Source organism: Taudactylus pleione, unplaced genomic scaffold (assembly GCF_031769625.1).
Source record: "Taudactylus pleione unplaced genomic scaffold, aTauple2 ptg000367l, whole genome shotgun sequence".
NCBI classification, from domain to species: Eukaryota; Metazoa; Chordata; class Amphibia; order Anura; family Myobatrachidae; genus Taudactylus; species Taudactylus pleione.
The window spans coordinates 2,365,644-2,654,001 of record NW_028284768.1 but is presented as its reverse complement, the minus strand read 5'-3'; the positions used below and the strand labels follow the sequence as shown (position 1 = coordinate 2,654,001).

The 288,358-nt window shown below is 44.5% G+C and overlaps 2 protein-coding genes and 2 pseudogenes across 3 annotated transcripts; 2 read left to right on the top strand and 2 right to left on the bottom strand.

The window, feature by feature from the left end:
- The first annotated feature begins 51,612 nt into the window (after positions 1–51,612).
- NTSR2 (neurotensin receptor 2) lies at positions 51,613–83,035 on the top strand. The gene is made up of 4 exons (XM_088444596.1): positions 51,613–52,260; positions 63,654–63,939; positions 74,039–74,129; positions 82,644–83,035. The coding sequence occupies exons 1-4, from the start codon at positions 51,613–51,615 to the stop codon at positions 82,834–82,836; spliced, it is 1,218 nt and encodes a 405-aa protein (XP_088300722.1). The 3' UTR covers positions 82,837–83,035.
- A 4,711-nt stretch (positions 83,036–87,746) lies between these two features.
- GREB1 (growth regulating estrogen receptor binding 1) lies at positions 87,747–235,207 on the bottom strand. 2 transcript variants are annotated; one of them, XM_088444594.1, is made up of 32 exons: positions 235,051–235,207; positions 227,729–227,842; positions 226,757–226,933; positions 216,706–216,888; positions 211,599–211,733; positions 208,642–208,761; positions 207,357–207,482; positions 205,921–206,058; positions 204,089–204,274; positions 202,942–203,292; positions 201,450–201,578; positions 199,283–199,390; positions 196,420–196,617; positions 194,191–194,371; positions 192,405–192,597; positions 190,752–190,888; positions 189,802–190,141; positions 183,761–183,876; positions 182,284–182,483; positions 180,843–180,932; positions 135,892–136,481; positions 131,832–131,934; positions 114,544–114,702; positions 110,440–110,582; positions 109,918–110,079; positions 107,008–107,212; positions 101,791–101,965; positions 100,173–100,391; positions 91,487–91,622; positions 89,576–89,776; positions 89,086–89,224; positions 87,747–88,165 (listed from the first exon to the last, which is right to left on the bottom strand). In XM_088444594.1, exons 1-32 carry the CDS (start codon positions 235,205–235,207, stop codon positions 88,002–88,004), a joined length of 5,775 nt encoding a protein of 1,924 aa, XP_088300720.1. In that variant the 3' UTR covers positions 87,747–88,001. The 2 variants fall into 2 exon arrangements, with proteins under 2 accessions (XP_088300720.1, XP_088300721.1); XM_088444595.1 differs by lacking the exon at positions 180,843–180,932.
- LOC148508402 (5S ribosomal RNA) lies at positions 212,407–212,525 on the bottom strand (annotated as a pseudogene).
- Positions 214,067–214,185, top strand: LOC148508401 (5S ribosomal RNA; annotated as a pseudogene).
- Positions 235,208–288,358: the final 53,151 nt, after the last annotated feature.

The window sequence follows — 288,358 nt, the reverse complement described above, 5'->3', positions numbered from 1 at the left end:
CACTGCTGCTGTGGGCATGGTGGGCCAATCAAAAATGGAGGTGGGGCTTAATGGCCACTGGAGGCGGGAAATGCTCATTCTCTCAAAAACAAAAACATTTGCTCCCACTCATCCATTGGTGATGGAGGCCCATTGGTTCTCTGCCATTGATGGCAAAACAAGTTAACAACGGGTAGTCACCATCAATGTTTTGAAATCATAGCTAGTCGATGGCCACACACTACAGCACACCATGCTATGGAAGAAATGTTGTTATGGAGTCATTATAGGTCTTACTACACCCCTGCAGAGGCTGTTTATTTAACTAGGGATAGCTATTGGTGGGGTGTCCATCGATGTTCACCATTGATGGTTCCATCAGTGGCACACAAAACATCTATGGTGAACCATCCATGGTGTGCAACCCTCGAAGGGCCTAAGCTCCATCCCATAAAAAAAAAAAAAAATCAGATCCCACTCAGCCATCGATGGTGAATAACCATTGGCTCTCTGCCATCGATGGCAAAACCATCGGCAGTTAACCATCAATGATTGTTAACTATCGATGGTCGTGTCCATCCTAACTAACACCAATCTAATATGGTAATAAAAGAGCCTAATTTTTCAGTTCAAACTACACGCTAACTCATCTTCGGCATCACTGCAAATATCACAAATTCATTTAGAGAGATCTGGAAATACATGAATCACTGCTGATGTATATAGGTTAAAACAATATAGTGTTTTTACAACCTAATTTATGTCCCTTCAATATAAAAATAAATGAAAAATCCAAAAAGTCAGAAATGGTGTGATCAAGCGTAAATTACCATGGATCCTTAAGACTCAAAAAAGTATTTTCAGTACAGAATAACCCATATGAAGTGAACATATTGAGTTCATATGGGTCATATTGACTTCAACCACAAATGCTAGCATGCCTATACATTAAGGGCCTATTGGCACCTGTAAAAATAATATAACACAAAAGACAAGACACACACACTGAGTATTGTAGTCCTTTATTAAATAAATATATCCCAACACTGTCTTAGTTAACTATGTTATTACTTACAAGATGAAGGAGTTACTTCCTCATTGGTCCATGTAGGCATCCCGACACTTGGCAAAACAAATAAAAACTTTGCTACTACTCTTTACAGAGTCCCTTTTGGATCTAAAAATCTCAATTTATAATAATTATCTGCACTCATTAAAAAGAAAGATCAATGTATGTTTAACGTTCCTTAAAGTCAATTTTTAAGAATGCAGGAATTATGTAATAAAATAAACAATTTAGGAGCAGATACAACTCAAAAAATGCCAGATGCCAGGTCTCTCCCGATCACTCTCCATAGAAATGGTCAGAGCATGGAAACTGACGTGCTGTGTTTCTGCTTCTGTGCTCATTCTGTAAGTCTGAGCCTCCGATTTCCAAAGAAAGCGTGTATAAAGCATAATAATACTGCACACTGGCTTCTATAAATGGAATAAAATTATATTTGGTAGTGTCACAATACACTCCCACATAGTATAAAATAAAGCCCCTGGTAGGTCTGTTTGGGCTAATCTTGAGAACCACTTGATGGATTTTGATGCAGTTTTCACTACTCTATAGAGCATGTGTGGAGAAAGGTTTAGGTGTATGATACATTAATGTATGACAAAAGGGTGCCGAGCAGTGATGATTTTAGTGAAGCAAGTCAATGAATAAAACTGACGTCTGAGAGCTTTCTTGGCTTACGCTGCCTAAACAGCTAACGATGTATCACAACGATGGACTTTATTTTATACCATGTAGTAATTGATGCATATTATCCAGAAAAATTGATGTAAGACCTGTTTACTGATACAAAATTTCAGTTTTTACCTTGTTTTTACCTTTCCTATTTCATTAATTTATGTGAAAAACGTTTCTTTAATTTCAAACGAGTCCAATTCCCGGTAAGAGTCTGCTTTGGCATTACAATATATAAATCACAGGGACAGGCACATAATGTGGCAGGAGCTGACCTAAGTGGAGACTGTTTTTTTTCATGGACAACTTTACGTGGCCCTTTTGGGTGTCACGTCAAAGCTAAATCTTTTCCTGTTGACGCCAGGAGGAAAAATTACTAATGTCATCTACAAGGCAATGTTATAAAATGCTGTCGCCGTAAATTCGAAATGACTCCACTGCGAAGCCGGGGCAGGTCGCTAGTTGATAAGTAAATCTGCTCTTTGGATATTCATTTGTGAACCCGATGTCTGTTGGTAATAATAAGTGAACCCTTTGGTGCATGGTAGAACTATGAGGTAATTAAGAATTCACCACAGATATTAGGTTCACTGACATATCTATAATAAGTGCAATGTGTGCGGTGCACACAGGCCTCCAGTCAGGAAGGGGCCACTCTGTTCACCCTGCACCCATTCAGTATACTTACCTTGCTTCCACATCTCTGGGAAAATTACGCTGGCACTATTTTCCCAGAGACATGCCCATGCATAGTAGGCTCTAGCACAGCTTCTGAATCCTTACTGCGCATGAATCTGCATCTATAATACATATGGGTTCCCTCTACTCATAAGACGTACCTGATCGGGTTCACACAAACAGGTGAGTGTAATCCGACACTAACACAAAAAGTGTAATTCCATTTGTTTGACTTAAAGATCTGCAAAAAAAAATATATATATATATTTTTCAGATCTAGATAAATTCCAAAAGACATTGGGTCCCATTAAAGCGAGCTGAGCCGATCTAGGAACCAAATAAAGAAGGAAATTAAGTAACAGGAGATATCTCCTCCTTGGAGAAAACAGTTGATAGATATGCCCCTATATGAGGTGTACAGTATATTCAAAATTCTTCTATTTTTAAAAGATTGAGATGTAATTTCACCTACGTACATTGGGAGGAATCAATTTAGCACCAATTGTACCTTTTCAGTTGTACCTAGATACAATTATGGTGAGAATCAAAATTAGACAAGAAATAGGTAAGAGGGGGTATTTGCGCTTTTTATGGTGTGACTGTTCCTTATATTGTTTACATGCTCTAATAATCAAGTTTGACATTTTTGAAAAGCAATTTCAGCATTTTGCAAGTCACATGGTCATGTCAAACCCAAATATCATGTCCCTATTGGCAGATGATGAATGAGGAAATATTATATTGGTGTCCAGTCACATGATATACAAACTTACTACTCTTGTAAATGTAAACTAAATCACAGACCTTACCATGTAAACAGCTATAGCATCCCTATGTTTGTTAGAGACAAGAAGTTGTTAAACATTGGGACACATTTTGTTGATAACTTTAAGTTTAGAAGAAGAGAAGTTTGAAAGGCTGGATCTTGTAGTAGAATGTTCTAATGTTTACCACAGTAAGGCTTTTTTCTATAATGCCATGTTGTAAGTTTTTGAGTGAAAAAGTTTAGATCTCTGCAACATTTTTACTCTTCCTGTTGTATTTTTTGAGTTGTATCTGCTCCTAAATTGTTTATTTTATTACATAATTCCTGCATTCTTAAAAATTGACTTTAAGGAACGTTAAACATACATTGATCTTTCTTTTTAATGAGTGCAGATAATTATTATAAATTGAGATTTTTAGATCCAAAAGCACAACTCTCTTGAAGTGTCATCTTATTATTTTGATGTGTCTAGTTTTGTGTCTCCATGATGGCGGATTTCTAGGTTGCTGAGGCATCTCCAAAGAGTGGAGGGGAGGGTTGCAACTTGATCTGCACTGGGTGAACCATTCATGGTGCACCTACATAAAAATGTGGAGGGGAGTGACGGCTGAGCTGAGAAATCCTGCTATGCTGGAGGTGTAGACGGGCACTTCTGGACGATCCTGGAACACAGGTCGGACATTGACATAGACTCTGCAAGGGAAGGGAAACTCGTTACGTCAGGATGACCCCCACTGGGAAGAGTGGGGGGAGGGGTTGCAAAGCACCGGGTTGCAACCTGATCAATAACACCCAAATGGAAGGGGGTTTGGGATAACGTACAAAACAAAGATTTACTCACTGATAGCACTCTTGTCCCTTCGCTGGATGAACGGTTGCTATCTCAGGACCTGCCAATAAAACACGAGACAACAACCCACCCACACGTTCACAATATGCATTTTCCTTTGTGTGTGCTACCCACCACAACCCGACTGCTCACACATACACAGTGGTATTTTTCTTTTTGAACCTTAATAGTATTCATTTTATTAATGAGCTGAAGGGAGAGGGTACAGAAAAAGAAAAAGTGTGGAAGGGAACGGGAGAACCGAGTATTGAGCTGGATCGCAGTCTAGATAGCAATATTACAGAAGTCCTAGAGACATCAAGAGGGGGGGAGGGAACATCCAAAACTGTATAGTGATCTGCGTAAGTTGTAAAACATAGAGGGGACTTAGAGGGAAAGATCTGAGGGTGTTAGTATGGGAAATAACCTTCTGTCTCACCAGCCCCACAGTGAGTCTCCAGCCAGTCCCCTTCTGTCTCCCCAGCCCCACAATGTTTTTCCAGCCAGCCCCACAGTGTGCCTCCAGCCAGCCACTTCTGTCTCACTAGCCCCACGGTGTATCTCCAACCAGACCCACAGTAATTCTCCAGCCAGCTGCACAGTGTCTCTCCAACCAGGCCCACAGTGTCTCAGCCAACCTCCCTTCTGTCTCACCAGCCTCACAGTGTGTCTCCAGCCAGTCCCACAATGTCTCACCAGCCAGCCCCCTTCTGTGTCAACCAGCCAGCCCTACAGTATCTCTTCAGCCACCCCCCTTCTGTGTCTCCAACCAGCCCCCTCATCCCTCCGGCTCCAGCCCCACAGTGTGACTTACCTTATCCTGGGTCTTCCTCTTTGTGCCATGGCTCCTCGAGTCCTCTGCCTCTCATGTGTGGTCTGGCGTGACGTCATGGCGCCATGCCGCAACATAAAAAAAATAATAGCCACAGGCCGATTGGTGAGCTGCGACTGGCTCACAACCAGCGCTAAATTAAAAATGCTGCCACTGTGTCTCCATGGCTGTCAGTCTGCAAGCTGCAATCAGCTTATGGCCCTGCGCCAAATCCACCCCGCTACCACCCAATGCTCCCTGCTGACAGGCGGTTCTGGAATGCCATTTCTGATTACGTTATTTTTCAAAGAGCATCAGGAATTGCATTCTAACTGAAAAATAGCCCTGCATATACATTAGGACCGTAACTTTAGCTGACCTGGTGTATAACAGCAATCTAGGCTAGCTGTAATGCACTAACACGCTACTTCTACTACGTTCTCCAACAATGCATGTGCACAAACAATGCAGTAATAGATGCAAGCAAGGCAACGGTACAGTTATAGAACCAAATAATACACACAAGCAGGTAGGTTAATGGGGGACTGACTGTGGACGATACAGTGACTTACCACAACTTACCTTTAATGGGGGCCTGACTGCGGGGGATACATTGACTTACCACAACCTACCTTTAAAAGGGACTACAATTACAAATATACCTAATAATGGGGACTTTCCTAGCAATGCCCACCTAACCAATGGAGCTTAATTAACAACAGTGGTTAATACCATCCTATAGGGTCTAATGAACTCTGTGGCTCGGGCTAGTGTCATCTAAACAATGGGGTTAAAACAACCATATCTATAGGGCCTAATGCCCTCTGCAGCCTTGGGCCTATTACCAGCCTAGCATGGGGCCAAAACAACAATATCTATAGGGCCTAATGCCCTCTGCAGCCTCAGGCCTAATGCCCGGCTAGCATGGGGCCAAAACAACAATATCTATAGGGCCTAATGCCCTCTGCAGCCTCGGACCTATTGCCCGGCTAGCATGGGGCCAAAACAACAATATCTATAGGGCCTAATGCCCTAGGCAGCCTGGAGCCTACTTCTCGCCTGTCATGGGATTAATATATAGCTATCCTGTTCCTAAAGCCCCCTAGTGCACCTGGGTTTATTGCCTTCCTATGGTGCCACAGGCCTATTGCCTGAACACATCCACGGTCCTGGTGCCTGAACCCTGGTGGTCTAGGGGAGTATGTAAACAATGGACTTACCGGTCTTGTACAGTAGTCTTCGACTGAAGGAATAAATCCCACTACTTCCGGGCTTCCTGTAGCCTTCACCTGAGGTGGGCCAATTCCCACCACCTCAAGGCTTCCAGTAGCCTTCACCTGAGGAGCAGTGGCTGGCGTTAGCTCTTTTGCATGGCATGCTGCTGCCTCAGGACTTCCGATATCTTTACTTACACAATCCTGCAGGTGACAACTCTTTGATCTTCACCTGGCGGATGGCGGCCTGTTTATAGCTCTTAATAATGGCTCCAATCTTCAGGAGCTCTTCACCACTCTTTACCCACCATCGGACAGACACCCGCTGCCTCAGCTGGCTAATATAAGGCAGAGGGTGGAGTAATGACACAGTGAGCAGCAATTGGCTCACCAAGGCCATCGTGGATTTGCACCTAGGCGAGCCATTATTGTCTTGCTTGCGTGACAATTTAATGCTGGACTATTGCAATCGGTGGGACATGAATCCTTTCAGACTCATTTACCGCCATTGTGCATGTGGGGTGGCGGTAGAAATCCACCGCTGCTACCCCTGTTGCCACTGCCAATCTCTGCTGTTATGGCAGAGGGGGACTGGATCTTCCAGGATCCAGGATGCCGACATGCCCATGGTTGCTGCCAAGCCACATTGCATCAGCAGATGGCGTAAGAATCCCTCCGGATCCAGATACTTCGACATGCCCAGAGACCACACAAGTACACTGGACACTGCTACAAAACCTAGGCACCTACTAGTGAATATTGACTGTATTTATTAATTCTAAATGAATTGCCTTGCTGGAAGTGGAGCTCAGAGTCTAATAAGTTCAGTGGATATTCCTAGATTGTAAGCTCCTAGGAGCAGGGTCCTCCTCCCCACTGTCTCACAGCCTTCTTCTCTTGCACTTCTATGACAGCCTTCACTTTCAGAGCTGTACTGTGTATGGAGAATTGTTTTGCTAATTGTTACTTGTGTTCTGTTTATATTGTGGTTACTGTATTGTAATGTAATGTTCTGTGTACCCTTTACTGTATGTACGGCGCTGCGGACAACTTATGTGGTACCCCAGAACCTGGGAGTACCTCATGTTGTGTACCCTTATATATGTGTTGCTGGACATTTGAATGCATTCATTGGTGACAGTGGACAATGTAGCCAGCTTCAGGAGCTGGCATGCGGCTGGAGAGACTGGACTTACAGTGCCCCACGACCAGAGGGGTTTGTACTGACAGTTGGGCGATAGTTGTTGTGAGCAGTTGGTGAGGTAGCTTAACCTGAGGGCTGTGGCTGTACTCCGGGACAAGCAGTGGAGGTCTCTGAGGCGGGGAACATCCGGTGGGACCAAGCAGTGTCATCCAGGTAGATTCCTGAGAACAATCAGCCTGAGAGGGGTGTGTTAGATGACCCCTAAGGGAGTGCCTCAGGCGGAGCTGTGGAAATATAGAGATACCGAGCTTGTAAAGGAGCCGGAGATTGAGAGCTGATATTGGAGGTGTAAAAAAAGCTGCTGCCGGATAGACACTCAGTGAATTTAGTGCCTATTAACTGGAGGCCTACAGTTGTCCACCGTTACATATGCACAGCAGTCCCTTCAGAGATCAGCATGGGGTTTATAGACTGCATTCATAATAGTAAAATTAACCCCCTGAAATCGCCTATTGGAGGTTAGGTACAACAGTACCATCAGTGTTAGTGTGACACTTCAGTACCAGCATTTGTAATACTCTCACTATGAACTAAGGTTGCTAAGCAGAGAAGGAACTGACTGTATTACCACAACAGAAATCTTATTGCAAGCACAGGGAAACTAGTCAGGAGAGATTGCAACCGGATAGCTACATTTCACTCTAATTAAGCCTAAGAAGCTACAGTCCTTTGGTTACTACAGTGATAGTGTTGCACTACACATTGAATCCAGGCAAGATACCAACACCACCGCAGCAGGATAATTACTGTAGCTGGAGCTGTTTAAGAACATCTGTACAGGACTTGGCAAATACAGAGTAGATTGCCAGTTAAATAATTCCCAAGAACTGTTCTTCATATCCCGGGCAACGAAGGGTGCACCCTATTAACTATTTCAGCGCTGAACTAGCATAGTATGAGACATGTAAAGAGCAGTAGGTTGAGAAAAATGTTTTCCTAAAAAGGTGTATAGAAAAGTAACACAAGTTTGCAATTGTATTCTTGATGCAACCTTATCTGTTTATCATACTCACGTGAGGCTGTTTGTATAATTTAGAGATGTTAAGGGAATTGCATAATTAGTCATTCGTTAATTGCCACTGCAGAATACTTACCCATTTATAGTTTGCAGGTTCAAAGTCGAGAGTTCGCTGGTGATCTTCAGGTTCCTGAAAAATAAAATAAACAAGAGTGTTAATGTGTGTATTACTGTCTAATGAAATGCATTGTTGATATATTAATATTGCTAAGTGTTTCTTTGTTCTTGCAAAGTAAAATAAACATAAGAAAGGAATCACTATCAATATCTTTCATGTTATACTATGTTGTATGATTACATTGTGAATAAACTCATAGTTTAGGGTGGGGGCGTGGCCACGGCAGCAATAGTGTAGGACACAGGGACTCTGAGCTCTCCGGCTGATAATCCTGCTTAACCCTCCTGAGACCCCTATATCAACGTTACTACCCTGCTGTCTCTCACATACCTTGCCAGGAACCTGCTGACTTGGTTGGAGCTGTGTGGAGTGAGGAGAGTGGCTCTTGAGGGCCTCCATTGCATTCCCTGGGCCTGCCTATCTGTGATTCCAGAGCTGCACCCAGGCCTCTCCTCTCCTGTTGGCTTCTGTATTATGCAGCCTGTCTGTGCCTGACAAGGGGGCTTTGCTGGGAGCTTCTGGTCTGCTTCTCCTGCCTGGCTTGTGTTTAGAGTCAGGGTCAGGGAGGTTATCTCTGAGTCTGATACTGCCGGAGTTCTGCCAGACATCACTATTTCTCCCTGCTCTGTGTGGAGAACTGTCAGCTCTGCAACTGTGGGACTCAGCAACACTTCTTTCCTTGTAAGTGATTTCTAAGTTTGGAGGAATCTCTGCCTGTTGCTGCTGCTGTGTCACTACCTGTGCATTTATATATTATAACTAGTCTCCTACATTATTCTCCTACATTATATTAATACTATGGGGAAAACAGGTCATGCTGCTGCTGCTGCTGCAAAACTGGAACGCTTTGCCCGTTCCTCTACTCCTGTGCCCCCAGTGTGTTGTGATCCCCAGGGTACATCCAAGTCTGTGACCCCACCTCCACCTGCTGCATCTGGGTCAGATTCATCACCAGAAGTTACGCTGCAACAAGTCCTGGAAGCAGTTACCTCCTGCGAGACTAAATTGGCAGATAAGATTGAGAAAGTTCAATCCGATATATCTTCTCTTCATCAAGGTCTCCAGCAGGTCCGCGAAAGAGTCGGGGAGGCAGAAACACGTCTATCTAATCTGGAAGATTCCCAGACCCCACTACGGGCTCAAGTGGCCTCCCTGACATCCCAAATGTCCGCAATGCAGCATAAAATTTTCGATATGGAGGGCAGACTGCGCCGCAATAACGTGCGGTTCGTTGGTCTCCCGGAAAGAGAGGAGGGGTCTTCACCTGAAACATTCCTTGAGAAGTGGTTGGGGGATACATATGGCAGAGACTCATTTACTAACCAATTTGCATCGGATCCCTACCCGTCCCCTGCCGCCTGGCGCTCCACCGTGCACATTTATAGCCAAATTTCTTCATTACCAGGATCGTGATACTGTGCTTCGATTGGCTCGAGTTAAAGGGCCACTGGAAGGCAACGGTGTAAAAATTTCTATGTTTCCTGATTTCGCAATGGATGTCCAAAAAGACAGAGCTAAATTCCTTCCAATAAAGCGTCGTCTCCGGGATTTAAATCTTCAGTACGCTATGATTTTTCCATCTAAGCTGCGAGTGGTTGCGGATGGAGAGTCAAATTTTTTCTCTACACCACGGGAGGCTGCGGCGTTGCTGGACCGGAGATCTCCTGGGAACAGGCAAATGGCATCGGAATGACTGTACTGATTGCATTTGCTGATTATATTTGTTTATGGCCAGAAATTGCTAGTGTCATTACGACATTAAATAGGCCTTTTTCTGATATTCCAATATTTATATTTCTATAATAATATTTATGTTGTGATATTGGTTGGATATTGTTCTATGTCCCACTCCCCTTACTGGGTATATATATATTTTTTTTCCTGGTAGGGTTTTTCTTTTTCTTTTGTTGTTTATGTTGATATTTCGGTCAAAATATGGCCGGAGAGTTCCGTTGCATTGGTGGTTATTTTTATTCCAGTGCCTTTTACGCCTATAAGGATCGAGTAGTTGTATCCTGTGGGTTTTAGTGTAGTTTAGTTTAGTTTTGGGTTTAAGTATGCCTAAGTTCGGGTGGGTATACAGGGTGGGGGGTGGTTTTGGATGGGTTGTCCAGTCTTTTTCTTACAAATGTTTTTTTTTATTTTTTCTGTACCACACTATTTTTAAGGTAACTTCAATTATGCTTTATAGTTCAATGTATTACAATGGTGAAACTTTTAACATGGAATGTCCGGGGGGTTAATGATCGTTTAAAGCGCTCTTTGGTCTTTAAAATGATTAAGCAATATGGGCCTGATATTTCTTGTCTAATGGAGATGCATTTGGTCGGGAGTAAGGTACTAGCTCTAAAAAGACCATGGGTGGGATGGGCTTATCACTCCTCGCATACTTCATCATCCAGGGGTGCCTCCATTCTTATTAATAAATCTGTCCCTTTTTCTTTTACTGCGGTCCAAACTGACCCTTATGGCAGATATGTGTTTCTGGATTGTGTACTGTATTCTAAGCCCATTTTATTGTTAGCAGTGTACATCCCCCCTCCTTTTTCATGACGTTTTAAAAAAAGCTGCTGAATTTGTGGCCCGTTCTCCAGATACGCCAGTGCTCTGTTTGGGAGACTTCAATAATATAATGGACCAGTCTATGGATAAGTGGCGTGAGTCTTCAAGTTCTCTTTCTAAAGGTGGTGAGGGCTTTGCTAAGTTTGTAACTGACTTGGGATGGGTTGATGCGTGGTGAGTTAAACACCCTGGAGTACAACAATTCTCCTGTTTTTCCTCCGCGCATCACTCTTTCTCTAGATTGGATTTGGCCCTGGTGTCCCCATCTATTGTACCTAATATAACTAACATTGAATATAAAGCCAGAGGAATCTCAGATCACTCCCCACTTCTAGTAGAATTGAATATGTGTAGTCCTAGAGGTCTCCGTTTATGGAAACTACACCCCTCTTGGCTTCTTTAAATGGGTGCAGGTTCAGAGCTGGAAGTTATGTGGGATGGCTATTTCACTGACAATGTGGGATCTGCCTCTGTAGCTAATGTTTGGGATGCCTTCAAGGCCTATTTACGTGGGTCTCTGATCAAAAGGGTAGCAGAATTAAAAACATTTTATAGGGAAAAAGAACGTGTTTTGGAGATGGCCTGTAGAAATCTTGAGTTGGATTACTTGGGGGACAGGTTGGAATCTTCACGTTTAAAATGGTTGACTGCACAGACAGAGTGGACTGATCATTTGACAGATAGAATGAACCGTAGACTGTTATTCCGTTCTCATTTATATTATATGCAGGCTGACAGAACTGGTAGTTTTTTGGCACACTTGGTTCATGCCAGGCAAGTCGACGTCGGAGAACATTAGAAGGCTGCACACTCACTTACAGGCCTCCCATGGCGAAGAATCGTCCTCTGTTATTGTGTCATTAGATGCTGCAAAAGCATTTGACTCTGTGGAGTGGCCCTTTCTGTGGGAGGTCATGTTATGTTTTGGGTTTGGGCCGGTGTTCTTGAAATGGGTAAAGCTTATGTATGCGAACCCTACTGCCAGGGTGTCAGTGAATGGGTTTATCTCCCCAACCTTCCCCCTGTCTCGGGGCACAAGACAGGGTTGCCCCTTGTCCCCAACCCTGTTTGCATTGGCTATTGAGCCGTTAGCCTGTATTATACGTTCTCACCATGATATTATAGGTCTACAATTGGGTAATAGAATGGACAAAGTTTCCTTATATGCAGATGATTTATTACTTTTTTTGTCTGACTATGTAACAGCTATGCCTGTGGTTCTTCAAGTCATAGAACAATTTGGTATTTTTTCTGGTCTTAAGATAAACTGGGACAAATCATCTATCCTTCCTCTTAGGGGGTTGTATCCGACTGTTCCCATTGTCACTCTCCCTCTCTGTTGGGTAAATAAATTTAAATATTTAGGTATCTGGATAACTAATTCCCCAAAGGACTATATAGTATTGAATGTTGAGCCCCTGTTTGTCTACTGAAAGGGCAAACTTCAGTCCTGGCGCCGGCTCCCTCTTACCGTTACTGGTAGAATTAACTTAATAAAGATGGTGGTGCAGCCAAAATTTGTGTATGTTTTGCAGCATTCTCCTGTTTTTATTACAGATACATTGTTTAGGCATTTGAATAGTCTTCTTTCTTCATTGGTCTGGGTGAATCGTCAACCACGTATTCAATTGGCAGCTCTGACCCGATCTAGGTCTGGGGGAGGTTTGGCTCTTCCAAATTTTAAATTTTATTATTATGCGGCGCAGATGGCACATATACGGTTATGGCTTCAAGATGACTCCCCTAATGCCCTGCACGTTTTGTTGGTTTCTCAGATTTTCCCTAACTTTACACCATTGCAGGCCTTGCTTGCGGGTAGAATTATACAGAAAGGCCCTCCCCTGTTGATGCAAGCTATTAAGATATGGAAATTGGTATCTAGTATTCTACAGTTTACGGGATTAGATCCAGACACTTCTCTATGTAGTTATCGTATATTACCTGAACTGGCCTCTTTACAGCTTGAGGTGACATGGGGTTCTAACGGTGTAACTACATTGGGTCATTTATATGACACTTCAATTCTTAAATCATTTGCACAACTCCAAGAAGCTCATCATCTCCCTCAATCATATTTCTATAGATATTTACAATTACGGCATGCTCTCTCGGCTCAATTTTCAGATGGCCCTCCTCTAATTCAAATATCCCCATTGAAGTCATTCCTTTTATCTTTAGGTCCCCGGAAGACGCTTTCTTACTTATACTCCTATATATTGTCTTCTTATCATAAGGATAGTTTACCACATCTTAGATCAAAGTGGGAGAGAGATATTGGCCTTATAAGTGATGCGGAATGGGATAATGCTCTAGAAGCTCCTCGTATTTCCACAACTTCTATAAGATTTCAACAGATTCAACTGTTTATTTTACACCATACCTATTTAACTCCTGTTCGTTTGCTGAGATTTGGGGGGAGAGCATCTGACATATGCCCTAAGTGTAAAATTAGTAGTGGTACTTTCTGGCACCTTCTATGGGATTGTCCGGTGGTTAGCACTTTTTGGAATAAGGTTCTGAGAGTTTTGTCCAATACAGGTATTGCTCCCACTTTAGCTACGCCATTGACATGCTGTTTAGGCTCTATGGACGATGAGGTAGTGGACAGATATCTTAAACAATACATTGTCAATATGTGTACACTAGCTAAGGTATGTGTGGCTCGGTCGTGGATGGCTCCTACAGGACCAGATTATAATGCTTGGCTGTCCTTGGTCCGTACCACTGTTGAACATGAAAAACATGTGTTTATTTGTCGCAAAGCTGAGAAGAAGTATGAACGTATTCTGGAGCAGTTGGCTTAAATCCTGTTATGCCCGTGCATTGCCTAATGATTGGCCGGTATATTATTGTTAGGATAATTAGGTAGATTATTACTTTGTTGGAGGTAATGTGCTGTGTGATAAGTTGAGAATTTGTTGGGATCTAGTTGATTTTGCCAATTTTTCAGGTGTTATTTTTGACAATATTCCAATATTTATATAGTGTGGTATTTTTTTTTTTTTTTCATATATATGTTTTATGTGTATGTGTATATATATTTTGTTTGGTTATTTGTTAATGTATTTCTATAAACCAATAAAAATTTACTCAATTTAAAAAAAAAAAAAAAAAACTCATAGTTTAGGGTATCACACTTGTGGCGCCCTATAAATAAAATGTAATAATAATAATATTCACCCAAAGTGTTGACATGTTGCTGCATAAGCCATGCTATTCTGTAACATATGCAGATTCGATTGACTTGTGTTTCAACATATAAGATGCTAATTTTAGAGACAAAATTTTCACTTAACAGCCATGGGCATGTTTGTATCACATTAAATATAGAATGTTTCTAGCTGTTAGTTACAGCAAAAGCGACAATTATTGGTGGACAGAATATAGAAGGTTTCATTTAAACTCAATTGACCCTGAGCTTCAGGATATGATAGATAGGCAAATTCGCCAATCATTACTTAGCTGCACCCCTACTGTGGCAAAAACTTAAAAGTATGCATCTACAGTAGCTAGCCAGGTAGCATGGGAGTTTCAGATTACAATTACACAGTTGACAGCTTCCTTCAAGCGTCCTGTTGAATGACTTCTTGTGTGTTCTTCCCAAGAACCCATGCAGGGCTATAACTAGGGGCATGTGAGCAGTGCAACCAATGCTGCAGCTTCACAGGGAGCAAGGCCGAGGTTGCAGCACTGTATTTTTCCTGTGGCACCTGTAAATGACACCCAAACGGCCTGCAGATCCACCCTACTCGTCCTTAGGATGTGCCTAGAGCTCTGATTACTGGTTCTGGCAGCAACCTGGAATCCTCTCTGTGAAGTCATGATGTCACATGTGCGGGTGGTGGGGCCGGTCCAGGGCGCATTATCGCCCTGCTATTATTCTGAACCCATGCGTTCCATTATTCTCTCCTTGTAATTTTGGACTAGTCATTATATCTTATTGCACCAAAAACTAAATTGTAAGTGTAAGAGAGTAGGGGAGAGTAATTCATCCCAATCAGTGCAGGGGTGTCCGAATGCATAACCGGACAGATAAACAAACAGACAAATTAATTTTATATATAAGATGTCAGGGTCATTTTAAGAGAACAGCAGAGCAGCACTCTGGAAACTGCAGAGAGGTAAGTATAACTCTATATGGGTGCAGAGCGTGCGGTGTGGGCCCACCTGGACCCAGGGGCCTGTGTGGTGCACATCATGCACCCATTATAGATACGCCATTGATCTGCATCATAGGCAAACGCAGGGGGGGTTTCCGTCTGCCTGGAAACCCCCTCCCCAGCACACATCATGACCACAATAGAAATAGTAATATAATACAATGTTACTAGTGCTGCATGTTCTTCTCAGTATCAAAAATGAAATGATTAGCACCACCTGTGGATCTTTTAAAATGTGTCAGCCAGTAATAAATACACCTGTGCACCAACTAGGAGATGTGGAAAACATGCACTGTTAGGGGTGCACTGCTATAGGCCATCAATAGGGTTAATTTTCATTACTGTATAATATACACTATCCAGTACATAAGGAGACCAATATGTACATATATGTCCAGGGCAGTTCTAGGTTCTTCTGCTACTCCCCCAGACTCCCAGACTTGCTCCAATGCTCTGGAATGGAGCCCACATCTCAAAAAAAAAACATTCTGCTTAGACAGGATGGACCTACTGCCATATCTAATGGCTTACTGTAATCGCTGGTCCTGCATATGCTGGAATTATGCAACACAATATACTTTGTATGACGCATATTAAAGCTGGATAAGTGATAATTATGCCCTCTTCATGGACTGGCCACACTTACTCTAAAATCAAGAATTTGGAAACCCCCCTCTAGAAATCCTGCGTTTGTCACTGTGCATGTACATAACTCCCAACATGACCCTCTCCAGGAGGGACACGATGCTCTGGTCCTGGACTTCCCTGGTAAGAGGTGGGGCTGCAGCGCAGTTCAAAATTCAAATAGGGGAGTCACACCAACTGTCATTTCACACACTGCCAAACATCACTGGCTGGGACTCACTGGCAGTTGGTGTGACTCCCCTATTTGAATTTTGGACTGTACTGCAGCCTCACCTCTGGAGCCTCCACCAATCATAAATTACCAGGGAAGTCCAGGACCAGAGCATTGTGTCCCTCCTGGAGAGGGTCATGTTGGGAGGTATGTGTGTATGTTATTTGTGTATATTTAGCTGCACCTATCTCCAGACATGCTCAGCTCTTATGGTGCGTACACACTGGGCGATAAAGTGGACGACTGAACAATAACGATATCGTTATCGTTCAGTCATCCACTTTATCGTCCATTTTTAACATCAAAAAGATGAACGATGATGACGACGCGCGTTCCCGCGGGTCGTTCGTCATCATCGGGCTGACATGCAGGCCAACCTGACGATCTCGTCAGGTTGCTGCATGTCAGGGAATGGGGGAGAGAGCCCGGCGCTGAACGATATCGTTAATGATATCGTTCAGCGGCTGTGCTCAATGTCATGAACGACATTGAGCACAGCCTGCCGGGGACACACTACACGATATCGCTCTGGGAGCATATCGTGTAGTGTGTACCCACTATTACAACTGCAATATTATTGCTCCAGAAAAGTGCAGCCTTCTGTGCATATGCCACATTTCTGGCATAATCTTTGGAAATATGGAACAGGCACCATAATTGCAGTGGTGGCACTGGTGCCATATTTCTGAAGAAGTCACCAGAATAATGGCAGGACGACCAGGTAAGTAGATGAAGTGGGTGCTTGGCCTGTGATGTGGGTCCCACTTGACCCAGGGAACCCATGTGCACTGCATAACCTGCACCTATTATAGATACACCAGAGCTGCAGCTTCACAGTGTTGGTAGTAAAGCTCCAGGTGGCATCACCCTATTTTGTACACACAATATTATAGTGTAATGATGAGTCATATGCACAAAAAAGTGTCTTGACAGCCATAAAGTCATTATGCAAACAGCCAATCAAAAGTGGTTAGAAGCCGCTGAAGATAGTCAACATCATCCTCATATACATTTACAGTCACCATCTATACAGTACTAAGAACGTCCAGTGCACTTTTGATCCAGTCTCCTAAGAAACATTTCAGAGAATGCCTCCACATCTAATTATGTTGCATCTCCAACGTGAACAGCGCCTTAGTGTACTTTTCTATTGCTAGACCACCCATGCTCCTGCTCTCTGGGTATAAGGGACTGTAAGCCAGACATCTGCATACATTTAGGGGGATTGCACAGTATGGAAATAGGTAAGTTGTGGTGTGGTTGGGTAGTCTGTGACAGGCTGTGGTCTCTGTAAAACACACCTCTTTATTCTTAGCATGTATGTAAATTAGTATGCAAGTCAATACACTTTTTTTCCAACAGCGAGATTTGTACCATGAGGGGTAAAAGTAATTAAATAAACAAATGATGAGCTGCATGAGCTACATAGATTGTCTGATATTAATGGCAGAGAGTCCTTTGATCCATATTTTTTAATAACCTGGCACAGTCATCACAATAAAAAATTACATGATTATCATATAAAATGATTCATAACAAATATTAAACTTTAATGATTTCTCAACAGCAAATAGCTCAAAGCACGTGGTTATATATGACTGAGAGACTAGAGAGGGGAGTGCGGGTGCACCTATAGGGAAATGACATTTCATCAGAATGGGCAATTCTTGTGCACGCTTTCCATTCATCCAGCAGAGCAGAACGCCCCAGATCTTCTTAAATCATATGCATATAATAATAATAATAATAATAATAATCATAATCATAATAATCATAATAATATAGATAAAGATATAATAAAGAATTCTCAAGACTATGGGTAGCGTTTAGTTTTATTCATTGCATCAAAAGGTCATCTGTGATCCTGATGCCTGGGCATGTTTGCTTTCATATCTATGTACACAAAACTTGGTGAGAGGTGCTGCAGTAGGAAATTAAATGTCTTACGTATGAGAGTCAAACAGTAAAACAAAAGGTCTCATAGAAAGTAAATTGCAAAAGCCACAGCTAAAGAATGGTGTAGACATGCATTATAAATCTATGTGTATGTTACATTTTGTGAATAGTGCTATCATAGTGATGGTCTATTCATTCTAGCATATAGTACGGGTGCAGGGGTGCCGGGGAAGGGGGGGTACAAATTATGCCCTTTCAGTAGCACAGCATCTTCAGAGAGAGCCCCATAGTCACAACATGGCAGAGCTATGCCCTCACCCTCGTGGTCATGCCCATTCCTAAGTACCCAGGTCCGAAATTTTACATGGCTGTCCAGTTGATGCTGTAAATGTGGTAATACATATTACAATGACCCCAGCCCCTAACTTTGTGCTGCTAATTACTTGAAGGTTATTTCTACATCTGTTTGGCAAATATAATATACTTCCAAAATCTCTGGGTCACAAGTTTCCTCCAAGATCCCTCTCTGCTACAATCTTAGATAACCCAATATCCCAACATGGCAAATTCAGTACAAGTCTCATGGGGCACAGGACATGACTGGCATCTATGTATCTTTCCACTTTAATAGATGCTACACTCACATTCAGGGCAGGCATGCCCATCTGGCACTTCTGGGAAATGCCAGATGGGCTGGTCTGGTGTTAAACCCCTGGCCAAGCAGCTTCACCTCCTGGCACTCTACTCGGCCGGGATACTGAAAGATGGGGGGAGCGTGGCGCGAGGTGCCTGTGACTCGTTGCACACCCCTGTGAGACGTAACCACGCCCCTGTGAGACGTAACCACGCCCCTTTTGTGGCAAGGCCACGCCCTCTTTGTGGGCACAAGCGCAAGGGGACTGCCAGGGCTGATAAGCAGCCCCAGTTGTCCTTGCTCACATTCACCTAAGCTGCAACCAATGGTGCTATCATTGAGTGCTGAGCAGACCCTATGTTGCCTAATTTCATAGACAAGTCAGAAGATCGGTATGCAAATGAATTAGGAAGCACAGAATGGAAGTTGCTCAAATCAATTTATAGACTGAAACGGGTGCTTGGAAGGGTATCCGGATGGAAGATCGACAATGTTTAGATCAACAGTCAATAGGTTGACAGATAATAGGTCGACGTGGTCAAAAGGTCGACATGGGCAAAATGTTGACTGGCAAATAGTCAACAGTGCAGAAAGTTGACAGGGTTAAAATGTCGACCTATCCCAATGGTCAACACAAAATATGGCCAAAATGTTTTTTCATGGTTTTTTAACATTAGGGTTAGGGTGATGGTTAGGGTTAAGCACTTTGGGGTGCCAGAGGGGACAGATAGGGTTAGGCACTAGGGGGAGGGTTAGGGTTAGGCTAAGGTTAGGTTTTGGCACTTGGGGGAGGGTTGGGGTTAGGCTAGTAATAGGGTTAGGCACTAGGGGGAGGGTTAGGATTAGGCTAGGATTAGGTTTAGGCACTTGGGGAGGGTTAGGATTAGGATTGAATTACAAAAAACTTTTGTTGAGCATTTGAACTTGTCAACCTTTTGATCCTGTCGACCTGCTGCACTGTCCACCATTTTGACCATGTTGTTCTATTGCCTGTTGACCATCTGGTGTCGACATATTTAATGTCGATCTAATTATTGTTGATATATTATACTACACTCTTGGATGGGAGGAGTTATCCAGACAAGAAAAACACACAAAAATTGCCTAGCACACTGTCATACAAAAGGTATCTTAGGGCCTGGATAATCCACGCCTCATTCCTCGGTTTTACTCAGGGCCAGATTAACAATGGGGCAGATGGAGCTACAGATTTAGGCCTCCACATATAAATAGGCCCGTCACCATGACAACATGATGATGACAGGTCACCATAAATCATATGTATTTCTATTTCTCTCGCAAAATGATGAAATTTTTTACTTTTATGTATTTAGGGTGACATTGGGGCTCATAGTGCAGGGTGCACATGCCTGTAAGACACTGGTCACACCCACACAGCCTGGTCACAGCTCCTCTGCTTCCAATGATAGGCTCTTCAAAATTTTCAGCTCCAGGCCAATGTGGCTTTTATGCTGGGTACACACTTAACGATGTGTACCCACCCAGCTGATGTCTCATGCACTGGGTCTCGGCGGGGGTGCCAGTATCGGTAGGTCTGACGGCGATGTCGCTGAAGCGCATCATCAGCAACATAGCGGGTGCACACTGCCTGCTGAATCGGTGTGTACCTGGCTTTAATCCGGTACTCATGCATTTTATAGATGGGAGCAGTGGAATTCCCCAGCTCATTTCAATAAATGGATAATCAGCTTTATATGGCAGGTTACTGGAGTTACTGTGTAATGGGGATGGAATTACTACTGCAGTCCACATAGCATTGTGTGGTGACCCCTTTTTATGCAATGGGAAATTGCAAATTAATAATACATTGGTAGCTTTCAAAGGACACCAAGGGGTAAATTTACTAAAGGTCGATTTGGCAGTTTGAGTGATTTGTGGTGCGATTTTCATTCGATTTGTATTCGATGTTGCTTTTGGGTATTTACTAAAGGCCAAATCGAATGTAAAATCGGACTTCAAATAGAATTTTGAGTCAAATTGGCCTCAAATCGACCATCGGAAAAACATTGGTACTTTTACATAGCCCAACACACAAAACCCTTATTTACAAATAATTTACACATTTTCAAATTTTCTTATTTTCAAATCATTCGATTTGAAATTGACCTCAAAATCGGACTTCAAATCGAACTTCAAATCACCAAATGAATAGACCTGCTTCATGCTTTCGATTTGAGCATGAGCAGGTCGGATTGACACAGATACATGCAGACATTAGTGAGATGCCTGCATGTATCTGACTGGAAAAAGTAATTAAACAGTTAAAAGTTAAAAAAAAAATTGACGTGAGGTTCCCCCCAAAAAATACAACCAGCCCCGGACTACTCAAACCCAGGTCTGGTTGACTACGTACAGGGAAAAATTACGTAGGGTCTCCCTGTACTCAGTACAACCAGCACTGGGCTATGGGAAGCAGGGCTGGTTTTGGAATTACAGGGAATACAGGCGCTGTAATGAGTGCTTTTTTCTAGCTGCCACTAGAAAAGGACTAGTCAGGCCCAATATAATAAACAAACAGTATACAGAAATAAAGTGGCGCTTTTTGATGAATTTATCACAAACACTGTTCACAAATAATGTTGATAAAATTATGTAGACCACATGGGTCACTTTAATAAAAAATGTTTATTAAAGGAGCATTCCTCTATCAGTACAAGGATCTGGTAATTATATTCTGGACATTTGAATCATACACTAAAGTTGGTGTGTCACGATATCATCCAGTGTCCTTGCTTTTGGATTTTATACATCTCCAACCATCTCAGTGACATTATTGTGCATCTTTTCTCCCCAATATTTGGCATTTATATATTAACAGGAAGTGTGTTGATGTGGTCTGTACCTAATGTATACATTGGCTTGTTAACCATATGGTTTTTATTGATTTCAGTGCTAAACATTTTTTATTAAAGTGACCCATGTGGTCTACATAATTTTATGAACATTATTTGTGAACAGTGGCCAGAGGCGTAACTAGGGCAGGACGAGAGGGGTGCTTGCCCTGGGCGCCGTGGGACCGCCGGCCACGGTCCGGCTGCCCTAGTTAGCCACCAGTGTAGCGCCGACCACAATGAGTGCGGTCAGCGCTACACATTTGCACAGGACCGGCGCTAGGCTTCCAGCGCCGGTCCTGTGCTGCACACCTGAGCCCGTTCCCACCCCCTGAGCGCTTGCCCAATAGCGCCAGGAGGCGGGCTCAGGCTGTGCATAACACGCATCGCCGCCAGCGCTGGCGGCGATGCATGTGTTAAACAGCAGCCAATAAGAGTCAGATAGACTCTCATTGACTGCAGCAGCACCCACTGCAAGAGCCGGACTTCCGTCCGGCTCCTGCAGTGGGTAATGGGACAGACGTCATGACGTCATGACGTCTGTCCGATTATGCTGAGCGCGCCAGCCCGGGAGGACTGGCGGGCGGCGGCGGAAGCGGACTGGAGGAGCAGCAGCAGCAGTGTGGATTCAGGTAAGTATGTTTTTATATATATATTTTTAAAAACCTGTCAGCACTACTGGGGGCACAACGGGGGTGGCTACCACTGGGGGGACCTCTACTGGGGTGGGGGCACAACGGGGGGGTGGCTACTCCTGGGGGCACCATTATTAGGAGGACCTCTACTGGGGGGGGATTACTGGGGGCACCATTATTGGGAGGACCTCTACTGGGGGGGGCTATTACTGGGGGCACCATTATTAGGAGGACCTCTACTGGGGGGGCTATTACTGGGGGCACCATTATTAGGAGGACCTCTACTGGGGGGGGTATTACTGGGGGCACCATTATTGGGAGGACCTCTACTGGGGGGGGCTATTACAGGGGGCACTTAATCGGGTGGAGGAACCTCAACTGGGGACCACTACTTGGGGGGGGAACTACTACTGGGGGCATTATAAAAGGGGCCTACTACTAGGGGCACTGCACTGGGAGGACCACAACTGGGGGCAATAACAAGAAGGACCACTGCAGGGACCACTGGATAGGTGGGGTCACTACTGGGAGCCTGCATCAGGGGGACCACTACTGGGGACACTGCATGGGAGGGGGGGACTACTGCTGGGGGCACTATATAAGGGGCTTACTGCTAGGGGCACTGCGGGGACCACTACAGGGGGCACTAGATAGGGGGGATCACTACTGGGTGCCTGCATAAGGGGGACCACTACTGGGAAACCTGCATGGGGGGGACTACTGCTGGAGGCACTATATAAAGGGCACTGCATAGGGGGGGACTACTACTGGGGGCACTATATAAAGGGCACTGTATAAGGGGATACCACTACTGGGTGCACTGCATTGTGGGGACTGCTACTGGGGGCACTGCATAAGTGGGAACACTACATAGGGCACTGCAATTGGGGGGACCACTACTGGGGGCACTGAGTAAGGGGAACTAAATGGGGGCTGTATAAGGGGGACCACTACTGGGGATACTGTATAAGGGGCACTACTATGGGCCTGCATAAGAGGGACCACAACTGCATACTGGGGGTACTGTATAAGGGGTACTACTGGGATTAAGGTGCATATGGATAGGAATGTTCAGCGTGAAAATAAAGGGGTGTGTCATGTTGACACTCCCCATTTTTAAGTGACCACGCCCATTTTTTTTCTACGCGCGCCTTCGCCGCGCGCACATACCGGGGTGTCGGGGGGGGGTGGCTCCCCTTTCAAATTTGCCCTGGGCTCCAAATACCCTAGTTACGCCACTGACAGTGGCCCTGATTCAGAGCCGGATGCTCTGACAGAGTGCTCGCTCTGAATCAGGGCCATCCTTCTTCATTTTTAGAGCGGCCTGGCCGCTCGCATAGCTGTGGGTTACCATCGGGCTTGCGACGAGACCCTTGTGGTAGGGACTCGTTGCCGCAAGCCCTGGAGTGCTTTCGGCTCAAACAGAGCCGAAAGCTCTCCCACTGACATCACTTGTGATGTCAGTGGGGCCGGCCCCAGATGGTAGGCATTCCCATGGGAACGCCTCCGTCTGGGCAGCCACACCCCGGCACGCTCACCAAAGGGGGCGTGCTGTCACTCAACATCGACAGCACGCCCCCTTTGGTACGAGACCTGGAGCGACGTTGCCCGTCGCCATCCGGGTCTCGCGAATGCGCACGACAGGGCCGGCTCCATCGTGCGCATGCGCCCTGGGCCACCATCGACCTGCTTGCGAGCGCTCAGCGTTCGCGAGCGGGTCTGAATCAAGCCCAGTGTTTATGATAAATTCATCAAAAAGCGCCACTATGGGCAGAGAGCCTGATTCAGAGGTGGGTACAAATGTCGCTGCTGCTGCGTCTTTGTACGATTATGCATCATGCAAATGTCGCATGAAGTCCGAAGACCAGCATCGAATCAACATCGCGACCATCGGTTGTAGCATCGTACTTCTGAGTCATGGGACCCATATACAGTATCTATCTTGTATCTGGGCAATTTCATGTTTTGCCGATGTCAGGGCCAGGAGATCGGAGAAATCCAACATGTTGGAAACTCTCGGTTTCCCAATTGAAAATGGTCGGAAGCGACGAGTCGGTGATTTTTAACATGTCGAATTTCCCCGATTATCAATGACCACCGATCAGGGATTTTGGTCGCCATTCGGCAGATCGGATTGGCATCGGCAGAATAGGGAATAGGGCTGCAGTTTACTAAATTGGATATGGTTTATCCAATCCTTGGAATACCGTTGAAGCCGAACTACCTACGTTTCAAAAGATCTGGAACCTATGGTAGCACATTAACAACTCGCCTATTCCGTGCACAATTTTGGCCGTATACTTCCCCTTTGGGATCATGATAAGACAACCAACTCCATTAGAGATTGGGTATGCACACCCCCCCCTCCCTTCTTACCCCCCTCCCATCAATCCCTTTCCCAATTCTCAACATAAAACGGTAGAAATCATATCCAGCGCTAGGATTGTTAGTATACTCTGTGTTTTTTGTTTCATACTGTATATTTAATAGCAAGAAGTAATTACAGGAAAATGGACTGCCTTAAATTGTACCATATGCAAATTATTTGTTCTGTCCTTTATAGTATATATTATGTTACAAAAACTGTACTGAGAATTGTATCTTTTGTTGTCATGTAAATGCTAAAGCCACAAATAAAACAATTTAAAAAAAAAAAAAGGTCTGTCAGGGCAGGATATAGGACCTCATTCAGAGTCGGTCGTTGCGGCCGCACGGTCGTACGCATACGATGTTTTCTTTCTGCGCCTGCGCACAGCTAGCAGTGCGCATGTGCGTACGAGCTCTACCGATCACAAATACTGTCGGTCGTAGGGCTTCCGACACGGAAGCGGGTTGCTAAAGTTGATTGACAGGAAAGACCGTTTGTGGGAGTATACGGGGGTGGTGGTCTGGAAACGGAGGCGTTCTTCAGCGTTTCCAGGCGTTTTAAGGGGAGTGCATAAATTACCTGCTTCGTACGACCAAGAATTGTGGATGCATGAAAACGTCACTCTACGAACAGGCTGATCGTCCAGGCTAAGGTAGGCAAGAAGCGTCCGTAAGCCACAACAGTACAATCGTTAACCTGATGTTCCCTGTGATGTTTCGATTTTGAACGACACAAACCAAGCAGCTAAGATTGCTGCATTGTAACTATTAACACTGCTAATTACCTTGTAACTCATTTCACTTGCGTGTGCATTAGGGAATTCGTAACCAAAATGTTTCTTTGTACTTTTTAACCAGTTTTTTGCTCAAACATCTAGCATTGTGTTTTGCGTAGCAGCCTTTTCAGATACCACACTGTTTAAACCTTGTATACTTTGATATAGTTAAAGATAGACATTTTTGGGATGAAATTTTTTTATTTTTGTGAAATTTGCCTTTCATCACAATGTCAAGAATAATTGTTTAGGCAACATTTGTATATAATTAAAATAAAGAAAATAAAAAAAATAAATACATTTTGAGTTTTAAAAAAAAAAGTGCTTGAGACATTGGTGACCAGAAATATGGGGACTGGACAACAGGTGAGGGAGGAGATATCCAGGGCTACTTGCGTCATTTGGGCCGGCTCGGAGGAAGAGGTAAGCTACGGACAGCCGACTGGCGTGTAACACGCCGACTGGCCTAGGCATAGGATGGGATTTCCTCTGGCCTAGGCATAGGGCTCTCCATACTTGCGGGGGTGGCTGTTGGGCTGCCAGATGTGGTGGTCCTGGGAGGAAGGGAGTCTCGCTCCATCATGGCAGATGGGTTAGCCTGCTCCTGGGTATTGGCCAAACGATCTAGGGCCCCAGCAATGGTCTCCAGGGCCAGTGCCACCCTCACCAGAGTGGTCTCCATCCTCAGAAGAACACATGTGTTATCCTGAGTTTGGGAGACCAACCTGGTGAGGAGAGGCACTGCTCGGTCTGATGTTTGCCCTGGAGTAGACTCCACAGGGTCCAAAGATGGAGTACTTGGATCCTCCCCTGCAGAGTCCCCATCTGTGCTGGACCCAGACCTGACCTCAGGAGCAGGCACTACCTCCTCTGAGTCTGGAATATAAAATGAAAAATGTTATTTGTTTTTCCCCCCCCAAAAAAACAGAGACGTTTCAGCTTTATACTTTTTGGCTTACAAAATTAAATTACCTTCTTGCACATGTGGAGCATTGAAGTCGGCCATGTCAGTGTCCATAGTGGACACGCCGACTATCTCCTCTTCCATCACACATCCTTGAGCCAACCGTCTCCAAGGCCAGCTCCTCGGGGATGGGACCACCACCTGTCCCGCAGCATGGTCCACCCTACTCCGTAGCTTCCTCTTCAGTTGGTATTGGAAATCCGTCCAGCTGTCAATGTTATTTTTGAAAAAATAAGTGTTAGTTTTTTTAAATAAGATCAAGCTTTGGCCTTCAGTACACTCACAATATCATTTTCTTACCGTTTTTTTACGACTTTCTGTGTTCTGTAGGTTGTCCCCACAGCATTAACAGCCCTGGATATCTCCTCCCAAATCCTGTCTTTGGCTCTAGCCCCCATATTTCTGGGTGCATTGACTAGGTTCTCCATTGTCATTGTCACCAATGTCTCAAGCTCGATCCGTGAAAATGGAGGGTTTCTTGGCCTTGGCCTGCTTGGGCCCGCCTCCTCCTCCTCTACTGCTGGACTTTAATTCCCAGCACCTACCAAAATTTATAAAATAGTACAATTTTTTTTAAAAATTGTATGGGAAATATGACCAGTTCTTGTTTTGTGTAAAAAATGTGATTGGAACTTACCTGGCTCAGTTGGCTTCTGCTCACCATGCTCCTCGCTTGCAATTCTGCTAACCTGTGAGAGAGCATGAAGAATACTGCTTCTGCAGACTTTTTTATAGATGTGATCACATCCATGGATTGGTTACCCGTGCATCCTTATTTCCCTAACTACAAATGCACACCTTTCCTGCATTCCCTAATCACTGCGTGGGTTGGGCTAGATGTGAGCGCATCCCTGGATTGGTTACCCGTGCATCCTTATTTCCCTAACTACAAATGCACACCTTTCCTGCATTCCCTAATCACTGCGTGGGTTGGGCTAGATGTGATCGCATCCCTGGATTGGTTACCCGTGCATCCTTATTTCCCTAACTACAAATGCACACCTTTCCTGCATTCCCTAATCACTGCGTGGGTTGCGCTAGATGTGATCGCATCCCTGGATTGGTTACCCGTGCATCCTTATTTCCCTAACTACAAATGCACACCTTTCCTGCATTCCCTAATCACTGCGTGGGTTGGGCTAGATGTGAGCGCATCCCTGGATTGGTTACCCGTGCATCCTTATTTTCCTAACTACAAATGCACACCTTTCCTGCATTCCCTAATCACTGCGTGGGTTGGGCTAGATGTGAGCGCATCCCTGGATTGGTTACCCGTGCATCCTTATTTCCCTAACTACAAATGCACACCTTTCCTGCATTCCCTAATCACTGCGTGGGTTGGGCTAGATGTGAGCGCATCCCTGGATTGGTTACCCGTGCTTCCTTATTTCCCTAACTACAAATGCACACCTTTCCTGCATTCCCTAATCACTGCGTGGGTTGGGCTAGATGTGAGCGCATCCCTGGATTGGTTATCCATGCAGCCTTATTTCCCTAACTACAAATGCACACCTTTCCTGCATTCCCTAATCACTGCGTGGGTTGGGCTAGATGTGAGCGCATCCCTGGATTGGTTATCCGTGCAGCCTTATTTCCCTAACTACAAATGCACACCTTTCCTGCATTCCCTAATCACTGCGTGGGTTGGGCTAGATGTGATCGCATCCCTGGATTGGTTACCCGTGCATCCTTATTTCCCTAACTACAAATGCACACCTTTCCTGCATGTTTCAATAATTGGTGTTTGCTTTCTTTATTTAAGGCAAAGCCAAATGTTCCCTTACTTGTGGGTTGTAGTTGGAGTGTTTGGTGGTGCAGGTGGTGTTTGATAATAGTTAAATAGTTTGAAGTTGATTGAGAGGTGCTTGTGTGTGTAGTTTGTGAGGTGTTTGTTTGAAGTTGATTGAGAGGTGCTTGTGTGTGTAGTTTGTGAGGTGTTTGTTTGAAGTTGATTGAGAGGTGCTTGTGTGTGTAGTTTGTGAGGTGTTTGAAGTTGATTGAGAGGTGCTTGTGTGTGTAGTTTGAGAGGTGTTTGTTTGAAGTTGATTGAGAGGTGCTTGTGTGTTTTTTATTTCTTTTGTTATTATTTTATTTTGGTTGTGGGTTTTTTCAAATTTTTTTTTATTATTTTTTTAGTGTTGTTTTTTTTGTGTTCCTTTCTTTTTGGGTTGTTTTTTTATTGGTGTTCCTTTCTTTTTGGTTTTTTGTTTTTGTGTTTTTTTTTGTGTTTGTTTTTTTGTGGGGTTTTTTTTGTGTTTGTTTTTTTGTGGTGGTTTTTGTGTTCCTTTTTTTGTGGTGTTGGTTTTTGTGTTCCTTTTTTTGTGGTGTTGGTTTTTGTGTCCCTTTCTTTGAGGTGCTGGTTTTTGTGTTCCTTTTTTATTTTATTTTTGTGTATTTTGTTTTTGGTGTTTTTGTTTAGCAAAATTTGATTGCTTTGGAGTTTGAAAAACCCCGTAAGTTTTTGGGCTTGATCAGTTGACTTTTTTGTTTGGTTGGCCGGCCTTTTGTCTTCCTAAATCCAACGTTATTCGAATAATCAAGTAAGTGTGCCAGTCTGCTGCATTTTGTTTTTTTTGGATCAACAATCATAATCTTTGTTATTTTTTGTTTTTTATTGTAATTTTTGTTTAAATTATTTCTTAAAGGAGTTTAACACTCCTTTTTGGTCTGGAATCAGGTAAGTGTCTATTTTTTCAAACATACACTTATTTTTTATTTTATTCTATTTTTTTTAACCAAATTCTGGGGGAATGTTGTTTATTGTTCTATTTTTAAAATCTAATTTGGTACATTTATCAACAATTCATATTTGCGAGGTTAAAAATTAAGCATGGTTCTAACCCTAAAAGTAGTAATATTGGTTTGTCCTAAAAAAATGTTTTTTTTATATTTTTCCCTCTCATTTTTAAATCGAACAACAAATACACATGTAGTGATTTCCGAAGATGGCACTGCCCGACCCGGTAAGAATATGCCCCATTATTATAAAGCTAAGTATTTTTTCACAAAATTGCACAATACATTCTGGAGAACCAATTAAAAATAAAAATTTTACTTTACAGAGCGATGTTGGACAGCTAATAGTGGCCATGTTGACCCCCACCAACCTTCCTCAGCCTCCTCCTGGGTGTAGGCATAGGAGGCGTGCAAGGGCCAAGATATATAGAACACGTGTCACCCTTTTTGGAATGCCTGATGATGTGGTTGTTACCACTTATCACCTGCCTCCAAATATTATCCTAGACACTCTTTTAATAATAAAGAATGATCTAGAAAGTCAGATTAACATTCCTACAGCAATCTCACCACTTACACAGTTGTTGGCGGTATAACATTTCTGCGCCTCAGGGTCCTTCCAAACCACTGTGGGGCTGGTGGGTGGCCTCTCCCAGCCGTCATTTTCACGGATCTTGAGGCGTGTGCTAGATGCATTTTTCAATCATCTAGCACATTTTATTAGTATGCCTTTGGATACGGAAGCCCTTGATGTGGTAAAGCAGAAGTTTTTTGAAATTGCAGGCTTTCCACACGTCATAGGGGTAGTGGATGGCACTCACATAGCACTTCAGCCCCCTGCATGCAGGGAACAAATATATAGGAACCGCAAACATTACCATTCCCTAAATGTAATGGTGCTATGTGATGCCTCCAGATCCTCTCCCTGAATGCTAAATTCCCAGGCTGCAGCCATGATGCGTATGTGATCCAACATTCAGGGATTTGGCCCAAATTAAGCACACTGCAAGCTGGTGATGCGTGGATTCTTGGTAAGTAAAAATCCAGTATGTCTTCTAGTCATTGTGTAAACAGGTTCTCATGGTAAATGTATATCTTTTGGTGTCCCATTTCCATCAGGTGACAGTGGATATCCTTGCATGCCCTGGCTGCTGACTCCTTATTTGACTCCCACACCAGGGCCCCAAACTTACTATAATGCTGCGTTTACAGCCACCAGGCAGGTGGTGGAGCGCTGTATCGGCCTTTTAAAGGGCCGGTTCCGGTGTCTCCATCAGTCTGGTGGTGCACTCATGTACTCGCCGGATATGGTTTCTCACATTGTGGTCCTGTGTGGGATTTTACACAACATTGCAATAAGGAGTCAAGTACCCATGCAGCCAGAGGAGGCCTTGCCAGAGGATGGCCCCCCCGAGGAAGGTGTTGTGATGCTGTCGGGGGGGCCAGATGTGATGATGTTGTTTCACATTTTTTTAGGTATGCATATTTAAATTTTTTGTGAATAAAATACAATTTTGCAAAATGTATTTTAATGTGGCCCTTATTCTTTTGTTTTTTTTTTGCTACCAACAAAATCAAAACACTTACCAAAACATGGATAAAAAATGGAACCCACTGGCAATACCCTGTATGTTTTTGGACAACTAACACATTTTGCACGGATATCCCACAACATGTTTAGTTAATTTGCCTTTTTTTTAGTAATTGATATGTTTTCCATTCTAAAATCTGTTTGTTTTTTACTATACTTGTTTAGGTTTGACTAAGCCAGATGTTTAATTTGCCAAAACCATGAGGACATTTGTTATGTGTGAATCTGTTATGTTTTATTTTTTACCATTAAAAGCCTGTTGGCAACATGTTTGTTATGTAATAAATGTTTTAAATGATGCAAAAATGTTGTTGCTTGTTTGTTTTCAAAAATTGTAAGCCATTTTGAGGTGTATAATGTATGCCAACCCATAATTGAAAAATAAACAACATTACTGCAAATTTTCTTAAGGTTTACTAATACATGTTTTAAGTTCTTACACTATGGAAAGGCACCCACCTTTGTTCCTAAAATTTTTCACATGCAGAATGACACCCTTTAATGTGTGGCAAAAAAAGAGGACAAATGTTGGAAATAACACAACTTTATTTATTTTTTTTGAAATGTCATAAAAATGTAAAAAAAAAAAAACTACACACCCTCCAAACGCCTTACTAATCTTTGGAGGCAGCAGTAGGCCTGCATTAAGTAGCCCGAGGTCTCACGCAGCTCCTCCCAAATTTCCCTCAGGATGTGGGTTAGATCTGTTGAAAAATTTAAAAAAATGCAGATTAAATACTTTAACATTTGAACATTACCCATTATTCAATGTACCAAAAAGTGTTTAAACATACTGATGTTACGGTGTGTTTGAAAGTATCAGACACACAACATTAGTAATAGGTTTCTACTTTTCTGTTGTTCAACTAATTTCAAACCCTAACTATGTGGCATAAGCCAAAATCCACTATGATGATGTTACAAATAATGGGAGGTGTATTCTTAAGTCATGGTGGCCATATCCTTAAAACACAATGCACGTATTCACTTCTAGAATGTTGTTGAGAAACCAAAACATTTTTATTTTTTGGGCTTTAAAAAACATCACTTTGCCTAAGTACATTAGTACATTTTAAACACAGTGTACACAACATCAACAAGGGTAGTCTGGTTCCTAGCACCTTGGCAAGTTTGTTGACAGGTTTTTGTACATTGTAAAATACTAATCCAAATTTAATCATTAGTTCCTCAAACTCCAAAAAATATTTAAATAAAAAAAAAACTATATTTTTGAGGACCCCAAAACAAAAAAAGGGCCAGACAATAAACATAAGGTTGTAAGTCTGAAAAACAGCATTACTGCGCAATAATGTTAAACCCCATACAGCAAATTTTCAAAACAACAAAAAAACCACAGAAATTTAAACAAATACATGGATAACAACAACACCCCAAAAAATTAAAAACAAAAAAACATACCCTGAGACTGTTCAGACACAGCAACAGATGGTGCCAGCGAAGCTTCGGGTGAGGGTGAATATTCGGGAGAGGGCGGAATGGTGGAAGGGGAAATGGAGGCGGAAAGATCACAGGGAGGGGAGATTTGGGACATTTGGGATGAGTGGGCAGGGGAGGGAGGCAGACTTCGGGAGGATTGGAAGAGGGAGGGAGGGTTACTGGGGGAGTATGGTGGTGGGGAGGGAGGGCTGGGTTGAGGAGATGCAGGTGAGTGCTGCTGGTTGGTAGCTTGTCTTTGGAGTCGCCGTGCCCTTCTCTGTCTCCACTGGGCTTCTAAAATGTAAACATAAAAACCCAAACATAAAGTTTTGAATTTCGGTTACACAATACAAGTACACATTCTGTACAATAGGGACAACATACAGGAGGGGTTTTTAACATTGACTAAAATAATTGGCAAAGGAACATACATTTTTAACAGTCCACTAATTAATACTTTTAAACAAACGCATACTTACGTCTGCGTATTTACAAACGCAAATTCCTGAGGAGTGCAGGCGAACAGTGGCCCAGGTCCGACCAGCGACGCTCTAATTGAGCAATGTTTCGGCGAAAGCCCGCTGATCGGAGGGCTCGCCTCACCTCTGCATAGGCGGCCCGTTTTGCCCTATTTGAAATGGGCGGCACAGCCTGGGTGATCCGCCTGTCCATTATATTGACCAGGACAAGCAGCTCTCTCCTGGTAAACGCTGCGGCTCTCATGATGGCAATGGGCGTTTTTACAGAAAACATGAAATATACATGGGGTAGAAAAAATATGATTGGCTAAAATATTTACACTTTCATCAAAAACAACACTATTGGCCAATCCTTTAATCATGTGTCCTGAAAAATAAGGTCACATTTGATTGGCTACAACACGCAGTGTGCAATTGCAAACATAAGAGTGCAAATGTTCCTAACGCAAAATGCACATGCATTTATAAAGTTAACACAATTAGCAAACGGACATTCACAGTTAATAAACCTTACTTTGTTTTTAAGATTGTGTGAAAAAATAAGAACGGAGAAAACAAACACGAAATGAACAATAAAGTTTATTGACACATGAGAAAAAACTCGTTTGAAAGAACAGCAAGAGTTAAACACTTAATTAGATAATTGCCAACAAGCTAATAACAAGCTGATCGATAGTCCATGTAAACATGACATGTGACCATCAAAACAGCACATACGGCCGCAAACATCAGAACATAATTAGCATACAGCGACTGACAGCGCCTGACTACGATTGACTTGATCATTCGTTCAGATCAGTCGGTAGCTAGAGGAGGTGCAGTGCTAACGAATGGGCGTCACTTTGTTTACGATCGCCCTGCCGTATGATCGGATTTTGCGGTCATTGGTCGTACGATCGTGCGGCCGCAACGACCGACTCTGAATGAGGTCCATAAAGTCTTCTACTAGTGATTATAATGAATTTTACATGTTATCAATGCCCTTATTTGTAGCCACTGCAGCCTGAGTGATTACACTCTGCAGAATGGGTAATATAATACAGTATCAGGGCAATGGTCTGCAGGGGACACACACTGATTTTCCAAGCAGATGTTTAGAAGGAAATGATTACTTGTCAACAGTTCCATAAACAGGCAATTTATGCTACATTCATTGTGTGTATTTTCAGGCAACTTTTACCAGTCAGTGCATGCATTAAATGAGGGTCCCTGATTTCCACCTACTGTGGTAGGAAATATCTGGCACAGAGTACAAAAGTGATTCGTGATAAGGGGACCACAAAAAGACATGATGCAGGAATGGAGCATACTGTACTTCAGTGGTAATAAAGACAGGAAGTGTCTATGTAATATAGATATGCACTATCTCTATGCCCTATATCTATGTACTATCTCTATGCTTATATCTAAGCACTATATCTATGCCCTATGTTTATGCACTACCCATATGCCCTATATCTATGTCTTATCTCTATGCCCTATATCCATGCACTACATCTAAGCCCTATCTCTATGCACTACATATTTGCAGTATCTTGATGCCCTATCTCTATGCCCTATATCTAAGCCAGTGGTTCCCAAACTTTCTCAGTTCCTAGGGTCTCCATCAATTTTTCCTAAGCCAAAATAATTACCGAGCAGTCCCATTTTTAAGTAATTGGGTCAAAATAAGCAATACGTATTTAAAGAAGAGAGGAATGAAAGAGAAAAACTGTGCTATTCTTGCCCATTGCCCCCTCCGTCTCTCTCGCATTGCTCCTCTATCTCTCTCCTTTTTGCCCCTGTCTCTCTCCCTTTACCCACTGCATGTCTCTCCCTTTACCCCCTGCATGTCTCTCCCTTTACCCCCTGCATGTCTCTCCATGTACCCCCTCATGTATCTCCCTTTGTCCCCTGCATGTCTCTCCCTTTGCCCACTGCATGTTTCTCCCTTTACCCCCTGCATGTCTCTCCTTTTACCCCCTGCATGTCTCTCCATGTACCCCCTCATGTATCTCCCTTTGTCCCCTGCATGTCTCTCCCTTTGCCAACTCCATGTCTCTCCATTTGCTCCCTCCATGTCTCTCCCTTTACAACCCATGTCTCTCCATTTGCCCCTGCATGTTTCTCATTTTGCCCCTGCATGTCTTTCACTTTTCCCACTCCAGTCTCTCTATTTGCCCCCTCCATGTCTCTCTCTTTGTCCCCTGCATGTCTCTCGCTTTGCCCCCTCCATGTCTCTTCATTTCCCCCCTCCGTGTCTCTTCATTTGCCCGCTCCATGTCTCTTCATTGTCCCCTGCATGTCTCTCCCTTTGTCAACTCCATGTCTCTCCATTTGCCCCCTCCATGTCTCTCTCTTTACTCCCCCATGTATCTCCTTTTGTCCCCTGCATGTCTCTACCTTTGCCCCCTCCATGTCTCTTCTTTTCCCCCTCCATGTCTCTTCATTTTCCCCCTCCATGTCTCTCCATTTGTCCCCTCCATGTCTCTCTCTTTGCCCGCTCTATGTATCTACGTTTGCCCTATCCATGTCTCTTCCTTTGCCCACTCCATGCCTTTCCATTTGCCCCCTCTATGTCTCTCCCTTTACCCACTCCATGTATCTTCATTTGCCCCCTCCATGTCTCTCCATTTGTCGCCTCCATGTCTCTATTTGCCCGCTCTATGTCTCTACCTTTGGCCCCTCCATATCTCTCCCTTTGCCCCCTTCATGTTTCTCTCTTTGCCCCCTCCATGTCTCTCCATTTGCCCCTCTCTATACCCCCCTACGTTCCTTTAGTTGTGATCGCTCCTCAAATCAGATCAGACACATCCTGTCTGATCTCCCACAATGCACTGTGATATAAGATCCCATTCAGCAAAAGGCAGCCTCAGGAATCACTGCCTGTGGCTTTACAGTGACAGCTTTCCCTCTGCTCATCACAACCCCCTCCACCTTTGCACCACCAACCCCTCTCCCACACATGTAAAAACAACACGGTGGCACCCGAGGGAGCCGCAGCGCACAGTTAGAAAAACACTGATCTAAGCACTATGTATCTATGCACTATATCTATATACTAAATATATATGCCCTTTTATCTATATACTAAATATATATACCCTTTCTCTATGCCCTATGTCTAGGCATTATCTCGATACCCTATTTACATGCACTATCTCTGTCCTATATCTATGCCATGTGTCTGTGCCCTATGTCTATGAATGATCTCTATGCCTTATCTCTACTGTATGTCCCATGTCTATGCATTATATCTATGCCTATGCCCTATATCTGTGAATTATCTCTATGCACTATCTCTACTGCATGCCCTATATCTATGTGTTATCTTGATGCCCTATGTCAATGCACTATCTCTAGGTTCTATCTCTATGTCCTACCTCTATGCACTATATATATTGTAATACAAACGAGGTAGGAAGTCCCTCTCCTGGGGTAGATGGACACCTCCAAACACACAGCAGCCAGCAAACAGCACACCAGTCCAGGGTTTTCGTGCAAGCTAGCCGCATCTAGTTTCTATTGTGCAGTATAAAAACAGAAATCATAAAAATATGTCCGAGCCCATCTGGGTACTAACTGAACAACAGATACCCTTTCTCAAAATGGTAGGGCCTACTGCACTTACCACAAACATATGTATATGCACAGTATGTAAAGTAGTACATCACAGTATCTCTGAACAAGCCTGACTGCCTGCTCTCCCCAGGTAATGACACACTGAACCAAACCCTCACACAGCTATTATGAGCCTCCCACAGCTGCAAGTACTAATCAGCCTGCTCTCAGGCTGAAAGCCAGAAAAGCCGAACCGGCCTTGTGGATGGAGCCTTCCCTTCTCTCTCACATCCACACCCCCAGGACCCATAATCCAGCTTTTACTTAAAGCCCAAACTCTTAATCAAGCAGACACAGACATTTCATGGGTTTTAAAATACATAGGTTAAAAACCTTGAACACACATATATGCCATTTAGCACTTTACCAGTGCTTATATCACATACCCTCCCCCCACCCTTTGTTTCAACCTGTGGAACAACTGCAGCCCCCAAACAAAACTCATGAGACAAAGCATCTGCATTGGCCAGTTGGCTTCCTGGCCTGTGCTCTACTGTAAATTTAAAGTTTTGCAATGCCAAGACCCACTTCGTTATTCTCCCATTACTCTCTTTATTCTCAGACATCCATTTCAAAGGGGCATGATCAGTGATCAACCTGAATTTCCTTCCCAGCAAGTAGTACCTTAGAGTTTCTACTGCTCACTTTATTGCCAATGCTTCTCTCTCAACAGTAGCATAGTTTCTCTCAGGTACATTCAACTATCTGCTTAAGTAAATTATAATGTGTTCTTCACCTTATTTGTTCTGTTACAGGACCGCTCCTATCCCTACCTCTGAAGCATCAATTTGCATAACAAATTCCCTGTTAGTCAGGTGTCATCAGAACTGGCTGTGTACACAATGAAACTTAACTCCTGAAAAAACTTTTCTGCTTCAGGACTCCATTTAACCATAACTTTCTGTTTACCTTTGGTAAGGTCTGTCAGTGGGATCGCAATAGTGGGAAAATTGGGTATAAATCTCCTATCATACCCCGTGGTTCCTAAGATTGCTCTCACCTGCTTCTTATTTAGAGCTTGTGGCCAATTTTGTATTGCTTTATCAAACCTCTGCCAATGGTGTATCCACGATGCTTTACTTCTTCCATCCCTAGGCAACATTTTTTTGGGTAGGCTGTCAATCCTGCCTTATGGATGGAGTCTAACACTGCTTGTACTCTGGTAAGTGAGACTGACAATCAGGATTATAAATGATTACATCAACTAGGTAAGCAGCAGCATACTGTCTATGGGGCCTTAGAATTGTATCCATCATCCTTTGAAAGGTAGCAGGTGCCCCATGTAACCCAAATGCAACATCTTGTATTGGAACAACCCTTCTGGTTCAGAAAAGGCTGTCTTTTCTTTGGCACTCTCAGCTAATGGCACTTGCCAATACCCTTTGGTTAAGTGTAGAGTAGTCAAGTACCTTGCTGTCTCTAATCTTCCAATATGTTCATCCACCCTAGGCATTAAATAGGCATCGAACTTTGACACATTATTCAACTTACAGAAATCATTGCAAAAGCGCAAACTCCCATCAGGCTTCGGTATAAGCACAATAGGACTTGACCACTCACTATGTGATTCTTCAATTACACCCAACTCCAACATTTTTTTAAATTTCTTTGGACACTGATTCCCCTTGGGCTTCGGGTAATCTATAGTGCTTTAGGTTAACCTTAACCCCTGGGTGAGTGATTATGTCATGTTTAATGACTGTTGTTTTACCCGGTATGTCTGAAAACAAAACTATATTTCTTATAAAAAAATTATTTAGACTCCTGCTGTTGAACTGTTGGTAGGGTTGGTAAACTTTATAATTAACCTAAACCACTTTTTCTAGGATTTCAAAGGGTCCTTGCCATTTAGCCAAAAGTTTACTTTCTACTGTTGGAACCAAAACAAGCACTCTGGGCCTGATTCAAATCTGGACGCTAGGCTGCACTTGCTTGCATTGAGCGATTTTTGCAATCTGCGCATGCGTATGAGTCGCAATGCGCATGCGTGAACCAGACATTGCGATGGGAAAGTGCTCGCCCGTAGCCCGCAGTTGGGCCCTATTTTGAGTGACAGATAGTGCCGTTTGTGGGTGGTAACAGAGAAAGGTGGTTGAAAACGGGGGTGTGGATGTGCGAACGCAGGCGTGCTCGACCGTCAGAACGGTGTGTAATGGGTATGCATAATTAGCAAAGTAGCGTCATTACATACGTGACTGGGTTGTATTTTAGCCAGAACTAGGCTACCACAAGCGCTTCGAGCAGCTCCGATGGCGCTCGATGTTCCCGATTAATCCTGCTGCTGGAGATGACGTGTGTTGCGAGTGGCAAAAGGGCGTTTTTATACAGGTGCGAGCGCATAGTGCGGCCGCTCGCTATTATTTAGTGGGCGGCTTTACGCAATGCAGTGCAAGCACATGATTTAAATAGCCGGCCCCTTTTAGCCAGCGAGCGGACGCAAATAGCGTCCGGGTCTGAATCAGGCCCTCTGTCCCCGGGAGCAAAGACATGTAACTGGGCATTGCGATTGTACACCTGCTGCTGTGCCTGTTGGGCCTGTTCCAAATGCTCTCTCACTATCGGCACCACTGCAGCAATCCTTTTCTGCATTTGAGAAACATGCTCAATAACAGTTTTATATGGACTGGACTGCCCCTCTCATGTCTCTTTGCCCCTCCCATGTCTCTTTGGCAATGTCCAGTAATCCCCTTGGGTGTCTCCCGGGCAACAAATCAAAAGGTGAAAACCCTGTGGAGGATTGGGGAACCTCTCTTATGGCCAGCAAAAAATAAGGTAATAAATAATCCCAATCTCTTCCATCATTATCCACCACTTTCTTTAACATGTTTTTTAAGTTTTGTTAAACCTCTCTACTAACCCATCAGTCTGGGGGTGATACACAGATGTTCTTAACTGAGTAATTTTAAACAGGCGGCATCTCTTTCATGATTTTTTTACATAAATAGGGTACCCTGGTCAGTCAAGATTTCCTTAGATATTCCCAACCAGCTAAAGACATATACTAATTCTCTAGCAATGGTTTTTGTTGATGTATTGCTCAATGGTATTGCTTCCGGGTCCCTGGTAGCGTAATCCATTATCACCAAAATATATTGATGGCCCCGGGCAGATTTCATTAGAGGTCCAACCAAATCCATAGCTATTCTTTCAAACGGAACCTCAATAATGGGTAATGGAACAAATGGACATTTAAAATGTGGCCTTGGAGCATGATACTGACATTCTGGACAGGATGCACAATATTCAGATACCTCTTTATGGAGCCCGGGCCAGAGAAACTTCTGTAAAATTCGCTCAGTGTTTTTTTTCTACCCCTAGGTGACCTGCAGTTATGTGACCATGAGCCAGGTCTAACACTGTTCTTCTATAAGCCTTGGGAACTACCAATTGCTCCACAATATCTTCCCCTTTCTTAGTCACTTGATACAAAAAATCTTGGCATACTGCCACGTGAGGATAGGACAACCGACTATCAGGGTCTACAGGTTTACCATTAATCACTTTTACATTCTCCCTAGCTTTTACCAGAGTAAGGTCATTTAACTGCTCTATGGCAAAGATCTCTTTTCTGACTTCAAGAGCGAACGCATCCTAGCAAGCGGGTCTGAATCGGGTGCTGTGTCAGGAAGATGCCAGACTCAGGAATTTAAATGAGAGTGTGTGTTGTTATGAACAATTTGGCTTAAAATAAATCTTTAAGCTTACAAGAAAACAGAGAAGACCACATATATTGTCAAAAATACATTTGAAAAGCAAGCCACAGATAGATGAGGACAGAGGGAGCGATAAGTCTAATAGATATACAGCACTGTCACATTAAAAAAATTTGAGACAAGGGGAGGGGGGTGATGGGGACAAAGAGATAAAGATATGTGGCATAAGTTTGGTGAATGAATAACTGAATGCTGGCCTGAAGCAATTTCCCTGCTCAGGGCCATAGGGCTCAGATTTTGTTATAAAGGGGCCCATTTATCATTGATCGGTTTTGCAATGCGATCAGGGCATGCCAGTAGAGCCCCTGATCGCTTTGCAAAGAGCGATCTCTTCAGCCAGATGTATCATCCGGGACATGCAGGGACATGGGCTCTGAAAGGAGCCCATCCCTGTGATGTTTCCGGAGAGCAGCTGGCCAGTGCAGGAGGTGGTGTGCATGTGCAGTCCTGTGAATTGCACATGCGCCATAGCCGGGGAGGGTTACGGCAGATCCCTCCGCTGGCTAATAGTGCACGGTGGTCCCTCCTTAATACATCCGGAAGATAATTAGTATTTGAGGTAATTCCCCAAAAATGTGTGTTTTCGGGGATTTTACCGCAAATACATTTTGATAAATGGGCCCCAAAGTGTATGGGACTGAACCAATGTAATGTAACTAACATTACCTGAGTTCAAATCAGGCTGGTTTTTATGAAATAGTTTAGAGAAACAGAATGGTGGGGAGTTGCAGGGCCATAGGGAGGGTGGTGAGGCTGGTGCCTCCGCTCAGGGTGGAATCCTGCGAGATCACGGGCCGCTACCTGCTGGGCTCCGGAGGTCTGCAGGAAGAGACCACCTGGAGTGCTAAGCAGCAGAGAAGAGCAACTCTAAAGAAATTCCTGTCCTCCAGCTGAGGGCCGGGTGTAAAGGTATGCACTTACGGGAAGGAGGGGGCAGGGGAAGCAAGATGGGTGACAGTGCAGCACAGAGCACACTGCCATCCTGCTGCGGCACTGGGGAGTTGTACCTACTTCCTATTAAATGCAGCAGTTGGGGCTTAAAGTTGCTTGGGTCAATGGCCTGACAAACTGGGACAGTGAAACTAGGGAGCACTAAGCAGTCGGGGGATGGGGCACATAAGAGAAGGGCTGTGTTAGGGAACTGGATCTGACCCATAATTTACTACATTTACTATGATATACAGCGATTCTCAATCATATGTGCACTAATTGTTGTTGCACAATGCAAACCTTAGTTTAACAATTCAAACTATAATAATGTACAGCCATTAAAAAACATACATGCAGCAATTTATGTTCAAATGCAAACCCTTATCCTAACAACTTAAACTATAATACTCAGCAATTATATAACAGCACTTGATGTTACAACATGTGAATGATCCTGATAAGGCAGAGGTTCCCAAATGCGGTCCTTAAGGAGATATCCATGGCTGAGCACAGGTGGCTTAATTAGTACCACAGTCAATTTGATTTAGCCACTTGTGCTCAACCATGAATATCTCTAAAACCTGAACTGTTGGGAAGCCTTGAGGACCGCATTTAGGAATCTCTGTGATAAGGTAAGACTTAGTATGTAATAGCTATGAAGAAAGAGACTGATATTAGGGGCTTAGCCGAGAAGCATGAAAGTGTAGGGTTTTTCTTTGTTTTGTTTTCAAGATAGGGGAAACAGCTAAAAGGTACAACTAAGATAGCTGGAACTGGAATTGGAGAGGGGACAAAAAATGAAGCAAATGCAGATGTGCAGAGGGGAGGTATAATCTTCCCAGAGAAAACAGTGTAAGCCCAGAGGGAATATTTAGACAATCAATCCAAACAAAGCACCAGCGATTGGTACTTATCCTGTCCCACGTGATCCTGTTTCTGGAGGAAAGATTTCTTGTTTTCAGCCATTTGTCCTTCCAAGCCGCCTCCCCTTCTATGCACCTTGGATCTCCCTTGTCTTGTAAATCCGCCTTTAACCCTGTGTTTTCCTGCAGTAACTGTCCCCTGACACGCTAATCATTACTTCCTCTCCTGTGCACTACAGATAGCCGAACAACTCTTACACACTATCCCCACAATCCTACAGCGCTTATCTGCATCGGGATCAATCACAGATCCCTGCTTACGTATTCTCCACCACTTGTAATACAATCGGGGTAGGAGGTCCCTCTCCCTCGTCCAGAATAGGCATGATATGCCACCGGCTAAATAGCCGCCAGCTGAATTTCCTACAGTGGAAGGGCGCATTGTACAGAATGCCGACAGCGGTAGGTAAGTACTCTAACCTACCCTTCCCCCCCTAACCCTCCCTTAGGGGTGCCTAACCTCCCCCCAGTGCCTAACCCTAACCTCCCCCTGGGGTGCCTAATCCTAACCCCCGCACCCTAAACCTAACCCTTCCGTGGGGTGCCTAACCTTAACCTCCCCCCAGTGGTGCCTAACCCTAACACCCCTTCTTCTAGCCTAACCCTAACTCCCCCCCCCCCGGGTGGCTAAACCTAACTTCCTCTTCCCCGGAGGACACAGCCATTACTTACCTGTCCGGACGATTGGGATTGCAGCGCTTTGAGATGCCGACATTGGTATCCTGTTCACCTTCGGGATATCGGCGTCGGCATATTGCCGGGCGACTGGATTCTGTGATCCTGGTAAGAATCAGAACCCTATCTGAGCTCCTTTCTGCTGCTTTCAGCCCTTGCAGCTCAATATACTGGGGTCCATGTTATATGTAATTTACTAGCTGTTGCCCGTGGCTTCGTCCATGATGAAATCGCTTCTGACAACATATTTGTTATTTGAGGTGTTCTAATTGTATTGCTTTGCATAGGGGCCCTGTCATGGGAGTGGCCCATGTGACCAGCAGCTCTATACAGACTGGTGCAGCAGTGCCTTCACCCAGGGGCATTTCTAGAGAGGAGGGGACCCGTGTGCAATCTCCGACACGGGCCCCCTCCTCTCTGTCCGGCCACCGGCAGTGCACTGAACTGTGCATGGCCAGCGCCAGAGTTATAGACTCTGGGCGCTAGAGTGCACCCAGAGTCTATAGAGTACATGCAGGTCACTGGGAAAATGGCCACAGCAGCTATTTTCCCTGTACTGCGCATGCACAAATGACAGGAAAATGGCCACGGTGGCCATTTTACAGTCGTTTTTACAGCACTGGCCCCCCGCACTGACGTGGGACTCCGGAGAGGTAAGTAATACTCTGAGTGCAAGGTGTGTGGTGTGGGCCCCCCTGGACCCAGGGGCCCATGTGCCCCGCACACCCTGCACCCATTATAGATACGCCCCTGCCTTCAACCACCTCTCACACCAATGTCACTGTGTGCCCTGTGCAGACTGCTATGTAGCCTAGCCTATTCAAGTGAATGCGGGCCCAATGCTCCTCTGCCCCCACCCCTTACCGGCCATACGCATGGTGCCGCACCTATCTCTAGCATTGATGATGTTAATAAATTTTGTTTTTTTTAATGCTCAGCTTTAGCTTGTTGGATGAAACAAAGTGCAGGTACTGTCCCGCTGAAATCGGGATGTTGGGGAGGGGTGCGCCCTCTATGGGTGGCGCCCCTGTTCGACCGCACTGGTTGAACACCCCAAGAGCCGGCCCTGACTGTGATGATAAAGTTTAAAAGGCGCCTTTTAAACTGTATAATCACCTTATATTCTTTATGTGTTTGTACAACATTTGTATATTATATTAGTATACATTTTACAAGTGTGGTGTTTGCGTTCTTATTATATCAGTATAGATTATACGAATGTGGTGTTTTCATTAACTCTTTGCAGTCAGATGTGTTTTACACATCAGTGATCAGACCAAGTTCTTCCCTTGGACGGTTCTTCACTTGACTTTAATGTCATTTTTATAATGTTTTGATACTGTACATATGTATTTTTTTAGTCTTTTTATCATTTGAATTGCACTAGCAGAGAAATAGAAATATTGTTGCCACTTTGGCTATAACATGATACGTTTCCATGACCGCCCCGATTCCGATTAATGATTGGTGATCCGTCATGGTGTCAGAGAAATTTAACATGTTAAAAATATTTGATATCTTTAAAAACAGCGCTTATTCAGACTATATAAAAATGAATATAGGCCCTTCAATAATAAAATGTACAATTATAAATGCAGTCTCAAAAAATGTAATACGGTGAAATCCACCTGAGGAAATTAGGCTATACCGTAAGCCCGATATTGTATATAACTTATTTATAGTGTCCCAAAATAGGAAAAGAGTTGTAAATATTCCGGATGTACTAAGGGGTTGGATATAATATGCTGGTGAATGAGATGCCGGCAGTTCAAATGCCGAAGCCGAAATCCCGATTGTGCAGAATCCCGACAGGGTCCGGTAAGTACCATAACCCTCTCTGTCTCCCCTCCTAACCCTCCTTTGGTGGTGCATAACCCTAACCTCGCCCCGGTGGTACCTAACCTTAACCCCCCCTTCCTGCAACCTAAACGTATCCCTCCCTGGGAGTGCCTAACCCTAACCACCCCGGTGGTGCCTAATCCTAACCCCGCTCCCTGCAGCCTAACCCTAACCAACCCAAGGAGGTTCCTAAACCTAATCCCCGGGCTAAGTGTATTACTTACCCGCATACTTACATTCGGGATACCGGACGTTTATCCTTATGTATTCGGCATGGGGGTGGCATTATGCCATGCATCAGGATTCCGGGATCAGTATATCGACATCCGGGATTCCGTCTGCCGGCATCTTAAACGTATCCCGTACTAAGTAGTTATATCCAATATTAGCCATCTTTAAAATGAAAGGGATATTGCAGGATTAGGTTTTAATCCATTACACCATGCTGAGGTACCTGCATAATAAATTAGAAGAAAAACACCAGGAAAAAATTCCCTGACTTGTCGATTCCGACCATTTTTGGGTCCGAACCCAGGGAATGGTGATTGTAGAACATGTTGGATTTTTCTGATACCCTGACCCCCGGCATTGCACAAACAGGAAATGCCCCAGTACTGGATAGATGTATGATCCCTATTATGTAGGCCTTACATCTACGGCCCAATTCCTCATTATGCCAACACTGATCTGATCCTCTGATTGGCGAGAAAAAAAACCTATATTCTCAAATTTATTCTTACTCTGTAATTCCCAGATAATTCACTTCAGAGGGAACATTGCTTACAGGATCCACAAGAATTAAGTAATATTTATTCTTCACATGTTCATATAGGTGTAAATGAAAATGAAGATCTGGGGGTCAATTTACTAAAGTTCAATCTGGGATTAATTTTTATGAATCTCTTAAATCAACTAAATCGAACTGAAATCGAACTGCAAAATCCCTTAGCAAATCTCAAATTTACTAATATTCTATTTTGCATTCGAATTCAATCAAATTCGGTTTTGTTTCATTTTAAGAAGGGATTTGATGTTCGATTTTGCATGTTCATGTACAAATCGAACACCAAATCCCACTCCAAATCGAACTTCAAATCCCCAAATCAGGGCCGAAACTAGGATATCTGTCACCCGGTGCAAGGCAGTAATTTTGCGCCCCCCTCCCTTCCCGTACCTGGATTTTGTCCTTGCTCCTCCATAAGGCAGTGCACTAGTCAGACGACCCTGGTATAGTGACTTACATTATTCCACACACAATAATGCCCATTACACATTATGCCACCCACTGTAATGTATATTACCAAAGTGCCACTTACATATTTGCCCGACACCATTTTATGCCCCAGATTAAGGCTTCTAATTACTTTAAAATTACCTGCTCGTTGTCAGGGGTTTTATGCTCATTACCAGAGGTTCCATGCTTGTTGTTGGGGGTTTCATGCTCCTTGCCAGGAGGTTTCATGCTTGTTGCCATGGGGTTTCATGCTCGTTGCCAGGGGTTTCATGCTCATTGCTAGGAGGTTTCATGCTCATTTAAAGGGGGTTTCATGGTCGTTTAAAGGGGGTTTCATGCTCGTTGCCAGGGGGTTTATGCTCGTTGCCAGGGGGTTTCATGCTCGTTGCCAGGGGGTTTCATGCTCATTGCCATGGGGTTTCATGCTCGTTGCTATGGGGTTTCATGCTCGTTGCCATGGGGTTTATGCTCGTTGCCAGGAGGTTTCATGGGAGAAGATGCAGCTTTCTGCATCTTCTCCCTGCATTCCCTATACTTCTGGGAATGCTATGTGCATTGCGCTGGCCTAACAGACACTAGAGGTCCAGTAGGACCTCTAGCATCTGTCTCCTCCTTGGCGGCGGCCATTTTTGGATGACCGTTTTCAGCAGAGCCCATTTCGATGGCTGGTCCGCATGGAATCTGCATGCAGCCCCCAAGTCACCGCGCACTACAAGACTGCGCAGGCTGGCAGGCAGAGGCTGAGTCAGCCCTTTTTCACCCCCTGCATTCTGGCACCCGGTGCACGTGCACCTCTAGTCCCCCCTAGTTGTGGCCCTGCCCAAATTAACTGTTTCATGCTTTCGATTTTAGCATGAGCAGTTCTATTTGACACAGATGTGTGCATACATGAGTGAGATGCATGCATGTATCTTAGTGTAAAGAGCTTGTTAAGTGTTAAGTTAAAAAAAATTGATGTGGGTTCCCCCCCTAAAAGCACAACCAGCCCAAGACTTTTCATAGCCAGTCCTGGTTGTGTAATTACAGGGGAAAAAATGCGTAGGGTTCCCCTGCACTTAGCGCAACCAGCACCAGGCTCTGCGCCAGTCCTGGTTCTGGAAATACAGGGGAAAAAATACCATAACCAGCACCTGGCTATTTCTAGCGGGGAGGGGGTAATGCCGCAGCCAGGGAAACCCTATCACAGGTTCATTGGGGACCCCCCAATAAAGGGGTCCCCCTCTCCAGGGCACCCCAGGCCTAGGTTGATAGCCCGTGGCTATCCCCGGCACCCCTGGGTGGTGGGTGCCGGGTTGTTTGTGTAAAACGTGTGTAAAAATATAAGTGAAAACATTGTCTTTAACAGTAGAACTGCAGGTCCCAACAAGCATCTTCCGCATGCTGGTACTTGGAGAACCACAGGTACCAGCATGCGGGGCATTAAGGGCCTGCTGGTACCTCTAGTTCACCTGATAAGTCCGGGGCTTGTTGTGCTTTTAGGGGAGAACCCCACATCATTTAAAAAATTAACACTTAACAAGCTTTTTACACTAATACCCCTTTTACACCAGTGCTAAAACCCGGGTTATTGCAGGGTTAATCCGGGTAGCTCCTTGGTGTAAAAGGGGACAGGGTTGGATTTCCGGGTCGAGTTACCCAGCAATCCAACCCAGGTAACTTTCAGGGTTTAACACCGGAGTGATCCGTGAAACCCTGCAGTGTAAACGGCGCGATTCGGGTCACAATAACCTAGAGCACGTTGCATGTCGGCCGATTGGCCTGTTCAGTGGCACTTGGAGATGATGTCATCTCCAAGCATCCACTTCTGCGCTGGAAGAGCCGGGTCACTGCAAACCCGGCTCTGGTGTGAACGGCAGAATATTCCAGGTCTGATCCGGTTTGGAACACGGGGCCTAATTCAGACCCGCTCACTAAGATGCATACTCTTGCTGCTGGCGATTGTATGCAGTGTGTATGCATTGTGCACACGCGTGCGCACGCATGCGTATGCATCACAGTGCGCATGTGCATACCTTAGCGAAAGTTCACAATGCATTCGCTCACTGCACATAGACAGCCCAGCAGAGTGAGTGACAGGGGAAGCCGTTTGTAGGTGGTAACAGCATAGGCAAACGCAGGGGGGGTTTCCGTCTGCCTGGAAACCCCCCTCCCCAGCACATACCATGGGCCTGATTCAGACCCGGTCACAAGTGCTGAGCGCTCGCAACCGGGTCGATGGTGGCCCAGAGTGAATGCGCACGACGGAGCCGGCTCCATCATGCACATGCGCGAGACCAGGATAGCAATGGGCAATCCGTCGCTTCGGGTCTCGCACCAAAGGGGGCGTGCTGTCAATGTTGAGTGACAGCACGCCCCCTTTGGTGGGCGGGCCGGGGGGGGGGGTGGATGCCCAGACGGAGGCATTCCCATGAGAACGCCTACCGTTTGTGGGCGGCCCCACTGACATCACAAGTGATGTCAGTGGGAGAGCTTTCGGCTCTGTTTGAGCCGAAAGCTCTCTGGGGCTCGTGGCCACGAGACCCTACCACAAGGGTCTCATCGCAAGCCAAAAGTAATGGGACAAACTAAACAATCCTAAATCTAACTGTCACTTTTTAATACTTTGTTGCAAATCCTTTGCAGGCAATTACAGCCTGAAGTCTGGAACGCATAGACATCACCAGACGCTGGGTTTCATCCCTGGTGATGCTCTGCCAGGCCTCTACTGCAAATGTCTTCAGTTCCTGCTTGTTCTTGGGGCATTTTCCCTTCAGTTTTGTCTTCATCAAGTGAAATGCATGCTCAATCGGATTCAGGTCAGGGAATTGACTTGGCCATTGCATAACATTCCACTTTTTAGCCTTAAAAAACTCTTTGGTTGCTTTTGCAGTATGCTTCAGGTCATTGTCCATCTGCACTGTGAAGCGCTGTCCAATGAGTTCTGAAGCATTTGACTGAATATGAGCATATAATATTGCCCGAAACACTTCAGAATTCATTCTGCTGCTTTTGTCAGCAGTCAAATCATCAATAAATACAAGGGAACCAGTTCCATTGGCAGCCATACATGCCCACGCCATGACACTACCACCACCATGCTTCACTGATGAGGTGGTATGTTTTCGATCATGAGCAGTTCCTTTCCTTCTCTTCCCATCACTCTTGTACAAGTTGATCTTTGTCTCATCTGTCCATAGGATGTTGTTCCAGAACTGTAATGGCTTTTTTAGATGTTGTTTGGCAAACTAATCTGGTCTTCCTGTTTTTATGGCTCACCAATGGTTTGCATCTTGTGGTGAACCCTCTATATTCACTCTTGTGAAGTCTTCTCTTGATTGTTGACTTTGACACATATACATCTACCTCCTGGAGATTGTTCTTGATTTGGCCAACTGTTGTGAAGGGGTTTTTCTTCACCAGGGAAATAATTCTTTTGTCATCCACCACAGTTGTTTTCCGGGTCTTCCGGGTCTTTTGGTGTTGCTGAGCTCTCCGATGCGTTCTTTCTTTTTAAGAATGTTCCAAACAGTTGATTTGGCCACACCTAATGTTTTTGCTATCTCTCTGATGGGTTTGTTTTGATTTTTCAGCCTAATGATGGCTTGCTTCACTGATAGTGACAGCTCTTTGGATCTCATATTGAGAGTTGACAGCAACTGATTCCAAATGCAAATGTCACACCTAGAATCAACTCCAGACCTTTTACCTGCTTAATTGATAATGAAATAATGAGGGAATAGCCCACACCTGTCCATGAAATAGCTTTTGAGTTGATAGTCCCATTACTTTTGACCCCTTAAAAAGTGGGAGGCACATATTGAAACTGTTGTAATTCCTACACCGTTCACCCGATTTGTATGTAATTACCCTCAAATTAAATCTGAAAGTCTGCAGTTAAAGCACATCTTGTTTGTTTCATTTCAAAACCATTGTGGTGGTGAAAAGAGGCCAAAATCTGAAAATTCTGTCAATGTCCCAATATTTATGGACCTGACTGTATATGTCCAGGGCAGTGCTAGGTTCTTCTGCTGCTCCCCCAGACTTGCTCCAGCGCACAGGAATGGTGCTCACATCTGAAAAAAAAAACATTCAGCTCAGGCAGGATGGACCTACTGCCGCATCTAATGGCTCACTGTGATCGCTGGTCCTGTATATGCTAGAATTATGACACACAATATACTTTGTATGTAACATACTAAAGCTGAATAAGTGCTAATTATGCTCTATTCATGGACTGGCCACACTCACTCTAAAATCAAGCATTTGGAAACCCCCTCTAGATATCCTGCGTTTGCCACTGAACAGAGGCTGGCCATTAAAGAGGGGGGAGTGGAGGTGCAAACGCGCGTGCCTGAGCATCTAAATGGCATTTTAGAGGTGTGCATAATTACATTGACAGCATCATAGTGCACGTCACCTGGCTTGTTTTTACACTGAAGTGCTCGCAGTACTTGCGGCAGGGTATGGTCAACCTCAAGCGCTGCGATAGCATCCGATGTACCGATGGCTGCATACACTTCCTAGACATGACGTGCACAAGTGGGCATCTTAAAGCATGCTGGTGGGTCAGACCCCGAATTTAGGTATAAAAGAGGTATAAGATACATGCATGCATCTCACTGAAGTGTACATGCATCTGTGTCAAATAGAACTGCTCATGCTAAAAGCGAAAGCATGAAGCACTTCTATTCATTTGGGGATTTTCAGTTCGATATTGAGTTTGTTTTGCATTCGATTTGCAAATCGAATGTTAGTAAATGAAGGGATCCTATAATCGACTATGGGAAAACATTGATGTTTAGCAGAAGTTTGATTTGGAATGAAATTCACTTTTCTGTTCGATTTGACATTCGATTTGGGCTTTAGTAAATCTCCTTTAAAAAATCGAACCAAAATCGAATGGAAAATCGAACAGAATCCAAAATCGAACCTTTGTAAATATACACTCTGGGGTGCTTTGAAAGCTACCAATGCTATATTAATGTGCAATTTCCCATTCCATGAAATGGGTCATCACACGTTGCTATGTGGGCTGCAGTAGTAATTCCATCCCCATTACACAGTAACTACAGCACTCACCTGCCATATAAAGCTGATTATCCATTTATTGAAATTAGCTGGGGAATTCTACTGCTCCCACCTATAAAATGCCTCAGTCAGTATCAATGGTTATTTACTTTAATCTGCACTACAAATGGAGACATAAAACCAGTTAAAATTTCCCAGTTTCTTATACAGTTATATGGAAAACACATGAGCTGCTGGCCAGGTCCTCAGTATATCAGCGTTCTCCCTGTATACAGCTGCTTAGGGATCTGCAGACATCTGCTGAGAAGAGCAGAGAGATTTCCTTTCATTATTACTATTCATTCACTTATTCCTACTGTCCAGTTAATCGCTCATTATTTCTAATAATTCATTCATTATTATTAACTCGCTAATAATATTAATTAATTAATTCTCTCACTCATTATCGTTCATTCTCTTATTACTATTCATTCACTTACTCACTCACTCACTCACTCATTATTACTATTCATTCACTCATCATTACTATTAAATCACTCACTATTACTATTCATTTATTATTACTATTCATTCATGTATTCCTACTGTACAGTTAATCACTCATTATTACTATTCATTCACTCATCATTACTATTAATTCACTCACTATTACTATTTATTTATTCATTTATTATTACTATTCATTCACGTATTTCTACTGTACAGTTAATCACTCATTATTACTAATTATTAATTCACTATTACAATTCATTCACTTGCTAATAATATTTATTCATTATCTCACTAATTATCATTCATTCACGTATTACTACTATTCATTCATTATCTTATTATTACTATTCATTAATTCACTCACTCATTATTACTATTCATTCACTCTCACACATTATTACTATTCATTAATTTATTATTACTATTCATTCACTCATCATTACTATTAATTCACTCACTCATTACTACTAATCCTTTTTTCACTTATTATAACTTCATTCATTCAATAAATTAATGACTAATCATTACTGTTCATTTATTCTCTCATTATGATGCATTAGCTCATTACTATAAATACATTATCATTCAATAAATCAATCATTTAACATACGGTTAGGGCAATGAAGCTGCCAAATGGGATTGGAACCTAAAACCTGGTGTATTCCGGGGGCAGAGAGGTCTCAGAGTGACAGTACTGTTTATAGACTAGCGTAGAGCCCGATGTAGGGAGTGCCCCAGGGGCTGTGTGGGCACTGCAGGTACAGTCACTATGCATGGTCAGGTGGCATGACTCACTGGCGTGAGTGTGATAGTACCGGAGGAGACAGGTCCCCTCTGTACCTGGGGAAGGAGCGTTCCCCCAGCGCTCTGTATCTTCAGTCTGTGGTACAGGTAGCAGGATGGCAGAGGAGATGCTGGCACATGACAATCTCACAGGGTCTTCGGAAGTGCCCAATGCTACCAAGGACTCTTCTCACCCGCTGGGAGTGGACACTAGTCTGTCCTCCAAGGTGTTCATCACCGTGCTGTACATCCTCATCCTGCTGGTGGGCACCACGGGCAACGTGCTGACCATCTGGCTGGTGCTGAAGAGGTGCAGCCTGCAGAGCTGGCAGCAGGGCACGGTGCACTACCACCTGGTGAGCCTGGCACTGTCTGACATCCTCATCCTGCTCATCAGTATCCCCATAGAGCTCTACAACTTCATCTGGTTCCACTACCCCTGGGTGTTCGGGGACGCCGGCTGCAGGAGTTACTATTTCCTGCGCGATGTCTGCTCCTATGCCACCGTGCTGAACATCGCCAGCCTGAGCTGTGACCGCTACCTGGCCATCTGCCACCCCATCCGGGCCAAGCTGCTCATGTCCAGGAGGAGGACCAAGAGGATTCTCTCGGCAATCTGGCTCTCATCCTTCCTATTTGCCCTGCCCATGGCATTTATCATGGGGGTGAGATACCAGAACATGACCCAGGAGGGAGAGTCTGATCCATCCTCACTAGTGTGCACCAGCCTGGTGTCTCCTGCCACCCTGAAGGTCTTTATACAGGTATCGCTCTGTCTGATTGTCTGGCACATGCTGCATAATAATAATGATATATATATATATTATATGTACACACACACACACATATATATATACTCACACATTCCTGTTATTTCTTGCTCTCCTCGTCCACCTCCATACATGCTGCCCGTCCTCCCCCCCCCCCCCCCCTCTATTCTTCCTCCTCTCTTATTGCCCTTTATACTTATTTCAATAAATTAGCAGCTTGTTGCTGTGTTACCTACAGTAGATGTGATATTATATATACACTGTTATGTATGCAGATTATGTACTCTCCTGCAAACCACAATAGTGTATTATGTTATAAGCATCATATTCCCAGTCCAGGAAACTGAATAATACAGTAGACCAGACATTCCTGGCTTCTTACAGCCCATTCACCCCCTGATAATAAAGGATTATTGCACATTGCTGTATATAACCCCATGTACTATATCCCATCCCAATGGCAGTATTGGGAAGGAGGGGGGGGGGGGTGGATTACTCCCTGGAGCTTCATTCTTTCTTTCAGTTTCTCGGGGTCTCATACAGTGGGGCTGATTTAGAGTTGGGAGCCTCTGCACCCCTTATATTGAACCATGGTTTGTACAGGTGTAAAGTTTTTTTTCTTCTTGCTTTGCTCCCAACTCAGTAGCAATCCCTGTATATACAGGACCTCTGCCCATCAGGTAGCAGGGAAAGGTGACACAGATAATCTAAGGTAGGTGTAGGCAATAAGCGCCCTCTAGCTGCTGTGGGACCACACATCCCAGCATGCCCTGCCTTAGTTTCGCTATCACGTTTGCTGTCTTTTGCTTTTCTTTGTGCAGTGTTCTGCGGCATTGACACTAGGCATACACAGAAATTAGTCCTTATAGGGACACTCTCTAAGTTCGGAATCTATGTAAGTTCATTAATTTAAGAAGGGAATTGCGCCCAATGTAAGAATATCATGTTCATTATGATTTTTTAAAATTCTTATTTATTTTTAAATAAAGATGATTTCCTTTTTTTTTTTACATGTCTAGGGGTCTATTTATCAAGCAATGAGAAGTGTGGAGAAATGGACCAGTGGAGAAGTTGCCCATAGCAACCAATCAGCTCCTACCTATTATTTTATAGGATGTACTTGATAAATGCTACTTGAAAGCTGATTGGTTGCTATGGGCAACTTCTCCACACTTTTCACTGCTTCATAAATAGACCCCTCAGGGGCCCATTTATTAATGATCGCATTTTGCAATGCGATCAGGGCATGCAGTACCGCCCATGATCGCATTGCAAAATACGACCATAGCGGCCGAATGTATGAACCGGCACATGCAGGGTGACGGGCTCCAAAAAGCCAGTTCCTGCGATGTGGCCAGAGGCTGCTGCGCATGCGCAGTCCCGTGGACTGCACATGAGCGGCGCCCATTGCCAGCAGAGGAATCTGGGAGATCCCTCCGCCGGCTGACATGCGGTAAGTTCTGATAGGCTACAGCGGCTAATGCTATTTTCAGATGGCGTTAGATGGCGACATTGATACATTTGGCAGCATCGCATCCCCCATAGAAACCTATGGGGGAGGCGGCTGTCAGCGGCAATGGAGGGATCGCAGCATGTATCAGAGATACCTGCTGCGGTCCCTCCTTCATACATCCGGGGTGTTTTCTGGGAATTTACCTCAAATTCCCTTTGACAAATGGGCCCCTTAGTCATTTGGAAATCTCAGTGAGTGACATATTTTGTGGGATAGTCAGTGGATTATATTGAGTAGGACACTCTGTAGTGTTTTCAGTTGGATATCTTTTTTTCTTTTTCTTATATGGAGTATAAGGGGTCTATTTATCGGGATACGGTCAATATCCTAGGAAAGGGAATGCCGGCGCTTAGAATACCGGCGCCGAAATCCGAACACCTATCAGAAAGGGACAAATTGCCCTAAATCCAGAGAAAGTCTGTATTTTTTGCCAGAGATACGGCTTCTTGCGATTTAACAAGTCCCTCAGTTGGTGTTAGCCATCGCTGGCTGTCTCTGGACATAGAAGCCCTTCTTGTCTCAGGATAGCGATAGTGGGGGGCAGGTAAAAAAAATGCCTTAATTAATTTAATAAAGTACATTTAGTGTACGTAAAACTAATAATAAAAAAATATATATTTTAAATGTCATTCCCCCTTGACCCTATCCCTTCACGTCTCCTCCGCTACCTGTCTCCTTGTGCCTGTTCCCATCTTGCCCACCTCCTCAATCTCTCCCTCTCATCTGGCACTGTCCCTTCTGCATTCAAACATGCTATTGACTCCCCCATTCTTAAAAAACCTACCCTTGATCCTAACAGTTTCGCCAACTACTGTCCCGTCTCTATCCTCCCTTTTGCCTCCAAGCTCCTTGAGCGTGTTGTTTACAAACACCTTACCACCTTTCTTTCCTCCCACTCCCTTCTTGACCCTTTTCAGTTTGGCTTCTGTTCTCTCCACTCCATTAAAACTGCCCTCACAAAAGTCAGCAATTACCTCCTTGCTTCCAAATCCAAGGGCCACTAATCCCTGCTCATTCTCCTTGACCTCTCTGCTGCTTTCAAAACTATGGACCACCCTCTCCTGCTGCAAATCCTTCACTCCCTTGGTCTACGTGACACTGCCCTCTACTGGCTATCCTCCTACCTCTCTGACCGATCCATCTCTGTCTTCTCTCATGACTTCTGTCACCCCCCCACAGCCTCTTACAGTAGGTGTTTCCCAAGGTTCTGTTCTCGGACCTCTCCTATTCTCTCTCTATACGTCCTCTCTAGGGGAACTCAGGTCTTTTGACCTCCGTTATCATGTCTATGCTGATGATACTCAGATCTACTTTTCCTCCCCTGACTTCTCCCCCTCCCTCCTCACTCGTATATCTCCAACTGTCTCTCTGCTATCTCTTCCTGGATTGCCCAGCAAATTCTTAAACTTAATATTTCTAAGACTGAGCTGATCATTTTTCTACCCTCCAACATAACTGCACTTCCCACCATTTCTTTATCAATTGATGGTATAACTATCTCCTCTAGCCCCAAAGTGCGCTGTCTTGGAGTTATCCTGGACTCCTCCCTCTCCTTCAAACCACATATCCAGATCCTCTCGAAGTCCTGTCATTTCCATCTTAAAGCTATTTCCAAGATCAGACTCTTTCTCACACAGGATACTACTAAAACCCTCATAGACTCACAGGTCATCTCCAGATTGGATTACTGTAACCTCCTCCTATCTGGCCTCCCCAATTCCCATTTCTCTCCTCTCCAGTCTGTCCATAATGCTGCTGCTTGACTCATCTTCCTCTCCAAACGCTCTACATCTGCCTCCCCTCTCCTACAAGCCCTCCACTGGCTCCCCTTCCCTTTCAGAACCCAATTCAAGGTTCTCACACTCACTTACAAAGCTCTCACCCCAGGGGCATCTTAAGAGAGGAGGAGGCCCGTGTGCACTCTCTGTGCAGGACCCCTCCTCTCTCCCTGGTGGCTGGCAGCCGACTGACATGGCTGGACAGCCACCAGAGCATTAGTAGACTCTGGGCACTAGAGTGTGCCCGGAGTCTACTGTGCATGCACAGAACGCCGGAAAAAATGGCCGCGGCAGCCATTTTCCGGTGTTCTGTGCAGTCTCAGTAGACTCCAGGCACACTTTAGTGCCGCGGCGGCCATTTTCCAATGTTCTGAGCAGCGTCGACACCCGACGTGCGACCACGGACAGGTAAGTTTAAAAAATATGGGTGCAGGGTGTGCAATACGGGGCCCCCCTGGACCCGGGGGCCCGTGTGCCCCGCACACACTGCACCCATTATAGTTATGCCACTGCCTCACCCATTCCTCTACCATTTACATCTCTGACCTCATCTTCCTTCACTCTCCTGTCCGTCCTCTTCATTCAACAAATGCACGCCGCCTCTCATGCCAACTGATTACTTCCTCCCACTCCCGCCTCCAAGATTTTGCCTGTGCTGCTCCCCACCTTTGGAACTCTCTCCCTCTTCCCATAAGAGTTTCCACCTCTCTACAAATCCATTAAAAGGGCTCTCAAGACCAACTACTTCATCAATGCCTTCCAGCTCCCATTTTAATTTGCTGCTACATGCTCCTTCCTCCCTGCCTACCCCATCTGTGTCATACCTGTTTGTCTGCCCCTCCCCTTTAGAATGTAAGCTCTTATGAGCAGGGCCCTTTACCCTCTTGTGCTTCTCCTTACTTTAATCTACGTCTTACTCACCACTAGGGCACCTATCACTTGGCTGCTTATGCTTTGTTGCTTATCTGGGTATTATGGTTGCTAATGTAGTAATGTATGTTATCATTGTCCTCATCCTGTATTGCTTGCAATGGTAATTACCAGTTCTATTTAAGCAAATATAATTGCTTCAGATACGTAATGATGAAAAAAGAGCAGCTATGCTCCAACACTAGAGAATATATACAATAAAATATTGGTAGACCAACTTACAAAATAAAGCAATTATTTAATATTGATAAAATGCATACACTGATCGCAATACAATATAAATAAGAGGGACAATCCCTTAAGATAATATGAAAAAACTCTGGGGGTCATTCAGACCCGCTCGCGAGCGCAGGACGCTCGCAAGCGGGTCGATGTTGCCCCACTGCGCATGCGCACGACGGAGGGAGCTCCGCCGTGCGCATGTGCGAGACCCGGATAGCGACGGGCTCTCCGTCGCTCCGGGTCTCGCACCAAAGGGGGCGTGCTGTCGATGTTGATTGACAGCACGCCCCCTTTGGTGGGCGTGCCGGGGGCGTGGCTGCCAGACGGAGGCGTTCCCATGGCTGATAGAGCCAAAATCACTCCAGGGCTTGCGGCAGCGAGACCCTACCGCAGGGTCTCCGTCGCAAGCCCGATGGTCGCGATGGTCTTGACCATCGCGACCATCATCATGGATGCTCGCATAAGCTGTGGGTGGTCACCCACAGCTATGCGAGCGTCCAGGAGGACGCTCCATTTTCATGGAGGAGGACCCTGATTCAGAGCGAGTGCTCTGGTCAGAGCGTTCGTCTCTGAATCAGGCCCTTTGTTATCATGCAAAATGCAATAATTTCAATAAAGTAGCTGTAAGTAACTAAAAATACACAATGTATCATATGCTAGTTGATATAGATACAGTCTTATTTCATAAGCTGAAATGTACTAAGTATCTCCTGGGTAAGCTGTGTCTTTGAATAATAGATACCAGACTGTTGGGACTTAGGCCCTCATTCAGAGGCGCTCGCAAGAAGCTAGCGCTCGTTCTGAATGAGGGCGGCTGCTTGTATTTTTAAGTGCGGCCTCCTAATCGCTAGCTAAGCTGTGGGTTACCACCCACAGCTTTAGCGACCGACCATGTTGATGGTCACGATGGTCAAGACCATCGCGACCATCGGGGCTTGCGACGAGACCCTAAGGTTGGGTCTTGGCAACCGCAAGCCCCAGGGAGCTTCCTGCTCTGATCGAGCAGGAAGCTCCCCACTGACATCACTGCTGATGTCAGTGTGGCCGTCCACAAAACGGCAGGCGTTCCTTAAGGAACGCCTCCGTTTATGAAACCAGCCCCACGCCACGCCTACAAAACGGGCCGAGCGCTCAGCGCTTGCGACCGGGTCTGAATGAGGTCCTTAGGCCCTCATTCAGACCCGCTCGAAAGTGCAGAGTGCTCGCAAGCGGGTCGATGTTTAGGGTCTGCGCACGCGCAGCGGCCGCCCTGTGCGTGCGCAAGCCCCGGAGCGAGAGAAAAATTCTCTCGCTCCGGAGCTCACTACAAAAGGGGCAGCTGTCGATGTGATCGACAGGTCACCCCGTTTTGTAGGCGTGGCGGGGGGATGGTTTCACAAACGGAGGCGTCCCTACACTGATCTGTGTATGTTTCTGCCAAACTCATAGCTCAAAGGCAGGTGAATTGATTTCACAAATTTTTACAGGAGTTTTGTCCGTTCTCATGAGAGTTTAGAAACTCTCATCTTGGTAAATTCCAGAATCCTGTCTTCACCAGTGAAAAGTTACTCAAGTTTGGCCAATGCTGAAGTGAAGTGAGTTTGCTAACTCTCCAGAATTTTCCCGTAGCAAAGGAGATTTCTCTCCCGCATTTGTCATTAGTAAATTTGCATGTGGAAAAAAAATGCCCAAATTCTCCAGAGAATGCTAACTCGCCCAAACTCGAATCTTAATAAATTTACCCCAAAGGGCCATATTCAATTACAGGCGAAAAGCTGTTCTCGGCGTAAAAGAATTCGCCGATGATGTCATTTCGCCTGTCGGAAACTGTCCACTGAATTCAATTGCGATGACTTTACGCCTAAGCGGAAAGTCAATGCATTCAGATAGGTGGAAAAGATTTGCCTCTGAATCAAGGCAGAAAAAAATGCCGTTTTGGGGTTCTGGAGTGCAAAGCTGCGGGAACCCCTGTGCAGTGTTAGGACAGTCCCCCAAATATAATCTCTGTCCAAAAAAGTAAAAAAAATATATTAGAACACCCCCAAAAAGTACTTTTGTTTTGGGGGTGAAAAAGTTCAAAGTTTGGGGACATACATAAAAAATAGCGAAATAGACTCCAGGGGGGTCCCCAAGTATGCCCCAGGTGTTTTTTTCTTTGCAGGTGTTGTGGCAGGTGGTTTTTCCATGATTATTAAAACTTCACTTTAGCAACTTTTGAATATGCTTGCCCCCATTTTCAGGTACCCCAAATTTGCTGTACATAGTTATTTTGAAGAAAAAATATTGCTAAATGCTATTCTTCACCCCATATGCAAATATACGCGAATTAACACCTATTGAGACCATTTGAGTACCCCAAATACCTTCAGCAGGCCTATTCGGGGGTATCCATAGTGATCCCCCATGTCATTGCATCTTTTGGGGGGTGTCAGGCTGATTTCCCCAAATCTGACAGGACTTTTCGCCGATCTAAGTTTTGCCGGGATGCGTTCTCGCGTCCTTTGCAATTGAATAGGTCGAATCACGGTGACAAGCGCGATACTTTTCCGGAGGAAAAGCTGGCGATGATGGCGAAAAGTCCGGGACTTGTCGCCGGCAATTGAAAACGGGCCTAAGTGTGATGTCTGGTTATAAGTAGGCGATTCCAGTGGAGAGAGGAGAGGGGGTGTTTTGGTAGGGGACCGTGGCGGGAATGAAGGTGTAGCTGGATTAAATTCCGGCGGGTGTAGTTACTTGGACCCAGCTACCAGCTCCACCTCTCTGCTGACTTTGCACTGCACCAGCAGCTGATGGCCCGTGTCTGTGCTACACCAGCAGCTAGTGTCCCAAGTCCCAACTCCCAATGCCTCCGCTCCTCTGCCCGTACGGCACATGTGAGGTCAATGCCGGACACGCTCCGCTCGCTCAGGCTGGCAATAAATCACCTGTGGCTTTATTCAGAAAGGTCCTGACAGCCACACAGGAATGTCTGGTATATTGTTACTGCAGCTGTAAGTGCAGGTGTTCCCTGCTCCCTTGACGCGTTTCTAATTCAGGGAAAGTTTCTTCTTTGTTTTAGGAGGTTTGACCGCATTCCATATATGCACCAAGCTCCGGAAAGCAAAACTTTCCAGAGTTTGTTTCCCGTAAGACAATGCCATCTATAAATGGTGTGGCCTAATAGAAGCCTATGAGCATCTCACCGCATAATTTCCCGAGAGGGATCCAACGGAATCCCTCCCAGTGTCCTCTTCGGCTCGCAGATGCGCAGAAAGACTCCCAGGTCATAAACCCAGAAGTACGCACACAGCAAAGGACAACCCTTATTGGAAGAGCTATCCTTTGTGATTATAATCGCATTTCTACATGCATACAGCGTTACAAAATGCCGCTATGCCTGCGAACATATGGTGATTTCACCAGTACGCGGTAAGCTGTGGTTTATGTCTGCTTGTACAAGGCAGATGGCCATGAATTTACCAACTTATTTTGTAGCACCTTATAAGTAAAATATGACGGTGATCTAGAAGGTGATTATTTTTAGAACAAACTTGTATTTTTTTGTCTATTTGCAAGGTTCTAATGCATCTCAGCCTTCTGCATAAGGTTAGGGTGACTTTCTTTTTCAACTTCTAAATGAAAGTCTATACTTAAATTGTTTCAAATTGTGCTTTGGTTGTACAGTCCTGTGCCTACAGACCGTCACCACCACCCTATCACTCACCAGACGTCAGTAGTTCTTAGGGCCTGATTCAGACCCGCTCGCAAGCGGGTCGATGGTGGCCCAGTGCGCACGTGCGCGAGCCCCGGAGTGAGCGCAAAAAGCACTTGCTCCGGGACTCACTACAAAAGGGGCGGCTGTCGATGTTGATCGACAGCTCGCCCCGTTTTGTAGGCGTGGCAGGGGGGTGGATTCACAAACGGAGGCGATCCCATGCGAACGCCTGCCGTTTGTGGGCGGCCCTACTGACATCACTAGTGATATCAGTAGGTGGACTTCCTGCTCTAATAGTGCAGGAAGTCCACTGGGGCTTGCGGCAACAAGACCCTACCACAAGGGTCTCGTCGCAAGCCCGATGGTCGCGGTCATCATCATGGCCGCTCGCATAAGCTGTGGGTGGTAACCCACAGCTATGCAAGAGACCAAGAGGCCGCAACAAAAAATAAAAGCACACGCCCTGATTCAGAGCCGCTCGTAAGCGGCCGCTCGTTCACTCCGAGCGATGTTCGCACATCTGCGCATGCATATGCGTCGTAATGCGCATGCGCCAACCAGTCAGTGCGGTCGGAAAACTTGTGTTCGCAAAATAGCGAGTGCCTGCTAATTTGAGTGACAGGATGAGGCGTTTGTGGGTGGTAACAGGGGAAGGTGCTTGAAAACGGGGAGTGGAGATCCGAATGCACGCGTGCCAAACGGTCAAAACGGGCGTTTTAAGGGTGTGCATAATTAACAAAGCAGCGTCATCGACCACGTCACTTGGTTGTTTCTTAGCCTGAACTGCTCGCAGTGATTGCGGGAAGTAAAACCTACCACAAGCACTGCGAGCAGTTCAGGCGCCTTTCGATGTACTCGATTAATCTAATAAATAGCAGAGATGACGTAGGATGCGAGCGGCCAGGGGGCGTCTTTACAAAATAGCGAGCGCATGTTTCGTTCGCTCGCTCAGACATAGAGGCGTCAACAGACCGCAAAGAACGAGCGCTCAATTTAAATAGCCAGACCCTTTTTCTGAACGAGCGAGCGCAAATAGCGTCCGGCTCTGAATCAGGCCCTTAGATCCTTAGAGGGAAAGATTTTTCCACATTTCAAAGCTACAGATGTAGTTTCCCAAACTCCACCTTTACAGTTCAGGTTTTAAGGATATCCACGCTTGACTCCAGATGGTTACATCAAATTGACCGAGGTACTAATTAAGTCACCTGTGCTCAAGCATGGATATCCTTAACACATGGAGTGTAATGGTGGAGTTTTTGAACCTCTACATAGCGGTTGGTGTCAGGCATATGGGGAAGACAGGGCCGGACTGGCCATTAGGCACTTCTGGCAAATGCCAGAGGGGACAATGGCCACAGGGCTGGTTTGAGGAGGGCGGAAGTGTCCCGGCCCCCCACCCCCTGCTGCAGAATTCACTATGTGAGCTCAGGTGGAAGGGGTGGCCCAGCGGCAGTGATGGGCCAGTCCGCTCTGCTCGGCCGGGAACAGACGGTGGCGTGCCGCGAGGCCAGGTCCCCGTGACTCGTGACACGCCCCCTTGAAACTTGGCCACGCCCCCTTTCTGAGCGCGCAGATTTCCGGGGCTGATCTACAGCCCCAGTCGGTCACTGGGGGAAGACATCTAAGGCTTCTCTACAAAAGTGTCCCTATCAGAACCGTACTTCTTTTTAAATAGACTGAGTTAAACACTTCTAGGCACTTACAGTATTTGCCCTGTTGTTCACGTTATGTTGTGCACAAAAAAGTCATTATTAAAAAAAAAAAGATAATTTTCACTTAAAGATTCACTGTTGGGAAATATTAAATGTAAAAGAAATTAGGAAATGTTACAATGAGGACTGATCACACTCGCACACATGTGACCATTTACATCTGTGCCGCTTGCGTGGCAAACGTGCACATGCATCGCGCTATGCGATTTTCCACGGCTGCGTGCGCAACGGTACACCATGCTGCGGTTGCATTCGCTCCGTGCAATCCTATGGATCACAGGTGCGAACGCAGTGCAGGTCCCGAGTCACAAGCGCACGACTCACTGCCATACGTGGAGCGATTTACCTCATGAGCGCCAAAGATGCAAGTGGACATATCTGTACATAAACTATATATGTGTGAACAGGCAAATCTTAGTTGTGCGTGCGTGCGTGCGTGCGTGCGTGTGTGTATATACTGTACCTGCATTTCTGGTGAGACAACCTGATGCTTTCTTGGCAGAATGTGAATCCAATTTCCCTTGCCGATTCCTAGCACTGAGCTAACACAGGATTATTCCTCTGTTTGATCAGCCAGCTTGTACAGCATCAATCCCAGCTCCCTATTGGTTCATTATTGATGTGCTAAAACACCTGCCCTACAAGGCAAATCCACTTATTAAGAATGCAGCCATCCAGGCTGTCACGCGATCCACAATGCGCGGCTCTGCTGTAAATGAAACAGAATTAAACAGTAACCGAAAATGTTCCTACTTGTTTCCTATTTCCCAGGCTGCACACTTGTCGGCCTCTGTTATTACCAATGGTAAAGTGTATGGGAGTATCTTCCTTAGAACATAGGTGACTTATCAACAGTTAGAATGCTGAAAAGCAAAAGGGGAACAGCCGGTGGCGGATTTCCCAGTAGCCATGTGAGTCTGTCACTCCTCCTGGGTGGCTCTGCAGATATTCCTAACTGCCCATGACCACGGAGGATGAGGGCAGTCGTGAAGGAGGTGGGAGGGGGTGTGGCCAACAATATTGTGCCTAGAGGTGGCCTGACCACTTAATCCTCCCCTGGGTACAGCAGTATGTGGAACCTGTTATGTCGGCATGTGAGAACTGTTCTGTAAAGCGTTGTCACCGTCTCAGCTTTACAACTTTAAGGGGCGTATTTATTATCGTATTTTAGACTTGATAAGTAATTTTTGACAAGTGTAAAGTTAAGTGATCGTAGATGCGAATGTCTGATTTCCAGCAAAATTATTTTAATATAAATGCCCCTAAGCATCATAATAAAGTGTCATGTTTAAAGCTGTAAAGCTGCGATAGTGACGATGCTATTACAATGCAGTACTACGGCAGCATGCCAGCATGTCGGCTCTGACATACGTCTGTCCCCTTCTGCTTGGTGACAGTCTGTGAATAAGCCATACCAAACCCAAGTTACACTCATCATCACTAAATGACATGGACCATCTTGTAGCCTAAAGAAAATTAGTTTTAAAACATTTTGACAATGCAAAATGATTTGGTAATAATAATGCTTTGGTGACATTTGTGGTTTTGCCTCCTTTCAGGTCAATGCGTTTGTGTCCTTTGTCCTTCCAGTCACCTTGATAGGTGGATTGAACTGTGTCACAGTGAATCAACTGGAGTCTCTACGCTCCCGCTCATGCTTAAGCTTACAGTCCTCTTGCAAGAGCCCCAGAGCTTCCAAGGAAGTACAAAAGCCCCAGAAGTCTCTCTCTTCTTCCCCCGGTCCATCCAAGATTACTGTTGGAGGAGCAAGTGTAAAGAAAGACTTGACAGTGTCCAGTGAGCCCAACCGCATACAGGCTCTACAGCACAGCATCTACATGCTCAGTAAGGAGAAACATTTACCTCTCTTGTGTTGTGTAATTGTTGTACAAAACTATATGGGCCTCTGTATAAAACTGTTTTTTTTACATATGTAGAAACTGCAGTTTCTGCATAATTGTATGTATTGTACCTATGTCTTAAATATCCTTAGATTAATCTCAGTCCCGTACAACAATATATCCAAAATACTACTAAACCAGCCATAGAGTTTCAGTCTAACCAAACAGGACAAAAATATCACATAAAACAGGAACTCACGTGTGACTCTCTAAAAAAATGTAATTTATCTTTTGGAGTGTAGCTGTCAACTACAATATGTGGGCAGAACAGTGCGACCCCTTAAAATAAGAGTAGGAGAACATATCAGAAACATAAAAAGAGGATTTGAACAACATAGTGTCTCCAACCATTACAAAGAGGTACACAACAGCGATCCAAGATGTTTAAAATTTCTAGCTATAGAACAGCTAGTCCCTAATTGGAGAGGAGGACATTTTAATGCATGGGTAGATAAAAATGAGAGTAAATGGATCTTCAATTTAAAAACTCTACAACCAAGAGGTTTGAATATAGATCCATAAGGCTATTTCCTCTAACATACATATAGACACATATGTATGGATGTATACATATGTGTATGTGTATATACATGTATGTTTATGTATAGTTATATACATGCATGACCAATTTTACGATCATGGGTGTTATATGTGTCTGCATTTTCCATCTATTTTATTTATTCATATCATATATAGGCATACATTATTTATGGTAATGGGATAATACTCAACAATTTTGAATATGGAGAGTGAATAATTTAAAATATAACTCGATGTGAAAAGTTAACAGGATATAAACAGTGATATGAATAATGAATATATGAATGAATAATGAATAATAATTTAATAAGATGACAATACAAGAATATTCATGTAGGGTATGAAGATGAGATTATTATACAAGAGACTCCCTTTTGGTAAATACGTGAGAAGGAGTAAGAATTTATACATTCCCCACTAAAGACTGCTATCCAAGACAACATGGATTCGACCATGACAAAATGGCCGCCCGCATATAGGAGACAATACTAGTATGTACAACTGCTGGTATAAGTGAGGAATTGAACCAGCAAGCATGAAATACAAGGAACTCCACTGTCCCCGAAAAGGAGTCCAACGCTTGCGCATAGTTGAATCTACACAGCCAAAGGTAGAGGTTCGCCCTACAGCATTAACATCACGTGGTTTTGGAGTCCACGCAAGCTCAATACTCAGCATCCCTAATCGGAGAGAGCAGAGGACTACACCAATGCACATGCGCGCAAGATGAGACCCGGAAGTGCTGGCATTCAGAGACTGAGTGGTCAAGTGACTAGGTATTTAAAGCGCACATGAGTTACAGTCTGGTTAATACCCTTGAAAAAGTCCCATGAACGGGATGAAATGCGTTGGGACAATTGGACAATAATACACCCCTTTTATTTTATATTGTATTATTGTGCTTTTGATATTTATATTTTTATCAGTTGAATAAATCCATTTAACCTTATACAGCAAGTGTGAGCATCATTTGGCTCATACTGTAGATTAAGCACAAACACATACTGAGGTCCACTTACTCCCACTCACTCTACAGCTGAATTGGACAGAGGAGGAGACCAGCAGAGAAGGAGTTAATTGGTGGGTACGTTCCTATCACCTTCCTGCATTCATAGCGTCAAATAAGTAAGTGATACCGTCCTTATTCTTGTTACTGAAAGTGCTGTTTTATGGAGTGGATTTCTGGAGGAGTTTAATGAGGTGGACCCTGTGATCACATACTTAAAGGAACTAAATGGTGTACACATCACGATTTTTTCTCTGGATAAATATAAGGACATTGGATTAAGAACAGAGACATTGTTTGTGCGAGACTATCAGCAACAGAGACATTGGATATATTGTTGTAGGGGATTGAGATTAATCTAAGGATATTTAAGAACTGAAATTGCCCAAAATACACTGTATGGAATAGTACTTGGAAAATCAGTATTGAATCACATACAATAGTCAATATTAGGAAGTCTAGATGAGCACCACATGTGTATATAAATTGATTTTAACTTTTTATAAGGTTTCTGGGATACCTTATATATGCAGGCAGCTGTCTTTTGATTTTGATTCCACAGTGGGCAGTACTGAGCGCTGGTATTATAATAATCCTAAATTGTACCTATGTACTAATTACACAATGCAGGAGATTTCACAAAAATCTCACTTCAGATCGCAGTCCCCGTTATTATCAATGGGCATAAGCAAACACAGGGGGGTTCTGGTTGCCTGGAAACCCCCATCCATCCCTCCCCCCAGCCCACACCATGACCACAATATAAATAGTATCTAATACAATATTAAAGCTAGTTTAAGCTGGTAGCTTTCGGAGCATATTAAGCTGGCAGCTTTTCGAAGTTTGGCCGAGATAGTTTACGCCATCTTCAGATGGTGAAAACTGTGTTAAGCCTATGGAGACTTAGGAGCAGTAGAGAGATCTTTCAATCTCTCTCTCTCTCGCAGCCCCTGGCCAGCTCCGGAAGCTGACACTGTGTCAGACTTCTACATTTTGCCGGGGATATAACTCGCAGGGACAGTGGTTATCGCAACTGCTGTCCCTGCGAGTTCCCCTTTGTACATAGCGGGGATATTTTCATTAAAAAATAAATATCCCCAGCGACATGAATCCTTAATAATCGTGGTCAAGAGTTACACTACAGCAACATTGCAAGTTTACCTGTGCACCTCTGTGGGTTTCAGAGAATTATCTGCCATGTTGATGGATGTAAGGTGCCAGGGAAATGGTCAGAATGCCGGCACCTAATATCATAGTTGCTAATGGAATTGCCCCAATGTGTGTTAACTGTTTTATAATACTACTTATAATAGTACTCAATCCACGGGCCTCCCACTCTATGGGGCATATTCAATTGGGCACGAGGTTTAGCGAGGTAAAAAACCTCGCCCCCAATTTTGGAATACCATGGGTATGCGCGCTCCCGATACCCGCGGTATCCAATTAAAAAAAGTGGTTGCAGGGTTTTCAGCTCTGAAAACCCCGCGGCGCGAGAAAAAAAAAAACCTTCACTTACCTGGCCGGGGGTCTCCGGTGGTCTCCGCGGCTTCCGGTGGCCTCCTCTCCATCTTCTCACTGGAGAGGGTGCTGCTGGGATCCCCGGGGGCTGCTGGTAGGCTCCAAGGGCTGGTAGGAGGGGCAAGGGCTGCTGGGAGATGTAGTTCTCCCAGCGCCCATTCTGGGGGAGGAGGCACACAGACACTGGGGGGGCCACACACATGGGGGATCACACACACAACACTCATACACACTTACAAACACTCACACACACTGACTTACTCACCCAGCAGCAGAGGACCCGGCTTCCGATGCTGGATGAAGAAGAAGATGCAGAAGACAACGCTGCTGAAGGTAAGTAGTATTACTTAAATTGCATAATTAGTCCTCAGGGGGGTACCGTCGGGGTCCCAGAGCAAGTACCAATAACGATTTTGGGAAAAATCACATTTGCTCTGGAGGTGCGGGAAAACTTTATTAAAACTTTAATTCTATTTTCAACAGAACACCCCAGTGCTCATTAGGGTACACCACATTCTTTAAAGGGCTGTACTGCATTTTATAGAAGTGCGGTAGTGGGCTAGCGTTTTCCCTAGATTACCAAAATATATTGCAATAACCTCACACTGGGTGGGATGTACTAAGCATTGCACCCGTGATGCTGTACATCCCGTCTGTCTTCGTTTACATACTGTGGTTGATTTGGTTGATTACGGTGGTATGTACCTAGAATATCGCAAACGACAGCTCTCCCGATAAAAGATGGCCTTTGCGATGGCTCCGGAGGGAGGGACTTCTGGATTTAACACCCAGAAGTCCCTCTGGCATCCTCCTGTGCATGCGCAGAAGGCTGCGGGCCGCAGGGGGTGTTGGGAAGGATCCAATTGGATCCCTCTCAGGAGAAGCATCCCGATAATAAGCCTATAGGTTTCTATAGGTATCGCCACCTGAAGATGGTGTTACCCCTTGGAACGAAGCACCCGAATGCTTAGTACATATGGGGTATGTGGTAAAAATCCAGAAAATGCAATTTCCAGGGGTTTTACCGCATTTTCCCCTTTAGCACATCCTGCTCACTATGTTCATGCTCTCATACAGGGGTCTATGTACTAAGCTTTGGCGAATGTTAGAGTGGAGAGAAAGTATCAACCTATACTGGTTCCTAACTGTCATTTTACAGAATGTGTTTGAAATATGGCAGTTAGGAGTTGATTGGTTGGTACTTTATCTCTCACCACCGTATCACTCTCCAAGGCTTGTGTTGAGGTATTAAAAAAAAGAAATAAACTCTGGGCTACTAATTTAAATACTACTATTGTACTCCGTTGCTGGTCTTAAGGTGCGTATCCACTTGCCCATCATTGTAATCGTACAGTCGTTCCTCATCCTGTAATGTGCCTACACTGAACGATATGTCATTCAGAGCAGGCACCCTCCCTCATCCCCGAACATGCTCAATCTGTTATCGGCAAATTGACTGGCATGTTCAGGCGATAATTTATGTCGAAAACGACCAGTGGGAGCGCGCATTGCTGGTTGTTTGCAACATTAAACTGCACAATTACTTAACGATTAATGAGCGATCAAACGATTACAATGTTGTAATTGTTCAATCGCTCACTTTAATTGGCAAGTGGATACGCACCTAAAGAACCAGGGTTTGAAAACACTACATGTCAATCATCTCTATAACAAACATAAAACGTTTTCACACCGAAATGTAATATAGAACGTTGCCCCAATCTCTTTGGGCCATTCTATAACTAAGCTAATTATTGCAACAGTTTCTTTGTGTTTGTGTAGACAAATCCTTAATTAAAAATAGCCTGTATAGTCTTATGCGGAAAGACAGTGACAGGCTTACTGCAACATTATCATTTGGAAATTAATCTACTTTTCTTTTTCATTATGAGCTTATGCATGCAGAGAAGACAAATGGGATATTTATTGTTAATATAGTGATTGTATGAGAAACCATGTATTTTATTAATATAATGAATGTATAAGTAATGTAATGAATGTATAATCTGCAGGCGGATATATATACATGGGTTGGGTATGGGAGACCGGCAACTGGGTGATATATATATATATATATATATATATATGCTAGCTGGAGTACCTGGCGCTGCCTGGGATTTTAATTGTGGGGGTGAAAAAAAATATGGGGACCTCATTACATGCGCAGAAGGACTACTGGGTGTTCAACCCGGAAGTCCCTCTGCCCGGCAGCATCGTGAAGGACAGCTCTTATCGAGAGAGCAGTCCTTTGCGAAATCCTTTGTACATACACGAGAGCCATAGTAAATGATGTTCAGAGACTTAGATTATATGCTACAGAATAAAATACCATAATTCCTTAGTATGTAGCAGAATGCATGTTATAAAATGAAATTATTGACCTTGCAGATGGCCCAAGAAGAATGGTGTCCAAACCTGCATCTAACAATAAACCAAACAGGACAATGCTTTTATTCTTCTTTGGTGTTTTAGGTGTAGAACCATGAGAGATCAATATATTAGATAAACTAAATCCTTTTCTAATCCCGTTCCTGACCTGTAGAGGGCGAATGCTATGCAAAAATTGTGTTTTTTAATTAATTAAAAATGAACAGTAATTAGTTTCGATTTCAAATTTTTTCTAGTTGCCTCAGCCGTGTTTTATTACACTCGTATGTAAACTGTGGATTTGTATAAAGACAGAAGGACAGAATGACAAATTTTCGATTTTATATAGTAGATATATAACCCGGCTGCCGATCTCCCATACCCAACCCATATATATATATATATATATATATATATATATATATATATATATATATATATATATATATATATATGTATAGCTATAGGAGTGCCTCCGAGATCCACAAAAAAACTTTATAAATCTAAAAACATATTTATTAGAAACAAACATATATGAAAAATATTTAAAAGATCAATAATTCACTTCTTAAACCACAAGGATTCAATATAACGGTATACATAAGCAACCAAAATATATTTGCAAATTAGAATTTGTGACTTATAGATAACCACAAAGTAACAAATTAAGACCGTAGGAACCATAATAAATTTGTAGATGGTACGTTATAGTCCCTATGGCTGATCCATTGTGTATTGGACAGGAACGTTTTAGTACGAACTCTGATAATAAATTATTGTACTCGTTTTAAATAATATTGGGGACCCCAGTGGTGGGAGTCGTGGGACCATCTGCTAAATTGCTCCATGTGTTGCAGTTACAAATAGTCCTATAAGGGCAAGTCCTTTAATACAAATAGTTGTAGAAGTTTTAGTCAACTTTAATAATGGCAAAATGGAGATTAATATAGTATTTAGCAATATTTTTTAATCCATTGTAATATAGGACAAATGAAAGAAAAATGTCACTGAATGGCACATTCATCTCCTCATAAGCTAGAATAGTCTTCCATCTTTCAGTGGCACTGCCCCTTTAAACATACTGATTAGCAAATGTTGCAACCAGGCAACTGCCATCTATTTATAGACAGACGGTGACTTTGTAATGTGTAGTATACATGAACTGTGTGTATCTCTCAGCAGATCTTTATCATTTCAGTGCTTTGATATCAATTACAAAATGGGGGAGTAAACAAAGAGTAAAAATAATGGATTAATTCCCAGGAAAAGGCCGATAAGCACCCACACTGAAAGATCCGATGCCACTGACACTAGTCACTTTCTGCCATGATAAATAAAAATAAGCCATAAACACATTTCCCAACTTTGGGAGTTCTGTAGTTGGGGCTCATCTCAGGGGCTTTTCCACCTGAAACCAAAAATACGCTATATTACGCCGGTGCGAAAACATGCACCCTGTCCTTGCAGTACATGTAAACATCAGTACACCACTGCACATGAAGTTCTGAGCCGTACAGACCATAATTAGCACGGCGGCATAGTGGTCAGCATTACTGCCACACAGCGCTGAGCCAATACTGACCAAGGCAGTATCTATGTTCTCCCCATGTTTGCGTGGGTTTCCTCCTATACTCCAAAAACATACTGGTAGGATTATTGACTTCTAACCAGTCTCTCATACTTGCCTACTCTACGGGAAGGTGCGGGAATCTCATGATTTTTTGGGTAGTCCCCCGTACACCTAGAAGAGTGTCCAGATCTCCTGGATTTTGCCCACTTCCTGGTGAAGAGGGCAGGATAAGGAGATAATTGCCGGAATCGCAGGTGTGTAGAGAGGGGGCGGGGATAATACGCTGCGAATCGCGTGAGAGTCCGGCCCCACCCCCTAAAGTGGTCAGCTGCTCCTGGAGAGGAGAAACCAAGAGCAGGCAAGTATGGTGTGTGTGACCATGTGATGTCATTTCCAATGGATCAACCAATCAGCTGTTAAATGTCATTTTTCAGACACTGGGCATGACTGTGAGCAGTGCATGCTAGAAAGCAGATTCCCGTTGTTTGGTTGGTATTTTATCACCATACACTTTCTCTCCAAGGCTTAGTACATAGACACCTCGGTCACGCCCACTGTTTTTGCTCACTGGAAAAGTTATTACATTTCAAATTGCAGAGGGAACTTTGGAACCCCTGACTTCACACAGGGAAGGCTCCCTTGTATTTGTCTAACTTAATTGAGAACTTCTCAGTAAAATTGACAATAATTTATTATTGTTAGAAATATGGTTGTGTAATGCCTTGAAAATTCTTTTCGTCGTGATTTGGCTACATATTGGCTCATAAGTTGTAAAACATTTACAGATGTAATGTAAAGAGGCCGCCCCCAAGTCCCTTCTTCATTTCCCAGCACTGGCATTGCTTAAAGCAAAAACGAAATAACTAAAAAGACAATGGGGCAGATGTATGAAGGTCTGGAAAGTGATAAAGTGGAGAGTGATAAACTACCAGCCACTCAGCTCCTAACTGTCATGTTACAGACTGTGTTTGAAAAATGACAGTTGGGAGCTGATTGGCTGGTCATTTATCATTCTCCAGTTTATCACTTGCCAGGGCTTCATACATTTGCCCCAATGGGGTATATTTACTAAATATTTTTTTATATATGTTTTTAGAAGTGGAAGAGTTGCCCACAGCAACCAATCAGAGTCTAGCTATTATCTTCTAAAAGGTGCTAGATTATTGTTAAGTCGAATCTGATTGGTTGCTATGGGCAACATCTCCATTTCTAAAAACCTGCACTTTAGTAAATATACCCCAATAGTCAGAGTGTTTCAGAGTGTATTTCAATTATGTAGTACCTCTCTTTCATGGAATAATTATTATTTTTTCTAAATATTTGTGAAAATGACATATATTTATGCATTGGTTTATTTTTAGTTTTAAATCTTCTCTGGAAAAGCCATACAATGATAATAGTAAAAGGGATTTTTTGTGTTCCATATAAGCACAATATTGATGCAGATATGCAGTTTGCTCTCTCTCACCTCTGATATTTAAGTTGGGGCACCTGTCTGACTGAATGGAGGTCGGCTACTCTGTGATTTCTGCACTACAGATGAGTCCCTACTTCTCTTTTCCACCTATAAATTGCATATGGCAATGTCAAAGGTCCACGATAGATGTATTAAAATAAAATAACCCTCCTGACAAAGCTCCGCTTTTGTTGGGGACTATCATGATTCTTTTCATAGAATATTTATTTGCAAGAATTACATTTCTCCTCTGAATCTTTGTCTCTTATGGAGGGTAAATTGCTTCTATAAACACACTGTACATCATGAGCTTCGGCTCCAATTTACAGAGTCTTATAGGAGATTCTCTCAGATCTTGCTAGAAGAAAGGGTGCAGAACCAGAGACTGCATCCAGAAAATGCAGCTGAGAATCTGCTGTCTGGAAGGACTCAGGGGTCTATGTACTAGGCCTTGGATGGAGATAAAGTACTAGTCAATCAGCTCCTAACTGTCATATCACAGGCTGTGTTTGAAAAATGACAGATAGGAGCTGGTTGGCTGGTACTTTATCTCCGTCCACTTTATCTCCTTCCAAGGCTTTAGTAAATAGACCCCCTCAGAGCCTGAGATTTTCGCAAAAATGATATTTACGCTGATGAAACCATTCAAAATAAACTACGAGTTATCTATACCCTTGAAATGCTTTTTTTTAGATATACGCCTTTAGCCAGAAGTCAGTTCATATGTAAAACTAAAGCAATTGCTTCAAAGGTTTGTGGAAAATAAGGGAGATTTACTAAACCTTGAAGAGAGATAAAGTAGAGAGAGATAAAGTACCAACCAATCAACTCCTAGCTGTCACTTTACAGGCTGTGTTTGAAAAATGACATTTAGGAGCTGATTGGTTGGTAGTTTATCTCTCTCCACTTTATCTCTTTCCATGGCTTAGTCAAAAAAATTTTTTTAAAAGTCTACTTTGGGTCAATCTGTAAAGGGCCAGAAATATACCCCACCAGCAATCTGTAACGAATGGGCATGTTTACTTATTTTAGGGGTTTTATTTGACAATATAGGCTGGTCACACTATAACAGGGAAAGGGAAAAACTGGCGCCCCCTGTTATAATGTGACACAGATCCAGCTTGTTCAGCACAGGGCAGAATTCCCAGGGTGAATCATTTGTACAAAAAAATAATGCAGGCCCCTAACCACCCAGGAGAAAAACAGCCTTGTGCCATGACCAGTGGATGTTTGGCTAATAAGTACTTAATAATACCAATAATTATGTTGCTTTGTGGAAGTTTCCTATAGCAACCAGCTTCTAGCTATCATTTATCTAGTACCTTCTATAAAATGATAGCTTGCAGCCGGTTGCTGTGGATATATGTATCTCCTCCTTTCTCTCCAGGTTGTGCGATGCCATTTTGTTTGTTGCATCAGGCAGCCATATAGCCAGTCACATTGCAGCATAGAGCTATATTGCAGCACAGGTTGCTACCTGTTACTTACTAAGACAGCTGCTGTTGGGGGGGTGAGGGTTGACTGTTCAGGAAATTTATACTTGTATTTTATTCTGCGTATAACAATATATTCTGTACAATCCACAGGAGCTATAGTGATCGCATATGTAGTGTGCTGGTTACCGTACCATGCAAGAAGGCTCATGTTCTGCTACATCCCGGATGAGGAGTGGTCCGGGTAAGTGTTTTATGCAAAAATCAGTTTACATCACACATGTCGACTTTCTGGCTGCCCACTCTGAGTGAGGGAATGGCGGTGGCATTGGTGGGTGGTGCGGGGGCATGGCAGCGTGATTGCATTTCAATTTCCGTCATTTTAAGGTGGGGGACGGGGCTACGATGACGCGATTCAGTGCGGATTGCATCATCGGCCCACCTCTGGACCACCCACTTTTGCCAGGTAAAGTTAATAGCCTGAGGCGTAGTTGTAATAAACCTTAGAGAGAGATAAAGTGGAGAGAGATAAAGGACCAAGCAATCAGCTCCTACTGTAAAGGTGCCCATCCACTAGACGATTTAAGTGAGTGACTGAACGATAATGATATTGTTGTCATTCAATGGTTCATAAATCGTTTGCAAATCGTTTGCAAAAATGTCTAAAACGACCATCGATGCCTGTGCCTGCTGGACGTTTCGACATCTATCATCGTGCAAACATGCTGGTCAACCTAACGTCAGGTTGGGCATGTTTGCAGATGATTGATGAGCCTGCACTGACCGGCTGGTCGTTCAATGCAGGCTCATCACAGACTGACAAACAACTGCACGATTACCATGTCTTTTTCAGATCTATAAGTGGATGGGCACCTTAAGTGTCATTATTCAACCACAGCCTGTAAAGTGACAGTTAGGACCTGATTGGTTGGTACTTTATATCTCTCCAAGGCTTAATACATCTACCGCTGATTCTTTCTGCAAAGTTTATTTTTTGCTTGATTTGTATTGATTACAGTATACAGAACATAGGGGGTCTGTGTACTAAGCTCTGGGCGGAGATAAAGTGATCAGAGATAAACTACCAGCCAATTAACTCCTAACTGTCATGTCAGGCTGTTTGAAAATAATAGCTGGTTGGCTGGTATTTTATCTCCGTCCACTTTATTTCCATCCAAGGCTTAGTGAATAGACCCCATAACACCACAATATATGCAACAAGTATCTCTGCATATTCCTATTGTTACTAGGGGTGTGCACCGGCCACTTTTCGTGTTTTGTGTTTTGGTTTTGGATCTGGATCTTTGTTCGTGTTTTGGATTTTTATTGGTTTTGCGTTCTCTGTTTTGGATCTGTATTTTTTGGGAAAAAAGCATAAAAGCATAAAAACAGCTAAAATCACAGAATTTTTATTTATTTTTTGTTTCTACGCTATTATTAACCTCAATAACATTCATTTCCACTCATTTCCAGACTATTCTGAACACCTCACAATATTATTTTTAGGCCAAAAGGTTGCACCGAGGTAGCTGGATGACTATGCTAAGCGAAACAAATGGGCGGCACAAACACGTGGCCCATCTAGGAGTGACACTGCAGTGGCAGACAGGATGGCAGTTTGAAAAACTAGGCCCCAAAGAGTACATAACGCAAAGTAAAAAAAGAGGTGAAAGATGGAATTGTCCTTGGGCCCTTCCACCCACCCTTATGTTGTATAAACAGGACATGCACACTTTAACAAACCAATCATTTCAGCGCCAGGGTCTGCCACACGACTGGCTGAAATGATTGGTTCGTTTGGGCCCCCACAAAACAAGCTGGTAATGAATCTGTCCCTGCACAAACTGGCTCTATAGAGGCAAGGTGTAGTCCTCATCCTCCTCATCCACCGTTCCTCACCCTCTTCAGTGTTGTGTACATCCTCATCCTCACAGAGTCTTAATTCGTCCCCGCTGGAATCCACCACCACAGTTCCCTCCGTACTTTCTGGAGGCTGGTCTTCCCGGAAGAGTTGATAACTAATTTTGATGAACATCATCTTCTCCACGTTTTGTGGAAGCAACCTTATACGCCTTTCACTGTCAAGGTTCACGGCTGCACTAAAAACTCCTTCGGAGTACACACTGGAGGGAGAGCAACTTAGGTAAAATAGAGCCAGTTTGTACAGGGGCCTCCAAATTGCTTCTTTTTACTGCCAGTAGAGGTACGGACTGTCTGACATGCCTACTTGGATGGTGTCACCGATATAATCCTCCACCATTCTTTGAATGGTGACAGCAGAGCCGTAGCCAGCGCTCTAAGTGCCCTGTGCCAGCCCCGTCCATTTTTGCATGTGACGTCATGAAGTTGCGCACAACTGGATGGGTCCACCGGTAACTGAAGCTCAAGCAGTGCCCGGAGCGTCTTCCAGACACGCTGGGCAGCTGTAATTATGGCAGGATGCCTGCCTGTAGCGTCCACGGGACGCTACAGGCAGCACTGCTGCAATGATGCTGGCTGCAGGGTGCCGTTACAGGCACCCTGCAGTCAGAAGCAGGGGCCGTGGGATGTCGACGGTGCCACCCAGAGAGCCCTGCACTCTGTGCGGCCGCACCGGCCGCACACCCCTAGCTACGGCCCTAGGTTACAGTATCATATGCAGTGACAGCAGACATGTCAGAAATGGTTGGCAGGTTCTTCAGTCTGGACCAGATGTCCAAACTTGGTCCTGCCTGCCCTGCATCATCGCCAGCGGGTAGGTTAGGATACGTAAATTGTTTCCTGGCAGCCCCAGTTGCGGGAGAAAATGAAGAAGGAGCTGTTGATATGTCATGTTCCGCCTCAGATGACAGTGTTTTCACTAGGAGGTCTTTGCACCTCTGCAGGCTTCTGTCCACCGGAAAGAGAGACACCACGTAGGCTTTAAACCTAGGACCGAGCACGGTGGCCAAAATGTAGTAGTCTGATTGCAACAGATTGACCACCATCGAATCCTGGGAAAGCGAATGAAGGGCTTCATCCACAATTCCCACATGCCGAGCGGAATCGCTCCGTCTTAGCTCCTCCTTCACTTTCTCCAGCTGCTTCTGCAAAAGCCTGATGAGGGGAATGACCTGACTCAAGCTAGCGGTATCTGAACTGACTTCACGTGTGGCATGTTCGAAGGGCTGGAGAACCTTGCACAACACGGAAATCATTCTCCACTGCACTTGAGTCAGGTTCATACCCCCACCTTTGCCTATGTCATAGGTGGATGTATAGGCTTGAATGTCCTTTTGCTGCTCCTCCATCCTCTAAAGCATATAGAGGGTTGAGTTCCACTGCATCACAACCTCTTTGTCACAATCCGGTGAAAGTGATCCTCTGTGGAGGACGGTGAGCCGGGGGGTTCAGGTGACTATGGCTAGGACTCCTATTTGCGGCCGAACCCAGGTTTGGCTAGACCTGCCCAGAGGCGCGGAGTCTAACTCACTTGGTGGTTTTCTCCAGAGACCCCTCCAATTGGGATTTGGTTTTCCGCTGCACCAAGTGAGCAGGTCGCGGCCCTCTGGACAGGTACCTGGGAATGGCAGAAAACCGGAAACTATATTACGTTAAGTTATTGCTAGAACACTGGAGATACACTGGAACACAATTAGAAATCCTGATCACCGGCTTGCATGAGATTACTGAGAATGTACTGAGAGTCACTTAAGAAATCCAGGAGCTGACTAGCTCAGCAGCTCAGGGAGATGTGGACACAGGCAGGTACTGGAGTTTGCTAAATATGCAGGAAAGCACAAACATATACTGGGGATTGAACATACAAGAGTAGAGTGGACTCAAGGAATATATTGGGAATGCTAGAAATGTGGTACTGGACAAAGGCCAAATACTGGGAGAGCTAGACATGCTGGTACTGGGCAAGGCAAAATACTGGGAATAATCATATATGCAGGTGCAGATTGCACAGACAAGACATATAGAGAAGATAGGCATACACTGGGAGTGTGCTAACTGCAAGTGCAGATTTGCACTGACAAGACACAGAGCAGATTGACACAGACATGTGCTGGGGGGTCCAGCTGTGAGCTAATTAATACCAGCAGGTAATCTGACACTTCAGTGATACAGGGTAATAGCCACAGGAAAGCTGCAATAGAATTAGCAGCACATATACAAAGACAGAGAGGGAAGGGACATGAAACACTGAAGTACTGTGAGAAAGCTAAAGTCTCAGAGTAAGGTTTAGCATGGAAGCTAATACAGGAAACTGGGAAACTGTGAGTAGGCTGAAGCAACACGCTGAAGGATTTAGCACAGAGCAACAGTGGGAGTAACACAGGCACTTGGAATAACGAAGTTGAACAGCCACTTCCTGGAGTTCTGGAGGCGGATTTATACCCAGGGGTAGCAGATTACTGGAGCACAGCATCATCTGACTGAAATCATGCTACCATAGGTTAGGAGTACTGTCACATGAGAGGAACTGTCATGGCGGCGCCCATGATGGGAACTCCGATCCCCAGCACACACAGCCGACCATGGAAGTTCGCAAAAAGCACCTAAGACAGAATACTCACATCCATCACTGCACCAGACGTCTGACCACAAGGAAGTCAGGGGAAGCCGGCAAGGAGGTGAGAGAGGCCGATCCTAGGCTGAACCCTGACACTCTTGCTTCAGGTGATGGCAGGGCAGGTTCAAGAGTGTTTGCTGGCGCTCCAGTCTTCAGCACGCAGTCGCTGAATGGCGAAAGTGGTCAGAAATTTTTCGGGCCACCCTAAGCGTCTCCTGCACGCCCTTGTCGTTTTTCAGAAAATTATGCACCAGAAAATTTATTGTGTGAGCAAAACATAGGACATGCTGCAATTTGCCCAGAAGTAATGCCCGCACAATATTGGTGGTGTTGTCAGATATCACAAATCCCCAGAAAAGTCTAAGTGGGGTAAGCCATTGGGCGATGATTTCCTTCAGTGTCTCTAAGAGGTTGTCGGCGGTGTGCCTCTTACTGAAACTGATGATACACAGTGTAGCCTGCCTTGGAACGGGCGTTTCTGCTACTGGTGACGCTGTTGTTATTGCTGTGTAAGGCGATACATCTACCCAGTGGGCTCTCACAGTCATATAGTCCTTAGTCTGCCCTGTTCCACTTGTCTACATGTCTGTGGTTAAGTGGACATCGGGTACAACTGCATTTTTTAGGACACTGAGGACACTTTTTCTGAAGTCTATGTACAGTCTCGGTATCGCCTGCCTAGTGAAGTGGAATCTAGATTGGATTTGGTACCGGGGACACACTACCTCCATAAATTGTTTAAATCCCACTGCACTAATGGTGGATACCGCATGCACGTCAAATTCCAACATAGCTGTCAAGGCCTCAGTTATCCACTATGCAACAGGATGACTGCTGTCGTACTTCATCCTCATCGCTAAGGACTCTTGGAGGGTCAATTACTTAGTAAAAGAAATAGTGGTGTTCAAACTTCCTCTCTGTGATGATGAACGACTCCCAGCAGCGGCAGCAGAAGGCGTAGCAATGCAGGATTTTCCGGAGGAATCCCGGGTAGGAGAGGAGTCAGTCATGCTAGTGACATGGCCTGCAGGACTACTGCCGATCCTGACTGAGGAGGAAATTGACATGGAGGGAGTTGACAGTATGGTTTGCAGGCGCGATTTAACAGGACAAAGGGATTTGGGTGTCCCTGGACTGCTTATGGCCTTAGCCACAGTTTCTGAACTTGACAGTAACTTTTTATGAACACGCTGCAGGTGACGTATAAGGGAGAATGTTCCTAGGTGGTTAACGTCCTTACCCCTACTTATTACACATTTACATACGCAACATATGGCAAGACAGTAGTTGTCCGGATTTGGATAGAAATATTTCCAGACCAAAGAGGTGAAATGTTTGGTCTTCTGCCCAGGCATGACCGTGATGGGCTTTTTCATCCCACGGACAACAACTGTCTTCCCCGGTGCCTGATTAAACAAACCACCTCACATCAGAATCCTCTTAGTCAACTTCCTCCTCAGCGCCAGCTACACCAATATCCTCATCCCGTTGTACTTCAACAGTGACATCTTCAATTTGAATATCAGCAAGTGGACTGTGGGTGCGCCTTCCAGCACTTGCAGAGGGCGTACAAATGGTGGAAGGAGCCACCTCTTCCCATCCATTCTTGGGAAGGTCAGGCATCACAACCGCCGCCACACTTGGACTCTCCTTGGAGAATTGTGATATCTTCTTAGAACGCACAGTTCTTTGCTATGCTTTTGCCATCTTAACTCGTTTCATTTTTCTAGCGGGAGGAGGAGGGCTTCCATCGTCATGTGAAGCTGAACCACTAGTCATGAACATAGGGAAGGACCTTAGTCGTTCCTTGCCACTCCGTGTCGTAAATGGCATATTGGCAAGTTTACGTTTCTCCTCAGATGATTTAAATTTATTTTTTAAGGTTATTTTACTGAACTTTGGCTTTTTGGAATTTACATGCCCTCTACTATGACATTGGGCATCGGCCTTGGCAGACAACGTTGATGGCATTTCATCGTCTATGTCATGACTAGTGGCAGCAGCTTCAGCACTAGGAGGAATTGGTTCTTGATTTTTCCCTATTTTATTTTTATCCTCCAATTTTTGGTTCTCCATTATTTTTATGGAGAGAATAGCCCCTGTAAAAAATATTTGTAAGAGCGTACCCCTACAGCAGACAGGGCAGCCCCTGTAAAAATTATTTGTAAGAGCGTACCCCTACAGCAGACAGGGCAGCCCCTGTAAAAAATATTTGTAAGAGCATACCCCTACAGCAGACAGGGCAGCCCCTGTAAAAAATATTTGTAAGAGCGTACCCCTACAGCAGACAGGGCAGCCCCTGTAAAAAATATTTGTAAGAGTGTACCCCTACAGCAGACAGGGCAGCCCCTGGACAACACAGCACTACAGCCAGCCAGCCCCTAGGGACAGGACAACAGCCAGCCCCTATATGGACAAGGACAACAGTAGCTAGCCAGCCCCTATTTATTGTATATGGAAAAGAGTAGCCAGCCAGCCAGCCCACCCCTATGGTCAGCATCAGCAACAGCTCCCTCCCTCTTCACAGTAGCCAGCCGTACTTTATTCTTTTTTTAACAGTCTGTCTGACACACTGTGCTCCCAGCTCCCTCCTAACTCACAGCCAGAATGAAAAATGGCGGGGATCACGGGACCGTTTATAGAATCCAAAACCTGCGAGAATCCAACAGCGAGATGATGACGTTTTGCCTCGATTTCAGATCCAAGCCAGACGGGAAAACCTGAGTCTGACTCCGTTCTCGGATCGGATCGAGGGGGGCTCAGATATCGGAAATCCAAACCCGCTCACCCCTAATTGTTACATATGCTTATTTGTTGGTTGCCATTCATTACACCTTCTATCGGATGAGGTGTGTCATGTGTGCAAACCACTTACCCTTAGACTAAAGTAAATAAAGACACTGAGACGGAGATTTGGCAGATAACTTGATGGCGCTCCAGCCCACGACTAAGTGTGTTGGAAGCGGCAGCCATGGCCAGGCCCGGTCTTAGTACTGCCAGGCACCGGCGTGGACTCCACTCCCCAGCCCCTGCCGCGTCCGCGGCAGGGGCTGCTCCATGATGTTGGCGTGGACTCTGCTCCCCAGCCAGCACCGCTCCAGAGGCACCTTCTGAATCGGGATGCGCAAAGCGGGCAGGAGGTCGCACGCAGTGGCGGGGACAGGGCATGTTGCCAGGTAAGAGGGACGGGGCCAGAAACAGGGACCAGGCACAAAAGGCTTTAATTGAAATTATTGATATGGTCCAAAAACGGGAAGTGAGGGAAAAAGATTAGATGGAAAGAAAGAATATGACAGATCAATAGAGAGAAATGCAGTAAGAGGGAACGAGAAAAAGAAAAAAGGCAATAAACATTACCAAAGCAATCAGCAAACACTACACAATGCTAAGCTCTGTTACTGACCAAAACCTGGAAACAAATAGGCTTTGGTCCACACACTTCTAGCTCCTTATATAATATCCCTATTGAAAACCCGCCCCCGCTGGCTATAGGCTACCTAACCAAGTGATTTGCATACATGGCAGCCCCCATCCTAGAGGTTTAAAACACCTCTTTCCTTATACTAATCATTTGGTTTCTCTTACATTGGGCGGAATTCAATTGTTTACGCAGTCCGGATCTCCCGTCTAAAGTGACAGGAGATCGCGGGACAGTATTCAATTGCTGCCATTTTTCACGCTGATCGCGCCCAAAGTGGTTGGGTGTAGCCGTATAAAGCAGCTACCCCCGACCAAAGTGCTGGGTGCGAAAAGTGATTTTGGGCGCCCAAACAGGTCACTTTTCAGCTCGCACCCTGCTGGGGCAGTGAGCTGAAATTGAGCGCTGGCAGCTGATCGTGCCCGATAGTAGCAACAATTGAATAGCTCCGTCGGGCGTGAAGGGGAGTAGAAACAATTGAATTCCACCCATTGATGTTATGGTACATACTGTATTAGGTGGAGATAACCTGTGTGGTGCTCAGCAGTTGATAGGGAAATACAAGTTCCTATCCTATATGCCTTTACTAAATACATTGCTTTTTATATTTGTATACAATCATGTTTTTTAGCAATGATTTTCTATCATCAGGCTGAGAGGTTTATTGTGGTATCCCAGGTATACATCCCAGCATATTACCAGTAAGTGCCCCCTGCTTTCTCCTGGAGTGTGTAGTCTTACAGCACAGAACAGCCAGTGCAATTTGTGTACAATTTAATTCTAATACTGCTTTCTTCCAATAGGTTTCTGTATACGTTCTACCACTATTTCTACATGCTGACCAACACGCTGTTCTACATCAGCTCTGCTGTGAATCCAGTCCTGTACAATGTGGTATCTTCCTCCTACCGCCAACTGTTCCTAAAGATGATCGGCTTGTCCTGCACCACAGAGGGCTCTCCCTCTGTATCCAGCTCCTACCGGGCCGGACAGTAATGTGCCTTTTACTTGCTCAAGCAAAGCATTAGTGTACGATAGTGTATAAATCTCTGCTGAATGTACTCCTATATGAGGACAAGTAAATCTAAGAGTCTCATCTCTTACCCTAGAGCCCGACGCATTCAGGGCTCTTACTTTCTACTGGAATTGTATTGTATTGGTTACCTCCGTGATGTCCGGTGGTCAGATCTGTGAAAGTGGCATTGTGCAGTTTTCCTATCGGATGCCATTTTGGTGGACTAAGACCAGTGAGCGCTCCAGAGGTGAGGGTGCAGCGTAGTCCAAAATTCAAATAGGGGAGCCACACCAACTGCCAGTGAGTCCTGGACGGAGATGTTTGACAGAGTTTGGGGTGACAGTTGTTGTGGCTCCCTTATTTGAGTTTTTGGGCTGCGTTGCAGCCCCACCTCTGGAGCCGCCACTGACTAGGACCATAGATGACCTCTCAGATAATTGGGACTTCTTCATCTTGACTGCATTCGCAAAACTAGAGAAGACTGAATCTACTGATCATCAGTGTTCTGTTGTCCACAAGAAATTACTTTATGATCATTTTCATTATTTTTTTAATTGCTTTAATTTTGACAAATGTCTATCTTGTCTGCCACTCAGTTTTTAGTAGAATAGTAAGTGTTATATATTCATGTTATGCCAGGACAGCGATGGGCAACATGATGTTTTTCTGAAGCCCCACCAGTGGCCCGTTGTTCTAGAAGGTCCACACATTGCATTGGTGGAAAAGCTTCCGATGATATCATTAGACCTTAACACCAGCCCAAGCAGTAGGTTAACTTAGGATTGGTCAAGCAGGAACATCACTGTCCAATCCAAGAGAAATCCGCTACATATACATAGGTGGACCCCCCACAGACTGTCCCCTCAATTAGTATCCGGACTCTGGAGTACAGCATTTTGCCGCTTCCACTCCGGTCCTCCTCAGTGGCTCATCTGTTCCGTGTACAGTAGCCGCTGCCGTACTTCACTGCAGTACAGTCTTTTGAGATGTCACGTCATCATCTCCAGAACTGAGGCAGAGAGCTGAATCCCAGACACCCAAAGCAACATTACTCTGCTCTTCAGCTTGGCAACCAGTGTTAACTGATAGTTAGTGGACGGCAAAGCAGCTGCCCAGAGGCATATATGGAGGAGTGAAACGCGTCACTCCTTAATTCATGTTTCCTTTCATATAAAGACCTTAAAGTGAACTTAAACAACACTTGAAATTAGAGCAGAAAGGAATATAACTTATAGAGTATTCTCTATGTGATTGTTATTAACTCTTGGCCCCACACTGAGGGCCTGATTCAGAGCTGAACGCTCTGACCAGAGCGCTCGCTCTGAAGCAGGGCCCTCTTCCCTGAAAATGGAGCGGCCTCTTGGACGCTCACATAGCTGTGGGTGACACCCACAGCATATGTGAGCGTCCATGATGATGGTCGTGATGGTCTTGACCATCGCGACCATCGGGCCTGCGATGGAGACCCTGCAGTAGGGTCTCGCTTCCGCAAGCCCTGGAGTGATTTTGGCTCTATCAGAGCCAAAATCACTCCCACTGACATCACTAGTGATGTCAGTGGGGCCGGCTTCAGACGGTAGGCATTCCCATGGGAACGCCTCCGTCTGGAAGGCACGCCCCCGGCACGCCCACCGAAGGGGGCGTGCTGTCAATCAACATCGACAGCACGCCCCCTTTGGTGCGAGACCCGAAGCGATGGAGAGCCCGTCGCTCGCCGGGTCTCGCGCATGCGCACGACGGAGCTCCCTCCGTCGTGCGCATGCGCAGTGGGGCAACATCGACCCGCTTGCGAGCGTACTGCCGCTCACGAGCGGGTCTAAATGACCCCCTGAGTTCTTGTGTCAAATAAAATGACGATTTGTACATAATACTTATTTTATTTAAAAAAAAAAAAATTGCACATATTAATTTAGACCAACAGTACTGCACATAGCACATACACTATTTACAAAAATATAAGTCATTTAAGATTAACATGCAAATTTAAAATACACCAAGTAGTTTTCTACCTAAAACAATCTACTAAACACAAAATCCCCATTCATTCTGTGGCTGTTACATAACATTTCCCTACACGTCCCGCCTGTGACTGGGAGCTCCGGAGGTTGTTGCTGAACATCGGCTGGTGACTTGCATTAGCACGCTATGAAAAGTGACTAGAAAAAAAATGGTCTGTTCAGTGGGCGTGTTATGGGAGTGTCCAGGGGCGTGTCAATGAAAGCAGCTGCGTTCACAGGCGCACACAGCTAGAAGGCTAAGTGCCCATGGTCAGATGGAAAAACTGCACCTGCTATAGGGCTGGTGCAAGTTTCGATGGTGTGACCGATGGTGGCGTGAAAGGACGGCGTACAGTGTTTCGATGGTGGCAAATCAATCTGTGTTACAGTATGCATGGGCACTGTAAACGGGCGTCTCATTCCTTGTCCATTCGGCAGGGCAGATGTACACCAGGGATGGATTCTGTAGTGGCATAGCATGAAGTCGCAGATGGGGACCGCCAATAAACGCTGCTGTGTGCGGCCCAGAACAGGCGCTATGAGAAGGAATACTGGTATATTTTATATTGTACAAAAGTCATCACAATAAAATCCATGGGATTTTTACATTAAAGGCTACAACTTTGTTTCTGCTCCAACTTCATAATGAATATAAATATTTTACAGTATCTTGCATTACAGTATATTGTATTACAGTATCTTGCATTACAGTATATCGCATTACAGTATATTGTACTACAGTATATTGCATTACAGTATATCGCATTACAGTATATTGTATTACAGTATATCGCATTACAGTATATTGTACTACAGTATATTCGTATTACAGTATATCGCATTACAATATATCGCATTACAGTATATCGCATTAGCACAATTGCAATGTATAGAAAATGTATTTTCAAATATATGGCTTTACCTCCCTATGGGGTAGATGTACTAAGCCTTGGAGAGTGATAAAGTGGAGAGAGATAAAGTACCACCAATTGGCTCCTAATTATCATTTTACAGACTGTGTTTGAAAAATGACAGGAGCTGCTTGGTTGGTACATCTCTCCCCAAGGCTTAGGACATCTACCCCTATGTCTTCAGCAGACTGACACAAAGGGCTGTTGCAGGGTTTGTGTGATGGACATTGCGTGTTTTCTCATTGCATCTATCTTGTCACTGAAGGTGGTAATCAGATTGTGGAAGAGTATACAGTGTGCACATATTGTAGGAAAGGGGTTCCCAAACTCTTCCATTACAGTACAGGTATTAAGGATATCGATATTTGAGCACATGTGACTAAATTAGTACCTCATTCAATTTGATTTACCATCTGGGCTCAAGCATGGATATCTTTAAAACCTGGACTGTAGTGGTGGAGTTTAGGAACCTCTGACATAGGCAATACGCAATGCAACGTTATGGCGTTTTGTATGCAGGGTTAGATTTCTTACACCTAGCATGGAGCTGGTGCAAGTGGTCACTGATAGTGATGACAGCTGGAATCTGTGTTCAGATGGGTTGATCCAGCCCAGACATACGTATAACATATGGGAGAATATATACATTTGGCTCTCACACCGCAGGAACAGGTATGGACAACTTACGTCCAACTATGCATCAGCCCTTATGTGTGAAAGGCTTACTGCTGTATCAAACACTTGATTTGAATATCATCTGATACAACGTAGTAGACTGGGGTACAGGCATAATTGTATTGTGTTCATTTGTCACTCATTTAACAACTTTATAATATAGTAATAATTCACTGACTTTAAATGTATCTTTGCAATTTATGTTGACCTGCAAAATGCAAACCTAATAAATTAATATTCCCTAAAAAACATAGGTCAGTTATAGGAAATATAGGCCCTCATTCAGAGCCACTCGCTAGCGGCAGTACGCTCGTTCCGAGCGATGTTCGCACATCTGCGCATGCGTACGGTTTTTAGTACGCATGCGCGAACCAGTCAGTGCGGCCGAAAATCGTTGGTACGCAATATAGCGAGGGCCTGCTATTTTGAGTGACAGAATGAGGCGTATGTGGGTGGTAACAGGGGAAGGTGCTTGAAAACGGGGAGTGGAGATCCGAACGCAGGCGTGCTTAAAGGTCAAAACGGGCGTTTTAAGGGAGTGCATATTTAATACAGCAGCGTCATTGACCACGTCACTTGGTTTTTTTTAACTCAGAACTGCTCGCAAAATAGCGGTTGAAAACACCAACCACAAGAATAGCGAGCAGTTCATACGCTGTACGATGTACTCGATTAATCTAATAAATAGCGGACATGACGTATGGTGCGTGCGGCCAGGGGGCGTTTTTATCAAAAAAACGAGCGTATGTTTTGCTCGCTCGTTCAGACTTAGAGGTGGGAACAGACTGCAATTTGCGAACGGATCATTTGAATAGCCACCCCTTGTTTTTGAACGAACGACCACAAATAGCGAACGGCTCTGAATCAGGCCCATAGTTGTTAGTTTATACATTTTTCAGAGCAATACTTATTTCTTTCAGAATCATGGAAATATTTAAATTATTGGTAATAATGAGCAATCTTGATGCCAGTCACCAAGTATATCAGAACGCGATGATCCTATTACAAGCCAACTGCATCATGGATAAGTCTGCGGCACCCAATGGGTGGGAATTGTCCTATAGCATCTCATTCTGCTCTTCATGGGCTGGGCTAGCTGTAACTCCTCCCCCTGTCAGGTTACTTTATGTTGTTATCTCATAAACACCTTCAAAACCTTTTTATTTTTTTTAAACAATGTCATACTTCCTCTTTAAAATAAAAAATACTCTAAACATACTGTAGATATTAACACAATAAAAATGAAAAACAAGCTGGAATTCCAGCAATATTTTCCAGAAAAAAAAAAAAAAGGTACAAAAGCTCCTGTTCCACAGTGCTTGTAAATATATACAAATACATTTAAATACAAATAAAACTAAGAAAAAAAGTCACACGTATTTGTGTCCACTGTAAAATATTTACCATGTCAGGTATTGTGGCTTGTTGCCGTTAGCAATACAACCTAGTTTTTATCCAGTGCAAAATACAAATAGTAGTTTTCCCTACTTGGAGAATACAGGTACGGATAAATATGAATGTAAAGTTCCTGTGTAGCGCTGTCCATAATACAGGCCACTGCTTTTAAACATGGCGTCCAGTCAAGATGAACAAGGGTTTGTCTTCCTTAGCGTTGGCTGTTTGGAACTCGTCCCGTAGACGGAACTGCCACTCGTCCTCCAATTCTAATCTAACTACTGTCTGGCGGAGTGAATTGCGGTCCTGGCACACGACACACAGGGTGGCACCTGTACAAGTAAAGAAGATGGTTATTATACACTTATAACAAGCACAATTGCAGCTGCTGAATTTTGAAAAGTTTAATCTGAAATAGGTGGTGCCAGAGCCGAATATAATGAGCACGTCGCTCTATGGTCTTTTTTTTCTGACATTGTTTATTTACTCAGCTATCACTTAAAACCAGAAATAGGCGACCTGTGGGTTTCTAGCAGGTGTGGAACTAAAAGTCCCAGCATGTTGGGAGGTCTACCTCCACGATTGTCGAAGAGCCATCGATGCTTCAAAAAATGGGATTGATGCTGGTGACTCCCGTGCCAGCTTGCTTACGCAGTAAATGTATATTGGACTTTTTTTTGCATGCACAGAAGCAAAAATAAAAAACAACAACAAAAAAAACACTCAACTGCGTACAACATCGACATTGCGTCCATCTGTGAATTAGTCCCTATGATAGAAATGTGCCCCTGATTCTAACCCATAGGTCTGGAGAACCCGTTTAATTCTTGGGCCAGATTAATGGCCCACAATATTCTCTGCTAACTCTCTGGCTCAATTTTCTTATGACAGGCTTTCTCTTATACATATAACGATGTGGCTTCTCATTCGCTCCATATTACAACACACACCCCAAATCCTGCTGGTTAAATCCTTCCGAGATGCTTTAAAATGTCTAATCCATTCGCTGACTATCACTAATATTTCCCATGCTGTGAACAAACTAATTATATATACTGCAAGCGATTTGATCTCTTGGTACACTGTAATTCACTGAGAACACCTCTATCACAAATGCAATTAAATGCTTTTCTTTGATGAACAAAAGGAACATGACATCGTAAGGTAATGATGGTGGCTTATGTTACTTCATGCCTGCTTGGAGGAGGATTAGCACAGACAAGGAATTTGCATCTGTCAGTGTCCGACTTACCTGTTAGAAACTGGAACTTTTTCAAGAAACTGGCAACGACGAAGGAGTCACTGAGGTGCAGCAGGAGCCCGCTGAACGTCACGCCCGTACAGTTAACGTTGACAGAGTGAGGCCGCGAGCTTACATAGCAGACCGTCACCTGAAACACACAAATGCGAATGAGGCAGCCATCCCATAGGCTGAACACGAAGCCTTTTACATTACTAGGAGCCAGTTGTGTCACTGAGATACAAAGGCAGACATTTTTGTGGGCGGAACCAATGTCCAGCCTATCAATTCACTAGTTTCTAGCGCCTTCACTGAGGCACGAGGTACAAAGTTCCTCACGGGTCAGTGATGCTGCTAGGAACTAATGAATTGATAGGTTGTAGTCTCCATTATAAATGTCCCCCTCTGGGCACACTTTAAAGGTTAGCCACAACTTGTGTAAAATATATATTATAAATGGAAAATCATTAGTTGTTGGCAATTATTTGGCTTCTCTGTGTACCTGAGGTCCTAGGTTCAGGTAACAATTCACAATGAGCACCGGGTGGCTGGTGTTATTCTCAGACAGTGGGAAGAATCGCTGGCTGTGAGACTGGAGGAATTTCTCCAGCAGCAGCTGTGCGGGGGCAGCGAGGATGGTGTGTTTGCTATCCGGGGCACAGATGTAGTGAGCCGGTGAAATAGACATTGATGAGTCAAGGGCCTGGAGGGCAAACATAGAAAGCAATTGTTAGAACCAGGACATTCATTGTAATCCTGCTAAGCTGACATTTCATACAAGATGTATAGGGCATTTGACACTAGGAGGTCTAGTTACTAAGCAGTATTAGGAGACAGAGTGGAAAGTGATAAGGTGCCAGCCAATCAGCTCTCATCTGTCATTTTTCAAACACAGCCTGTGAGATGGCAGTTGGGAGCTGATTGGCTGGCACCTTATCACTTTCTTATCACTTTTCACTCTGTCTCCTAACACTGCTTAGTACACAGACCCCTGAATTACTGGCAGACATGAAAAACGTTATATATTATCATACTGTTTTACCAAGACCCCCTTCTCTATTATATAGGCAACTTGTGGCACTTCGACTGCTGTGGAACTACACATCCCAGCATGCATGACCAGTTTTGCTGTGAAAGCATGCTAAAACTATTGCAGGGCATGCTGGGATGTCTAGTTCCACAGCAGTTGGAGTGCCTGAGGTTGCCTACCCGATATAACTAATCCAGCACTACATGCAAATGTTGATACATTTTAAATATATAAATACTTGCATAAAAACGTTAGATACTAAAATAAGTCAAATCTCCTTCGGCTCAGGTGTCATAATATGTAAAGTGATTTTACTGAAAGAGTAGTTGATGCTTGGAGCAGACTTCCAACAGATGTATTTAAATAAAAAAAAAAAAACAAGTTTAAATAAACATAGTTGGGCTAATACACTGGTCAGGCCCTAGGATAGACCATTATTATATGAAATGGGCAGACTATATGGTTCATCGGTCACTGAGCCCGATTCAGAGGTAAATGCTAATTCAGTGTCGACTGCATCTTTTTACACAGCGCAATTGCTCCTTTATGATAATGCCGCAGCTGATGTACAGAGACGCCAACCAGCTGCGACGCTAATCTGTCACTGTGCTCACTATCGGTCACACCATCGAACATTCCACCCGCCCTATGAAGTTTATCTGTCTGAACTTGGCCACCAAAATCGGTGCAACTGCGGCAAAAGACTCGAGTTGATGACCATGACGTGCCCATGTCTGGCTAGCCACCCCTCTGTTGCCACCCAGGAACGCCCACCGAATTTGCCTCCCTCTGCGTCCAAATTAGGTCTGCGTCCCCAAATGGTAACCATCGGGGCACATGCACAGTGCAGCACAGATGCATGCTCAGACTGAAACCATCGGCCGCTTGCACCAGACATCGCCACAGCTTCTGCTGATTAAAATGATATGCGGCATGCCTATATTCTGTGTGCGACTGTGGGTGTAACTGCATGCAAAATGCTACGTTACAGTGTCACAGCCACTGACACTGTAACGTAGCATTTTGCATGCAGATACACAGAGAACATAGGCATGCCGCTTATTTTAATCAGCAGAAGCTGCACGTATATCCTACTCGCAATGCTGTGCGATTAAGATGCATTTGAAGGGAAAAAGTTGCACAAAAATACACTTGGCCCTACATTGCTACATTGCATTGCGCAACTAGAAGGGCTGTTTAATGCGCAAGGAGGCTAGATGTAAGCGAACACGTCTGTATGTGCTATCAGATTTCTGGGAACGTGATAACAATTTCACCATTGACTGATTCACAGGAATCGGAATCAGCAAAATTCTCCGATATCCCGTGAAACCTGTTCACCTGTCGTCATTCATGAAGACTAAACGTGTAAATTATTCTCACTTTTGGCTTTATGTGCAGAGATCGGTGTCCTCCCAGCGCAATCTGCTTCTTCATAACACAGAAGTTATTAAACTGACATATGAGCAGCCCCGAACTGTTCACTCTCAGATTAAAGTCCACGTCATCACATGTGAACCTGGCAGAGGGAAGAGAGAGCGGCAGGAAATGTTATACAGGGTCACGTTCTGAAAGACAACAATTAAAATCCATGAAAGTCAGATTATTCTACGCGTCAGATCAATGGCATGAGGTGTTATATCAGTAACACCTTCACCATTATACTGGGGTTTATAAAACAGCATGCACCACTGATCTTCATAGTATACCTGATATTGGGCCTTATTACATACCTGATATTAGGCCTGATTCAGAGTTGTACAATTGTGATGTTTGATGACCGGCGCAAACGCAGGACCTGTACAACACATGTGCCGATCACTGATCGACATGCTGCGGCCGATTGGCGGCGGGTGGGTGAGGTGTGCCGAGGCCAGGGCCTGCTCAGCAGTGCCAGCGGCCAGTCTGAGAGTAAGCTTAGGCTTACTCAAATGACCGAAGGCTGCGACCATCACAACCGATGGTCGCGATGATGGTTCGATGCTATATCGGACGCAAGGACTCAGATCCGCGATGATGGCAGGAGGCGACTTTTATCCTTAGATGCTTCCGGTGGCATTACAATATGAACTGTACGGTATTGCACAGCGGCTGCATACAAACACGCAGCACAGCCGTGCAGTACCGTACAACCATAAATCAGGCCCATTGTCTGCCACACTGGTCATTTTGTACCAGATTGGCCCGTAAGCGTTGTCCCGCATACTGCCTGAACATAATACAATGGGGCAGGGGGGTGAAAGCTGGATAGCCACTGATGATCAGCCTCTCAAGATTTCCAAAATCTTTGTAACCTGTGACCTGCTATATGTGCAGTCACATTGCTGACAGCTGGTGCACACAGACTGCAGAGTGATGTATTCCCACACACACACACAGACTGCAGAGTGACGTATTATCACACACACAGACTGCAGAGTGACGTATTATCACACACACAGAATACATAGTGACATATTATCACACACACAGAATGCATAGTGACGTATTCCCACACACACAGACTACATAGTGACGTATTCCCACACACACAGACTGCATAGTGACGTATTCCCACACACACAGACTGCATAGTGACGTATTCCCACACACACAGACTGCATAGTGACGTATTCCCACACACACAGACTGCATAGTGACGTATTCCTACACACACACAGACTGCATAGTGAGGTATTCCCACACACACACAGACGGCATAGTGAGGTATTCTCACACACACAGACTGCATAGTGACATATTATCACACACACAGACTGCATAGTGACATATTCCCACACACACACACTGCATAGTGACATATTCCCACACACACACACAGACTGCATAGTGAGGTATTCCCACACACACAGACTGCATAGTGAGGTATTCCCTCACACACACAGACTGCATAGTGACGTATTCCCTCACACACACAGACTGCATAGTGATGTATTCATTCCCTCACACACACAGACTGCAGAGTGATGTATTCCCACACACACAGACTGCATAGTGACGTATTAGTACACACACAGACTGCATAGTGACATATTCCCACACACACAGACTGCATAGTGACGTATTATCACACACACAGACTGCATAGGGACGTATTCCCACACACACAGACTGCATAGGGACGTATTCCCACACACACACACAGACTGCATAGTGAGGTATTCCCACACACACACACAGACTGCATAGTGAGGTATTAGTACACACACACACACACACACACACTGCATAGTGACGTATTCCCACACACACTGCATAGTGACGTATTCCCACACACACACACACTGCATAGGGACGTATTCCCACACACGCAGACTGTATAGTGACTTATCCCCCCATACACACACAGACTGCATAGTGATGTATTCCCATACACACAGGCTGCATAGTGACGTATTCCCCCATACACACACAGACTGACATATATACACACACACACACACACACACACACACACACACACACAAGGTCATTTATAAAGTGCAAAATCGCTGCACAAAACAAGAGATATGGTAAGAACTTACCTTTGTTATCTCTGTTTCTACGAAGTCCATAGGGTCCACAGGGTTGACCTTGGGGTATAGGTTGGGAACCAAATCCGGGCACCACGCAGTTAAAGCTTTTAGCTCCGAGGATGCACTGGGTCCACTCTCCCTATAACCCCACCCCCAAACCAGAGGCACCTCAGTTTGTAAGTAGCCAAAGGCCGGAGGAGGAAAGAAAGAGAGAGAAGACTGGAACACTCAAGAACCATGCTCACAGAGAAGGAGATGGGAAACCGGTGACCAGTAACCACAGCCCATATGAAGCCAGGTGAGTCAGGGACGTTGCTGTGCAGCGAGCCACCCACAGCTCGAGTAGAATAAGCATCAACAGAAACAGAAAGGCCTACCCTATGTGTAGGCCCCTGAGATAGTCATATGAAGACATCTAGCCAAAGTCAGTCTATTGGCCGGCCATCCTTTCCTGTGAAATCCAAAGACCACAAATAAGGAGTCTGATTTTCTGAAGGAACTTGACCGGATGACATAAATCCGGAGAGGCCGGACCACAGTCAATGAGGCCACACCAGCCGAGCGGACTGGTGACTGAAATGTCAGTACCATAAAGTACCAGAAAAATATAGAACTAAAAAAACACTTTAGGAAAAGACACAGGGCGAGTGCAACTCACAACCCTGACATGGTGGACTAACCGGAAAAGGGAGCCACATGAGAACGCTCCCAATTCAGACAGACACTCTCCTGGTAGATGCAAACGCCATAAAAGAGAGAGAGAGAGACTAAGCTATAGACCATGTAATAGCAATCAAAGCTAGTAGTTCAAATGAAGGTCCCTGGAGGGCACAAAGAACCACTACCAAATCCCAAGGAGCCCCTAGGGGAGACAAAGGGAGGCATAATCCAGAAAACACCCTGAAGGATGGATCGGATACCGGAGAGTGTAGCAATTCCACAGCCGAACCCTACTGACAGTGCAGAGATCCGCACTCTCAGAAAGGCCAGGCAGAAGGCGAGACCCAAGCCAGCTGGAAGGAATGCCAGAACTTCTGGAAATCCTAAACACCGGAGGATTGTAGCGACAGGTACGATACCATAAGAATTATGTATGCCACAGTCTGTGGTAGATCCCAGCAAAAGCTGGCCTATGCGCTCTAAACATTTCAATGATGACAGAGCCAGGGAAGCCTTAGGACCACAGTAGAGACGCAGTCAAAGACAAATGATCCAGGTCCAGGGAAAAACAAGGACCCTGAGACAACAGGTCTGGATAGTGAAGCCGCAGGAACGGAGCATCGATGGGGAGACTCCGAAAATCTAAGTACCAGTGACGTCCGGGACGATCTGGAGCCACCAGAAGGAAAGCCCCTCCGTCTCGAATGAAACTTCCGAAGACCTCGAGGAAGAAGGGAGACCGGTGGACACAGGTGCACAAAGTGGAAGGACCACTTCACTGACAAAGAGACACTGACGGTTGCTTCAGTACCCCTAGTGCTGGACTGTAATACCGGTAGTGTGTGATAGAGTCAGAAGGCCACGAGGATCACCTCAGGGAGGCCCCCTCTGCTCACCAGGAGTTGAAACCGCTCTTGGAGAAGAGACTAGTCCCTGGGATGCATGTTGGGAAGGCTGAGGAAGCCCACTCCCCAATGGAGAGCTCCTGGAATGAACACTGCAGAGATGGCCGGGAGGAGACCCTCGGACTATGTCAGAATGTGTGACATTCCTGTCAGTGCCACCCAACGACCAGTGTTGCCTAGATGGAAGCCACTGTTGTGACACTGTCGGACTGAACCTTTTCAGGTTTACCGTGAAATATGTGTTAGGCCAGAGTGAAGGCCCAAGACTGCCTGAAGTTCCAACAAGTTAAGTGGCAGGGCGGAATCGACAGACTTCTAACTGCCCCGAAATGAAAGCTGACTGGACACTGTCCGTAGCAAAGAATACCCTGGACGAGATGGCCATAGCCACCCGGACAGAGACAGACTTGCCTCCGAAGAGAGCATCATCATTTTAACAGTGATCCGATGGAAAAAACTTGTTCCCTCTGGAGAGGAGCCAATTATGGCAAGGCCTGGAATGGAACCGAGCATATTCCACCCTACCAAAAGGTAGACACTCTGGATTTTTGACCGCGCATCACAGAGTGTAATGACATATGTCGACTGCGTAGACATCCGCGAACTCCGAGTTGAAGAGTAGAGATCTTGTCTTACACCAGAAGAATTCTCAGATTTTGAGAATCCAGCAGGGATCCCAGATGAAGAATACCCTGTGAGGGATGCAGAGAGGACTTTTTCCCCGTTGATTAAAAAACTCTGTGCCGAGAAGAAGCCACGGTTATCCTGACCGGGCTGTAAAGTACCTCGGTGATCCTGCTAAGAGCAGGAGGCCGTCCAGATACTGGTGCAGTCGGATACACTGAACAGGTGAACTGTCAAAAAATCCATAAAGCTGGTAAACCCCGGTGGGGCTGAGGACAGTCCCAAAAGGCAGAACTCGAAAATTGCAAGTGTTGCTGTGGCACAACAAACCTGAACCCATGCTGATAAGAGGGCTCTATATGTACCCGTAGGTACGTGTCCTGAATATTCCGCGATACCATAAAGTCCCCAGGTTCCAAATATCGGATGATGGAGCATGGTGGACTCCTCCTGAGTCCAGGCACCCTTAGAATCTGATTCAGGGATTTGAGGACAGTCAAATGAGGACCAGTCGGTCAATGCGCCAGAAAGAAGTAGAATAACCAGTCCCTCACTGAGATAGTGAGGCTGGCCTAAATAGCTCTGCTTACCGCAAAGACTGTATAGCTTTCTGGATTTGTAAGGCCCTGATCGGGTCTGAAGAAGGGCCCGTGTAACAACACCTGTGAGGAGGCCGCCTGAGCAATGAGAGGCCGTACTCGTGAGAGATTACCACTCCTACCCAAGCATCCGTGGTGACTTGACACCAGCACTGGGTGAACTGAGAAAGTAGGTATCTCACTCAGGAATCCCCCAGATGTAGACCTGTCCCATCAGGCTGAAGGTTTAGCCTTAGAAGCAGGGTCGTCTGGAAGTCCAGGTCTGCTCGTACTTCCGATTGTAGTGGGAGTAGCTAAAGACTCATCAGTGATACTGCCAATGATGCAACAATCTTGTCAAGATCAGGACCAAACAAGATTCTCATAGATGGTGTCTGCACCTCTGCTTTCCCAGAGCGCAGCCATAGTATATTGCGGCGGATACAGTCGCAGCCGAAACCCAGAAGGTTAGAAGACTGGAATCCAATGTAGCTATTCCCACATTTGACAACTGCATATTTTATGTGAGCGGCAAAAGATATTTGAACCCCAGACGTATTGAAGGGGAAAACCGTTACAAATGCATCAGCCCATTATGCAATAGTATTAACCAACCATGCGCTGGCCATGGTAGGACGGGCAACAGCCCCTGAAAGCGAGTATATTGATTTCAGGCAAAGTTACCACCTACGGATCCATAAAATCCGTCCAGGCCGGAATGGGAGGTGTATTAATGCCTGTAAGACGATTAACATACAAATCCACCCCAGGAGGTGATTACTATAACTTGTGATGACCCTCAGGGAATGGGAAACAGGAGGCCTTTGTGACTCCTCGTATCTGGCGACAGCCAGACTCCCGCCATGAGATCCACCCGCTGGACAGAAATGGGGAATGTATGATACAAGTGCAGGATCGACATTCTCTATAACCAGAATGGACCTGGCTACCAGCCCCAAAACAGAGATAATAATAATACTTGAAATCGGCTCCCCCCATATAAGAGGGAAAGAGCCCAATACATCATCCAGTTCACGGCAGAGCCAACTGGGAAGTAACCACAGGGCGTATATCACGCCATTTTCTTTTCGCAGAAAAAGACATCCACCCGGGTGGCTGTTGTGGTAATCCCTGCAAGGGGAATGACAGACCGTTGTGGTACCGGAGGTAATTCATGTACTGTGAAAAAACCCAGGCAAGGAGCGATAGTCTGTGCACAGGGGTAAAGTGCAAGAAACTGCTAGATACCCTGAGTTGAGAAGGGCAGTATGGTGAAGTAACCCCAAGTGAGTTACGACAATGGGGCCCGCCCAGCGATCCACAATGGAGGATCCTGAGAAAACAAACCGCCCAAGGGGGTTGTGTAAGGGGCCCAGCAACAGATGGTGCCGCATACATAATCCTTTCTGAGTCAAATCCTCTGCACTAATACCTGCAGTCCATGTCATGCAGGATAGCAAAAAAATGGGTGCAGTATCGCGCAGTATCTCCTGGTCAGACATATCGGATTATCTTGGCGGAAATATTAAGCAGCGCCATACCGGTCCTGACTGATGCTAAGATTAGCTGCAGGGACCCATTATCAGCGTATGCAACACACAGTTCCACCCAAAATATGGCAACGTGCGCAACGCAACAGTATATGACAAACCTCACAAATATTGACAAGGTACACCTGTATTAGGGCAGACAGAAAGAAAAGGGATAGATATACACTGACAGGTGAGAGAAAAAGCAGACAGTCAGCACTAGCATAAGTCACATAAAATGCAGACATATATATACACTTTACATACATAAGCATAACATATAATATACTGCACAGTGTCGCTACATTCAACTGCCCAGATTCAGTGTCTGGGAAGGCTATAGCGCTGTGTACACTCACCCAAATGACCAGGTGCACAGGGGGACTGGGCTCACTGTTATCCTCGGAGATTTCTGCAGCTGCACCACAGAAGAAAATGACCGCTGGAGACCTCAGAGGAAGCGTGGCCCACGGAGGAAGCAGCTCAGCGACGCCAGACTATAGGTATTGAAAGGCGCGCTGAGCTGAGGGGAGGAGCCGCTACAACAGGGAATGCTTCCCCCCCAGGCCGGCTATAAACCACCGAGCCGGCTCTCAGCGCCGATCGTGAAATCCTTTGTGGTCTAGTGGACACGCGGGGTATGCCTCTATGGAGGGGGAGCCCGCCGCCACTGCCAGCGCCTCCGGTCTGTCCCCAGAGACCGGAGGCATCGGACTGCATTTTAAATGCGCGGATCACCGCAAGCGGTAATCCGCGACCTTACCTGCTCCCCGTCAATCCGGCAGCAGTCCTGGGCGCCTGCAGAGTTCGGCTAGTACAGACTCTGGGGTCCCGCTGAGATCCCCAGATCTGTGCTGGCATCTCAGCGCCGGCGGGGTGATGGAGCGGCAGCTTGGACGACCCATGGACAGTCCGACGCTGCCGCTCTAAAAAGTGCAAAGTAAAAAGAAAAATCTTTGTCCTTAGAAAAAATAAAAATAAGCTTAGGGGCTGCTAATCAGCCCCCCCTGCGATAACAGTGACCCGTCTCCGGCCGGGCACCAACTTAACCTGAGGTGCCTCTGGCTTGGGGGCGTGGTTATAGGGAGAGTGGACCCAGTGCATCCTGTGAGCTAAAAGCTTTAACTGCGTGGTGCCTGGATTTGGTTCCCAACCTATACCCCAAGGTCAACCCAATGGACCCCCTATGGATCCTGAAGTAGAAATGCAGATTTTAGCAGCCTTAGGAGATATGAATTTTGGGGTGCTTGTCAGATGTGAAATACAATCTATTAGAAATGTGCCTACAGTGATGACGATGTCTCAGGCAGCAAGTTGGGGGTGGGGGCAGGAAATTTTATTTTCATTCAAAACTTCTTAGTCTCTTTCACCGTGTTGGTAGGTCTAAAGATGCTTAATAAATTTAAATATTTCTCTCTTAAAATGTACATTTATGGTAGCTTGTATATGCAAAAAAGGCAGCATTTTAGTCACTGTCCCAGTCACCAGAACATATAGGCCCTGACTGGCTCACTGATAGTTGGGGTCCCAGCTGGTACAGGTCCTCTGCCTTATTGCTGTGGCACCATGGGTATCCAGCTGCCCTGATTCTATAGCAAAAGCTCATCTGCTGCTACTTAGAAGTTACATTACATCTCTAACACTTCCAGCATTTTGGACTTGAAGGCAAAATCCAGTCTATAAAGAGACAACAAGTTTGGGGAGTGCTGTTGCCATGGATACAGGGTTACTACGTAACAATGGGGACCTCTGTTTGTATCACACTGAGGAAACTGAAAGTAAACCTGTCACACCAGAGGGTCTAATTCAATGGGAGAGATGTACTAAGCCTTGGATAGAGATAAAGTTGATGGAGATAAAGGGGTAGACATATGAAGCAGTGAAAAGATTGGAGAAGTTGCCCATGGCCACCAATCAGCTTTGAGGTTTCATTTATCAAATACATTCTATAAAATGATAGGTAGAAACTGATTGGTTGCCATGGGTAACCTCTACACTGGCACACTTCTCCACTGTTTTCATTACTTCATACATCTACCCTAAAGTACTTTATCTCCATCCACTTTATCCCTCTCCAAGGCTTAGTACATCTCCCCCACAGCTTGTAAAGTGACAGATAGGAGCTGATTGGTAGTTACTTTATCTCTCTCCAAGGCTTAGTACATATACCTCCCCATATTTGTAAACCTTATAATGCAATTAAAACTTCATCACTCATTCTCCGAGGCTCATTCATATAGATGAAGCAGCCCACCCACCTGTTCTGATTATACTGCACGTCCTGCGTGAGGTCCACATTGAGGAGGATGAAATCGTGCAGGTGGCAGCGGGAGAAAGGCTCACTCATGTCTCTGCCTTTGGTTTTACTCGTCCATTTCCGCATCCCAAGTTGGGCGTACTGAGCGATGTCCGGGGTCGCCTCCATGTGCTGCAGAATGTACTTTAGAGACACATTTCTCTCAGTCCACGAGCATTCCCTGGGCGATAAATCATCAGACAATGTGAGAGTCACAAAATGACAATGATGAGTCAGATAAGATGACATTGGGCTTTGTCTTCTTCTATTCATGCTTAGGGGTCTAGTTACTAAGCAGTGTTAGGAGACAGAGTGAAAAGTGATAAGGTGCCAGCCAATCAGCTCCCAACTGTCATTTTTCAAACACAGCCTGTTGAGATGACAGTTAGGAGCTGATTGGCTGGCACCACATCACTTTCCACCCTGTCTCTTAACACTGCTTAGTAAACAGGCTTTTTTCTCATCTATCCTTTATAGACTCGTTTATTGGGGGTTGTAGAATGTATTTTTCATACTTTAATAGTTGAGCTTAGCTGATTGCAGTGGTCAGTACCCAATTCCTTCACCTCCGTGGTCATTTTCTATCACATGTAGGAGTTCTCTAAGCGGGTACAGGATGCCGGCGCTGATAATCCCGACAGTTAGAATCCCTACGCTGGCATTCCGACAGGGTGAGGGTACCGACACCTGCAGGTAAGTATCCCAAACCTTTCCCTCCCTCCCTGCACCCTAAATCTAACCTTCCCCCCGCACAGCATAAACCTAACCCCCCACAGCCTAAACCTAACCCCCTCCACCCCCCACAGCCTAAGCCTAACCCTCCCCACCGCAGCCTAACCCTCCCCCCGTGCCTAGTCCTGACCACTAACCCCAGTACTTACCATGGGGATGCCAGCGGTCTGGATGCTGGCGCCGGGATTCTGACTGGTGTCGGGATTCCAGCACCGACATTCTGACCGCCAGCATCCCGACAGCCGGGATATAAACTACAATCCCTCTAAGCTTTAGAAGTTAGCATTTGTTAAAGAAGAGTACTTACTGTAAACACAAAAGGCCCACTATTCTCACATTCAGCAAGTGGCCTGATATTGCTCAATATGGCAAATACTAGACCACAGGTTCTCAAACTCGGTCCTCAGGACCCCAAACAGTGCATGTTTTCCAGGTCTCCTCACTGGATCACAAGTCAAATAATCTCCACCTATGGATCTTTTAAAATGTGTCAGTGAGTAATGAATACACCTGTGCACCTGCTGGGTGACCTGCAAAACGTGAACTGTGTGGGGTCCTGAGGACCGAGTTTGAGAACCTCTGTACTAGACTAACAATAGGAAATGAGTTATACATTTATAATCCTTTCCCTTTAACCTTTGTATTTTATTGTGTTCTGCTGCTGTGTGGCATGAATGGCCTTCTCCATATTACTGGATTATCCCTATATACCTATATACTGTTGCTGTACACATACATAGAAAAGAAAACAATGCAACAGTCCACTAAACCACCACATAAATAGCAATGCCCCAGTCAGCACTGCTCGGCCTGAAATGCCAGCACTGGCTATCCGGACTCAGCTGTACCTCGGGTGGCCGTCTGTCACACTGACTTCCGCAGCGTTCCACATCACACAGGAGTCATCAGCGATGACGATGAAAGGCCAGACGTCTTGGGGCCGGACCCCCAACTCGGCTTGTCTGTTCCGCTCCAGCTCCAGGTTGTGATATGATAGCTCCTTAATTAGGAAATGAGCAGCTCCTGTGGACCGCAGCCCGCAGCAGACAAGGGCAGTTCATTAGTTTTCTGCAATCTATAGGAATGTCTTTTTACAGCTGGTTAAATGAATGCTCCAGTTAAAGGCTAATCTTTACTGCCAATACACTTACTCAGCTGTGAACACAGACTATCACTAACTGTGCACAGGTCGCTACCGCTAGGTGAGCCTAAGGTGCCAGTCTATCAACGAGTGACACAGGGCTCTATTCATGTAAAACAGGGATCGAGAACCTCAGGCCCGGGGGCTGTATAAGGCCCGCGGAATCATTTGGTCTGGCCATCTGAGCTTTTTTTCTGCTAGCCTCATCTGGCGGGCAGGGTGCCTAGAATGGCACCCCACAGCCAGAATTTATGCAGCAGTGCCACCTGGAGCTTCCTTAGGATGCTTCAGACGGTCACACCGCTGCCCTTACAGCTAGGATGCTCCGGGCATTGCAGTAATCACCGGTGATTGTGGCCCCGCCCTGTCTGATGTCACATGGAGGGGGTGTGGCCTGCACCGGGCCCACAAATAATGTTATATATATCAAAATGGCCCTCAGCAGAAAAAAGGTTCCCCACCCCTAATGTAGAACATGAACTTGCTACCGAAAAATATGACTATATATATATCGCATCATTTCGATGTGATATATAATAATGTTCTGCAGCCATTCAGGTAAACCTTCCTCCGGTAAATGGCCCCTCCACGATCCCGAGAAGTAGCGCGAATACAGACATATCCAGAGTGCGATATGTCTTATTCCCACTACGCATCCACCGGTGTCTGAGACCAGCAGATCACGTCAGACCTGCTGCAAAGGACGTTGGTCTACAGGGGGCAGAGCCCGCTCCGGGTGCCGGGCAGAGAGCAGGGAAGTATTCAACCTCCCTGCTCTTTTCGCTACGCTGTACAGATTACGCCATCCCGAGATGGCAGATCTGAACACAGCAGAGTAATGGAAAGCTGAGCTTTCCGTTCTTCTATGAGTCACTCTCCCAATACTACTGTATGGGAAAATGATCCAGCCATGGAGCATGTCATGAACTTCTCAACTGTAACCTTCATAAATAGAAAGAGGCAGTGAAAAGCCCTGTTTTCAGCTAAACAAGGCTTTTCACAACTTCATGAATAGACCCCACAATGTCTTACTATCACTGCGGTGCCGCTTCACTATGTGCAAGCCTCTGACATGGTTGGGCAGCAGTCGGTACACTACTTCTTACCTGTGAAGCTATTGGCTGCTGCTCCTGCAAATTAGCAATGGACTGGGACTGTGGCTCTGGGCTATGATGTCACAACCTGTGCCTCACTCACTAGGGCAGGGGTGGGGAACCTTTTTTCTGCCAAGGGCCATTTTGATATATATAACATTATTTGTGGGCCTGGTGCAGGCCACGCCCCTCCGTGTGACATCACACAGGGCGGGGCCATAATCGACGGTGATTACAGCAATGCCTGGAGCATCCTGAGGATGCTCTGGGAAGCTGTAAGGGCAGCAGTGTGACCGTCTGAAGTGTCCTAAGGATGCTCCAGGCAGCACTGCTGCATAGATCCTGGCTGCAGAGTGACATTCTATGCACCCTACTAGCCAGATGAGGCTAGCAGAAAAAAGCTCAGAGGGCCAGACCAAATGATTCTGCGGGCTATGGGCCTGATTCAGAGCTGAACGCTCTGATCAGAGCGCTCGCTCTGAATCAGGGCCGTCCCAGCTAAATTTGGAGCGACCTCCTGGCCGCTCGCATAGCTGTGGGTGACCACCCACAGCTTATGCGAGCGGCCAAAAAGATGGTCGCGATGGTCTTTGACCATCACGACCATCGGGCTTGCGACGAGACCCTGCGGTAGGGTCTCGCTTCCGCAAGCCCAGGAGTGATTTTGGCTCTATCAGAGCCAAAATCACTCCCACTGACATCATTACTGATGTCAGTGGGGCCGGACTCAGACGGTAGGCGTTCCCATGGGAACGCCTCCGTCTGGCAGCCACGCCCCGGCACGCCCACCAAAGGGGGCGTGCTGTCAATCAACATCGACAGCACGCCCCCTTTGGTGCGAGACCCGGAGCGACGGAGAGCCCGTCGCTATCCGGGTCTCGCGCATGCGCGCGACGGAGCTCCTTCCGTCGTGCGCATGCGCAGTGGGGCAACATCGACCCGTTTGCGATCGTCCTTTGCTCGTGAACGGATCTGAATGACCCCCAATATACGGACCCCGGGCCTGAGGTTCCCCATCCCTGCACTAGAGGATAATATACTGCTACCTAGAGTATGTGATAACTGTAATTATCATGCAAGAGAAACTAATTAGAGCTCATAACCACTAGTCTTCAGTGCATTTTTGTACCTCGTTTTAGTGTTACTGTACCCGCTCATTGGTGATTTACTTGCATTGCAGTATCGTTATAAGTCTGTTCACTTTGGGAATCTCACTGTACAATGAGCTGTAAAACCCTCCCAAAAACAGACCTATATGTGTTTCTCATGTGTTTTCCCTAATGACTGTACTAGCATTACAGACACTAATAAAATGCAAATGGGCACAAAACCTTAATTAGATTTCACTAAAAACAAAATAATTTCCTACTAATCATTGAAATGTTTGGAAAGGGAAATAGAAAGGAGGCGTGATAACACAAGATGTAACGTTCATTTGTGTAAAAGATACAACAAGTGGAAATGTTAGAGCGCTGGGAAATGGTAAAGATCTTAGGGGTCGCTGTGTGTAATGAGGGGTGGAACATTACAGTTCCTTAATGAGCATCATGTCACCATGCCCTCGGCTCAGCCTTCTTTCAATTAGATGATCTACACTGCACACATCGCATCGCTTAATGTTATGGGCTTAGCTAAAGCAAGGGATTAATACATGTAGGAAGATGTGCAGTAGTCAGGCAGAATGAATCAGCTGTTCTCAGAAATCATAATTAATAGGGAGGGAGGGAGGGAACCCCCCACACACACACTTGTATTTGTATGTTTATGGGGGAGATGTACTAAGACTAGAAAAGTGAAAAAGTGGAGAGTGATAAAGTACCAACCAATCAGCTCCTTGTTGTCACTTTTTAAGCTGTGTTTGAAAAATGGCAGTTAGGACCTGGTTGGTTGGTACTTTATCACTCCCTACTTTATAAGGAATAGTAAATCTCCCCCTATGTATGTATGTAAGTATGTACTGTATCTATGATTATGTGTCTATTTGACCAGAAACTAAAAGCCAGCTCAACTTATTGCTCTTGTGGTTTGAGAACTCAGGGCCTGATTCATTACGGGTCGCAATGGCAAATGCAATAACGATTAAGCACGCAGTTCTACTGCGTTAGTATGCTAATCCATTGTGATCGCTATGTCGTCGCAGCACTACATAAGTTCGCCCACCTGACCATACACACATCCATAATCCATAGGAAAACCATTGGTACAATCGAGTACCATCGCAGCCTCACACACACTTGCGCAAGCCCTGACCTTACTCAGGAAGTACTAACTTCATCGCACGCTATGAGACCTCAGGCTGCGTAGGGCATCGCAGTGAAAAATGTATACACGTCCCTGCAACGGCGTTCAAAAGCACTGGCACGCCTGCATTTCGCTAACCACCCTCCCTCCGTTACCTCCCACAAATGGCACTTCCTGTCAATCACTCTGCGTAGTCACTGCGATCTCAGTCCCGATCGCAGTGGCAATACACAACAATCAGCCGATTGCGTGCGTATTAGCAGTTGCGATCCGTAATGAATAAGGCCGTCAGTTCATACATAGCAGTCTAACAGAGCCAGAGACATAACTAGAACTTTGTGGGCCCCATAGCAACATTTGGAAGGGACCCCTGCCACAATGCTTATAGAGAGACCTCTTTCTGCAGCAGTTGTTCACTTTTTGCCACATTACAGTGTCATCAGGTCACGCTTTGTCATATCAGTGTTCCTGATCACACTATGCCACATTAGTGCCCCCAGTTCACATTGTGCCACATTATAGTGCCTAGAGAACAGTAACTTACTAATGCTGCCATCTCACCTGGAAATTAGTTAAATAATATGTCAGTGTACTCAGATGGTTGAGCACGCCCTGGAGTCGGCAGTACACAGGGCACAACATCCCCACTGAGTCCCCCATACTGCTGCCTGCAGAGTCCTGTGACTGGAGTGAATTCCACAGCACTGCTCTCTGATGGCATCCTGCGCTTCATGCTGCCACATCCAGGACCTGATTAAGGGCCACATGAGCCTGGGGCTGAAAATGTTGCAAGGCCTATAGTGAGAAGCAGATGAGCTGTGACCAGTGCTGTGTGGGTGTGGCCAGTGCTGTGTGGGTGTGGCCAGTGGTATGTGGGTGTGTACACCCTGCACTATAAGCCCCAATGTCACCCTAAATACTTAAAAGTATAAAAATTACCAAATGGGGGGATTATGGTGTGGCATATTGTGACTTTAGGCATTACTGTGTGGTATATTATAAATTGGGGAAACTGTTATAAAGCTGGACTCCCCTGCACCTACCTTCCCCCGGTATGTTCCTCCCACCCCTCTGAATAAGCATGTGTGATGTGGCCAGGGCCAGATTATCGATGGAGCGTTTAGAGCTACAGCTCCAGGCCTCCACATAAAAGTAGGCCCATCATCATGATGGGTAGCGCTAGGTTTCTAATATGAGGAAGGAGGACTCTGTCTGTGAGAGCTTACCTGCTAAGAGGAGGGATGAACAACTGGAGAGAAGAGTAGAACAAGGGAGGACATGAGCGGAGATTTAGGAGGAGGGATGGTGGACTTTGAGGAAAAGATGTGTTTTAGGTTTAAATTAATGATTGAGCCCATAAGCAAACATGAATAACAATGACGGAAAGCAGACAAAGAGGTATCAGATGAAACACTGTACGTTTTTTCCTAGCTGGTCATAGCAACAATTTAAAGCTAAATCTACAATATACCATCCATAGAAGCTTCACCGTAAATGTAAAAACAATCACTAAACAGTAAAGTGCCACATGATAGTTCTGATGTATTGATTTTACTAATGTGATATCAGTAACTACAGTCTACACTTACCTACTCCAGCACTGTTGAAAATACTAGGCAGGACCAACATGATGTGGTTTGGCCAGTATTTTTTATAGATCGCCATCTCATACTCTTTGACCACTAAAATGTGCAAATGGCTGCTGCCGTCCATGGCGTGGTACAGATTAAACAGGCCGTGCTCGTGGCGGCCTGTCGTGGGGGTGAAGATGGGACTTTTCACGCAGTCGGTGCTCTAAGAAGAAATGACAGACAAATTTTATATTATGACAGTACAGACTTTAGTTATATCCAGAGTCCATACAATAATTTATGTATTGTATCTTGCTTCAGTGACAGACACAAATTAGCTCAATTAGGCACAGTACAGTACCCTTCCACTAGGGGGAGTTAAGAAACCACACAGGTTACATTTTCTAGTTTTTTTTTTTTTAATCCACCACCCTTTTATTTTTGCCACTTTCATCTGAGGGTAAAAAAAAGGGAAATAATTCAACAAGTCTAAATATATAGATGAACTGTACAGTATAATTATTAAATAATCAGATGTACATTGATATGTCATATCTCACGATAGTAGGCGCCAAGCTGGCCACAACGTCTTACACTGCCTGCCTCGTCCTGGCCATTTCAAGGCAGCCGAGATGCTGGGAGCAGCCACACTGCGTCAACCGCACAGGGCTGCTGGACCTGGCCATTGCCTAGCAGCCCGGGGAGCTTTCTCTTGTACCGCCTCTGCCCATCTCTACCGGACAGGTGCAGCGCATCTGTATGACTAGGAGGCTTGTCCCTGGCAGCTTCCTGATTGGCCATTGCTTGGGTAGAAGGCAATGAGGCCTTTGTTTCCTTGCCGGTTATAGCGTCCTTAACTTGAATCGCAGCTGACCTGCCGTGCTATAGTCTTGACTGCCAATTCTCATTATCGCCAGCGTTACCGCAATTCTCACTGCTGCTATCAGTATACTTGCTGACCCTGGTCTCTGCTCCTGCTTTCTGATTACCAGCATTAGCCACCTGATACAGGAATCCTGCTGCCTGTTACCTACTCCGGCCTTAAGGCCGCCGGTAAATACTAGATGATGTCTAGTGTGTACCGACCTCATAAGCAACGGGACACGGTGAGGTGCTGGCATCGGCAAGTGAGTACACACTTGCCGAAGCCGGCAGCGACGGCTGGGGTCATGCTGCATTCGGCAGCATGGCTCTCACTATCACTAACGATGTCACCTGTCGGACCTGCATGCAGTTCCGAAGGGCGATGACGCTGACGACAAGCGGGAGCGCGCATCGTCAGTGACATAACGTGTACACACTAGACGTTGTCCGAAGATATATCGTCTAGTGTGTACCCGACATAACTCCCCGCAGCTCCTATTATCTAGAGCACAGGTTCTCAAACTCGGTCCTCAAGACCCCACAGAGTGCATGTTTTCCAGGTCTCTTCACAGAATCAAAAGTGAAATAATTATAACCACCTGTGGATCTTTTAAAATGTATCAGTGAGTAATGAATACACCTGTGCACATGCTGGGTGACCTGGAAAACGTGACCTGTGTGGGGTCCCGAGGACCGAGTTTGAGAACCACTGATCTAGAGTATAAGTTCTGGCAGCATCCAAGTACCGGTGAGAGTATTAATCTCTATGGGAAACAGCGGCTGTTCTAGGAAAAGACCTCTCTAGCCCGATGCTAGGATTTGATGTGGTTTCCTGGGTGTGCTCTAACACCAAATTTGTATTTTATTATTAACATTTCCTACCACCAAGACTAGGGGCCATATTCAATTTCAGACGAAAAGTCAGAGGTTGGACTTTTCGCCATCATCGCAGTTTTTTGCAGGGATAAAGTATCGGGCGTGTGCCCGGCGGAAAGGTAAGTATCCTAAAGTCCTGTCACTTTAGTGGAAATCAGCCTGTCACCCCCAAAAATATGGTCTGACATGGGGGATCACTATGGGTACCCCCGATTTGGCCTGCTGAAGGTAATCAAGGTTTTTAAATAGCCGCGGCAGGTGCATAAATGCGCCGGGAAGAAGTGGTGAAGAATAGCATTTATCTTTGTTTTTTTGGAAAGATAAAGATGTCCATCAAATTTGGGGTACATGAAAATGGGTGCAAGCATATTTTTAAGTCCCTAAAGTGATTTTTTTTTAATTCTTCAAAAATACACCTGCCGCAACCACCCGCATTCTAGAAAGCACCTGCCGCATACTTGGGAACCCCTCAGGAATCAATTTCGCTAGTTTAGAAGTTTGTCCCCCATTTTTTTTGTCACCCCCAAAATGAAACTACCTTTTTTGGTGTGTCCAGAGGACATTTGTTTTTAAAATTTGACACAGAAAACCTTTGGGGGACATTCAAGGGGTGCAGGCTACTTTTTTAAAGTCTGCACCCAAAACCCCAATTCTGAAAATGACGTCATCGGTGATAAATTATCGCCAATAACGGACTTTTCGCCTCTAATTGAATATGGCCAGAAGTGTTATTCCGTATTATAAAATTTCAGTTCTGAAGCTCCTGCATGACATAGTAGTAATCTTCTACACTAGTCTGCCTCACCACTTTATACCATACCTGCCTACCCTCCCGGTTTTCGCGGGAGGCTCCCGATTTTTCGGGTAACCCCCCGCACCCCCGGAAGGGTAGGCACTTCTCCCGCATTCTGCCCACTTCCTAATGAAGTGGGCAGAATGGGGAGCACTTCGGCGGCAATCGCGGGTCCCTGTGTACAGGGCGGGGCTTAAAGACACGATTCTTCATGAATCGCGTCATTTAGCCCCGCCCCTTATTTAAATATGCGCCCCGCCCCCATCGGGACCCAGCTGCTTCTCCTCCCCGGGTTCTTCCGGGGAGGAGATTTAAAAGGTAGGCAAGTATGCTTTACACTCCACTTTATACCTAGATCTGGATCAGCAGTCTAAAACGGAGATCGCTTTCCTTACCTTATCTGAGACGAGAGGTAACCGCATGCTTTCTAGCTGGCCACCTGGTTGGCTAAACACAAAATGATGCTCCTTGGATTTAGGTATGATAAAGTGCAGCTGGATTTCCTCCCCCAGCATAGAATAGGAAAATGCAAAAGCATGTAATGTTGATTCGTACATCTGAGGGAAAAACAATCAGAGACAACACGATTTATGAATTTCATAGAGAGATGCTTTTGACACTAACGTTATATTTCATCAGGGGGACAGGAGCCTAAAATCTCTATTGTGTGCTGCTGGGGGACCCTGCTCCTTTCACGAACTACGTCTCAGTCTGCGGCTTCCGACTTCAGTCACCCTAATCACATCATGACACTGCCCCTGTCACACACACAGCAATGTCCTCAATCCCACAAGTAGACAGGCCCCTACCTCTGGAACACTTACTGAAATATTCTGTGTTAGGGTGCCTCATTGGCTGCACTATAAACATCCCAATTAGCTGATTGGCTAAGAAGCTGACATGAAAGTTATGCTTACTTGAAACCTGGGGTTGTATCCCATGTATTGGTGGCACTGCTCACAATGGTGGTAAGTATTATAAGAGGCATATTTTGATAATCTCATCCGTGTTGTAGGGCGCCGTACATATAAGTCTTCATTTTTTCTATTTCTTGGTTTATCTGTGGACAAAATATGAAGGTATTGGTATTTATATCATCTCATCTGTTGTTGTCCTCAAGAAACAAACTCCACCAGCTTACTGCAATTACTAATTTTTCATGTGTCTTATAAATAGGGATGTGCACCGGACCATTTTTGCCAGATTTGGATTTGGTTCTAATTCGTCGTCCAGTTTTGGATTTGGATTTGCCAAACTGCGATGACTGGATTTGGATTTTTTTTTACAAAAATTGACAAAAAAAGCTAAAATCACATAAATTGGTCCTTTTTTTCTTCTTAAGAGTATCATTAACCTCAATAACATTAATTTCCAGTCAATTATAGTCAATTTAGACCACCTCACAGCTTATAATATTGTTCTCAACATTATTGGCCAAAGGTTGCAGTGAGCTGACTGGTTACTAAGCGACAAAGCTGCGGCGCAGCGGCACAGACACCACAGTTTAAAGCACATCTATGACACATTGCCCCTTTTACACAATGCCCACAGCAGTGCCCCTTTTACACAATGCCCACAGTAGTGACTCTTTTACACAATGCCCACAGTAGTAATGGCCCTTATACAATGCCCACAGTAGTAGTGCCACTTATACAATGCCCCCAGCAGTAGTGTCCCTTACACAATGGCCCCAGTCGTGGTGCCCCCTATGCAGTCCCCTTAGTAGTATGCCCCCCAGTAGCAGTGCCCCCATTAGCAGGCAACCAGTAGTAGTGCCACCATTAGCATGCCCCAAGTAGTATGCCCCCCCAGTAGCAGTGCCCCCAGTAGTAGTGCCCCAGTAGTAGTGCCATCCATTAACATGCCCCCAGTAGTAGTGCCCCCATTAACATGCCCCCAGTAGTGGTATGCCCCCCATTAGCAGGCCCCCAGTAGTAGTATGCCCCCCCTTAGCAGGCCCCCAGTAGTAGTATGCCCCCCCTTAGCAGGCCCCCAGTAGTAGTATGACCCCCCTTAGCAGGCCCCCAGTAGTAGTATGACCCCCTTAGCAGGCCCCCAGTAGTAATATGCCCCTCCCTTAGCAGGCTCCCAGTAGTAGTAGTGCCCCCCCTTAGCAGGCCCCCACTTAGCAGGCCCCCAGTAGTAGTATGCCCCCCCTTAGCAGGCCCCCAGTAGTAGTAGTGCTCCCCCCTTAGCAGGCCCCCAGTAGCAGTATGCCCCCCTGTAGTAGTATGCCCCCCAGTAATGCCCCCTTACACACACACACATAACAAAAAAAAAAAAAATGTACCTGAATCCCCGCTCCCGCCGCTGTCCGCTCTGCTGTATTACGCGCGGAGGGAGCCGGAAGAGGAAGACGGAGCTCATGAGTGAGCTCCAACCGGCTCCCTCCGTGCAGCAGCCAATGAGGGTCTGCCTGACTCTCATTGGCTGCTATTACAAACACACAGCTGCCGCTGGCAGCTGTGTGTTTGATCTGTGTAGGGCAGACCGCTATCACAGCGGTCTGCCCTACACTAGAGGAGCCCTGACGTCGGATTCTCTCCCGAGAGTCTGACATCAGGAGGCTGCGGCTCGGCCTCGAACAGGGATCCGAGTCAGGCAGGGAACACCCGAACAGGGTTCGGGTGGACTCGGATCCCCTATGTTCGGACCGATTCGGATACCACAGAATGCGAACCGCTCATCTCTACTTATAAACACCTCTTGACTGAAGCTAGAGATGCTTTTTAGCAATCTTAATATATAAAAACAAATGTCCTGACTCACTGACTCATCAACACCCAGCCCAAACCTCTGGACCTAGAAACAAGAAATTCGGTGAGTATATTCCTTCCATGACGTAAGCACCCACTAAGCAGGTAAATCCGACCCCTTAAGCGGATGAAAAGTGGTAAAATGCTTCCTCTCGACCAAGTTGATTGGGTGACAAAGCAACATGTCCCAAGCGCTGTGAGACTGTAAGCTCATTGGCTGGGTCGAGTGACGGCCTCAGAGGTGGTGGCTGCAGCGCAGCCCACTATCCAAACAGGGGAGCCACACCAACTGCCAGTGAAGTTTGGGAGCATTTGGGGTGGCAGCTGGTGTGGCTCCCCTATTTGAATATTGGACTGTGCCGCAGCACCACCTCTGGTGGACTAAACACTTTGACTTTGACCACTGCTGAGGACTAAACACTTTGACTTTGGATATTGAAAATTGACCTTCATTTGGATTGTAATACGGTACTTAATTTGATTTGCGATTTGGATTTCGAACATGGCAATTGAGTGTTTGAATATTAATGGGAAGATGGTGCCTCACACCACTGTCCCTATCACAGGAGACGGAGCCTGCCTGGTCCGGTCCCTCTCCTATCTCATGTATAGCACTCAGCCAATGGCTACCCGGGTGAGACCGGGCACATCAGCTAGTGAAATATAAATAAATAAATGCCTCATTCAAGAACACTGATCCTTCACTGGCATAAGAAGCCTACTGCAATTACGCACTGAAAATATTGTAGATTGCTTCCACTATTATAAGTTACCTACCTGAGCTCAGTTAAGTAGGTACAGCGTTGAGTACTATTTATAAGGCAGAATCTGGACATATTAGTATTAGAGAAGGAATTAAGAAAATCATTTTCTGCAGGGTTGCACTGAACCTCAGACTCTAAGTGAACCTTTTCAGGCTTCAAAATCACATTTGGGGAAGTTTGACCTTTCATGTCTACATAGCTCAGCATAGGATACTACCCAAAGTATGCAGTCAGATGATACCAGAATGACCAATGTTATCATATCAGCAAAATGTCGACAAGGAGAAATTGTTGTCACATGACATGTTGACATAGTTAAAATATTGACATGTCCGCTAGGATTAGCGATTGGGTTACCATTAGGGTAAGCGAAGACTAAAAACTGCTTGTTAACATTGTCGCCATGCCGAAACTTCACCAGTGTCAACTTGCTGCACTTTTACATTGTGCATGTCGGCATGTTGTCTGTTGACCATGTCAACATGGTGAACGTCGACAAGATATACCGAAACCCTACCCTGAAGTAGCAGGTTTTATTGCCTTCGTAAATATCACTCTCTTTCTAATCTTTGTTTATGAAAAGTACAGTACATATGTTATTTATAAGTGACTGTAAGTTAACAGTGGATTAAAAAAGTACTTTAAATGAAATTTACACTCATAGTAAACATGACATATACACACATATTGTAAAAAGCATCTGACAAAATCTAGAATTGTACTTGGAAATGTGTTTTCTTTATTATTTGCCAGACTATAATTACCTTGAATTAAGGCAGCCAGCAACCCATTCACAGCAGTAACGTAACCACTGAGCAGCTGATGGAGAAGCCGGAATATAAACAGACTGACAGACTGAAAACGGTGATGAAACTGGGCATTGTGTTATACAGGCTGTTTTAGGGCAGGTTCTAAATAGACATTCAGTACAACTGTATTTGGATTTCCCTATTATATGTCTGTCAGACTATTAAATACATGTTATGTATATTGTGTATTCAGGCTTAAGGAAAGCCCCCAATAAAATCTGAGCATTTGGACAAAAAAATCAACTAACGACTTATGAATGCTGCAGGCTAGAATCTCGCTATGTATGAAATAATGATAGCATCAAGGGGTCAAGCACTGCAATTACACAAAGCAACTCATTAGTATGTACTAAGTATCTGCACAGATTATTATAGCTAGCAGTATACTTCACTTAATGCATTGAATGTATGTGTGTGGAATGGAAATGACTGCTTATTTCCTTTATGCTTATTTAAATCTGCTAAAATGCTCATTCTATATCTTCTCTTCAAATGCAATCACATTTCTTGTTCTTAAATGTCTATATTTTTCCTCCCTGTTATGAAACAATTTTCATTACAAGGGATCATTGAAATCTACAAGAACTGTTGCAAAATCTCATATGTGGTAACTGTGTAAGTCCATTGCGTTGAGTGGTATAGGGACAAAATTGTCAATCACATATACCCAGAATTAAAATCTCATGGTTTACCTTCTGTATAAGAATTCTGAAGGTCGGAGCAAATGACACTGGCATCTTCATACTTGGCGTCATGCAGAATGTAGTCAAACTCCATCTTCTTAACTAAAGCCACACTCGGCCACATGTCCACCATCTGATGAAAAGGCAGCTCAGGCTGTTTTTTGATATCTATAAAACCAATACATACACAAATAAGGACAGATCTAGGAGCAGACAGGATGATGGTTTGTTATAATGTTATATATTACAATGCACACATTATATCACTGGCTACTACTTCATTGATAGGCTGCTTTGTGATAAATCTTGTTCATCCTTCAAAATGGCTGCCTCCACCAGAGCCTCAGTGATAAGATTATCTCCTACTGAACTGACAGACTGAGGGGCCTATTGATTAAGGTTTCCGTGGCCGTTAAAAAGTTCAAATACTATAACGACTGCATGTTTAAGTATCACCGCTATTGAAGAAGCGTGTCACCCTACAGTTTAAAAATAAAAATTTTTAGAAAAGTACCGGCCTTGTAAAATAACGATTTGGCCATTACATTAATTAAATTGCTATTTTTTTTTACAAGGTCAAAAACATTTTTTATTTTTAGCAATTTTGAAATAGGGAAAGGGTAAATCCTTCTTTATTTGCTGCTCCTCCCTGTCTCATCATGTGTGGGTCAGGAAGGAGACTTATGATAGTATGGAGGTTTGCCAGCACACATTTTGTTAAAAAAGAAAATAAAGATTATTCTTCAAATTAGTATTTTATATGTAAATAAAAGTGAACACAATATACATTTGTTGACAATTGTTTTATAATTATTATTATTATTGTTATTACTAACAATTTATAACCATTGTCTAAATTTGTAATTCCAAAAATATATATTCTTCTCAATAGCTTTTGTTGTTTCAAGGGTGCAGTATTCATGTCTCGATAATTGTTTCTGCCATACACGTCAGTGACAAACGGTCTTTGCACATGCTAAGACTGAAATTGGCACTTATGCACATTCTCAGAGATTCGGGAAAAATAACGCTTATGAGATAAACTTCAATTTTTTTGTTATTTATCGCATTGAAGATTTTTGGGAAAAATTGCACTTTTCACCAACCCATTTTGAGCTCTGCTTTCTTGATCAATAGGTATGAAAATGAAATTTATCACAATGCATTATGAAAGAGCAAAAAGCAAAGTATTCCTATCATGGGGCACTCACGGATTAATCATGTCTAAAGCTATAATCGCTTGTAGCACACTCAGCTGATGCAACAAACCTGCTATACAGACCACCGAGTGTGTGCTAAAAGCACTAGAGTAGAGAGCGACACCCAGTGTCGGACTGGGACATGAAGGGCCCACGGGGAGAATACAGTGATAGGGGCCCATAATTAGGGGTGTGGCCAGCCTCTAAAGGGGGTGTGGCCAGCCTCCACAGAGGCTTGGCTAACCATTAGAGAGTAGACTGGTTTCCTTAAAATGTGTATATATAGTGAATACTGCTTGTGCATGCATGATAATGTACCAGATTAATAACAGCAATGCATTGTAAAAAATACACCATAGTCCTGTGCAGTATAATGTAACATATGTATAAGGTTCAAGTGCACAGTCTTGAACCTGATCCCTAAAGGAGGGGGTGGGCCCAAAGGCCCCCTGTACCCCTGTGGGCCAGTCCAACCCTGATGACACCCCAGTCAGGAAAGAGGAACTGCACGAGTTGTGACAGGTGCAGGGTGCTAGAATTAAGTCTAAAGAGTATGTGACAGGAATGCATACCTCCCAACATGACCCATTCCAGAAGGAACAAAATGCTCTGTTCCTGGACTTCCCTCTTAATTTAGGATTGTCATCACCTGTGGTGAAACATCTTTCTTATCAATTAACTAGTTCAACACAGGTGACAGAAATCATAAATTAAGAGGGAAGGCCAGGAACAGAGCATTTTGTCCCTCCAAGAATGGGTCATGTTGGGAGGTATGGGAATAGGACACAGGTTCTCAAACTCGGTCCTCAGGACCCCAAACAGTGCATGTTTTCCAAGTCTCCTGCCAGAATCACAAGTGAAATAATTAGCTCCATCTGTAGATCTTTTCAAATGTGTCAGTGAGTAATGACTACACCTGTGCACCTGCTGGGTGACCAGGAAAACGTGACCTGTGTGGGGTCCCGAGGACTGAGTTTGAGAACCACTGGAATAGGATGTTACTGAAGGTCCAAATTAATTTGCGTTAAATGGGTACCATGGCATCGGACAATATAGTAAGGCAGTCTGGTGCTATTGTTATGCACTAAAAATTAAAACATCAATTGGTTTACACCCCAATACATTATTTGTTTGTTTAAGGATTGTATTGCTGCTCTATAGTTTGAGGTTAATGTGGGGGGGGAGGAGAAGGGGGTTATCCTATCATTCATTGATCATATGTATCAGTCATACTTATGAATTAAGCCTGAGTAGGGCACAGTTGGAGTGTTTGTTGCTTTTTTATGTGTATTTCAAAAATTCACACTATAGTTAGAGTTATAAAGGAGTTTCACAGGGGTTGGAAGAGAAGGAAAAAATTGCACCAGGAAAAAGTAATGTAATCGGATAGAATCCAATATTCTCCTGTGTGTTCCTGTTACGGTCTATCTCCTGAACGCAAAGCCTGCATTGCATGTAAACTCCATAATGAACTGTCTGCAGCCCAAGCAAATAAACAGATTTTTTTTTTTATGATTTTACCAACTATCAGGGGTATTCAATTTGGAGCGAAAATTTCGGAATCGGCGATAAATTATCACCGATGACGTCATTTTCGCAGATTTCAATTATCCCCATATTCAATTTCAAAGACTTTTCGCAGGTTCGAAAAGTCTTTGAAAAAAAAAAGAGGATAACTTTTCACCACTGAATCGGTGGCGAAAAAAAGTCCAGAATTGGGGTTTCGGGGTGCAGGCTTAAAATAAATAGCCTGCACCCCTGGGAATGACATTTAAAAATTAACTGTGTCAAAAAAAGTTTTTTAAAAAAATAGGGACACCCCAAAAAATTTATTTTAAAATTTGGTGTGAAAAAAAAAAAAAAAAAGAAAAAAAGTGTTTAAAAATAGGGAAATAGGTTGAGGGCTATTCTGCAAATATGCGGCAGGTATTTTCTAGAATAGATTATTAGCAGCAGGTGCATTTTTGCAGAATTTAAAAAAAAAACTCTTTAGGGACTTAAAAATATGCTAGTGCCCATTTTCATGTACCCCAAATTTGATGGAACCACTTAAAAAAACGAAAAAAATAACCTAAGTGCTCTTCTGCATCACTTCTTCAATGTCAGAAAAAAAACACCTGCCATGGCTATTTAAAACCCCGACTTTCATTTGCAGGCTAAAACGGGGGTACCCATAGTGATCCCCCATGTTTTGACAGCTTTAGGGGGGGTCCTACAATTTATTCCAGGTAAATCGCATTTTTTTTCGCCGATCCTATTTCGCCGGCTCCTGTTTTCGTAGCTTTTTAATTGAATACGGGGATAAAGCGGGCGTGCGCCCGATACTTTATCCCAGGAAAAGCTCCGATGTGGAGCGAAAAGTCCAGCATGGACTTTTCGCTCCCATATTGAATATCCCTCTATATGTATGTTGCTCTTTGTAGCCATTATAACTCCCACCTGCCACTCTCCCAGGTGCATACTGTCTTATTATTATTCACCATCTTTGTCAGATGAACAAAAGGTTTGTCACTTTCTGTATATGGCCAAAGCCATAATTCTAATACGAACCTGGTTCAGCCCTAAAACTCCTTGTGTACTCCTTGTGCATCTATAGCCTTCCTGTGTGCTCTACAGTATACATAGGAAAGACAGGTCAAAGAGAGGCGACAGAATCTTATTAAATGGTTAGTATTCATCAAGGTTTGTTCTTTTATATATTCTCTCTAGTAAGTCTATGGTCCTTATGTAACAGCCTGCGAGATGCAGGGACGGGTGTGATGTTTCCAGTGGGTCTGCCTCTATTTTTATAGCAGCAATATTATAAAAGGAAAAGCCGGCTTTTGCCTTTTAAATATTGCCACTTTAAAGATAAGGTTATGCTATCAGAATAGCCTTATCCTTGTAATATACAGAGATAAAGACAAAAAGAAAAAAAAGTAGATATTTTTTTCTTTAAAAAAAACCAAACCATTTATTAGAGAAAACAATGTAAATAATCAATATAATCAGCACATTCAGACATTTACAACCATGCATAAAACAAAGTAAATAACCTGTACATCTTAATTATACAGACATTGCCATTGTCTTCTTATAAGTAGGGATAATGAGCCAAGATGTGTGGCTTAAATATTATTGAATATAAAAATAATACATTTAATAAAAAAACAAAACAAAAAAAACAAAACACAAAACATAATTTATTAATTAAATAATATAATCTTTAATATAACATCCATTAGTGGTGTATGTAAATGTATATACGCCATAGTTTCACACAACTTTAATCACCCCTGGTATACTTGCCTATATAACTGGCACAAAAAAATGTGTTACTTTAGATCATAATGTTTGTGGAAAATAGTATGTCCCACACTACTAAATGCTAATACAGCCTTGAAGCTGTATCAATATTGTTCCCAGCTGTAAAATACCTCTTATATACAAACTAAAATATGACACTGGTGAAGTTAGATATCCAAATGCAAACGGAGCACAGTGTAGATGCAGAGGCGTTTCAGTGTCTCTGAAAGATGAGTAGCCAGCACAGATGGACCAGAGATTAGTCAGGTCACATTGTGTTCAAATGATTTTGAGCTCATGAATAACTTCACCAGCACATACTAAACATGTCAGATATATAAAATCTTGTATAGAAACTGATGAAACCGCAATCAAGGTGATTAATAAAAATCCAGCTATTAACTTGACGCGTTTCTCCACAAACACAAACAATTTCATCAGAAGCATACTGTGCAGTATTTAAATCAACTTCCAACAATCAGATCATAGCACTAATTAATTAGGAGTTGCTGTACTTAGCAAAATACATCATTATTAAAACAACAATTTGAACCAAAGTTTTTCACAAATTTAACAATAAAACAATAAGTATATGACATCATTATGGACACAGAATCACATCTATAACCCAGATTTAAGATAATATAATAAATGTCATCTATAATATTATTTGATATTATTATAGTCTGACTAAAATTATTTTACCGACATGTAAACTGCGGAGACAAGCAGATGCAATAATCGTATCTAATATTAAAAACAACATTTTGCTGTCAAAGTAAAACGTAGAGGGGCCTGCTATAAAATATCTATCAGTCAGATTCCTGAGTTAGTAGTATGACTTTAGGATTTTTTTTTCTTGCCCTACAGCATAGATATCAGATGTTAACTCAAAAATACATAAAAAAATAGTTAATTGGTCCAAAACCAGTTTAATATAACATTATATTTCATATGCACATATTAGGAACATTATATACCCTGGACCATGTACATTAGCGTTATGTCATAATTAATCTAACAATATATACTAGTATGACAGAACATTAAAGATGTCATAAAGTAACCATCAAACGAATTGCCTGATCATCTTTGTAATGTTATCCAAGAGTGTTAAGTCTCCGGCCGACATGGCCGAAACGCACTTATTTCATGATGACTAGCATGACCACATAATATCATCCATCCATCTATCTATCTAAGTGTAGGTGATTCTCTGCGCCAGAGATATACTGTATTAATGTGTTTCCCTGCAATGAATAAGGTCTGTAGTATTAGGTCATAGGTCCAACCCCACCATCCCCAGCACACAGACATTAGGGTTAGATGGCACGTCCATTTATAGCGCATCATTTTAATACTTGGTATTAATAACATGGTACCAGAATTGGTTAATATCCAGGAACATATACAATAAAAAAAAAAAAAGTGCCCTCATCCTTCCGACATATCGGGCATATCGCTGAGTCTCTTATCACTTTCCTAAACACCGCCACCACATCCGCCACTAGGGGAGTGAGGAATCCTCTTTTTATCAAATTTTTTTGGTTAAATATGTCCTGGGTGATTATGGAAACCAATCTCGGGAGCCTCAAAACTTCCCTCCACTGATCCTCAGAGATGTCACCCACATCTTTCCTCCAGGCAACAAAGAAGCAGGGATGATGCCCATATTGGGGCATGGCATCCAGTAAACTCTAGCAATCAGCTTTCGGACAAGGTCCTGCTGAATTCAGTTGGGGATATAGCCAAATCCGGTCCTCCATGGTCCCACTTGGTGATGGCAGCATGTCTCAATTGTAAGTATGTGTAAAAGCACTCATGGGGTATCTCCTATTTTTGTTGGAGTTCCTGAAAAGAGGGAAATATCTTATTTGTAAAAAGATCTCAAATATTATGTATCCCCTTCACTTCCAACCAACTTCCTCCCACCAGGATTTGATATTCTCTTAATGTATGAGGCAAGACCTGAACAAGACGATCCAACAGTGTGCCCACCCATGGTAGAGTGGTGGTGAGTAGAACATGGGGCGGTCAGTGTGACATATATAAGATATAAGACGGATGGACCTGTAACAGGCTCTATCTAGCATGTATGCTGAGTTGAACACATCTACCACCCACCATGTCCCAAGGAATTGTCTACGTGGCATTATATAATGTAACTATACATCAGGCACCAGCGAACCCCTGTCCCTGGTGGGTCGCTGCAATCCAGATCCAGTCATTCTCAGTCTTCCCTCTCTCCATGTACTTTTTCCATCTAATAAACTCCCAGATGTTAAAATGAAAGTGATCACAGCAAAGTATAGCCAGCACAATTATGTAGGGTTGCAGGTCATATAGGGAGGATAGAGAATGAATCCACCTCATTCCAATTACCAAATTGGTCAGTAGGAGAGTGTTATGGGGATATTTTGCGAAGAGAAGAATATATAATGTAAAAAAATGTTTAAATAACTATTTATTTAGTGGAAGAGCAGAGACCCCAGAGGAGAACAGTACAGAGAGCTGAAATTATAATTACAAAGTCTGCCATTTTTTTTAGTTAAAGAACCAAAAAATATGAAAAGTTTTATATGTTGTCATCATTATGTACAATTGAGGCTCATGGTTCAGCAGTGATGGTCATATCTTACAGTAAGTGACTGACTATAACACAAAGGCCAAGGAGGTAAAGCCAACTGCAAGAACGCAAAGGCCTTGGCCATATGTACAGAGTCTACATATAAAGATTTGAATAGTGGACATGAGGAACCTGTTATAAATGATGCCTGAGCTGCTCGGCATGACACCTGCAGAGCCGTAACTAGACTTTTTGGTGCCCTGTGCCAGAAAGAGCATTGGCGCCCCCTTCATTTTTCAAAGGGACATAATGCACCCAAAAAAGGGTCATGGCTTCATGGGGAAGGGCCAGGGAAGAGATAGGAGAGGCCAGGAGATGCTGGGGATGAGATAAGAGGAAGCTACAAGCAAGAATGATTTTAAACAGAAATTTGACAGGCCCAAACAGCGCCCCCCGACCTGTGGTGCCCTGTGCGATGGCACCGGCCGCACTACCCTACCTAGGGCCCTGGACATCTGTTTGATCTTTATGAATGACAGTTTGGGATACAATTAAGCAAACAGTAATGACCATCATCATTATTTTTCCTGTGGCTGTTAATTAGAATAATGGGTCTACATGACCCACACTCTGCGTGATCCTTGCCATGCGATAATGGCTTCTAGCATATAGGTAGTTGTTGTACCATTAAAATGCTTCATGAAAGCTATTCAGGAACTAGGTCTAAGAAATAAGTTTATAGACTTCTCAGGGGATCTTACCCAGACTGGATGTTTTATTTGGGGTGAATGATTATTGCCTCCACTACTGCTTTGAAAGTGAGATGATAACCTAATACCAAGACATTTTCCTGTGCCGGCCCCACCCCCTAAACTCGTGATGGTATGACATCATGCCTAGGGGGCGGAGCTCTGGGGAGTACAGCACTGACCAGAGCGCAGGCTGCAGATGCGGCTCTGCAGTAATGCTACTGGCTGCAGGGTGCCTACAAGCCACATGCAGGTGCCGTACAGCAGCGACGGTACCACCACCAGTCATCTAATGTTGGTAACTGCTGTCTGTGATACTATTTTAGATGCTCATTGCAGGTGCGTCTTTGCTGGAATCTTTATTTTCCTATTCAGAGGTCAGAACTGTGCTCACATGTTATTTATGTTACTTGGGGGTTGGTCCTGTACCTGATGCTCTTCGCATGTGATTCCGACTCTCCTGTTAACTTATGCCTGTGTTCCTGACTCTGCAGCACAGTGCCTGGTGTTACGCTGAAAGTGTCATCAGACCATATAGATTTCTCCTGCATTGCTGAACATGACCTTATTGGTGGAACTGCTCTTCACACAGGGTGGGAGGTATCATATATTGCATATAATATGCGATACATCCCATCCTCTATTGCATGCATACCTTCCAATAAAAGCTGTTCCTTAAAAAAGTTCTGACTTCTGAGCCCTACTGCTCATACGTGGCCATCAGCCTACGCATCCACAATCGTTAGAGGGATGTTTGTGCACAAAGACGCCCAAAGAAGCTTTTATAGACAACATCATCTATAGATGATGTTGCCTACTGTGCAGAAGCCCTGGAAAGCTTCATTTCCCGAAGCTTGCTGCATACCACCAACCTGAGGCTCCCCTGCAAGTGTCCCGAGGCACCCCTGGGTGCCGCGGCGCACAGTTTGGGAACCACTGACCTAGGTAACTAACCCTTTGCCTACTTACAGTAACTGCTCATTGCTCTATACTGCCAAGAGGAGTACTGGTTCAACTTGGTACTGCATCCAGCTTAGTCATGACTCCGGGGCTAATAGTGGGCCTGATTCAGAGCCGGACGCTCTGACCAGAGCGCTCGCTCTGAATCAGTGCCCTCGTACCTGAAAATGGAGCGGCCTCCTGGCCGCTCGCATATGCGAGCGGCCAAAAAGATGGTCGCGATGGTCAAGACCATCACGACCATCGGGCTTGCGACGAGACCCTGTGGTAGGGTTTCGCTGCCGCAAAGGAGTGATTTTGGCTCTATCAGAGCCAAAATCACTCCCACTGACATCATTACTGATGTCAGTGGGGCCGGCTTCAGACGGTAGGCGTTCCTTGGGAACGCCTCCGTCTGGCAGCCACGCCCCGGCACGCCCACCAAAGGAGGCGTGCTGTCAGTCACCATCGACAGCACGCCCCCTTTGGTGCGAGACCCCGAGCGACGTATTCCTAATCGCTCGCCGGGTCTCGCGCATGCGCACGACGGAGCTCCCTCCGTCTTGCGCATTCGCACAACATCGACCCGCCTGCGAGCGTCCTTTGCTCGCGAGCGGGTCTGAATGACCCCCAGAGTCAGCTGTAAATGCAGCCTTATTGTGAGCATGAAGATAGATGTAGATCTTTGCCTGTGTGCAGAGTTGGTGATGTGACTGAGGGCCTGATTCACTACGGATCGCTATTCTGCTTATACGCACGCAACGCAGTTGCTAACATCAGCGGGGATATGTAAATGTTTGCATTCGCATTGTGATCGCAGCCTAACATAAGGACGTCCTCTTCCCCTTACTCACATCCGTAGACTTGACCAACATAGCAAAATAATCGGTAACATTTGAGTATCATCGGACCCATACGCACAGTTAAGGCAGGTCAGACCTCACTCAGGAATTGCTGACTTCAGCGCACGGTATGAGGCCTCAGGCTGTGTATGGTATTGCTTTGGATAATTTATGCACACCCATGCAACGCCGTCCGAAAGACACTGGCACGCCTGCGTTCGCCTACCCATCCCCCGTCACCACTCACAAACGGCACTTCCTGTCAATCAGTGTGCCATGGGTCTGCGTATCCTCTGTGATCACAGTCCCGAGCGCAGTGGTCGGTTCGCGCACGAGTATTGCGATGCATACGCATGTGCAGTACACAAAAATCGGCTGATTGCGTGCGTATAAACAACTGCGTTCCTTGTTGAAGCAGGCCCTGAGTTGCACATGACTCTGCATCACCCGTAATTGCTCCTACATACATCTCGACCAGGGAGAATGCGCAGTGCTAAAAATCACAAGAGCCGCCCCAAAATTCTGAATCAGCCCCTGTGTGGATCTATGCTGCGGTCCTGATGCATCCTGTGTCCTATGGGTGCCTTATCTGTTGTCATGGTACCATGGGGTTGAACTTGCAGGAAGTTTGCCATTTTTATTAGTATTCAATTTGCCCAACCATCACCTGCTAAATTATGCCTACATGAGATTAAGGGGGGAATTTATCAAAGGTTGGAGAGAGGCTGTGTTTGAAAAATGACAGTTAGGAGCTGATTGGTTGGTACTTTATCTCTCTCCACTTTATCTCTCTCCGAGGTTTGATAAATCAAGAGATATGGTAAGAACTTACCTTTGTTATCTCTGTTTCTACGAAGTCCATAGGGTCCACAGGGTTGACCTTGGGGTATAGCTGGATCTGGATCCACAGGCACCACGCAGTTAAAGCTTTAGCTGCTCCCAGGATGCACTTGGGTCCATCCTCCTCAGTTGGTAAGCAGCCCAGGCCGGAGGAGGAGACTAAACAGAGAGAAGGAAGACTGGAACACACAAGAAAACCATACTCACAGAAAAGGGAGACGGAAAACCGTGACCAGCAACACAGCCCTTTTGAAGCCAGGTGCGTCAGGGCGGGCGCCCTGTGGACCCTATGGACTTCGTAGAAACAGATATAACAAAGGTAAGTTCTTACCATATCTCTTGTTTTCTACTTCAGGGTCCATAGGGGGTCCACAGGGTTGACCTTGGGGATGTCCCAAAGCATTCAACTAAGGACGGGGACGCTCCTGTGCAGAAAGGAGAATCCTGCGCCCAAAGGATGCATCCTGAGAGGCAAAGGTGTCAAACGCATAAAACCTCAAAAACGTCTGAATGGAATACCAAGTGGCTGCCTTGCACAGCTGAACAGCGGAGGCACCACGTCTAGCAGCCCAAGAAGGACCCACAGACCGAGTGGAATGAGCCTTAACAGAGGCTGGAACAGGTAAACCTTCCTGTACATAAACCTCCCTAATAACAGAACAAAGCCAACGGGCTAAGGTTTGTTTGTTGGCAGGCCAACCCCTCTTATGAAAACCAAAGAGGACAAACAACGAATCGGACCTTCTAACAGAAGCAGTCCGATCAACATAAATTCTTAGAGCACGGACAACGTCCAACGAAGCCTCGCCAGCTGTAAGATCAGGGGACTGAAAAGCTGGCACCACCAGTTCCTGATTGATGTGGAACTTAGAGACAACTTTAGGCAAAAACTCAGGACGAGTGCGAAGCACTGCTCTGTCCTGGTGAAAAATTAAGAAGGGGGGACTACAGGAAAGTGCCCCCAACTCGGATACTCTCCTGGCCGAAACAATTGCCAGGAGAAACACAGTCTTAAGTGTTAACCACTTGAGATCAACCGACTCAAGAGGTTCAAAAGGAGGTCCCTGCAGGACCCGAAGCACCACCGCCAAGTCCCACGGAGCCACTGGAGGCACAAAGGGAGGCTGGATTCTAAGAATACCCTGGAAAAAGGTATGAACGTCAGGCAGTGTAGCGATTCTACGTTGGAACCACACAGACAGACAGAGCCGATACATGAACCTTCAGGGAAGCAAGACGTAAGCCCAGGTCAAGGATTCTAGGACTCTCATGGCCGAGTTTACCGACACCCTGGCACTGCTCAGGCAACTGTGTATCCGCAGTTGTAGGGAAGACACCTTTTTCTGGAGTCAGGAAAATCCTTTGCTGACGAGAATCCAGAAGGGCTCCCAAATGAACCATCCGTTGTGATGGGATCAGAGATGACTTCTTCCAATTTATCAACCACCCGTGTGCCTGAAGACAAGCAATGGTCAGGTGGAGATGTCGAAGAAGTACCTCCGGGGAGCCCGCCAGCAGAAGAAGATCGTCCAGATACGGCAGCAGCCGTATGCCCTGGCCCCGAAGGTGGGCGGCCATAATTGCCATCACCTTGGTGAACACCCTCGGAGCCGTGGAAAGGCCAAAAGGCAACGCCCGAAACTGGTAGTGATGTTGCAGGATAGCAAACCTCAGATACCTCTGGTGTGCCGGTGCTATGGGCACATGAAGATAGGCGTCCTGGATATCCAGGGAGACCATGTAATCCCCAGGTTTCATAGCCAGAATGATGGAACATAACGTTTCCATCCTGAACCTGGGAACCCTGACGTATTTGTTCAGAGACTTCAAATTCAGGATAGGGCGTTGAGAACCATTGGGCTTCTGTACCAGAAACAGAGTGGAATAGTACCCCGTCCCGCGTTGAGATTGCGGAACGGGAACAATGACCCCTGCTTGTAGCAAGGATTGTATAGCCACCTGAATCTGGGAAGCTTTGGTCTTGTCCAGAGAAGGACTCGTGCAAAAAAATTGGCGGGGCGGCCTGACCCGAAAAGACAGGGCGTACCCCTGAGAGACTACTTCTCGAACCCAGGCATCCATGGTGGTATTGTGCCAACACTGGGCGAATTGGAGAAGTCCGCCTCCCACTCTGAGGTCCCCCAGAGGGAGGCCGGTCCCATTAGGCCGCGGGCTTATCTTCCTGCTTGGAAGAAGGGCGCCGAGCACTCCAGGCTTGCTTCTTGGGTTTAGAGGCGGTCTTACCCCCGAGTGTCTCGGGAAGGACTGACCTTTTGCCTTACCCTGAACCCGAAAGGAACGAAAAGCCGAGCTCCGGACCTTGGCAGGCATTGCCGCTGAAGGGAGGAAAGCTGACTTGGATTTAGCCAGGGTATCCACTATTTTGTCCAAGTCCGGACCAAATAGTAATTCTCCATTGAAAGGTAAGGCCTCCAGGCCCTTCTTTGAATCGGAGTCCGCTCTCCAGGACCTCAGCCATAAGGATCGGCGGGCAGACACTGCTGCAGCCGATACCCGATAAGTCAGCAGACTAGCATTCAAAGAGGCTTCTCCAATGTAGGAAGCAGCGTCCCTCATCTGTCCCAACAACGCCCTCTGGACATCCGGAGCGTCGTCCGGAAAGGTATCCTCCAATGCGTTGGCCACTGCCCGAGAGGGAGTAAATGGACTTTAAGCAAGTCTAAACTGTCCTGTCCGTGGGATCCTTCAGCGAGGATATAGCCGGTAATGGCAAAGTAGCGCTCCGTATTAAACGGGTGACGTGAGAATCCACCGCCGGTGGAGTTTCCCATTTTTTACAATGTGCCTCAGTAAAGGGGTAATTAGAAGCCAACCGCTTCTGAGCTAGGAATCTCTTACTGGGCACCTGCCAAGCCACCGCCATATGATCCGACAACTGATCAGACAGGGGAAACACCGCAGAAGCCACCTTACTTTTTTTGAAACTAGGATATTTCGACTTAGGAGCTGGTGCTTCATCCTCTATTAGGAGAATGGCTCGCACCGCCCTAACCAGCGCTCGCACATTAATGGACGACTTGGTATCCACTTCCTGGACCGATGTGTCCGAGTCAGTGTCATCAGGAACCTCCCCATCATCTGAGGACCCCTCTGAGTCCGATACATGTGCCGCCTGCGCCATAAGTGTGCGTTTTAACTCCCTAGAAGGCACGTCAGACTGCAACATTGACTGAAAAGCCGAAGACGCAGCCGCCAAATTTTGTACGGAGTTGGAAAGCACATCCACCCAGGGTGGAGGAGCCGCCATAGGGGCCTGGAAGGCACCACAGACTGCTGCGTCACAGGGGAAGCCTGTATATATATAAGGACCAACAGACTGAGACCCGGGGGGGCTGCGCAATAACTGCGGAACACCTGGGGAATGGGGGACGGCCGGCTGGGGCAACGCCCTAGTAGGAACCGCAGTCGGGACCAACAGACGGTCCGCAATAGACACCAGCACCTGAGAAAACATCGCCCATGGTGGTTCCTGCGTCATAGGAGGTTTTGATGGTCCAGGCCATCCTGTTACAAATCCTCCCTATCCACTCCTGCAGAACAGCGTCCGCAGGAGACCAACACCGGAGCCACGGAGTGCTCAATCTCCTCGTCCGACATGACAAAATATATTAAATAAATAAATATATCTGGCAACAGAGCCGAATCAAGTGCACTCACCAGTGTGCTGAACAACAGCCCACAATATGGTACTGTGTAGCACACAACTGTATGTGACGGACCTCACAAATATGCCCCTCCCCCACACACCTGTAGGGCTTGTAGGAGAAGTAAAGGGATAGGTATAAGCTGACAGTAAGTAGAAATAAGCACAGACAGGCAGCACTAGCAAAAGTCACATACCATGCAGAGAAGATATACTCATGGCACCTTTCCACTACAATCAACCTCCCAGATTCAGTGTCTGGGAGGGCTATAGCGCTGTGTACACTGTCCTTGATCGGGGGAGAGGTACACAGGGGGACCGGTCCGCGTGCTTGCTGAGAGTATCTGCGCTGCCACAAGAAAATGGCCCCCAGAGACCTCAGAGGAGGAGTGGCCGAGGAATCTGTAGCTCAGCGACGCCAGACTACGTGCTGAAAGGCGCGCTGAGCTGAGGGGAGGAGCCGCTAAACAGGGAAGGCTTCCTCCCCTGGCTAGCAATTAACCCGAGGGCTTGCCGGCTTCCCGCTTGCTGTTGAAATCCCTGGTGGTCTAGTGGTCCCACGGGGTATTCCTCCGCAGAGGGCGAGCCCTCCGCCACCGCTAGCAGCCCCCGGTCTGTCCCCTAGAACCGGGGGCAAAGGACTGCATTTGTGGCAATACCCGCGAGCCGCCGCTAATCGACGACTCGCGACTTACCTTGTCCCCGGCGTCTCCGGCAGCAGTCCAGGGAGGTCCCCAGAGTCCAGCTAGTACGGACTCTGGCCTCCCGCCGCGATCCCCAGTGTGATACTGGGGTCGCGGCGCCAGCGGGGAATAAGAACGGCAGCGTGGGCGTCTATATAGACAGCCCTTCGCTGCCGCACTGAAGAGCCTCTTGTTAAAAATAAAAAACCTAACAGGCTCTTTTTTTTTTTTTGTTAAATAAAAAGCTTTTGGGGGCTGCTCCTGCAGCCCCCCTGTGCAGGGTGACCCGACTCCGGCCGGGCACCAACTCAAACTGAAGTGCCTGTGGCTCGGGGGCGGGGTATAGAGGAGGATGGTCCCAAGTGCATCCTGGGAGCAGCTAAAGCTTTAACTGCGTGATGCCCGTGGATACAGATCCAGCTATACCCCAAGGTCAATCCTGTGGCCCCCCCTATGGACCCTGAAGTAGAAATACCCCCTAAGTCTTAAGGACAACCAACTAACTACAGGTGAACATAGTAAGTTCCATGAGAATGTGGGCTGCTTAAGGTGAAATTCTCGTCAAAGTCAGATCTGTTAACAAATATTGTGGCCGATATAAAAGAGGAAGAAGAAGTGAGAAACAGCTTTACAAAAAAGGTCCCCCCAGATCCTTAACATGTGTTCCCATCAGATGGTACTGAAACACATGTGTTTATATTTACCACTTAAACCCTTTGTATTGCATGATTCTTTTTTGAATGGGTTGCCCTGTGAATATAACATACTTGCCTACTTTATCTGACTACTCAACTGACCTTATGTAATAGCCTCCGAGATACAGTTAAGAGCGAGATTCTAGCCAATTAGCCAATATTTTTAAAGCAGCAATAATTGAAAAGGCGAAACCAGGTTGGTTTTGGTTTTGCTTTTTGTAATTATTGCCGCTTTAAAAATAAACAACATAAACCGAACATCAGTGTAACAGTACTACCGGATCCCCTAACATACCCAACAGGGCCATAATGGAGGTGTGTAGTAGATTTTAAACAATGGTAAGTGAATAGAATTGACCCAGAGATGTATAGATTATTATTATGTTGTTCCTGAGGTACCGATCGCCAGTCTGAGGAGTATCAAAGATCTGGTTGTAGTCAGGCTGTAAACACCAGGTCATAGTATTTTTGGGCCTGATTCAGAGATGTATGTTATAGAGCAGTACACAGCGGCTGTGCTAAAATATAATCAAAAACCATAGCAGGCGTATTACGTAAAAAGACGCCTACTGCCGGCTTCTGTGATCCCATGTTGCATCCCATGGCGCAGCTTCGGATCAACTGTGTGAACATCGGACAATTATTCAGATGTTCGGGTAAATCCCGCTTAGTTTCAGGCACTCAAATAGCTGCCATCACACATGAAGAATCTTCCAGGGCCCCCACCTCTTCCGCTCATTCCCATGATTTTGGTAAATAAGTCCAGACCAAGAGCAGCCCTGACTGGACAGTATACAGTGGGCTGCTTTATGATCTGAAATCAATTTTGGCAGCAACACCGCCATGGAGGGCCCCAATACTGAGCCTCTGTGCTTCTCATTAGCATGCTCCCACTCTGCGACCCCTCCCACCACTGGCCCCAAAATGGCGCCCATTCCTGCTGCTGGTCCATTGTAGAAGCACATTTAAGGCTTGGTGGCTGCCTAAGGATTTCTGTCGGGTGCCATTTCTTTCAATGGGAGATTGCAAGGTATTTCTCCACTGAAAAGTTACATTTCCTGAGGGCCTGAACACGGACTAAAGCGCGTACAATGGAGCTATCCCAAAACACTTCTGCTCGCATTCTATGTGTCACATAACCACCAAGAAAATTTATTTTATTAGAATAAAATGATGATGTTTTTCCCATATAGAGAAAAAACCAAACATGTAACCTCTTACTTGGATAGATTGCATGAGAAACATATTCCCCATGCATGAGATCTTAGAGTCAGAACACAGCGGTCACACAATTGGTTAGTATAGAGCAGTGGTTCTCAAACTCGGTCCTCAGGACCCCACACCGTTCACGTTTTCCAGGTCACCCAGGAGGAGCACAGGTGTATTCATTACTCACTGACACATTTTAAAAGATCCACAGGTGGAGCTAATTATTTCATTTGTGATTCTGTGAGGCGACCTGGAAAACATGCACTGTTTGGGGTCCTGAGGACCGAGTTTGAGAACCTGTGGTATAGAGCTACAATAACACATGCAGCAGAATACTCTATTATAGGTTTTGCAAACATTGTTAAAAAAAAAAATGAAAGTGAAACTAACATGATACCCCAGCTACAAAGTTATATTTGTACTAGATATCTAATGTATACGTTAATTCATGTCATGTGTGCATTATATGGATATGGTTAGACACTGGAAAGAGAATGTATACACGGTACCGGACGGCCAGTTCCAGGTTACCCGGTACTCCGACCCCCTAGATCACAACCGACCATAGCCGTTCTATATTCTGCAGACACATAATTACTTGTATGCGATAGTGAAAAACAACTCACTGATATTAATCTCCTCCTCATCGTACACGTCCACCTCAGTCAGCCTGATCAGCATTCTGGACAAAACACTAAGGAACTGGAGATACGCTCCCGTCTTCCCCACCTAGAAGAGCAGTCATTAGTGTATCAACATTGTGTTTTATGGTTGGCTGATGGCACTGCAATGGTACAAAATATTTAAATACTAAAGTAAAATAAAAAACAATGTAATAATAATTCTAAGCAGCTTCCAGCGTCTCATTAGGAATTAGCATTTTGCCCGCAGTTTCACTCGCAAGGATGTCTGTTATTGCTCAGCGGAACTAATTTTACAAAGACAGTAGTGGCCTCTAATATTGTGATGTATATTTTATATTGTAGACATTGTTCACAAAATGTTTTTGTAAACAATATTTGCAGTTTTTCCTTCAGGGATTAACATAAAAAGATGCTTGGGGCTACTAACTCGTGAGCAAGCCACTTACCCTACAGTAACACTGAAAGGTTGCAAGTAACATGAGCAGGAACTCTGATATGTAGTAATTGTCTTGGTGCATCATTGACTGGACTGACATGTATACTACAACTTCATGAGTGAAGGTAAGCTGCCTGATTATTGCTATAGTTGGATTTTCCTGTGAAATAGACATATATATATATATATATATATGTATATATATATATATATATAACTGTTTGCGTTAAGGTTGTGCAATAAATAAATATATATATATATATATATATATATATATATATACATTGAATATATTTTTATCTATTTTTTTAGTTTAGGTCGCCATAATTCAGAAACAGTCCCTAAAAGTATATTTGTCCCAGAAAAATGATATTTACATATACATCTAATCATTTTTAGCTTGAGGAGCCTGCACTCTGCACGCGCCGAGTGTCAAGTGTCTGGTTTATCCTTTATTGCTCCTCTTCCTGATGGCACATTGAGATAATACACAACTCAGTTTCTGTCTAGGTGACTAAGCTATACAATATTGAAAACACAATCCAAATTCATCCCATAGTTTTTGCATGATGCTGGAACGAATAGACAGACAAACAAAAATTCAGTTTTTTTTTTTTTGTCTCCATAGTTAAACACAGTCTCAAGGAGTACATTTCTAAAAACAAAATTCTATGTACAGACACAACCATTACAACTTTATTATAAGTATAGATTAATGAACAATGTTTTGTGCTAATTAAACTTATCTACAAAGTTAATTAGAGTGTCTGGCCAAAATAAAGAGTTTTTTGTGCCCTTTTGGCACATGGGATTTTTACCTATCCTATATGTCTCAGAATTTATCACCTATCTAATCTTCTGATTATTTTATTACTATTATTATTATTATTGTGTTTTTATTACTCTTTTTAATGGCTTACCACAGTTACCAAAGAAAGCAATTCACAAAAGTGCAAAAAAAAAGTGAATTGCCCATGGCAAATAGAAGCACTCTCCAAAAGCAAATAGAAAACCATCTGCCCAATTTTAATACACAGAATTAGATTATATTTTTCCAATCTAATATTCATTCAGGCTGTCAACAGCTCCAATATAGTACGTCTTTTATCCACATGTGCAGACAGACCCGGTCTGCGGTGCTGTCTCTCCCTCTTACAGAGATGTAATGGAGAGTGGAGGATGGATATATGGATGATGGAGAGTGCAGACTGTAGATATGTATAATGGAGAATGCAGACTGTAGATATATATACGTTGGAGAGTGCAGACTGGAGATATGTTTGATGGGAAGTACAAGCTGGAAATATGTTTTATGAAGAGCGGAGGCTGGAAATATATTTTATGAAGAGCAGAGGCTGGGGATATGTTTTACGGAGATGAGGCTGGGGATATGTTTGATGGAGAGTTCTGGCTGGAGATATGTTTGATGGAGATTCCCGGCTGGAGATATGTGTGTTGGAGAGTTCCTCCTGGAGATATGTATGTTGAAGTGAGCAGGCTGGATGTAAGTTTGATGGAGAGTGGAGGCCAGAGATATGTGTGATTAAGAGCGGAGGCTAGAGATATTTATAATGGAGTGTGGAGGCCGGAGATATGTGTGATGAAGAGCAGAGGCTAGAGATATCAATGATGGAGAGTGGAGATATCTATGATGGAGAGTGGGCATGCAGTAACAGGTAAGTGAATGACTACACTACTGCTGTCCTTTACTTGTATCCATGTATGATGATCAGTACCCTCACTGAAACCTTTTGGCTAAGAGTCAGACCTCTCTCGGCCAATCAGCGGATGGTTTCAGCGGCCGATGATTGGCTGAGAGAGGTCTGACTCTTAGCCAAACAGCGGCTAAGGTGTAGGAAACTACGAGGGTCCTGTCATTCTGTGGGAAGCGATGTATGTACAATATGTACATACAGTGGTTGCAAGTCTGTGGGGATTGCGGTTTGTTGTAATGCCAAGCCCCCTGGATGTCTACCTTGGAGAAGGGAACCGATCAGCGCCATGGAGTAGGTACTGTAAGTATGTAGTGTGAGCATGAGTGTGAGTGAAACAAAGGGTTAACATATTCGGTGTGTATGTGTCTTGTCTTTTTTCAAATATTTTCTTTACAGTGGTGGTCCACGTGCCACCAGACCTTACGGTCCGGGCATGCTGGCACGTGGTTCTCCAAGTGTCGCCATGCCGGGGCAGTCTTACTAAGATCTGTAGTCCTAGTGCTCCTTCTAGGGTGGCCGGGGCAGCTGTCAGTTAAGGTCACCATGCTGCGTGCCAGAAAAAGGGGCGTGGTCAATAGAAAAGGATTGTGTCCTTGAGACACGCCCCTTTTCATCACTACAGGGGACGTGCCCAGCATTCTCGGAAATGCTGGGCTGCCCCCAAGCTCTCCCGCCGTGTGAATAGATACCATGCGGCAACTATTCAGTCGCCATGGGAGCCATGCTGCCGGGAAGAGCTGAGACAGCTCTGCAGGCTGACAGCGTGGCGATCGCAGCAAGGCACCTGAAAAAGGGGCAGGGCACAGTGCCCCATGAGAAAAGCCTAGGGGGAACACTATAGTCTCACTGTAAAGAACAATATTTTTTACTATAACACATTAACCCTGCACCCACTACCACCAGGGGTGCAGGGAATAGCCCCAGGCTTCACCACAGTGCTGGGCTATCCCCAGGACTGGGGTGACCAGTTTTAGGCTGGTTAATGTGATGGCAGGGGAACCCCATGATGTGTGTCCTCCTACTATGGTATTAACCCCCGGCTGGCTGAGCCCGGTGCTGGTTTCTAAAAATACGGGGGAACCCCACACCATCTTTTCCCCGTTTTTTCCAGTACCAGAACTGGCTTAGATATCTGGGGCTAGTTATGCCTTTGGAGGGGACCCCATACCAATTTTTTTTTCTAATTTTTAGTCCTTTATTTAACCTGTAATAAACAGAAGCACTGCATAGATCACACTGATCTGTACAGTGCTCAGCTGAGTCTATTAAAAAGGGGCTAATATGACTGAAATCGCACACGATACAACAGATCAGTGTAACCATCGTTTAAAAATAGACAAGCAAACACGATTCTTAGTTGTACGTATTTCTATGTACCTATTTTGTTAAATGATTTGATCTATGATGGGACTGATTTGTATACCTAATGTATGCTCGTACATGTGGAATTCTCTCAATATATTATATTGTAAGTAAGATTTCTCTATTTTATTGATGGGGGGTTGTAACTGTTTTTCTTCATGTCTGAAAAATGCAATAACATTTTACACAATCTAATAAAAACAAAAACACGATTCTTAGTAAATCTGCCATTTTTATCGTAAAAAAGACACGCAAATGCTAGTGATGTCCATAGTGTTTATTCTCGGCCAAACACTATTCTCACCAATTAGAGTGTCAGTCACAACATTGTGTTAAGACTTTGTGAATAGATCACTTACCAACAAACCATAAAGGTTGACAGCTAACATAATTTTTGTGAATTTGGGTTATTAACGTTAGTAGTTAATCACCCGGAGACAACCCCTATCTGTAATTCCACCCTCTTCTCCATACTCCTCTCACATTGTATCACATGACAAGCACGCATTTTCCGGCTGTAGTTACATACCTGTGGTGGCCCACTGAGTAGTAATCTCCTTGGATGGAAGGTATCCATTCTGCCTTCATTAACATTGCAGTAGTCCATGTGACTTTGTTTTGGCACCGTCCATTGGCGGTAGTAGAGGGACTGTTCCGTGCAAGTCATCACCTTGCTCAGCAGCGGGCGAAACGAACTGGCCCAGGAAACATCACAATGAGGCAGGAAGGATGATGACTTTGAAAGCCCGCTGCTGTCAGTGGAGGTAATAATGTCGTACACCAGTTTAGGAAGAAACACAACAGGCGGCTGTTTATAAGTCTTAGCCATAGCGCACTGTGAGATCTGCAAGCTAACCCCGCTGTGAAAGCAGGAAGATGATGTAGAAGAGGTCGTGGATACCGAGTTTAGATTACTCTTTACAGTCGGATTGGAGCTGTTGCTGTCAGGGGGTTCACATGTGACTACAGGCGGTTTTGTGGTGTTCTTGTCCGGCGATAGTTTCAGCCTCTCCGTTATAACCGCGCAGTCTTCACTGTTGGAAACTCCTGATTGCTGTGTCGGTTTTAAAGTGTCCTCCACCACTGCTGTATACGATGATTCGCTGCCTGCAGCCGAACCTACCAAATAATGTTTTTTTTTAAAACAAACAAACATACTTATTGGTTACTTGGTAGGGACACAGTCAAACAAGGTAAGAATGGAAAACAAATTAACTTTATTTCAATTAGATATTTGTTCATTTCCACGGAAGCCAAAGTGGACAGTTCTAAAATGTAAACTCCAGTTAGGAATATTCGGTCTGTCTCATTCATTGCATTTGCAGTAAAAGCAACCAGAATTAGAAGGATAAAAAATATGGAAACAAAGCAAATATTTGGGTAGTTCGGAATGAACCAATGACTTAAAAGCTCCAGTTTTATATTATTACTCACTAATGTAACTCATACTATTAATAGAAATCTTAATTTTAGCTGTTTCTTGAACTACAAATCCAATCCCCCATTGCCATCAATAATGGGAGTGTTGGGTCTGTCACAAGTGTGATGAATGCTGTCTGACCGTTCTAAAAAACAGAATGTTACCAGAAGCTTTACAGAACGGAGCTGAGGAGACAAAGAGCGAGAATCTGAGCCGATAGTGGGTCTCGCCAATATCTGCATACTGCACATGTGCTAATAAAAAGAAATTGGCCTCTATGCATGTGCCGGACCAGGTACACGCACACGGACCGATTTTGCAAGTGCGTACAGATTGATCCGTCCGTCACTCTTTCAGTGAAATAGGCGCAACTGGACGGTGACCATGCAGATCAGCGGAACTGATCTGTCTTGTGTGAGTGTTGTGGGCATCTAGGCTGACTTCTGTGCTCACTCATGGCGTGCATATGCAAATGGTACCCTTTTTCTGATGGATATTTTGCACCCAGCATGGTCCCGATACTAGTGGATGTAAAACATTGGGCGAGGTGGGCGTCAACATGCAGACGCAGGGATATTCTGCATACACGGACGGATTCTCACACTAGTATCATAAAGCTACCGGCCACAGATGTGCCTGACTGAATCAGGTCCAGAATCTTACCAGAGACTTTATAACCCAGAGATGAGGACACAGAGAGCCTGATTCTGAATCACATATAAGCTGAATGCAACGCCGTAAGCCTGCTGCGACAAGGGCAGCTATTCGCGCCTTAGTCATACGCATCTACGCGATCACACTGCCTCACTGCTGGTTCTCAAGAGAGGCCGTCATCACTATTATTGGCCAATACACCTGCCCCACATTAAGGTATATAAGTGCAGGTTTTTAGAATTGGATATGTTGCCCAAAGCAACAAATCAGATTCTAGCTATTATCTTTTAAAAGGTGCCAGATAAATATTAAGTAGAATCTGATTGGTTGCTATGGGCAACATCTCCACTTCAATAAACCTGCACCTTAGTAAATATACCCCTAGGAGCAGGGGATCCGTCTGAAATTGGCATTCACTGTACATACGCAAAGCTCTGAACAAAAGGCAAGGTCACACACCCAAACACAAAAGGGCCGTCATGTAATTTCCGTCCAGCTGCCACCCAGAAATGCCCATTTTGTAGATAAAGAGATGTGTAGAACTCTGAATCGTCCGTATTTATGTGAAGATGCAGCACTGTGATGCATTCGCAATTTGTTTGAACCCGCTGCATGCAGCCGCTTACAAACTTGCGTCAGACAAGGCAGAATCTTACCACAAGCTTTATAATACAGAGAAGAAGAGGCAGAACCGTACCACAAGCTTTATAATACAGAGATGAAAAGGCAGAACCTTACCACAAGCTTTATAATACAGATATGAAAAGGCAGAACCGTACCACAAGCTTTATAATACAGAGATGAAGAGGCAGAACCGTACCATAAGCTTTATAATACAGAGATGAAGAGGCAGAACTGTACCACAAGCTTTATAATACAGAGATGAAGAGGCAGAACTGTACCACAAGCTTTATAATACAGAGAGGAAAAGGCAGAACCGTACCACAAGCTTTATAATACAGAGAGGAAGATGAAGAGGCAGAACCGTACCACAAGCTTTATAATACAGAGATGAAGAGGCAGAACCTTACCACAAGCTATACACAGAGAGGAAGAGGAAGAACCGTACCACAAGCTTTACCACACAGAGAGGAAGAGGCAGAACCGTACCACAAGCTTTACCACACAGAGAGGAAGAGGCAGAACCTTACCAAAAGCTTTACAACATAGAGAAGAAGAGGCATAACCTTACCACAAGCTTTACAACACAGAGAAGAAAAGGCAGAACTTTACCACAAGCTTTAAAACAATGAGAGGAAGAGGCAGAACCTCACCACAAGCTTTACAACACAGAGAAGAAGAGGCAGAATCTTACCACAAGCTTTACAACACAGAGAGGAAGAGGCAGAACCTTACCACAAGCTTTACCATACTGAGAGGAAGAGACAGAGCCTTACTACAACCTTTACCACACTTATCGGAAGAGGCAGAACCTTACCACAAGCTTTACCACACTGAAAGGAAGAGGCAGAACCTTACCACAAGCATTACCACACTGAGAGGAAGAGGTAGAACCTTACCACAAGCTTTACAACACAGAGAGGAAGAGGAAGAACCTTACCACAAGCTATACAACACTGAGAGGAAGAGGCAGAACCTTACCACAAGCTTTACAACACTGAGAGGAAGAGGCAGAACCTTACCACAAGCTTTGCAACATTGAGAGGAAGAGGCAGAACCTTACCACAAGCTTTACAACAGAGAAAAGGAGGGGTAAAACCTTACCACAAGCTATACAGCACAGAGAGGAAGAGGCAGAACCCTTCCACAAGCTTTACAACACAGAGAGGAAGAGGAAGAACCTTACCACAATCTTTATAAAACAGAGAGGAAGATGAAGAGGCAGAACCGTACCACAAGCTTTATAATACAGAGATGAAGAGGCAGAACCTTACCACAAGCTTTATAATACAGAGAGGAAGAGGCAGAACCTTACCAAGAACTTTACCACACTGAAAGGAAAAGGCAGAACCTTACCACAAGCTTTACAACACAGAGATGAAGAGGCAGAACTGTACCACAAGCTTTATAATACAGAGAGGAAGATGAAGAGGCAGAACCGTACCACAAGCTTTATAATACAGAGATGAAGAGGCAGAACCTTACCACAAGCTTTATAATACAGAGAGGAAGAGGCAGAACCTTACCAAGAGCTTTACCACACTGAAAGGAAGAGGCAGCACCTTACAACAAGCTTTACAACACTAAGAGGAAAAAACAGGACCGTAGCACAAACTTTACACATAGAGGAAGAGGCAGAACCTTACCACAAGCTTTACACAGAGAGGAAGAGGCAGAACCTTACCACAAGCTTTACCACACTGAAAGGAAGAGGCAAAACCTTACCACAAGCTTTACAACACAGAAAGGAAGAGGCAGCACCTTACAACAAGTTTTACAACACTGAAAGGAAGAGGCAGAACCTTACCACAAGCTTTACAACAAAGAGAGGAAGAGGCAGAACCTTACCACAAGTTTTACAACACTGAAAGGAAGAGGCAGAACCTTGCCACAAGCTTTACAGCACAGACAGGAAGAGACAGAACCTTACCACAAGCTTTACAACACTGAGAGGAAGAGCCAGAACCTTACCACAAGCGTTACAACACAGAGCGGAAGAGGCAGAACCTTACCACAAACTTTACAACACAGAGAGGAAGAGGCAGAGCCTTACCACAAGCTTTACAACACAGAGAGGAAGAGGCAAAACCTTTCTACAAGCTTTACAGCACAGAGAGGAGAGCCTTACCCCAAGCTTTACAACACAGAGAGGAAGAGGCAGAACCTTTCCACAAGCTTCACAACACAGAGAGGAAGAGACAGAACCTTACCACAAGCTTTACAAGACATAGAGGAAGAGGCAGAACCTTTCCACAAGCTTTACAACACAGAGAGGAAGAGGCAGAACCGTACCACAAGCTTTATAATACAAAGAGGAAGAGGAAGAGGCAGAACCATACCACAAGCTTCATAATACAGAGAAGAAGAGGCAGAACCTTACCACAAGCTTTATAATACAGAGAGGAAGAGGCAGAACCTTACCAAGAACTTTACCACACTGAAAGGAAAAGGCAGAACCTTACCACAAGCTTTACAACACAGAGATGAAGAGGCAGAACTGTACCACAAGCTTTATAATACAGAGAGGAAGATGAAGAGGCAGAACCGTACCACAAGCTTTATAATACCGAGATGAAGAGGCAGAACCTTACCACAAGCTTTATAATACAGAGAGGAAGAGGCAGAACCTTACCAAGAGCTTTACCACACTGAAAGGAACAGGCAGCACCTTACAACAAGCTTTACAACACTAAGAGGAAGAAACAGGACCGTACCACAAACTTTACACATAGAGGAAGAGGCAGAACATTACCACAAGCTTTACACAGAGAGGAAGAGGCAGAACCTTACCACAAGCTTTACAACACAGAAAGGAAGAGGCAGCACCTTACCACAAGCTTTACAACACTGAAAGGAAGAGGCAGAACCTTACCACAAGCTTTACAGCACAGAGAGGAAGAGGCAGAACCTTACCACAAGTTTTACAACACTGAAAGGAAGAGGCAGAACCTTGCCACAAGTTTTACAGCACAGAGAGGAAAAGACAGAACCTTACCACAAGCTTTACAACACTGAGAGGAAGAGCCAGAACCTTACCACAAGCTTTACAACACAGAGCGGAAGAGGCAGAACCTTACCACAAACTTTACAACACAGAGAGGAAGAGGCAGAGCCTTACCACAAGCTTTACAACACAGAGCGGAAGAGGCAAAACCTTTCTACAAGCTTTACAGCACAGAGAGGAGAGCCTTACCCCAAGCTTTACAACACAGAGAGGAAGAGGCAGAACCTTTCCACAAGCTTCACAACACAGAGAGGAAGAGACAGAACCTTACCACAAGCTTTACAAGACATAGAGGAAGAGGCAGAACCTTTCCACAAGCTTTACAACACAGAGAGGAAGAGGCAGAACCGTACCACAAGCTTTATAATACAGAGAGGAAGATGAAGAGGCAGAACCGTACCACAAGCTTTATAATACAGAGATGAAGAGGCAGAACCTTACTACAAGCTTTATAAGAGGCAGAACCTTATCAAGAGCTTTACCACACTGAAAGGAAGAGGCAGAACCTTACCAAGAGCTTTACCACACTGAAAGGAAGAGACAGGACCGTACCACAAGTTTTACAACACTGAAAGGAAGAGGCAGAACCTTGCCACAAGTTTTACAGCACAGACAGGAAGAGACAGAACTTTACCACAAGCTTTACAACACTGAGAGGAAGAGCCTGAACCTTACCACAAGCATTACAACACAGAGCGGAAGAGGCAGAACCTTACCACAAACTTTACAACACAGAGAGGAAGAGGCAGAGCCTTACCACAAGCTTTACAACACAGAGAGGAAGAGGCAAAACCTTTCTACAAGCTTTACAGCACAGAGAGGAGAGCCTTACCCCAAGCTTTACAACACAGAGAAGAAGAGGCAGAACCTTTGCACAAGCTTCACAACACAGAGAGGAAGAGACAGAACCTTACTACAAGCTTTACAAGACATAGAGGAAGAGGCAGAACCTTTCCACAAGCTTTACAACACAGAGAGGAAGAGGCAGAACCGTACCACAAGCTTTATAATACAGAGAGAAAGATGAAGAGGCAGAACCGTACCACAAGCTATACAACACTGAGAGGAAGAGGCAGTACCTTACCACAAGCTTTACAACACTGAGAGGAAGAGGCAGAACCTTACCACAAGCTTTGCAACATTGAGAGGAAGAGGCAGAACCTTACCACAAGCTTTACAACAGAGAAAAGGAGGGGTAAAACCTTACCACAAGCTTTACAGCACAGAGAGGAAGAGGCAGAACCCTTCCACAAGCTTTACAACACAGAGAGGAAGAGGAAGAACCTTACCACAATCTTTATAATACAGAGAGGAAGATGAAGAGGCAGAACCGTACCACAAGCTTTATAATACAGAGATGAAGAGGCAGAACCTTACCACAAGCTTTATAATACAGAGAGGAAGAGGCAGAACTTTACCAAGAACTTTACCACACTGAAAGGAAAAGGCAGAACCGTACCACAAGCTTTATAATACAGAGAGGAAGATGAAGAGGCAGAACCGTACCACAAGCTTTATAATACAGAGATGAAGAGGCAGAACCTTACCACAAGCTTTATAAGAGGCAGAACCTTATCAAGAGCTTTACCACACTGAAAGGAAGAGGCAGAACCTTACCAAGAGCTTTACCACACTGAAAGGAAGAGACAGGACCGTACCACAAGTTTTACAACACTGAAAGGAAGAGGCAGAACCTTGCCACAAGTTTTACAGCACAGACAGGAAGAGACAGAACCTTACCACAAGCTTTACAACACTGAGAGGAAGAGCCTGAACCTTACCACAAGCATTACAACACAGAGCGGAAGAGGCAGAACCTTACCACAAACTTTACAACACAGAGAGGAAGAGGCAGAGCCTTACCACAAGCTTTACAACACAGAGAGGAAGAGGCAAAACCTTTCTACAAGCTTTACAGCACAGAGAGGAGAGCCTTACCCCAAGCTTTACAACACAGAGAAGAAGAGGCAGAACCTTTGCACAAGCTTCACAACACAGAGAGGAAGAGACAGAACCTTACTACAAGCTTTACAAGACATAGAGGAAGAGGCAGAACCTTTCCACAAGCTTTACAACACAGAGAGGAAGAGGCAGAACCGTACCACAAGCTTTATAATACAGAGAGAAAGATGAAGAGGCAGAACCGTACCACAAGCTATACAACACTGAGAGGAAGAGGCAGTACCTTACCACAAGCTTTACAACACTGAGAGGAAGAGGCAGAACCTTACCACAAGCTTTGCAACATTGAGAGGAAGAGGCAGAACCTTACCACAAGCTTTACAACAGAGAAAAGGAGGGGTAAAACCTTACCACAAGCTTTACAGCACAGAGAGGAAGAGGCAGAACCCTTCCACAAGCTTTACAACACAGAGAGGAAGAGGAAGAACCTTACCACAATCTTTATAATACAGAGAGGAAGATGAAGAGGCAGAACCGTACCACAAGCTTTATAATACAGAGATGAAGAGGCAGAACCTTACCACAAGCTTTATAATACAGAGAGGAAGAGGCAGAACCTTACCAAGAACTTTACCACACTGAAAGGAAAAGGCAGAACCTTACCACAAGCTTTACAACACAGAGATGAAGAGGCAGAACTGTACCACAAGCTTTATAATACAGACAGGAAGATGAAGAGGCAGAACCGTACCACAAGCTTTATAATACCGAGATGAAGAGGCAGAACCTTACCACAAGCTTTATAATACAGAGAGGAAGAGGCAGAACCTTACCAAGAGCTTTACCACACTGAAAGGAACAGGCAGCACCTTACAACAAGCTTTACAACACTATGAGGAAGAAACAGGACCGTACCACAAACTTTACACATAGAGGAAGAGGCAGAACCTTACCACAAGCTTTACACAGAGAGGAAGAGGCAGAACCTTACCACAAGCTTTACCACACTGAAAGGAAGAGGCAAAACCTTACCACAAGCTTTACAACACAGAAAGGAAGAGGCAGCACCTTACCACAAGCTTTACAACACTGAAAGGAAGAGGCAGAACCTTACCACAAGCTTTACAGCACAGAGAGGAAGAGGCAGAACCTTACCACAAGTTTTACAACACTGAAAGGAAGAGGCAGAACCTTGCCACAAGTTTTACAGCACAGAGAGGAAGAGACAGAACCTTACCACAAGCTTTACAACACTGAGAGGAAGAGCCAGAACCTTACCACAAGCTTTACAACACAGAGCGGAAGAGGCAGAACCTTACCACAAACTTTACAACACAGAGAGGAAGAGGCAGAGCCTTACCACAAGCTTTACAACACAGAGAGGAAGAGGCAAAACATTTCTACAAGCTTTACAGCACAGAGAGGAGAGCCTTACCCCAAACTTTACAACACAGAGAGGAAGAGGCAGAACCTTTCCACAAGCTTCACAACACAGAGAGGAAGAGACAGAACCTTACCACAAGCTTTACAAGACATAGAGGAAGAGGCAGAACCTTTCCACAAGCTTTACAACACAGAGAGGAAGAGGCAGAACCGTACCACAAGCTTTATAATACAGAGGGGAAGATGAAGAGGCAGAACCGTACCACAAGCTTTATAATACAGAGATGAAGAGGCAGAACCTTACCACAAGCTTTATAATACAGAGAGGAAGAGGCAGAACCTTATCAAGAGCTTTACCACACTGAAAGGAAGAGGCAGAACCTTACCAAGAGCTTTACCACACTGAAAGGAGGAGACAGGACCGTACCACAAGTTTTACAACACTGAAAGGAAGAGGCAGAACCTTGCCACAAGTTTTACAGCACAGAGAGGAAGAGACAGAACCTTACCACAAGCTTTACAACACTGAGAGGAAGAGCCTGAACCTTACCACAAGCTTTACAACACAGAGCGGAAGAGGCAGAACCTTACCACAAACTTTACAACACAGAGAGGAAGAGGCAGAGCCTTACCACAAGCTTTACAACACAGGGAGGAAGAGGCAAAACCTTTCTACAAGCTTTACAGCACAGAGAGGAGAGCCTTACCCCAAGCTTTACAACACAGAGAAGAAGAGGCAGAACCTTTGCACAAGCTTCACAACACAGAGAGGAAGAGACAGAACCTTACTACAAGCTTTACAAGAGATAGAGGAAGAGGCAGAACCATTCCACAAGCTTTACAACACAGAGAGGAAGAGGCAGAACCATACCACAAGCTTTATAATACAGAGAGAAAGATGAAGAGGCAGAACCGTACCACAAGCTGTACAACACTGAGAGGAAGAGGCAGAACCTTACCACAAGCTTTACAACACTGAGAGGAAGAGGCAGAACTTTACCACAAGCTTTGCAACATTGAGAGGAAGAGGCAGAACCTTACCACAAGCTTTACAACAGAGAAAAGGAGGGGTAAAACCTTACCACAAGCTTTACAGCACAGAGAGGAAGAGGCAGAACCCTTCCACAAGCTTTACAACACAGAGAGGAAGAGGAAGAAACTTACCACAATCTTTATAATACAGAGAGGAAGATGAAGAGGCAGAACCGTACCACAAGCTTTATAATACAAAGATGAAGAGGCAGAACCTTACCACAAGCTTTATAATACAGAGAGGAAGAGGCAGAACCTTACCAAGAACTTTACCACACTGAAAGGAAAAGGCAGAACCTTACCACAAGCTTTACAACACAGAGATGAAGAGGCAGAACTGTACCACAAGCTTTATAATACAGAGAGGAAGATGAAGAGGCAGAACCGTACCAGGAGCTTTATAATACCGAGATGAAGAGGCAGAACTTACCACAAGCTTTATAATACAGAGAGGAAGAGGCAGAACCTTACCAAGAGCCTTAACACACTGAAAGGAAGAGGCAGCACCTTACAACAAGCTTTACAACACTAAGAGGAAGTAACAGGACCGTACCACAAACTTTACACATAGAGGAAGAGGCGGAACCTTACCAAGAGCTTTACCACACTGAAAGGAAGAGGCAGAACCTTACCAAGAGCTTTACCACACTGAAAGGAAGAGACAGGACCGTACCACAAACTTTACACATAGACAAAGAGGCAGAACCTTACCACAAGCTTTACACAGAGAGGAAGAGGCAGACACTTACCACAAGCATTACCACACTGAAAGGAAGAGGCAGAACCTTTCCACAAGTTTTACAACACAGAAAGGAAGAGGCAGCACCTTACCACAAGCTTTACAACACTGAAAGGAAGAGGCAGAACCTTACCACAAGCTTTACAGCACAGAGAGGAAGAGGCAGAACCTTACCACAAGTTTTACAACACTGAAAGGAAGAGGCAGAACCTTACCACAAGTTATACAGCACAGAGAGGAAGAGACAGAACCTTACCACAAGCTTTACAACACTGAGAGGAAGAGACAGAACCTTACCACAAGCTTTACAACACAGAGCGGAAGAGGCAGAACCTTACCACAAAATTTACAACACAGAGAGGAAGAGGCAGAGCCTTACCACAAGCTTTACAACACAGAGAGGAAGAGGCAGAACCTTTCAACAAGCTTTACAGCACAGAGAGAAGAGTCTTACCCCAAGCTTCACAACACAGAGAGGAAGAGGCAGAACCTTTCCACAAACTTTACAACACAGAGAGGAAGAGACAGAACCTTACCACAAGCTTTACAACACATAGAGGAAGAGGCAGAAACTTACCACAAGCTTTACAACACAGACAGGAAGAGGCAGAACCTTACCACAAGCTTTACAGCACAGAGCGGAAGAGACAGAACCTTACCACAAGCTTTACAACACTGAGAGGAAGAGTCAGAACCTTACCACAAGCTTTACAACACAGAGCGGAAGAGGCAGAACCTTACCACAAACTTTACAACACAGAGAGGAAGAGACAGAACCTTACCACAAGCTTTACAACACATAGAGGAAGAGGCAGAACCTTTCCACAAGCTTTACAACACAGAGAGGAAGAGGCAGAAACTTTCCACAAGCTTTTACAACACAGAGAGGAAGAGACACAACCTTACCACAAGCTTTACAACACAGACAGGAAGAGGCAGAACCTTACCACAAGCTTTACAACACAGAAAGGAAGAGGCAGCACCTTACCACAAGTTTTACAACACTGAAAGGAAGAGGCAGAACCTTACCACAAGTTTTACAACACAGAGAGGAAGAGACACAACCTTACCACAAGCTTTACAACACAGACAGGAAGAGGCAGAACCTTACCTCAAGCTTTACAGCACAGAGCGGAAGAGACAGAACCTTACCACAAGCTTTACAACACTGAGAGGAAGAGTCAGAACCTAACCACAAGCTATACAACACAGAGCGGAAGAGCCTGAACCTTACCACAAACTTCACAACACAGAGAGGAAGAGACAGAACCTTACCACAAGCTTTACAACACATAGAGGAAGATGCAGAACCTTTCCACAAGCTTTACAACACAGAGAGGAAGAGGCAGAAACTTTCCACAAGCTTTACAACACAGAGAGGAAGAGACAGAACCTTACCACAAGCTTTACAACATAGAAAGGAAGATGCAGAACCTTACCACAAGCTTTACAACACAGAAAGGAAGAGGCAGCACCTTACCACAAGCTTTACAACACTGAAAGGAAGAGGCAGAACCTTACCACAAGCTTTACAACACAGAGCGGAAGAGTCAGAACCTAACCACAAGCTATACAACACAGAGCGGAAGAGGCAGAACCTTACCACAAACTTTACAACACAGAGAGGAAGAGACAGAACCTTACCACAAGCTTTACAACACATAGAGGAAGATGCAGAACCTTTCCACAAGTTTTACAACACAGAGAGGAAGAGGCAGAAACTTTCCACAAGCTTTACAACACAGAGAGGAAGAGACAGAACCTTACCACAAACTTTACAACACAGACAGGAAGAGGCAGAACCTTACCACAAGCTTTACAACATAGAAAGGAAGATGCAGAACCTTACCACAAGCTTTACAACACAGAAAGGAAGAGGCAGCACCTTACCACAAGCTTTACAACACTGAAAGGAAGAGGCAGAACCTTACCACAAGCTTTACAACACAGAGCGGAAGAGGCAGAACCTTTCCACAAGCTTTACAACACAGAGAGGAAGAGGCAGAACCGTACCACAAGCTTTATAATACAGAGAGAAAGATGAAGAGGCAGAACCGTACCACAAGCTATACAACACTGAGAGGAAGAGGCAGAACCTTACGACAAGCTTTACAACACTGAGAGGAAGAGGCAGAACCTTATCACAAGCTTTGCAACATTGAGAGGAAGAGGCAGAACCTTACCACAAGCTTTACAACAGAGAAAAGGAGGGGTAAAACCTTACCACAAGCTTTACAGCACAGAGAGGAAGAGGCAGAACCCTTCCACAAGCTTTACAACACAGAGAGGAAGAGGAAGAACCTTACCACAATCTTTATAATACAGAGAGGAAGATGAAGAGGCAGAACCGTACCACAAGCTTTATACTACAGAGATGAAGAGGCAGAACCTTACCACAAGCTTTATAATACAGAGAGGAAGAGGCAGAACCTTACCAAGAACTTTACCACACTGAAAGGAAAAGGCAGAACCTTACCACAAGCTTTACAACACAGAGATGAAGAGGCAGAACTGTACCACAAGCTTTATAATACAGAGAGGAAGATGAAGAGGCAGAACCGTACCACAAGCTTTATAATACCGAAATGAAGAGGCAGAACCTTACCACAAGCTTTATAATACAGAGAGGAAGAGGCAGAACCTTACCAAAAGCTTTACCACACTGAAAGGAACAGGCAGCACCTTACAACAAGCTTTACAACACTAAGAGGAAGAAACAGGACCGTACCACAAACTTTACACATAGAGGAAGAGGCAGACCCTTACCACAAGCTTTACACAGAGAGGAAGAGGCAGAACCTTACCACAAGCTTTACCACACTGAAAGGAAGAGGCAAAACCTTACCACAAGCTTTACAACACAGAAAGGAAGAGGCAGCACCTTACCACAAGCTTTACAACACTGAAAGGAAGAGGCAGAACCTTACCACAAGCTTTACAGCACAGAGAGGAAGAGGCAGAACCTTACCACAAGTTTTACAACACTGAAAGGAAGAGGCAGAACCTTGCCACAAGTTTTACAGCACAGAGAGGAAGAGACAGAACCTTACCACAAGCTTTACAACACTGAGAGGAAGAGCCAGAACCTTACCACAAGCTTTACAACACAGAGCGGAAGAGGCAGAACCTTACCACAAACTTTACAACACAGAGAGGAAGAGGCAGAGCCTTACCACAAGCTATACAACACAGAGAGGAAGAGGCAAAACATTTCTACAAGCTTTACAGCACAGAGAGGAGAGCCTTACCCCAAGCTTTACAACACAGAGAGGAAGAGGCAGAACCTTTCCACAAGCTTCACAACACAGAGAGGAAGAGACAGAACCTTACCACAAGCTTTACAAGACATAGAGGAAGAGGCAGAACCTTTCCACAAGCTTTACAACACAGAGAGGAAGAGGCAGAACCGTACCACAAGCTTTATAATACAGAGAGGAAGATGAAGAGGCAGAACCGTACCACAAGCTTTATAATACAGAGATGAAGAGGCAGAACCTTACCACAAGCTTTATAATACAGAGAGGAAGAGGCAGAACCTTATCAAGAGCTTTACCACACTGAAAGGAAGAGGCAGAACCTTACCAAGAGCTTTACCACACTGAAAGGAAGAGACAGGACCGTACCACAAGTTTTACAACACTGAAAGGAAGAGGCAGAACCTTGCCACAAGTTTTACAGCACAGAGAGGAAGAGACAGAACCTTACCACAAGCTTTACAACACTGAGAGGAAGAGCCTGAACCTTACCACAAGCTTTACAACACAGAGCGGAAGAGGCAGAACCTTACCACAAACTTTACAACACAGAGAGGAAGAGGCAGAGCCTTACCACAAGCTTTACAACACAGAGAGGAAGAGGCAAAACCTTTCTACAAGCTTTACAGCACAGAGAGGAGAGCCTTACCCCAAGCTTTACAACACAGAGAAGAAGAGGCAGAACCTTTGCACAAGCTTCACAACACAGAGAGGAAGAGACAGAACCTTACTACAAGCTTTACAAGACATAGAGGAAGAGGCAGAACCTTTCCACAAGCTTTACAACACAGAGAGGAAGAGGCAGAACCGTACCACAAGCTTTATAATACAGAGAGAAAGATGAAGAGGCAGAACCGTACCACAAGCTATACAACACTGAGAGGAAGAGGCAGAACCTTACCACAAGCTTTACAACACTGAGAGGAAGAGGCAGAACATTACCACAAGCTTTGCAACATTGAGAGGAAGAGGCAGAACCTTACCACAAGCTTTACAACAGAGAAAAGGAGGGGTAAAACCTTACCACAAGCTTTACAACACAGAGATGAAGAGGCAGAACTGTACCACAAGCTTTATAATACAGAGAGGAAGATGAAGAGGCAGAACCGTACCAGGAGCTTTATAATACCGAGATGAAGAGGCAGAACCTTACCACAAGCTTTATAATACAGAGAGGAAGAGGCAGAACCTTACCAAGAGCTTTACCACACTGAAAGGAAGAGGCAGCACCTTACAACAAGCTTTACAACACTAAGAGGAAGTAACAGGACCCTACCACAAACTTTACACATAGAGGAAGAGGCGGAACCTTACCAAGAGCTTTACCACACTGAAAGGAAGAGACAGAACCTTACCAAGAGCTTTACAACACTGAAAGGAAGAGACAGGACCGTACCACAAACTTTACACATAGACAAAGAGGCAGAACCGTACCACAAGCTTTATAATACAGAGAGAAAGATGAAGAGGCAGAACCGTACCACAAGCTATACAACACTGAGAGGAAGAGGCAGAACCTTACGACAAGCTTTACAACACTGAGAGGAAGAGGCAGAACCTTACCACAAGCTTTGCAACATTGAGAGGAAGAGGCAGAACCTTACCACAAGCTTTACAACAGAGAAAAGGAGGGGTAAAACCTTACCACAAGCTTTACAGCACAGAGAGGAAGAGGCAGAACCCTTCCACAAGCTTTACAACACAGAGAGGAAGAGGAAGAACCTTACCACAATCTTTATAATACAGAGAGGAAGATGAAGAGGCAGAACCGTACCACAAGCTTTATACTACAGAGATGAAGAGGCAGAACCTTACCACAAGCTTTATAATACAGAGAGGAAGAGGCAGAACCTTACCAAGAACTTTACCACACTGAAAGGAAAAGGCAGAACCTTACCACAAGCTTTACAACACAGAGATGAAGAGGCAGAACTGTACCACAAGCTTTATAATACAGAGAGGAAGATGAAGAGGCAGAACCGTACCACAAGCTTTATAATACCGAAATGAAGAGGCAGAACCTTACCACAAGCTTTATAATACAGAGAGGAAGAGGCAGAACCTTACCAAAAGCTTTAACACACTGAAAGGAACAGGCAGCACCTTACAACAAGCTTTACAACACTAAGAGGAAGAAACAGGACCGTACCACAAACTTTACACATAGAGGAAGAGGCAGACCCTTACCACAAGCTTTACACAGAGAGGAAGAGGCAGAACCTTACCACAAGCTTTACCACACTGAAAGGAAGAGGCAAAACCTTACCACAAGCTTTACAACACAGAAAGGAAGAGGCAGCACCTTACCACAAGCTTTACAACACTGAAAGGAAGAGGCAGAACCTTACCACAAGCTTTACAGCACAGAGAGGAAGAGGCAGAACCTTACCACAAGTTTTACAACACTGAAAGGAAGAGGCAGAACCTTGCCACAAGTTTTACAGCACAGAGAGGAAGAGACAGAACCTTACCACAAGCTTTACAACACTGAGAGGAAGAGCCAGAACCTTACCACAAGCTTTACAACACAGAGCGGAAGAGGCAGAACCTTACCACAAACTTTACAACACAGAGAGGAAGAGGCAGAGCCTTACCACAAGCTATACAACACAGAGAGGAAGAGGCAAAACATTTCTACAAGCTTTACAGCACAGAGAGGAGAGCCTTACCCCAAGCTTTACAACACAGAGAGGAAGAGGCAGAACCTTTCCACAAGCTTCACAACACAGAGAGGAAGAGACAGAACCTTACCACAAGCTTTACAAGACATAGAGGAAGAGGCAGAACCTTTCCACAAGCTTTACAACACAGAGAGGAAGAGGCAGAACCGTACCACAAGCTTTATAATACAGAGAGGAAGATGAAGAGGCAGAACCGTACCACAAGCTTTATAATACAGAGATGAAGAGGCAGAACCTTACCACAAGCTTTATAATACAGAGAGGAAGAGGCAGAACCTTATCAAGAGCTTTACCACACTGAAAGGAAGAGGCAGAACCTTACCAAGAGCTTTACCACACTGAAAGGAAGAGACAGGACCGTACCACAAGTTTTACAACACTGAAAGGAAGAGGCAGAACCTTGCCACAAGTTTTACAGCACAGAGAGGAAGAGACAGAACCTTACCACAAGCTTTACAACACTGAGAGGAAGAGCCTGAACCTTACCACAAGCTTTACAACACAGAGCGGAAGAGGCAGAACCTTACCACAAACTTTACAACACAGAGAGGAAGAGGCAGAGCCTTACCACAAGCTTTACAACACAGAGAGGAAGAGGCAAAACCTTTCTACAAGCTTTACAGCACAGAGAGGAGAGCCTTACCCCAAGCTTTACAACACAGAGAAGAAGAGGCAGAACCTTTGCACAAGCTTCACAACACAGAGAGGAAGAGACAGAACCTTACTACAAGCTTTACAAGACATAGAGGAAGAGGCAGAACCTTTCCACAAGCTTTACAACACAGAGAGGAAGAGGCAGAACCGTACCACAAGCTTTATAATACAGAGAGAAAGATGAAGAGGCAGAACCGTACCACAAGCTATACAACACTGAGAGGAAGAGGCAGAACCTTACCACAAGCTTTACAACACTGAGAGGAAGAGGCAGAACATTACCACAAGCTTTGCAACATTGAGAGGAAGAGGCAGAACCTTACCACAAGCTTTACAACAGAGAAAAGGAGGGGTAAAACCTTACCACAAGCTTTACAGCACAGAGAGGAAGAGGCAGAACCCTTCCACAAGCTTTACAACACAGAGAGGAAGAGGAAGAAACTTACCACAATCTTTATAATACAGAGAGGAAGATGAAGAGGCAGAACCGTATCACAAGCTTTATAATACAGAGATGAAGAGGCAGAACCTTACCACAAGCTTTCTAATACAGAGAGGAAGAGGCAGAACCTTACCAAGAACTTTACCACACTGAAAGGAAAAGGCAGAACCTTACCACAAGCTTTACAACACAGAGATGAAGAGGCAGAACTGTACCACAAGCTTTATAATACAGAGAGGAAGATGAAGAGGCAGAACCGTACCAGGAGCTTTATAATACCGAGATGAAGAGGCAGAACCTTACCACAAGCTTTATAATACAGAGATGAAGAGGCAGAACCTTACCAAGAGCTTTACCACACTGAAAGGAAGAGGCAGCACCTTACAACAAGCTTTACAACACTAAGAGGAAGTAACAGGACCCAACCACAAACTTTACACATAGAGGAAGAGGCGGAACCTTACCAAGAGCTTTACCACACTGAAAGGAAGAGGCAGAACCTTACCAAGAGCTTTACAACACTGAAAGGAAGAGACAGGACCGTACCACAAACTTTACACATAGACAAAGAGGCAGAACCTTACCACAAGCATTACCACACTGAAAGGAAGAGGCAGAACCTTTCCACAAGTTTTACAACACAGAAAGGAAGAGGCAGCACCTTACCACAAGCTTTACAACACTGAAAGGAAGAGGCAGAACCTTACCACAAGCTTTACAGCACAGAGAGGAAGAGGCAGAACCTTACCACAAGTTTTTCAACACTGAAAGGAAGAGGCAGAACCTTACCACAAGTTATACAGCACAGAGAGGAAGAGACAGAACCTTACCACAAGCTTTACAACACTGAGAGGAAGAGACAGAACCTTACCACAAGCTTTACAACACAGAGCGGAAGAGGCAGAACCTTACCACAAAATTTACAACACAGAGAGGAAGAGGCAGAGCCTTACCACAAGCTTTACAACACAGAGAGGAAGAGGCAGAACCTTTCAACAAGCTTTACAGCACAGAGAGGAGAGTCTTACCCCAAGCTTCACAACACAGAGAGGAAGAGGCAGAACCTTTCCACAAACTTTACAACACAGAGAGGAAGAGACAGAACCTTACCACAAGCTTTACAACACATAGAGGAAGAGGCAGAACCTTTCCACAAGCTTTACAACACAGAGAGGAAGAGGCAGAAACTTTCCACAAGCTTTACAACACAGAGAGGAAGAGACACAACCTTACCACAAGCTTTACAACACAGACAGGAAGAGGCAGAACCTTACCACAAGCTTTACAGCACAGAGCGGAAGAGACAGAACCTTACCACAAGCTTTACAACACTGAGAGGAAGAGTCAGAACCTTACCACAAGCTTTACAACACAGAGCGGAAGAGGCAGAACCTTACCACAAACTTTACAACACAGAGAGGAAGAGACAGAACCTTACCACAAGCTTTACAACACATAGAGGAAGAGGCAGAACCTTTCCACAAGCTTTACAACACAGAGAGGAAGAGGCAGAAACTTTCCACAAGCTTTACAACACAGAGAGGAAGAGACACAACCTTACCACAAGCTTTACAACACAGACAGGAAGAGGCAGAACCTTACCACAAGCTTTACAACACAGAAAGGAAGAGGCAGCACCTTACCACAAGTTTTACAACACTGAAAGGAAGAGGCAGAACCTTACCACAAGTTTTACAACACAGAGAGGAAGAGACACAACCTTACCACAAGCTTTACAACACAGACAGGAAGAGGCAGAACCTTACCACAAGCTTTACAGCACAGAGCGGAGGAGACAGAACCTTACCACAAGCTTTACAACACTGAGAGGAAGAGTCAGAACCTAACCACAAGCTATACAACACAGAGCGGAAGAGGCAGAACCTTACCACAAACTTTACAACACAGAGAGTAAGAGACAGAACCTTACCACAAGCTTTACAACACATAGAGGAAGATGCAGAACCTTTCCACAAGCTTTACAACACAGAGAGGAAGAGGCAGAAACTTTCCACAAGCTTTACAACACAGAGAGGAAGAGACAGAACCTTTCCACAAACTTTACAACACAGACAGGAAGAGGCAGAACCTTACCACAAGCTTTACAACATAGAAAGGAAGATGCAGAACCTTACCACAAGCTTTACAACACAGAAAGGAAGGGGCAGCACCTTACCACAAGCTTTACAACACTGAAAGGAAGAGGCAGAACCTCACCACAAGCTTTACAACACAGAGCGGAAGAGGCAGAACCTTTCCACAAGCTTTACAACACAGAGAGGAAGAGGCAGAACCGTACCACAAGCTTTATAATACAGAGAGAAAGATGAAGAGGCAGAACCGTACCACAAGCTATACAACACTGAGAGGAAGAGGCAGAACCTTACCACAAGCTTTACAACACTGAGAGGAAGAGGCAGAACCTTACCACAAGCTTTGCAACATTGAGAGGAAGAGGCAGAACCTTACCACAAGCTTTACAACAGAGAAAAGGAGGGGTAAAACCTTACCACAAGCTTTACAGCACAGAGAGGAAGAGGCAGAACCCTTCCACAAGCTTTACAACACAGAGAGGAAGAGGAAGAACCTTACCACAATCTTTATAATACAGAGAGGAAGATGAAGAGGCAGAACCGTACCACAAGCTTTATAATACAGAGATGAAGAGGCAGAACCTTACCACAAGCTTTATAATACAGAGAGGAAGAGGCAGAACCTTACCAAGAACTTTACCACACTGAAAGGAAAAGGCAGAACCTTACCACAAGCTTTACAACACAGAGATGAAGAGGCAGAACTGTACCACAAGCTTTATAATACAGAGAGGAAGATGAAGAGGCAGAACCGTACCACAAGCTTTATAATACCGAGATGAAGAGGCAGAACCTTACCACAAGCTTTATAATACAGAGAGGAAGAGGCAGAACCTTACCAAGAGCTTTACCACACTGAAAGGAACAGGCAGCACCTTACAACAAGCTTTACAACACTAAGAGGAAGAAACAGGACCGTACCACAAACTTTACACATAGAGGAAGAGGCAGAACCTTACCACAAGCTTTACACAGAGAGGAAGAGGCAGAACCTTACCACAAGCTTTACCACACTGAAAGGAAGAGGCAAAACCTTACCACAAGCTTTAAAACACAGAAAGGAAGAGGCAGCACCTTACCACAAGCTTTACAACACTGAAAGGAAGAGGCAGAACCTTACCACAAGCTTTACAGCACAGAGAGGAAGAGGCAGAACCTTACCACAAGTTTTACAACACTGAAAGGAAGAGGCAGAACCTTGCCACAAGTTTTACAGCACAGAGAGGAAGAGACAGAACCTTACCACAAGCTTTACAACACTGAGAGGAAGAGCCAGAACCTTACCACAAGCTTTACAACACAGAGCGGAAGAGGCAGAACCTTACCACAAACTTTACAACACAGAGAGGAAGAGGCAGAGCCTTACCACAAGCTATACAACACAGAGAGGAAGAGGCAAAACATTTCTACAAGCTTTACAGCACAGAGAGGAGAGCCTTACCCCAAGCTTTACAACACAGAGAGGAAGAGGCAGAACCTTTCCACAAGCTTCACAACACAGAGAGGAAGAGACAGAACCTTACCACAAGCTTTACAAGACATAGAGGAAGAGGCAGAACCTTTCCACAAGCTTTACAACACAGAGAGGAAGAGGCAGAACCGTACCACAAGCTTTATAATACAGAGAGGAAGATGAAGAGGCAGAACCGTACCACAAGCTTTATAATACAGAGATGAAGAGGCAGAACCTTACCACAAGCTTTATAATACAGAGAGGAAGAGGCAGAACCTTATCAAGAGCTTTACCACACTGAAAGGAAGAGGCAGAACCTTACCAAGAGCTTTACCACACTGAAAGGAAGAGACAGGACCGTACCACAAGTTTTACAACACTGAAAGGAAGAGGCAGAACCTTGCCACAAGTTTTACAGCACAGAGAGGAAGAGACAGAACCTTACCACAAGCTTTACAACACTGAGAGGAAGAGCCTGAACCTTACCACAAGCTTTACAACACAGAGCGGAAGAGGCAGAACCTTACCACAAACTTTACAACACAGAGAGGAAGAGGCAGAGCCTTACCACAAGCTTTACAACACAGAGAGGAAGAGGCAAAACCTTTCTACAAGCTTTACAGCACAGAGAGGAGAGCCTTACCCCAAGCTTTACAACACAGAGAAGAAGAGGCAGAACCTTTGCACAAGCTTCACAACACAGAGAGGAAGAGACAGAACCTTACTACAAGCTTTACAAGACATAGAGGAAGAGGCAGAACCTTTCCACAAGCTTTACAACACAGAGAGGAAGAGGCAGAACCGTACCACAAGCTTTATAATACAGAGAGAAAGATGAAGAGGCAGAACCGTACCACAAGCTATACAACACTGAGAGGAAGAGGCAGAACCTTACCACAAGCTTTACAACACTGAGAGGAAGAGGCAGAACATTACCACAAGCTTTGCAACATTGAGAGGAAGAGGCAGAACCTTACCACAAGCTTTACAACAGAGAAAAGGAGGGGTAAAACCTTACCACAAGCTTTACAGCACAGAGAGGAAGAGGCAGAACCCTTCCACAAGCTTTACAACACAGAGAGGAAGAGGAAGAAACTTACCACAATCTTTATAATACAGAGAGGAAGATGAAGAGGCAGAACCGTATCACAAGCTTTATAATACAGAGATGAAGAGGCAGAACCTTACCACAAGCTTTCTAATACAGAGAGGAAGAGGCAGAACCTTACCAAGAACTTTACCACACTGAAAGGAAAAGGCAGAACCTTACCACAAGCTTTACAACACAGAGATGAAGAGGCAGAACTGTACCACAAGCTTTATAATACAGAGAGGAAGATGAAGAGGCAGAACCGTACCAGGAGCTTTATAATACCGAGATGAAGAGGCAGAACCTTACCACAAGCTTTATAATACAGAGAGGAAGAGGCAGAACCTTACCAAGAGCTTTACCACACTGAAAGGAAGAGGCAGCACCTTACAACAAGCTTTACAACACTAAGAGGAAGTAACAGGACCCTACCACAAACTTTACACATAGAGGAAGAGGCGGAACCTTACCAAGAGCTTTACCACACTGAAAGGAAGAGGCAGAACCTTACCAAGAGCTTTACAACACTGAAAGGAAGAGACAGGACCGTACCACAAACTTTACACATAGACAAAGAGGCAGAACCTTACCACAAGCATTACCACACTGAAAGGAAGAGGCAGAACCTTTCCACAAGTTTTACAACACAGAAAGGAAGAGGCAGCACCTTACCACAAGCTTTACAACACTGAAAGGAAGAGGCAGAACCTTACCACAAGCTTTACAGCACAGAGAGGAAGAGGCAGAACCTTACCACAAGTTTTTCAACACTGAAAGGAAGAGGCAGAACCTTACCACAAGTTATACAGCACAGAGAGGAAGAGACAGAACCTTACCACAAGCTTTACAACACTGAGAGGAAGAGACAGAACCTTACCACAAGCTTTACAACACAGAGCGGAAGAGGCAGAACCTTACCACAAAATTTACAACACAGAGAGGAAGAGGCAGAGCCTTACCACAAGCTTTACAACACAGAGAGGAAGAGGCAGAACCTTTCAACAAGCTTTACAGCACAGAGAGGAGAGTCTTACCCCAAGCTTCACAACACAGAGAGGAAGAGGCAGAACCTTTCCACAAACTTTACAACACAGAGAGGAAGAGACAGAACCTTACCACAAGCTTTACAACACATAGAGGAAGAGGCAGAACCTTTCCACAAGCTTTACAACACAGAGAGGAAGAGGCAGAAACTTTCCACAAGCTTTACAACACAGAGAGGAAGAGACACAACCTTACCACAAGCTTTACAACACAGACAGGAAGAGGCAGAACCTTACCACAAGCTTTACAGCACAGAGCGGAAGAGACAGAACCTTACCACAAGCTTTACAACACTGAGAGGAAGAGTCAGAACCTTACCACAAGCTTTACAACACAGAGCGGAAGAGGCAGAACCTTACCACAAACTTTACAACACAGAGAGGAAGAGACAGAACCTTACCACAAGCTTTACAACACATAGAGGAAGAGGCAGAACCTTTCCACAAGCTTTACAACACAGAGAGGAAGAGGCAGAAACTTTCCACAAGCTTTACAACACAGAGAGGAAGAGACACAACCTTACCACAAGCTTTACAACACAGACAGGAAGAGGCAGAACCTTACCACAAGCTTTACAACACAGAAAGGAAGAGGCAGCACCTTACCACAAGTTTTACAACACTGAAAGGAAGAGGCAGAACCTTACCACAAGTTTTACAACACAGAGAGGAAGAGACACAACCTTACCACAAGCTTTACAACACAGACAGGAAGAGGCAGAACCTTACCACAAGCTTTACAGCACAGAGCGGAGGAGACAGAACCTTACCACAAGCTTTACAACACTGAGAGGAAGAGTCAGAACCTAACCACAAGCTATACAACACAGAGCGGAAGAGGCAGAACCTTACCACAAACTTTACAACACAGAGAGTAAGAGACAGAACCTTACCACAAGCTTTACAACACATAGAGGAAGATGCAGAACCTTTCCACAAGCTTTACAACACAGAGAGGAAGAGGCAGAAACTTTCCACAAGCTTTACAACACAGAGAGGAAGAGACAGAACCTTTCCACAAACTTTACAACACAGACAGGAAGAGGCAGAACCTTACCACAAGCTTTACAACATAGAAAGGAAGATGCAGACCCTTACCACAAGCTTTACAACACAGAAAGGAAGGGGCAGCACCTTACCACAAGCTTTACAACACTGAAAGGAAGAGGCAGAACCTCACCACAAGCTTTACAACACAGAGCGGAAGAGGCAGAACCTTTCCACAAGCTTTACAACACAGAGAGGAAGAGGCAGAACCGTACCACAAGCTTTATAATACAGAGAGAAAGATGAAGAGGCAGAACCGTACCACAAGCTATACAACACTGAGAGGAAGAGGCAGAACCTTACCACAAGCTTTACAACACTGAGAGGAAGAGGCAGAACCTTACCACAAGCTTTGCAACATTGAGAGGAAGAGGCAGAACCTTACCACAAGCTTTACAACAGAGAAAAGGAGGGGTAAAACCTTACCACAAGCTTTACAGCACAGAGAGGAAGAGGCAGAACCCTTCCACAAGCTTTACAACACAGAGAGGAAGAGGAAGAACCTTACCACAATCTTTATAATACAGAGAGGAAGATGAAGAGGCAGAACCGTACCACAAGCTTTATAATACAGAGATGAAGAGGCAGAACCTTACCACAAGCTTTATAATACAGAGAGGAAGAGGCAGAACCTTACCAAGAACTTTACCACACTGAAAGGAAAAGGCAGAACCTTACCACAAGCTTTACAACACAGAGATGAAGAGGCAGAACTGTACCACAAGCTTTATAATACAGAGAGGAAGATGAAGAGGCAGAACCGTACCACAAGCTTTATAATACCGAGATGAAGAGGCAGAACCTTACCACAAGCTTTATAATACAGAGAGGAAGAGGCAGAACCTTACCAAGAGCTTTACCACACTGAAAGGAACAGGCAGCACCTTACAACAAGCTTTACAACACTAAGAGGAAGAAACAGGACCGTACCACAAACTTTACACATAGAGGAAGAGGCAGAACCTTACCACAAGCTTTACACAGAGAGGAAGAGGCAGAACCTTACCACAAGCTTTACCACACTGAAAGGAAGAGGCAAAACCTTACCACAAGCTTTAAAACACAGAAAGGAAGAGGCAGCACCTTACCACAAGCTTTACAACACTGAAAGGAAGAGGCAGAACCTTACCACAAGCTTTACAGCACAGAGAGGAAGAGGCAGAACCTTACCACAAGTTTTACAACACTGAAAGGAAGAGGCAGAACCTTGCCACAAGTTTTACAGCACAGAGAGGAAGAGACAGAACCTTACCACAAGCTTTACAACACTGAGAGGAAGAGCCAGAACCTTACCACAAGCTTTACAACACAGAGCGGAAGAGGCAGAACCTTACCACAAACTTTACAACACAGAGAGGAAGAGGCAGAGCCTTACCACAAGCTATACAACACAGAGAGGAAGAGGCAAAACATTTCTACAAGCTTTACAGCACAGAGAGGAGAGCCTTACCCCAAGCTTTACAACACAGAGAGGAAGAGGCAGAACCTTTCCACAAGCTTCACAACACAGAGAGGAAGAGACAGAACCTTACCACAAGCTTTACAAGACATAGAGGAAGAGGCAGAACCTTTCCACAAGCTTTACAACACAGAGAGGAAGAGGCAGAACCGTACCACAAGCTTTATAATACAGAGAGGAAGATGAAGAGGCAGAACCGTACCACAAGCTTTATAATACAGAGATGAAGAGGCAGAACCTTACCACAAGCTTTATAATACAGAGAGGAAGAGGCAGAACCTTATCAAGAGCTTTACCACACTGAAAGGAAGAGGCAGAACCTTACCAAGAGCTTTACCACACTGAAAGGAAGAGACAGGACCGTACCACAAGTTTTACAACACTGAAAGGAAGAGGCAGAACCTTGCCACAAGTTTTACAGCACAGAGAGGAAGAGACAGAACCTTACCACAAGCTTTACAACACTGAGAGGAAGAGCCTGAACCTTACCACAAGCTTTACAACACAGAGCGGAAGAGGCAGAACCTTACCACAAACTTTACAACACAGAGAGGAAGAGGCAGAGCCTTACCACAAGCTTTACAACACAGAGAGGAAGAGGCAAAACCTTTCTACAAGCTTTACAGCACAGAGAGGAGAGCCTTACCCCAAGCTTTACAACACAGAGAAGAAGAGGCAGAACCTTTGCACAAGCTTCACAACACAGAGAGGAAGAGACAGAACCTTACTACAAGCTTTACAAGACATAGAGGAAGAGGCAGAACCTTTCCACAAGCTTTACAACACAGAGAGGAAGAGGCAGAACCGTACCACAAGCTTTATAATACAGAGAGAAAGATGAAGAGGCAGAACCGTACCACAAGCTATACAACACTGAGAGGAAGAGGCAGAACCTTACCACAAGCTTTACAACACTGAGAGGAAGAGGCAGAACATTACCACAAGCTTTGCAACATTGAGAGGAAGAGGCAGAACCTTACCACAAGCTTTACAACAGAGAAAAGGAGGGGTAAAACCTTACCACAAGCTTTACAGCACAGAGAGGAAGAGGCAGAACCCTTCCACAAGCTTTACAACACAGAGAGGAAGAGGAAGAAACTTACCACAATCTTTATAATACAGAGAGGAAGATGAAGAGGCAGAACCGTATCACAAGCTTTATAATACAGAGATGAAGAGGCAGAACCTTACCACAAGCTTTATAATACAGAGAGGAAGAGGCAGAACCTTACCAAGAACTTTACCACACTGAAAGGAAAAGGCAGAACCTTACCACAAGCTTTACAACACAGAGATGAAGAGGCAGAACTGTACCACAAGCTTTATAATACAGAGAGGAAGATGAAGAGGCAGAACCGTACCAGGAGCTTTATAATACCGAGATGAAGAGGCAGAACCTTACCACAAGCTTTATAATACAGAGAGGAAGAGGCAGAACCTTACCAAGAGCTTTACCACACTGAAAGGAAGAGGCAGCACCTTACAACAAGCTTTACAACACTAAGAGGAAGTAACAGGACCCTACCACAAACTTTACACATAGAGGAAGAGGCGGAACCTTACCAAGAGCTTTACCACACTGAAAGGAAGAGGCAGAACCTTACCAAGAGCTTTACAACACTGAAAGGAAGAGACAGGACCGTACCACAAACTTTACACATAGACAAAGAGGCAGAACCTTACCACAAGCATTACCACACTGAAAGGAAGAGGCAGAACCTTTCCACAAGTTTTACAACACAGAAAGGAAGAGGCAGCACCTTACCACAAGCTTTACAACACTGAAAGGAAGAGGCAGAACCTTACCACAAGCTTTACAGCACAGAGAGGAAGAGGCAGAACCTTACCACAAGTTTTTCAACACTGAAAGGAAGAGGCAGAACCTTACCACAAGTTATACAGCACAGAGAGGAAGAGACAGAACCTTACCACAAGCTTTACAACACTGAGAGGAAGAGACAGAACCTTACCACAAGCTTTACAAAACAGAGCGGAAGAGGCAGAACCTTACCACAAAATTTACAACACAGAGAGGAAGAGGCAGAGCCTTACCACAAGCTTTACAACACAGAGAGGAAGAGGCAGAACCTTTCAACAAGCTTTACAGCACAGAGAGGAGAGTCTTACCCCAAGCTTCACAACACAGAGAGGAAGAGGCAGAACCTTTCCACAAACTTTACAACACAGAGAGGAAGAGACAGAACCTTACCACAAGCTTTACAACACATAGAGGAAGAGGCAGAACCTTTCCACAAGCTTTACAACACAGAGAGGAAGAGGCAGAAACTTTCCACAAGCTTTACAACACAGAGAGGAAGAGACACAACCTTACCACAAGCTTTACAACACAGACAGGAAGAGGCAGAACCTTACCACAAGCTTTACAGCACAGAGCGGAAGAGACAGAACCTTACCACAAGCTTTACAACACTGAGAGGAAGAGTCAGAACCTTACCACAAGCTTTACAACACAGAGCGGAAGAGGCAGAACCTTACCACAAACTTTACAACACAGAGAGGAAGAGACAGAACCTTACCACAAGCTTTACAACACATAGAGGAAGAGGCAGAACCTTTCCACAAGCTTTACAACACAGAGAGGAAGAGGCAGAAACTTTCCACAAGCTTTACAACACAGAGAGGAAGAGACACAACCTTACCACAAGCTTTACAACACAGACAGGAAGAGGCAGAACCTTACCACAAGCTTTACAACACAGAAAGGAAGAGGCAGCACCTTACCACAAGTTTTACAACACTGAAAGGAAGAGGCAGAACCTTACCACAAGTTTTACAACACAGAGAGGAAGAGACACAACCTTACCACAAGCTTTACAACACAGACAGGAAGAGGCAGAACCTTACCACAAGCTTTACAGCACAGAGCGGAGGAGACAGAACCTTACCACAAGCTTTACAACACTGAGAGGAAGAGTCAGAACCTAACCACAAGCTATACAACACAGAGCGGAAGAGGCAGAACCTTACCACAAACTTTACAACACAGAGAGTAAGAGACAGAACCTTACCACAAGCTTTACAACACATAGAGGAAGATGCAGAACCTTTCCACAAGCTTTACAACACAGAGAGGAAGAGGCAGAAACTTTCCACAAGCTTTACAACACAGAGAGGAAGAGACAGAACCTTTCCACAAACTTTACAACACAGACAGGAAGAGGCAGAACCTTACCACAAGCTTTACAACATAGAAAGGAAGATGCAGAACCTTACCACAAGCTTTACAACACAGAAAGGAAGGGGCAGCACCTTACCACAAGCTTTACAACACTGAAAGGAAGAGGCAGAACCTCACCACAAGCTTTACAACACAGAGCGGAAGAGGCAGAACCTTTCCACAAGCTTTACAACACAGAGAGGAAGAGGCAGAACCGTACCACAAGCTTTATAATACAGAGAGAAAGATGAAGAGGCAGAACCGTACCACAAGCTATACAACACTGAGAGGAAGAGGCAGAACCTTACCACAAGCTTTACAACACTGAGAGGAAGAGGCAGAACCTTACCACAAGCTTTGCAACATTGAGAGGAAGAGGCAGAACCTTACCACAAGCTTTACAACAGAGAAAAGGAGGGGTAAAACCTTACCACAAGCTTTACAGCACAGAGAGGAAGAGGCAGAACCCTTCCACAAGCTTTACAACACAGAGAGGAAGAGGAAGAACCTTACCACAATCTTTATAATACAGAGAGGAAGATGAAGAGGCAGAACCGTACCACAAGCTTTATAATACAGAGATGAAGAGGCAGAACCTTACCACAAGCTTTATAATACAGAGAGGAAGAGGCAGAACCTTACCAAGAACTTTACCACACTGAAAGGAAAAGGCAGAACCTTACCACAAGCTTTACAACACAGAGATGAAGAGGCAGAACTGTACCACAAGCTTTATAATACAGAGAGGAAGATGAAGAGGCAGAACCGTACCACAAGCTTTATAATACCGAGATGAAGAGGCAGAACCTTACCACAAGCTTTATAATACAGAGAGGAAGAGGCAGAACCTTACCAAGAGCTTTACCACACTGAAAGGAACAGGCAGCACCTTACAACAAGCTTTACAACACTAAGAGGAAGAAACAGGACCGTACCACAAACTTTACACATAGAGGAAGAGGCAGAACCTTACCACAAGCTTTACACAGAGAGGAAGAGGCAGAACCTTACCACAAGCTTTACCACACTGAAAGGAAGAGGCAAAACCTTACCACAAGCTTTAAAACACAGAAAGGAAGAGGCAGCACCTTACCACAAGCTTTACAACACTGAAAGGAAGAGGCAGAACCTTACCACAAGCTTTACAGCACAGAGAGGAAGAGGCAGAACCTTACCACAAGTTTTACAACACTGAAAGGAAGAGGCAGAACCTTGCCACAAGTTTTACAGCACAGAGAGGAAGAGACAGAACCTTACCACAAGCTTTACAACACTGAGAGGAAGAGCCAGAACCTTACCACAAGCTTTACAACACAGAGCTGAAGAGGCAGAACCTTACCACAAACTTTACAACACAGAGAGGAAGAGGCAGAGCCTTACCACAAGCTATACAACACAGAGAGGAAGAGGCAAAACATTTCTACAAGCTTTACAGCACAGAGAGGAGAGCGTTACCCCAAGCTTTACAACACAGAGAGGAAGAGGCAGAACCTTTCCACAAGCTTCACAACACAGAGAGGAAGAGACGGAACCTTACCACAAGCTTTACAAGACATAGAGGAAGAGGCAGAACCTTTCCACAAGCTTTACAACACAGAGAGGAAGAGGCAGAACCGTACCACAAGCTTTATAATACAGAGAGGAAGATGAAGAGGCAGAACCGTACCACAAGCTTTATAATACAGAGATGAAGAGGCAGAACCTTACCACAAGCTTTATAATACAGAGAGGAAGAGGCAGAACCTTATCAAGAGCTTTACCACACTGAAAGGAAGAGGCAGAACCTTACCAAGAGCTTTACCACACTGAAAGGAAGAGACAGGACCGTACCACAAGTTTTACAACACTGAAAGGAAGAGGCAGAACCTTGCCACAAGTTTTACAGCACAGAGAGGAAGAGACAGAACCTTACCACAAGCTTTACAACACTGAGAGGAAGAGCCTGAACCTTACCACAAGCTTTACAACACAGAGCGGAAGAGGCAGAACCTTACCACAAACTTTACAACACAGAGAGGAAGAGGCAGAGCCTTACCACAAGCTTTACAACACAGAGAGGAAGAGGCAAAACCTTTCTACAAGCTTTACAGCACAGAGAGGAGAGCCTTACCCCAAGCTTTACAACACAGAGAAGAAGAGGCAGAACCTTTGCACAAGCTTCACAACACAGAGAGGAAGAGACAGAACCTTACTACAAGCTTTACAAGACATAGAGGAAGAGGCAGAACCTTTCCACAAGCTTTACAACACAGAGAGGAAGAGGCAGAACCGTACCACAAGCTTTATAATACAGAGAGAAAGATGAAGAGGCAGAACCGTACCACAAGCTATACAACACTGAGAGGAAGAGGCAGAACCTTACCACAAGCTTTACAACACTGAGAGGAAGAGGCAGAACTTTACCACAAGCTTTGCAACATTGAGAGGAAGAGGCAGAACCTTACTACAAGCTTTACAACAGAGAAAAGGAGGGGTAAAACCTTACCACAAGCTTTACAGCACAGAGAGGAAGAGGCAGAACCCTTCCACAAGCTTTACAACACAGAGAGGAAGAGGAAGAACCTTACCACAATCTTTATAATACAGAGAGGAAGATGAAGAGGCAGAACCGTACCACAAGCTTTATAATACAGAGATGAGGAGGCAGAACCTTACCACAAGCTTTATAATACAGAGAGGAAGAGGCAGAACTTTACCAAGAACTTTACCACACTGAAAGGAAAAGGCAGAACCTTACCACAAGCTTTACAACACAGAGATGAAGAGGCAGAACTGTACCACAAGCTTTATAATACAGAGAGGAAGATGAAGAGGCAGAACCGTACCAGGAGCTTTATAATACCGAGATGAAGAGGCAGAACCTTACCACAAGCTTTATAATACAGAGATGAAGAGGCAGAACCTTAGCAAGAGCTTTACCACACTGAAAGGAACAGGCAGCACCTTACAACAAGCTTTACAACACTAAGAGGAAGAAACAGGACCGTACCACAAACTTTACACATAGAGGAAGAGGCAGAACCTTACCACAAGCTTTACACAGAGAGGAAGAGGCAGAACCTTACCACAAGCTTTACCACACTGAAAGGAAGAGGCAAAACCTTACCACAAGCTTTACAACACAGAAAGGAAGAGGCAGCACCTTACCACAAGCTTTACAACACTGAAAGGAAGAGGCAGAACCTTACCACAAGCTTTACAGCACAGAGAGGAAGAGGCAGAACCTTACCACAAGTTTTACAACACTGAAAGGAAGAGGCAGAACCTTGCCACAAGTTTTATAATACCGAGAGAAAGAGGCAGAACCTTACCAAGAGCTTTACCACACTGAAAGGAAGAGGCAGCACCTTACAACAAGCTTTACAACACGAAGAGGAAGTAACAGGACCGTACCACAAACTTTACACATAGAGGAAGAGGCAGAACCTTACCACAAGCTTTACACAGAGAGGAAGAGGCAGAACCTTACAACAAGCTTTACCACACTGAAAGGAAGAGGCAAAACCTTACCACAAGCTTTACAGCACAGAGAGGAAGAGGCAGAACCTTACCACAAGTTTTACAACACTGAAAGGAAGAGGCAGCACCTTGCCACAAGTTTTACAGCACAGAGAGGAAGCGACAGAACCTTACCACAAGCTTTACAACACTGAGAGGAAGAGCCAGAACCTTACCACAAGCTTTACAACACAGAGCGGAAGAGGCAGAACCTTACCACAAACTTTACAACATAGAGAGGAAGAGACAGAGCCTTACCACAAGCTTTAGAACACAGAGAGGAAGAGGCAAAACCTTTCTACAAGCTTTACAGCACAGAGAGGAGAGCCTTACCCCAATCTTTACAACCCAGAGAGGAAGAGGCAGGACCTTTCCACAAGCTTCACAACACAGAGAGGAAGAGACAGAACCTTACCACAAGTTTTACAAGACATAAAGGAAGAGGCAGAACCTTTCCACAAGCTTTACAACACAGAGAGGAAGAGGCAGAACCGTACCACAAGCTTTATAAAACAGAGAGGAAGATGAAGAGGCAGAACCGTACCACAAGCTTTATAATACAGAGATGAAGAGGCAGAACCTTACCACAAGCTTTATAATGCAGAGAGGAAGAGGCAGAACCTTACCAAGAGCTTTACAACACTGAAAGGAAGAGGCAGAACCTTACCAAGAGCTTTACCACACTGAAAGGAAGAGACAGGACCGTACCACAAACTTTACACATAGAGAAAGAGGCAGAACCTTACCACAAGCTTTACAACACATAGAGGAAGAGGCAGAAACTTTCCAAAAGCTTTACAACACAGAGAGGAGAGTCTTACCCCAAGCTTCACAACACAGAGAGGAAGAGGCAGAACCTTTCCACAAACTTTACAACACAGAGAGGAAGAGACAGAACCTTACCACAAGCTTTACAACACAGAGAGGAAGAGGCAGAACCTTTCCACAAGCTTTACAACACAGAGAGGAAGAGACACAATCTTACCACAAGCTTTACAACACAGACAGGAAGAGGCAGAACCTTACCACAAGCTTTACAGCACAGAGCGGAAGAGACAGAACCTTACCACAAGCTTTACAACACTGAGAGGAAGAGTCAGAACCTTACCACAAGCTTTACAACACAGAGCGGAAGAGGCAGAACCTTACCACAAACTTTACAACACAGAGAGGAAGAGACAGAACCTTGCTACAAGCTTTACAACACATAGAGGAAGAGGAAGAACCTTTCCACAAGCTTTACAACACAGAGAGGAAGAGGCAGAAACTTTCCACAAGCTTTACAACACAGAGAGGAAGAGACACAACCTTACCACAAGCTTTACAACACAGACAGGAAGAGGCAGAACCTTACCACAAGCTTTACAACACAGAAAGGAAGAGGCAGCGCCTTACCACAAGTTTTACAACACTGAAAGGAAGAGGCAGAACCTTACCACAAGTTTTACAACACAGAGAGGAAGAGACACAACCTTACCACAAGCTTTACAACACAGACAGGAAGAGGCAGAACCTTACCACAAGCTTTACAGCACAGAGCGGAAGAGACAGAACCTTACCACAAGCTTTACAACACTGAGAGGAAGAGTCAGAACCTTACCACAAGCTATACAACACAGAGCGGAAGAGGCAGAACCTTACCACAAACTTTACAACACAGAGAGGAAGAGACAGAACCTTACCACAAGCTTTACAACACATAGAGGAAGAGGCAGAACCTTTCCACAAGCTTTACAACACAGAGAGGAAGAGGCAGAAACTTTCCACAAGCTTTACAACACAGAGAGGAAGAGACAGAACCTTACCACAAACTTTACAACACAGACAGGAAGAGACAGAACCTTACCACAAGCTTTACAACATAGAAAGGAAGATGCAGAACCTTACCACAAGCTTTACAACACAGAAAGGAAGAGGCAGCACCTTACCACAACCTTTACAACACTGAAAGGAAGAGGCAGAACCTTACCACAAGCTTTACAGCACAGAGAGGAAGAGGCAGAACCTTACCACAAGTTTTACAACACTGAAAGGAAGAGGCAGAACCTTACCACAAGTTTTACAACACTGACAGGAAGAGGCAGAACCTTACCACAAGTTTCATAGCACAGAGAGGAAGAGACAGAACCTTACCACAAGCTTTACAACACTGAGAGGAAGAGCCAGAACCTTACCACAAACTTTACAACACAGAGAGGAAGAGACAGAACCTTACCACAAGCTTTACAACACATAGAGGAAGAGGCAGAACCTTTCCACAAGCTTTACAACACAGAGAGGAAGAGGCAGAAACTTTCCACAAGCTTTACAACACAGAGAGGAAGAGACACAACCTTACCACAAGCTTTACAACACAGACAGGAAGAGGCAGAACCTTACCACAAGCTTTACAACACAGAAAGGAAGAGGCAGCACCTTACCACAAGTTTTACAACACTGAAAGGAAGAGGCAGAACCTTACCACAAGTTTTACAACACAGAGAGGAAGAGACACAACCTTACCACAAGCTTTACAACACAGACAGGAAGAGGCAGAACCTTACCACAAGCTTTACAGCACAGAGCGGAAGAGACAGAACCTTACCACAAGCTTTACAACACTGAGAGGAAGAGTCAGAACCTTACCACAAGCTATACAACACAGAGCGGAAGAGGCAGAACCTTACTACAAACTTTACAACACAGAGAGGAAGAGACAGAACCTTACCACAAGCTTTACAACACATAGAGGAAGAGGCAGAACCTTTCCACAAGCTTTACAACACAGAGAGGAAGAGGCAGAAACTTTCCACAAGCTTTACAACACAGAGAGGAAGAGACAGAACCTTACCACAAACTTTACAACACAGACAGGAAGAGGCAGAACCTTACCACAAGCTTTACAACATAGAAAGGAAGATGCAGAACCTTACCACAAGCTTTACAACACAGAAAGGAAGAGGCAGCACCTTACCACAAGCTTTACAACACTGAAAGGAAGAGGCAGAACCTTACCACAAGCTTTACAGCACAGAGAGGAAGAGGCAGAACCTTACCACAAGCTTTACAACACAGAAAGGAAGAGGCAGCACCTTACCACAAGCTTTACAACACTGAAAGGAAGAGGCAGAACCTTACCACAAGCTTTACAGCACAGAGAGGAAGAGGCAGAACCTTACCACAAGTTTTACAACACTGAAAGGAAGAGGCAGAACCTTACCACAAGTTTTACAGCACAGAGAGGAAGAGACAGAACCTTACCACAAGCTTTACAACACTGAGAGGAAGAGCCAGAACCTTACCACAAGCTTTACAACACAGAGCGGAAGAGGCAGAACCTTACCATAAACTTTACAACACAGAGAGGAAGAGGCAGAGCCTTACCACAAGCTTTACAACACAGAGCGGAAGAGACAGAACCTTTCAACAAGCTTTACAGCACAGAGAGGAGAGTCTTACCCCAAGCTTCACAACACAGAGAGGAAGAGGCAGAACCTTTCCACAAGCATTACAACACAGAGAGGAAGACACAGAACCTTACCACAAGCTTTACAACACATAGAGGAAGAGGCAGAACCTTTCCACAAGCTTTACAACACAGAGAGGAAGAGGCAGAACCTTTCCACAAGCTTTACAACACAGAGAGGAAGAGACACAACCTTACCACAAGCTTTACAACACATAGAGGAAGAGGCAGAACTTTTCCACAAGCTGTACAACACAGAGAGGAAGAGGCAGAACCTTTCCAGAAGCTTTACTACACAGAGAGGAAGAGGCAGAACCTTACCATAAGCTTTACCACACTGAAAGGAAGAGGCAGAACCTTACCACAAGCCTTACAACACAGAGATGAAGAGTCAGAACCTTACCACAAGCTTTAAAACACTGAAAGGAAGAGGCAGCACCTTACCACAAGCTTTACAACACAGAGAGGAAGAGGCAGAACTTTACCACAAGCTTTACCACATTGAAAGGGAGAGGCAGAACCTTACCACAAGCTTTACAACACACAGAGGAAGAGGCAGAACCTTACCACAAGCTTTACAACACAGAGAGGAAGAGGCAGAACCTTACCACAAGCTTTACAACACAGAAAGTAAGATGCAGAACCTTACCACAAGCTTTACAACACAGAAAGGAAGAGGCAGCACCTTACCACAAGCTTTACAACACTGAAAGGAAGAGGCAGAACCTTACCACAAGCTTTACAGCACAGAGATGAAGAGGCAGAACCTTACCACAAGTTTTACAACACTGACAGGAAGAGGCAGAACCTTACCACAAGTTTCATAGCACAGAGAGGAAGAGACAGAACCTTACCACAAGCTTTACAACACTGAGAGGAAGAGCCAGAACCTTACCACAAGCTTTACAACACAGAGCGGAAGAGGCAGAACCTTACCACAAACTTTACAACACAGAGAGGAAGAGGCAGAGCCTTACCACAAGCTTTACAACACAGAGAGGAAGAGGCAGAACCTTTCAACAAGCTTTACAGTACAGAGAGGAGAGTCTTACCCCAAGCTTCACAACACAGAGAGGAAGAGGCAGAACCTTTCCACAAGCTTTACAACACAGAGAGGAAGACACAGGACCGTACCACAAGCTTTACAACACATAGAGGAAGAGGCAGAACCTTTCCACAAGCTTTACAACACAGAGAGGAAGAGGCAGAAACTTTCCACAAGCTTTACAACACAGAGAGGAAAAGACACAACCTTACCACAAGCTTTACAACACAGACAGGAAGAGGCAGAACCTTACCACAAGCTTTACAGCACAGAGCGGAAGAGACAGAACCTTACCCCAAGCTTTACAACACAGAGAGGAAGAGGCAGAACCTTTCCACAAGCTTTACAACACAGAGAGGAAGAGACACAACCTTACCACAAGCTTTACAACACATAGAGGAAGAGGCAGAACTTTTCCACAAGCTTTACAACACAGAGAGGAAGAGGCAGAACCTTTCCAGAAGCTTTACTACACAGAGAGGAAGAGGCAGAACCTTACCATAAGCTTTACCACACTGAAAGGAAGAGGCAGAACCTTACCACAAGCCTTACAACACAGAGATGAAGAGTCAGAACCTTACCACAAGCTTTAAAACACTGAAAGGAAGAGGCAGCACCTTACCACAAGCCTTACAACACAGAGAGGAAGAGGCAGAACTTTACCACAAGCTTTACCACATTGAAAGGGAGAGGCAGAACCTTACCACAAGCTTTACAACACACAGAGGAAGAGGCAGAACCTTACCACAAGCTTTACAACACAGAGAGGAAGAGGCAGAACCTTACCACAAGCTTTACCACACTGAAAGGAAGAGGTAGAACCTTACCACATGTTTTATGACACAGAGAGGAAGAGGCAGAACCTTTCCACAAGCTTTACAATACAGAGTGGAAGAGGCAGAACCTTACCACAACTCATACCAGTACAACACTGAGAGGAAGAGACACAACCTTACCACAAGCTTTACAACACATAGAGGAAGAGGCAGAACTTTTCCACAAGCTTTACAACACAGAGAGGAAGAGGCAGAACCTTTCCAGAAGCTTTACTACACAGAGAGGAAGAGGCAGAACCTTACCATAAGCTTTACCACACTGAAAGGAAGAGGCAGAAGCTTACCACAAGCCTTACAACACAGAGATGAAGAGTCAGAACCTTACCACAAGCTTTAAAACACTGAAAGGAAGAGGCAGAACCTTACCACAAGTTTTACAGCACAGAGAGGAAGAGACAGAACCTTACCACAAGCTTTACAACACTGAGAGGAAGAGCCAGAACCTTACCACAAGCTTTACAACACAGAGCGGAAGAGGCAGAACCTTACCACAAACTTTACAACACAGAGAGGAAGAGGCAGAGCCTTACCACAAGCTTTACAACACAGAGCGGAAGAGACAGAACCTTTCAACAAGCTTTACAGCACAGAGAGGAGAGTCTTACCCCAAGCTTCACAACACAGAGAGGAAGAGGCAGAACCTTTCCACAAGCTTTACAACACAGAGAGGAAGACACAGAACCTTACCACAAGCTTTACAACACATAGAGGAAGAGGCAGAACCTTTCCACAAGCTTTACAACACAGAGAGGAAGAGGCAGAACCTTTCCACAAGCTTTACAACACAGAGAGGAAGAGACACAACCTTACCACAAGCTTTACAACACATAGAGGAAGAGGCAGAACTTTTCCACAAGCTTTACAACACAGAGAGGAAGAGGCAGAACCTTTCCAGAAGCTTTACTACACAGAGAGGAAGAGGCAGAACCTTACCATAAGCTTTACCACACTGAAAGGAAGAGGCAGAACCTTACCACAAGCCTTACAACACAGAGATGAAGAGTCAGAACCTTACCACAAGCTTTAAAACACTGAAAGGAAGAGGCAGCACCTTACCACAAGCTTTACAACACAGAGAGGAAGAGGCAGAACTTTACCACAAGCTTTACCACATTGAAAGGGAGAGGCAGAACCTTACCACAAGCTTTACAACACACAGAGGAAGAGGCAGAACCTTACCACAAGCTTTACAACACAGAGAGGAAGAGGCAGAACCTTACCACAAGCTTTACAACACAGAAAGTAAGATGCAGAACCTTACCACAAGCTTTACAACACAGAAAGGAAGAGGCAGCACCTTACCACAAGCTTTACAACACTGAAAGGAAGAGGCAGAACCTTACCACAAGCTTTACAGCACAGAGAGGAAGAGGCAGAACCTTACCACAAGTTTTACAACACTGACAGGAAGAGGCAGAACCTTACCACAAGTTTCATAGCACAGAGAGGAAGAGACAGAACCTTACCACAAGCTTTACAACACTGAGAGGAAGAGCCAGAACCTTACCACAAGCTTTACAACACAGAGCGGAAGAGGCAGAACCTTACCACAAACTTTACAACACAGAGAGGAAGAGGCAGAGCCTTACCACAAGCTTTACAACACAGAGAGGAAGAGGCAGAACCTTTCAACAAGCTTTACAGTACAGAGAGGAGAGTCTTACCCCAAGCTTCACAACACAGAGAGGAAGAGGCAGAACCTTTCCACAAGCTTTACAACACAGAGAGGAAGACACAGGACCGTACCACAAGCTTTACAACACATAGAGGAAGAGGCAGAACCTTTCCACAAGCTTTACAACACAGAGAGGAAGAGGCAGAAACTTTCCACAAGCTTTACAACACAGAGAGGAAAAGACACAACCTTACCACAAGCTTTACAACACAGACAGGAAGAGGCAGAACCTTACCACAAGCTTTACAGCACAGAGCGGAAGAGACAGAACCTTACCCCAAGCTTTACAACACAGAGAGGAAGAGGCAGAACCTTTCCACAAGCTTTACAACACAGAGAGGAAGAGACACAACCTTACCACAAGCTTTACAACACATAGAGGAAGAGGCAGAACTTTTCCACAAGCTTTACAACACAGAGAGGAAGAGGCAGAACCTTTCCAGAAGCTTTACTACACAGAGAGGAAGAGGCAGAACCTTACCATAAGCTTTACCACACTGAAAGGAAGAGGCAGAACCTTACCACAAGCCTTACAACACAGAGATGAAGAGTCAGAACCTTACCACAAGCTTTAAAACACTGAAAGGAAGAGGCAGCACCTTACCACAAGCCTTACAACACAGAGAGGAAGAGGCAGAACTTTACCACAAGCTTTACCACATTGAAAGGGAGAGGCAGAACCTTACCACAAGCTTTACAACACACAGAGGAAGAGGCAGAACCTTACCACAAGCTTTACAACACAGAGAGGAAGAGGCAGAACCTTACCACAAGCTTTACCACACTGAAAGGAAGAGGTAGAACCTTACCACATGTTTTATGACACAGAGAGGAAGAGGCAGAACCTTTCCACAAGCTTTACAATACAGAGTGGAAGAGGCAGAACCTTACCACAACTCATACCAGTACAACACTGAGAGGAAGAGCCAGAACCTTACCACAAGCTTTACAGCAAAGAGAGGAAGAGAAAGAACCTTACCACAAGCTTTACAACACGGAGAGGAAGAGGCAGAACCTTACCACAAGCTTTACAACACTGAGATGAATAGTCAGAACCTTACCACAAGCTTTACAACACAGAGATGAAGAGTCAGAGCCTAACCACGAGCTTTAGAACACAGATATGAAGAGGCAGATCCTTACTACGAGCTTTAGAACACAGAGAGGAAGAGGCAGAACCTTACCACAAGCTTTACCACATTGAAAGGAAGAGGCAGAACCTTACCACAGGTTTTACGACAGAGAGAAAGAGGCAGAACCTTTCCATAAGCTTTAAAGTACAGAGTGGAAGAGGCAGAACCTTACCCCAAATCATACAGTACAACACTGAGGGGAAGAGCCAGAACCTTACTGCAAGCTTTACAGCACAGAGAGAAAGAGGTAGAGCCTTACCACAAGCTTTACAGCACAGAGAGGAAGAGGCGGAACGTTCCCACAAGCTTTACAACACTGAAAGGAAAAGGCAGAACCTTACCACAAGCTTTACAAAACAGACAGGAAGAGGCAGAACCTTACCACAAACTTTATAATACAGAGAGGAAGATGAAGAGGCAGAACCGTACCACAAGCTTTATAACACAGAGATGAATAGGCAGAACCTTACCACAAGCTCTATAATACAGAGAGGAAGATGAAGAGGCAGAACCGACCCACAAGCTTTATAATACAGAGAAGAAGAGGCAGAACCTTACCACAAGTTTTTATAATACAGAGAGGAAGAGGCAGAACCTTACCACAAGCTTTATAATACAGAGAGGAAGAGGCAGAATTTTACCAAGAGCTTTACAACACTAAGAGGAAGAGAGAGGACCGTACCACAAACTCTACACATAGAGGAAGAGGCAGAACCTTACCACAAGCTTTACACAGAGAGGAAGAGGCAGAACCTTACCACAAGCTTTACCACACTGAAAGGAAGAGGCAGAACCTTACCACAAGCTTTACAACACTGAAAGGAAGAGGCAGAACTGTACCACAAGCTTTACAACACTGAGAGGATGAGCCAGAACCTTGCCACAAGCTTTACAACACAGAGCGGAAGAGGTAGAACCTTACCACAAACTTTACAACACAGAGAGGAAGAGGCAGAGCCTTACCACAAGCTTTACAACACAGAAAGGAAGAGGCAGAACCTTTCTACAAGCTTTACAGCACAGAGAGGAAGAGGCAGAGCCTTACCCCAAGCTTTACAACACAGAGAGGAAGAGGCAGAACCTTTCCACAAGCTTTACAAAACAGAAAGGAAGAGGCAGAACCTTACCACAGGCTTTACCACACTGAAAGGAAGAGACAGAACCATACCACAAGCCTTACAACACAGAGAGGAAGAGACAGAACCTTACCACAAGCTTTACAACACATAGAGGAAGAGGCAGAACCTTTCCACAAGCTTTACAACACAGAGAGGAAGAGGCAGAACCTTACCTCAAGCTTTAGAAACACAGAGAGGAAGAGGCAGAACCTTTCCAGAAGCTTTACAACACAGAGAGGAAGAGGCAGGACCATACCACAAGCTTTACAACACTGAAAGGAAGAGGTAGAACCTTACCACAAGTTTTATGACACAGAGAGAAAGAGGCAGAGCCTTTCCATAAGCTTTACAGTACAGAGTGGAAGAGGCAGAACCTTACTGCAAGTCATACAGTAGAACACTGAGAGGAAGAGCCAGAACATTACTACAAGCTTTACCGCACAGAGAGAAAGAGGCAGAGCCTTACCACAAGCTTTACAGCACAGAGAGTAAGAGGCGGAACCTTCCCACAAGCTTTACAACACAGAGAGGAAGAGGCAGAACCTTACCACAAGCTTTACAACACTGAGAGGAAGAGTCAGAACCTAACCACAAGCTATACAACACAGAGCGGAAGAGGCAGAACCTTACCACAAACTTTACAACACAGAGAGGAAGAGGCAGAGCCTTACCCCAAGCTTTACAACACAGAGAGGAAGAGGCAGAACCTTTCCACAAGCTTTACAACACAGAGAGGAAGAGGTAGAACCTTTCCACAAGCTTTACAACACAGAAAGGAAGAGGCAGAACCTTACCATAAGCTTTACCACACTGAAAGGAAGAGGCAGAACCTTACCACAAGCCTTACAACACAGAGAGGAAGAGTCAGAATCTTACCACAAGCTTTACAACGCTGAAAGGAAGAAGCAGAACCTGACCACAAGCCTTACAACACAGAGAGGAAGAGTCAGAACCTTACCACAAACTTTACAACACAGAGAGGAAGAGGCAGAGCCTTACCGCAAGCTTTAAAGTACAGAGTGGAAGAGGCAGAATCTTACCACAAGTCATACAGTACAACACTGAGAGGAAGAGACAGAACCTTACCACAAGCTTTACAGCACAGAGAGGAAGAGGTGGAGCCTTACCACAAGCTTTACGACACAGAGAGGAAGAGGCGAACCTTTCCACAAGCTTTACAACACAGAGAGGAAGAGGCAGAACCTTAGCACAAGCTTGACCACACTGAAAGGAAGAGGCAGAACCTTACCACAAGCTTTACAACACAGAGAGGAAGAGGCAGGGAATACACCCGAATTACCGCCAGACAGAAGTCCCGCTGTTCAAATCCCGACAGCGGCAGGCCGACATGACTGAAATTCCCGATCGTCCCCAGGTAAGTGTGAACTAACCTAACCCCCCTAACCCTCCTTAGGGGTGCCTAACCCTCACCTTCCCCCCAGTGCCTAACCCTAATCTCTCCTCTAAAGTGCCTAAACCTAACCCCCCCTTCCCCTTGCCTAACCCTATGTCCCCCCCGCGGGTGCCTAACCCTAACACGCCCTCCCCCTTGCCTAACCCTAACCTCCCGGGGGGATGCCTAACCCTAAGTCCCCCCCGGGAGCCCTAGACCTAACCCTCCCCCCGCGGCTGTCCGCAGCGGCGCCCGGCATCCCTTCGATCGGGATGCCGGGCGCCGGTCTCCCGGCGTTGGTAAAATGACAGGCGTCTAGAATTAGACATCCTTCATTTAACCATCACCGGAATAAAGCAGTCGGGAAGCCGGCTGTCGGGCTTACGTCCGTCGGCTTCCTGATTGCATACCAGAGGCAGAACCTTACCACATGCTTTACAACACTGAAAGGAAGAGGCAGAACCTTACCACAAGCTTTACAACACACAGAGGAAAAGGCAGAACCTTACCACAAGCTTTACCACACTGAAAGGAAGAGGCAGAACCTTACCACATGCTTTATGACACAGAGAGGAAGAGGCAGAACCTTACCACAAGTCATACAGTACAACACAGAGAGGAAGAGGCAGAACCTTAGCACAAGCTTTACAATACAGAGATGAAGAGTTATAACCTTACCACAAGCTTTACAACACAGAGAGGAAAAGGCACAACCTTTCCACGAGCTTTAGAGCACAGAAATGAAGAGGCAGAGCTTTACCACACTGAGAGGAAGAGTCAGAACCTTACCACACGCTTTACCACACAGAGATGAAAAGTCAGAACCTTACCATGAGTTTTAGAACACAGAAATGAAGAGGCATAGCCTTACCACAAGCTTTACCACACTGAGAGGAAGAGGTAGAGCCTTACCATAAGCTTTACCACACTGAAAGGAAGAAGCAGAACCTTACCACATGCTTTATGACATAGAGAGGAAGAGGCAGAACCTTACAACAAGCTTTACAGCACAGAGTGGATGAGGCAGAACCTTACCACAAGTCATACAGTACAACTCAGACAGGAAGAGGCAGAACCTTACCACAAGCTTTACAACACAGAGATGAAGAGTTATAACCTTACCACAAGCTTTACCACACTGAGAGGAAGAGTCAGAACCTTACCACAAGCTTTACAACACAGAGATGAAGAGTCAGAACCTTCCCACGAGCTTTAGAACACAGAGATGAAGAGGCAGAACCTTAGCACGAGCTTTACAACACAGAGATGAAGAATCAGAACCTTACCACAAGCTTTACAACACAGAGATGAAGAGTCAGAACCTTACCACGAGCTTTAGAACACAGAGATGAAGAGGCAGAGCCTTACCACGAGCTTTAGAACACAGAAGAGGCAGAACCTTACCACAAGCTTTACCACACTGAGAGGAAGAGGCAGAACCTTACCACAAGCTTTACCACACTGAAAGGAAGAGGCAGAACCTTACCACATGCTGTATGACATAGAGAGGAAGAGGCAGAACCTTACCACAAGCTTTACAGCACAGAGTGGAAGAGGCAGAACCTTACCACAAGTCATACAGTACAACTCAGAGAGGAAGAGGCAGAACCTTACCACAAGCTTTACAACACAGAGATGAAGAGTTATAACCTTACCACAAGCTTTACCACACTGAGAGGAAGAGTCAGAACCTTACCACAAGCTTTACAACACAGAGATGAAGAGTCGGAACCTTCCCACGAGCTTTAGAACACAGAGATGAAGAGGCAGAACCTTACCACGAGCTTTACAACACAGAGATGAAGAGTCAGAACCTTACCACGAGCTTTAGAACACAGAGATGAAGAGGCAGAGCCTTACCACGAGCTTTAGAACACAGAGATGAAGAGGTAGAACCTTACCACGAGCTTTACAACACAGAGATGAAGAGTCAGAACCTTACCACGAGCTTTAGAACACAGAGATGAAGAGGCAGAGCCTTACCACGAGCTTTAGAACACAGAGATGAAGAGGCAGAGCCTTCCCACGAGCTTTAGAACACAGAGATGAAGAGTCAGAACCTTACCACGAGCTTTAGAACACAGAGATGAAGAGGCAGAGCCTTACCACGAGCTTTAGAACACAGAGATGAAGAGGCAGGACCTTACCACGAGCTTTACCACACTGAGTGGAAGAGGCAGAACCTTACCACAAGCTTTAGAACACAGAGATGAAGAGGCAGAATCGTATGACTGAGATCTGTGCCTTTTGCCAGGGCTTTGTTTCTCTGAATTAGACCCTATTTCCATGAAATGAAAGAAAAATCTATTTAGGCGATGCCAAAAACAAAGCCATTATACCCCTGACTTAATACTGCTGCCAAGATGTAATCTTTCTATAATAGTAATTACATACCATACACTAGTATACAATGATTGCATATACTTCAATTGAGAGCTTTCATAAAGGTAACTTATTGATTGAAGTTAGAGGAAAAATAGAGGAATAATGGAATATAACATACAGTAGGTAACATTATTAGGGCACAGTACAATTGGGTCTATTCAAGATTAATTCCCAGTTGTAAAGCATAACAGAATATGCAGGCGCTATAATAATAATTCATTTCACCTGTAACGTATTATTAAAATGTTGGGGAATAAAGCAATTTGCATGGGTCAGACAGTTTCTGTACTTCTCACAATGCTATAAAGCACACCTTGGCCCAAATGTAACATCCCGCAATTAGCGAGCACCTGCGCAATTTCTGTGATTTAGCTGCTAAATTTAAAGCGTCAATTTGTTTTTAAGCAAAGCCAACCTGCCTTAGAACGAATTGTCACCATAAATCTAGCAGCTATATTACTGACGCCAGCAAATCACAGGATATTACATTTGGGCCCTTGTCTGCTTTTTATAGCAGAATTAAAAATACATAGTATATTGTCACTATTTCTTCTCTTTATTTAAAGATTTTTGTAATGTCATTTTTTTCTAGGGTGATTATCTTAAGATGCTGTTCTCAGAATTCAGGGTATAATAGTCTTGTTTTAGAGAGATGGGTAAGGAGGGGGCACACAGAGAGATGCAATTGTACAAAAACAATAATGTACAATTCAGGAGCCAGTCAGTGAAACTAATGAGCCAGCAGGAACATGTAAGGAGCCAGGGGAGATATCCATCCGTTGGCTTAATTAGTTATTATTTACAAAGTTAAGTAATAATTTGTTTGGTGTATGGGTTACCTCACCCCTAGGATTTGTCCAGTCTAGGGCAAAAGGTATTTCAAGATTAGGCAAAGAGGGCAACATGATGGCTGACTAGAAAGTCAGAAGGGGTTATTTATTATTAACATTGCATTTAGGATCGAAATTTGCAGTTAACTTCAGCAACCAATCAGACACATGCTTACACTGACTTGCACACAACAGTTAAAAGCTAAATGCTGATTGGTTGCAGTGGTTCAGTTCAAATTAATACACAGGTGTACAGTATATGACATGGTTGTTACTGGTGTTTTTAACGCAGAACAATGCATATAAATGGGTCTGACACTAGAGAATATTTTTTTGCCACACAACATCCCCTCAACCTGTAACTATTTATAATACAGCGTATTATGCAGCAGTCAGATACAAATCTCGTCATACCATCCATCCCCATCTCCTCATCCTCATTGTCGGTGCTGCTTTGCTTGTCTGGGTCACTGTCCATCGCATCCCTGCCCAAACCTCTGTCCTGAGGTAATGTTGTATTAATAAAACATGAAGCAAATCCCAGCTCTTGTTCTACTGTCGTTCTCTCCCAGGAACTGAATTGGACTAGACGGAGATCACAGTACCTTAAGGATCTGACAATACAGAAAAAAAACAGTGACTTTGTATATGTATCAGGACTGGTCACTAGGAAATGAATTAGCACTCTACGGTACTGATAACTATACCACATTTTACATCTTAACTTTGATTTAATTGTATTCTCTTCCACACAGATAAAAAACAAAACGGACAGCATTAGAAGATCATAGAGCCCCAGCAGCATCAAGCTGTTAATTCTTCCAGCTGCGTCTCCTGCATAGTGGTTCTGTCTACTAACGCCGTTCCTTAATATTAGGGAGTATATTTACTAAAGAGCGGGTTTTTAGAAGTGGAGATGTTGCTCATAGCAACCAATCAGATTCTAGTTAACATTTATCTAGCACCTTCTAGTAGATAATTGCTAGAATCTGATTGGTTGCTATGGGCAACATCTCCACTTCTAAAAAACCATGCTTTTGTAAATATACCCCTAAGAGAAGAGGTTCTGCAGGCAGCACAGGGGTATATATATACTGTCACTGTTGTGGTTATCGAGCAGTGTAGATATAGACAGCAAACTGGATGCAGTTGGGCTTCAAAAGAGAAAGTATTTGATTATACAAGGATATTAAAAAGATGGCTCTGAAGGGTCAAATGGGCCCGCCTTCCTTTTCTCCTCTGACCGGTTTGAAAACAAGCTAAAGGTGGCCGTACACATGGCGATCTGCACACGATCAGCCGATGTGTACGATTTGTGTACGATTTCCCTTGAAACTCTCCCCGGCAGCTCTGCACACGATCTGCACACAATTTGGTGTCCAATCTTCATACGATCTCTCCTGCATCCAGACTGTCACAGTGCATCGCGTCCTAGATTGTCAGATCTGCCCTACTGCACGGCAGATCTGACGATGCGATGTGCGACCAGCTGGGACGCGCATCGCATCGTGAGTGGGAACTCAGGATTTACTCCGAATTTGGCCATATTTTACACGATCTGTCGTTCCAATGTGTCGGAATCGGCCAGATTGGGTAAAATATCGGTATGTGTGTGGCCAGCTTTAGAGGTTGTCAATTCCCCTTCTCTAAGAGCTTATCATTTAGGCAAGGGAGGAGAATTAACAACCACCTGGCTTCCTTTAAACAAGCAATAGCAGGAATATGAGAATAATGGCATCATCCGGCCCCATTTTATCCATCTAAGGCCCCAGCAAAACCAGCTAAAAGACCACAGCAAGTAAGAGCTCAGCTATAATAGTTAAATGCCTTGTACTGAGCTCAAACAATACTGAATGCTGCGGAATTGCCTCTACATTAATGCCAGGCTCACCTAGGCAAAGATTCACCGAGAGGGTCCGTCCCACTGCAGATCAGAATACATGGCAGGCCTTCCAGTTCTAGGTATGTTCGAGGCTGCCAGTCTTCACCCTCCTTCTTTTGCCAGACCTGCCAAATAATTAAACTACAACTGTAATCTGTCCATACATTGGGAATAACGTACCAGTACTGTACAATATAAAGGTATAAAAATGTGTATATATATATATATATATATATATATATATATATATGGGACAGTTGAAGATAATACAGCACCACCTGGATAGTATTTATATAATGGTAAGTAATTATATTTATATACCTATATTCACTCTCCCACTCGGTTATGGGTGTGAGCCAACACAAGAATATTTAAATAGCAGTGGTAATCTGCTATTATGAAGAAAAAGTTAAGTTTAAAGTGGACTTGGTGCAAGGCGACAATCGTGCTCAGGTACAATATATAAATTGTTGTATAAATAAATAAACAAATATGTAAGTGAATAAAAAAAAAATTCTTACTGAATGAAAGAAGGATTTTGTAAAATAGTGATATATTAATTCCCAAAAAAAGGGAAAGTAATAACGCTTAAAGCTTATATTAATAAAGTGCCAGTGCAGAAATGCATAAAACCGTGCTAGATAATACAGCCTCTGGGATAAATGTAAATTCTCATATATATCTCTATATAGCCAACTTAAATAACCGATATTATGACCAGTTTAAAAGGAACAAAGATATAAATAAAAAGCAATATTTAATGAAATAAAAAATACATAACAATATATACACATAAAGATATAGCAGGATATTTTAAAAGATGATTTCATAATCAGCATAATACATAAAAATAAATATTAAAATATGTACTAAAACCAATGAATGATAGAAAGTGCCAAGTGCTTATCTTTTAAATAGATAGATCTTATTCAGGCAGGATCATGTAAAGCAGGTATTTATCATAGGCTTGGCACTCCTCCTCATGAAAGCAACGTTCAGGTGCCCTCCGCAAGTAAACAGCACAAATACAACAGGGGGTAACGGCGGCACTCTAATACAGCATCAATAAGATAGGGTCAGAGACCTACTTAGCGCTTCAACATTTCAATAAAATGAGATTGTCAGGAATACAAACACAGTAATTATCACTTAGCTATATACATGTAGGAATCACCCAAATATGCGGCAGCCGGGGTCCATCTCAGCGGAGTCTGACGTCATCACGTCGCACGTCATAGCGGGTGTCAGTGACGTCAGTCGCTCCAGAAGTTACTGCGGCAACAGTAAGCAGAAGCAATAAAGTGACAGCCATCACCAAAGTTCATTCTATAATTCCCTAATAACTGCATTGCAATACAGCAAGTTTACATCTGCAGTAATACTAGCTGAAAAGGCAAAGAATCACGGTAACGACTAATACAAAACAGGATTAATAATACATGTTAGAACTTAGAATTAATGGAAACAAGCGAGAGAAAGACATTCATTTTAAACCAGACGGGTGTACTGTATTTAGAGTATGTATCCAGCGTGCTTGACACTTAAGCAAAGCTTTGGACCTATCTCCCCCTCAAAAGCTTTCAAGGACACAATCTTTATGCCTGTATTCCCTACAATGTCTCGCCACAGGTTGTCCATTATCCTTACCATCAAGGGCTTGCCTAATGGACGACCTGTGGAGGGCTATACGCCTTTTAAACTGGCGTATTGTCTTCCCTACATATAGAAGCCTGCACGGGCATGTAATGTAGTACAATACAAATTACAAAATGTGCGCAAGAACTACATGGAAGGCATCTATAATTACCAGGTTTTTCTTAAGGCAATTTGCCGGCTGCAGTGGTGTAAAAACTGTCACATCAGTGTGTACTGTACAAGCCAATCACAGATACTTTTTCTGCGCCTTGTAACAGGGAAGAAGAGTAGAATCCTTTAGCAGAGGCAAAGAGATGTACTACCTGTGGTTATCTGGAGACGGGTGATACATGTACTACATTAGATGCCCGTGCAGGCTTTTATATATAGGGAAGACAATGACCCAGTTTAAAGAGCGTATGGCCCTTCACAGGACGTGCTAGCCTTGATGGCACGGATAATGGACAACATGTGGCGAGACATTGCAGGGAATACAGGCATAATCTATATGAGCTATGTTACAAAATGATAGATTGTGTCCCTGAAAACTTGAGAGGGGGAGATAGGCCCAAAGATTTGCTTTAGTGTGAAGCGCACTGGATACATACTCTAAATATAGGGGATGTAGTCACCATCTCAGAATACTGGTGGGAATCCCGGTGCCAGAATTCTGACAGGAAGTATTAGGGTTAGGTTTAGGGGTTAGGCACTAGAAGGGAAATAGGGTTAGGCTGCGTGGGTTGGAGGATTAGGGTTAGGCTGCAGGGGGGGAGGGTTAGGGTTAGGCACTAGGGGGAGAGTTAGGGTTAGTCCAGTGGTCGGGGAACAGGGGTAAATTACCCCACATGGGGTAAAAATGAAATTCCTGGGGGTAATGGACGGACAGCCAGGCATGCATATGAATCATTCTAGAATGATTCATATGCATGCCTGGCTGTGCCGCAGGGAGGCTCTAAGCCGGACGCCCGCTGAGATGTTATTACCAGCGGGTGCCCGGCTCCTTCCCTTCAGCGCCGCGTTAGCCGGAGGCTGGAGTTTTCCTCTGAACTCCAGCTTCCGGCTCTCTCCATGCACACTATGGGAGAGACGTCATGACGTCTCTCCCATAGTTCCGAGGAGCAGCTGGGCGGACAGGACGGCGGCGGATGCAGGAGCGGGGATTAATGGAACTGTTTTTTTTTTTTTTTTTGTACAAGCGGCACTACAGGGGCATATTATGGGGGCACTACTGCAGGGGCATTAAATGGGGGCACTACTACAGGGGCATAACTATGGGGGCACTACTACAGGGGCATTATATGGGGGCACTACTGAAGGGGCATTATATGGGGCACTACTACAGGGGCATAACTATGGGGGCGCTACAACAGGGGCATTATATGGGGTACTACTACAGGGGCATAACTATGGGGACACTACTACAGGGGCATTATATGGGGACACTACTACAGGGGCATTATATGGGGGCACTACTATATGATTTCCTTCCTTTCAAATGAAAGAGGTAACGTCGGCGTATCTAAATATATTTTGGGGTAAAAGGTAAAAAAGTTCCCTGACCCCTGGGTTAGTCTGTGGGAAGGGAGGGTTAGGCTACTTACCTTCAGGCATCTGGATTCTGACTGTCGGGATGCCACTGTCCTTATTTTGACCGCCGGGATCCCATAGCCAACCCAAATACAGTACACCCGTCTGGATTAAATTAAAGTCTTTCTCTCGCTTGTTTCAATTCATTCTAACATGTATTATTGATCCTGTTTTGTATTAGTCGTTACCATGATTCTTTGCCTGCTGTATTGCAATGCAGTTATTAGGGAATTATAGAATGAACTTTGGTGATGGCTGTCACTTTATTGTTTCTGCTTACTGTTGCCACAGTAACTTCTGGAGCGACTGATGTCACACCCGCTATGACGCGCGACGTGATGATGTCAGACGCCGCTCAGATGGACTCCGGCTGCTGCACACCTGGGTGATTCCTACATGTATATAGGTAGGTGTTTTTGTATTCCTGATGAAAATCTAATTTTATTGAAATGTTAAGTAGGTCTCTGACCCTATCTTATTGATGCTGTATTAGAGTGCCGCCGTTCACCCCATGTTGTATTTGTGCTAGTTGCTTTCATGAGGAGTGCCAAGCCTGTGCGAATTATATATATATATATATGTATATATATATATATATATATATATATATATATATATACATATATATATTAGGGGTGAGCGGGTTCGGTTCTACTCGGTTCCGTTCGGATTTAAAAAACGAATCTTATTGGCTATCCAAAACTAGTGACAGCTGATAGCCAATAAGATTCGGTTTTTAAATCCGAACGGAACCGAGTAGAACCGAATCTGCTCACCCCTAATATATCGTTCAAATGGCGGCACTCCGTAAAAAACAGCACACAAGTCAGTGCATAATATAAGCAACGTTTCAGCGCTTTATTTCGCGCTTTTGTCAAGCCAACATAACATACAAAGACACATTACACTTACCAATATAAATACAAGACAAACCCATCAGCGACGCCGACTCGCGGTCCCGAAACCGGAAGTGACGGAGACCGGAAGTGACGTCACATAGCCCCGTTGTTATATATCACAGTAAAATAGTTACACAGTGACTGCATGGAATTATCGAAAACTGTATCCATATTTAGCAAACACTAGATAGTTAAATAGATACCATTGATACCTTTAAAAGTGCACAAATAAATTATCATGATCAAACTGCATGAAAAAGACTACCGATAGTGGTTTTTTCTGCATTTAAATGAACATTGGGTTATGTTATATCCATCATACTAGTATGTCAGTATTATACCTCCTATATAGTAGATCTGTTATCATTTAAGGCATAGTTGGTTGCACTGATTGACAATGTTTAGATTTTACATGCATCTACATCTGGCTTTGATTGTTATCGGTAGTCTTTTTCATGCAGTTTGATCATGATAATTTATCTGTGCACTTTTAAAGGTATCGATGGTATATATTTAACTATCTAGTGTTTGCTAAATATGGATACAGTTTTCGATAATTCCACGCAGTCACTTTGTAATTATTTTACTGTGATATTGTTGTTATGTGTTGTTTGTAATGTTGTAATGTTTCTACTGTGGGTTTCTATAACAACGGGGCTATGTGACGTCACTTCCGGTCTCCATCACTTCCGGTTTCGGGACCGCGAGTCGGCGTCGCTGATGGGTTTGTCTTGTTATGTTGGCTTGACAAAAGCTGAAACGTTGCTTATATTATGCACTGACTTGTGTGCTGTTTTTTACGGAGTGCCGCCATTTGAACGATATATACAGCTTCCCTCATTTATTTGTGGTAAGACTGAGGAGGGCACCCGGTAAGTATACAGCTTTATGACTTGAGTGCCGGATCTTTGGACTGTTTATATATATATATAAACAGTCCAAAGATCCTAGTCCTGGGCACACACTGCACACACTGTAGCCTGACCTTACATATTTTATTCTAATGCACAAATGACATGAAAAAAAAAAAAAATATATATATATATATATATTTTTTTTTTTTTTTTTTCATGTCATTTGTGCATTAGAATAAAATATGTAAGGTCAGGCTACAGTGTGTGCAGTGTGTGCCCAGGACTATTACATTTCCATACAGTACTGCAGTAATATATTTTATTATTGTAAGACAGATCATTTGCAACGTACAAATGTCATTTATTGTCCCTTTAAAAATATGAGCAGTATTTGTATTTCCATGCTGATTCCTCTTAAGAGCTATGTATGAAAAACCTTATCCCCATTTACAAGGGATAAAGGTTTTCAGTCTAGTAAGAACTGTATGTGCCGGGCTCCCAGCTCTGCAACCACCACAGGGTGTATGATACTACTGAGTGGTCACGTCTGCTGTCCATGGGTATACCCTCAGAACGTCGACACAGAATGTCGACAGTGCAATGTCAACATGGTCTGAATATCGACGCTCAGAATGTCGACAGAGTCAGGAAGGCAACATCAAACATGTCGACATCCACAATGACGATAATGACACAATGTCGATCTGACATAATGTCGACGCGATTTTAGGGTTAGGCTGCAGTTAGGGTTAGGTGTAGCGTTTCTGAACAGCCTCATGGTCAACATGTCGAATGTCATCATTCTGGTAATATCGACATTATGTCGGTGTATTCTACCACACCCATCAATCAGTGCTGGGCTACGTAGGGGCTGGGTACCCCCTTGGAGCAACTGTGCCCTAGGCATTCACCTATATGGTCTATGCTCAGGATCCCACCTGCAAAACTTCCAGCGCTTCAATAAATTTCAAACCATCATATAGGTAATTTAAAAGGAACATCAAAAAGCAATTAGTCAAACAGGAGTTTTAAACACTGACTCAATACAAGAACTAGGGCTACAATATATTGGTACCTTCAGCTGGTCCACAAAGTGCTTCCCTATAGTGACTGCCGAGCCGGCCGCCCCCAATATAACTTCAAATCGGTGCTGTAAACCGAGCCGCTCTCTAACATGACAGAGTCGCTCATAGGCCAACGTGGCCAGCTGAATGCAAGGGATCCTTAGGAGGACCATGAGTCCGTGGCCGCTGGCACACTGCTTGGGGGAGTTCAGCAGGTTCTGTATAATCTCAACCGTTTCCACTGAGGTATAATTCTTCATCTGGGACAGACCAGACACCGCCATGAGGGCCGAGGAGTAATGCTGGATGAGAAGAAAGGTCCGTATCACAGCGCTGTGGAGCTTGGGGAACCTAACGAAAATAAAACTAAATTAACTACAGCAATGGATTGAGATCAGTGAGGTAAAATACTGAGAAAGCAATATTCTGAGAACAAATTATAAGAAAACCACAAGCGGCAGCGTTTTGAACTACAAAAACTAATATGTCCATTAACGGAGGGTACGACCTTATCTAAATGTATTATTATACTTTATTTATATCATATCAACATATTCCATAGCAAATTACAATCAGGTAAGATGGCGCTGCTAGCACGCTCACAGCCTAGATAGTCTAAAATGTAACAATACTGTATGTGCTATACTGCAGCGGCTTGTCTCAAAACACTCAGTGGCAACCGGTGTAGGTTACATTATAAAATTATATATATATATATATATATATATATATATATGCAATCCAAGTGGTTGCTATGAGTTACCAGCCTTGTGCTCCTACTTTAGAAAAAACCCTCTATGTATCTTTAATAAAAATACATTAGTTATAATTACAGCTTAAACCATTGGACCATTACAAAATCAAGTTTAATATCTCTATGCTCTTTGAAAGCTGATATACATAAAAAGTACTATTGCTGTAGCACAAATATTGGTTTTAACATGAGAGCAGATTCTCCGACCTTTTTCCTATGGCTAGCACAATGGCTTCAAACGAGCTGTCGTGACGCAGAAGCGGAAGACTGTGCCCGGACAGTGTGGACTCGATGTACTGCGACAGGCCAAAGTATTTTCTGTTTCCATGGTACACCTCCATTCCCTGCAGGAACCAAACCAGAGCATACCGTGTATCTGAGATCCCTCACACCCAGGGGTATAGTAGTTACTAAAGTGCGTGTTTTTAGAAGTGGAGATGTTGCCCATAGCAACCAATCAGATTCTACTTATCATTTGTCTAGCACCTTCTAGAAGACAATAGCTAAAATCTGATTAGTTGCTATGGGCAACATCTCCACTTCTAAAAACCAGCACTCCAGTAAATATTCCCACCAGGACACAAGCACACATGCTCTCATAGATCGGGAGTCTTGTTGGTCTCCTTTGCATACACAAAGCTATACCATCACATTGCTTAAAATTTCTCTTAAATACAGTATATCTAAGTATCATAAGTCCCAACATGACCCTCTCCAGGAGGGACACAATGCTCTGGTCCTGGACTTCCCTGGTAATATATGATTGGTGGCGGCTCCAGAGGCGGGGCTGCAGTAGAGTCCAATATTCAAATAGGGGAGTCACACCAACTGCCAGTGAGTCCCAGCCAGTAATGTTTGGCAGTGTGTGAAATGACAGTTGGTGAGGCTCCCCTATTTGACTTTTGAACTGCGCTGCAGCCGCACCTCTTACCAGGGAAGTCCAGGACCAGAGCATTGTGTCCATCCTGGAGAGGGTCATGTTGGGAGTTATGAAGTATGTGTCCTGTGCACTGCCCACTGTAGCCCCATTTGCCTATGACATCACCTGCACCTCAGCGGATCTTAATGCCCTATAGTTTTGCAGGGCCCGCTTGCCCCGTACAGTACCCAGGCTGCCCTGGCCACGTATGGTAGAGGCCGGCTCACCGGGTGAAAGGCTTCCTTTACTATGGAAAGCTTGGACGTCACTACATGCCCTGACATATTTGCAGCCTTTTAAAGGTCAAAGGTTAGCTTTAATACTTGGTTTTTATTAAGTTGCTGGAGGCCTGGGGTGCTCAGCTGGCTTCTCTCTGCACACTGTGCGGCCTCAGACAATTTAATTAAAGACATTTTAAAATAATGAAAACACATATAGTCAGGAAATAAGGTAAAAAAGAAGAAAAATACTAGTGTAGAACTGGGAATGACATGGACACAAATAAATTCCTTGCTCTATCTGCCACTGAGCTCCCCCGGCGGGTGTGCTGCCGAGAATCTTATATAATCAGGAGACAGGTTGGTCTAATGGCTCCGTCTCTGCTGTCAGCGAGATACAGTGCATTTATGCTAATTGGTGCAGAGGGCATTTACTTTGCACAGGAAAAGTGACCTAGCCCCTAGCAGCCAATCAGCTTGTAACTGACGTGTGTTTCAAATGCAGTTAATAAACAATGAAAGCAAATGGCTGGTGGCTACAGGTAACAGAATCCGTCTTTATAATATATGTTTCTATAACATCATGTTGAGGCTGCCCAAATCTCTAGATGGGTCCCAGGAGACACATATTTGTTCTCATAGGATTCGGGTTTGCCCCCAGTCTCCCCACGTTAGCACGGAGCGGTCGTACGGCGCTGCGTGACTGCAGTATACAATACCTACATGACTGTATGACGAAGGCCAGTGGATCTCATTGTAGGGGCTGATGCGAGTGCTCTGGGTCTGCAGGGCGTAGGGGCAGGAGGTCACGTGAAGAACCAAAATATTGGGAGAGTCCTTTACCTCCCTGCAGTTCAACAGCCTATCCACCATCCCCATGGAGGCCTCGTGCTGCGGATATGAACTGTAGACGGAGCTTCCATGGAAAATAAAATAAGAGACACAGACATGATGATTATTGATTGCAAGAAACTTGGGAGCACGTATACACTATAAATGAATCCGGATGGGGTGATGCAGGGAAATAATGATAAAGCCTAGCGTGCCGGTGTCACTATGATGGGGAACGTGCCTCAGGCCCTGGAAGGCTACTTAGTGATGACAGCTCAGGCAGTGAAGTGGCTACAGGATAAGTCATTCTTTTTTATGACCAATGTCTGTATGACTCAAAACAGAATCCTTTTTATGTAAAAATAGACGCAAAGAGCATATGTGCAAATGGTTTTATAGGTCTGTCAGTTACAGTCTGTGTGGAACGTTTAATCTTTTTACAACAAAATCATAATGGTGCATACACACGGTCAGATTTGTCAGATCTGTCAGATGAACGATTGAATGATTTGAACAATTTGAACGATTTTACCAAAGATTTGAACAATTGAACGATTTTTGACTGCATTAAAATTAATGGAATCGTCCAAGTCTGACTGCAAACACATCAGTTGTCAGATATCGTTATCTGACCATCGGGAACGCGCATCGTTCATCGTTCAGGTATGTCAGATTTTCCTTCAGATATGAATGATTGAACGATTTTTATCGTTCAGATCTGAAGAAAAATCTGACCATGTGTATGCACCAATAAGGCTTCATCAGGGTTTTTCCATTTTCTATATTTCATCATTTTGTACTAATTTTGTTACGCCTAATGATTTTTTTACCGACATTATTAAACACTACACCACAGTTTTCCAAAAGTGCAATAGCTCATAGAAAGACAAGAGGTCCATCCCTGTAAGTATAAAGTAACAGCCCCCAGTCCTAACATCGGTGATATTACACGTTTATATACTGTAGTTCTGCTCTGTCAGAGGAATCTCAGGTTTGCTCATAGTAACTAGGTGTCAGTAAATGTACAGACAACTGGCACTACTGGGCTTAAATCACACCAAGCATCCAAACCCGAATGCAAGCAATCAAAGGAATTTATCAAATAATTATTTAAATGTAAAAATAATTAGATTTGATCAAAATCTACACCATGTGGCAGAAGTACTAAGCCTAGGAAAGACATAAAGTGGAAAGAGATAAAGTGGAAAGAGATAAAGTACCAATCAATCAGCTCCTAACTGTCATTTTTCAAACAAAGCCTGTAACATGGCAGTTAGGAACTGATTGGTTGGTACTTTATTTCTCTCCACTTAGTACATCTACCCCAATGAAAAAAAACATGTTAGCTGATTGCTATGGGTTACAGCATATTTGCATTTTGTTAATGAAGAAAAAAAAAAACCTAGTTTGTGAAATACAGTTTTTACTGCACATTATTATTACTATTATTATTGTTGTTGTTAATTTATATATCGCCACTAGAGTTCCATAGAACCGTACATGGGTGTGCAACCTTTAACAATTTCCATGGGTACAGAGTAAAGCAGACAAGCACCTAGCTTTGCAATTAGGCATGATAATGTAGAGAATACAAAGGAAAGATGGCCTAGCTCGCAAGGGCTTACACTCTAAAGGGATATGGGCAGACACAAAGAGGGCTTTACAAATAAAGACTAACCTGGTGAGATCCCAGTGAGCATGGTCATGAACCAGGACAAACAGCGTGTGCGGGTTCTGTGCAGCTTTTTGCAGAAACATCTTGAATTTCCTCGGAGAGTCGGCATCTAGTTTCATGACGTATTGCTCCATGTACTGTTTCGTGATCTGATTCTTCTCTAGGCCGAGTTCCAGGAGAACCCCTACGTGTATATGACAACACAAATCGGTCATTTATCACCCATTATTACAGTATATCTAGGAAAACGTACAGGCCACAGCTTACAGACCTGGTCGCAGGTTCCTTTTTGTGCCATAAACAATGCAGTCTTGTGAGTGGGTTAGCGTAGCCGTTACACAGATGTGAATTAGAGGGGACTCCTAACTTTACATGGTAATGATAAAAGTACAATAAATCTATAGTGCCATAGGGGATGCCAGCGACAGAAGAGGCAGACGAGCAGAAATGGTAAATCTTTGTTTGTAAACATCCCTTTTGGCATATTATTAGATCATAGGCCTTTTACATACTATGTATTAACGTTTATGTATATAGTGCCAGGATATTCCAAAATAATGCATAATACAGTCAGGTGCATAAATATTGGGACATTGACAGAATTTTCATGGCCTCTATTCACCACCACAATGGCTTTGAAATGAAACAAACAAGATGTGCTTTAACTGCAGACTTTCAGATTTAATTTGAGGGTAATTACATCCAAATCAGGTGAACAGTGTAGGAATTACAACAGTTTCTATATGTGCCTCCCACTTTTTAAGGGGCCAAAAGTAATGGGACAAACTAAACAATCCTGAAACTAACTTTCACTTTTTAATACTTTGTTGCAAATCCTTTGCAGCCAATTACAGCCTGAAGTCTGGAACGCATAGACATCACCAGACGCTGGGTTTCATCCCTGGTGATGCTTGGTCTTCAGTTCCTGCTTGTTCTTGGGGCATTTTCCCTTCAGTTTTGTCTTCATCAAGTGAAATGCATGCTCAATCAGATTCAGGTCAGGGGATTGACTTGGCCATTGCATAACAGTCCACTTTTTAGCCTTAAAAAACTCTTTGGTTGCTTTTGCAGTATGCTTCGGGTCATTGTCCACCTGCACTGTGAAGCGCCGTCCAATGAGTTCTGAAGCATCCGACTGAATATGAGCATATAATATTGCCCGAAACACTTCAGAATTCATTCTGCTGCTTTTGTCAGCAGTCACATCATCAATAAATACAAGGGAACAAGTTCCATTGGCAGCCATACATGCCCATGCCATGACACTACCACCACCATGCTTCACTGATGAGGTGGTATGTTTTGGATCATGAGCAGTTCCTTTCCTTCACCATACTCTTCTCTTCCCATCACTCTGGTACAAGTTGATCTTTGTCTCATCTGTCCATAGGATGTTGTTCCAGAACTGTAATGGCTTTTTTAGATGTTGTTTGGCAAACTCTAATCTGGTCTTCCTGTTTTTGTGGCTCACCAATGGTTTACATCTTGTGGTGAACCCTCTATATTCACTCTTGTGAAGTCTTCTCTTGATTGTTGACTTTGACACATATACACCTACCTCCTGGAGAGTGTTCTTGATTTGGCCAACTGTTGTGAAGGGGTTTTTCTTCACCAGGGAAATAATTCTTCTGCCATCCACCACAGTTGTTTTCCGTGGTCTTCCAGGTCTTTTGGTGTTGCTGAGCTCTCCGGTGCGTTCGTTCTTTTTAAGAATGTTCCAAACAGTTGATTTGGCCACACCTAATGTTTTTGCTATCTCTCTGATGGGTTTGTTTTCATTTTTCAGCCTAATGATGGCTTGCTTCACTGATAGTGACAGCTCTTTGGATCTCATATTGAGAGTCGACAGCAACTGATTCCAAATGCAAATGTCACACCTAGAATCAACTCAAGACCTTTTACCTGCGTAATTGATAATGAAATAACGAGGGAATAGCTCACACCTGTCCATGAAATAGCTTTTGAGTTGATAGTCCCATTACTTTTGGCCCCTTAAAAAGTGGGAGGCACATATAGAAACCGTTGTAATTCCTACACCGTTCACCTGATTTGGATGTAATTACCCTCAAATTAAATCTGAAAGTCTGCAGTTAAAGCACATCTTGTTTGTTTCATTTCAAAGCCATTGTGGTGGTGAATAGAGGCCAAAATATGAGAATTCTGTCAATGTCCCAATATTTATGCACCTGACTGTAAGTCCCTTTATAATATGAGAATATGACCATGCGATACCTGAACTCCACACGTGAGCCAGAGTCTGCTGGTAAGTGACCTCTGACGGGGGAACGCTGATGAGAAAATCCACTTTCTCAAAAGACCCCAGGTCGAGGTTCTGGGTGCTGGAGTCAGCAATAGAGCAAACATGAGACAAGAGCTTCTGTGCCACGGCCAGCTGTGACGGGTGGATCTGGTGCCAGTCAGCATTGTAACCTGCATGTAAAGAGAACACGGACCTGTGTGAGATTTTCATACACTTGTCTTGTGTACTAACTTTGTATAATATAATGCACTCATGGCAAAATCAGTCAGGATAAAGGGCCGGATTCTGATCAGATGCAAGTACAAACGTCGGCACATTTCCGCACACTGCACTTGCATCAAAAATGTAATGTACAGTAGCTCGGAATTAGTCGGAACTCAAGCGGACTTAGGGCCTGATTCTGTACAAATCGGAATCGCGATCGGAGCTGCAAATTCGCACGGAACGCGGCGGTGAAAATATGCTAATGCCTTCCAAAGCTCAGCCGGCATAAAGACGCCCACTACTGCTTTCTCACATCCGTTCAATCTTGCTGTTCTGTGTAAACATCGGTACCATCAACGCACATCGCACAGGTACGCAGCATTTACACCAAGTTTGACCAGCCGCAGAAACGGCAAGTCTCCTCGCACGCAGGGAGCTCTCAAGCTGAGTATGCATTTGCAGTGGCTAATATAAGCACGCCTGCGTTTTTTTCGACCACTCTCCCGTTATCCAGCCCCAACGCTCACAGCCTGTCACTCTGGTATGGATTTCTCTGTGCGTGCGCAATAGCAGCACATTCACAGTGCGGCTTATAGGCATGTGCAATGGCTAACAATCGCTCGATCTACGTACGCAGTTGCATTTGCGATCGCTGCTGGATTAGGAACCTTAGTCTTCCATGAAATGGGCGTTTATAATGCAGTCGTATGAAACAGATGAGTCTCGTGGGAGTGTCACAGGCTGCAGACGGATGAACAGTGATTGGTGTGATTCATACGCATGAATTGTACCAACTCACATTAGAAGGATGGATACTTAAATTAGCGTAAGGTAGTAAAATGTGCTTGCCGCAGACTTTCACGCTTACGCTCGCTTTGCTTCCCACTAAGAATCAGGCCCAAAGCGTGAAAATATCAAATCATACTATTATATTTATATGACATTAATTAATAAAAGAATTATTGAAATGAATAAACTATAGGCTGCAGAGGTCGACACAATCCTATTTCATCTTTATAGTGTGCTACTGCCACCTAGTGGTGTAACAAGGAAATGTGGTGTTATGTTTGTACCATGGCAAAAAAGGAGAACTTTCATTTTGACATTCCATACTAGAATAGGAACTAAGGCCCTCATTCAGAGCCACTCGTAAGCGGCAGCTCGTTCGCTCCGAGCGATGTTTGTCAAACTGCGCATGTGTACGGATCGTTATACGCATGCGCGAACCAGTCAGTGCGGCCGAAATTCATGTGCTCGCAAAATAGCGAATGCCTGCTAATTTGAGTGACAGGATGAGGCGTATGTGGGTGGTAACAGGGGAAGGTGCTTGAAAACGGGGAGTGAAAATCAGAACGCAGACGTGCTTAAAGGTCAAAACGGGCATTTTATGGGTGTGCATATTTAAAACAGCAGCGTCACTGACCACATCACTGGGTTTTTTTTTAGCCAGAACTGCTCGCAAAATTGTGGTAGCAAAAACCAACCACAAGAATAGCGAGCAGTTCATACCCTGTTCGATGTACTCGATTAATCTAATAAATAGCGGACATGACGTCGGATACGAGCGGCCAGGGGGCGTAGTTTCCCAAAAAACGACCGCAAGTTTTGTTCGCTCGTTCAGACCTAGAGGAGTGAACAGACCGCAAACAGCGAACGGTTCATTTGAATAGCCACCCCTATTTTCTGGACGAGCGAGCGCAAATAGCGACCGGCTCTGAATCAGGGCCTAAGGGCCTTATTCAGCAGTGCGCATATGAGCACTGCTGAGCGCAGATTCCCGATGGTCGGGAATCTGCGCAGGCGCCGGACCCGTACTGTGTACAGTATGGGTCCTGCGTGATCGCACGCAGAGTGGCAGCAGACTGTCAGTGATTGACAGTCTGCTGCCAATTGTGGGCGGGATGGGGCGGCGACGGCCTCCATTTCCCAAAACTGAGGCGTGTCGCCGCCATTAGGGGGGGGAGGGAAGAGGCCAGGATCTCCGTCGACTGACGGAGATTTCCTGGCCTCTGTTGTAACTGCGGCGCCCGGCCAGCGGGTCGGCTAAGTGGCCCATGGGTCACTTATCCGGCCCGATGTTATCGCAGATTATCTGATGCAGCATCCCTGGACGCAGCTCGGATAAGTAATGCATGCAAGAGGCATGACGCCGCCTGCTGCATTAACATAATTGCAAAACTGCTTGCGTGTAGCCTTGCAATTCTGTCCTAAGCTGAATCATGCCGTAAGTACAAATATACAGTGTTCCTTTACTATGTAGCAAGTATTCTAATGCATAGATTAATTTGTAAATGGTAATCATTATTAATGGATGTATATCTTCCCATACACTGAGAATCCTACATTACTTTGTCCATGTCTATTTTTATGTAATGTGCCATATAAGAGAAAGTCATTATAATATATGCACAATGTATGTAGATACTGCTAATATGGTTGTACTTCTGGGAGATGAAACATGCTACATTTTAGCTTTGGGGTACAGCTGTCCTCCTTTGGGCCTATCATTTTGGAACAATACAGTAAATTCCCAGGATGAGCAGCGTAATCCTTATAATGGAGTATTTATCCCGTGGGCTAACAGAAGGAAACACATGATCACATCAGTCCCAGTGCCTCTTAATCACTTACTTGAGCATGCAGCGGGCCTGGATTTTACACTTGACTTTTTGGGCGTTGAAGAAATAACGCAATGGTTTTCTTGATAGTACTTGTCTAGGAGTATATCTATGTCGCCATCTGCCAAAACAGATCAGATATCTATTCATTTGTTAAAACTGAAAGACACAAATAAGTGGATATCATTCTCGCAGAGCACGGTGTGCAACTAGATTTCTAAAGGCTGGCAAGGCTAGCGCTGATGTGGCAATCCCTTCCTATTGTAAGACGCCTGGAAAGAGTAACAGCAGTGATTATGATGAAGTCTCTTCTAGCCAAGAATAAATTACGTCAGTTGTCAAGTATGCGTTTCTGCTGTTATAATGTAAGTCACTAACAGTTTTATGACTGGAATACAGAAACATGACGGAAACAATTAGGGTAATTAACAAACAATGCCAATGACATTAAACCAAAACACCCAATCAGGTATTTGCTTCAGTTTCTTACTTGCACTTAACAGATGAAAACTACTTGTTGATTGGTTGCAATGGATTAATGCAAATTTTCCATTAATTGCAATGCCAGTCAATAAACATGAATTCATCTATGAAAATGATTTAAGTCACAAAAGCACCTTTAGTCATCTATATTCTAAAAAAACCTAATTCCCTTAAAAAAAAAAAAAATTGCACAATTCTAAATCAGTAACTGAAAATCTATAATACTGAGTGAATGTTTCGATGAATGCCAAAAATGAATCCAAAAAATTAGACTCCTCAATGAAAGTGAAGGTTTGCAGATGAAAGTGTTATTCGAATTTGTTTTTATTTTTTCAGATAGAGAAAATATTAAAAAAAATGAATAACTGATCTAAAAATTACTGAATTTGGAAAAATTGTATAGGAAAAGACACGTTAAGGAAAATGCAATTAGTACATTTAAGTGAGTTATGCACTCTGTTTAGAAATGAATGAACAAAGGTGGGACTTTCACTATGCAGCAAGTTCCACAGCATTTTGAAACCGATATTCTTACAGGGGATCGAAAATGGGATGATGCTCAAAGCCGCTGAGTTTACTAAAAGTTAATTTTGACCTTCTAATCGCAACCTGTCATACATGTCCATTGGTTTCTAAATCCCAATCCCCCTGCAAATTGCTAAAAATTGAGCTGGGGGAGGGAATACACAAGGAATTTCCGGTAACCTGCATTAGGCTTTACCAGCCAGGGCTTGTGGCACTATAGCAGCCCCCATCACAGTGCCAACCAGCCCTAAGCCAGGCAGGAGACCCTAGGTAGGAAATCCAGTGATTAGTCAGACGGTTGGATTTCAAACCCAACGCTTATTAAATTGTCCTCAAAATAGAAAATAAAAACCAATAGCGCTACTAGTATACAGAAGTGAGCAAATATGGATGTTAAGCATAAATGTATTATAAGATGCATTGCAATTTAGGCAATAATTATAGTAATAAGAAATAAATCGGTAGGGTACAAATATCAGTTGCAGGTCCAAATACAGCACAAAAAGGGGCGAGAGTGGAGAGATAATTAAAGATGCCATTTACTCATGGTGGGTCAACAGGTGTGACACATAACCGTTACCTACATCAGGGGTAGGTGACCTGCGTGCCGCATGTTGTGTGGAACTACACATAACAGCATGCCTTGCCACAGTTTTAGCATACCCAAACAGCAAAACTGTGACAGTACATGCTGGGATGTGTAGTTCCACAGCAACTGGAGGGTCAGAGGTTGCCAACCCCTTAACTACGTCAGTGGAGCTCAAACTTGGTCCCCAAGACACACTAACAGTCCAGGTTTTCATAATATCCATGTTTAAGCACAGGTCACTTAATTAGTACCTTATTTTAATTTAAACATCTGTACTCAAGCATGGATATAATTAAGTTCTGGATTGTTAGTGTGTCTTGAGCACAGAGTTTGAGAAGCACCGGCCCACGGTTTAGTGATTAGGATATATCAGTGATCATACAGGGAGAATAAATGTAGCCAAAACAATTAAAATAACAGATAAATAGTATAATTGTGATTTTATCAAACTCCAATAATTAGGACAATCTAACGTATAGAAAGAAATATGACATTTACACTCTTATTATAGAACACGCTGTGATTATTACAGCGCTTTATCCTATGACATATTCTGCGGTATTGTAGGTGTAGTATGAAATACCTGGACATAGCGCGCTGAAGAACGCCCGCAAGGACTCCACCTTCCCGCTAACCAGTTCATAGTTCACCTCTTTCAGGTAATCAGCTGCAGAGTACATACTTTCAATTAACATCCGGGCTTGGTACTTTCCTACAGAAGCCAATACAAATGTACATATTAAAATAAGAATCCATTCATAATTGTTTTTTTCTTAAGTATGTAAACTAAGTCAAAATAGCTGACTGTGTAGGAGCCTTGCTTTGCACCTGGACTGTTCTTACATATTGCAATCCAACTAACTCGCCCCCACACGCACGTTTCTGTCGTGTACACACCGGCAATGGCATCAGAACTCGCCCCGTTCGCGGCCTTACCTCGTCCCATGGGGCTGTGAACAAAAATCCGCTAATCCGGCCAGACCGTAAGTGTGGCATATAGCTGCTGGTAATTGGATTGAGCCCTCTGTGTTATATATACAGTATACAGCAGTGGAATTAGTCATCATTCTTGGTCTGTACATTTATATTCCACTGAATTATGTTTTCATTTTTGCTAATAAGATGTAAGTGCAGCTGCATGAAGCAGCGTAAGCCGAAATTGCGGCCCAAATCCCAGGCGTAAAATACGCTCACTAAAAAAGCTGCAACTGCGAGCATATACAGATTGCCGACTATTATAGGATATGCGCAGGTCTGCACCAATAGCATACGCCCCTGGTGCAGGTCAGGCATACGTCACATACACTGATGAGAACTTGTTGCGAGCCCCGTAGCGACTGAACTTCAGTCGCTCAGTGGGGCACGTGCACGCTGGACGCGGCGCGTGCGCAGTGGGCAACTATCGGGCCGCTTGCGAGTGCACAGCGCTTGCGAGCGGCTATTAATCGGGCCCAAAGGCCCTGATTCAGAGCCACTCGCTGCTAGCGGGCGCTCGCTCTGAATGTGGGCGTTTTGTTTTTTTTGGTCTCCGGCCACTCGCAAAGCTGTGGGTGACCACCCACTTGTGCGAGCGGGCTGGAGACCGTCGCGATTATCGCAACCATCGGGCTGGAGACGAGAACCTGGGGTAGGGTCTAGCTGCCGGAAGCCCGAGTGGACTTCCTGCTCTAATAGAGCAGGAAGTCCACTGCTGACATCAGTAGTGATGTCAGTCAGCCCCCCTACAAACGCCAGGCGTTCCTAAGGGAATGCCTGCGTTTGTCTGGCCACACCCCCTACCCGCCCACAAAATGGGGGGAGCTGTCAATCAACATCGACAGCCGCCCCATCTTGTTGAGAGCCCCGTAGTGACTGAACTTCAGTCGCTCAGCAGGGCTCACGCACGCCGGACGTGGCACGTGCGCAGTGGGCAACCATCGGGCCGCTTGCGAGCGGCTCTGAATCAAGCCCAATGTCTTTAGGCTACAGACACCCATAGCGCCCAGATGAACTTTGTCAGTTACAAAATGGATATGAAAATGTAGTCTTTTTATGATAAAGTGCTTTAAAATCTGTATTAAAGTGTTGAAAACTACCTGTTATTACAATGCAGGAGTCTAGGCAGTTGTGTCTCGCTGTGCAGATTATTACCACGTAGTTGGTATTTGTCAGCTTTCCTTCCACCAGCAATTTGAACATCTCGGAGAGTCCCTCTGCTAACGAATAGCTGCACTCCATGATCTTAACACTTTCATTACAAGAACTGGCAGCCAAGCCCGCCAACCAGGGCAGCTGAGAGGCGGTCAGGGCGGTAATGGGGCTCGGTAGGTGGGGGAAAGCCTGGGACATGGTTTGCTGATACTGGCGAATCTCGGCAAGGTGTGTCTCCCTCCATGAACGCATGAAAATTTGTTCCAGATCTTCTATCAGAGGAACCTGATCTGGACCTAGAGGAAACCAAAAAACGTAATTTCATTTTACACTGTAGTCAGCAAAGTTGCTATGAAACTACTGTTTTTTTTGTCTCTCTGTACAAATCCAACAATACAAGTCTGCAAGTCTGTCACTCACACTCTGCCTGTTTAAACAGGGATAAGGCTTCTTCGTAACAAGACAAACTGTTACAAAGGGGTAAGTGGCTTTACTTGCTGATTACAGTTTATGGGCCTGATTCAGACCCGCTCGCGAGCGCTGAGTGCTCGCAAGCGGGTCAATGTTGGCCCAGTGCGCATGCGCACGTGGGAGGCGGCTCCGTCGTGCGCATGCGCGAGACCCGGATAGCGAAGGGCAAGCCGTCACTCCGGGTCTCGCTACAAAGGGGGCGTGCTGTCGATGGTGAGTGACAGCACGCCCCCTTTGGTAGGCGGGCGGGGGGCGTGGCTGCCCAGACGGAGGCGTTCCCATGGGAACGCCTACCGTCTGGGGCCGGCCCCACCGAAATCACAAGTGATGTCAGTGGGAGTGCCTTCGGCTCTGATAGAGCCGAAAGCACTCCAGGGCTTGCGGCAACGAGACACTACCACAAGGGTCTCGTCGCAAGCCCGATGGTCGCGATGGTCTTGACCATCGCGACCATCTTCCTGCCCGCTCGCTATAGCTGTGGGTGGTCACCCACAGCTATGCGAGCGGGCAGGAGGCCGTTACAAAAAAAAAATAGCCCAGCCCTGATTCAGAGCGAGCGCTCTGTCAGAGCGTCCGGCTCTGAATCAGGGCCTATGTCTTTGTATCATGGCGTCCACTTACCGAGCTGGACAAGGTAATACACTGTAAGCAGGAGTTGCATTTCCTCTGAGATTGGTTGAATGGTAGTGGGCCCATACTGTTCATAGGTCTTGGGCATGGACTGTGAGCTCTTATAGCAATTGTACAAGAGGGGGCTGACAATGACGTCATTCACATTACCGCAGAGATAAGGGAAGTTCCCGTGACCTGTAAAGTAAATGAGACTTTTTTTGTAATAGTAATGTGTCCTCATACAACTAGCCTCAATACATAATGTGGCGCAAGGCGATTAGCGCAATAAGTCGCACCAAGTGGTGTAGTCCACTTAGTCACACCGCAGATGCAGGAAAACGTCACTTACTCTGTATCAGAGACGCAGATGAAGCACAACGGAACTCGGCGTGAAAAAATCTGCACCGCTGCATGGTAGCACATTGTTAACAGATTCAGACTCATTCGCACACAAATGTACAAGTGTCGCATATCAAATGTGCAGTCCCGTTAAACCGTTTTGTTGCATCGCATTGCGACTAAGGCCCGTATTCAATTTGGAGCGAAAAGCCGGAATCGGCGAAAAATTTTCGTTGATGACGTCATTTCACCAGATGGAAAAGTAACGCCGTATTCAATTTCAAAGACTTTCCGCCTAGGCGGAAAGTCAATGCAATGTAATAGGCGGAAAAGTTTCACCAATGGATAGCAGGCGGAAAAAAGTGCAGAATTGGGGGTTTTGGGTACAACGTTGCGAGAACCCCCCCTGCAGCCTTCAGACAGTCCCCCAAAGGTAAACTGTGCCAAAAAAATTTTTTAAAACACTTAAGAACACCCCAAAAAATCACTTTCATATTGGGGGCAAAAAAAAAATGTTGGGGGACAAAGTTAAAAACTAGCGAACTAGACTCTATGGGGGTCCCCAAGTATGCCCCAGGTGTTTTTTTCATTGCAGGTACTTGCAGCAGGTGGATTTTTCACGATTTTTTAAACTTAACTTTAGCAACTTTAAAATATGCTGGCCCCCATTTTCACGTACCCCAAATTTGCTGGGTTCACTTATTTTCGGCATAAAAAACCCCTGAATACTATTCTGCACCACTTGTACAAAAAAGCAATTTAGCAGCTATTGAGCCCGTTTAAAAAAAACACCAAATACCTTCAGCAAGCCAAATCGGGGGGAGCCATAGGGAACCCCCATGTCAGAGCATCTTTAGCGTGGTGTCAGGCCGATTTCCCCAAATCTGACAGGACTTTCTGCTTGTTTCAGTTTCGCCGGGTCCCGTTTTCGCATACTTTCAAATTGAAAACGGGGATACGCGGGCACGCGAACGATACTTTTCCGCCTGCAAAACAGGCGAAGTAGGCGGAAAGTCCGGGAGGCGGAAAAGTATCACGGGTCCGCTCAAATTGAATACAGCTCTAAGTCGTATTTTCAAGCGAAAAAGACGCAAAAAAAAGATACTCGGCGCAAGCTGAGTCGCATGGTACATGGTGCACCAAGTAGGGTAGAAGACATATCTGTACATGTAATCCACACCTGTCCCTTTCTTGTCACATCTGCTCCAGGCATTACTGAACCAACAGCTCGATAGTATCCAATCAGAGCAGAGTGAAAAGATTTGGGGGTTGATGTAATAGCCTGCGAGATACAAGCAGGGACAAGATTCCGACAAGTCTGGCCGTATCTTTAAAGAGGAAATCATTTAGGGGGCAAAACGTTCCTTGTTTTGACTATTCAATGATTGCCGCTTTAAAAATACGGAATATAGCAGGCTATGACATGAAACTCCTTGGTGTTTGTTTTTTAACACTCTGAGTTGCAAGTAGATCTTCAGAGTCAGGACAAGTCAGATACATACCTTTAAAAATGACTGGCGTACTCATGACCGACTTCATTAAGTTGTCTGGTATACACACAGGTTCTCCAGTGGCCACCAGGGGAGAGGAGATCAGATTTCCAGGAGTGGATTGAGGAGCACACAGCTGACCTAAGGTATCTAAAAATAATGTATCATGTCTATTAAATGCGCTCTAACGATATATATTCTTTTATTTTCTCAATTCTATTTGTTGAATGCAAACATTAAAGGATGCATATATAAAAAATATTTTCTTTTTAGAAGACTTTGCCTAGTCTCTATTACAGTACTAGTCTGCCTTAACAGCTCATGATTTAGTAAAGAAGTCATTGGGGTAAATTTACTAAGATGGGAGTTCTATTTAAAAAGTGATGTTGCCCATAGCAACCAATCAGTTTCTACTCATTTATCTAGCACCTTCTAGAAGATAATACCTGGAATCTGATTGGTTGCTATTGGCAACATCACTTCTTAATAGAACTCCCATCTTAGTAAATTTACCCCATTGTTTGTTTCCTCTTACCCATAATCCCTTTCTCTTCTATCAGTAGCCTCCTGTCAATTTTATTCAAGTATGATAATCCTTTAACAATGCAATACCTTGAGGGTGTAACCTAATAGCAATGGATAAGTGGGTGAGTGTAACATCGTTGGGAGTGAGATATTAAATTTCGGTGGGTGTGTGGCCATGGTTACAAAGTACATGAAAATATAATAGAGATCATATAAGGAGAAGACAGATGCAACTCCTTAAGTCTTCCCCCATTCTTTATAAAATATATAGATTTAAAGCTCTACTGGGGCAACGATTGATGTGAACCACTGAAATATTCTATGTAAAGCGCATATGTCATAAGTGTGTGCTATATGAATAACTGTTAATAATAGATGGATAACATAAAACTAAGACTAGCAAGGATACAAACACATTCCCATATACTAGGCACAATTAGGCAAAATCGTGGTTAGAGCCTTCTTGCCTTCACTATCAGACTGTCCAAGAGACCACCAAATTACAGCGAGTCGTGTTGGATGCCCTATAGGACAGGACATTCTACAGGAGATCACATAAAAGCCACAAAGTGGGCGGGAACATGATGCAAATGGCATAATCAAGCCACACCCACCTCAATAAAGAGGTGCGGAAATGTGAATTACATATCGCTGCAACTTTGTGTTTACTGAGACGGGTGTAGTGCAGAATCCCACCATCCTGCCCCTCTTTCCTTCTCATTTCCTACCTGGCCTCTGTATCTATAGGAAGCAAGGTACAACGAGTGATGATAACAGTCCCTTTAATACAACCCACAACAGGACCAAAAAGCCACAAGATTTGTAAAATATCACATATTACACATATATACATATATACACAGAGAGCAGGCACAGGCAACCTGTTGTGGAACTGGAAGATAAGTGCCTGAGCGTATACTTACCAACTTTCCCACAGCTACTTGTGCTAAGAAAGTTGTTTTGTGGATAGCCGGCTTCTGTGGAGGAGGGAGACTCCGGAGACCAACCCTTGTGCCTTTTTTTGGGAGGGCCAGAATTAGTCACATTTCCTATAAATTAAAAAAAACATAATGAAACACTTGCAAAGGATGGCATTGGCCCAATTAACAGCCGCTGCACCCTTCCCACTAATGTGTGTGACCTCACACTATTTACTTGGCAACTGCACAAAGATATTGGAATCCACGCTCTGGTCACCATAGTAACAGCGGAGGTGAGTGGCACAACTACCATCAATCACCTCCACTATCACTGCATGGCTGCACCTGGCTCAGACAGCGCTATTAGTGTTCAGCTTTGAATGCCCCCAGACCTTCATATAGATTGGAGAACCCAATCGTGGCCTGCATACCCAACAATCCCTGGGCCTCTGGAGAGTGAACCCTGCCACACTTTAGTCCCCTCAATGTGCAGTGCTATGTACCATGTTAGCACTCTATAAATAAAGGATAATAATAGTAGTATTTCCTGTTTGTGGTGTGGATCTGTAGACCACAGGCAACCTATAGCTCTGTGGTGGAACTAGAATATATGAGACTGGGCATATACTTTCCCACAGTTACTTGTAATAAGAAAGTCATTTATTCTAGCAAGTCCTGGGTCCCAGGGCATGCTGCCACTTGTAATACTCCTAGCACAAGCATGCTCTGGTAACCACTGGATTTCATAGTTATACCAGCACTTGTAGTTCTACAAACGCCAGTATACCCAAACAGATGGCAAGTTTATATGTGGAACAGTGACTTAATGGCTGCCTCCAATATCTATATGGGAAGTGGACCAGTGACGCAGTGGCTGTCTCCAATGTCTGTATGTGTAATGGCTACCTTCATTGTCTGTAAGGGAAGTGGACCAGTGAGGTAATGACTGCCTCCAATGTCTATGCAGAAAGCGGCCCAGTGATGTAACGGTTGCCCCAATGTCTGTACAGGAAGTGGCCAGCGACGTAATGGCTGCCTCTAATGTCTATTATGAAAACAACCCATTGATGTAATGGCTGCCCCCAGTTTTTGTAGAGGAAGTGGGTTTTGATAAAATGGCTGCCTCCAATATCTGTTTGGGAAGTGGCAGAATTGCTTTATGGATTTGAGTGAAATTAGGTATTTTAATTACTTCATAGAAATACGGATAATTATTTTTTTTATATTATTATTAATAATTATTTGTTAAGCAGAAAGTAAAAAAAAAGAAAGCAAAGCAAAAGCATACCTAATACAGCGGGTCTGACTGGTAGCGATGGATTCACTTTTGCTGACTTCTGGGGGCAACTTGTGCCATTCATATGCTGATAAGACATCCCAATCTGTGCTTGTAGATATCCATGATCCCCTGAAAGATAAGATCATCACTGATGTATTGTTCTGTGGCGAATAACCTTACTATTCCCGCTCTCTCTTATACCGTGATAGTCCACTATGACCTTTCATTATCCAGTGCTGGCTCAGCAAAATCTGGGACCTGAGTTGAATAGAACTCTCAGGCATTTTCTCCCCCAACCCTTATCTACCCTGTTCCCCAAGTGCTGGACAAGGACAGATACCGGAAGGGGGGGGCAGTGCAACCACGCCCCCCCATAACACTCGTCAGCCCACTGTATACCAGTGCGGGGGCACATCAGGCAGGGAAAGGGTGGAGCAGCCTTCCTTCCTGCCTAATATGTCCCTATGCTGCTATAAAGCGGCAAGTGGTAGTGGGAATTGGAATTGCACTGATTGAGTCTAGACCCCCCCCCCTTCCTCTGGATCAGCAGCTGGTTCTGGAGTGGCGTCTGCCTTTTTCCTTATTACCGTGTACATTCTGGGGCTGATTCAGATTTGGGAGTAAAGCAAAAAAAAAAAAAGAGTAACTTTGCACCTGGGCAAAACCATGCTGCACTGCAGGTGGGGCAGATTTAAAATGTGCAGAGAGATTTAGATTTGGGAGGGAGGTGTCCAAACTGACATCTAAATTGCAGTGTAAAAATAAAGCTGTCCAGCATTTGTGGGCTACATGCAGAAGCAGCCACTTTTTACCCTGCATGCATGTATTTGCACCCACTGCAGTGCAGCATGGTCGGTCCAGGTGCAAAGTTACTCCATTTTTTTTTTGCTTGGCTGCTAACTCTGAATCAGCCCCTGTAATATCCCTTTTACACCGTAGGTAAAACCCGGGTTATTGAAGGGTTAACCCGGGCAGCTCCCTGGTGTAAAAGGGGAGAGGGTTGCATCGCCGGGTCGAGTGACCCGGCAATCCAACCCAGGTAAATAGCAGTATATCAACACGGGCGTAGCCCGTGAAACCCTGCTGTGAGAACAGCGCACTCCGGGTCACGATGACCTGGAGTGCGCTGCAAGCCGGCCGATTGGTCAGGCTTCAGTGGCGCTTGGAGATGACGTCATCTCCAAGCGTCCACTTTCACGCCGGGAAAGCCGGGTCTATGCAGACCCGACTCCGGTGTGAGCGGCGCCGGCTCGGGAATATCCCGAGTCGGCGCCGACTAAATTCCAGGTCTGATCCGGATAGGAACTCTGTTCCAACTCTGGGTCAGACCCGGAATTTTGGTGGAAAAGTGGTATCAGTGTAAGTGCCCCTTTTTTTTTTTTTTTGGAAACCTTAAAGAATTTGAAGACTGTCTCTCAAGAAACACAATGTTTATTTAAAAAAGTGCTTAAGCACAGTGCACAGCTGCTTGGTGATGTCCTGTCCTGTGATGTGTAAGGGGTGAGGCATAGATTAATCAGTAACACCAGTACCTCTATGAGATGCTTTTTATATTTTCCAGTTGCACCAATAATAACAGTAGTAATAATAACAGTCCTATATCCTCCTCTCCCTTATTCATTTAGGAAGCAAATTAGGCTAAATGTAGTATTTCAGAAGAGAAAAGTGTGTGGTTACGTTGGTGGAGGGAGGGGGGGTAAAGTAGTAGCAGGCAGGAATTTCAAATGATGTTTTCACTCTTTTCACCATATAAATTTCCAGTCAGAAATAAACTCAGCAAATCTAGATGAATAGTGAATTTCCAGGAGCAGCCAAAATGTGCGTCTATAATGCTGGATACACCCTGACAAATATATTGGCCGATCAATTGATCAGCCAATGAATCTGCTGCCCGTCGGCCAGTGTGTACCCGCGATATGTCGGTGAACGTCGGAGTTCACCGACATATCGCATTGGCTGTGCTGCACAGCCATGGACAGATATGTCTGCAGACGTATCTGTCCATCGGCAAGTGTGTACAGCGGCAGCCTCGAGGAGGGGGGCAAGACATGCCCCCGACCCGCCCACCAACCGCCAGGACCCGAGGGCACAAGCAGATGATGGGCGTTCAGTGTGTATGAACGACCATCATCTGCAGATATATCTGTCAGGTCTGTACCCAGCTTTAGAGCGTAGGGAGGGCAATAAGATGCATTTGTGCAAACAGGCTCCGCAGTGCACATTCAGAAACGACTTTTCCTGAGCAAAATGTTATTAGTGGTCAGAGTGACCCAAACACATACCGATATGTGCACATACATCTAACCTCCATGCACTACAAGTCGCGTTAAACGTACGGTGTGAGCGCTGTGCGACTCGGTAGCGCAGAGCATCTTTCCGTTCTACTTTTTACCTTCAAATGCGTTTTATTCGCAATGGGATGCACAGGCAGCTTCTGCTGAATAAAATGGTGTGTGGCATGCCTGTATTCTGTGTGCGACTGCGGCTGTATCTGCATGCGTGTATCTGCATGCTTTGTTACAGGGTCACAGACGCTGTATTTCGCATGTAGATACTCCCGCAGTCGCAGGGTGTATCTGCATGCGTGTATCTGCATACTTTGTTACAGGGTCACAGCCGCTGTATTTCGCATGCAGATACTCCCGCAGTCGCAGGGTGTATCTGCATGCGTGTATCTGCATACTTTGTTACAGGGTCACAGACGCTGTATTTCGCATGCAGATACACCCGCAGTCGCAGGGTGTATCTGCATTTGAATATCTGAACTTTGCAAATAAGACACATTTGAAGATAAAAAGTCACACGGAAAGACGCTCGGCGCTACCGAGTCACGCCACAGCATGGCTCGACTAAGTAAGATGTATGTGGACACATCTGTATATACAGTATTACAATAACACATCTATAGTATTCGTATTCATCATTTCTACATTAAGCTACTCCAAGGTGATAGGTCTGTCATTTACCTGCTAAAGGATTCCCACTTGTCATCTGTGTGGCGGGGTCACTCATCTTATTTACCGTGGTGGGAACAGAACTTTCCTGCTGGGCGATCCCGGAGCTCGAGCACATGCTGGAAGATGAATGCCGGCTTCTCACCTCTATAAGGAAAGGAAATGACCTAATCCATTGACTAAAACAATTTTATCAGGCACCATATGTAAAGTAGGTCCGTCAATGTGGATTTAACATTTTCTGATTCAACAGCCCATAGCAACCAATCAGCTACTACCTTTCATTTTATAGAATGTACTTGATAAATGATAGCTAGCATAGGTACAAAGGACAAGGAGAGAAAGAGAGGGCTATTCGCTGGGGCACTCTTCATGACAAATGTCCACTTTCAATTATATTAGTTGATGGATAATTGAAAATTATATCAATTACACCCTACATGACCAAATGTTACACAACCTTATATGCATTACCAATAGAAGAAGGTTGGTATTTGAACATCTTAGTGATAAGAAATCCAACCTATTTCCTCCTGTTAAAAATTAACTTTTAATCAGAGTTATATTAAAAATTGAGAATAAATAACCCTTCAAACAAAATTAGAGTTATTAGATGAGGGCGAAAATAGAATGTATCAAAAAGTAAGATAAAATCTCTACATGCGTTCATACATACATGTAGATAGGTAAATACCCTGGTCGTAAATAAGTAACCATTGCGATAAGATTTCTTATCCTCTGGATATATGTGAATCGTTATAATGGTAGAGTTGCCACTCTGCTGAGTTACCAATCGTCCTAATCCACCTCCAGTATTAATGACCTACAGCACCTGGTATTCCCAAGTGGTCTCCCATCCAGGTACTAACCAGGCCCATAACTGTTTAGCTTCCAAGATCAGATGAGATTGGGCATGTTCAGAATGGTATGATTGTAGATAATTCCCAACTGGGGAGTGTAAATGCCCAGGTACACACAGCGTAAGAGTGTATGTAGGACTGACTCACCAGAGAAGTCCACTTTGTTAAATAATACACAGTATCAATAAAAGTATTGCATAAGCGTACTTTAATTGCAATTATACAGTAGGTCACATGGTTAAACATATAAGGTAAAACAGTCAAGTGTAATTGTCTGACTGATTACTAATGTCCTTGATCTGTCAAATAATATGTTCCAATAAGTTATTCTAGGTATGCTGTTCATGTAAAAATGATGTTTGTATATTATTCAAAATAACATTGATACACTTAGTATGGTCTATATGATAGATGATTGAATTCAATCCTATTAATAGGCAGTTTGTGAGTAGTCCATTCCAACTACTAAATCATACAATAATTAGCGTGGCAGGTGATTCCATTCAATCCTGTGAGTAGGCAATTGGTGGTAGCATTATCCAAATGCCTAATCATAAATGGTTAACACAGCAGCCAGCATAAAGTAATGTGTATCGTAATGTATCTCAGACCTCATAGGGTACACAGAAGAAATAGGTTATCAGTATAGTACTGATCCTCCACTGTGAATAGACAAAGTATGTGCCAATCAGATGGATAAGTAATGAGTATATAGATATATACAATCATCCGAATAATTGGCTCATAAGTTATTCCACATTTACTAGAACACTTATAAAATAAACAATAGACTAAATCAGCAGGAGACACAAAATAAATAGGTTGTCAGTATAATACTGATCCTCCACTGTGAGTAGACAGAGTATGTGCTAGTATAGTGGATAAGTAATGAGCACATAGATATATATAAAACAATCCGAATAATTAGCTCATAGGTTATACAGCATTTGCTAGAACACTTATAAAATAAACAATAGACTGAGACAGCACTAAAGGTAGGTGCGTGTCACACTGAAATAGGGGAGTGAATTCCCCACTAGATCAGAAAAAAGGCCGTATAATCACAATTTAGAAGCTCTACGTGTTGCTCCTGAAACATATCTGTATTGACACGGAGGTCATTTACAGGCTCACATATAATCCATAGCAAAAAGATGTCTGTAGTGACATAAAGTCAGCTACAGGCATACATACGATCCCAGGGTAAGGTTACTTGGAGTCCGATCGCTGCATAAGTCGGATATCCAAGGGAGAAGGACGCGCGTTTCGCCCAGTCCAAGGGCTTGTTCACCTCACACATATTGCATATTGGGAGAAAATACTCCTTAAAAGTGCATACCCGGCAAATGATTCCACAAAACTCGGAGTATCATTGGCTAGTAGGACACATGATGTGTCTGCATTAGCCTATCATGACCGACCATCTGGTCCAATCATCACTGTTTTACCTTATATGTTTAACCATGTGACCTACTGTATAATTGCAATTAAAGTACGCTTATGCAATACTTTTATTGATACTGTGTATTATTTAACAAAGTGGACTTCTCTGGTGAGTCAGTCCTACATACACTCTTACGCTGTGTGTACCTGGGCATTTACACTCCCCAGTTGGGAATTATCTACAATCATACCATACTGAACATGCCCAATCTCGTCTGATCTTGGAAGCTATACAGTTATGGGCCTGGTTAGTACCTGGATGGGAGACCACTTGGGAATACCAGGTGCTGTAGGTCATTAATACTGGAGGTGGATTAGGACGATTGGTAACTCAGCAGAGTGGCAACTCAGTACCATTATAACGATTCACATATATCCAGAGGATAAGAAATCTTATCGCAATGGTTACTTATTTACGACCAGGGTATATACCTATCTACATGTATGTATGAACGCATGTAGAGATTTTATCTTACTTTTTGATACATTCTATTTTCGCCCTCATCTAATAACTCTAATTTTGTTTGAAGGGTTATTTATTCTCAATTTTTAATATAACTCTGATTAAAAGTTAATTTTTAACAGGAGGAAATAGGTTGGATTACTTATCACTAAGATGTTCAAATACCAACCTTCTTCTATTGGTAATGCATATAAGGTTGTGTAACATTTGGTCATGTAGGGTGTAATTGATATAATTTTCAATTATCCATCAACTAATATAATTGAAAGTGGACATTTATCATGAAGAGTGCTCCAGCGAATAGCCCTCTCTTTCTCTCCTTGTCCTTTGTACCTATGTAAATATTGGGCTGTGGGAGCACCACCAACAATAACAGTTGATACAGTTGTATCTAGATTATATAACGGTTGGTTTTTATTAATAATCATCATTATCTCTACTAATTTTTGAGTTCTGTGCGGAAATTTTTCTTTCTTTTGTAAAATGATAGCTAGCAGCCAGGGACGGACTGGGGCTGTATATCAGCCCTGGCAGTCCACCCTTACGTGTGCTCGCGAAGGGGGCGTGGTTTAGCTTCGAAGGGGCTTGCCATGAGTCATGGGGGCCTGGCCTAGCGACATGCCTCCCTCTCTTCCCCGCCCACTGCTGCCACCCCTTCCCTCCCCCTGACCGCATATCAGGTATCCGGCAGCGTTGGGTGGAGGGCGGGATTACTTTCGCCCTCCTCAAAACGGCCCTGACACCATCGGCCCTTCTGGCAAATTCCAGAAATGACCGATGGCCAGACTGGCCCTGCTAGAAGCTGATTGGTTGCTATGGAAAACTTCTCCACTTGTCCTCTTTAGAAGGTTTAATACATCTCCTCCATAATTCCATGTTGCATAGTGCTATTTATTAAAGACAATCTTACTTTCTTAACCTTGTATCTTAAGCTGGGTACCCATGTGTACCCAGCACAACATCGCCAGCGACGAGACCCTGGCAAGTGGCAAGTGAATACACACGTGCTGATGCCGAATCTGACAGGGGGGAGGGACGTGTCATGCTGCATTCTGCTGCATGGCATCGTTAGCGACATCCCCCGTCGGCCCTTCGGTAGGGCCAAAGGCCGATGTCACTAACGACCCGCGGTAACGCGCATATCATGGGTACACAGTAGACGATGTACACGATATGTCACTCCGATCCACAGATCGGACGACATATCGTCTAGTGTGTTCCCAGCATAACTCCTTTGCTGGCAGAGCCTAAATACTACATGCTGAGACAGATTCAGCAAATCTTCTAGCAGGTTAAAATATGAAAGCCCTCCCTATGTAACGACAGTTTGTAAATATGAATGAAAAGGACCCTTGTAAAAACGACTTAAAAGAAAAAAATAAGCAAAAATAGCAAACTGCAGAGACACAGGACAAATGCTGTTTTAACTTATATCCCAATGTGTATTTAATGCTTTTACTATAATAGATTTTTATGCAGCTGCCGGATCCCAGGGGCTGCTATTCCAACCTGCGTTTCCATTTAAAGCTCTAGCCATTGGTGTTTGCAGCCACAACCACCCCCACCCCTCTGCTGCCATTTAAAGTTGGTGAACTACACTGATTAGCTGGTATTATCCAAACCACAGTCTCACACAATGCCTCAGTGCATTGTAGTTTATATAGTAGTGTATAATGTGGCAGGAAACATAGGGGGTGATTCAAAACTGGACGGAATTGCAAAGCTGCACGCAAGAAGCTTTGCAATTCCGTCCTTGCAAACATGCAAATGCAGCAGGAGGTGTATGACATCCCCAGCTGCATTTGCAATCCCAGCACTGCGACAGAGGACGCAGCCCCTGGCCTTGCCACTCTTGGAAAACGGGGTGGACACGCTCCCATTTCCAGGAACGCCTGCTGCCCCCGCATCGTCCCTTAAATGCCTCTGCCTGTCAATCAGGCTTAGGCATAGCAGGAGCTGCGTGTTGCACTCTGAATTAGCCCTATAGATCGTAAGCTCCACTGGGGCAGGGACTATGTGAATGACCAAATATTCTCTGGCAAGCACTGAGCAATATGTGTGCGCTATATATACATAACTGGTAATAAATAAATATAGAAATATACAAGTTTCTGAAGATTATACCATTTAACAAATGAATATGACATCGGGACCCTTTCGTTATTACAGCATTCTCATCGTAATATCACTTTGGATCGATGCTTTAGTTGGCGGAATGAAGAGTGAATACTCATCTTACTGACTAGGATTTATAACCAGCTGCAAGCAGAAAGTATTGTGCATAATATACAGCACTTCTCCCTAAACGGAGTTTGAATTCAGTTATGACAACACTGAAGTTGCACAAACTCACCTGTCCCCTTCCAGGAAATCAGGGCGCCTTTTGTTAAGCCCCCATGTGCGTTCCTGACCAGGTAATACTTTAAGTGTTTCTGTTTTTTGGGCTGTGTGGTCAGCTTCAGATTGATGTGATTGGAAAACTCTGTAAAATAGCGAAATCCTTTCTCTCCACATCCAACACAATTGCCGGAAAACCCTGCGCAAGAAAAAGACAAAAAGTTATTATGGTAGGTATATATATATAAATTAAACCTCCGCAGCGGAATCTGTTCCTGCCAGTGTCAGAGTGGAGCTGAGGTCAATGATGACACTGGGAGGAATTTTACAGAAGGTTCACATTGCGGGACTCGCTACTGGTAAGGACTCGCTACTGGTAACTATTACAGACAAAGGATAACAAAGACCATACAGAAATTGGCTATATTTTCTCTTGCAAGCTTGACAACTTACACAAATGTATCTTTGAAGTTCAATATGGCACAGTAACATACCTCCAACTTTACACATTAGGAAATTGCGGGGGGCCCATGAGTAAGCGTCATGAACATACATCATGGGAACATGGTCATACATTGCAGTGACATAACTATAACCACCTTTGGAATACTGTGGGTACCACATTGATGGAATGCTGAGGCTATCCAGCCTATACTGGGGTAATTGTACTAGTTCTGTAGCTGTTTCCAATCTATAACTAGCAATTTGTGGAATGACACATGTAACTCCTCCACTTTTCCTTTTTAGAGGTCTCCCCTTATGTTTTTATGCGTATTATTTCCTGAAAGTTGTTCATGGACGGTGACTGAATCGATATTGATGAGAGCGCAACCAATCAATTCACAACAATATAGTGACATCACTAAGGTATGTGGTAGAAATAGAGTCTCAAGCATCGGGGATGTCCCCAAGATCCCTAAAAGTTTTAAATTTCTGGCCAACTTGTATTTACCGATCCGTGTTGTTGTTAATCAGCGCTCTTTACACTGTATCTTATGGCTGTAACGTAGTTTGAGCATATTAAAACCCAATAAAATACTGCTGTGAGTTTCTGCCGGTACTTGCCTAAAGCTGGGTACACACTAGACCAGGGGTCTTCAACCTTGGCCCTCCAGCTGCTGTGGAACTACACATCCCAGGATGCACTGCCACCTTTTTGATATAACAGCATGCTAAAACTTTGGCAGTGCATGCTGGGATGTGTAGTTCCACAGCAGCTGGAGGGCCAAGCTTGAAGACCCCTGCACTAGATGATATTCAGAACGATTTGCCCGATTCCGACAGATCGGAAGGACAAAATCGTTCAAACCGTACACGCTATGCGCGCTCCCCCTGCGTCGTCCGTTGCATCTTCAGGTCGGCCCTACATGCTGCTCAATCTGAGTATATCGTCAACGGTTTCCCGCAAATCGCGCATTGCGTACGGGCTACCAGACCAACAGGCAATATGTTAACATTATATAGTTAACAATGAAACGACCGAATGATACGATATATCGTTCGGTTGTTTGGAAGATTGCACAGTGTGTCTGCACTATATCGTTTGTCCAGGTGTTCAAGGGAAATTGGGACGACCATTGCGTCGTTTGCTGATCGTCTAATGTGTACCAAAAAGAGCTGCGTGGTCCTCACTTATACAAATAAAAATGTGCACTTTTCCTGATGCCAAGAGTTTTCCAAGCATAGCCAACCTACTTTATGTTCCTTATGGTGTTTCCCTTTAAATATTGAGTAAAACATCTATCAGTGTTAGGGGAACGTTCACTTGATTAAAAATAAATATATACAGAATACACAACAGTACGTCACGGCTTCCTCCCTCATTCATACAGTATTTTAATAGATCATTCATTCATAGTGCAGCCTGTCTGGTTTCTATGGGTACCAGGGACTGTATGAGGCATTAGTGGATGCAGGAGGCTACATCACATGCTGTGGTATATAGGTTGCAACAGGTCACAGTGACTTCTCGGGTCAAGACAACTTGGCAGGCAGAACAATCCACAGTGCTAATCAAGGTATTTGCCAGCCATCTGCTTAACATCCATGAAAGAGACTGTAGGAACACGAGACTCTACGGAACATTATCTTCAAACGTCGGGTCATAAAAACGTAGGAAAAACAAAACTATGAAATCAAACAGTACCGAGTTACAGATTAATTGTGCTGGAGATCCCTGAATAAAGCGGGCAAAGGGGTTATATGTAATTTCATTCCATCCGGCCTGTCTGGGAACTTGCCTCACTCTACATTTCACCGACCTGACTGCTTCTGAATCGGAGAGGCTTATTTGCACCCCATGTTGGTCTACTGTGCCTCTGAGGACTGTAGATAAGGCACTGCCTCTCCCGGACGTGGGGTATGAAAAGGAGGTGAGCATGTGCTATTTCACTGTACAGTCCACAAGGGGGAGATGTATCCAGCTGAGAAGTTACCCATAGCAACCAAAGAGATTCAAGTTATCATTTATCTAGTACATTCTATAAAACGGTAGTTATAAGCCGATAGGTTGCTATGGGAAACTTCTCTTTAGAAGGTTTGACACAACTTCCCCCATGAGTTGAATGACAGGTTGGTGACTGACGCCACCTTGCCTGCTTAGTTAAGCCTTTGCCATGCCATGCCCTTGATTATGTTTCAGTTGGTCACACTAGTAAAAACAGGGAGACCCACACATTTGGTCTCCTCGTTACAGTGTGACCACCCTAGCCTGGCGCAGTCCGGTCCCGGTTTTGATGATGACCGGCATGTCTTGATTTCGTCTGGATTGTGCTGTCATTGAGCTACATATATGTTTAGATAATTGCCCAAATGTGAGCTTGTACATTCCGGCTGCAAAACTGCATGCTACGCTATATCCGTCCCTTTCTAAGTCATTGATGTGTTTTCCTCTCTTTGTGCCCTATACTGTACCTCTCTCGCTATACGTACGCAGAACCTAAGCCACCGCGATATCCTATTTTTGGAGCTGGATGTAGCCATATGTAAGAATTGTCTCTTACATTACAGAGCCCTCTGCTGCCACACAGAGGAGAGGCAGGAGCATCGCACATGATATACACGATTACGATAAATCTCATTACCATGCTTCTATGCTGTAGTACCATCACAACTAAGGCTAGTATGGGGGAAAGTGGAGATAATAGACTGTTTATTGTCACCTAGCAACAGCTGGTGGGTGCTGTGCTGTTGCTAGGTGCCAATCTTATTCACTAGAACAAGGAAAGTTTGTAGGTCCTAGATTCCTGCAAACTACTGTCTCCTCAGTATTATTCTTAGTAAATAGACCCCTGAGCTCTTCTTTAATCTATTCTCTGTCCATGCTGCCTACCCTCAGTCACCTGGCTCCTTCAGCTTCTTCTTCTCATTTTCCAAATCTCAGCTTCACAATCTCTTTCTTTCTTCCTGCATTTTATTTTTATTCCTCACATCTTGTAGCACTTACCCTACTACATACTTGCCCCAGCATGCCCACTGATCCCTCATGCTGTTCTCTTTTAACATATACATTCTAAACAAAATGGCCATACCCCACCCTTCAGATGGAGTACAGCATGTTGGTCTACCTCTAGCGTCTACCTCTAGTGCTTGACTAAGTAACCAATCAGGAGAGTTGATTACCCAAAGAGCAGCTACCACAGGGGGTTGCACAACAGGACTGCTTATATACTGTTTGGAGGGTGTTTATATTCTTAAGCGATACTGGATAATGTTTTCAATGTCATGATACCCATGGACCCCTGATATTAAGTACAGGTTGTGTCTCCCATATCCAAAATGCTTGGGACCAGGGGTATTTTGGATAACGGAATATTCTGTATTTTGGAATATTTGCATAACATAATGAAATATCTTGGGAATGGGACCCCAATATACACACAGAATGCATTTATGTGTTATATACACCTTATACACACAGCCTGCAGGTCATTTTATACAATATATTCAATAGTTTTGTGGCTCAGGCAAGGTTTGTGTACAGAAATTAAATTCATTTATGTTTCATATATACCTTATACACACAGCCTGAAGGTAATTTTATACAATATTTGTAATACTTTGTGCCTTAGACAAAGTTTGTGTACATTGGACCATCAAAAATCAAAGGTTTCATTATCTCAGTCATGCCAAAATTATTCCGTATTTCGGAATATTCTGTATTTCGGAATATTTGGATATGGGAGACTCAACCTGTATAAGCATTCAGTAATCATGCATTCAGTAATCAAGCGTTCACGCAAATGTACTACTGTACATTGTTAATACAATAGATGCATTGCACAAACGGTGCGTCCAGAATACATTTTGTTAGTGCTGCACATGTGAATCGTATATAGTCAGGGTTTTGGGAGTGGGGCTGGTCTTTGCTGTAGGAGAGGCAGCTCTGACAAAAACCGTCAGTCCTGACAAAACCATTTTTCATCCCATTTGGTCTCCTAGATCAAAAGCAAGTAGTCAGTAGTCCCAATGTCTCAGTGCACAAGACCACTGGAGGTCATAGTGCTGTGTAATACACCTCTTGGTGGCGCTGTTAGACTCAATTTCTACGGTGGCGCTGTTACACTATTTATTTCCACAGGTGCTCCTAGATTTCTGCCCCAGTACATGGGTTTGCATGGAAAATTGTCGTGATTGCACTAAGGCGCAGAATTGCATTTCTAAGTGCATTCTGCCCAATGTAATGAAAACTTTAAAATATATAACTACCAACTAATGAAGGCAGCCCTGATCCTCCCACACTCTGATCATTAATTTGGCTGGAGCTGAACTCAGCAGTATTTTAGGATAAAAATTATAAAGTTTAATTTAATGAAAGTGGCAGGTTGGGCCCTGGTGTAATCCTTCCACTTCCACAATCCGATGTTGTGTACTTAATGTGTACTCTTTAAAATGTAATACAATATGAAAGTATTGGTGTAAGGCAGAGGTTGACCCACCCTGCAGAAATCACCTTTGACCCTGGGCCTAATACAGCAGAGGACACAGTATATCTTTTCACGCAGATTCCCCATGTTCGAGAATCTGCGCATGTGCCAGGCCCGTACTGCGCATGTGCAGTGCGCATCTGCTTTGCTGCTCGCAGTTCGGCAATAGACCGTCAGTGATTGACAGCCTGCTGCCATTTCGGGACAGGGAAGGGGCGACGACGGGCTCCGTTTCCCAAAACAGAGATCTCGGTTGGCTGACGGAGATTTTCTGGCCTCTCTTTACCATATACAGCGGCCGGCTTGCGTGACCCCATGGGTCACTTAGCCGGCCAATGGTCTCGCAGATGATCCGATACTGCATTCTAGAACGCATCTCAGATCAGTAATGCATGCAGGAGTCATGACGCCTCACGCTGCATTACCATATTACAGCTATCGCAGCTGCTAACATGTAAGCAGCTGCGATAGCTACTGTGTCCTCTGATGAACCAGGCCCACATGTCAGTAATTACAGAATTAGGCCGAAGGCAAAGAAACACAGACTATGCTTGCTGCATCTGCTGTTCTAAAATCAGGCTTGACTTGACTTTGAAAAATTAATAAGCTGCAAGTCTAGCCTCATATATGTGCCTCATACCTCCAAACACTGTAAGGCCTTTATGTAACAGGCAGCGAGTTGCAGGCATTGGCGCGATGCTACGATCTAATGCAGACATTTAGGGGGTTGATCAAATTACCCGCAAATGGCGCAAGTTGCCCTTGCAACCACGTTTCCACGTCATTGACGGCACTGCTGCTTGCGCCCCGGATTCGCACATTTGTGCGCGCACCCCTATAGGGCTGAAGGCAAAAATCTGCAAGTTCAGAGGTACGATAGGTGCGGCATATAGCCGCATTTATTTGCGGCCACGAGTAATTAGCGGCTAATTGAATCAACCACATAAATTGGCAAAAATGTGAAAGGCAAAATCAGGCTATTACATAAAGGCCTAATGTTCAACTTCTCTAAAGCTGGGTACACATGTAAAGATTTTCTGTCCAACCATCCAACGAGTTGATTGGTTGGAATGAAAATCTGGTAACGTATGGGAGTAAATGATGATCAGCAATTTGCTCCTAAATGCCAGAAAACAGATGAAAATGGTCGTCAGACAAGTTTGTTAAATGTTTGATCCAAACAACAGTTTTTGTCCATTTTCCGGCGTTTGGGAGCAAATTGCTGATCATCAGTTACTCCCATACATTACCAGATTTTCATTCCAACCAATCAACTAGTTGGATGGTTGGACAGAAGATCTTTACGTGTGTATGCAGCTTAAGTGTGTATATTTGCAAAGAAAACTGGCAAGCACTGATTAAAAAGTAAGCCTAGGTACTATTACATGATCTCTATAAAGCAGTGCTGCGCGATATGGTGGTGTTATATTGATAAACAGCTCATTGATATAACTAGTATAGATATAAATAGTACAAGCTCCCTATCTGGCACTGAGCAGCTGTAAACAATGCCTGCTGCTGCCATTCAGTGTCCAGATGCCTCTGTCTGGCTACAGCCCCTATCAGCCAGCAGTCTGCATACCTAGTCTAGCATCACCTGGGCTATCTCTGTCAGTCTGGAATGTCTACAGTGGGAACACAAGACAAGTTTATTGAGGAAGTAAAGGGGATGAATAGCTGTCTGGCCGCTGCCCCATTGGTGGCCTGGGCTTACACTGTTATTATTTATTGTTCTTTTGTGCTTTTGTGTAAAGTGCTATTAATACAAAGACTTCCTTAACACTAATTGCTGAGCTTTCATCTAGGTTTCTGTTGGAATTTTATTATCTATCTGATCAGTAGAAAGAGGATGGGGACTGTTTGTAGAATTCAGGAAGAGCCTGCAAAAGAGACTTACAACTGCCTGTCATGGAAACCTGCACATTATCCCCAGAACTCCACAAATCAGCAGTGGTACAGATGGGTCCTCATACATCTAGCCCCCTTGCACGTTAAACAGCCCTTCTAGTTGTGCCATGCATTGGCGTGACTCGGTATCGCCGAGTGTCTTTTTGTGCTACTTTTTTACCTTCAAATGTGTCTTATTCACACAGAGATGTGAACAGGACACACAAGCAGCTTCTGCTGATTAAAATGATACGCGGCATGCCTATGTCCTGTGTGTGGCTGCGGGTGTATCTGCATGCGACACGCTACGTTACAGTGTTACAGCCGCTGACACTGTAATGTAGCATTTTGCATGCAGACGCACCCGCAGTCACACACAGAATATAGGCATGCCGCGTATCAGCAGGAGCAGCCCGTGGGTGCTATTTATTTCGCTGTGGGGATAAGACACATTTAAAGGTAAAACGTTGCACAAAAAGACGAGTCACACAGCTGCCACTCATTGTGTAACACGACTTGCAGCACATGGAGGATGGATGTATGTGGACACATCTGTACCTCCGAGTTGTAGTAATTTTGTATAAACATCATTTGCGCTTACATCAAAATTGCTACTTTTTTTAGGCATGTTTAATGCTTCACTAATGTTTTTGCTTTATAAAAAAAAATCTCTTAAGACACCGTAAACCTCAAAAGGCATTACACAGAGTGGCTGCTGGTTTATCACATAGATAAAGCCTGAATATTTGTTTTTTTTTCACCAGAAAACATAAAATATACAGAAAGGACCCGCAAGAGGGACGAGCTGAAATTGCTCCTTAAATCCCTCACATTACAGATGACAGCTAGCGCTGGGAAATGGTTGGGTTTCATCAGAACTCTATAGAGCCTAGGGGGCTTATTTACTAAAATCTGTTTTTCTGGCAATTTTACAGTAGCACTGAAAGCACCAATATTTTTTTTAATGCAGTACATGGAGTGTAATTCCTTTACTAATATTATTACTAACATTTCCAAGTACAATGCCAGCATATCCCGCTGCACTGTACAATTGGGAAAAATATGGTAACAAAATGACCCTGAGAAATAACAGTCAAAGAGGGACGAGGTCTCTGCTCATAATCTATACAGTGTATGTCTAAAAATTATATATATAATTATCTGACGCTTTAAATCCCGTGGCAAGGCTACCAAAAACTGCAGTAGACCTGTGGTTTGCAAAAGCGACAGTTAGTAAATTAAGCCCTATGTGGCTCTGTAGCTCAAACAATCCCTATACAAAAAGACCCCTTTACCACCAGCTGATCGCAGGCACCAGCGGAAAGCGTTTCTGGTTGTTCGCTATGAATGCTGGGGAGTATTTTTATGGGATTTCTTTAATTGTCATTTGAACTATGACGCAGAAGAAAGAAGATTTTACCTACTATTCAATAAACCGAACAAGAACTTTGAGTGTTCTTTACTGAAATAGAGGGGTCTAATTCAGATTTGGGAATAGAATAAGATAGAGCACAGGTTCTCAAACTCGGTCCTCAGGACACTGCATGTTTTTCATGTCTCAAAACAGGATCACAAGTGAAATAATTTGCTCCATCTGTGGATCCTATGAAATGTGTCAGTGAGAAATGAATACACCTGTGCACCTGCTGGGTGACCTGGAAAATGTGAACTGTGTGGGGGTCCTGAGGACCAAGTTTGAGAACCACTGAGATAGAGTTAAGGTGGCCATACACGGTGAGTTTCAAAAGTTGGTCAGATCGGTTGTATGATTTCCCTTGAAAATTCTTCCCTTCCAATACAGGATGATTTGTATTTAAAATGCAACTATTTCACATAAGACCATACGATCTGATCAATCACATGACATCACATAATGGGCGTCAATTCCTAGACGATCAGTTGAGATCTCTCTGCAAAACCATCTGATCTGCGATCCAACTAGACGACGGCGGGGACGTGCATCGGGGGTCGCAGAAGACTCAAAATACAACTATTTTCAAATGTTTGGTCTGTCCAACCTGTAGAAACTGCATAATCGTGTGATCAATCGCCCTGTGTATGGCCAGTATAAGTGTTTGTGTACCTGGACAAACCATGTTGCAATGCAAGGGGTGAAAATACATACATTATTTTTGCACGTGGGGTAAATATTGGCTGCTACTGCATGTAGCCATAAATGCTGGACTGCTTTATTTTTACACTGCAAATTAGATTTAGACGTCTTAAAACTATCTGCACATTGTACATTTGACCCACCTGCAGTGCAGCATGGTTTTACCCTAGGGCACAGTTACTTGCTCTATCTTAACGCTATTCCCAAATCTGAATTAGGCCCATAGAGTACTTTAATGGGAACTCCTTAACTCCTTCCTACACCTCCCCTCTACTTCAGAAAACTTATACTCCTCCGTGAATATGGCCTTTTTGTCTGCAAATCTATGCAGCCCAGAGACGTTTGTCCAAATTGAGGTGCACAGAGGTCCCAAAAAAGAATAACTTTTGCTATGGAGCAACCATTTTCCATTTGTTAATTGACCACTATAATATTTAAAGACCTGAGTGGGTTACATTTCTCTTTTCTCATAAAACATATCCTATTACTTTTCTATCTGATGTGTAATGCACAGTATGGGTGCTATTTAAGTAAATAACTATAATAATGGTTCCCAACTCCAATTCTCCAGGAAACCAAACCGGCTATGTGTTGAGGATTTCTGTTCCCTGTTAAGGAAATCCAGAAAACATGCCCTGTTCAGGGTACTTGAGGAAAGGAGCGGAGGACCGCTGTATTATAGAGGATATTCCAAAATGGTTTTAAGCTGGGTACACACGGTATGATGTGCACCCAGCGATGAGCTCCACAATCTGACGGCTGACATATCGTGTGTTCCCCATACAATGAGCAATCTGTTGTCCGACCGTCCGATATTTCGTCTAGCCACCCCCCCCCCGCATGGACCAGCATGGGATCGTTCGCCGATTCTCCAGATCTCTTGTGCATGCCCAAACACGGAACGATATAGCTGCGATATCGTTACAATCCGTCAGATCGGCCGCTATATATCGCTCCATGTGTGGAGGCCTTTAGAATGTAAGCACCACACAAAAATCTCACTTCATTATCTGATCTTATTGTAGAAGCACCTGTCATTCTGGACCGGGACATATTACTTGGCTTTACACCTACATGTTAATCAGTGTGTCAGTGTGTTCAATGATCAGCAGTACACATCGACATCTAGTTTATAGACATACCTAGTAGCGCATTGCGCCCATTATCATCCGGCAGAAACCTTTTGTCCACAGCACACACTAGAAAGTGATCCGGTAAACTAGGGGACTTGGCGCCCACCAATAGAAATCCAGGAGGCACTTCAAACTGGTCGGCAGAAACAGATGTCAGCCTCAAGTCCTTACCAGCCTGACAAAAACCTGGAGCACAAAATGAAGACAATGGCCAGACTGGTTTACAGGATGCAAGGCAAGTTACCAAACAATGCTTTTATTTGTCACTGCGCACATGTTGTAAGGTAGTGAATTGGGGGGAAAAATAACTTTTCTTAATACAAATAGGAAACAGATAAACTGCTCCAACAAAGTTATTTATAAGAAATATATGGATTTGGAAATGGAATTGTTCTAAATGTTTTTTTACCCAACATCCCTCTTCTCCTCTAAGGGAAACCAAGCCAATGGTTCCTGTACCAGTACTGACAACCACGTGCCGTTCAAATCCACACGACTATCACTCTGTCCTGTCAGTGCCCATGTTATAGACTAATATCTCCTACTCTGGCAGTTTATGACGGGGCAAGTAGCGATGAAACACTGGCAGGGGCAAGTTTCCCCAAATCAAGGGGGAGTCACCTCAAGAAAATTACGCCACTAACTGAGTGTTAGGGGTAAATTTACTAAGATGAGAGTTTTTAAAAATGGTGATGTTGCCCATAGCAACCAATCAGATTCTAGCGATTATGTTCTAGAAGGTGCTAGTTAAATGTTAAGTAGAATCTGATAGGTTGCTATGGGCAACATCTCCACTTCTAAAAACTCTCATCGTAGTAAATTTACCCCTTAGGGTCAGTGTGCTGATGTCTTACAATTGTTCACATATTTATAAATACAAAATGCATTTTGGGTTGCTAGAAGCTTCATTTTTCTTGTCAGTGTTTCCCTACGTTTGGTGTAGCCTTAGTACTTTATATCATACAATGCTTTGGTCCTCACCATCGGTGGTGCAGCAGCCTTCGGGGGGAGGTTTGTTCTGATAGGAGTGGGTTGAACTACTTGATCCTGACCCGTCGTCATCTTCCTCCTCCTCGTCATTATCCACGCCACCACCTGCAGAAGAGAAGAATAAAGGGAAGGACAGAAGCGTGATACAGCAAGAGCCCCGGGAACAGCATGGTGAGGTTGTCTGCTTATCAAAAGAGCTGCCCGGACGAGCCCTAGCAACAGTCCAGTGAGCTCCATTGGCAAACCTCCAAAGCCTGCAGTTTAGTCCCAACTTCTGTGTTCCATAGTGTGAACATCCAGTTATCTGCGGTGGTCCTGTGCGTGTAACCCCTGCAGTGTTACTTGTTTATATATATATATATTTTTTGTGGTGGGGGCATGGCAAAATAATAAATATATGTATATGTCTATATAATAATGCACTATGACCTGTCCTGTCTCTGTCATGTGCAGTGGGAGCCCAGATTAGAGAGGGGCAACGAAATACCCATCGTACATTACATATACTACTATATGACTAACAAATAGCTACTATATATAACACTATGAACAACATTAGGGTGGCCTATCAAATGTCATGTTCATGGGAGTACCCTTGTTTTATTCCACAAAAAGCTATACAAACGCGTATATTCATTTTTTTAAACAAATAATATAAAAGTATACTGAAGAATGGACACCTATTTATCTTTTCCATCTGTCTCTTCTATAGTGATCTCCGTAAGTGGTGTCCATATTCAGGAGGCAGAAAGGAGACAGAGTCACTGAGCATGCCAACAGTTTAAAAAGTGTTCTGACAGTATCAGGAACCAACCTATGTGTACGTCCATCTGTGTGGTGATTCTTATTAAAGGCTGACCGTAAATATTCTAACATATAGGAAAAATGGCAAAAACTGTTTCCTATAGACACCAAACGTTGCGGCCACCCGCTCTCTGATATCACAGGTAAGACGGAGGATTTGGACAGATATTACTGTACATGTTATCCCAAAATAAGAGCACGGCCCAATGATGCCCTATTGGAGTCTATAGGAGTATTTATAGGGCATGTTGGAAAAATGCGTTCTGGAGATGGCCAATGAATGAGTGTTCCAGAAGTGACATCGCTGAATGTCTGAATCTCATCCAGTCTGGCGACCCACATGAACAGTGACCTGGTTGCTCTTCACTTGGGCTAAGCAGCAGGGAAACCTATGTGGCAACTTTACATCTGGTGGCGACCACTGCTTGAGGCTGCCCAGAACCGAAATGACTGGCAGCAGATAACTAAATATGCAGGACACCTACATCTCCAACCATCTATCATTCTATCACAGTTATGGGCAGGTCCTCCAGGTGTAGCCCTCACCTGCAGGATTCAGGGCTGGGGGGTTAGGTCGACTATGGGTGGGTGGGCTTTCCCGAATCAATAAGTCTGTTAATATCAGTTACAAACAGCTTATTTAAACACAGCTCATTATCCTAAGGCAGGAGAGTGACAGTACTCTATGTAACGAGGCAGGAAATCAGGGAGTATGGATGTCTGCAGCAGCAGCAGCATACCTCACAAACGGCACATTTACCTGCAGAGGGAACCCTAGGAGCCGGATGGAGGTGCAATGTCTCCCCCATACTCTGAACACCCTCACTGCTACTCACGGTGACACATTACTGCTGAATAGTACCAATAATGCATTATTATCTACTACGTACAATTTCTTGGTGGATGCGTATTTTGTGAATTAAAAATGTCCTCTTTAGCAACAATATAACCACCCAAGTTCATGAACCAACAGGGGTGTCAAAAACAGATTAAAGTAACATTCTGTGAATATAATATACAAATTAAATGGCAGAGCAGATGCAATACAACAGTGATATATATGGAGCTTTACCAGGTGATTACTGCGATCTCCAATGTTCAATAAAACTGCACTTATAATTAAGGGGGGGATTTATCAAAGAGAGGGATAAAATGAAGAGAGATAAAGTACCAACCAATCAGCTCCTAACTGTAAATTTTCAAACAGCCTGTAAAATGACAGTTAATCACTGGTTGGTTGGTACTTTATCTCTTTCCACTTTATTTCTCTCTTTGATAAATTTTTCCCAAAGTTCTGTCAAAGAATGGACTTGTTTTAAAAAAATATATAAATCAAAGGTAAAATGTAGTTAGTATATGGGGTTAACTGACATATGCCATTTCTATTTATATGTTAAGTAAACTTGGGGAAATAGTTTTCTCCTATGCACAGAAAACTTCCTGCATGTAAGCCAAAAAGGACAGTTCAGCCACCCATAGCTGATAATAGAAACCAATAGCTGGAAAATCCACACATCTCAGGGTGTGTCCGGCGGTTCAAATCCCAACGCCGGAAGACAGGCAGCAGTGAAGATCCCGCCAGGAAAGTAAATTAACTATACCTAACCCTCCCCCCCCTAAAGCTAGGAATGCCTAACCCTGACCTCCGCCCCCCCTAGTGCCTAACCTTAACCCCCCCCTTAAGTGCTTAAACCTAACCCCCCTCCCCGCAGCCTAAACCTAACCCTCCCGGGGAGATGCCTAACCCTAACCTCCACCCCCCCTAGTGCCTAACCTTAACCCCCCCGTAAGTGCCTAAACCTATCCCCTCCCCGCAGCCTAAACCTAAGCCTCCCAGGGAGGTGCCTAACCCTAACCTCCACCCCAGGGCTGCCTAAACCTAACCCCCCTTCCCCTAGCCTAACCCTCCTGGGGGGGGGGTGCCTAATCCTAAATTGTCCCCCGGGGAGCCCCTAACCTAACCCTCACCCCCATGGCTGTCCGCGCCCGCCGCCCAGCTTTCCTTCGTTCAGTATGCCGGGCGTTGGGCTCCCAGCGTAGGGATAATGATAGGCGTCAAAATGTCGACGCCTATCATTAGTCCCCTGTCGGGATTGCACAGTCGGGAAGCCGGCGGTCGGCATTTCGACCGTCGGCTTCCTGACTGCATATCTGTCTGGGAATGAGATCAAATAACAAGGCGTTTGTGAGTGATACAACAGATAACTACTTAATCTACATAATTTTCCCCAGTGATGTTTCAGAATTAAATCCCTTTATCATCCTCTAAGCAACCTCTGAGCTTACACTGTACAAGTGAGGTCTCCTTTCTAACCTGATGCTTACACAACATTTCCCTGTAACTAAGCTAGATCACCATCAGTTCCCCCATTGATAACGGGAGGAAATGTCTGTATCAATGGCACACATCCAGAAAGCCACTTACCATACACAATTTTTACTGTTTGTCAAACAAAAATAACTTTATTTGTTATGTTATACTATGGAAACCCAGGGTGTGGTACAATTTGTTGTCAACATGGATGGGAGGTCACATGTCACATGTTGACAATCACCATGTCAGCACTGACACAATGCTGACATTGTAAATGTTGACAGGGGGCATTTTGGGCGTGGGGATGTCAGTAGCAGTGGTGAGTATTGATGACCCTAACCCTAAATCTAACCCAAAAATCATCCTAACATCGGCTGCTGACATTATCGCATCAACATTCCGGATGCTGACATTCTGAACCTATACCGAAACGTAAACTGCGATACTTTTTGTTTGTTTGCTTTTTTATCATTATAAACTTTCATTTTAAAAAATATACAGTACTATAAAATGGAACATGCTCTCTTTCAAATGGTTTAATAAGAAATATGTATATAATTATTAGCAGAATATGGCCCCTTCAACTCGGATGCCTACACGGAGGCCTAGATTTGTAATAGAGTGAACAATAGACCATTGAAGCTACTCATTATATTGCTGCATGCACTGTTTGTTATACTAATCAAATACATATGTATCAACACATGTGACTTCAGAACGAAGGCCTGCAGATGCCATATTATATGTACACGTCTGAGCTTTACCCATGCATTGGCTGAGCTGTACATATCTATTAACTGAGTTTCATTTGGATGACCGTGGACAAAATCTGAAAAATGTAATATAACCCCAGTCTTCCCCAAACTGTGACCATTTCCCCCCCTATCATTAAATTCAGTACTCCTCACAGTGTCTATGGGAAGAGCCACAGGACGATGATCCTTTTTACTATCAGCATTTTATATAGAGCCAGCATACTGCGTAGCACTTTACGATTGGGAACGTCTCTCTACACGTACGACCTCACTTATTTACTTTATTGTCTTTCTGTTTTTTCAAAACTTTTTCAATTAGATTTTTTTCACGGCACGTGTGTTTTCTTGTTGTATAATACAATCATGCACAATAAAAAAAACCCACAAATATGAGAACAACTACAGCAGTAGCAGCGGCACTTTCCCTGAGCCCCTGACCTGCGGTTTCTTTTCACTTTCCTGTCCTGTGTTAGAGAATTAGCTTTAATCTAGTGGAAAAGGTTTAGTGGAATTTACTACGTGAAAGAGAGTCTGTCAAACCAGCATTGTGAGCGTATCAAGTGCTCTGCCTGCGTAAGCTTCGGGCTCTTACAGAAAATGCTAATTTCCCCTCCTACAGAATCCATTGTGAGAGGCAGAAGCCAATATGCACTACCTAAGAAATGTGCCTTAGGGAAATGTATTATAGGCACTGCGGTCTGCAGCCATTGGTCAATCGTTCCTTAGTATACAATTGTCAGAGCAGACAACGGTGATTCACAAACACGTTATAACGTCATGAGAGGATCATAGTAATGGTGACCATTGACGCATTAAGTTTACATACCGGACAATAGATAAACAAAAAAAGAACTTTACACCCAAAGAAAACAATACAAAGATATACTCCATAAGTAGGTATATATTTCCAATAAGTGAACAACATTTAATTTAACACAGTTGCATTTAATAAAATGTAATTTAAAGTCAGAAATTCAGAAACGTAGATAACATGACCTGCTTCGTCAGCTATTTGACTAGATGATTGTATGTGGATAATTAAAAACAGTTTAAAACTAATTTAATATATGAGAGATGAGGGTTGGGTCTTGGGTACCTTGCTATAATGACTCCATCTGAATTATATGTAAAACAAGAAATGCAGGAAGTGGGAGGAGTTACCTCCGATAGGGATTGTTGATCCTTATAAGACAAATGAGTGCTTAGAGCACAAAGCAAATACACTACAGGGACTGGCCAGCTTTCAGCCACACAGACCATCACTCAGGGCTCCTATTATTAGGAAGCAGAAAACCAATACACTTATGTGACATGGAGTTTGCTGAATCCATAAAACTTTTGTTGGACGATGAATGCAGTTACATAAAATGTAGGACCCCCATGCCCACTAGTCCCAGCAATGTAAGTGGATCTTTGTTTTTTGTTCTAAGAGTTCAGCATTACTTACTTCAAGTGCCAGAAAGCAGCATTGTACTGAGCAGACTAAGGCACGTGGGTGCATTATGTGCATACCTCCCTACTGTCCCACCAGTGTGCCGCAGTGTCCCTAGAGGGGGGAAAGTTGGGGGGAGAGCACTCTCACTGATGCTCTGCAGCGGGTGAATAGATGTTCTGCGCATGGCATCTGTTCACAGTGCGGGGAGAGCCTGGGGGCAGCACAGCATCTCCGGGAACGCTGGGCACGCCCCCGGAATGATGAGAAGCCACGCACCCTTTTCGGGAGTGCGCTCCTAAAGTGCGCGGGGGTCCCGAAATGTGCAAACAAACATGTTGGGAGGTATGTATGTGTGTACCTGGAAAGTAGCAGTCACCGTCACCTTGAAATTCTGGTAATGGTATTATTATTATTATTATCATAATCATCAATAGTTATTTATATAGAGCCAACATACACAGCAGCACTTCACAACTGGCATCATTACTACACATAAGAGTTTCCTGTCTGTCTGTCTGTCTCTATCTATCTATCTATCTATCTATCTATCTATCTATCTATCTATCTTCTATCTATCTATATATTTATTTTCTAACTATCTATTTATCTTCTATCTATCTATCTTCTATCTATCTCATATCCATCTATATATTTATATTCTAACTATTTATCATCTATCTATCTATCTATCTATCTATCTATCTATCTATCTATCTATCTATCTATCTATCATAATGTAGAAATGGATGCAATATGTGTTTCTTCTCCATGGTAACTACAAGTGTAAAACACATTATACAAAAAGTGTAAGAGAATGTCAGCATGTCAACAAAGACTAACAATAGAGTACAATAAGTAAATGACAAATTATATGAGAAGTACCTGACAATTATTTTGTCAGATTATGCAAATTGAAATTCTGAATTATACTGTATATTACTGAGCGGCCACTAAAACAGACTATTATCCATACAATCTGTGATGAGTGAGCCCTAGGAAGGATCAGGTTCCTGCAGAAAGCGCCGATCAATAGACTATAAAAGTAATGCATTCCTTCATGAGATTAAGCAAAATGTATTCATTGACAGCAAAAGTGCACGTGATTTATTTTCAGAATCTTTCTAATCAGAACACAGCCTGAACATGTTATCTTTAAGAAGAAAAGTTTTATAAATCCAAAACAGTTATTCTTTCATTACAATGACAATCTTTTCATTAGACTATATAATGGTGGATGTAAGGTTGTGTTGACCTTACAAGTGCTAATAGTCGTGTTTTTTTGGCTATTTATATCAGCCTTAGATATAATGCATGTAAAGTTAACAATTAAGTCTCTATAACTGTCAGGAATTAAATACTACGGCTACATTTAACTTAAAAAAATAACAAAAAAATGTTAAACAAGTAATTAAAAGTGGAAGTAAAATGGGACAACAAAACATCCCAGATTCCCCAATTTTGCCAACTTACTATTCAACTTAAATGACTTCTTTTAATATTTGTATATACTGATTATGCTGAATTTAATAAAAACTGAATATTTGACATCATCTAGAAATAGTGGCAGAAAATAAAATATCCTATAATAAAATATGCTGTATATCCTGGGCATGCATGTTGCTGAACCATGAGCATGGATTCTTTGTAGAATCTTGATAACAGTCTAGAACCCTGAACTTTGAATGTATTCTAGATTTTGAACATTCGTCATATAACCTTTCAATTTATATTTGGAAAATGCATTGTGGAATCTTGATAACATAGTCTAGAACCCTGTGACTATATTCTAGATCTTGAACATACATCCTATAATCTTTGGAGTGTAATCTAGAAGCTCGGATCCGGACAATATAACATTGAATGCTGGAAATGTACTCTAGAATCCTGAGCATGCATTTTGTAATCTTGGGAATACATTACACACTTCTGGCCATATATTTAATAATTTTGTCAGTGCGTTCTAGAATCTAGATAAACCATCTGACAATGATAAAGCAACTCTTACCTTCTAGAGATGACAGCTGCTGTTCGGCTTCTAAATACAGCTGAGAAAAGACGGGACGGGGGACTAAGCTGTTTGATCTCAGAGATGCTTCTATGGAATTGTGTAAAACTTCCTCAAAGCGCGTTGTCTTGAGTTGTCCAGCATACGAATTCCCCATCTTCCATAGGAGCAAAAAAATGAATAAAGTAAAATGTAAAAAAAAAAAAAAAAGTTACAATTTCCAAATTGATCACAAAAGGTTCTATAGTCTCCTAAAGCCTATATAGTCCTCTGGTCTCTACGCTCACGTGTAACGCTGTGTTTTTACAATTGTCATGCTGGCCAGACAAGAGGCAAGATCCAAGTGAGCCTGTGTTCTGGGACAGAGAAGTGAGATGAATGATGCAGTGTGCACTGAAACACTGAGAGTCTGCAATGAGGCAGAAGATTCCTCCTCTTTCACTGTGTGATCTGACCCTGTGGCTGATATATTACAGGAAGCAACTTGCCAGCAGCTATTTCCAAGTCACCAGTGACCACAGGCTGACACCTTATAAACGATGTTACTAAAAGCCTGTGATCCTGGAGACTCCCCATGGTTTACAAGCTGTACAAGAACATCACAGTCAGAACTGTATGTCAGACAATGCTGTTCCTACTTCCTAAAGAGATAGTGGTGCGCAAGCAGGCAGGATGATGCTCTCACATTAAACATTGACGGCATCATCACCAGATCAGAGAGGACCCAGTATAATCACAGGGTGTCATATTAATGCTGGGAATAATACAAGAATTGACAAACATTCTTTTTTATTATGCTAAATTCAAGTTCTTGATTGATACAAAATGTGTAGATCTTTTTTTAATACACTAAGAACTAAATGTAACATTTGCACATGGGGTAGTTTGGATATTAAATTTGACTTTTTCCAAAATGTTTATATTCCCTATTATAATTATTATTATTATCCTTTATTTATATGGCGTCACAAGGGTTCTGCCGCGCCTTACACAGTACATAAACAAATAAGCACACAAGAAAACAGATATTAACAGTACAAACAATGCTGGACAGATACATGATTTATATATTGCTGCATAACACTTAGATAAGCAGCATGGTGTCTGTAACCAAGGGTTGGGTGCTGTTGTAAATTAGAGTATAATTAAGTGAAGGAGAAGCACATGAGAGAAGAGGGCCCTGCTCGCGAGAACTTACATTCTAAAGGGGAGGGGGCAGATAAACATTGGTGACACAGATGGGCTGGATACAAGGGTCACAGTAATCTAACATCTATGGAAAGGTTAGTCTAAACTTAAGAGAAAAAAAAAAAACAATGAGTTCAGCAAAACTGCACCAAGCCTCATGATTTGGGGGCCACAGCCAAGGACTATTTGAGAGGTCATCTTGCTACGTCGTTCGGTAAGGCATAGTTGGAGTGGATAAGCAGATTGCATGGGGAGATAAGGAGGGATGCGGGGAGCATTGGGGATCCAGGTACAGACACGGTCCATAGGCATGATGGAAATGTGGTGGTAGATAAAAACAGTCCTTAATAGCAGGAATTGCTGATTTGTTAATTTCTCCTTCTGTTCTCCTCCTGTTTAACTCCTGAATAACTCCAGCTTTAACTTATATGTTCTATTTACACTTTAAACTAAGCACTTCAAATCTAGGCACTGTTGTTGGAGCAGCCTCGGCTATGCAGCCTAATAGTGACAAATAAGTATGATTATTCTACACTAGCTACATATGATTAACATTTCCTTATGGACATTTATTTACGTACCGCCAACATATTCTGCAGAGCCTTACAATTGGGATGAAAAACAGTAATAAAGCAAAACTGGGTATTAACAGACAGACAAAAGAGGGCTGTGCTCGCAAGCTTACACTCTATAGAAGTGTTTCCCAACTCCAGTCCTCAGGGAGCCCTAACAGTGCATGTTTTACAGGGGTTGGGTATGGAATCAAATCCCGACGCTGCAAGCCCGAAGGCTGAAGATCCATACAGGGGAGTTAAGTAACCTAACCCTGCCCCCCCTAACCCTCCCTTAGGGGTGCCTAACCCTAACCCCCCCCCCCCTGGTGGTGCCTAACCCCCCCCCGGTGTGTGCCTAACCCTAACCACCACCTCCACTGGTGCCTAACCCTAACCCCCCTCCCCACAGTCTTACCCTAACCATCTCTGGGGTTGCCTATCCCTAAGCCACCCCTGGTGTGCCTAAAACTAACCCTCTGCCCCGCAGCTAACACCTAAGACAGGCCGGCTTACCTTCATTCGGGAAGCCGTCTGTCGGGATTTCGACGCCTGTCTTTAGTCCCAAATTGGGATTTCGACACCGGGATTTAGACAGATGGCTTCCCATCCATCGGTATGTGGACTACATCCCGTTTTACAGATATTCTCACTATCACAAAATAAATAATTAGCTCATACTTGCCTACTTTTGAAAAACCATTTAATGGAGATTATGAAAGCAGCACCTATGAGCGGGGCGGTAAAGTGGACGTATGCTACTACATCTGAGAGGCGTGTCATAAAGTTGATTTACATCCAAATGTAAATGAGCCCCAAGCTCTGGAATGTGATAAAGTACAGAGTGATAAACGACACGCCACTCAGCTCCCAACTTTCATGTTACAAGCTGTGTTTGAAAAATGATAGTTGGGAGCTGATTGGTTGGTCGTTTATCACTCTGCATTTTATCACTTCCCAGAGCTGCATACATTTACCCCATTGTGCCTTGTAACCAATGCAGGGAAATTATACTAATGAGCCCATTTAAATGTACATATTTCTGTTTTCTTCTTTTATATAATGGAGTAAGGTGCAATCGGAGATGTCTAGACTCTTCAGGGAGTGATTGCTACTATTTCAGGGAGTCTCCCTGACAACCAGGGAGAGTTGACAAGTATGAATTAGCTCCACCTCCTGTGTCTCTTTCAAAATGTGTCAGCCAGAAATGAATACACCTGTGCAACAACTAGAAGCTTTGGAAAACATGCACTGTCAGGGCTTCCCAAATTACTAGAGTTGGAAAACACTGCTCTACTGAAGTATGTAACTAACAATCATATATAAATCATGCTCTGGAAATGTCTATACATTATATTGTGCTGCAAAGAGGAGCTACAGCATGGACTTTTTAGATATACTATATTTAAAACCTACTTGCTGACTTTACGCAGGTTCCTTATGGAAAATCCTGGAATGGGGGGTCCAGGTGGGAAGTGCGAATTGTGGCACTGTGTAGCAGGGGGCGGGACCATGATTACACTATTCACTGGGAATCATCTCACTATGCCCCCTGTCTCCCAACTCTACTGCATTGGCCTTCTGGTCCAGTGAGCGTCAGGGCTTCTCTGTTGGGGTTTGCTTGCCTCTATGGTTCCCATTCACAGGAGCTGGAGTGCTGTGGTGCCGGGAGGGCTACCACCTTAGTGGTCAAGTGAAGATGCATCAAGAGCTGCCAATGCACCAAGTTCAGGGATATAGCCACTGCACATAAGCAGCATGCCGGGACCAGAGGAGACTTGCAATGGCACCTCCTGAATTCAAATTAATACAGGAGATCCATTGCCTCCTAGGAGTCACTGAAGGCAAAGTACCACCCTATATTGGGGGAGATTTATTACACTTTCAAAAGATGACTAGTGAAGGTGTTACCCATAGCAACCAAACAGATTCTAGCTATCAATTTTATAGAATGCTCTAGATAAATTATATCTAGAATCTGATTGTTATGGGTAATTCTGTGATCGACAGATTAGAGCTAACTCTAATTAGTCCTGTATTGAACCTATCATCATGAGTTAACACACTATCCTGCAGTCCTTATCCAAAATAAGTATTCAGGAAGAACCAGCAACAAATAATACACCACAACCAGATGTGAGGGTTTCCACATGCTAGTGAAGGAACCTAATGGTTGCAGAGACAACTCTCCTAGACGTGAACAAGGGCACTCACATCCACTGAGTGGCCGAGTAACGACAGCAGAAGTGGTCAGCAACAGCAGGTTGATGACCTTAACCTTAAATAAACGGACGAGAAAAAAAAAAGGTGGCAGAGTAAGACCTTCCTACCACAGACTAATATTTTCTGTGCCTGGTGCATATTTACTGTAATATGTAGAAATATGTCTAGTCCCATCGGATCACCAGAAGTTAGCATCTCAATTATGTAATTGATTTGTCAAAAGTTAGAAACTTGCCAAGTGCTTTTAGAAGTTAAACCTTGACTAGAGCCATTAGAAGCTACACATCACTGCCTAGTGCCATGGGAACATCAGAAGTTGGATCCCACCTTGCGTAGAGCCACTGAGTTAGAACATTGCCTAGAGCCATGGGATCATTGGAAGTTGGAATGAAGCCTAGTGCCATGGGATCATCGGACATTGGAACCTTGCCTAGAACCATTGAAATAAGAATGTTGCCTAGTGCCATGTGATCATTGGAATTAGAAATTTGCCTAGAGGTATTGGAACTGGAATGTTGCCCGGTACCATGGGAACATGGGAAGTTGGAACTTTGGCTAGGCCATTGGAAGTTAGAATGTTGCTTAAAGCCATGGGAACATAGGAAGTTGGAACTTTGCCTAGAGTCTTGGAAATTATAATGTTGGATAGTGCCATGGGATCAATGGGAGTGAGAACCTTGCCTAGAGCTACTGCAGTTAGATCATTGACTTTACCTTTAATATTTTTATTTAGCAGATTGCCTTCTGATAAATGTCATTCAACATCTAGGTTAAGGATATTAAAAATTATGGGCCTGATTCATTATGGATTGCAGCTGCGATTATGCACGCAGACCCGCTGCAAAAATATGCGAATGATTGCAAACCCTATGCCGTCGCAGCCCAACATAAGGACGCCCACTTCCCCGTACTCTCATCCGTAATATCTGGCAAGTCTGCAAAACCATCGGTAACATCGAGTACCATCGGAGTCTCACGCACAATTGCACAAGGTCAGACCTTACTCAGAAATTGCTAACCTTCCGGTACGCAGTGAGAGCTCAAGCTGCCCATGCCATCGCGGTGTCTAATTTATGCATGCCCCTGTAATGGCGTTCAAACGCACTGACAGGCCTGCATTTCACTGACCCCCCCATCGCCACCCACAAACGCTCTCTTCCTGTTAATCACTCTGCGATGGGTCTGCCTGGTCTCAGCCATCACAGTGCACGACTATCGGACGCCTGGGTGCGTAATAGCAATTGCTCCCCTTGCTAAATCAGAAACTATATGTGCAAATACATACGTTGCGTATTATAAAAGCCAGAGGACCTATAAACCTTCCTTGTTTGTTAGGACCTACACTACGGGTGTCAGCACCAGTTGACAACTTTTAAGCATCTTGTCATAAAGCATCTGGACATAAAAACTGACAATACATAAAGACAATACATCCTGATTATAGATGATGTGTTTCTAAACAAACTATTATAATAGACATAAAACAAGACTAAATGCTGGTGACAAATGACCTGATTCAGACCCGCTCGCTAGCAAGCACCCGCTCGTTGCAGACGATGTTTGCTAATATGCACATGCGTGTAGTTTGCAGTGCGCGTGCGCAAATTAGTACGAGCGATCGGATTTTGCTCTCTCACCCTGCCATGACAGCCCAGTGGAATGAGTGACAGGAGAGCCCGTTTGTGGGTGGTAACAGAGGCAGGCCAGTAGTAACGGGGGAGTGGAGTTGCGGACGCAGGCTTGCCAGAGTGTTTTCACGCAATTTCTGGGGCGTGCATAATTACCAGGCAGTGTCATAGTACACGTCACATGGTTGAAAAATACTCTGAAGTACTCGCAGTGTTTAGTACAGTCAACCGCAAGCGCTGCGGTCAGGTCCGACGTAGCCCGATGTACCGATGGTTTAATATATTTCCTGGAGATGACGTACGCTAGTGGGTGTCTGTAAACACAAAGTGATAGCTCGCCAAGAGATAGTGGGCGTGCTTATACCTTGCCAAGCGAGCGGCTGCCTTGTCGTCACTTTGCAAAATTTCCATACGCTGGGAGCGAGCGGCCGCATCTAGCGAGCGGGTCTGAATCAGATCCAAAGTTCCAACACACAGATTTTTACACTGTACCCTTCCCTGAAATGCAATGAAATATTTTAGTTGGATACATTAATATAAAACACTTGTTGGTTTAGGTCTGTTTGAAAGTGTCTGTGACCCTGATTGGCTGCAGATAAGCTAAATTAGTCTTCTCCGATTCTGTATACTAGGTGTAATTTATGTGCTATTGTTCTTATTCACTAAAGCTAATTAGCAAAATGCACAATATGTGGCCTCGCCAATGTGAGTATTGTGACGTTCTGGGGTATATTGCTCAGTAGAGTGGCCAGTGGTGCGGTATCCCTGGGCTGTATCCTTTGGGCAGCAGATACATGTGGACACAACCCTTTTTAAACTTGCTTGGGCGGATCCCACCATTACACCATTCTACCACACTGGACATGGGAATAGAGATAACGGAACCATATTCCTTACGTATGGGCTCGCAGTCGCAGGGTAAGACAAGCCCCTGAAACAGTTGTCGCCACTCACTGTTGCCTCCCTAAAACATTCCCTGTCAATCACAGTGCAAATAAATACTGGCTGTGAGCAACTACAGTAATGTGCCTTTACACATGTGCAGCGCAAATCAGACGCATGCGTAGACGGCCAAGAATCGCTCAACTGCGAAAACATTGGCATAGCATACAACTCTGAATCAAGCCCCATGCCAACGACAAGGTCCAAATGTAATAGGCTCTGGCTTGCTGGTCCCGGCACTGTTCTGTCAATAAAGTCGCTAGATTTAAAGTGGCAATTAGTTTTAAAGCAAAACCAGGTTGATTTTGTCTTAAAACTAATTGCCACTTTAAATCTAGCAGCTATATTGCTGAAATTCATATTTTCCTACTTTTCCATTCTCCTCTCCGGAAAAAGCCCAAAGAGGAGATGCAGATGACCACTTTGAGGACAGGCTATTTCACAAATCGCACCATTTAGCCCCGCCCCTGCCTAGGAACACGCGTTTCTTGGTATTATCTTCCATTCCTGCTAGAAAGTGGGTGTAACTCAGTCGGTTGTAACAGAGCATAGGCAAAGTTATTGAGGGTGTGCCGGTACTGTTATTTTACCAGGTAGGTTTTTTCTTTCTTTCTTACATATGGCGACGAGTGTGGAGGCTCAGCAGGAGGGAGAAGGCAGAGAGCTGGGGAGAGGGGGCAGAGAGCAGTAGGGAGGTGGCATAGAGTGGAAGAGAGGGAGCGGAGAAAGGGAGGGAGGAGGTGTGAGTGGGGGGGGTGGAGAGTAGGAGGGAGGAGGTGGTGAGTGGTGGGGGTGGAGAGTGGGAGGGAGGGATGGAGAGTTGGGTGGAGAATGGGAGGTGACAGAGAGTGGGAGGGAGGGGGCAGAGAATGGGAGGGAGGAGGTGGTGAGTGGGAGAGAGGGGTGGAGAGTGGGAGTGGGGGGGCGGAGACTAGGAGGGAGGAAGAGGTGAGTGAGAGGGAGGGAGGGGGCAAAAGGTGGAAGAGAGGGTGGGCTGGGCCAGGAGACATTGTTGCACTGCTGCATTGTGGGTTATGTCCCGGATGCCGGCTTCTCATTGGGACATTACCACTCGCCGACACAGCTGGTGAGTTATGTCAATCACAAGTGGTAAATTAAAAACACCACACGTTGCTAAATACAAAGCTCATGCTATTATTTACTTATTAGATACAAAGTACATACTACTATTTATTTACTAAATATAAAGCTCATACTACTATTTATTTGTTGTTAATTATTTATTATTTACTTATTATTAAAAGTGGCCCTAAGGTAACAGTTGGGGGGCAGGTGCACCGCACAGGTGCATACAGCTTTTCATAGGGATAAATAGACACAGTTTAAACCAATGCACGCAATGTGGGAGCACATATAGACGATTTCAATCCATCCAACTCAGCAGAGTATCGGGGTGGCAGCAGCCTGGCTATGACCTGATAGCAGAGTATACTGTCACTATAATCTGCAAGTTGATTGTGCTGGGAGCAGTAGTCCTCCAGACTATAGTTAAACCATGGTATATGTCAGTGTTGGCTAACCTTGACACTCCAGCTGTTGTGGAACTATATATCCCACCATGCCCTGCCACAGTTTTAGCATGCCCTAATAGCAAAACTGTAGCAGTGCATGCTGGGTTATGTAGTTCCATAACAACTGGAGTGTCAAGGTTAGCCAACACTGGTATGTGTGCTTGGCCAAGAGGTATGTGGTGATAAGTATGTAACGCAGGTGCTGGTTAGGCCACACGTGATACAGCTTAACCAGTTCTTAGATTTATTGGATCAGGCAGAACAACAAGTATGAAATAACACAGGGATAACAGCGGTATGCAGAATATATAAGTGCCCGGATGGCCTCACTCCACCAGGTGATCACAGAAGTCTTTTATCCACTGATCAGAATAAAGGGCATATTCTCATCCCTGAGTAACCTGAGTGGCCTTTCGTCACCATGGGCACAAGACACGCAGGGGGCACATACTAAAAATATATGTAGGTTTTTGATGTAATGCTTAATCACAAACTTGTAATTCATGTTGGCCAGATCGCTTCAATGGGGCTAATGTAATAGGCTGCAAGCTTCTGCCGCTGCAGCAACTTCTGCGAGCATTACCGTATTTTTAAAGCTGTGTCCTTATACATCTTTGCTGCAGTCGCACTAACAAACCCTCTTGGCACGCTAGGTCCTGTAAGTCTCTGCTTGCGCTCGGCGTGTTTTTTTCACCGAAAATGCCTCTAAGGCCCGTATTCAATTGCAGGCGAAAAAGTCCCGGACTTTTTGCCTGCCAGACTTTCCGCCTACATTGCGTGTTTTTGTAGGAAACACTTTCCGCGCACGCGACCGCTTTTCGCCCTATGTAATTCCAAAGGACGTGAAAACGGCACCTGGTGAAACTTGAAACAGGTGGAAAGTCTTCTCAAAAATGGGGAAATCAGCCTGACATCCCCCAAAAGATGCACTGACATGGGGGATCACTATGGATACCCCCGAATTGCCCTGCTGAAGGTATTTGGGGTACTTAAATGGTCTCAATAGGTGCAATTTGGCATATTTGCACAAGTGGTAAAGAATAGCATTTAGAAGTTGTTTTTTTTAGTTTCCGACAGGCGAAATGCCGTATTCGGGAAAACTTTTCGCCGAAAACGGCTTTTCGTCTGCAATTGAATACGGGACTAAGTCGCAATGCGACTAGGGCGCACCAGCAGACTGTGCTGATTAATTTGATGTGTGACACTTGTATATCTGTGCGATTTTCGGCGGACAAAAACGCCTGATGCCAGCAGAATAGCACGGACCCTGGCAGCTCACTCACGCCAGACAAGTCATGCTGCGTGGCATTTTGAGACTAGATGTACGAGGACACATCTGTATGTCCAATTATTTCACATGTATGTGAAATAATACACCAGTGGTGGCAACACCTATATCGTACATCTGGATATGGTTGTATTCCTTTAGCAGTGCTTTACTCTGCATGAATCCAGTCCTACATTGTGGAGAATGTATGAGATGCACAGATGAAGATGACTTGCTTTGATGTCTAGCACTAGAGAGCCGGAGTCTTCTCCTTGAGTCATAGAATGTTCTGTACTTGTTCTGAGGAACACTGAGTTTTGTTTTACTTCTGTCTATCTGTGTTAGTGCATTTTTAGCATTTTTTATTACACATAAGTAAAATGTCCTTATGCAGATTGAAAGCAACTATTGTTCTGCAGGGGCCATTTACCTGAACTGAAATGCCCCTAAAAGGACCACTAGACCTGATATAAAAGATGCCAGTAACACTCACAAATAGAAATGTAAAACAGGAACATAAAAATGACGTTATATCAAATAAAGCTGTGATTGTAGGGGTGACAGCTTTCAATATAATTGTATTTACAAATTTGCAGATTTGTTAATAAAATGATACCGAATAAGGATTAAATAGCTCTTACTGACACCATTTAAAAAATAAAATAAAATTTTGGGACATTTTTGGAAATAAATAGTTTAATACAGGTATGGAAAAAAAACCTTTACGGGAAAAAACTCACAGGTCCTGATTCAGAGCCGCACGCAATCCGCACGCAATACCGATGCTCACATAGCTGAGCGATTACATGCAACTGCGAAAGCGAGTGAAAAATCTGAAAACCCCCTACGGATCATCCGTTACACAGAGCGCGCACACAAAGATTCTATTGCGATCGGGTGAGACAGTATGAGAAATAGGGCGGCAGAGTGATGGGTGTACCTGGGAGGAGACTGGGAGGTGGTCTGAAGTAAACGCAAAAAAAAGTCTGTGCGGAGTGTGTATGTCCTCCCAATGTTTGCATGGAATGGGTATAAAGTCACGGCGGTTCATATCCCGACGCTGGCAGCCCGAAGGGAGAAGATCCCGACAGGGCAGGTGAGTACCCTATCCCTACCCCTCTCACCCACTAACCCTAACCCTTCCTTTGTGGTGCCTAACCCTAACCTCCCCCCTTAGTGCCTAACCCGAACCTCCCCCCCTAGTGCCTAACCTTAACACCCTCTTCCCGCACCCTAAACCTAACCCTCCCGGGGGAAGGGAGGGGGTGCCTAACCCTAACCTCCTCCAGGGGGTGCCTAACCCTAACCCTCCTCCCCAGGGGGTGCCTAACCCTATTCTCCCCAGGGGGTGCCTAACCCTAACTTCCCCTCAGGGGTGCCTAACCCTAACACCCCCTCCCACACCCTAAATCTAACCCTACCGGGGGAAGGGAGGGGGTGCCTAACCCTAACCTCCCCAGGGGGTGCCTAACCCTAACCCCCTCCCCTAGGGGTGCCTAACCCTAACCTCCCCCAGGGGGTGCCTAACCCTAACCCTCTCCCCTAGGGGTGCCTAACCCTAACCTCCCCCAGGGGGTGTCTAACCCTAACCCTCTCCCCTAGGGGTGCCTAACCCTAACCTCCCCCCCAAAAAACCTAACACTGACCCTGCTATGCTCCCTAAAGCTAACCTCCCCCCCCCCCCCCCGCAGCTAACACTAAGGGCGCCCCGGACTTACCTTGTTCGGGCTGGCGTCCTTCGGCGTTCCGGCGTCAGGATTAAGATAGGAGTCAGTATTTCGACGCCTATCTTAAGTCCCTTGTCGGGATTCGGATGTCGGTATAGAGACCAGCGTCCGCAATAACTACATTCCATTTGTGTGGGCTTTCTCCGGGTGCTTCAGCTGCCTCCCACGCTCTAAAAACATAGTGGTACTGCAGGTTACTTGCCTAACCCTAGTGTGTATATGCCTGTACACGTGGCTGAGGAATATGTGTGCTCTCTATAAATAACTGCTATTACATAAATAAATGAGAAATAGTCTGACAGTTCAAAACACAGTGGTGGGAATGAGCTTGTGAGAAAACCACTGACCCTATTTTTAATGCGCCTTAAGGGTAAAGTCAATGCTTAGAAAGTGCACCAGCAACCAATGTGGGCTAAAGAACCCTGACTCTTCTCTCCCCAGAGCGAGCCACTCAGAGGGAACAGCGGAGGGTGCACTCTTCCGACACCATACAAACTGCCCTTTCTTCCATTCATCCAGCCGTTTTGCTCGTATCTCTGGCGTTTGTGGATCTGCCTGCTCTGCTTGTTGTTCTAGGTGCTGTGCCTACAATCACGTAATGCTGCTTGTTGAACAGAGAAGGCTGCTAAATATTCAGTCAGGTCGACATGACACGAATGTACTCACGTCCCCGCAGAACAGGAGACATTTTCAAAGCTGTCTATTCATCCTCAACAACAACAACAAAATACACCACAATACAAGCTAAATGTTTTCTGTAAATGCGCGTACGTGACCCTTTGTCAGCTTAATAAGAAGATTTAATGCCTCTATTATAATGCGGTATTTGGCTGGGTCAAGCTGGACTGGGTTAGTCACCTAAACTAAAGTCATTGTGATTGGCAATCAAACGCATTCCTGTTTTTTTTCTTAATGGCTTTATACCGAAGTGCTCGCACCTGGCGCGCAGTCCCGAAAGCTTGGTATTCATAGTGCCACCACAGGGCACGGCAAACAAAAAAAAAAAATCATTACAAAATTTCCAAACATTTTAAAATAAAAGAATTACGTTGAGGACATCTGTGTTAAACTGAGCTGCACAGTAAATGTTTTATCCAGCTGTTCTCGGTGACATAAGCTTCTTATAAATCCATTCAGCACAACGTGATATAAAGATCAACTCAATACGAATAATAAAAACACATTGAAAACGACAAACAAAACACTTGGCTTCCTCAAGTTTATAAATAGTGCAGTCACGCTATTTTACAGCAATATATGGTTACATTACTTAATTCCTATGTAACTTTGCTATGTTAATCAATCTCGTATCTATATGGGCGCAAACCTGTCACCCATTGTTGTATTTTCTTACCTGCCATCCTGTCCTGCCAGCCACCCTCACCATTGTTACAGCCATATTTTCAGAAATATGGTACCAGCATTGCAAAAGTATGACCGCACATACCCAGAAGTAGGCAGTTCCAGGTGCCAGTGGTAGGCACCTGGGAGAACCGGTTGTAGGTACTGGTGTAGGAGCAAGTGGTTCCAGGTGCTGGAGTATGGTGGTGGCAATCGGTTACCCACCCGTGACTCAGTGGGAGAAATTAGTAACTGGCGGTACTGGTGATGTTGAGAAGGGATCCAATACCCTAGGAGTGGCAATTTAAGACCGCTCAGGTTGCTCAAGAAAGAACTCTCCTCGACAAATTTGTGATTGCCTAGCGGAGTGAGGTTATACGTCACACCTGTCTAATACACTATCGGCATGGAGGGAGAACTTGGGCCTCCAACAGATGATGGGGCTTCAGATGATATGGGCTGAATGAAACAGCACATACATTATACTATTGATGGTACTATACTCCTGATAGAATTAGGGGAATGCCCTTCGCTTGCACTCCCATCTGCTGGGGAATTGTGGTCACAGTGAAACCCTATTCCCCATTTGATGGTCCAGCCGTGTCACTGTGCCCTATCGGGATACAGTTATTGATCTTTTAGATACTGTGCTGGAAGCCCCCAACTCAAAGGATCCTCTAATATTCCTTTGATGTTTTCCACCTCGAAATCTCAACCGACATTCTAAGAAACGCAAATCCCGTACTCTGGCAGCAGCCAAACACCTGTAAAGCCAAAAATAAACAATTTTTTTTATATATATCATGCCCTTTAACTGCAGAGCTTAGAAATTATATTTGGCATATTGCAGTTACGGAAACAAAGGAAGCCATGAATTGGTAGAATACAAGGATACTGCCACCCCGAGGACTTAGCAAGAACCACTTCTTACAGGCGTTCATCTCCAACACAAGAATGCGAAAGTTCCAAGGGTTACAAATACTCTGTTCTAGAACAGTCTACCTGTGAGCAATACAGTCGATTATTAAAGTATGGAAATAAGGAAGGGGATGGTTACAGCGCTGCCACCTGCTGTACACTAGTAGTACGGCAATAGAAATACAATGGCCATTTACAATTTTTAGCTACATGTAATATTCTGAGTTCCTGTTGCTGGATTCTGATTTTTACATGGAATCTGCAGCTCGTATATATTGATAATGTCATGCTCAGTTTTGTAACTTTAAATGTAGAAGAAGTGGAACTTTAGCTACACAACACCCAGAATCAGTGTAACAGAGAACATGCACATAACAATTAGAAAACAAACAGGGAAAAGACATATTTAATCTTCATAATCAACATAGTATAGCAAAGTGCACTGCTCCATCCCAGCACTGTATATTTGGGTTCAATGTTAACGCAGTGTGATTACTCCCGTAAGTGTATTTTTATCTGCTAATGTGTAATTATATAGCGATACTTGCTGACTTACTAAAGCCCCGCACCGGGACAGTTTCTGGGGTGGCAACCCTATCTAATGGGCGGGGGGCGTGGAGGTGCATCCTCGTCATTATGGCCCCTCCCCTGCTGTGTAAAGCCACGGTTCAAGGGATTTTACACTTCATTGTAATGGTGCTGTTAAAAAAAAGCAATTTTAGCTTAGTTTAAAGCAGGGGGCAGGACTAAGAGGATGTGATTCAATGCAAATCCAGCATCAGGGCTGCCCACTTCAGTCTTGAAGTAGGCAGCACTGGAAGATTAGCCAACTCTGTTGGGAGGGGGGGGGAGTGGATCATGAGAGCCCCCTCAAATTTGGGACTCTTCTGGACCTTACAGGAGAGTTGACAACCAAGTACAGCTTTGGTATCTCCAATGCACTTTATGTTCTCCATGTATTAATTTGCTCTATAAACCAGTGTTTCCCAAGCATTGCTGGTCTACAGGGCACATATGGGAACATTTGCATTACTCCTCTACAAATATTATAAATAATGATTATACCTCCCCTCCTTAAATATAAATATATATATATATATTTATTGAAGCAAATCCTTAAGACATAGGCAAATAAATCAAGCATAAAAAGAAAAAATACACTATACATGATGGTAAACAACATACAGTAAACATATCCCGGCACATTTCCATGGGCATCCTTCACAAAGTATTATTATTATTATTATATTTACATTTTAGTTATAGGGCGCCACAAGTGGTCCGCAGCGCCGTACATACAGTAAAGGGTACACAGAACATTACATTACAATACAGTAACCAAAATATAAACAGAACACAAGTAACAATTAGCAACACAATTCTCCATGTACAGTACAGCTCTGAAGGTGAAGGCTAGAGAAGACGTGCTAGAGAAGAAGGCTGTGAGACAGTGGGGAGGAGGACCCTGCTCCTAGGTGCTTACAATCTAGGGGAGTATAGAGACATTCCTATGACCCAATACTTGGATATGACTAAAAGTAATAATTACAGGTTAAAAAAAAAAGGACAAAAGTCAATGAAAAGGTGTCTGGCGCTCACCCACCAGGCAGCATAATAGGAGGATCACCCAGAAGGATTCGAGCTTCGTACCACTGGGTGAGACGTATGCTATGAAGGATCTGGGATTGGGTGGAGGAAGACAAAGTTGCTATAAAACTTTGCCATGTATCAAAAAGGAAGAAGCTTTCTTCTCATTATCAAACCTTGGGCCTGATTCAGACCCACTCGCAAGCGGCTGTCCGCTCGCAAGTGGGTCGATGGTGTGCACTGCGCATGCGCACGACGGCGGGAGCTCCGTCGTGCGCATGCGCCAGATGTGACGAGCTAAGGACTTTCCTTCGCTCGTTGTGTCTGATCAAAGGGGGCGTGCTGTCGATGTTGATTGACAGCACGCCCCCTTTGGTGGGCGTGCCGGGGGCGTGCCTCCCAGACGGAGGCGTTCCCAAGGGAACGCCTACCGTCAGAAGCCGGCCCACTGACATCACTAGTGATGTCAGTGGGAGTGATTTTGGCTCTGATAGAGCCAAAATCACTCCGGGCCTTGCGGTTGAGAAACTCAACCGCAGGCTCCGGCTCGCAGTGGCGATGGTCGCGATGGTCAAGACCATCGCGGCCATCAACCTGCACGCTCGTATAGGCTGTGGGTGGTGACCCACAACTATACGAGCGTCCAGGAGGACACTCCATAATTATGGAGGACGGCCCTCATTCAGAGCGTGTGCTCTGCTCAGAGGATCCGGCTCTGAAAGAGGGCCCTTGTCTCCACCCGGTCCATTCAAAAATGAAAGGTCAGTTTCTCTCTATATAGTTGGAAATTAATAGTGGTTGGGTGTATCCACTCTTGTAAAATGGTATGTTTTTGCAGCAGAACTCATAGCAAGCAATAATTTCCTACTGCCCAAGATAAAGCAATGCTGTTTTATGACAGAGATATGTAAATACCTTCAGTATTAAGAAGGCTATGGCTGTAATTTTTTTTTTTTTGTAGCCCACCCAATGGGCTGAATTCAATTAGCTGAAACATTGCCACAAGAGGCTTACCGCAGGTCAATAACACGTCTGCAAGTTTTTGCAATTCAATTATAAATCTGTGTTAATTTAACAAGGATGTCAATAGGAATTGGCACTGCTTTTAGGTCCTGATTCAGTATTGCACGTAAGTGAATGCTGAATTCAGATTCTAGATTATCGGGAAACTGCTCGTGCGCAGGACCTGTTGGTCCCGTGTGATCACAGCCCCTGCTATGACCCTGCCTGATTGACAGGCAGCGGCATTTACCGTTCAGGGGACAGCCAGCATGGCAAGGCCAATATCTGCACCCACTATGGTCGCGACGGTTATTCCAGCCTTTGACGTTGGTCGCAGTGCTGGGTTAGCAAATGCCGCTGGGGCGTCAGACACCTCCTGCTGCATTTGCATATTTGCAAGGACGGAATTGCAAAGCTGCTTGTGTGAGGCTTTGCAATTCCATCCTATGATGAATCAGCCCCCTTAGGTTGCAACTTCTAAGTGCACAGTTGGGAAAAATCTCTATTTTAAAGTAAAAATGTTGGACTTGTTTGCAGAACCTATGGTACCCTTCCCTCCCCCTCCAATAAATCATAATGCACTTGAGAGGTATTTAACAAAGTAAATCTGGCCAATACAGGCATGTCATTTTACAGATCATTTCTGATAAAATCATAACGCATGGGTTAATTATATTAGACATGTATGTGGAGGTGTTATATTAGACATGTATGTGGAGGTGTTATATTAGACATGTATGTGGAGGTGCTGTCTAGGGGCCTGATTCACAGTTGTTCACTATGCTGATGTTTTCGCAATGCCACTACGCAAGTGTCTGAGTCGCACTGCGCATACGTCAAGGTACTTTACTGCAGTGGCATGCTGCAAGTCTTTAATCACAGTGTGACTGACAGGCAGGGAGCGTCTGCGGGTGGCAATGGGGAGTGTCGGCTAAAAATGCAGGCGTTTCTCGACCATTTCGGGGGCGTGACAAATCTTGCGTCTGCGATCCTGTTAACATGGCTCTGGTGTCTCAGTTACGGCGGCCATTCTAAGTGACCGTAGAGTCACAGAGGAAGTCGATGTTTGCCTGATCTACGACCGATGTGGAGACTTTAATTTACTGAAAAACACTTACTATAATTTTTCCACTTTCAATAACACATTTGACACTTTTAAAAACCCTCATACTTTGCTTATGTCCACTAACAGCCTTCAGGATGTGTGTCCCACTTTTTCATGCACTCATTACCGTGACACATTGCCGCAAACTTATGGTGCACATCAAGGAAATACTGAGCAATACGTTCTTTAAGTGGATCCAGGTGAACTTTTATGGAGCTTGCGGCTATGAAATTGACCCAGTGTGTCTTCTGACTGAAACTGGTGTGACTGAAAAGTCAGTGGTGTATTATTTATTAACATTACTGTAGTGCATACTGTATACTGGTGCAATATAATATAAAGGGCCAACTTTACTCTAAATTGACCATGCTGTGCATTGGAGTAGTAAACTAGCCTTTTCTCAAACAGAAGGGAAAATAGACTGTGTTAGAACCACATGCATGGACATTAGAGGGCTGTGGGGGTCATTCAGACCCGCTCGCGAGCGCAGGACGCTCGCAAGCGGGTCGATGTTGCCCCACTGCGCATGCGCACGACGGAGGGAGCTCCGTCGTGCGTATGCGCGAGACCCGGATAGCGACGGTCTCTCCATCGCTCCGGGTCTCGCACCAAAGGGGGCGTGCTGTCGATGTTGATTGACAGCACGCCCCCTTTGGTGGGCGTGCCAGGGGTGTGGCTGCCAGACGGAGGCGTTCCCATGGGAACGCCTACCGTCTGAAGCCGGCCCCACTGACATCACTAGTGATGTCAGTGGGAGTGATTTTGGCTCTGATAGAGCCAAAATCACTCCAGGGCTTGCGGCAATGAGACCCTACCGCAGGGTCTCCATCGCAAGCCCGATGGTCGCGATAGTCTTGACCATCGCGACGATCATCATGGACGCTCGCATGAGCTGTGGGTGGTCACCCACAGCTATGCGAGCGTCCTGGAGGACGCTCCATTTTCATGGAGGAGGGCCCTGATTCAGAGCGAGCGCTCTGGTCAGAGCGTTCGGCTCTGAATCAGGCCCTGTGTCCACGTAGTGAAACGTGGCATGGCGAAATATAAAGGCTGCGCTAATGGACACGCATCACAATCCAAATGTATGAACTAGAAATCAAAATACAAATGACTCAGATAACTTACAATGGAATTTTCCCTCAATAATTAAGCACTGGCACAGAGGATCCTCAATGGGTGAGGCTGATGTGCCTTTGTATCAGGGGCGTCTGCCATACCAAGGAAATTACTTTGGGCGGAGGGCCACAAATTATTTTCTCAGAGTAAAGCTGCATACACACGTAACGATTTTCTGTCCAACCAGCCAACGAGTTGATTGGTTGGAATGAAAATCTGGTAACATATGGGAGTAAATGATGATCAGCAATTTGCTCCTAAATGCCAGAAAACAGATGAAAATGTCGGTCAGACAAGTTTGTTAGATGTTTGATCTAAACAATTTGTTCAAACAGTTTTTGTCCATTTTCCAGCGTTTGGGAGCAAATTGCTGATTGTCATTTGCTTTCATACCTTACCAGATTTTGATTCCAACCAATCAACTAGTTGGATGGTTGGACAGAAAATCTTTAATAGTTCTTTGCTGAGTAAATATTATTCGAAGAGGCACTAAAACAAACAAAAATATCTAAAAATAAATGTATTTCATATTAGATGTAAATTTTGCTCACTGTGCTGCAATGCATATTATGCCACACATTAGTGCCAATTGATAATATGCCTCATAGCAGCATCCCCAGTTCATAATATACCACACAGTAATGCCCCAATTAATATGGCACACTGTAATTATCATTATTATTGTTTATTTATATGGTGCCGCAAGGGTTCCGCAGCGCCTAATGAAGTACATAAACAGTTGCGCAGAACAAGAGAACAGTGACTTACAGTACAAGACAATGCAGGAAAAGTTTGCCCCCTCACAGTAATGCCCCCAACTGGTAATATGCTGCACCAATCCCCTTAGTTATGCCCTTTTATATGCCAGTCTGAGATCCCCTAATCTGTGGCCCTTTATATGCCAACCTTAGAGCCACTCAGACTTGCCCCTTTAAATGTCAGTCTCAGATCCTCCTTAGTCCTGCCCCTTAAAATGCCAGCCTCAGAGCCCTCTTTCATGACCTTACCTACCTTCACCACTGAAGTACTCCTCTTCATTGACCGCCCGTCTCCTCAGCCAGCTCTCTCTTTATGCCGGTCTGCTCCTGTGAGTCCATGTATATGTGGCTGTCTGACACCACTGTTACACCCATGGAGTAATTAGCTGAGGCGACTTCGGGGTGAACTGGAGGCGGAGCAGCACAGTAGGCCGACCCGGCAGTGAAGTCGCTGGCTTGACACTTCCAGACTCCAGACAGAGTTCTCTGGAGGGACTCGGACCCGGACAGGGGTTCGTGTTTGGCTGACCCGGCTGTATATAGATAGCGTTGTTATAAACTGTGCACCAACTTCTGCTTTTTGTCATGTGCCTGTGGCAGTGAATGGTTGCTGAGGGAGCTTATTAGCATATACTAACATATTTGAAAATAAAGCCAACATATTGCTACAACTAAATAAAACAGTGATTTGCAGCAGCACTCAATGACCCCATGCACGGTAAAGGTGGACAGTCGTTGACTGTGAGTGGAAGCGCATTGAAGACAAGGATAGTGCTGGGTCAGAACCAAGAGATTGGAGGGCCCTGCTCATTACAGCTTACAGCCTAAAGGGTTTGGAGGGTTAAAACTAAGAGATGAACTAGAAAAAGATGAGAAGGGGGACAGAGGGCATGAAATAAGAGTGTGAGGAGGGATGGTCGGCTTTAAGGAACTGGTGTGTTTTCATGACACGTTTGAGTCTGATAGGGTGAGGGAGTGAGTTCCAGAGGTAGGGAGCAGCATGGGAAAAGTGTTGGATGTGGGAGGAGGCAAGGTGACAAACAGAGGAAGAGCAGAGAGGGAGTGAGGTGAGGTTGGAGATGTAAGAATGGGTGCTGCGGTTGAGACCTTTAAAAGTGACTTGAGAAGCTTAAACGGGATTCTGTAGGGGAAGGGCGAGTCATTGAAGCAGATGAAGGTGAGGATATTATCCTCTTCTTCAATTCTTTGAAGTATTATCCTTAAAAATAAGTTATCACTATGCATCTTCCCACCTGAATAAAGGGCTCTGGTTCGCTGCAATGAGAGGGTTAATGCCAGCAGCATATGAATGAGCAGGTAAATGAATGAGTGGTCTGGATAACAGCAATAAAACACAACAATGAAGGAAATGTTTCCAGGGGCATTGCTGCACCCCCTGAAAACACTGATGAGGATTTTAGTAATAATTCCTTTTTTTTTCCTGCTAAAGTGGAAAATGTCACCGTGACCCGCACACTCTGACTGGGAAGCTTTGTAATGCCTCATGTCAGCGCCTCATGAAACCTGGGAGGAGGGTGCTGATAGCAGTGGTTTGTGTCATGTGATAATCTCTCTCATAATGATGCCAGCTAACTAGTCATAACAAGCAGCGCTGAAGATGTCACAGTTCATTATGTTTTGGCCGTGAAGCTGGAGGTAAAGGACATCTATAATACTAGTTGTACAACATTTATTTTTACTCTGTCCATTAATGCACTGGTTACCACAGGAAACCATCTAGGGGCTCAGCAAGTGTCATCTGCCTCTTTTCCCCACAACTACGCATCTGTACTCATTCTGACTGAGGCGCAGTTTGGACTTACAACCACTTTACGCTAAAGGGGGCAGGACAGGGTGTAGAGTATGTGTGACCAGGGGCAAAGTACAGTAAGGGCGTGTTAAGTAAAATGTGTCCCATGTTTACCACAAGAAAGAAGCAGATGTGTCGGTTTGGAGGTGGAACAGTTCTATGTTATGAACGGATGATGACAATAGGCAGACACTTTTGATTGGCTGAATGCAACTGAATCCCACCCAGCTCCTAACTGCCATCTCACAGGCTGCGTTTGAAAAATGACAGTTAGGAGCTGATTGGCTGGTACCTTATCACTTTTCACTCTGTCTCCTAACACTGCTTAGTAAATAGACCCCTTAGTCATGTTGATGCTGCAGTCTATTCCACTGTTACAGTGAGATTAGCAGCCATTCCGCAGCAATACAGAATACGTACAAATGGTCTTTTAAAGGGGAAGGAGACAGGCGTGTTGCGTGTATTGATGTGAACCTAATAAAAGAAAATTCGGTCTAAGGGCCTGATTCAGTGCCGCTCGCAAAAAGCGAGCGCTCGCTCTGAATCAGGGTGGCCGCTTTCTTTTTAAAAACCGGTCTCCTGGCCGCTTGCTAAGCTGTGGGTGACCACCCACAGCTTTGGCGAGCGGCCAGGTGATGGTCGCGACAATCAGGCTTGCGATGAGACCCTTGTGGTAGGGTCTCGTTCCCGCACGCCCCAGTGAGCTTCCTGCTCTAATAGAGCAGGAAGCTCACTACTGACATCACTAGTGATGTCAGTAGGGCCGCCCTCAAACGGCAGGCGTTCCTTCGGGAACGCCTCCGTTTGGCCAGCCACCCCCCCTCCCCGCCTACAAAACGGGGCTAGCTGTCGATCAACATCGACAGCCGCCCCGTTTGTAGCGAGCCCCAGAGCGAGTCAGAGCTTGCACACGTTCGGCTTGTTTTTCTTCGCACCCTATTAGAAAACTAGCGATGTTCAGCCTACCATACTAGGTACATTTGTGCGCAGCCAAACTTCGCAGCACAGTGCCTTTAACTGATTTAAGCAGTGTTAGGCTACAGACTTAAAAGTGATAAGAAAGTGATAAGGTGCCAGCCAATCAACTCCCAACTGTCATCTCACAGGCTGTGTTTGAAAAATGACAGTTGGGAGCTGATTGGCTGGCACCTTATCACTTTCTTATCACTTTTCACTCTGTCTCCTAACACTGCTTAGTAAATAGACCCCTTGGCCACTAAAGCTACACACCGGACACCTGGCAAAGGAATAAACCAAACTTCAATACTATGGTGATAAACATCCATCCTGAGGCCAACTTACTGACTGGTGCCAGTCTCGCTGCCCATGTAGGACAGACTGCAGACCCTGCAAGGTTTCATAATGGCGTGGTCTGTTGACGGTGTCAAAGTGATACTGCAGCATAAAATGGCCATCATCTTGTGACCTATGGTGCTACCAACCAACCAGAAGGATCTCACAACGAGACTTTAAAATGAACAGAACATTTCCTTGGGAAGTAGAAAGGGCATGTCCTCATAAAGTCGACATTCATGATGTCAACATGGTTAGCCTGAAAAATGTTGTCATTTACAGAATGTCGACGTATGCAATTTCGACACTGTCAAAATGTCAAGTTACATCAGGTGTACGGTTAGGGCGAGCGTTAGGGATCCCGTTAGGTTAATCAGACATTAAAAAGACAGGTGTCGACATTAAGATCAGACATTACGACATTATGATCATGCCGACATCACATCGGTGTTGACATGCTGAATAATATAACTAACATGATGACGTGTTCAATGTCGATATAAGGACTGTATAATGTGCCGAACCCATAAAAAGTAATGTCCCATATTTATTATTAATTTGGCTTATAATTATCATTTAGATTTAAGAAAGCTCTAGGGCCAGAGATTTGTTCACAAAATGACCATTCCGCCCACTAAGCATAACTGCCTCTACAAGATAATGTTATCCTTTTATATTAATATCCCTCACATGAACAAACCAAATATAAAAATAAGCATGTTATTAACACAGGGCCTGTTTCAGCAAGGAACACAGGGGGTCATTCAGACCCGTTCGCGAGCAAAGGATGCTCACAAACGGGTCGATGTTGCCCCACTGCGCATGCGCACGACGGAGGGAGCTCCGTCGTGCGCATGCACGAGACCCGGATAGCGACGGGCTCTCCGTCGCTCCGGGTCTCGCACCAAAGGGGGCGTGCTGTCGATGTTGATTGACAGCACGCCCCCTTTGGTGGGCGTGCCGGGGGCGTGACTGCCAGAAGGAGGTGTTCCCATGGGAACGCCTACCGTCTGAGTCCGGCCCCACTGACATCACTAGTGATGTCAGTGGGAGTGCTTTTGGCTCTGATAGTCTCGTCACAAGCCTGATGGTCGCGATGGTCTTTGACCATCGTGACCATCTTTTTGGGCGCTCGCATAAGCTGTGGGTGGTCACCCACAGCTATGCGAGCGGCCAGGAGGCCGCTCCAAATTTAGCTGGGACGGCCCTGATTCAGAGCGAGCGCTCTGGTCAGAGCGTTCAGCTCTGAATCAGGCCCACAGTTGCTAATACGTACGATGTTTGCGCTCTGCACATGAAACTGCGATTACAGAGGCTACGTAGACCCCGTTTGTGGGTGGTGACGGAGGTGTGGTCGGGCGAACACAGGCGTGCCAGTGCGTTTCAATGCCGTTGCAGGGGCGTGCATAAATTATCCACTGCGCGGCCATAAGCAGCCATAGCACTGATAGCGTGCGTGCCTGGTAGTAATTTCTGAGTAAGGTCAGGGCTTGTGCAAGTGTGCATAAGGGTCCGATGTTACTGATGGTTTTGCTTTGATACTCTAGTACACGGGTGTGAGTAAGGGGAAGTGGGCGTACTTATGGCTGCCTGCAATCGCAATGTAAACGCAAACATTTAAATAGCACCGCTGATATTAGCAACTGCGGTGCCTACGTATAAGCAGAATTGCGATCCTTAGTGAATCAGACCCACAGTGTGCAGTTTAACACCTCAGGGAGACTGCAAACCAAAACAGATAGGAAGCCAGCACCAGTGATCAATACAGGCTGTGTCTGATCTGCTTACTAAGCAGTACTGCTGACCCCAGAGGCAAGGATGGGGTCAGTCTAATCTGGGCCTCGGGGACTGAGACAGCAGACGTTAGTCTCTAATTGAGACGTGGGAACTAACAGTTAGATCCCTTCCAAATGTAATGTGATTCCCTCGCCTGGTGGGTTTCCCCCAAACAAGCTGAAGGAAGCATTAGCATGACAATTAAAACAACCTTTCCTCCAGGTTCACTAATGGTACAAACCCCTGGAGATGGAATCTAATGCTCCGATGCCTCAGCTAACAAATACTCCCTCCTACCCTCTTACACATTCATTAATTAAACAGGCTGCACAGATCTGACGTACCACAGTCTACTGACTTTATTCTTATAGAAGGAGGACATACGAATAATGATGGAGGATATAATGTGCTTTATTCATATTTAGTAAACCTAAAATGGTTTCAGAAATATACCTTTATTTTTGTTAGGTTTTATCAATTTATTAAGCTTACTATTGCTAGTAATAGTAGTATTATAGGAACTTTTCTGTTATTTTGTTTCCTTACACTATATTTGTCTATTTTAAATAGTCAGGAAAGAATTTTTTCAACATCCCAGTACTAGGACTTTACCAAGCAGTGCCGACCTGACGGATGGGCCAACAGGGAACTTGCCCGGGGCTATAGGAGCCCCCAAGGCAGCTTCTTTTACTATATTTAAAAAAAATTGAATAATGGATTATTGCCACTAATTATGGCTACTAATCCCTTGGGTTTGCTACTAGCTTTCTCAGAAATGGATAACATAAAACCATGGGGTAAATGTAAAACCCTGCAACATTTCAGCAATTTAGCTACTAGATTTAAGACGGTAATTTGCTAAAAAAAAAATAAAAAAAAAAGGCAAAATCAAATAGGTTTTGCCTTTTTTTTAAAAAAAATAAATAAATTTGTCATTTAAAATTTACCGGCTGATCGCCAAAAGTTTGCGGCTGCCTTCAACTCACTATTACCCATTTACATAAGGACAACAGAAGAAGAGAGTTCTGCTGTTGCTGATTTTGGGTCTATGCTCAAATGTAACCATAATGGTGGAGGTTGGATCTGCTGTTCGGTTATTTTCCATATGAACACAGAAATAAGTCATCTTGTACTGACTAAGGGCTCTATGTAGTAAGTCTTGGGGGTAAATTTACTAAGATGGGAGTTGTATTAAGAAGTGATGTTGCCCATAGCAACCAATCAGATTCTACTTCTCATTTATCTAGCACCTTCTAGAAGAGAATACCTGGAATCTGATTGGTTGCTATGGGCAACATCACTTCTTAATAGAACTCCCATCTTAGTAAATTTACCCCTTGGAGAGAGATAAAAGTGGATAGAGGTACCCAAGTACCAACCACTCAGCTCCTGTCATTTTTCAAACGCAGCATGTAACATGACAGTTAGGAGCTGATTGGTTGGTACTTTATCTCCATCCAATTTATCTCCTTCCAAGGCTTAGTACTTAGACCCAATAGAAACCTGATTGTTTCTGACGCTGCAGGGGTCGGACACTTTTGTACTATGGAGAAATCCCAACATCACTGTCCCACAGACTGTTGCACTTTTGAATCCACTCTGTACATTTTACATGGTTGCTTTGCTATAGGCTAATGCTACATTTTACAAAAACATTTTACAAAATTTTTTTTTTTATTATATTGAAGAAAATGGACCTTCCGTCTCCCCTTACAGGGGCAAAGGCATGATTTCTACACAGGGGTTTACACACACACACACATATATACTGTGTATATATATATATATATATATATATACACACACATACACACTGTATATATATATATTATATATACAGTATATATATATAATACATACACACATATAGATATATACACACACACCACATACATATGTCACACATACCTTACACACACACACCTACTGTATGTCACACATACATTACACACACACTTACCTTGCAGAAGCTGCGGGTTGTAGACCTGTGATGAGGATGGGACTTAGCAGGCTGGCACTACGTTATTAGGCCCCTCCACCTAGAGACAAAATGTTGCGCTTTGCGGGTCAATCAGGAGGGAGCGGAGCCAAATGATGCGATTGTAATAGAATCACCTCATAGTGGCTCCACCTCCTCTGATTGATCTGCATTTTGCCGCGAGGGGGCGGGACTTAAGATGGTGCCTGCTCTCCAGTCTGTCAGGGGGGGTTCTGGGTACTCAGAAACCGCCCCTGCGTGCGCTAGTGCCTTATCTAAAAATGTGGGAGTCCGTAACTCTGTGCCATGAGGAGTGGATTAAAGTTTGCGGGGGCCCCTACTAATAAAATTGTAAATACTGATATGCTTGCTGGTGATGTAACAGTATAATGTGTAAATATTCCCAGCAGCACAAATGTGTTAAACACCCTGTAGTGCCCCCTATGTTGGTGATGTAGCTATGTGTGGGGCACCCCTCATGGTTCCCTGTGCGACTGCTCCTTGCCGGCCTGTTGTTAATCCAGCGACAAGGCCTCAATCTTGTAGATCCAGCTGCAGCAGAACATGATGTTTCCTCTGCCTGTATCAATACACCACTTGCCAACCTGCTATCGAAATGCCAATAAAACAACGATTCTGGTTCCAGTGCTTCAGGGATAGACCTGCTGCTACCATAAGTACCCCATTCATTCCTACCCCAATAAACTTACATTAGCTGTTTGCTCTCACAGCCTCAGTACATTTTTAATTACAGATTAAGAAAATAAGCTGACATGGGCAGCACAGACGGTGTAATGGTTAGCATTACTGCCTCAAAGCAGGTCGTGGGTTTGATTCCCACCACGGCCCTACTTGTGCGGAGTTTGTATATTCTCCCTGTGCTTGCGTGGGTTTCCTCCGGGTACTCCGGTTTCCTCCCACGCTCCAAAAAAATACTGGTAGGTTAATTGGCTCCCAATACAAATTAACCCTAGTGTGTGTGTATGTGTGTGTGCATGTGGTAGGGAATATAGATTGTAAGCTCCACTGGGGCAGGGACTGATGTGAATTGCCAAATATTCTCTGTAAAGCACTGTGGAATATGTGTGTGCTATACAAATAACTGGAAATAAATAAATAAAATAAATGTAAAGGTAGGGATGAAGCCGCCCCTCTGCCCACCATACGGGCATGTCTGGCCTGCCAGGGATGCTTTGTCCTACCTTTATTAAAACATAAATTACCAACAATTCTCCAAAACCGACACACAGAATACTATCAAGTTAATATTGCTAAAATAAATACGACGTTTAATAAAGATTACACCTGTGTTTTCTCTCACTGACATCAATGTACTGGGAATTTTGTTTTTCTCATCCTCTTTTCTGCCAGGAGGCCTCTTGCTTGGCAGGGGGCAGCGAACGTGGTGAGATAGCCGATTATTTCTCTGAGGTCCCCAGGCACAGGTCATGACAAGTGACCATTGCAGACAATAGATCCATTGGAAGTCTCTCATGTGCTCCTTTTTCTGATATCCAGACTTTTCTATAGTGTGACCTGTGACCTCTGACATAAAGCATTCAAGAGTGAGCACCAGACTTGTCAGGAGCCTTCACCAGTCTGGCCACGGCTACCGTTCCCACACTGTCATTGTGGCGGACAAGCCAAGTGGCAAAAAAAAAAATACAAACTATGTATTAACAAAAGCAAGCTTTTTTTTTTTTTTTTTTTAATAAAAAGTCTGCACAAAGGGTGTATGAAGGTTCAAAGGTCAAAACTACTTCTGGATAGGAGAGTGAAAGCATATTTATCATTGTGTACAAAGAAAAACCATCCTGCCTGAATGCACCCATGTACGAGTGGTTGAGTAATCCGAGTCGGACACAGCGACTATGTCGGACGCAGTCGAGCGATGTTTTTCATCTGCACATGCATCTGAGTCTCACCGCGCAAATCTGTATATTCGCAGTACAAGTTTAAACGCGCGGTAGCAGAAGCGTATTGGAAATGGATGGGGCGTTCCTGGGCGATAACTGGGAGGTAACGGGGGTAGCTAAACAGGCGCACAGAGACGTTGTGTCTTATGGGAGGGGGTGTGCGTGTCGCGGCTAGTGGTTGTGTACAGAGATGGAGGATTGTTCACATAGGAGGACAAATATTAAGGTGTATAATCTGCACCTGCTTTAGAGCTGGTGCAAGTTTTGATAGCAAGACTAAAGTCGCACCAAGCAGGACTGCTGCGTCTGAAGAAGCTCACCGTGGCCGTCTCAGTCCTTGTACATTCAGATGCAGGAATGTAGAAAAGGGAAGAGCAATGTAGCGGCATTAGCATAAAGTCGCAGGCGGGACTGCGGCTGCATGTACACGCTGAATCAGGTCCCATGAGCACCAATTATAAGACATATTTTTGGGGGCTCTTCATTCGAGTCCCAAGTCTTTGCCATGTAGCAAAAGTCACACTGGGGTGGCTGTGGCTTATTTACATACAATGCATGTCCTGGTGTGGCCAAGTCAAAGCCCAGACCTCATCCCAACAAGGGGGATGCAGTCAGGAAGCCGACGGTCGAAATGCCGACCGCCGGCTTCCCGACTGTCTAATCCCGGCAGGGGTCTAATGACAGGCGTCGGAATCCTGACGCCTGTCATTTTACCTACGCCAGGAGCCGAACAAAGGTAAGCTGGGCGGCGGGGGGGACTTCAGGTTAGGCACCCCCCGGGAGGGTTAGAGTTAGGTTAGGGGAAGTCGGGGTTAGGGTTAGGCACCCCCGGGGAGAGGTTAGGGTTAGGGTTCTATTCACTATTCATCTTTACACTAATGCTGTGACTGATGATCGTCATACTGAGACGCCCAGTCTTGGTGTGGTATTAAACTCACCATCGGTGGCAACATTAAAGCTTGCACCAGCCCTAGTCATCCCCTTGGTACCTCCCAGGAAAAAGCCCATTGAAATCCACAGCTCTTGCGGAGAAATTTATTCTGCGTCTCCGCGCGGACATCATTGGGACGTATGCGTAGTACAACTCGGACGCATGCGCAATGCTTCCAACATCGACATCGGCCAAAGTGTACTTTTGAACAGCACAGATGTTCAAAGCCTATAATGGTGACTTGTCACTGTACATCAAATTACCAATCCACACAATACATTTCTGCAGAGCAAGTCTGCAAGAGTGTCAAGCCGGGTAGACACCTGGCCGATTAACGACTGGCAAGTGCATACATACTTACCAATTGACTGCCCAATGTGTGTGGCTGTTGTTTCAGTCACACAACATTGCTTGAAACCTGATGAAGGTACAATATTAGTGTTCACTCTAGGTCCGGCGCCGGACCTAGAGAAAGGGCATATCTGCACGTCAATGTTGGGGACGCCCCCGGCACATACGGACAAGCCAGGGCTGCCCCCAAGCGCTGATGTCAATGTGAATGGTATCAATTCACCGGCGGCGACTGCTACACCGCAGTTTTCCCCACCCGCGGGTAACTGTGACCTGCAGGTGGGGGTGCCACGCCGGAGGGCAGGGTGCATTTTGCCCTTTAGAAATAGGGCAGGGCGCAGCGCCTCGCTAAAACAGTCTAGTGGGAATGCTGAATATCTTACCTCTAACCATAAGCATGCGCAGAAGCCGGCACAAGTGGTGCAGCCCCGGCAATCTCCCCTCTGCTGGGTCAAGGACTACCCCATCCCCCCCTCCCACCGGGACATACTCCACACCTGGACAGCCAGGTGAGTCCAGGTGAGTACAGTGCATCCTGAAAGTATAAAATATTTTGGTTTTTATTACTTTTTTGATACATATTTTGTTATTTTTACTGTTTTCTGCTTGGTTTTAGGAAAATAGGGGGCGATTCAACTGTTTAGCTGGCAACTATTTTTTTTTTTAAGGCGCCCGATGGAGCAGTTTAAATGTTGCTCCATCTGAGCGCGACAGCCTCCGGCGCCCGCATTTCTGTACACACCCACAGGAGGGAGTGAGCAAAAATGTGCGAAAACCCAATGATTAAGGCACACTATGCGTGAAGAGGGCCATATTTAATGAGCGCCCAGAACAATTTAATAGCAAAACTGGGAGCTCATTAATCATTGCCGCCCACACAACAATTGGATCACATCCATAGGGGCATATTCAATTGGGAGCGAGGTTTTCTCCGAAAAAAACAATAATGCCCAATTTTGGAATACCGCGGGTAGGCGTGCTCCCGAGACTCGCAGTATTCAATAAAAAAAAAAATGCATGTGGGGTTTTCAGCACTGAGAAAAAGGAAAAAAAAACGACTTACCGCTCCAGTGGTCTCCATGGCTCCCGGTCATCTCCTCTCCATCTTTGCATTGGGGAGGGGGCTGCTGGGAGTCGAGGGGGCTGCTGGGAGATGAGGGGGCTGCTGGGAGATGTAGTTCTCCTTGCTTCTGCCTCCGTGGGGGGCTCACACAAGACACTCAGACACACACAATCACTCACACACACTTACACACACTCACACATACTTACAAACACTCATAAACACTCACACACTTACCACACAGACCGGGTCCTGACAGCCTGGATGAAGAAGACACCATTTCGGAAGGTAAGTACTGACTAATTAAGCTAATTGGAAATTTGCAATTGCTTAATTAGTCATTGGGGGGGCGCAGGGGTCCCAGAGCAATTCCCTACCAGATGGATTTTACGAAAAAATTGGTCTTGCTCTGGAGGTGCAAAAACAAAACCTCCCTTCACTCAAAACATGAAAAACCTTGCTACTAATATCCCTTTTTCACCTAAATTCCGGGTCTGACCCGGAGTTGGAACAAAGTTCCTAGCCGGATCAGACCCGGAATTTTGCCGGCGCCGACTCGGGATATTCCCGAGTCGGCGCCGCTCACACCGCAGTCGGGTCTGCATAGACCCAGCTTTTGCGGTGTGAAAGTGGTCGCTTGGAGATGACGTCATCTCCAAGCGCCACTGAAGCCGGACCAATCGGCCGGCTAGCAGCGCACTCCAGGTCATCGTGACCCGGGGTGCGCTGTTCTCATAGCAGGGTTTCACGGTCTACGCCCGTGTTAAACCCTGCTAGTTACCTGGGTTGGATTGACGAGTCACTCGACCCGGCGATCCAACTCTCTCCCCTTTTACACCAGGGAGCTGCCCGGGTTAACCCTTCAAAAACCCGGGTTTTAGCTCCGGTGTAAAAGGGGTATAACTGAATAGCAAAAATCCTGCAACTGCTGGAAAATCCCTCTCTATTCTCGCACCTAATGGAATACTCCACACAGATTTTTTAAATCTCTTCTCGACTTCTGGATGAAGACATATATGCAGCACTTTTTTAAAAAAAAGTTCTTACTAGAAGATTTATAAGTTTAGGTGGTAAAATTGTTTTATTTTTGTTTTCTTGTTTTAGAAGATTACAGAGTTTATTCCCTTTTTATTATTTTGTTTTATTTTTATACTTTAAGGAACAAGAAGCGATGTTATGAGTCAGAATTACCGTTGTACTAAATGAGTATACTTATGGTGAAATATGGCATGGGGTATGAGATACTACACAGGGTTCGCCATGTTTGATTTTTTTTTCCACCTAGTTCACGGAAGGTTAAAACTTGCAAAAGGGCATAAAAACTAAAGTCGTCAGACCTCGATGACCCATGTAGTGAATGGCGTAGGTGATGTATAGGCAGGATTCATAGCAATACAGCTCTGGACAGCAATCTACATAGGCAGCCTTTTACTCACATTAACCAGTCATTGTGATTGAAACCAAGTGTTCACTTCAAAAGCAGTCACATAACCATTGCAGAGGATGTTTAACACAACAGCATCAAAGGAGCAGCCAGCTTGTGTGGAACACACTGGGGAACAGGTAGCTGCAATTCTGCGGGCGGGCAGTGAGTAGAGATAGGCTGCACAATAGCCAAGACACAAGCCTGACAATTGACACTTCACTGTCTAAGTCTGCGAACAAAGGATCAAAAAAAAAAACATGTTGGAAAAAGAGGAAATAAAGGCTGAGACTTCAGCACCTTGGTGTTGACGGCTTCTCATGTAGCACTTTAATAGTCAGCCGGCCCTTGGCTGTAACAGTCAATTACCAGGACATGGGAGGGGCAGCGTGAATAGGAGACAAGGCCACTGAGGCCGCGAATGACAATACTGTTTCCCTATTTACGTCTACCAGAAAAGTTATTATGACACTGAGAGATACCCAACTATACCGACCTTCAGACAGAAATACACCAGCCAAATTGTCTTTTTAAAGGGACATTAATGATTTATTTCAAATTTTGGCCCTCATTCAGAGCCGTTCGCTATTTGCGGTCGTTCGTTCAAAAACAAGGGGTGGCTATTCAAATGATCCGTTCGCACATTGCAGTCTGTTCACACCTCTAAGTCTGAACGAGTGAGCAAAACATACGCTCGTTTATTTGATAAAAACGCCCCCTGGCCGCTCGCACCATACGTCATGTCCGCTATTTATTAGATTAATCGAGTACATCGTACAGCGTATGAACTGCTCGCTATTCTTGTGGTTGGTTTTTTCAACCGCTATTTTGCGAGCAGTTCTGAGTTAAAAATAACCCAGTGACGTGGTCATTGACGCTGCTATATTAATTATGCACTCCCTTAAAACGCCCGTTTTGACCTTTAAGCACGCCTGCGTTCGAATTCCACTCCCCCGTTTTCAAGCACCTTCCCCTGTTACCACCCACATACGCCTCCTTCTGTCACTCAAAATAGCAGGCACTCGCTATATAGCGTACAAGCGATTTTCGACCGCACTGACTGGTTCGCGCATGCGTACTAAAAACCGTACGCATGCGCAGATGTGCGAACATCGCTCGGAACGAGCGTACTGCCGCTAGCGAGTGGCTCTGAATGAGGGCCTTTGACGCCAATTTTTTTTAAAGGCTCCTTTTGTGGATTAATTAATGAATTGAACTTTTGGTTACTGTCAAAGTATTTTACTGTTTTATTTGTCATTTGGCCACTACTCTGTTTTAGTATATGACATTTCTCATCCTTCTCATATTTGCCAATATAGCAGCAATCACTTATACTACTTAATTTTCCACCGTCATATTACCTTAACTAACTGGCTTGTAAATACCCACAAACGACTTCTTTGCATACCAATCAGCTTCTTCGTACCATTTTATAAAACATAAATGCTAGCTATAGCTGGTTGCTATGAGCGACTTCCCCACATCTTTACTCCTGAGAACAGAGGTTCCCAAACTCGGTCCTCGAGGCACCTTAACAGTCCAGGTTTTAAGGAAATCCATGCTTGACCACAGGTGACAATTACTACCTCAATTTAATTTATCCACCTGTGCTCAACCATGGAACTGTTGGGGTGCCTTGAGGACCGCGTTTGGGAACCTCTGTCTTAGAAGGTCTGATACATTTCCCCTTTATCTTCTAGCTTCCTTCAGCGATGTCCATCCATTGTCTTTATATCATTAAGCAGAGTACTTCATTGTCATTGCGTTCAGATATGACACAGCTGTACTGTGATCTGCGCATAGGAAAAAATGATACCCTAGAGGAGGTGATTCTGCTGCGGGTGCATTTGCTATCGTATCTGATGTTAGTAGCTGCGATAAAACGAATATGGTAATGCAGCAGGAGGCGTCATGCACTTTTTGGGAAACAGAGGCCGTACATTTTGGGAAACGAAGGCAGTCGCCACCCCCTCCCCACCCAGAAACGGCAACAGACTGTCAATCACTGACCAGTCTGCTGCTGGACTGCGCAAGTGCAGATCCCCGATAATCGTGAATCTGCGATCAGCTGAATCAGGCCCCAAGAGCAGGGTTTTTTTGTTGTTGTTGTATCCAACGACAGCGCAACAAAAAGTAACATCTAACGATATAAAGACAGGGCTGAAAAGCACAGACAGGATTATGAAAGAAAATGCAATGTAGTTGGGTAAAGAGTTGTAGAAAATGAAAGTGAGGAATAAACAGATATTAACAGAGAAAAATGGTTCCTTTTAAATAATGTGGAGATTATAGTGAACAGTTTTTGGATGTTTCCTAGCAATGGGTGAAAGTACAAATACAGTTATGCATTAATTCAGTGATAGGCAACCTGAAATACCTCAGAGCTCGCTCAGCCTCTAAGCTTCAAAAGGGCCGCACATTACCGTTAATCTCAGTAATAAGTTAAAATCAAACATTTTAACAAGGACACCTGCCCGTAATAACATATCAGCTGCATTTTAAACATATGTTGCAAGTTATAGCAATCAAAGTTTAATAATAAAGCATGAAGGAGCTGGGTGCTGAAAATGAAGGCGCGGAGGTGGCCCTAGGTCTGTCGTGACTTAACCTGGGTGTTGAGTCACAAGAACCGGTATCCCCCCACTAAAGTGCCGGCAGCCAGGCTGTTAGCCGGCAGACAGCCTCGCGGCCAGCACTTTAAACAGATTTCTCATCGCATGAGAAGAAATCTTTTAGCCGCCCTAACCATGATAAATTGAATACTGTAGCTCCAGGAGATCCCTTCCGGCGCTATCAACAGCACGCTTAATTGAATCGGCCCCAGTGAGACTGTACCCAGCGAAGGGTGAGCACATAAGAGTCAGAGTCACTGTAAGGCACTGGAGACAAGAGAAAAGGAGCACTGGAAACAAGGATAATGCTGTGGAGGAACATCAGGAAGGAGGGTCCTGCCTCTGAGAACTTACATGCTAAGAAGAGGGCAGAACGGTGGCACGGTGAACTGGGGGGGAAGCGTAGGCCAGACCAGGAGAGCAGAGGGGAGATTTAGGAATAGGGATTATAGACTTTGATGAATAGGAGTGTTTTCAATGAACATTTGAAGCTAACGAGCTAGGCAGAAAGAATGACTTGGCAAGGGAGTGAGTTCCAGAGGATGGGTGGACTGAGAGAAATCTTGGAGGCAGGCATTAGAGGAGGTAAGCAGGGTGGAGTTGAGGTCGGCAATCGGAGAAAGAGTGGAGAGGACGGGACAGAGGGCCTAATTCAGACCCGCTCGCGAGCGCTGAGCGCTCGCAAGTGGGTCGATGTTGGCCCAGAGGCGGCTCCGTCGTGCGCATGCGCGAGACCCGGATAGCGGCGGGCAAGCCGTCGCTCCGGGTCTCGCTACAAAGGGGACGTGCTGTCGATGGTGAGTGAATTCACGCCCCCTTTGGTGGGCGTGCCGGGGGCATGGCTGCCCAGACGGAGGCGTTCCCATGGGAACGCCTACCATCTGGGGCCGGCCCCACTGACATCACAAGTGATGTCAGTGGGAGTGTTCTCGGCTCTGATAAGAGACGAAAGCTCTCCAGGGCTTGCGGCAACGAGACGCTACCACAAGGGTCTCGTCGCAAGCCCGATGGTCGCGTTGGTCTTGACCATCGCGACCATCTTCCTGGACGCTCACTATAGCTGTGGCTGGTCACCCACAGCTATACGAGCGGCCAGGAGGCCGCTCTAAAAATGAAGAAGGACGGCCCTGATTCAGAGCGAGCGCTCTGTCAGAGCATCCAGCTCTGAATCAGGGCCAGAGTGTGGACAGAAATGAGGTTAGCGATGTAGGATCTTGTATCTCGCTAATGCTCATCAGCTTCATAAATGTCACCCAATGTGTCTCTAAAATATCAAACTTAAGGATTTACAATTTAATGGCCAGGACAAAATATTTTAAGTATGTATAAAAGTGTAGTAGAAAGTGGTAAAAACATTTATAGGCACAGAAGAGGATACCAATTGAGCAAATACACAAAATCTGATATTGCCTATTATGAGTCTATAATTTGAATTTTAATATCTGCTGCACAAATGACTGCAGAGCCCCCACAAGAGCGGCGTGGAATGAGCGTTCTCTGCAGAGTTCACAGGAAATGAACAGACTGGCTGGATGGTTATTAGGTGTCGGGGACATAACGTTAAGGCTTATCCGGTTATAAAGCCAACGCCAGACATAAATCAGTCCAATAGCGTACCAATAGTAGCCTCTAGCTACATACAAGGCCAGCTGTTCCCTAATCTATAGCACTGAAAGCAGGACAAAAAAACGATGTTATGCTGTTATATACACAATAAGGTTCACATTAGGGTCTCAAACAAACTGAGGAGCAGTTTATAAAATGTCTGCAGAAAAAAAACCATTGAAATGAACAACTTTGCAGGTATTGACAGTGCGCTCTACTGGTCATACTGTCAAGGAATATAGTAAACTTATGTTGTTATCTTTTATCCAGAAAACCAGGGGTCAGCAACCCATGGCACATGTACCACTGGTGGCGTTTTGTGGTGGCACCCAGGGCCATACTCAGGGGCTGCACCACCTGTTTTCCAACCAAAACCTGTGTCGAACTCTGCAACATAGAGAGGAGGCGAGCGCAATGAAAATCGTACCCAAATTATAGGGGGTGTTGGTTGAGTGAGGAAAATGGTGCTAAATCATTAAATATATATTATAGGGGACATATACAGAAAGAATATGGTGCAAATTCATAGAAATAAATAAAGGTGGTGGTGGGGGGGGGGGTTCAGGGAGACAATGGTGCCCCATCAACTAAAAAAAGGGAGAGGGAAATGTCACAAAATCAATAAAATAAATTATATATAGGGCTGGGCTGAGGAGTCTAGGGGTGCAATACAATTGTCTTCTCATTCCTGTCTAAAGAGATGGAAGATTTTGGTGCAATATTCAATTGTTTTGGGCATCCATACATTTTCGCACGTGTCATGCCCAAAAGCACAGGGTTTAGCCGAGTAAAGCAATTAAACCCATCTGAAGTCCCGGTTCGGACGCCCAAACTACCATTTGGGCACCCAAACCACGGACTTTTCGCACATTTGAGCTCGCCACCTCAGAGGGCTGCTAGCAGAAATGTCGACGTCGGCAGCTTTCGCTTCCCAACGGAGCAACACTTGAATTGCTCTGTCGGACGCCCATTACCGCCGGCGAAAACAACTGAATTCTCCCCTAGGAGGGAAAATTACAAAGGGGCTAATACTGAATTGGGAACAAAGCAGAAAAGAGAAAGTGAGTAACTATATTCTAAATGGCAGTATAATATCAAAGCTGTCCAGCATTTGTGGGCTACATGTAAAAGCAGCCAGTATTGACCCTGCATGCAAAAACACTATTTGCACCCATTGCATTGCAACGGTTTGTACTTGCTTTGTTATTTTGCTTTGCTCAAAATTAGCCCCTAAATCAATAAAATGGATATATCTATATGTAGTAAAGGTGGCGGCTTGCAATGTTGAACGTTTTGTGCCCAGAAAGAGAAAACATTGCCTACTGCTTTTATAGAGAGACATAAAAAATATATCCAGTCACCTAGCGCAGCCCGTGGCTTCATGGTACTGGCTTCACGGTACACAAAGAGCAGCAATACGGCGTCTGATACCGAGAGTTTTTGATGTAAAGTCCAGTTGATATTATTAGGTCTAAAGTGTACTAGACATGAAAGGTCCTGGAAAAGGTTATATTATGCATTATTCTTTTTAAAAAAATATAACAGTTATAAAGACCTTCATGCATAGGTAGCGAAATCACGTACTATACAATATAAATATAATAAACCTTAAACTAAACTGGAGAACCATAGGCAAAGCAAAACAGAAGAGACTTGATTTTTTTGCTTAAAGACTTTTTTTTTTGGAAACATAAATGAAGTGGGTCTGTGGCAGTTTATACTATATTTTTGTCATTTTTGGTGTCATCAGCCACCCATAACGTACGGACAGCTCAGCAGAATATGGGTGTTCTACATGCGGCCATGCTGGGAACATTTGTCCCAAGTCGCCAGATTGTGGTTTGTGTACATGTGCCTGTGCAGATCCGCATGCATTTGGCATGTGCTGTAACAAAGGTTGTGAAAGGAGGGACTGGGGGTGGGAAGGGGCAATCACATGTAGGGCAGCACAGACGGTGTAATGGTTAACATTACAGCCTCACAGCACTGAGGTCGTCGGTTCGATTCCCACCACGGCCCTAACTGTTTGGAGTTTGTATATTCTCCCTGTGCTTGCGTGAGTTACCTCCCACACTCCAAAAATATACTGGTAGGTTAATTGGCTCCAAACATAAATTAACCCTAGTGTGTATGTGTATGAGCATGTGATAGGAAACATAGAGTGTAAGCTCCACTGGGACAGGGACTGATGTGAATGGACAAATACTCTCTGTAGAGCGCTGCGGAATATGTGTGCGGTACATAAATAACTGGTAATAATAATAATAATAATTGGCTCCCAGCAAACTTATCCCTAGTGTGTGTGTGTGCATGTAATAGGGAACATAAGCTCCACTGGGGCAGGGACTGATGTGAATGGGCAAATACTCTCTGTAAAGAATATGTGTGCGCTATATAAATAACTGGTAATAATAATAATAATGTAGGTAACAGCATGTTCATACAAATTCAAACCACCAAGTAGGAACATACATATACACGCCTCTTAGGAGGCATATCTATTGCACCAGCTACAGGGCACTTCTCTGCACGGGTTGGGTATGACAGCCGGAAAGCTGTCCGACTAAATACCAACGCCGCAAGCCCGAACACTGAAGACTCCGACTGGGGCTGGTAAGTACCCTAACCCTCCGCTCTCCCCCCTCTAACCCTAACTCTCCCAGTGGTGCCTAACCCTAACTTCCCCCAGGAGATGCCTAAACATAAACCTCCCGGGGTGGTGCATAACCTTAACCTCCCCCCGGTGGTGCCTAACCCTAGCCTCCCCCCCTCTCCCTCCCTGCACCCTAAACCTAACCGTCCCGGGGTGGTGCCTAACCCTAAGTCCCCCCGGGGGTGCCTAAACCTAACCCTCCCCCCCCAGCAGATAAGCGCTAACAGTGCCCGGCTTACCTTCGCTCGGGAAGCTGTCTGTCTAGATTCTGGCATCGGGATCTAGACAGGCGTCGGGATTTAGACGCCGGGATTTAGTCAGACGCTGTCGGCATTTTGATCGCATCCCCTCTGCACTTTCCTTTAGAGCAATTTGAATTGCCTAAGAAGGCGTGCCTACCAGCCTCTAGGGCTGATTCTGGGTTGAGAGCAAAGTAAAAAAGAGCAAGGGGTATATTTAATAAAGTGCAGGTTTTTGGAAGAGGAGATGTTGCCCATAGCAACCAATCAGATTCTACTTATCATTAATCTAGCACCTTCTATAAGATAATATCTAGAATCTGATTGGTTGTTATGGGCAACATCTCCACTTCTAAAAACCCGCACTCTAATAAAAAAATACCCACCTTGGCAAAACCATATTGCACAACAGGTGGTGTGGATGTAAAATGTGCAGAGAGATTTAGATTTGGGCGGGGCATGTCCAAACTCACATCTAAATGGCTGTCCAGCATCTGTGGCTACATGTAAAAGCAGCCAGTATTTTACCTGCATGCAAAAAAAAATGAAAAACAAATCCAAACAAATGTATTTGTACATCTTTGATCATGATGACTTAAGCTGGGCACACACCTAGCAGATGTATCTGCAGATCAAGTGATCTGCAGGTGATGGTCGTTCATACACACTGAACAACCATCGTCTTCCATCTGTCCGCGGGTCCCATTGGCCGGGGGTCGCGCACTCCCCGCTGCTGCCGCTGCGAGTGTACGGTCTGTCGGCTGATCGCCCGTACACACAGCACAATGAGCAGATATATCTGCCATCGGCTGTGCAGCACAGACTTTGCAAAATGTCTGTGAACGACGTCATTCACAGACCTATCGCTGGTACACACTGGATGACGGGCATACGATATATTGGCCGATTAATTGATCGGCCAATATATCTGATAGCGTGTACCCAGCATAAGGCTCTATGGGGGCGATTCAATTCATTGCGATGTGATGTTGCTCCTGGAGCTATTTAATTCACAGCGATGTTAAGTCTAACTAGAAGCACTTAAATCGGAGAATGATGGTTCTTGCGACTTAAAAAGGGGGTTAAGTCACGAGAACCGGCATTCTCAGACCAAAGTGCCGGCAGCGAGACTGTTAGCGCTGCGCTAAGCCGGCAAACACCCTCGCGGCCAGCACTTTAATCTGATTTCTCTTCGCACCCTCGGGAGGGTGCAAGGAGAAATCATTAGTCGGACTAAACAGTTTAGTCAATTGAATAGCTCCAGGAGCTCCCTCCCAGCGCTATTCAGTTCACGCTGAATTGAATCGCCCCCTAAGGTTACTGGTCAGTATGCATATTTGTGTATTAGGATGAACAGCAAAAATATGTCTTCATGTATGTGTTACAGTACCCTGCACAGTACACAGCACTATACGTTAACAACATATATTTTCGTGTTCAATTTTCTAAGCCTCACACACCTCACACACACCTATTTTCTAAGCCTCAGCCTCACACACTAATATATGCGTGCCCCATAAAGGCAAAGGCAATTTACTGATCAAAGAAGTAACGATTACAGAGGACGAGAAGGCAATACACATAGAACAATGGGGCTGTATTCTTCCGGGCACTCTTTATGAGGGACAATCCCCTGTCTCTGTGCTTTATGCCATTCTCCTAGCAGATGCACAGTGGTCCTTACTCTACAACAGACTCATTATTGAAGCTTTCTAAGGCAGGGAAGTGCTGTTACCCATATGGGATACCTACATATATCTCTGCACAAATAGCACAACACTGCTCTGCAGGCGGAACACCCCGGGAAACACAGCCTGGAAGTAATAAAATAAATCGTAAAAGTTACAGGGTTATGAATATGATACATTAACAACAATATTCCTTCACAGATGTAACTGGCTATAGCCGAAACTCAATTTGGTTAATGTTTGCCAGCCGTACAAGACGAGGGTAGGGGCATATTTAGCAATATATTAGACCGATGCATTATGGATACAATGGGCAGCAGGTTGGTGCAGTGATTAGCACCTCTGCCTGTGCACTGAGGCCATGGGTTAAGGTGCGTACACACTGTACGATATCTATGAACGATATGAACGGTAACGATATCATTCATATCGTTCATTTTTGTGCATCGATTTGTCCTGCACTACAGAAAAGTTCAAGGGAAATCGTTCAGCGATATCGTTGGTTGTGCAGATCGTGCCATGTTTACCCAGCTTTAGATTCCCACCACATCACTATCTGTGTGGGGTTTGTATGTGTTCCCTAGTTTGTGTGGTTACCTCTAAGTACTCCAGTTTCATCCCGCAATACAAAAAACATACTGGTAGGTTACTTAGGTTCTGACAAAAAACATTAACCCTATTGCATACTACCCAACCATCCAGATTTTGGTGTGACAGTCCCGCTTTTCAGACACTGTCCCACCATCCCGCAGTGTCCTGCAGGGGCCAAAGGTTTGGAGATATCTCTGTCTCACTGCTACTCTGACTGCGGGTGTGCTATACACTGACTGCGGGTGTGTTTTACACTGACTGCGGGTGTGCTATACACTGACTGCGGGTGTGCTATACACTGACTGCGGGTGTGCTATACACTGACTGCGGGTGTGCTATACACTGACTGCGGGTGTGCTATACACTGACTTCGGGTGTGCTTTACACTGACTGCGGGTGTGCTTTACACTGACTGTAGGTCAGTGACGTGCGTGGTCAATGGCTGGGGAGGCACACATGGAGATGGGTCTGAGTGCTGGAAGCCTGTCTCTCCCCCCACTCACTGTAACTCTCCCCTCACTACACTAAGTTTCAGTGTCCACTGATTCTCCTACCTGCATCACTGTCTTCTCTTGCTGCTGCTGTGCAGTGTACTTCCTGGTCACATGACTCATCCAAGTTGTCCACCAGTGCTCAAGGCATGCCCCCATACTCAGAGGCATGCCTCTAATAGCTGTATTTCTGTGCAGCTTACTGCCTGTAGTGTGGCACTGCCCCCAGTTCTGCAAGCAGTATTTGAAATACAGAAGCAAGGCTGAGCTGTTCCTGCCTCATCTATTGTCTCCCTGCAGTCCCAGGGAGCTCCATAAAGTTGGTGAATGATAATTATAATAATGATTACAATAAACAAAGAAGATGTTTATAAGTTATAAATATCTTCTTTGTATAATTCTAATCATTTTTATATCAAATCTCCCTGCTGTGGGTGCAATTTTATATTTTCACCTGTAACCCTCCAGGAAGCAGCGGCAGCTACCTAGATAAAGCCCCATGTATGTAAAAAAAAGTCTTCCTTATGTTACCGGTCATCTGAAGATGGTGTTAGCCCATTGTAGCCAATGGGCAACACATCGCAAAACTTACTGGGAGAGGCTCCCACGGCAATGGCGGCTGCAGATGTGCAGTTAGCAGGACCTGTCTATGCATGCGCCAGATGATACATTCCGGCGCTATGATGGCATCTTGCAATGCAATCATGGGTGGTAATACCATGCCCAGATCACATTGTAAATGCGATCATTGGGCCCCATAAAGTGGTAATATAACCTCCCTCTTCCAGCTGATATCTCATCCTATATAACCAGGTAGTGTAATGCTGCCTGCTCGCTTACCTTCATATCATCTGAAGCGCTCTCTGGTTGTTGTTTGACATTCCGTCACTATTTATTCAATATATGCATTATATATGATTAATAGGCACATTAATTTACCAACTTTTAATTTAATTTTGAGGCTTAAATAAAGATAATGATGGCACTCTTTTCTACTGAATTGCTAAGATTAAAAAAAAAATACTTTTGGTATCAGCTTCGCAGCTGCCTATTTGTTAGACCACATTGACAAGGGGTCACTGAAGACATATATGGGCGGTATTCAATTGTTATAGCACTCCCAATCTCCCGTCTAAAGTGACGGGAGATCGTGGGGCATTAATCAATTGTTGCTGTTTTTTTGCTGATCGCGAAGTGGTCAGGTTTAGCCGCGTAAAACGGCTACACCCGGCCAAAGTGCTGGGCGCGATCGCAAAAAGTGCTGCTTGGGCGCCCAACAGGTCACTTTTCACCTAATTCAGCTCGCACCCCCCTGGGGCTATGAGCTAAAATGGTGCGCTGGCTGCTGATTGCGCACGTCAGGAGCAACAATTGAATAGCTCCTGTCGGGCGTGTAAAGGAGCAAAACAATTGAATACCACCCTATTATTCTAGCAATCCAGAAAGTCACTGCTCCTGATTTAACAATCGTCCGATTTTAGTCCACATCGGGCACATTAAAATATACCATATTTAACGCTCACATCTTATCCTCCAAGTCCCATATGTGAAGTAGGCGGGACACTTTGTACTATGAAATTACCCTATTATATAGCGACAGCATATTCCGTGGCACATTACAGTTCTTGGTATCCATTACTTCTTCTTCTATAAACTTTCAGAGTACAGATGCGTCCTCACTCGTCTTTGCTGCAGTCGCGCCAAACAGGTCCTCAATGCGTGCCAGGTCTCGTGAGACTCTTCTATCGTTGGGCATCTTTTTTTGCTGAAAATGCGTCTAGGTCGCAAAGCGATGCGACTAGGACGCAGCAGCAGACTGTGCTGATTAATTTGATGTTTGACACTTGTATATCTGTGTGCGACTGAGACTCTTAGGGGTCTATTTACTAAGCTGTGTTAGGAGATAAAGTCGACGGAGATAAAGTACCAGCCAATCAGCTCCTAACTGCCATTTTTCAAACACAGCTTGTGACATGGCAGTTAGGAGCTGATTGGCTGGTACCTTATCACCGTTCACTTTATCTCCTAATACAGCTTAGTAAATAGACCCCTGAATCTGTATAGGTACTCAGCATAGTCTCCTATATACAGACTCAGGAGCACACAGATATACAGGTGTCACATATCACATTACTCAGCACAGTCTCCCATATACAGACTCAGGAGCACACAGATATACAGGTGTCACATATCACATTACTCAGCACAGTCTCCTATATACAGACTCAGGTGCACACAGATATACAGGTGTCACATATCACATTAATCAGCACAGTCTCCTATATACAGACTCAGGAGCACACAGATATACAGGTGTCACATATCACATTACTCAGCACAGTCTCCCATATACAGACTCAGGTGCACACAGATATACAAATGTCACATACCACATTACTCAGCACAGTCTCCCATATACAGACTCAGGAGCACACAGATATACAGGTGTCACATATCACATTACTCAGCACAGTCTCCCATATACAGACTCAGGAGCACACAGATATACAGGTGTCACATCACATTACTCAGCACAGTCTCCTATATACAGGTGTCACATATCACATTACTCAGCACAGTCTCCCATATACAGACTCAGGAGCATACAGATATACAGGTGTCACATCACATTACTCAGCACAGTCTCCTATATACAGGTGTCACATATCACATTACTCAGCACAGTCTCCCATACACAGACTCAGGTGCACACAGATATACAGGTGTCAAATATCACATTACTCAGCACAGTCTCCCATATACAGACTCAGGAGCACACAGATATACAGGTGTCACATATCACATTACTCAGCACAGTCTCCCATATACAGACTCAGGTGCACACAGATATACAGGTGACACATATCACATTACTCAGTACAGTCTCCCATATACAGACTCAGGAGCACACAGATATACAGGTGTCACATATCACATTACTCAGTACAGTCTCCCATATACAGACTCAGGAGCACACAGATATACAGGTGTCACATATCACATTACTCAGCACAGTCTCCCATATACAGACTCAGGAGCACACAGATATACAGGTGTCACATATCACATTACTCAGCACAGTCTCCCATATACAGACTCAGGAGCACACAGATATACAGGTGTCACATATCACATTACTCAGTACAGTCTCCCATATACAGACCCAGGTGCACACAGATATACAAGTGTCACATATCACATTACTCAGTACAGTCTCCCATATACAGACTCAGGTGCACACAGATATACAAGTGTCACATATCACATTACTCAGTACAGTCTCCCATATACAGACTCAGGTGCACACAGATATACAAGTGTCACATATCACATTACTCAGCACAGTCGTTGGCAGAGCAGCACGGGACCTGGCGGCTCACTCGCGCCAGGCAAGTCGCGCTTCGTGACATATTGAGGCTAGATGTATGAGGACACATCTGTATAAACAATTCATAGCATCTAAATCAGGGATAACTAATGACGCTTTTATACCTAAATTCCGGATCTGACCCGGAGGTTGGAACAGGGGAGCTGATTCAGACCCGCTCACTAGGATGCGTTCGCTCGTAGATGGCCAATTTTCGCATTCTGTGCATGCGTACACATCGCAGTGCACGTGCGCGAACCACTGCGGAAGATCAGAATGCAAAATGGAAAAGTAGGTAGAACTCTGGCACACGGTACCGTGTCAGCCCAATCTCAGGACCTCATTCAGAGTCGGTAGTTGCGGCCGCACGATCGTACGCAGCTGATGTTCGCTGAACTGCGCATGCATAAAGTTCGCAATGCGCGTGCGCAAACTAGCTGTTACAATCAGAAATTTCTCTCTCTTTGAACACAGCCAGGTCGTTAGTTTGAGTGACAGAATGAACCGTTTGTGGGTGGTAACAGGGGAAGGTGCTTGAAAACGGGGGAGTGGAGATCCGAACGCAGGCGTGCCTAATTATGCGAACGGCGTTTAATGGGAGTGCATAATTAACAAAGTAGTGTCATGGCACATGTGACATGGGAGGTTTGTACACTGACTTGATCGTAGTGCTTAAGAGAGGATATGGTCAACCTTAAGCTCTACGACCAGCTCCGATGGTTCCCGATGGTCGCGATTAATCCTTATATCCCAGGAGATGACGTGTGTTGTGATTGAGAAGGGGGCGTGATTTAGTCTTACGACCGCTTCTTACCCTCGGTCGTTCAGCTAATGATCTCATCTTAGGACCGCAACTTGTGATCGCTTCATTTGCATATCCGGCCCCTTTCCCCTACGACCGTGCGGCCGCAACGACCGACTCTGAATGAGGTCCTCAATCCCTATACCTTCCCAGACAAGTAGAGAACTATAGAATTGAAAAATGATGGGAGAAAGATCTAAGGCGATACAGATATAAATAAAATATATACAGATTGACAGATTGACAGATCTGTCTTTGCTGCAATCGATCTGCAAATCACTGAAAAAGATCTGTAATGTATGGGCGCAGATTGCTAGATTGGGAAATCCTAAAATCGGGCAATAAATCTTCAAATTGTTTAATTGTGGTTTTCAGATTGCTGATGTATGGGGGCCTTTACACTGTTGGCTTTGTTTGATAATACATCTTGTCTGTAATTTTAAGATTAGAACAATGGGCCTCATTCAGAGCCGGACGCTATTTGCGCTCGCTCGTTCAGAAAATAGGGGTGGCTATTCAAATGAACCGTTCGCTCTTTGCGGTCTGTTCACGCCTCTATGTCTGAACGAGCGAACAAAACTTGCGGTCGTTTTTTTTTAAAATACGCCCCCTGGCCGCTCGCATCCTACGTCATGTCCGCTAGTTATTAGATTAATCGAGTACATCGACCAGGGTATGAACTGCTCGCTATTTTTGTGGTTGGTTTTTGCTACCACAATTTTGCGAGCAGTTCTGGCTATAAAATAACCCAGTGACGTGGTCAATGACGCTGCTGTATTAATTATGCACACCCTTAAAACGCCCGTTTTGACCTTTAAGCACGCCTGCGTTCGGATCTCCACTCCCCGTTTTCAAGCACCTTCCCCTGTTACCACCCACATACGCCTCGTTCTGTCACTCAAAATAGCAGGCATTCGCTATTTAGCGAACAAACGATTTTCGGCCGCACTGACTGGTTCGCGCATGCGTATTAAAATCCGTTCGCATGCGCAGTTGGGCAAACATCGCTCGAAGCGACCGAGCGGCCCTGAATCAGGCCCAAAGTCCATTGGGAAGTTAATACAGGAATGTGTAGTTAGCCAGAACAGTTTTATTTCTAAGAAAGGAAGTTGATTTGTCTGAGCTGTTTGTATTTAGGAAGACTCACAATGTGTATCAGTGAATTGCTGGCCATCAGCGTGAGTAGACAGGTCTCCAGCTAGGCTGCCTGCCATTCACGCGGTTATAAAATCAGCTTTTACATTCCACAACCTAACCACAATAATCACCGGGCTCTGAAAATATCAAATATTTATATACTGAAATAAAGCACAAATGTGCCAGGCAGAGGAGATATTTCCTTCATCACCTACACCAAATTAATTATACATGTTTCCTCTACAAACACAGCTACTGCAGTTAAAACTTTGTTGGGATTTGCAGAAGGTGATACCCGTGCACCCCTCTCCACCATGCTGATACTCATATAAATGACAGACAGCCGAACTCTCACAGTCGGTAGATAACCCCAATTTCCGGTGAAAACAGCTGTTAGGAAGTTGAGGCTTCTCCCAATAACAGGGTTAGACCCCGACAGAGAAACTATTTGCTGGATTTCTCCAGCGAAAGCTACCCCGAAACATATGAACGCTAGTTTAGGAAGGATCACAGTGGTACATCTACCGGCACAAACCTATTATGGCTATAGCTAGGAGAACGACAAAGCATATTGTAGCAAAAAATAATTTATATTACTAAATATTTGTTTTGTAGGTTTTTGGTTTTTTTTTTTTACTTTTTTATCATTTTTTGTTTCTCAACTTTTGGGGGAAAGTGGAACTAAAAGTCCAAGTCCACCGCACAAAGCCGCTTCACACATGTTTATCCAGACTGGTCCTCAAAGTGGCAAATTCAGCTCTACCACTTCCAGCCAGCATTGCTGAGGAGCTTAGTATCACTTAGTATCCAGCATTCTAAAGAGTGAAGTAGTGGGCAAGTGAAGAAGTTGCTAATAGCAACCAATCATTTTATACTTGATAGACGCTGCCTCAAAGCTGATTGGTTTGTATGGTCAACTTATCCACTTGTTCACTCTTTAGAAGGCTGATAAATCTTCCCCTTTGTTACTGATGAACAGGGGTAGCATAGCAGGAGTATGATCGCAGCCTATCCACTCTGAGGCCAGCCCTGAGCTGCTCCAAGCGGGACTGTGTCTAATAGCTGTCACACTGCTCCTAAGGAGATTTTACTTTCACTTACTGCAGGGGGGAGGGCAATAAAACGTGCCTATTGTGTTGTAATAGATGAGCATTTGTTATAATGGGCTGATGTTTTCACTGTGGATTGAAAAAAAAAATTACACATAGCGTAATGTATTCACACATGTTTATCCCAGAAAGGGCCATTAATGTGTTCTCCAAGACTATGGGGCTGCCAGAACCATCGGTCGAAAATACAGCAATTGCTTCGGCTTTGTTAGTATCGACCCCACAACATAGGAAGCAGGGGTATTCAACATGCGGCCCTCCAGCTGCTGTGGAACTACATATCCCAGCATGTCATGCCACAGTTTTGCGAATAGGGCACACTAAAATATTGGCAGTGCCAACTGGTATGTGCAGTTCCACAGCAGCTAGAGGGTTACATGTTGAATACCCCTGCATCGAGGTTGCCTGTTGCCACTGTTGGATGACTGATACTGTACAGGATGATGACATTACATACGGGAATTTATATACACTCAGTTGACACCTAAATATTCTGTTTCTACATGTACAATGTGCCTGTCGTCAGAGTATATCAGCTGCGCTGAGGGGATGGATACAGGAACCCGTCAGGTTGTCGACAATCAGAATACAGACAGCGGCATCCCAACAGAATCCGGACAGATTTCTGTAAGTATTATAACCCTTACCCTAACCCCCTCCCAACCCACCCCTCCCGCAGCCTAACCCTAACCCTTTCCACCCACAGCCTAACCCTCCCCCTCCCACTAGTGCCTAACCTTAACCCTCCCCTCCAGCAGCCTAATCCTCCCCTTCCCACTAGTGCCAGCCTAACCCTAACCCTCCCCTCCAGCAGCCTAACCCTCCCCCTCCCACTAGTGCCTAACCCTAACCCTCCCACTAGTGCCTAACCCTAACCCTCCCCTCCAGCAGCCTAACCCTCCCCCTCCCACTAGTGCCTAACCTTAACCCTCCCCTCCAGAAGCCTAATCCTCTCCTTCCCACTAGTGCCTAACCTTAACCCTCCCCTCCAGCAGCCTAACCCTTCCCTTCCCACTAGTGCCAGCCTAACCCTAACCCTCCAGCAGCCTAACCCCCCCTCTCCCACTAGTGCCTAACCTTAACCCTCCCCTCCAGCAGCCTAATCCTCTCCTTCCCACTAGTACCAGCCTAACTCTAACCCTCCCCTCCAGCAGCCTAACCCTACCCTTCCCACTAGTGCCAGCCTAACCCTCCCCTCCAGCAGCCTAACCCCCCCCTCTCCCACTAGTGCCTAACCTTAACCCTCCCCTCCAGCAGCCTAACCCTTCCCTTCCCACTAGTGCCAGCCTAACCCTAACCCTCCCCTCCAGCAGCCTAACCCTTCCCTTCCCACTAGTGCCAGCCTAGCCCTCCCCTCCAGCAGCCTAACCCCCCCTCTCCCACTAGTGCCTAACCTTAACCCTCCCCTCCAGCAGCCTAACCCTTCCCTTCCCACTAGAGCCAGCCTAACCCTAACCCTCCCCGCCAGCAGCCTAACCCTCCCCCTCTCACTAGTGCCTAACCGTAACCCTCCCCTCCAGCAGCCTAACCCTCCCCCTACCACTAGTGCCTCCTCCTCCAGCAGCCTAACCCACCCCCTCCCACTAGTGCCTAACCGTCACCATCCACCTCCAGCAGCCTAACCCTAACCCACTCACCTAGTGCCAGCCTAACCCTAACCTTCCCCTCCAGCAGCCTAATCCTAACCCCCTCACCTAGTGCCGTACAACTAAGCCTCCCCCTAACCCTAATACTTACCTCAGCAATCTGTCAGGACTCTGGCAGTTGGGATGCCGCTGTCCTTATTGTGACTGTCAGGATGCTAACTACATCCCATGTAATGTGGTATGCAAAAAAGGTGGGGAAGAGAGAACGTATTCGCTGTCCTTTTACTTTCCCACCGCACGCACAAATACCTATAAAATGATAGCTAGGATCTGTTTGGTTGCTATGGGCAACGCGCGCTCCACTTGCCCATTTTAGAATGTATTTTTGTAATGAGCCTAAGGAGAGCACCTGTGCTGGCACTGATCTCCAGGTCGAAGCTCTGCATCCTGCACCAACACAGATACAAGATCTACGCTGTGCTGTAGCAATTTAAGGAAACTCATTTCCTGTGTTGTCGTTTCTACACAGCACTGATTTAGCTCTACAATATGAGGTCACAATGAGCACTTACATAAGATGAATCTGGATAAACTTCTATGTAGTAATGGAAGCTCCATGTCAGTCCCACAAATGACTGAACTAAACCAAATAATGCCATAGTATCTGACATTGCTGACATTAATATGTGTATAAGGGCACTGCCTGGTAAGACTTGGCACCTAGATCTGGGCATCCTGAAAATATTATATAAATGCCATTATTAGGGATCTATTGTATTTATTAAGTTGATAACAGCCCTTTTCACCACAAGAGGGCTTTTCTGAACTTTGTGCAGTTTACTTTAACTATGTTCCCATTCACCTCAATGGTGTCAATGGTGACACACTGAGAAAGCACAAATCGCTTTGCTTTTCATTGCTGACTAATCTTGAGGTAGCAGTATCCTATATCCGTCTATGAAGGACATGCAAACCCAGAGAGACAGTGATTCCTCTCTGGGCTATAGCTCACCGCACATGTCCACACTGCAGGATCTTCTCACCGGCTGCAGTACAGCCCCTAGCATGGTAGCGGGGCCGATGAATTGTGGGGCAACATAAATCGGTATTGCCGTGATAGACCCCTCACTCCCTTCTACAACACTCAGATCACTTTTACTAGTAGAAAATGTTTCAGAGCAACCATAGTATGTTTATATGTGTTGGAGCCTCTGTGTATGTTAGTGCATTGGTGTCTTACCATAACTATATATCATAGTCAAATTTGATCACGCGACAGCAATGAGTTCGTCAATTTATAGTGCCCAAACAATACTGCTGTAAGCTATTATTATGTCAGTAGTAGTATGTTCACTCTACTAAACATGTTCCTCAAAAATACAAAAAAATCCTTTTCATTTTGAAAGAAAGATATGGGGGTCTATTCAGCAAGAGTGACGATGTTGCCCAGAATATTATCGGGCAACATCGTCACGAGTTTTTATCAATTATGATAAAATATGGCTGTTATTCAGCAATACTTTCTACAGGGACAGTGGTTGCGGTAACACACTGTCCCTGCGATGTCACAGAAGGTATTGTTTTTGGGATTCCGAAAACAATCCCTTGTGTTTGTTTCTCTGCGCATGCTGAGTTATGCGCTCGGGAACAGTCTCCATCCCTGCTTGCGGTGACCGCTGACGGGGTAAATACAGCTCCAGCCTCCGGAAATTGATTGACATGTGTATACAGGCTTTATACTAGCCTGTATACATGTATATTTATGTGATTTTATATTTAACATTTATATATAAATGTTAAATATAATCGCACATAAATATACATGTATACAGGTTAGTATAAAGCCTGTATACACATGTCAATCAATTTCGGCAGGTTTAACAGGCTCTAATTGGTCTTATCTGCTGCCGATCACTGGGAAGCAGGGACGGAGACTGAGCGGGCTTACAAGATGCTGCAGGGACTTATGGGAAAATTTCCCTCTGTTCCTGCAGTTTTCTGGATATTTAAGTATTTTTTTCATATAACGCCATTCTGAACTGGCGTTATATAAAGGAAATATTTATCGAGTGATATAACACTTTTTGCTTTATAGCAATAAGTGTTAAAGCACTGTAGAGATCAATGGCTGATCCCTACAGTGCGAGATGGGAATCAATGGAGAAGATATTTGCGTTATCTGCTCCATTATCCCATTGCTGAATAGGGGATTTACATAAGAAATACAGAAATCGTAGTTTCGGTATTTTTTATCTTAAAAAATCATTGCTGAATAGACGCCATGAAGAGATAACATTCATACAAACTATGGCACAATCAGGGTCATACTCTTCTTCATCCAAATAGACATGTCGCAGCTAGATATGAGAGAAAGAAAGACAGAAAGAAAGAAAGAAAGAAAGAAAGAAAGAAAGAAAGAAAGAAAGAAAGAAAGAAAGAAAGAAAGAAAGAAAGAAAGGAAGGAAGGAAGAAAGAAAGAAAGAAAGAAAGAAAGAAAGAAAGAAAGAAAGAAAGAAAGAAAGAAAGAAGTGCAGATAGCCATAGTATAGATAGATCACTAGATAGATAGATAAACAGAGAGACAGATAAGATAGTTAATATAGTATAGATATATCACTAAGTAGATAGATGTGTGACAGATAGTTACTGTAAATATAAGTCAGGCAGATAAGAGACAGATAGAAAAATGAGACATACATATATATAACAGATAGATAGATAGATAGATAGATAGATAGATAGATAGATAGATAGATAGATAGACTAATTCTGTGTGTACATCATGTGTGCGTCGGCCACTGTGTACAGACGATATTTCTGTAAACGACATCATTCACAGACATATCGCGTCGGCCAATATATCTGCAGATACTAGTATATTGGCACATCGTGCTGTGTGTACGGGCGGTTGGCCGACTACCCGTACACTTGCTGCAGAGGCTGCTGGTGACTGACAGCTCAACTGGACAGGCACATGTAAATACCCGCCCAATTGTGACCTCAGGCACGATGCATCGGGCAGACGATTGGTAAGTGTGTATACAATTACCAATCGTCACATAGGACGTACCCAGCTTGACAGACATGATAGATAGACAGATAGATAGATAGATAGATAGATAGATAGATAGATAGATAGATAGATAGATAGATAGATAGATAGATAATTCTTGTATTTATTGCTTTCAAAAATGAAAATAAAATATAGCAATCACATTAACAAATAATCTCTAAGTAACAAATATTATGCATAAAAAGTATTTACAGCCATCGCATGACATGAGTAAAAAACAGCACTAATAATGACACGATAAATGAAAATCACGACAGTGATAACAAATCATTGTTACTGCTACATTAATAAGTCTTTATAAGTCACAAGCATGTATGACCTGTTCCCAGAAGTGTCCTGCTTAGCATTGGAGCATTCTGCATGGACTATAACACAGGACATGTTTGTAGTTAGTTTATCACAAAGTCGCGCAGATGACTATACACTGGCTTCATGCGTGGACTGGTCTCAGCAGCTGCCCTCCTCCTCCTCCCAGCACATACTTCAAAGACCAGTACAGCCAGTAACCTCAGCGCCCTGAAGGCAGCGACCAGCACATACAGCCTGAGCTATCCTGCACAGCAGAGCATGCACCGCCAGTAGTGCCTGTACAGGAGTTGTGACCTGCGCACCCACCTCCAGGATGGACAGCACCTGATTTCCCAATTGTACAGCACAACAGAATATACTGGCGCTGTATAAGTCATTGGATGTTGTTGCACTCACCTCTGGGGTGTCCTGTCCGGACTGATGACAGAAATATCTGTGTGTACAGAGGTGACCAGAGCTTCTGGCTCTGTAGATGCCGCTGTCTCCTGTTGCTGAGTGCCTCCCCTCCCCCTGCCCTCTTACTCAGACAGGACTACCCCACCTCCCCTCTTCTATAACTAGCAGTTCTTCTTGTTTGCTCTTAAGATGCAGTACTAGTTTTCAGGGGGAGTGGATATTAG

Excerpts from the sequence above, each read along its gene's own strand:
- NTSR2 (XM_088444596.1), top strand. The coding sequence starts at position 51,613 with ATGGCAGAGGAGATGCTGGCACATGACAATCTCACAGGGTCTTCGGAA. Across the intron at positions 63,940-74,038 it reads GCACAGCATCTACATGCTCA|GAGCTATAGTGATCGCATAT; the intron begins GTAAGGAGAAAC and ends TACAATCCACAG. Across the intron at positions 74,130-82,643 it reads CCGGATGAGGAGTGGTCCGG|GTTTCTGTATACGTTCTACC; the intron begins GTAAGTGTTTTA and ends TTCTTCCAATAG.
- GREB1 (XM_088444594.1), bottom strand. The coding sequence starts at position 235,207 with ATGGGGAATTCGTATGCTGGACAACTCAAGACAACGCGCTTTGAGGAA. Across the intron at positions 196,618-199,282 it reads CAGGCCCGCTGCATGCTCAA|GTTACAATGCTGACTGGCAC; the intron begins GTAAGTGATTAA and ends CTTTACATGCAG. Across the intron at positions 89,777-91,486 it reads CTCTGCACATAAAGCCAAAA|GCCCTTGACTCATCAATGTC; the intron begins GTGAGAATAATT and ends TTTGCCCTCCAG.